This window comes from Phytophthora sojae, assembly GCF_000149755.1.
Source record: "Phytophthora sojae unplaced genomic scaffold PHYSOscaffold_2, whole genome shotgun sequence".
Taxonomy (NCBI): domain Eukaryota; phylum Oomycota; class Peronosporomycetes; order Peronosporales; family Peronosporaceae; genus Phytophthora; species Phytophthora sojae.
Genome location: NW_009258116.1, coordinates 1,494,218 through 1,756,246, shown reverse-complemented (window position 1 = coordinate 1,756,246; position 262,029 = coordinate 1,494,218). Strand labels below are relative to the sequence as shown.

The following is a 262,029-nucleotide window of genomic DNA, read 5'->3' as shown; positions in this document are numbered from 1 at the left end:
TGGACGGACTACAACGTGCTACCAGGTGTAATGGGCCTACTTTGGCTCACTACTTTAGCTTACACGTGTGCGCGTGTATGTGAGGAAGCGTAGCTTAGTTTAAATTAGAGTTAATTATACTCGGGCCTCCGAGTATAGATTAATCTAAATAAACGATCCAAATAATGTTTTTGGGTTAAAATGAGAACTGCTATTTTTGTTTTATGTTTCTGACTTCCTCTAAATGTAATATTCTAAGATAGGAATCTGCCAACGGCTGGTTGGCAGAATTCCAATGCTATGCATGTCGCTCATTGGCTAAGAGATGCTGCTCTCAGCCAATAGGAATCCTAAGTCTCTATGGACCACCCGTCGTGGTGGTCGTAAATGTATGTAGCCTTTGGTGTGTCTACACCAAGGTCGAGAAAGTCTTTCGAACCTCTAACAGACGTCGTATCTGTTAGAGTTACAAGTGACTGTAGCCACTTGTGCGTGTAACCCTGTTACAGTTTCGCTCTCTCGTGGGAAGTCTGATGTACCTGGCGTGTGGAACTCGACCGGACATTTCAGTTGCAGTGGCCAAGCTGAGTCGTTTTCTGGAGAACCCCGATGAGAAACACTGGAATGCTGGTATCCGTGTGGTATGGTACCAAGAATATCGGGATCGTCTACGATGGATTGCTTGGCACGGAGCTCGTCGCGTATTCGGACGCCGACTGGGCTGGCAACCGCGACGACAGACGCTCTGTCAGCGGAATGATGCTGATGATGTGTGGTGCTCCCGTGGTTTGGCGCTCGACTTTTCAGAAGACGGTCGCGCTGAGTTCGACTGAGGCAGAGTACATGGCTCTCAGCGAATGTGTGAAGGAGGTGGTGTGGATGCGACTTCTGCTCAAGGATTTGGGTGCGGAGCAGGATGGATCTACGGTGATTTACGAGGACAACCAAGGTGCCATGGCGTTGGCGAAGAATGTCGGCTACCAGTCTCGCACCAAACACATCGACATCCGCTACCACTTCATCCGCGAGATGGTTGCGACTGGTGAAGTTGAGCTGGAGTACGTCGACTCCAAGAACCAGCTCGCTGACTTCCTGACGAAGGGATTGTCTACGAAGACTCTTCGCTACCTGCTCGAGAGAAGTAACGTCATTGACTTACTTGGGTAGACTGCGAATTGAGTGGGGGTGTTGCGATTGGACACTTCGCAGTCTAGTTGTGCGACTCCGAATCGAGGTACGTGCGGCTGTGGAGTTGTTGCCAAGGCGTACGGTTGTACTGTATGCTGCAATGTGATTGGCTGGTTCCCCGGATTTGGTGATTCTGATTGGCTGAGAGAAGGTCAAGTTGAAGTTGCCGTTTGCATGGGATCTGCAACCACAATCGACATTTAGTTTTCGCAGCCTCGACAAAACATGTTGGAGTTAGAAGCTAGGACTTCGTGTACTCGTTGGTAAGACACGGTAGGACAGACTCCTAAAAGCAGTTTTGCTTAACTCATTCTAATTCAATTTCGGATTTCCTTCCTAACCAACACTCGACTACCAAGCCTCGCCCGCATAATCTCAAGTCAACTGCGATCCTTTGTCTCTCCTATTCCTAGAAGTTCACCTCGGTGACTCTAGTTTGTGGACAGGAAATCTAAAAGGGTCACTCGAGTATTATAGACTGCGCTACCTTCGCCACTCGCTGGCCTTACTAAATGAATAAATTGGCTTTTATATCTTGATCCAATGTGACGGGGTCACACAGCACAATGCACAGAGGAAGGGCGTGCGGATATTACTATCCAGGTGAACAGCAGTTCACCTGTTCCCGGCATCAAAGGGAACGGTTTGCTACAAAGGAGTAGGTTATAAGACTGACTGTATTTTGGTAGAGGTTAACTTGGTCGTAATACAAACTACAAGTTAACTATACAAAAGCCCACGCAAACTTAAATGGTTGGCTTGCGGAGCTACTGGTACCATGTACCATGTACTCGGGAGAGTGACACCCGTCACTCTTCATGTAATGGGTACACTTGATTGTACCCCGTTACATCCTCCCCCACTTATCTGAGAATCACATTTGATTCTCCAATCAGCTTCGAGAGAATCCGAACACCCAAAGGTCGGATTCTCGGGCGCTGCCGCCGCAAGGCTGGCGCGCCTCATCGTCACGCCCACAGTGACTTGTGCCCACAGCGGGCACCCCGCGCGGAACCCCCCTGCCCTCGGCGATGTTGGCCGCGAAGCCGACGCGTTTAGTGGCCGTATTCACAGCGCTAGCAGGCGCAGAGTGCCTCGGCACGGGATGCATGTGCCTCCAAACTTGCGGTGTCCCTCGTAGACAACCAGCCGTTGGCGTCGCATGGCCCTCGGGCCCCGCTGGTACGTTCGTGCTGCAGTGCCTCCCGCGAGGGACAGAACCTTTCCGGTCAGCGCGTAGCGTAACCATGGAGAGAGTTGTGCTGCTCATCTCCGGCCATGACAGCGGCCCGACAGGGTCGCGCTCGTCACAGCACGGTGTGCCGGTCGGCCGAATACGTCGGCTCGACCCATGGGCTATGGTCAAGCGCTGAGCACAGCCATGAAGCGTCATGCTTCAACGTCGTGTTTGCTTGAGCGACCATGGCTGCTTCCAGCAACCCGCTCATCATACAGAGCAACGCGGCGGACTTGTCTAAAGCCCTGCAGCGCGTCACGGCCATCACGTCGCTGACGCTAAGGTGTCTTCCTTCGACACCAGGGTACCGCAAGGGTACTTCATCGTGGTGTGGGGTGTATTGCCCTCCGTCACCGGCGATCGCATCCTGCGTCGCGGCGACCAACACCAGGTCGGTGTGCGTGCAAGACCGCATGGCACACAGTCCATACAGGACCAAGGTGTACGAGGGCACCACCTCATACACCAAAGGCACGTCGTGTATGGCACGTACCACGACGGCCATAAGTGCCTCGTGCACCTCAAGTGCCACGTGCACAAGTAGTGTCGCGTGCACTAGGGGTACCTCGCGTACACCAAGTGCCACGCGCACATTGAGCGTCACGCACCGCGACTATGTCACAGGTAGTATGTGCCACGTGCACGCGTATGGCTTCGCGCCTTACAGGTGCGGCATGTGCCGCGCCAACTGTGAATGTCTGCAAAGGCAACACGTTCGGGTTCTCCCCTCGTGGGCAACACCCATGCTCGGGACTGATAGCTGCCTGGCCGGCAGACGTGCCGCGCCCAGCGTAGCAACAGCCTGGAGCTTTGGCGTGGTGCTGATGGCTACCTGGCCGGTAGACGTACCGCGTCCAGTGTTGCAACAGCATCACGCTGCGGCATGGTGTTGCGTATGTACACATGCCATCGTCCGCGGACCAAGCCGCAGACTGGCTGCCATGTCTTTGCCTGACAGAGGCAGCCTTCCAGCAGCGAATGCGCGCGCCATCTTCGGCCCAGCAGTGACAGTAGCCGCTGCCAAGGTTGCTGGCCATCGGTCACCATGACCATGGGACCTGAGCAGCGATGCATCAGGTCCAGCACCTTCGTGAAATACTTCGTGAGTGGATACACCATGTAGCCACTACACTGGCTTCTACGTTTTATGCAAGAGACCTCGGGAGGAAGGGCACTTCCGATCCCCTCCCCCAGTTACGATTTGAGCCCCGGCGGGTCAGGCGCCAGCCGGCCACCTAACCTCGCGCCGCCCTGCAGCACCGAGTCACCGTGCCAGCAGACTCCGGTGGCACGGGTAGCTACCCTTCTTTGGCTCTGGGTCAACATCGTCGACGAGGGCTTGGCATCTACCAGCCTGGATGCAGTTTGAGTCTGCGTGACTTGACGTGTTACTCTGTTACCCACGTCTTCGGGCAATGACACCCATGACAGCGTACGGCTTGTCCTGCATTCAGAGTAGCTGCATGGCATGCACGCATACTCATGGACACTTGTTGTCCCAACACCGCACAGTGATAGGCGCGACAGACCGTACCAACGATCCCTGCCATGCAGCGGCCTTTGCCTTCAGACCGAGCATGCTCCTGCATGTGGTCATTGAGGTGTCGCCCTCCGGCAGACACGTTCCAGTCGTGATCGACCATGCTCGCCGAGTCGGCGGCGACGCAACATGCATCGCCGCAGGTACGTCGTGTACCCAAGCCACGTCTTCTGTGCGCATGGCCACAGCTGCGCTGGTCGACACCCAGTCGAACGTCATCCATGATGACCGGGTGCCAAGCCCTTGGAGGAAGGAAGTGCTTGCGCGCACTCCTACCCCGCTTAAAATCAAAGCCGCGCGGCGCCTTCAAGAGGACCGTGCGGCTATGACATCGTGACGGTGTCACGAGCCTCTTAAACTCCATGTGGTCATCCACCACACGCGAGGAGACCCAAGTGACCTGATCACTAGTCTTGGTCATACAGACCGTGCGTGGAACTAAGTTACCAGCAGCATGTCAATGATTCCTCCCTTCTTCTTCTTCGTCTTGTCGGACGCATCCAGCGCCCTGGCGGTCCCATCGGACGCCCTTGTGTCTGTCCAGAGGTGGGAACATGACTCACCAATGGTCTGTCAGACACAGAGGGCCGACTTAGCCTCAAGGCGTTGTCGCGCTACTCGACCGAGAGCCTGTGCAGCTTGCACGGCGCACTCAGGGCCAAGTCATACTTGCTCAAGCCGAGGGCATATACGGTTTCATGCCCAGGGCCGGCTTCGGCACGATGTCCGGGACGATGTACGGTTCCATGTCCGGGACCATGTGCTGTTCCATTGCTGTCAGCGCCCTCGAGCGCGGCAGCCAGGGTCACAGCGGACCCCAAGGTTCTTCTTCGGCCCAGCCTCAGTCAATGAGACCTGACCTTGTGCTTAGACTCTCTCACAGAGTCTCGGCACTTGTGTCGTTATTCCAACCGACACATCTGGCGACGTGCGAACATCCACGCGACGTCCCAGACTCAATCATGTCTCGGGATACCATTACCCCCGCACACTCACGTGTACTACCGACAACCCACCGTTGTCCTTCACCAATGCGAGCGTCAGTGCTCGCAAGGGACCCCGGGTTTCTGTGGTGTACGCCTTCCGTACACCCATCACAAAGACTCGGGCCAACCCCAGCAAGGCCCTCGTCCATACTGGTGGTTGTGTCCCCCTTGAGCACCTGACGGTGCATGGCGTCGGCGCCCCCTTGACCCTCTGGTCTTCGGGTAGGTCTTCTTCTCAGACCCAGGCGATGGGCAGACACGTTGATAGTGTCCTAGTCCGCCGCAGCCGTAGCAGCGGGCTGAGTACTGCTCAGCCGAACTCAGTTCCATTGGTTCTAGTTCGCTGTCAGCGACCACAGGCTGTACAACAGCCAGAGCACCAGCCTGCTTGTGGCTGTACTCTTCCTGGTGGGCGACTTGGATCGCCTCCTCTATAGTGGCGGTGCGCACGCGGAACAACTGCGTGCGCGCAGGACCGACCTTCAGGCCGTCCACGAAGACTGTCATCTCGACGTCTTCCGACAGTGGGTTCCCCACCAGCGAGGTTCCCAACGTGCGCATCTCCTGTACGTACGCGTACAGCTCGCGCTCCCCTTGTTTGCAGGCAAGGAAGCGCGAGCGCTGGCGGAACTCGTTGTTCGCCGGGAGAAAAGCGGCTCGAAGCTGCTCACACAGCTGAACCCAGGATGTGAAACATCCAGGCGACATCGCTTTGCGCGTATACGCCCAAGTCCTGGCACGTCCACCAAGATTGGAGAGCGCGAAGGCGACTCGAAGGTTCTCGGCCGAGATGAGACCTGCGCTCATTGCGATCTCGGTCTCCCGGATCCAGAAGTGAAGGTTCTCACCTTCCTTCCCTTCGAACGGAGGCAGAGCTAGCCGTAGAGGCTTAGGCTGCACCCGTTTGGGCTCACTCATCTGAGCCAGCAGGTTTCCCTGCACATGAGCGATGAGCCCGCGTTCGTACTCGTCAAACGCGCTCACACGGTCGACCTGCTCGGCTGGCGCCGCCGCGACCAAGCTCCGGAGGGCATCTCTTCCGAAGATGCCCGCCATCTTCCGCACCGACTCGAACTGCGAGTCAGTCAAGTGAGGAAACTCACTTCGGTCCATCGTGGCTCACAGACCTGAGCCACCGAGGATTCAGGTAGACCAATCTACCCGCGTAGGCGTAGGATTGACTACAAGTGCTACCAAGTGTGACGGGGTCACACAGCACAATGCACAGAGGAAGTGCGTGCGGATATTACTATCCAGGTGAACAGCAGTTCACCTGTTCCCGGCATCAAAGGGAACGGTTTGCTACAAAGGAGTAGGTTATAAGACTGACTGTATTTTGGTAGAGGTTAACTTGGTCGTAATACAAACTACAAGTTAACTATACAAAAGCCCACGCAAACTCAAATGGTTGGCTTGCGGAGCTACTGGTACCATGTACCATGTACTCGGGAGAGTGACACCCGTCACTCTTCATGTAATGGGTACACTTGATTGTACCCCGTTACATCCAAGTACACAAGAACTACACAACTTTTGCTAAGGGGCATTTGTACCAGTAGTTAATACATTTGAAGCAATCCTGGGTATGATAAGTGGTCATACACATATCGCTTCCGTGACAAGAATGCGTGGTGGATGCGTCTAGCATACCACAATACGGATTCGACTGACATAACATTACTTCCTAATAGTCGCCTTGGGCTCAGCGTGTGATAGAATTCACACGAAGAACACTAATAACCGTACCTACGTCCATATCATCCGTCTTCAGACAAAATGTTCTGTCCAATGTTCTGTCCGGCTATGACAGAACATTTGGACAGAACACCAATCGTGTTCTGTCCGTCTAGCCACAGCCTCTTGCAGTTGGTTCTCGTGTGTTGCAGCCTTACCGAGAGCACTTGCACTAGCGCCGAAAAACGCTGGTACATCTACGAAGTATTATTAATACCTGAACATACAGTACTGTACAGTACCACAGAAGTGTCGTTTAGCCACACCTTGATTGCGCGACAACGCTTTTACAGCTGCTGACATGGAATCCGTATCACCTTCAACAATGTACAGTGAAAGTATGTCACGATAGCAGAGCAGTGCTTTCAGCCTAAGCAGTGACGAAGATCAAGCCCGGATTGATTCCGATATAAGTCTATTTCCGACCCCCGACTACCTCCATCACTATACCCCCCCCCCCCCCCGTATGGAACTCCCGATTAACCTCTGCAACTGCATCCCCTCAAACCGCCTCAGCATGACCTCAGGAAGGGAAATCGATCAACTAGGAATAGTTTAGGGGAACTCGCTTAGACATCAAAGTGCCAGCTTCTAGCAGGCTACGCCACCAGGTCAAGTACCTGGGGCCTTCTCTCTAAGATGCCGATAGCAGAGCAGTGCACCGCTCGCAATAAGCTTATACTACATGTATACTTGCAAATGGAGTCCGAGAGCAAAGCTCAAGAAACGAAGGAAACAAATCACATTTTTGTATATTTTTTTACAAACAGCTCTAGCTTGTATTTTCATCGCCTGGTAGTTTCGTGTTGCTCGGCAGATATTCGCATGTCCACAGGGGAGCGAACTTCGAGCTCAACGGCGTGAATAATGTCTAGCGAATCCTAGTATGGCCCCAATTCCAACAGTTTCACCGGCTTGTGATCAATGCGAAAACACACTCCGTATTCACAATTTTACTTTACAGTTAGTCTACCAAAAGGCTTCGACCTGTCGGTTCTAGCATTCTAGCGTCACAACTTGTGATTTGTGACTCACAAGGCCAACATTAAAAAACAGGATTGATACATGTAGTATTGCATTCACGCTATCACCTCAGCCGTGAGTATTTCCGCCACATCGCCCCAGCCCTCGGACAGAGCAGAAGCTTCAGCATGCTGAGGTCCGCCAAGTATGTCGCGTGTCACGTCGATATTCGACAGGGTGTCGCTACCATCTTGCCGCCCTCTCCGTAATTCACATTGCCAGCCTCACCAAGCACATATCTCTGCAAAAAAGACGGGAAATTATCCTCTTGAGCCGTGTACCAGATCGAGAAAATTCATAAATGGAACTCTGCAGCAGAGCCACTACGTACATGTAGTACACGCAGGTTGAGTAACTCTTGGGATGTTGCTAGACCTGAGGCACCTCGCCGAGATAAGACCTGAGCCAGCGCTCTTTAAGATCTTGACGACATGCTCGTTCAAGGCAGCGAAGGCGATTTGTCAGCATCCGATCTCATCAGCCCGTCACTATGGCCAAACCAACTACAAAAGCTTAGCAATTCGTTGGTTTAACGCGTACTAATTAAGTATACCTTATCCAGTCTAGGCCGCTTCCAGTCCACCACGCTCCACTAGAATGTGAAGCTTATTTCGTCACTCCTCGTCACCATCGTCGTCATCAAATCTGTTGTCATCTTCACTTTGCGACTGTGAAGACGAATCGTCCGAACTTGAAGATACAGAAGCTCGCCGCCGACGTGACGAGGTTTTGCTTCTGTCATTAGTTGCAGCTGCAACACTTTCTGGGTATACTCGGCATCCTTGATGCAAACACTCCTTCTGCAGACTTTCCAGGTCCTTCATAAACGCTTCGAGAGCTGATACTCGCGGTGGCGTCTTCGCAGAATCCTCGCTCGTAAGTAACAAGCTGTTCAGCTGGTCAGCGACCGACTCCCGAAATTCGGACGTCAGGAATTTACGCGCACGACTCGACTCCGGTATGCTCTCGTGCTGATCGTACAGCAGAAGACTCATGGCAAGTGCAACGTCGTCAGTGCTGTCACGCTTGTTTTGACTGTCGCGCTGTCGCTTCCGCTTCCCATTCGCTGCGATCTCGGAAGAAGGTCCAAAAATTTGCCGGGCGATCTCAATTGCCGACTCCGGATCCCATCCGCTTCGTGCCGTAAGTGCACCACTGGCTGCCAGCATAGGACCCGATTTGACGTCAGTATCGTGGGTCAAAATATCAATAACGCAGAGGATTTGACAGTGCAGCATAAGCTTTCGAAAGAGTCGGGACCGATATGCTGCCACATTGGTTGTGAGTGTTGCTGCATGTTGTTCCAGAGCCACCAACGCCTGTGCCGTCCTGAAGCAGCGAATGTGCTCACGAACCTCGTGGCGTAGACTTAAAGACTCGCGCATCTGCTGTTTTTGCGGAGGATACAAACTTAGTTGCACTTCACCAAAATCCACATCATCGCTCTTAGATTCGTCCTCCATATCTTCGACGCTGCTCACACCCAGGGTCACAGTACTTGCTTCAGCTTCCTCACCATCGTCCATATCCATCGCGTCCGATGATAGTCGTGGCCGCTTTGTTGGCGCCAGAGCTGCCTCGAACGCCTTGTACGCACTCTCATAGCCGTAATGCAAGAAGAAATCTTGAACCAACTCGTTCATTGCAGCCTCGTCCTTGCAGTCGGATTGTTCCATCTCACTAGACGTCAGGTTCTCGCTGCGTTTCGCGCGCTCGACAATCAGCGAGCACTGTCGGTCCTTCTGGATCTGTAGCTCGAACTCCGCTAAATCAAACTGGAACTCGTCAGGCTCAAATACTGCATGCACACATTCGCCCGCCCCGTGAAGGCTCACAGACGCATACAGCGCCTTCTCATCCTCGTGGCGACCATCAATATCTTCCATCTCGGCGTCGTCAACCCGGTCTAGCCGTACATCGTCTTCCTCTACTGACACGCCGTCTTCACCGTCTTCATCTTTACTCTCTTCTTCATCCTCCTCGTCATCGCTCTCTTCATCATCTGACACCACTTCAACTTCTCCAAAATCGTCCAGGTCGAACACATCTCTAGCCGCCAGCATGCCCATCAGCTTCCGATTCAACGTGAAAAAGAACGTATTGCTGTCTAGCAACACTCCACACCCGACCACATCTCCCGCTCCGTATCGCTCACACTGTAAGAACACTCTTCCATGAGAGACCACGCGCCCTGTTTTACCCACATAAGCCAGCGAGTTCACAGTCTCCCCCAGATCTGAGTGCAAAGTTGCAGGGTACGTCCTGCTCCTCTTCTGCGCTCCTTCATTTTCCTCTTCCTCCTCCTCTGATGACGATCCCGACTCCCCACCCGCCGTCACATCTGGCAGGATCCTCTGCATCAACTGCTTCACCGCCCGACGCGACATTCTGGCCTCCATGAAGCCGCTGGACCTCGAAAACAACGAAAAAGACGTGGAAATCTTGTCCGAAGCTGCAACTTTCTGCTCGGCGTCGTCCACCAGGAACCCAACTGCGATTTTGTGGTTAAACTTCATCCTCTCGTTGCTGCGACGAATGCGGCGTCGGTCGATGCGGGAGCGCATCTGCTGCATGGTTCGCGAGTTTAACGAAAAATTAAAATTCACAGGTACTCCGCCAGAGGATCCATTGACCGAGATACTCGGGATCTGCACGTCCTCCAGGTCCATAGCCTGCAGTTCGGCGCGTCGTCTCCAGTCTCTAGCTGTGGTGGCCGCGGCATCGCGGTCCTGCGCTGCGTGGCGACGGACTGCCACCGACGAATTAGAAGTATCAATTCTCGCAGGTGATGGATTAGCCGCTAATTCGTCGGTCGCCGTCGCTAAAATTTGGGTCTCGAAGTAGAAGACGCGCAGCTTCTGCGCGCGCGCACCGGCGGCTGCCGCGCGGCTGGAGCGGAAGCACGCGGCGTCGTTGTCGTGGCTGGCGCGCCCCACGTACTCGGCGGTGCGGCGGTCGGCGTGCAGGCGCCCCTCGAAGGCCACGCAGCGCGGGTCGAGGCTCATGAGGCTGCGGCTCTTCTTCAATGACGCCTTGGATTGCGGTCTCTGTTCTTGGACAGGGAGGTGTTCTGCTAGAGGGTTCGTACCAGTTATAACTGATAGGTATTTTTAATTTGTAAAGTAAACGTGTTTACTTTGTTCAAGTCAGATGCCTCCAAACACGCAACTGCAGTATTGTACGAGCTACGTTGTGTATGGATTCGGGGTCTTGAGTATTGCGTCCATGTCGAATTTGAAGGTGATGTCAATCCCCTGGTGCAGGGTGGACGAGTTCAGGAGCGTAATAAAGCAGCCAATCAGTTTGCCCTGCAGTGTCATCGCGTACGTCTCCAGCAAAAATGCGAGTTGGTACAGCGCCGAGATTCCGTAGCGTTTCTTGATGAAAAAGTACACGGACGTGAACGACACGAGCTCCAACATGGCGTACAGCATCGACGTGCCGACTTCGAGCACCATGCTGTTGTACGACATGTTCATGAGCACGACGCTGTATTTGGCGTTCGGGAGGTGCCACAGGCCGCCGATGCACGCAGCGTACAGCAGAGGTAGAAACACCTCCATATACTCGACAAACAGCAGCACCTCGGCAGAGAACAACAGCTGCAGGGTCTGCTCCAGGATCCGAGCCTGGTCCTTGCGCTTGATCACGATGTCATCGATGGCGACGCCGTCCCCGCCGCGCATTTCGATCCCTCGGTGCCCGAAGAAGGTGTCGTCGGCGTCAGTAGTCACAAGTCGACTGGTCCGCGGGGTTAGCGCGTCGGAGAGAGCTGTGCTACCGGTTTGGCTCGATCGTCGAGTTAAACCACCGAGCCCTGGCACGATCGATCGACTCGATTTTCGCTTGAGCAGCTGAGAGTTGGTCGAGCTCTTGCGACGGATGATCGGCCTGGCAGTTAATCCTTCGCCGACGTCAACGAACTGCTTGTCAGTGACCAACGCACGATGCGGTTGGGAGATCGAGCCGCGTTGGCTTTGAGATTCTGTCGGGTCGTTGGAGTCGACAGCCGAGACGCGATATGTCTCTCCGATGGACCCGCGGTTGGTCTCTCCGATGGATCCGCGGTGCGTTAACGTAATGGATCCGCGATGCGTTAAGCCGGCAGTTGCACCTCGCTGCGCTTGAGGCGTAAAAATCGTAGGAGGAGCCATTGGAAGTTCAGACTGGCGCTCAGCATTAGCGACATTCTGCTGATCAGCGTGCATTTGTACGAAGACGCGGCTGGACTCTCCGACAGATCCACGGTGCGGCAAGCCAGGAGCTATATCTCGCTGTGTATGAGGAGTATAGGTTGTAGGTGGAGCCGTGGGAAGCTCGTGCTGGAGGTTAGCATTAGCAAGCTGGTGCTGGTCAGCACTTACTTGACCAAAGTCGAGCAGGCGGTGAGCTTTAGCTTTGTCCCTGCGGATCACCCTCGCGTTGATGTACACGGACGTCGCCGCCTCTCGCGAGATGTTCACTCCACCGTGTGCAATTCCTTTGGGGTTCTCTGCGCTCGTGCGTCGGGTTAATTTGCGTCGAGGTGTAACGTTCCCCGCGTGGGCAGAGCCTGAACCTCTTCGCTTGATGCTCTCTTTCCCTTTCCTCTTCTTCTTCTCCTTTATTGTTTGCTCCTCGTTCTCGTCACTTGTTGAGTACTTTCGCTCGCGACGACGACGTCTCTTACGAGCCCAGGACCTTCCCTTCCTCAATAGTCTGGCCAAGACGTCCTTGAACGACTCATCCACCTCGAATGACATGTCTGGCTGAACGGGTTTCGCCTTGTTGATAAACGGACGGATTTTCGGCGGACCAACACTGCCGGACTTGACAGTGTTGGATTGAGCTGCTGACGTGCTATGCAAACTCCGAACGGAGTTGCCCTCTCCGCTCCGCTCATGGTAAATTGAGGACTCAATGCTCTTCTCCACGGTCCCGGTAAACAGCGCGCTCTCAACGATCTTGACGGCTGTCTGTAGCGTATTCTTCGAGTCACCCATGTAGTCCTGGTTCAGGTAGGTTCTGGCCTCGAACGCCGCTTGCAAGAAGTCCATGACCATGATGGCCAACGCCAAGACGTTGTTCTGCACGTACTGCATACAGACCGTCTGGTAGAGCGAGCCCGAGATCTCCACCATACAAATGGTGACGTCGGCGCTGATGTCGTCCAAGTTGCGAGCGTACTTCCACAGCGCTCGCTTGATCGAGAGCTTGATCACTGGGAAGATGAGGATCATCACTATTTGGCCATACAGCGGCACAGCAGCAAACCCCACAGAGAGAAACAGCAGGAAGTAGAACAGCATCAACTGCGTTCCAACGACCGGGATGTATCTCTTGAGCCGCCCAACCACGCGGCTGAGGTCCTTCTTGGCGAACAAATAGTTGAAAATGACCGTCAAAATCCCCCAGGGCGTCACGCCCGTGAACTCTCGAAACGGAGTGGGGAAGCGCCACGCGAAGGCCCAAATGACGCAGTAGATCTCGAGCGTAAAAGCCACGCACACCGAAATCTTGGCCGCCGTCTTGTGTGTGTAGTTGGAGTTCTTGTTATTGAGTCCCAGCGCTTGTTTCCCGGCCATGAGGAACATGTACGTCATGATGGTGTGCGAGAGCATGGAGCGGAGGAACGTCGTGGCGTGGTGCTTGGCCCCGCCACGCGGGTCTCGCAGCGGAAGACAGTCGAGCCCCCATAGTGTCAGGATGGTGGGCAACGGAGTGAAGACGATGACGGCGATCACGCGGTAGACGCTGGTCTTCTGCTGGTACTCGTGGAACGCGCACAGCTTCTCGATCGAGTAGCGACCGAGGTATTGGTGCTCCGTCTTGATGTCATGTAGCTGCTCGAGCCACTCCTTGATGCGCGTTAATGGAGACCACTTCATCTTCAGCGTGATGAAGCTTGTGGACTGACCCGGTCCTTTTCCAAAGTGGGAGATGCATGGTCCTCCATCGGACAAGAACCGATAAATGCAGTTCCGTGGCCGACCACCTAAATAGACTGTGAATATTGTCAGCTCCTGCTCAGAACTTCGCCCAACTCGCCCCCATTATCCAAGCCAAAGTTAGTTGTGGAGGTGTCCACACCTCGTGATCATCACGCGTTCTAAGTCCCAGCGTAGTTTACCCCCAATTTTAGCGTATCAACCCCCCGTCGATGGTCACTTCTAGCACGCAAGCCACCATTGTTCGCTGCGCATACAGAGAGGACTGTTGTGGCCCATGACAAGACACGACAGCACGGATCTTAAGACGAAGCTCCTCCTTCTTGGCGGTGAGTAAAGGATACTGGCTTGGAACCCCCTCCCACCCCACCCGCAATCTTTCCATGAGCGCGTTGAATTCGATGGAACTGCTCGTTGATTATGTGTGCTGGCTTGGCAGTCGACGAATCGCGGTCGAGGTGGTGAAGCCAAGCCTTCCTCCTCTACGGAGAGAGATCCCAAGCGGGATGCTGTTCGCATAGCGATCAACGTAAATGTCCTTCCCCAATACGGACTCTTCGGGACACTCACCGTTCGGCTGATACGGAGTCACACGAAGATATTCCATAGGTGCGTTGGATGACTAGTCACTCACTCACTCTTCAAGTCTCCGTCGAAAGCGCACGTCTGCATTCAAGCCAGGATCCATGGCACAGCAAGACACTACTGAGCAGGTCCCTCGTACTCCGAGCCCGCCGAACGGGAGAAGCGCCTCGATGAGCTCGCTCAAGCCCGAACGATTCGCCAGAAAGGGGTCGGGCGTCGTCTTCCAGGACGAAGATTTCCAGCGCCGCACGCGCGAAAAGATCTTGCTGCTGGTCAAAGAGGTCTCGGACGCTAACACCCCCAACAACGCCCTGATCGCCAGGAAGGTGATCAAATATCGCAAGTTAACCAGCTACCGAGTGACGCAATGCGTCTGACACAAGAAAAAGAGACGGCTGATCCCTTCGTAGTTTATGTGGTACATGTACAGTGTAGTGTCTGTGTGTGAATCTTGACAAATGATATGAGTATCAAGTGACATATATTAGCTTCACGAACAATTTTTAACTGATCGCTCACTCTTCCCAAAGATGAGTGGGGCATGTCGATCATCTCTTGCAGCCCAGGTCTGAAGTGGGTCGCTGCGGAGCGTTCTAAAGCTACGAATTATCGATAACCTAACACCGAGGCCCATATATCACAAGACCTTTGTCACCTTTCCCCAACGAGAAACAAGATGTTCATTTCATCACCACAAATCCATTGCAGAGGCAAGCTAAACAAGGATGTACATTTTCATCTTGAGTATTTTTAAAGCCTCCCCAGAATACAGGAGTTGGCTGAGTACTACAGTACACGTACCACAACATCCCAGCTCCATCATCAGGAAATCTTGCGCAGCTCGATAGAAGCTAAGGGTCCCAGTATTGACGACATCCCAGCGTCTCCACGACCAGCGCTCTGGAATCGTCTGGAGAAGAAATGGAGTCAAATTGAAGTCGGTCATCAGGGTTCCTACTCCGTCGAGCGGCTCGAACTCCCGCACGAATACTGCCAAACGACGTCGTTCACACGAGCTGAGCTCTCCTGGTTTGTCTTACTCCTGTTCCTGCACTATTAGCCGCTGTGCTGCGAGAGTGCCTCCCATTGAGGCCTCCATCCGAAGGGTGGGCTGCGAATTGGGTCTTCTGGGTTCGCGTGGGCGTTATGATATTCGTGATCAGCGGCGCAGGAACGTGCCAAATCGATTTATTCGTGCCGCAGCACAATTACACATTAAAGAGCCTGTTCATCGCAACTTTGGGGGGTTGTTTGGCACAATTGGGGACGTACATTGCTGAAGCCATACTTGTCGGGTTTCCAGTGCCGTTCATGAGGCAGTTCGGGACTATTTCGATGGGAATTTTCGTCCCGGTTGTGATGTATATCGTCGTGGGTACGATGCCAGCCGCTCTTATACCGTATCACAAAAACTTCCAGGATAGTTTCGCGTGAATTTGGCACTGACTGGAGTATACCCTTTCAGCCAGGTCTTGAATGATTTCTTGCCTCAAAGAATACCAAGGTTTTGTGATTATTTTGCTGTCGATCTGGAAATTTGGAGCGAAGCGCTTTGCTGTGCGTATGACACACCAAGTGGAAGACTTTATCCCCGAACTCGTGGCGTTTTCAGTCGATTTCTTCGGCTCACTCTTCATTTCAGTCTGCATGTCGTGCTCCAGCTCGTTCTACTTGACGGCTCTCTTTATCGGAGTAGACCTGGTGCATCTGCTGGTAAAGTTCCGTGAGATCTCCTCCAATGAGATTACGATCCTTCGAATGCTTCAACATCGACAACAAAATGGAAATCATTCCGAAAAATTATCTCAGAGCGCGCACTCCGGCGAGCTGGTCACGATGATTATCGAGGTGATTCGCAATCCAAGAGCGCACCGTTTGGACGGGATACGGCTTGGGCCAACCCTCCGCACGGCTTACAACTCCTATTTTACTTCGAATACCAGGTTCTGGTTGAGTACGTTGAGTGCGTCGTGCCATTCGTCTACCTAGTGTTTAAGTCTGTGCTCGAGCTGCTGCCGAATGTAAAGTTCTATCCGGGCGGCGCGGGCAATTGGAGGGCGACCGCAGCGACTAATCTGCTCGTATTTGCGGTGCTGGAAGTTGGCTCGCTCGTGCTTGTCCACGTTTTCTTGCTGCGCAAGTTTGCATTCTCGCCGCTGCATCAACTCGCGTTTGTTCTAGAGACACAACTTTATGCTGTACAAGCGACGCTTTTCTCACTGACAGTGTTCGTACTTCAGTACCGGCTCGCGCATCTAGGTCAGTGGCCAATTTCACCTGCTGATTCAGTTACTTTTCCAATTGGGAGTTTTTCTGGTACTCACTCTTGCGGTCGTTCAGGTGCTGATTTTACATTTCGGTTTGACTGGCTTCGAGTTCTGCAGCTGGGGAAACTATGCACGCAAATGTATACGGCTGTTTAGCGTCACGTTAGTCTTCTGCAGCTACGAAATCTTAACCTATTGTCGATAACTCCGATCGAAGGGTATTGGAGGCAATATCAAGCATGCATAGGATACCATTGACAAATATGTGCCTAGTATCTGGGTGGGAGATTGGTGTTCAATAGAAAGTGGGAAAGTCATAAAAGCTCTCATCGAAGCCACTCGAAGCGAAAGGTGAAGTCAACACCTGCAAAACACGGCGATGGTTAGTCGGAACTCGATGGTGCTCGAACAGAGGAGGTAGAGTTAGTTACCTAGCTGCGCGAGCTGGTACTGAAGCGCAAAAAGCATGAGTGAAAACAGCGTTGTTTGTACAGCGTAGAACTGGGTCTCCAACACGAACGCTAGCTGGTGCAGCGGCGAGAACCCAAACTTGTGCCGCAAGAAAGCGTTGACAAGAACGAGCGAACCGACTTCCAGCATCCCATACCCAAGCAGATTAGTTACTGCGCTCGTGCCCCAGTTGCCCACGCCACCAGGGTAGTACACCACGTTCGGCAACTGCTCCAGTACGAATTTATACGCCAGGTAGACGAACGGTACGACGCATTCGACGTACTCGACCAGCACGAGATACTCGCAGTGAAACAGTAGCTGTAAGCCAATCAAAACCAATTTGCCAGATCTGTCGTCTCGGAAGCTGAGTGCCTGCTCTGATGGAGGAACGATGTGAGTTGGTGCACGAAACATCCAGGACGTTAAAGGACGAGTTGGTGTATCGGACGAACCGCTCCATGCTGGTTCCCCGCACCAAACTTGCCTGACGTCTCCGACTTTTGTAAGACTTCACTCAGCTGCTCAGGAATAGTGTGAGGAGGGTTTACCCGAAGCCGTACCCGATTCAGTGACGTCACGCTGGGATCACGAATCGCCTCGACAAGTGTGGTTATCAGCTCTTGGAGTGTTTGGGCTTGCTTTCAGATTTCTCAGTGCGGTTGCGGCCTCGAAGCATTTTGATACTCTTCTCCTGTGCTGAAATCTCGTGAAACTTCTCGAGTAAGTGCACCAGATCGATCCCTACGTATAGAGCGGTCAGGTAAAAGGACCCCGAGGTCGACATGCAGACCGAGCTAAACAGCGACCCGAAGAAATCGACCGAGAACGCCACGAGCTCGGGCATGAAGTCCTCCACCTGGCGACACATGCACACGGCGAACAATTTTACTCCAAATTCCCAGATCGGCAGCACGATAATTACTGCGCCGCGATATCCCGGATGCAGCAGATCGTACAAGCCTCGGCAGAAAGGGAATACTCCAGTCACTATCAAGTTCATGAGCACGGTCTTCTGGAAGTCCTCGAAGCGTTGCTGAAGAATTGAACCCTTGGTAAACAGCGCTGGGCCGTAAATGAGCCTTGAAAACACAGGAATGTAAATGCCCATCGAAAAAAACGCAAACTGTCACATTAACGGCACGGGGAACCCCACAAGCACTGCTTCCACAATGTATGTCGCCATTTGGGCAGCGCACACCAGCAAGGCTGTGCCGAACTGCTGATAAATGGAGTAATTATGACCTGGAACGAAGAGATTCATTTGCCAAGATCCGACCCCGACTATAATGAGTCCCGTCAGGCCGGATCGAATCCAGTACATCCAGTTGGCGCTCCACCCATCCGACGGGGCGCGCAGTGGCAGCTCGAGTAACACCGCTATTACCAGTGTAGGAACTGGAGTAAGAAGACACACCGTCATTGCTCTCGTGGTCGGCGTGTTTTTGCAATATTCTTGTAGAAGTTCGAGACGCTCGATGGAGTAGGATCCCTGGTGGCCAACTTGAATTTCGCTCCACCACTGCTGAAGCCGCCTCCATGACGATGCACACGGGGATGCTTGAGTTAAAGGGGGCGAGCGCTCTGCTTCGTTCGCTTCGCGTGGGACTTCCATTGATTCTTGCCAAGTAGTGGAAATAGTACGCGTTTGGCTTCGCCCTGCCAGGCTTAAAATATGCAAGAAGCATCTCACCCCGACCAGAACCCAACATAATTGAACCTATGGACTCCACTCGAGAAGGCCGCCATCGCGTACTTTTTTCACAAGAGTTAAGGGTACAGGGCACCAATTTGCCGAGGGAACCAATTTGCCACGTGTATCAGCTGATATAAACAACCACGCTTCAACGAGCTCTTCAAGATGCTAGATCTCCGCGTCTTCGCGCCCTGTCTGAGGTTTGCTGCGCTCTTTCCGCAGTAGTCGTCTACCCACTCGTTGTCTGGTTCGCACTGAGCCCGCAACAGTCCTTTCACTCCTCATCCGACCTCGGCGGACGCAAGACTTCCCAGATCTTTCAGCATCGTCATTTGGGGTGCACCAACGGCTTCTTCTTCGAGAGCATTATGACAGTCAGTGGACGGACGATGCCTCTCTACTGCCAATGAATCGGGCCCACTACTCCACCCACACCTGTGGCCCTGCGTCGGTATCGACAAGAGCATTGCGAATGGCGTACTCTTCATGAAGGAGATGCGATCGGCAAGCTAAGTTCACCTTCGACGCCCCAACCGGCAAGCCCCTGAGTTTGTGGCGCCACGGTTAACCTGTGCGCACGCCGCTGGGGCACCGTTTTCGTATCAGAGTGGGTCATGTAACGTTGCGAGGATTTTATGCGTCTTGACCTTAATTAAGAAGGATGGTCAACACGTTGGACGCCTACCAGATATTCATTAACGAGCTGTCATACCTGCAGCAGATATGCCGCGTCATATACGCGCATAGATCTCGCGGGACGCAGATATCGTCTCAATAGGGGGGTCAGAATTAGCTTTATCGCCGACATTTTTCGGCCGAAATGGTCACCATAAAAAATATGGCCAGCCCACATATCCATTTCGCGAAATGGTTCACCTGTTTGGCCGAACCATTTCTGAAATGGTCAAACATTTCCCGAAATGGCCGACCATTTTTCGACTTCTGGTGACCTTCACTCTGTTTATCTTGCTAAATGTAAACACGTCGATATACACAAATGCCGAGCACGGGGGGGGGGGGGGGGTCATACGTTATTCCGGGGAATCTATCGGGACCATATCCGACCGGATTTGACCACTTCTCACCTTTTTTGGACCCGAATGATTCCCCCGGTATTCCGTCTGAGTAGAGCAAGCACGCCCTAAAGAAGAAACGCGCTCACCCAGCACGAAGTCGAAGAGGGTGCGGACGGCCACCTCGAGGCCACGCTACAGCTGTCTATCCTACGGATACGACTGCCGAGAGCCCGGCGTTCTATCGCGGCGACGTCACTGTGGAGCGCTGCGTCCGGCATGAGTGGGTCTCTGTCTCTGGCTAGCGGTGCATCATCGTCCTCGTCGAGCGGGTCTGTGCGTCTATCGACGGGTGCGGCGGCCGAGTAGGCAACATCAAGCTGTCCGTGGGCAGTGGCGATACGGCTAAGGGCGGCGGCGTGGGCGGCGACGTGGGCGTGTCCAGCGGCGCGAGCAATAGCTTCACGAGCGGCAATGTGCTGATGCACACTCCGGATGGCGGCGTGGGCGCAAACAGCACGGCCGCTTCGTCGGGCCTGATCAAACTGACGACGGGCTGGGCTCGGCGGGCGGCGCAGGTGACGTGTCTGACTGCGGGGGCGAAAGTGGCCCGCCGTCTTCGGTTTGAGTGCTGACGAGCAGCAGCAAGTAAACGTTGCGATGGTCGCTGCCCAGTGACAAGTGTCCAACCTGATCAGGAAGATCCTCGTCATCAGATGCCGCAAGCCCGTGTCCTCCGTGTTTGAGCTGCTGCTGTCGCCCTCGCTCGTGTTCATCGCCAACCTGGACTCGATCTTCGGTACCGGGGGCAACTACAGCAGCTCGTCCGAGGCGGCCACGGGCACCATTATGTACACGGGACTGGACTCGCCGGCGTACACGGACTACGGAGCGCTGAGTACCAACATGCCGACGTTCTACAGCAGCGGCCAGAGCGTGAGGCAATTCCTGCTGATCAGCTACATCAAGTTCGTGTCCACGACCACGACGGCCACGATGTTCGAGAAGAACCGGAGACCTAACAGCTCGTCCACGAAGGGCTTGGCGCTGGCGTAGCGCTCGATGGCGAGCAACGCAAGCGGAAGACGTACGGCAATTGAACGCTCAGCGTTCTGCGAGGACTGCGCTGCGTTCGAGATTGCTAATTGGGAAGCACATCACGCTGTGGCTGAAATGCTAGCCAGATTGGTGCAGCTCACAAGAAGAACAAAAGGTAGTGTTTTGATGGATTAAACCTGTGTGAAGTAATGATCTAATCTAATCGATTCTGCTTGACTGTCCTGGTTGCTCTTTGGTTGTGTGCAGTAGGGATTTCGAGTGAGGTCTCCGCACTTCTTTCGCTGACGGCAGCTGCTGCACGAGGTCTCTCTGCGCTTGCGCGACGAAATGAGTGGTGCGTTGCTGTTCGTCGATAACTTGGGTGGGGGGTTCTTATCCTTCAAGCGGCAGCGCAGCGCATTGCTCGACAGCGGCAGGTGAGGATAGTACTTCGTATAGACTGTGTGGATGTATTCCCACTTCCCATTTGAGTTCGGAATTGAATTTGCAAGTTCACGCAGCATTTTGATGTGGTCTGGTGTTATCGTTGCGTGCTGCAGGGGTGGTGCTGTTGTAGCTTGGGCGGCTGACTCCTCGCCGTCGTGCTGCGGGATCCTCGCAGTGTCGCTGCATTTGGGCAAGGTGTTTCCAGCTGAATCTCTGTACGATAGCGAGACGTCCGGAGTCCCGTCCGCTGTGGCAAAAGTTGGTGGTGCTGGCAGAGATGTAGAGTCTGAAGATTGAAGAAGCTCTTCGGCGGTCCCCTGTGGAGCCTGTTGAGCAGCACCGGAAGGTTGTTCAGCGAGTACAGGCTGGGATTTATCTCGGTGAGAAGTGGTGGAGCGAATGCTGGCCAGGATTTCAGGGGTCAGCTTCAGCTTGATTTTCAAGTTGGCACCGTAATTCTCCTGCTGCTTCAGATTATCCCATCGCGATAGCAGGAATGGCTGTGATTTTGGGTGAATGCCAGCGCATACACAGCACGCAAAGTCGTACACCATCACGAAGACTTGTCTCTTTTTGCGGATATCGGACAATTTTCGAAGCGCGGTGAACAGTTGTGCCTGCAGCTCCTTCTCCCGTGCAGTATTGGCGTCACACGGAGCAGATCGCACGAAGCGGAATAGTTTCCGATCGCGGATTGTTGAAGGTTCCGGCCGCGATTTCGCTGTGAACCCATCGATCTTTGCGGACAAAGTGATAAAGCTGCGTCGCTTCAGCCGTAACTTGTGATTGGAGTTCGAAGACACCACAATATTGTACATGATGGTTGTCACCATGGCGCAACCTGACCAGCTCTGCCCCGCGGCCTTTTGTTCCACCAACACCTGCCTCGGAAGCGCGTGCTCCTCACTAGAGAACCCAGCAGCAGCTTCATAATCGAGCTCATTGAGGCACAACGAGTTGAAAAAAGCGACGCGAGGCAACTTGCCGCTCTCGGTGAAGGTGATTTGCTTTGCCAAGAGCTCTCGGATCGTGGTGCTGTGCTGGTGGGATCGTTGAAGGCTGCTTTCCAGAGCTTGAGCGTCAATATTTGTACCCTCAAACATTTGCTGCCACTGATCGAATCCAAAGTCAAGGGCTGTTGCTGAGCGATACGCGGGCTGCTGCAAGGGTTTCGACACGAGCCTGCTGACATACTCAAGCTGCGGTGAGTCTGCAACGACTCCACGGCATAGCATTGCTGTCTGGGCTAACGTCAAGATGTCGGCGTGCTGCAGAGGCGGGTTCCGGCCATAGCTCGATCCAACTTTGAGATTATGCTGCAAAATGTACAAATCCAAGATACATAGTCCGACCTCAGCAGACACAGATCGAGCAGAAGAAGTTTTTTCAGCGCGGAGTGTATGCCTTCAAGCTGGCTGGTTGACACGATACGAACGTCCTTGCCGCCTCCCTCACTGAACACGTTGTTCTCCACGTACAAATCACCGCGCTTGACCTGCTTCAAGTTGCTGTCCACGCTGCCTTGCCATTCTTGCTCGCTGCAGCTGATATCAGTAAGGGCTACGTCTTGAAGTGCTGTAACAAACCTCGCCTCCATCTCTTCTGGCGGGCGCAGCTCCCCATCAACACTGTACATTGCCTCATGTAATTTCTTCGACAAAACCTTTTTTCTGCCTTGCCTTTCACTTTCTCTGTGAAACGCTGAACAACATGAAAAGGATCTTGACGAACTTTTGCCGACGAACCAAACACCGATGCAGCCAAGCTCCGAATAGCATTCGCGTTGTCGCTAATGAGAAATCACTCGTCCTCGGTATTCACCGCGCCCTTGACATGCTCTAGCAATTGACGCGTCTCATCGTGATTGTCTGAGCGAGTCAAACGCCGGCCAACAATTTGGCCAATCTCATTCTGGAGCAGCAGCAACATTTTTGCGTCCGTCATACTCTCTCTCTTGCCAGTCGCACCGGGCCATACCTTGAGTCTCTTACAGAATTTGACTGAGTGGTCGATCCGAAGCACCCGTTTCACGTCGAGGCTGCTCATAATCTGCTCGCAAAGAGCGCTGTAGATATTGGTAGACTGCATCCACGCTGCGGATAAGGTCTCAGCACCGACAGGCGTTTGCTGCGAGCAGTACTGAGCGACCGTCGGCGGAGTCGGCGCCAAATACGTGGGATTGACCAGCCGCAGCTGCACAACACGGTCAGCAAAGAGGCATAGGAGTTTATAGTACCGCTTTTCACGTCGCCGTTGTATATTCTCCACCGTGCGCGATAATCCATGAGGCGACGTCATCCCCTCGTGCACCAGTTCCATTAGTCGCTTCGAAATTCCAAACTTGTTATCACATAGGGGAAATGCATGAGTAGGCGGGCTTCGCGCTGGATGTAGCTTGCTGTCACCGTAGAAAAACAGCTCTTGTGGTCGCCGGCACACTGATACTTGATATACAGGGGGTGGCTCTTGCTATCGACGTCCTCAACTGTTCTTTGCTTGTACTCCTTCACCCTAGGTGTGCATGAGCAGCCTGGCATGATGCAGTACGGCTTTTGGGTACTCAGGAACCCAGACGACTACAGGCCATTGAAACAGGGAAGAGAGCAACACGTCGCCTCGGATGGCTTCGGGGTGCTGAACTACAGGAGGGAAGCTCTTTTTGCTCAGAGCCTCATGGATGAGTCGCTTGACCTCACGCTGCTCCAGGCGTAGCTCTGCTTGCCGCGGCTCTCCGTCGCCAACATCCTCCATCGTTTCTGCTCAATTCTAAACTGAACTTATAAACTAATATGCGGCGGAGTATCGGAGTTCGGAGTTCGGTGTCGGATATGTCGGGGCCTGTCGGCCCCAACATATCGTATAAACCCGGCCGCGCGGAGCGAGCCGGCGGCGGCGCTCTTCTGGACGCTCCTGCACCGCGGTCATCGCGGCCTGGAGCTAGCCCAAGCTCACGCGCGTGTTACGTGGTGCTGCATGGCGCCATGGCCTGCTGCCACAGCGCCACAACGGGCCATGCCACCTTCCTGGCCCCGCGGTCTGCCGCGCCCTCTGGGCCATGCGTGGCAGACAGATAACGGGCAGCTAACGCTCTTGCGTTCCTACGTGCGTCCTCTACGCAGCGCTGCTGTCGCAGAGGCGCCCATCGGCTGCAGCTTGCTGCCCGAGCCACAAGGCACGCGCAGCAAGCTGCAGCCTTGCACGGACAAGCTATTCAAAAAATGACCGGTCATTTCATATCTGACCGGGGTGATATTTTGGAAATGGTTTAATCATTTCGGGGGCTCTCAAGTGGCGATATTATTTGTACCATTTGCCAATCCTGACCCTTATACACTGCCCTACCCCTAGATATATGCCGTGTAGCCATCATAAAGTTTTGTCTTGTTGTTAGTATTCTGTATGCTGACCGTCATTCTAGCATATGTATCCTTCACTCTACGGGCATATCGATGATCATATATATCGAAAAGACGCTCAGTTGCGAATTTGCCGCCGGCGGCACGAAGTCGACAGCAGCCAACACTTCAAAAGGTGAGCGTGGTTGATGGCTTTGTATGCACTTCTTTATGAGAGGGCTCACCTCGTGTTTGATTGCAGGGACAATGGTGCGCTTAACCCACTCCGCCGTTCACTGGCGGCGTCGGTGCATCAATGCCACGTCCAGCGAGGACGAAGAGAACACGCCGCCGAACATCCAGCCCAGCCACCAGTACGACCGCGGCAGCAAGCGCCGCATCGAAGACGCCAGCGAGTCCGCCAGCGCTACGGGCACGGCAACGCCTCCGTGGCTGCCGCCAGAGAGAAGTCCAAGTTGGCAACGAACCCGCCGCCAAGCCAGGAGTCGACGTCTGCGCCCGTGTCGCCGCCGGTGTCCAGCCGCCCGTACGTCAACCCCACCACGTCGTCGCCGGTGCTCCTGGAGACGTCGCCGAGATCCCCAGCGGCGTTTCAGCCTCGCCACGAGGGCCGTCGTGCGTGTCGTGAAGCTGCCGCGCCTTACGCTCGCTGGCAGTCGGCGCCTCAGCGCGATGCCCGACCCGTCATCAACCCACGCGGGGCGATGCGAGTCACTGCGGACGAATCGCCTCGGACGCAACTACGGGGGCCGCGGTCACGGGATCGGTTCATTCCAGCGCAGTGGCCGCACCGCGTGATTCACCTTCGCGAACGGTTCAACCCGCTCGCGATGGTATTTCCGTCGGTGCCTCACTTTGGGTGGTGCGACTGCCCATCGCCGTGCCGTGTGGACTCCTGCCGCAATTCGCTAATGCATCTCTACTGCAATATCAACTGCTGCCCGTACGGGGGGGGGGGGCTCTGTGGCAACGCGCTGGCCGAGTCGAGCAAGGTGTATATAGGGAGGAACGTGCGCACGAGGTCGTTGGGCGTGGTCGCTGGCGAGGACATCGAAGCGGGCGAAGTGCTGGGGCAATACCTCGGCGAGATGGAGCATTTGAGTGTTTCGCGCACGACCCGACCGCGCAATAGTGGCTACCGCTTGGTGATGAGGCAGCGGCCAGAGCGACCGATGTTGCCAGTCTGCATGGCGATCAGCGCCGAGAACATGGGGGGGCTGATGCGCTTCGTAAAGCACTCGTGCCAACAGGTGGCGAAGTTCGTGGAAGTGGCCAACGGCCGCCGTACCACCGTGGTCGTGGCGTCGATGCAAGACATCCACCGCGGCGAGGAGGTGACAGTCGACTATGGCGACGACATGTGGTTTGTTTGCCGCTGTGGGCTGGACGTCTGTCGCCACCGCAACATTCAAGACGCTTAAGACCCGTGAGAGGGCCAAAGAGTGAGCTGGACGAGAGAGTAAGCAAGGCGAAGAGAGAGACCAGCGATAAGGAGGAGGAAGCGAAGTAAAGGAGGTGTAGTTGTGTAGGTAAGCTATCCAGCGAGTAGGGTGTCGAACTAGCCGTGTTTGTACTGCATACAACAATACATTTTTCTTTGTCGTTGAATTGAGCTGCTTCATTATCTCGATGTTGCTGGCAGCAGCCTGCTGCAAACGTTTTGCGACGGAAAGCCGAACTCGAGACTCGTGCGTCTTGCACTTGACTTCACAAAGATGTGTACGCAGCACGAGAAGTACATGTGATGATGAAGGCGCTATAAGATCACATAACTCATGACGGACACGCTAGCAGATCATGAACAACATGTTTGATTTGAAGCTTAGTGGTAAGTGACAAGTATATATTAACTAGAACGTGAATGATAGCCTCGCTTCGAAGAGCATGCGCGCCTTCCACTCATGCCTTCTGAGTCAGTGCGCCGATCAATATGAGCATCTCTTGAGTGCGGGCGCGCGCATCTTCGCACTCACTGCGCGCACGGCCATCTCTCTCCAGCTTTTTCTCACGGCGGCGCGCCTCAGCTTCAGCCTTGGCTTCCAGAAGGCGGGCCTCGTTAACCGCCTTTTCGTCGCGACGGCGCTGATCTTCCTCGGCGCGACGGGCGTCAGCCTTCCGCTCGCTCTCTTCGCGGAGCAGCAGAAACGTATCGAGGATGCCTACGGATGCGCTTAGCTTTGGCGTAGCTAGCTTTCGCCGTGTCTTTGTCTTCTTCATGAGCGCTTTGGCGCCCACCATGTCGCGAAAGCCGGCCAAGTCCACACCTCCGAGACGGTTCGACGTCTTGTGGAGCTTGGGGTACTTGGCCGCTTCGGCGGCATCGCGGTTGGTGGCAGCGGCGGCACCTTGAGTCGATGGCTGCTGTGAAGCATCACTACTGGGGGCAGTAACAGCCGTCTTACGTGGTGGTGGTAGTCCTCCCGAGTCAGCACGATGTGTACTTGGCGCTGCTCGGACAGGAGCAGGACGCGGCGTGCGTGCAAGCTCGTCCAGATCATCGGTGGTCGGCGGCGACGAGAGCAAGTCTTGGAACGCGCCTCGGCTCGATGAGCGGCTGGAAGCCGTCGACTCGTCCTCGGCCGGCTCGTCGGAGCCCGGCGACTCACCACACCCACAGTGGCGGCAGTGGGCACTCCCAAACCTTCGCCCTCGCCGTCGCCGTCCTCGTAGAAGCTGTCGTCCGGGTCGACTTCAAAGCAGAAGTCGGGCTGGTCGTTGTCGGCCTCGTCGTCCATCTCCACGACGTTGGCCTTGTCGTCGATGGCACGCCTGACCTCCTTGGCTTTCTTGATGAGCGGGGGGATCTCCTGCACGTCGGTCGGCTTCCGGGTGCTGTGAAGCACCTTGAACTTACGCCGTAAGCTCTCGAAGCCTCGAGGCCTGTTGGCGTTGTACGTCATAGCGAGGCGTTCTCACTCGTCCCTGCCGAGCGGCAGCATCTTCTCGACGAGCGTGAGGAGGCGGTCGACATCGGCCGTCGAGTAGTCGGTGGTTCCAGAGTGCTTGGGCATCTACACACATACGAATCAATAAAAAGTCAGCCACGCTTCTCATTGCCACGTTGGACCGCGTTGGCGCGGCGCACCGGGAGTGGTGGGCGGGGGCGAGGCGGCGGTAGCTTGCCAGGGCGATGCCTTCGCCGCCACCAGTTCGCATCGATCTTGAAAGGATGATAGTAGCTCACAACTTCAACGCTGCGCGCGCGAAATCTGCGCGCGCAAATAGCAAGTCAGTGTACGTGAAAACTTCGAACGAAGATGAGCCCATCAACCCGTCGTTTGGCGCGAAACTTGGCGCCAGTTTTTCATGCTTCCCAGCCTGTTGCGAGCCTGCAGCTACTTTGCACTCACGGCAACCACCATCAACAACCGCACAGCCATAGGTTATCTCAATGCAATTCATATGTTCACAATACGCTCCATCCCGCCTGAAAACGTCGTGCGTATCTGCGAGATGCCGACCGTGCGGACGCGATAGTTAGCCATTCTGAAGATGTTGTTGATTCGGTGCTCACGAAGCTCGGGGTCGTACGGCAGGGGGAGGTTCAGGCGGCTGTACACCTTTTGCATGCTCCCCATGCCCCCCTCCGCCGCCGGCCTCACGGACGTGATGGCATTATGAAGCGTCCGCGCGGAGCTTCTCAGCGACGGGAGAATCCTCTCGAGATCGCCATCTTTGAGAGAAGTCAGGATGCGACCGTCCATGCTGGTCGAACACAGGAAGGCCGAGTCCGACACCACGTTCATACGTGTGTCCGGGCAGAGGGTAGGGTCGAGCAACTTGGAACGGAAGCCCAAGGAGGTGTCGGAGTCGTTCCACGACCCGGGGCAATTGTGCTTACACCAAATGATACAGCTGTCGGCTGCGAAGCAGATTGTGCCAGTCACGAAAACGGTGTGCAACCACCCGTTATACATGGCGTTCTGCAAGTCCGCATTCGACGGCTGCTGAACCTACAATATCATCGATGTTAGCATTTTCTCGTAGCAAGTAATATTTCGCAAACTACAACTCACCCTGAAGTTCTTCCCATCAATGAAGCCGAATGTGTGTTTGAGAAGCGGCTCGCGGGCATCCACAAGCTTTGCGAGTTCGGCTTGGCGAGCAGGCGAGGGCCAAGAGATTCTGGCAGGAGCGTAGCCTTTTAGCGACAGCGATAGCGCTTCCTCGGCGCGGCGTAGCGTCCTCGATATGGTGCTCGGCGGAGCCCCAAACATCATACACAGGGAGCTCTGCTCCATCGACCCGACGTAGAAGCACAGCACCAGGCCCAGGATCTGGTGGTAGTGTCGGAGCTTCGAGGGCCGCCCTCGTGCCGTGCTGCGTGGGATGTAGTAAAAGCGGCTGAAGCGCCGCAGTAGTTGGTGGAAATCCGACCTGAAAGTATGCATGAATTAGATATAGCGCAGCAACTTCAGATAGTAAGTAGGGTCGCACCTGGTCAAGCTCGTCGCGTTGAGGTTGATGTCGCTTCCGCGCGTGTACAACATCATCCACACGGAGTCGCAGGGCTTGTCTAGGCACTGGGTGGTCAGGTAGTGCCTGGTCCGCATGGCGATCCTCCACGCCTCTTCCACGAGCTTGTCGTACACCTCCCTGCGCACCTCGTGCAGCGTCTCCTCCTGCTCGACGAAGGCGCTAGCCAGCTCCAGCATCGCATCGACGTCCTCTGCGGACATCGCTCCGGCGCTTGTGTCCGACGCGCGCCAAATTTGAAACTGGTGAAATTTAGAAGGGATGTGGCGTCGGCGGTGTCCGGAACGAAATGACGGGTACATTCTTAACCCCCAGCAAGCGTCTATCATACCGCCTGATTCAGGGCGATATCAAGCGGACACAAGTGACGCATGTACAACAATTGCGGTGGAGACTTTGAGCGCTATGTCAACATATATCTTTGTAAACCCTGTCGTATCGGCTGCAGGTATGACAGCCCGTTAATGTATATCTGGTAGGCGTCCATTACATGTATATGCAGTGTGCTGTACGACGGCATGCGCACATCAACACGACGATTGCGGTTGTTGGGGTCTCTTTAGAATGAATGTTTTGCTTCGGCCAGGCCGTCAAAGGCGCGTGTAGGATAGGATGCCTTTGGATCAACAGCAAGCAATCCTGTATCTTTCTCTATCGATCGGTGATCGGAAGCTTGGCCGGTTAAATGGTCGGTCAGATCACGGTATCGACTACAGAAACGACGCTGGCCAAAACTGACAAAGAGAAGGATAATTTACCGGAGGCACCAATACAGTAAGGCTTATAGCCCGGATAACTATATTACACCAATACGGCAAAATCCCATAACGAAGTACTGATAACTCAGAGCAGCAAAAATATTTTCATTGGAGAATTTTTTCCTCTCGATAGGCTTATGTTCCATAACCGCGATCGTACGCCTCGGTCCGCCAGAATGAGCAAGCCTCCTTCTCGAGCCCTCGCGATGATGAGGCCCAGGATAGCCTCAGCTTTCGAGCGCGGCTTCACGTATCATAAATTTCTGTACAAGCTAGCTTCACGCTTGTCCTTTTCATGTAGATCAATCTGGTGGCCAGCGCTTCTGGTCGCCGACGAAGCATCGGGACACCAATGGTCGTGGAGCCATTGACTTTACAGTACAATCGTCAATTTAAACGACCGCGAAGCACCAGAAGTGGCAATGACCGGTTTGGTATTGGGAAACAGTCCTATAAGGGTACAGGGCACCAATTTGCCACCCAAATCCACAAATTTTGTTGTTGTGTTACGAAAATTGGGAGTTATGAAGCCGTGCGCACACCATCGGAAAGCTAGGCCCTTTGGCTTTCTGTTGCGCTTGCGATCACGACAAGAGTTATGGCTGCTCAGAAAATCCACATATTTTTACGCGCGCCTTCCGACAACCGAACCATTTTGCCCAGTGTTTCGCCTAACATTGCTTAAGTGCTAACAAATGCTCCGTACTGCCGCTGGTAGTGAGGCTAGATAGCTTTTCTCGGGACTGCGGCGTAGCCTTCGCTAGCAGCACAGCTACGTTCGCGTATCAGCTACAATACGCGTTTGCGGAACTCATCCAAGCTAATCTGGGTGAACCGAACGAAGTTAACACCGTCGCGGGAGGTTGTGCTAGGAGTCTGCAGCCGCCGTAGCAAGTTCACGCAGTTGATGTCTGTCAGCACGTTCACGAGGCTGAGACCAAGACTCTCTCGTCTCTCTCACAACAGCCGAGGGGAGTCCTGACTCACGTCGTGACAGGAGGGCGGCGGGTGTTCAAGGTTCAAGGCCTCTTGAATCAAGGCAGCGATTTGCGAGGGCAATCTTCCTGGCGTGAGCGGCCCTTGCCGTTAGGTCTATGCGGTTCGAAAAATAAAAAGAGCGCGTTTGAGGACTTCAACTTCAGTTCGAGTCTCGAAATAACACTTCTGAAGTAACTTTTACGTGGTCCACTTCAAGAGACCCGTTCATTCATTCCTAATCCCGCTGCATTCCGTCGTCTCTCCTTGACGACCTGCCCACGCCATGGCAACCACTCCACTTGACGTCCAGGTCCAGACGACGGCCACGGGCTTGAATCAATTACATGTAACGGCCTCCCTGTCACATAATGTCCTGCTTCCTTCCCGGCACAAATCGCGCTGTGGTTGCAGTTGAAACTCTCTGATCCTGCCGATCATGGACTAAAACCAAAGGTAAAGACGCGCGGCTCAGCGGCCCACGCACGCCCCAGGTCCGCTTGGGTCGCACGTCTGCTTGGGGGCCCAGAGGCAAGTGCTAGCTAGCCCTCTCAGCTCACTTATCAATTCGCCTTCATCCAAGCACCCAATTACGACCCCATCCAACCGACCAAGCTCCAAGATGCTCAAGTCGTGGATGTCCGCTGTGTGCTACACGGCCTTGAGCTTCGCCGTCTTGAACAGCGGCGTGGCCAGCGCCGACGAATGGGACGCCCGCGTGGACGAGATCATGGCTACCTTCACCAACACGGACCTCGCCGGCCAGATGACGCAGATCCCCGCGTACGGCCTGGTCAACTCGACGTACCAGCTGGACGAGGACAAGCTCCGCGGCTACGCCAAGTACCACGTCGGCTCGTACCTGAGCCCGCCCATGTCGGCGTACGGCGAGATCGACGGCCGCTGGGGCTGGACGACCGCCGAGATGCGCGACTTCGTGGGCCGCATCCAGGAGATCGCCATGGAGCTGAACGGTGGCCACCCGATGATCTACGGCACGGACGCTGCCCACGGCAACGCGCTGATGATCGACACGGTCTACTTCGGTCAGCAGATCAACGCCGCCGCCACGTTCAACCCGGACCTGGTCTACGAGCAAGGAAGAATCACGGCCAGAGACACCCTCGCGTCCGGTATCTCGTGGATCTTCGACCCCGTGCTCGACAACATGCACAACCCGCTGTGGCCGCGCGTGTACGAGACGTTCGGCGAGGACCCGTACCTGACGTCGGTCATGGGCGCTGCTATCGTCCGAGGCATGCAGAGCTACAACGAGTCCGCGGCCTGCATGAAGCACTGGATCGGCTACGGCTGGACCCCCACAGGTTGGTTTTCCGTATTGGACGTGCATTTGGCATTGCTGAATTATGCTGACTAACAGTATTCTACGATGTTGTTTACAGGCCACGACAAGGACGGCGTCACTATGAGCGATTTCGACATGATGAACTCGTACTTCCCTCCGTACAAGGCTGCTGTGGACGCTGGTCTGCTGACGGGCATGGAGAACTACATCTCCGTGAACGGCGTGCCGATGGTGGAGAGCAACAAGTACCTGAAGAAGCTGCTGCGTGACGACCTCAAGTTCGAAGGCCTGATGGTGACGGACTACGCCGAGATCAACCACGTGCCGGACTTCCACAAGACCGCGCGTAACATCAACGAAGCCGTCAAGTTTTCTCTGGAGCGCACGTCCATCGACATGAGCATGGTGCCCGCGGACATGTCGTCCTCGGCTTCGTCGCTGCTGACCTCAAGCTCGTCGAGTATGTCGTTCTTCAACGAGACGCTGGCGCTGCTCGAGGAGGACCCGGAGATCGTCGACCGCATCAAGGAGTCGGTGCGCCGTATCATCAAGACCAAGCTCAAACTGGGCCTGTACGACAACCCGCTGCCCGGTGAGGAGTACTTGAGCATGGTGGGCAACGACGACGACGTGGCTGCCGCGCTGGCGTCGGCGCGCGAGTCCATCGTGCTGCTTCAGAACAACGACAGCTCGCTGCCCCTGCCCAAGGACGCGTCGGTGTTCCTGACGGGCCATAGCGCTCACAACGTCGGCTACCAGTGCGGTGGCTGGACTCAGCAGGGCACTGGTATGTCGGGCAACGACATGTTCGCGCACGGCGTGAGCGTCAAGGACGGCCTCGAGAACGTCGTTGGCAACGGCTCCTTCACCTACTTCAACGGGTTGAACGTGAACGGTGACTACACGGAAGCGGACCTCGCGACTGCCAAGGAGTACGCGAGCAAGGCCGACTACACCATCGCGGTCATCGGCGAGCACAGCTACGAGGAGAAGACGGGCGACATCGACGACCTGACGCTGCCTCTGGGCCAGATCGAGTACGTCAACGCGCTTGCTGCTACCGGAACCAAGGTCATTTTGGTGCTATTCGAGGGCCGCCCGCGTATCCTGAATGACCTGCCCGAGAACGTGTACGCTGTGATCAACGGCATGCTGGCGTGTGAGCAGGGCGGCCAGGCTGTGGCCGAGATCATCTATGGTGAGACGAACCCCAGCGGCCGCATGCCGATCACGTACCCTAAGTACACTGGTAACGTCATGATCCCGTACCGTCACCGTGTGAGCACCCAGTGCGCTTCGGGCGACTACTGCGTCCCGCAGTGGGACTTCGGCCACGGTCTGAGCTACACCAACTTCACGTACTCGGACATGCGCATCAGCACGACCAACGTGACCTCCAGCTCGTACTCGGTGAACGTCTCGGTGACCGTGACCAACTCGGGCAGCGTGGCCGGCAAGGAGACGGTCATGCTCTTCCTGACTCAGCCGTACCGCTCCATCTCGGTGCCTGAAGTGAAGCAGCTCAAGAAGTTCTCCAAGATCAGCCTGGACGCGGGTGCGTCGCAGACGGTCGAGTTCGAGCTGACAGCGGCCGACTGGAGCGTGTACTACCCGCAGATCGGCGAGGGCCTCAAGCTCGTGGCGGAGGACGCCGACTACGTGATCGCTATCAAGCCCGAGACGGACTGCGACGTGTACAACGAAACTGCTGCCGCCAACCCGTTGTGCGCAACGTTCACGCTGGCGACGGGCGAGTACCCGTTCGGCTCGCTCGTGGCGGAGTAAAAGCAGTTGCACGGTGACACTCCATCCGGTAGCTGGAGACGAGTGTTTAGTGCGGGCGCTGCATTATGCGAGTACTTCTTCGACTTGGCTGGGAACACCAGTGGTATAAACGCTGGTGATGGTACCGGTGCTAATTGCCATGATAAGGGAGAACTGTGGCCCGCGTGATTCAAGGGCGTGGCCCCTGCGGGGCCACACCCATGAATATCGCGCGTGCCGCAGTTCACTTTCTGAAGCTGGTGCATGGGTCTGTTAACGTGCATTTCCTGCCTCAGTCTGTAGTTGCCGTTGAACCTGTTCGGTCGACATCCTTCTGGCTGGTGTAGCACGAAGGTTGCGCCAGGTTACGCTTACGCGTCCAATTAATCCGTTGGGAGCTGTCCACCCCCTCATGCTTCGATAAAGGTGCTGTTCTATTTGATACACTGTTGCCAAAGTGCACGGCTTGCGTCAACTTTCCTGTACATGACATAGTAATAGTTCGTTCTCTACAATTCTGTATCGGAAGTTACCTCGACATACGAGCTACTACTATAGTACTCCGCAAACATGTAAAGTGGTTTTCAGAAGACACTAACTCTGCTTGCAAACGTGTTTGTATGTTTGCTGCTCTGTCACTAGCATTCAAATTAGTGGTTCCTGAAGCGAATGAGTACTGGTCGTCGAATTCACACCACGCAGTAGCCCGAGATAATCTGGTATGAGGATATCATTGGTTGGTGTATAGAGGAGAAGAAGTTCGCGTACGAGTCAGCTTTCGGTAACTAAAAAGAGCTTCAAGATGAAGTGTTCACAACTGTCTAACTCAAGTTGAGTTACTCAACGAACATGTTAGCCAGATTCACTGCACACAACAGCAATAAGACGTCTTATTCCTACAACAAAGTCGTGCCTCCGGCCCGAATAAGTTGACAAGAAGGCGCACGCAGAGAAGACCCAAGAAAGAAAAAAGTGTCCTGATCGTACGTGAAACTAGCTACATGTACATGTAGCTGTTTGGCTTTTTGCAGCAAGATGTGCGCCACCTGCTGCACTTGCCGGCTTGAAGGTGTTGGCCTCTTCAGCAAATGCTTAGAGCCTGTAATCTGGAACTTTTTTAAGGTTCCAGGGAAATTACCTTCAGCATGTTTGCTATTACTTATTTCTGCTACCAATCCCCGCGAACTAGGCGCAGCGTGACAAGGCTCGTCAGCGACATGACTTGACAGTGTTACAGCAGTGTATGTATGTACTGTAGCGCACACTGGATTACTGGGGGAGGTTCTGCCGATGGGTTACCGTGATCACCAGATATGACAGGGTATAGACAACGAGGTGCATTGGGAGGGGTACATGTATACAGGATTGCTGCCAAATGAAAACAGGCTCGCTCAGTGCTACAATGCGCATGTCTGTACCCCATTTACCCAGCTGAATGGTTTCTTTTTCAGCCAAAATCGGCATATCACCTTTGCCAGGTATTTTCAACCACAGTGGTTCTGTCGTAAATCGTTCCCAAGCAAAGTGGTTTCACATCATCCAGAATCTAAAGCCATTTTCAATCAAAAAGCAGTCAAATAAAATGGCGAGTGGGTCTTTTTGAGGGTCTATCGTGATCTAGGTGACGTGGGCATTCCATCTATGTTTTTTTACGTCGAAAAATAGCAACTTTCGATTCTCATAGACCCTGCTCAAGATCTGGACTGGTCTGTTTGGCCCCATATGGTTGGGCAAGCGATTTTGCTTTACCAAGACTGTACAAACTACTTTGGTTGAAAAGCGTACCTTTTGTCGCAGTATTATGATGTGCAAAACCTTCCTCACCACTTTGGTGGAAAAAAACAACAACAACCATATTGCCTGGAAATACAGTACAGTAGTGTACAGTACAGAACTCCCCGCCTTAGCCAAAAAGGTGGGACCAATAAATCTTGCAAGGTTAAGAGAATTGCAAAGGAGGCTAAACATACTGATTTATTGCAACCTTGCGGCGGATAGCTATTGTGTAAGCTTCCCGCACTGGACACTTTCCCTCCCTTTTTCAGTTAAGTCAGCATATGGTGAATTTATGCACGGATGTGCATGGAAATGCTGACAACAGTGATTTGTACTATCTGTGCGAGGTACCAAACTTTATGCAGGCGAGGGTAAGCAGGGGAGTTCTGTCCCGGTACCTACTTTTAGTATAATGATGTGGAAAACCTTCCTCACCACTTTGGTGAAAAACAAAAAAAACATTTTGCCTGGAAATACAGTACAGTAGTGTACAGTACCGGTATTCTACTTTTACCATGTATGTCAGTGACATGTACATTTGTGATTCAAGTTATGATTTGTAACATACAGATGTACCATATGTGATAAGGGGGAGCGCTTCCTTGACCCCGCCCTATTCTGCATATACTTCGAAGTATATATGTACAGGTGTCCCCGGCCTATTCGCCACAGTGGTACTTATGATGTTTGCGAATCAACAAGATTCACGCGGTCTGAACATAAATGAGTATGTAGTGACTTACTACAAGCTTAGCTCAAGAATACGGTGGAGGTATTCCCGCAACGTGCCACTTGTCGCAGTAGGTCTCGCTGTACACTCATCTAAATCAATATATTTGCAGAAGTAGCGCGCAAATCTCGAGTGCTTGTTGTACTTCCTGTGCGAGGTACATTAAAATATACAGCCGGGACTAGCCCGGGGACGCCTGTACATGTAGGCTATTCATGCGCGCTAGAGCACGTCAGCTGGCGTGGAGATGAGGTTTGGGCCAGGGGGATTTGAAGAAAGACTGCATTTCGGATTTACTCTAAACAAATTGCATTCAGCATACTCACAAAGTGCATCTTAGTGCATCCGCACCATCATTTCAGTCGCGTGATGCATTTATTGCGGTATGCAAATTCATACGCCCTCGACGATATTATTTACCTTATTACGGTACATGTATCCTAAGTTGGGATACATAACGCGGCCGTTGGCACGCGCAGCAAGACTGGGATCGCCTATCAGATGGGCTTTCCGGGTAGAGCATGTTCGTACCGTATGTGAGGGCCGGCTCTCGTCAAATCTACGCTACACAACATTATCTCACCGTCCTTAATTCTCAAATTTCTTTTGCCGGCCAGTAGTACAAGAGCAACAACAATGCGGTTCACGACCTTCCTAGTTCTGGTCATCGCCACCTTCGCTGCTTGCGTCAGCTTCAGCAGCGCCGACAGCGCTCCTCTTGTTGACCAGGGACGCAACCTTCGAGCTGAGCAAGGTGGTCTTGCCAAGGCCGACGACCTCATCGCGTCGGCTGCCAAGCGTAACGACAACGCCGCCTACTTCTTTCAGACGCTGCGCAACAAAGCAATACTGACCAAGGCTGACAAGCTGGAGGAAGCTGGGAAGACGGTAAAGGCTGGCATTCTGAGGGAGTGGGCTGCGCCGATCTCCAGGCTCACCCAGGCGCAGAAGGACAAGCTGTCGATGACGTTTGCGGAAGTGGCCAAGAAAGACCCCAAGAAGTGGTCCACAATGAAGAAGCTTCTCGTGGCTGCGCTCGGCGTCACGGTTGCTGGTGGGCTCATCTACGGAGTTCACAAGTACAATTCCTCGTAAGGGCGAGATTCAGTAGGACCCCAGTTTGGGTTTTAGGTTCGTCGTCGTGCGAGCATCTATCTACCCTCACGCTCGGCTGAAGATGCTACACTTACTACTGTAGTTCGTAGCTTGAGATTACTATTCTCTGAGGAATCTGAAATCTGAAGACTAAACTTCGTCGAGGTTGGATACTGGAGACTTGCCGTTATGCTTGCTGTCATTATCAGGCTCCCTCTTGAGTGGCCATACTTTGTTTTAGCGTTGATGTGGCCTGTGAGGCAAAGCTGCAGCGGGGCTGCCGTAGCTCCTTGCGTAGAGGAAGACTTTACGACTCAAAGGGTCCAACAGGGTCCTATCCGAGGACCCACGAAAACAAGTCAGAGACTTCTTGCAAAAGACAAACTGTATTCATTCTCTTATCTGCGGCTCCGCCGCCTACGGTGCAAATACCTGCACTTACTATCGACATAACTAACTCTAGTTCATTCTCAATGACTGGCCAGTGGCCCAGGGAGTAACCCTTGGTGTATCGCACACCAAAAGGGTAACCACAAGGGTTACCTCCGTGTAACCCCGTTACAAAAGCGCAATAAGGTTTGATTGATCAATGGCTGTGAAAGTGTAGCACGAGCTCGTCACGGTGTTACTTTAAATTTGATTGCGTGGTTTACTGCGAATACTATGGTGCTGAACCAACATTCGAAGTGGTCCATCTCCGTGTACTGCACATCCTGGCGGGTCGCGACCACAGTGAGTCAGCGAAAGGGGGAACCCCGGATACAATCAAGTTCATGAGGACAACAACAGTATCCTAAAGACGATCTAAGGCTGTGAGAAGAGCTCGGCCACCAATGAGTTATACTAGCACTGAAATGTAAATGCTTCGCCGTAAGAACTCTGATAGCACGGAGAATTCCACAACGATTACGTATTGCTTCCAGCATGAACGCTCCCATTTGGTCCACACAGGGGCCAGCAAGTTAAGCCGGAATACTGGCCGGTAAGCCGATAATTTTTGTGTGTTTTTCCTGGTAGTGCTTCGGTTACGAAGTATGGACAGCCCAACCAGGAGCACCTGATATGTGGCGCACATAAAGTAAAAGTATACTGAAATCAAGCAAGTTCATTTAATAATCTCAGAAATCGCATGGTTTCTTGAAATTCACGGAAAAGTAGAGGTTTTGTCGGTGGAGTGGCAAACTAGTTGAGTAGGATAAGAGATTAAGGGTACACGTTAAGTACGACGATGCCAGATTTGAAATATTTGGATGAAGGAAGACTCCTCCGAGGAAGGTATTTGCCAGTAGCGGGCAGTCCGGTTTTCTAGTTGCTATGCAAGTGGTTTGTGCAGCGATAATTGATCTATCTACAACAGCGCGGAGAATGTTCGGCGCGCTGCTACCAAGATACTTAAGTAGAATAATGCTAAAGTCTGATACACATTCAGCACTAAGCGCCTACGATAGCATGAACGATAGCGAGATGATTAAGCGAGACTCGGTAGGTAGCGCGGCGATATATAGGTGGTGATGGTTCCGATGCGGTGTGAGTCCAGCTAGTTCGGCGCCACAGCAGCGGAGTTTTTTTATCGTGGGCGCGGGGGGGGGGCTGCTGAGACGACCGAAACTGCTAAACTGAGGACGAGACTAGCTCTTTTAGGTTGTGGTCGTTTTCTTCATAGAAGGATCCGTAGTCTAGATCTCTCACAGAAATTTTCTGCGGATCATCGTACCTAGTCCAAATCACTGTGCAAAAAATCCCAAAGGAAAGGTCCGTAGTCTAATCGCTCACCCGTTTGGAACCATCTATTGTAGTCAAAATCACTCGATATGAACTGACACAAAGAAAGTTTTCGGACTGTATGAGGAAATAGATCGATTTCTTATCAGAAAGATTATGCCGACTCATTACGCTTCGCAAGTCGCCATTGGTATCAACGCGCCATTGAGAACAAGGTGCTACCAACAACCCGTTCAAGTACGACAGTCGAGTGGTGAACAATGAGGTAATCCACGTGTTCGGCGCGCAGCCCTTCGCCCGTGGGACAACGCAGGCTCCACGTATGTGTGCGAGTCGACGGGCGCCTTCACGACGACGGAAAAGGTTCACGCCCACTTCGAGGGCGGTGAACTCGGAGCCACCGTAGGACCCCACGCCCATTTACATGCTTGGCGGGAACCACAAGGAGTACGATGGCTCGGCGCCCGTGGTGTGAAACGCGTCCTGTACGAGGTGATCAACGACCAGTTCGGCACGGAGTGGGTGCTTCTCGTGGTGCTATTGGTGCTGGAGGTTTCGGAGGGGTGGTGTCGGCTCTCGAAGGCCGCCAGTCCAGAATGCCATCATCGTGAAAAACCGCTGCGTCTGTGGTGCGCCTCATGAACATAACGATCAGCATGGCCGGTGGTCGCTGTTGCCAGTCACAGCATCTGCGTATAGTTTCGTTAGTTTCTTTTTCCAGTAATGCGTAGTCGGCGTATTGTACTCGCAATTTATTTAAGACACAAGTGGCTTAGTGACCAGTTACTACGACAAGCACTCAACCACATTCAACGCCGATGCGTGCAAGTATATTCCAAATTGTGCTTTCAGCACTGATGTGTTAAAAAAATGCACTACCAGCCAAAACGGTGACCGTGAACGTGAATAGGCTCAAAAGGTATCGTGGCAAGTGGACCCGGCCATATATGGATGAAGTGCCCTAGGGTCTGGGCACTAGTGATGAAAACGAAGAAGAGGGGCCGTTGGAAGAGGCCGACCTCCCTGCGTCGAGCTGCGCGGAACGGTTGACACTAGGAAATGAGGACACTGTTATTGTGGGCGTGGAAGCCCCCATCGTGGAAATAGTGGCGAAGATGAAGGACGGTCAGGGCGTGAAGTACCTGACGATGGCCAGCTCGTATGAGGTGTTCTGGCTGCCCAGGGAGGCTGTGATGCCCGAGTATGCGTCGTTGGTGACCGCTTTTGAGCAAGCGGATAGGAGGAAGAAGGGGTTGCCGGAGCTACGTCGAAGTGCGCGTTTGGCGGATGCTAACGCCCAAGTCGATGATGACTTTTTGCTGCTGGCGTAGTTGGTGATGTTCTTGAGCTGAAGAACCTGTGATTGTGGATATGGATTTACGAGCAGCTCAAGAATGGTGGATATGCATGTCAACTTCATGTTTTTATTTGGTTTTACCTGCAAAATTAGTGCTGCGGCTGCACTAGACTCGACTACAACGAAATGAAGAAGATAAACGGAGATCCGAGGTGTGCGCATGACTCACTTGGCCTTGTCGACGCTTGCGGAACGCGACTTGAGCTTCTTGGTCGGAGGCTCGCTCGCTACCTCGCCGTCGTCGTCTGCTTCGTCGCCCGGCAGCGTCTCTTTGGACGCGACGGGGGCCTTGGTGGTCTTGGGTTGGGCCTTGTTGTCCTTGTCGCTGTCGTCCTTGACCGCCGGCTTCTTCTTGTCGTCGCTGGAATCTTCAGACTCGCCTGACTTGCTGGAGCGAGAAACCGGAACACCTGGCTTGGACGGAGTGGTAGCTCCCTGTTTGACGGCGGGAGACCGGTACTGCACGGGGGGCGTCGGAGGCAACGCCGTGAAGGCTCCGTCCTCGTCATCGAAGTCCGAGTCATCGTAGCCCTGCTCGTCGGGGTTGAAGGGCTTCTGGCCACCTTCATTCCAAATCCAGGAGCTCGACCACCTCCTCGATGGTATCTTTGAGCGACGCGTCCGACAAGAGGCCCTTTCACGGGCCGCGGGTTCGGTTGCCCACCCAAGAAGGCACGGGGGGTGGCCCGCTGATGACGTCGAGCTTGATGCGAGCGAGGGCCTTGTCGGAGTGTCGCAGGTGTGGCGCTCGCGTGGGGTCGATGAGCTCCGCCTCCTCGAGGAGCTCCGGAATCGAGGCGTAGCCGTGTTCGTTGACGATCTTGGGGTCGAGAGCTCGCTCGATGGCCCGCTCGTAGAGAATCTTTTCCTTTGCGAAGACAACGCCGAGGTCCTCGTGCGCCGCGCCCTTGCTCTTAGCCGCGCCGGCAGAGTGCTTGGCCGCTCTGCCTTCCAACCACATGAGCGTGTCATGAGCACCGTTCTCGAAGTCGTCGAGAAAGCCGAAGTACACTCGCTCCTCGATGTTGTAGCTAATGAGCTCGTTCCCCGCTCGGCACGCATTCATTTTCTCCTTGCGCCGCTGGTCGGCATTCAGACAAGGCGCGTACAGCGCCCACAGGAAAAACAGCTCGCGGAAGCGCAAGTTGGCACGGTAGTGGACGAGGTGCAACTCGGGATACTCGGATGGCGGGTACCAGCACCGCTGTTTGCGCCAGGGGTACGCCAAGCGGAACGGAGCGAGGCCCTTGCTGAAGGCGCGCTGCGCAAGTGCGGCCAGGTCGATCTTCAGTCGCGCGGGCGCCGTCGTCGGCAACCGGAAGTCGTAGGCCTCGGCCTTCTTCTTGGCCGCGGCCTTCTGTTTCTTCTTCGATGGCGGTCTCGTCTTGGAAGACGTCCGTGGCGACGATCTGGTCCCTATCGATGGACGCGGTGGCGGTGACGTCGACTCTGGCGTGGGCACCAACGGCGGCAGCGGGATCGACAGGACGGAGTGCTCGGCAGGCTCGCCGGCCTGCATCTGGCCGGCGTGCGGCAGGACCAAGAGGATCTGGTTCAGGCGGCGTGCGTCGCCACCCGACAGGACGACCATGGCCATGGCGTCCAGGACGTCTAGCCCCTGGGACGCATTGTTGACAGAGAGACGGGTCCGGAGGCGCGCCCAAAACTCGCGCTGCGTGATGAAGACGTCCCCCTCGTCGTCGAGCTCGAGGGCCATGTCCAGGCTGCCCACCTGGTTGTCGAAGTCGGTGACATCGGAGTTGGTCTTCTTGACCATGACGGACGCGAGGCGAGGCCTGGGAGAGAGCGGAGAGATGCTTGGTGACTGCGAAGTGCGCGGCCCGGCGAAAATTGCGAAATGGGGCAACTTTCAGTGGGGCGGCTACGGCAACTTCTGATTACCACGTGACTTCAAGTGAATTGACGAAATGTGACTGACCTTGTGGATGGCTGCGACCGTCTGAGAGAGACGCCCAACTGGCTGGTCACTTTCGAAGAACCCGCGAGCGACGCTGGTGACCAACTGGCAGTAACGGGGCCTTGGCTGCCCTGCGCCTCTGCAGGTCGATGGTGACCGCCAAGGGCTGCCGCTAGTGGCGCGCGCGGACGGTCCGGACGGCATTGAAGTGGCCTTCATTATGAATTAGTGCTGCTGGAACGATGGAGTGGGCGACGGACGTGGTGAACGGCCTGGCGGTAATAGTGGTGGTCGCTGCTGAGGCAGCTTGTCAAGTTGCAGTGGAGCGTCGCTGGGAGCTGGCGTGGCTCACTGCTGGAACAGTGTCGTGGACGGTTACGGGCCCCCTGTGAAGCATCGGCTCACGGATCGCCGCTACGTTCGTCGACTTCGCCCTGAAGTGGAGCGTGCTGGCCAAGTTATGCGTCATACGCTACTGCAGGTATGTCCGTGGGCCTGCCGTGCAAATGCAGCCGCTCTGAACTCGCGTATGGAAGTGTTACGAGGCCCTGCTGGCCACCCCGTTGGTTGTGCTGGAGTCTAAGGGCGAGCATGAAGACGGGCTGGGGAGGTTGCTCTACAAGTGGCTTGACGATTTGCACGAGTGGTGGTGCGTCTTCTTGCCTGAGACTTGGGCGTCGGGACGAAGGCGTGCTCCAAGTACTGCACGGGCGCGAGTCTGGAGTCTGGCCGTTCGGTCGCCCGTGCCAAGCTTGTCGCCAAGGTAGTATGGACGCTGACGTCCCTGATCTTGTTCTCGGCGTTCTACGCCGTGCTGTTCACCTACGAAGTCGTCGAGTGGATCTACCAGGGCGTGGCCGGCGTGTTCGCTGTAGTCGTGCTGGTTCGCCTCCGAGGAGGGCGATCATGCAATAGTGACTAACTACTGGTTGCTGGTGGTGAATGTTTGGGTTGCGCTGGTATGCATAACCAGTAAGTTGTGGAGGTTGTACGAGGCGTCGGCGGGCGAGCGTTCGCCGCTGACTATGGCCACGGAGGGCTACGCTGCGTGGTACGCGGCTCTCGAGGATCAGGAGCAGGCTGAGCGTCTAAGTGAGGCATTTTGGAGGATGGACGGCGGGGGGCAATGCGCCGAGAGTGCAGGTGCGGACGCGAAGTGGATTGCAGACCGAACGGAGGGCCTGGCAAGTATGGAGCGAAGTGAATCAAGCTGCGTGCACTCGGCGAGGACGCCGAGACGCAGTCGGGGAGGATGTCCCGAGTCGGAACGGCTCGGACCGTTCCAACTCTGCGTGGGCGACGATGAGTGACTGAGGTCGCCCACCTGCTGTGGCCGCGGGCGAGAAGTAGTGGGCCGTTGGCCGGGTTGTCTCGAAGGTGGAGACCCGTGGGCCGCTACCCAGAGGTGTCTGGGAGGGATGATGTGCCTCGCAGTGTCGTGGGGGGACTTCGGGGACGGATGGCATGTTGGGCGGCTTTGAGGACCGTCAAGGTGAACGGATCAAGTCTTTGGGAGGGGTGAGCGGGAACGGAGTCACCCGAAGGCACTGAAACGCAAGGATCTGCAGAGGTAGAGAGGAAGAGTTAGGAGTAGAAGGAAGGTCAGTCGTGAATTTTGCTTAAAAGGACCACACAGGTCGTAAGGAACACTTATTGCATTTTGCTTAGTGATCTCCTTGCTATTTGTGCCCCATAAACCTATAAGCACAGGCAGCACTTACAACTCCAATACAGCGGCGGCCGGCCCCAAACCGGTCCGACAAAGCGACTCGCGACACCAAGTAGGACGATGTGCATGGCAGACCTCCTTAGTTAAAAGTAAGAAACTTGTGCGGAGGGGGGGGCAGATTAAGCAAGGAATTAAGAATATTTTGTGTATGCATCAACTAATCTCGAAAAAATGACGAAAACATCGATACCACGTGAAACGGTCGCTCAGACACCACGTTGTCGGGTGAATAGCCCTTCAGGTGCGGTTTGCTCTTACTGGTACTGCAGTCTTCGCACGCTTGGACATGTTTGACAACGTCTGCGTACAACCCAATCCAGTAGTAGTCGGCTCTGGCCCTGTGGGATGTCCGCACGATCCCTTGGTGGCCTCCCTCGATGGAATGGTGGCAGTTCTGCAGGATCTCGTCTATCATGGTCGTCGGGACCACCGGCCGAAGGGATAAGCCCAGTTCGCCGAGTTCGCCAGGTCGTCTGGCCTTGCCTTGTTTGTACAGTAGCCCGTCTTCGCTGAGCTCAAACTCGTCGGCAACCTTACCCGCGTTGTGAGCTCGGTGATGTGTGAGCTGCGCATAATCCCCTCTCAGGTAGGTCTTCAAGTCGGCCTATCTTTGTTCCTCGTCCTGAGCTCTTGCTATTCGTAGACGGCGCTCAGCTTGGACCACTACCGGATCGATGTCCATGGCGTTGGGCTCCCGGGCTTCTCCGAGCTCGGCTACCAGTCTCCCGTCACCCGCTGTCTAGCGGGAGGAGGTCAGCTATCTCGTTCAGTCATTACGTTCAGCTGTAGCCGAGTCCGTGTCCACGTACAGGACCTCAGAGATCCTGTTTAGGGTCTTCAACTCGACTTTCCGTCCGGCGCGTAGCACGACCTTTCCTGCTTTGGTTTCCAGTGCTTCAGACGCTTAAGAGTCAGCCGCCGAGTTGTAGAGACGCACTACATGGAGGTAGCGAACTGAATTCAGCTTGCTGGCCAATTTCTTGTGGCGTGCCAACTCGACTTGCAATGCCTCCTTCTTACACGCGATCACCCCCATTGCTGGATCGCAAGCCGACACCCCGCGCTCAATGGCCGAGGTCACCCCATTGTTCATGCCGGTGTACTCGGCTATATTCATCGTGGGCGATGGGAGGTGCGCGCTCGCAGCGATCTCAATGCTCCAGTCTGGCAAACGTCACAGGATCCAAGAGCAACTCCCAAACCCGCCGTGTTTAGCGGTCTTCGCCGATCCGTCAAATGACAGTACGTGCCCCTTGAAGTTTCGGGGCACATGCTCATACAGCAACTCTGGGTCCATGCGGACCACAGCCGAGTTCTTGGACGGCGGAGCGACATGCGTTAGTAGCTGGTCCAGTCCTTCTGCTGGCGTGATGGACGCTTGGAGCAACTGGACAAAGTCCGTTTCTCGTTCACGGACCCGCTTAACCCTGAGATGGAACGGTGATAGCAACACTGCAAAGCTGACAGGTCTGCCGTAGAGCGACTTCGACTAGAACACCCATTCGAGAGTCGAGTAGCGGGTGTAAACACGGATGGTCTTCCCGGCGAGCGGCGTGTGGCACACTTTGATGAGTTGCAGCAAGGCGAGCACTTCTTTCTCGGCGGGATGGTAGCCGAGTTCATTATCCTTGAGAACTCGGCCGCAGAAACGCACTGGATGGAGCTTCCCGTCGTGGAGCTGCATCGGCGTGCTACTCAGAGCCCACTCATTGGCGAATAGCATAACGTGGACGTCCTCAGACGAGTTGATGTGGCGGACTATGGGTGCGTCGACCACCTTCTGTTTTAGCTCGGCGAACGCCGCTTTTGCGGCCGTCAGATCACCGCCGGGTCCAAAGTCTTCGTCCTTCAGCTGATAGAGGACCGCCCCATATACAGCCCGGTTGTGGATGAACCGGTCGTAGTAGTTCAGCGCTCCTAAGAATGCTTGCATCCCCTTCTTCGTCGTCGGGAACGGCAGCCCGGCTATCGCCAGCTTCTTTTTCTGGTCGGCTTGGATTCCAGCCGAGGTCACCCCATGTGACAGGAAGTCGACTTTAGGCTGGGCGAAGATGCTTTTCGGGAAGCTGACGCTGATGCGGCATTCAGTGAAGTGTTGCAGCAATCGGTCAAGCGTTCCCAAGCAATCGTCGAATGTCCGCCCACCGAAGCAGATATCGTCCACAAACGACCGTCGGTCGAAAACCGGTGCAAGGCACTATTCATCAGGTTCACCCGTCCTGAACATGTCGGCTTCTGGGCTGTTAATATCACTGCAACAGTTTTGGTTGATGATGTTATCGATGTTGCGACGACGCGTGCTGGAATTCAACATCGAGTGGCCGTATCTAACGTGTTCACAGGAATAAATGACACTGGAGGAGTATTCGGCGCCGCGAAATCGTTCCTGCTTCAGTGCAACCCCCAAAGTATTGCTGAAAATACTGTGTGCCTGCAGAATGGCATTGGTACACCGATGGCGGTGACTGTTGTCAGCCCGTCAGAAGGATTCAAGCACCTCGGAATATTCCAAAGTACTGGTGATATATGGAGCTCGACAATTGCACCTGTCTGGAGCACATTGAAGTCGGAAGCGGAGAGGATTAGTCGATTGCAGCTGTCCCATCGTCAGCTCCAGTACATCGTGAACCACGGTTGGCTACCTCGCGTCCAATACCGAACGCAGCTAAACGTCTCGCATAAAGTTGCCAAGCACATCGACATTTTAGTAAGAAGAACCGCTGAACAGGTCCTGAGACTGCTTCACAATACCCCAAAAGCCGTCTTCCATGACCACAACCAAGGCCTTGGTCTCGCTAGTTTTGAGGACATGAGCAATGTCGCTAGAATTGAGTTGGTAATGAGAGTTCTAAACTCACAACACTTACCAGCTTATCACCTACTGGTGGAGGCTTTTGAGAGATACTAAGTACAAGCTGGACTCACATCTCATCTACTAGAGATCCTAATAAATCCCCCGAGTCATCTCCAACAGTGGATCCACCAGACGCTGCGGGCGGCCGTGTCCATTGGCACAAGGGTAGACGTCAAATGGGTGAATCCAGATGAATGTATGCCCAAACGACCGAATGATAGACCAATTTGGCAAGAACTATCGGAAGAATTACGCGGGCGGTTGCTGAAATACAACATCAAGTACGCACACAAAGTGAGGTATGTCGGGGATATCGCGAGCAACAATGGAAAACAACTAGTACTGGGGTCAAAGCTGGACCGGATACATCACTGGACACGCAAGCAACTACGAGACTTCTCCATGTTAGAAGATGACCTGGTAGCGAGCTGTGCCACCCCAATTACAGAAATCTAATCGCACCGACAGGATGCACTGTAATCGACACGAGACATCTCGACATGCCTAGACTAGATATCGCCCCAGATCATTTTTTATCGTCAACCAGTTTGAAGAGAGTGACGAGGGTCTTCTGCTACGCGGGTACGAATTGGCGACGGGGTAATTGAGAAGCCACTAGGATATGGTGACGAGATCCGGGTGCAGTGGTGGCACGAGCGCAACCCAGACAGTGGAATTTGGACTCCTCGGCCGGACGGTGAGGTCACAGAGTATGCCGATATCTTTATCCCGGTTGAAGTGGTAAGCCTTCCAAGCGGTAGAAGACGTATAACGCAGCACAGAGTGATTATTTGGACAGATACGTACGTCGGGGGAGTGACTGGTCTGATGGACCGGGGGTTCATACTGGAGTCGTTTAATCGATCTGTACACCGCCACCAACACGTAATGGAGACTGGAGGGGTCCAAGTGATAAACCGAGCGTGCTGTGAGTGCCACCGACGTAAAGAATCACAACTATGTGTGATTTGCAACGAATGGCACCACTTGAATTGCAGGACTTGCGAGGCAGCGATAACACCTGCGTCGCGGGAGCTATGGGTTCGTTTCAGTGAGTTTCCATCGCGTCCACATCCAATCCCGGCCTGGGGCGGTAGTGTACACGATGGAGGAACCCGAGCAGCCAGAGGAGGTTGGGGGCTGCGGACCGGCGCAACGCGGCGGTTAGGACGCCTACAACCTAATTGGGCCGACATCACGTCAACGCGTTGTGAATGTCATGCGCTTATCGCAGGGCTTGCTACTCTGGCACCCAACTGTGCGACAACAAAGCAGCCATCGTGACGCTGCAAACGGCACGAGCTATTGCAAACGGAGCGAGGCCTCCTTATACCAAGTACAGCAACCGACATCGAATTGAAATCCGGTCAATGGTTGCATTAATGTGCCCTGGGGGTACTTTTAACGCAAAGTGGATACGTTCCCACCAGGAATGTGAATATTCAGATGATGTCCAGCTTAATGAGGAGCGTAAAGCTTTAGCAGACGTGGATGGTGACGCGGCGAGAAGTCACGACGAAGAAATGCCAAGCTGGGCCATTTTGGAAGTGCCCACCGCTATGCTTAGCGAAGTGCGTCTCTGACTGAGTCAGTCGTAGTTAGCACACTAACGACGATGAAGCCGCGTCTTCTAAGGAGCTGTGAAGACACCAACGAAGTTGAATGTTACTACGTGCCGCCTAGAGGTGTTCCAGAGTCCCCGTCTCGAGCTAAAGTTCATCCGTGGAGGCTTACGATCTGGAGATGAAGCCATGCCAAAGTTTTCACAGCTGCGGTTCTCCCCATGGCGCAAACAATGTCGGTTTACATGCAGGTTTTCTTCGCTTTCGTCGTAATGATTTGTTTACTGTGGACTCTTCTGCTCATCACGCTCAACCTGGCCCCGAATCACACTGTAAACCTCGTCATGCGCACGGAAACCTTCGACGATGGATCGTTCTGGCTGTTTGTGGTCCCGTCCCCATCCGTCCTCATGCTGGCAGTCTGTGGTTTGTCTGCTGTTGCACTTGGGTACGTGGTTGTGCTCGCGAAAATGATTATCCGCCCGATTCAAGTGGCTCCAGAACTAGCGACGAAGATCCCTGTAAACTCCAGTAGCGAGATGTTGTTATCGTCGACAAAACTCGGTCCATCACGCTTAAAGACTAAGGGCGTGTCAAGGCACGGGGCGATGGAGTTCGTAAGAAACAAATCTTCACTTATTCGAAAAGACCGACACCAGGTCTCGACAGCTTGCGGTACGAGCAAGTGCAAGATATGGATATGTGCGATGTATTTATTTGTTTACGACAGAAGATGTTGCTGAAGGTGAGCGATCTAGTCTTCAAAACAGTCCTCCTCATTCAGATTCTAGAGTCTGGAGCCCCAGTGGTTATCGTCGTCATCTTCACGGCTGTGGTGGTCTTTAATGCACTGGCGTGCACTCTAATTATGTTTGTTCGCATGGATAGACCCCGGCTGGTACAAACTCTCGCTGATCTGCTGTACGGACTGATACTTGAATACAATTTTCTACTTCGAAGTATACTACTACTACTACTACGAAGTACTAACTAACACACGTTCGCTTTACCTCTTCAGATTCGACGTGGTCGTGGCTGTTGGGTGCCCCATGCTCGTTCTTGTCTACTGCCTCAACGCGTTCACTTTTCCTCGGGACAAACTCGCGATTAACCGTCAAGTTTTCCCCAGCGGCTGGTTCGAACAGCAAGCCAGCGTCATCGCCGACCCCGTCCAGACCGCTGTCATCTACAAGAGCCTCAAGTCGCTGCGCATCACCTCCGTGTTCGAGTTTTTCGCTCGGATGGGGGTACCCGCGACACTGTTTCTCCGTCTCCGCCAAGTCGTAGAGCTCCTAAAGCACCCATCCAAGTAGAAGCAACAAGTGTATCCAAGGCAAAGCCGCCCGGCGGCAGTCCTATTGGTGATATTTGCAGTTCTCCTGTTAGTTTCGCTGAGGAGAGCGTGCGAACATCGATCAACGCCTGCAATCCGCACCCCGAGTGTGTTATGAATGCTCACCGATGGACACAGTTGGGGGATGGAGCTTTAGACCAGTGTCCGTGCTTGATAATGATCGACCGTGACATCGCTCCGTATGGTAAGTTGAGCTCGTAAGGAAAGTTGCGAAGTGAGATTGAGAGTTAGACAAACATCGTTCCTACCAGCGACCTCCTTGGGGCAGCAACTCCTGGGCTACTGCTTCTCCAATAGCTGCTGCTGCTGCTGCTTGCTGGCAGCCAGTCCTCGGTGCTGCTGCGTGCCGCTCGTCCACTGCCGCTGTCGAGTGCTGCTCTGCTGTCTCCAATGCACGCGCCTCGCTTGGTCATTCGCTGGGCTTCTGCTCCAGGAGCTCAGCGTCGAGATTGGCATCGGCACCGGTGCCTGGATAGGCACCGGGATCGGATCCTGCTAAGTGTCGTCTGGTGATGGCGCTCTGACCGCGCCCAACACAGCCCCCCAAGACGAACACTGCTCGATGAAAACTTGAAACTTGAAAAATGAAATTGGAATATGAAAACTGGAAACTTGAAAACTGGAAAGTTCTGGAAAGTGCGCCACACCGAAATGTCCTGTCTAATCGCGTCGCGACTAGTGAACTTGACCTGGTTGACGTTCAAGTTGCACCATCAGGTAGCTACAGCAAAGCTGCAAGGTCGGAAACCCCCGCTGACTCCGCGTACTGAGCAACAAGAGTCGGAACATCGTGGTGCATAGCCGTAAAAGGCTCCCACGAGTTCTCAGCGTCCTCGAGACCACGCCAGGCCACCAATAGCTGCCACTCTTGACCAGCGGGGTCGTAGCGATGGTCAACAATGGCGCGCACACCCAACACAATGCCCTGTGTGGCCACGTGCGCGCGTATCTCGGCCGTGGTTCCCAACTCGGCGTCGCAGTAATGCTTCAGGCGTGAGCCGTGCACCTCGTACTCGTCACCCGTGATCAGAAGGGATACCATGAACGAGTGCGAGATGCACGGACCACGCGGAAGGGACCAACCCAACGGACTTGGAGCTTTGCGCCCCGCAGCCGGGTGTCCACGCGTGACCATAGTACGTAGTCGCCTTCGGCGAAGTCACAACCTTGGCCGTTCCCACGCCCGACCTCATAGGCTCGACGCTGCTCTTTGCGGCGGACCACCTCGCGGTGTAACTCGCCCATGTGCGCACGCAGCGCGTCCAACTGTGGTGCTACAGTCGACAAGTCAACCGTCCGCAAGCGAGAGCGGTCTCCAACAGGTACGACCACCGTGTCAAGTAGCGACGGTGCCGGCAGGCCCGTGAATAGTTCAACGGGGGCATGCCCACCAAGCGATGCCACTGGAGTGTGATTGAGGTTCCCTTGAACCACTGGTAGCAGGTAGACCCAGTTGCGGGCATCTAGGTTGAGCTCGAGCAGCAGCACGCGTAACACCTGTAAAATGTCACGATTGACCCTTTCGACAGTGCCATTGATCCACGGAGTATAGACCGGGACAAACTTGTGCGTAGCCCCCAAGCGCCGCACTAGCTCAGCCATTACCGCTGCCTTAAAATGAGATCCATTGTCGGAAACCCACATTTCAGGCAGGCCAAAGCGCTTGTGCCAATCCAGCACTGCCTCAACAGCAGTGGCGCTGGTCGGCGAGTCGGCGGCTACGAGCTCGCAGTAGTGCGTGAGCTCGTCCTTGAGCACCAAGACATACTGGCATTTTCCATAGGAGTCACCGAGATACAAGTACGCACTCATTGCGCTTCGTAGCAGTAGAGGTAGGACCCCACGGACGCATGACGATCTTGCCCCCTTTCACATGCTTACAAAGCAGACAGTCCCGTAGGAAACGAGCAACGAGCGGCTTCAGGTTGATGATCGAAAACCGCTCCGCAAGAGCAGCGATCATGACATCGCTACCACGATGGCCCTGGGGCCCGCAATGTGCCACAATCAAAAGCCGCTGCAGCAACTCTCGGGACTGTCGAGTAATCCACAGCTTGCCCTCGACCCAAATGAATCCATCTTCATCAGCAGCATACGGAGCATTTGCCTGCTCTAGCCGCTGCTGGGTGCCTACGGCCTCGAGAGTTGGCCAAGTGAAATTCGCATCCTGCAAAGATCGCAGTGTCGACACCGTGTTCATGCCGGGGGTCGTCACGCGCTTCACCAGCGTCCAGTACTTCGTCGACTCTGGTGTCATTGGCACCTGCATGTATGCATCGGACAGGTCGATTCGCGTGAACAACCCGGCCGATGACTCCACCAACTTGTCACTGCCCTTTGGCTCGCGGTCTTCATCCCCTTCATCACGACCATCGCCACTAGCTGCTCGCTTCACGGCCAACTCAGAGTCCGATGCATGGGCCCCACTCTGGCCCCATCGCGAGATCGGCCCACACATTGCTCTCGCCCTTGATGTACTCAATAGTGTAACGTACAGCCACCATTTGTAGTGTCCAACGCTGCAGCTTACCGCGCAAGTGCGGTTTGATCGTGTTGTCCGGGGCGAAGATGTGGATTAGATTCGCATGGTCACAGAAGATGTGGACTCCCTTCTCCCACTCGAGTAGGTAAGCCAGGTCGCTACAAGCGCGTACCACCGGATAGGCTTCCTTTTCAACGATGGACCAGTTCGTCTGCGAACCCGTGAAGAGGCCTCCTCGACAGACAAGCAGTTCATGAGCCTGCTCTGCAACTGGAAGGCCATCAACCCACTCATGCACTTGGCTCAACACGACGGACCAGCCCGTGAGCGATGCGTCACTGAACATGCACACCGTTGCCTCAGCATCCGCAAAGTACTGTTTCGCTGAAGTGGTCAGTAGCTCCACAACGGCCGCGAATGCGTCCTTATCCTCCTGCGGCCAGTTGATCTCCACGCCGGTGAGCTGAGACTTACGCCTACCACGGCGTGCCATCGCAAGTTCAAGCTTCGCCTGAAGCGGGGCTACCACACGCGCATAATCCACCATGGATTCCCGCAGCCAATTCGCTGCACATAGGAACTGCTGTAACGCGGCCGCAGTAGGCGGCAAATGCATGCTGGTCAGCGCCTGCAATCGCTCCTGTGAATGCTGAATACCAGTGCCGTCAATCACCTTTCCGCACCATACCACCTTGTTCTCGAAAAGAACACACTTCTTCGCGTTCAACTTGAGGCGCCGGGCGCGCAACACGATAAAGAACTCGCGCAGCTTGCCAATGTACTCCTCGGCGCTCCCCGCAAACAGAAGCAAGTCGTCAATCCATACCAGTAGGTTGCGGTACAGCATGTCACGAAAGCAATCTTGCATTTGAAGCTGGAAGTGCATGGCCGAGTCGCTGGCACCCTGCGGCACTCTCGTCGGCGTGAACACGCCATCTTCAGTCACGAAACTAAACAGCTCCTGGCTCTCCGGGTCTAAAGGCAACTGCCAAAAGCCCTTAAAGAGGTCGTACAAACCAAAGCCGTAGGCCCCCTTGACACTCTGCGTCGCTGTCGACAGATTCGGCGTCGCTCCTGCCAACGGCACTGTGTCGGTCGTGCAGCGATACTCATTGCTATGTGGCTTCTTGACCGGAAGTGCTGGGCACGCCCAATGACTCGCGTTGTTGCGACGTACCAGCCCATGTCGCTCCAGCTCACGCACAAAGTCGCGAAGGAACTTGCGCTGCAACTCGGGATACTTGCGAGTACCGCTGCGATAGGGCTGAGCGTCAGCACGAAGTTGCACCTTCAATGGCTCGACATCAGCGGAAGGGTCGGCGCCAATGTTGATGCGCCACTCGTCGTCGGCAAGCTCGAACACAAGCGTCCTTAGCTTGCCCAACAGCGCAGGGTCAAACCCTGCATCTTTCGCGTCGTCGAGCATCCTGGTCAGGTGCCGCTCGATCTCCTCCTTATCCACCGTAAATGCCAACTGCGGAGTTTCACTTGACACATCGTCTTCATCAGCATCGCCAACCTGGTTACCACCTGCCAATTGCTCCAACAATCGGTCGATGTCAATGCCGATGTCCTGCATAGTCTTGCGGCCAAGCAAGAATTCCTCCTCATTGCCGTCCATGACCAAACAGGATACGCTCGCGAGGTGCAGCGGTCCAGCTGCGGTCTCGATCTGCAAGTCTGGCGTCGCCGAGTCTCGACACAGCATCCTAGCACCACCTGCCACCTACACACGAGTTGGCGGAGCCATGGGCTGCAGCACGACGTCACCAACATCGCGGAGCTCTTCCACGAGCGCTCGAGAGATGATGTTACTGTCGGCACCAGTATCGGGCAGAACGGGACGTCGAGGACACTATTGATGCACACGTGCCGCCCTTCGCCCGTTCTCACGTTCCCCATAGCCTTGGCGCGCTCCTCTTCGCGTGCCTTCTTCGCCAGTAGTTCACGCTGGACCTGTTGCTTCTGCGCATCCGTCGCATCGGGACAGTCCTTGGCCCAGTGGGCGCCCTTGCAGATAAGGCAGCCCGACCGGGGTGGTGCCGAAACCGCCTTCGACACCTTCGGACTATCATTGCGAGCGCCAGCACCAGTCGGCTGCTGTTGCCGCGTACCGCCCGTCTTGTTTTGCCCAGCCGGCTTGCTCTTTGGGGCAGCGCCCCGCTTCAACTCGGACTACATGGAGTGATAATGCTGCTGACTCTTCGCCCTGCAAACGATCAGCTCATACAAAGCTACATCATCATGTTTCGCCTGCTGGTGCGTGACGGCAACAAGTCGCTCGATGTCTACACGCAACACGGCTGGGAACAAGTTGGTCATCAGCAGCTTGCAGCGGGTCTTCACGCGCTGACGCCCAGCCGCGTCAGTCACAGCTCCTCGACCCACCCAGGTACCCAGTCCATGCACGTCGACAATGCGGTCGAAGTCCATGAAATACTTCGCGATGCGGGCGCCAATGTCCTGCACCTTCATGTCCATCTTCAGATTGTCGTCGAAGAGTTTGGCCACATCTGGGACGTGGTCATTCATCAGGCTGCCAGCCCGGCGCTTGATTTCCTCCTGCAAGCGCGTTTCCGTCACCGCCTCCACAGTGGAGCGGAACTCGTAGTGCGCAAGGTGCTCCAGGAGTCTTGGTTCCATGGAGCTCTTAATGCTGACGACCACGTTTTCGTGTGCTTCGCCTGTCGCCAGACATCGCTCCCAGATCCGTTCTTCATACTGCCGAGGATCGCGCATGAACTTCACCAGGGCCTCAGAGCCAACAGATACATTTTGTATGACACAAACTATAGGGAACTTAGGATTTGTATGCAGGCGAAATCTGTACCAACCTATACATACATTCAGTCTTAGATCTACCGCTTTTCAAGTCAAGTCGTCCCCTTCAGACCAGGGACACGTGAACGGCTGTTCACTTGGAGTTTGTATACTCCTGCTTCCTCTGTTAAGAAGTGCTGTGTGCCCCGTCACACTTGGTAGCACTTGTAGTCAATCCTACGCCTACGCGGGTAGATTGGACTACCTGAATCCTCTGTGGTCTCATCGAGTGAGCCAAGATGGATCGTACGGAGTTTCCCCATCTGAACGACTCGCAGTACGAGTCCGTTCGTAAGATGGCAGGCATCTTTGGGACAGATGCCCTGCGTAGCTTAGCGGCGGCGACGCCGGCTGAGCAGGTTGAGCGTATCAACGCGTTCGACACCTACGAGCGAGGACTCATCGCCCACGTTCAAGGGCTGCAGGCCACTGCGACCGCGCCGAAGCCGGTGCAACCGAAGCCCCTGCGGCTGAAGGTTCACCCCTTCGAAGGGAAGGAAGGAGAAAACCTTCACTTCTGGGTTTGAGAGGTTGAGCTCGCGATGGACGCGGCTCTTGTCTCGGACGAGCGACTCCGTGTCGCCTTTGCGCTCTCCAACCTTAGTGGTCGCGCTAAGAGTTGGGCGTATACGCGCGAAGCGACGACGCCTGGATGCTTCGCATCATGGTCCCAGCTGTGCGAGCAGCTGCGGGCCGCGTTTCTTCCGGCGAACTACGAGTACCGCCAGCGTTCGCGCTTCCTCGCCTGCAAACAAGGAAGGCGCGAGCTGCATGAGTACATCCAGGAGATACGAGTGCTCACTGCCTCTTTGGTGGGGAACCCCCTGCCTGAACACATCAAAGTGACCGTGTTCATGGACGGTCTGCGTGTCGGTCCTGCCCGCACGCAACTCTTCCGAGTGCAAGCAAACACTATGGAGGAGGCGATTCAGATCGCCCTCCAGGAGGAGTACAGCCACAAGCAGGCTCGCACCCCCGCCACGGTATGGCAGAGCAACCCTGCCTCTGGCGGTGCGCCTAATGGTAACTCCGGCAATGGAGCGATCAACGGGCCGGTTCCCATGGATCTGGGCATGGCCGAGCTGAGCGACATTCGCTGCTACGGCTGTGGCAAGCTTGGGCACATGAAACGTGCTTGTCCCGCGGGAGGACTGAAGAAGAAGTTCTCTTCGAAGCCGTTTGGCTCTAGGGGTCGCTGGCAGAAGCCGCGCCCCAGAAACCTGGGGGAACGCCGGACACCAGTAGGGGTGGGGCGCCCTACTGGGGAAACACTAAGGCTTCATGAGGGGCTTGCGGGTGGCGCACGCCATGGGGACTTAGCCCCTGAGAGTCTCTGTACTCTCGAAGCGGAGAAGGGCAACGGTGGGCTGCTTGTGGTGCACGCGAGTGTACCGGGATACGATCATCCCTTGAGAATCTTGATCGACTCTGGGGCGTCCAAGAACTTTGCGCGCCGCCAGACTGCCGCACGCAATCGCGACAAGTACGCCGATGCGCTACGAGGCAGCAAAGGCAACGGGCTGGTCTCGGTAAGACTGGCCGACGGTACGGTGGTAGAAGTACCTCGGGTCCACATGGACCTCACTGTCAAGTTCGAGGACTTCGACAGCACGGAGCCGTTCTTGGTCCTAGACATGGACAAGTACGACTTGATCCCTGGCATGCCGTGGCTGGAGAAACACGAGCCTTAGGTCGACTGGTGCGGCAAGGCCATCGGGGCCAGCCGTCCCCCACGCTCTGACAGAGCTTTGGTGAGTCATGTTCCCACCTCTGGCAGCAGCTGGGGCGCCCGCGAGGGCCGCCAGGGCGCAGCAGCGTCTAATGAGTTATTGGGGTCCGTCGAGACTGACGACGACTCCGACCGGGCCGGACAAGGCCTGAGAGTGGAGGTGCCGGACAGCACCTACCAGGTGGGTAACGTAGGTCCGCACGCGGGTAACGAAGTACCGCAGGCAGCAAGGGCTGCTGGAGAAGGCGCCGCTGGCGTTGGCGTGGGTAACCAAGTTCCACGCGAGGTCACTCAGACCGTAACGGATGAGGAAGGCACTGCAGGCGCTTCCGATGTGGGAAACATAGTTCCACAGGAGGTCACTCAGACCATAACTGATGCGGGAGTCGCTGGAAGCGCTCCTGGTGTGGGTAACCAAGTTCCACACGGCGAGGTGGGTAACATAGTTCCACCCAGCAAGGCGGGTAACCAAGTTCCGCTCAAGAACAAGGCGGGTAACGTAGTTCCGCACGAGATCGAGAAGATCGGTGGTGCCGTCAAGGCGGCGCCACGAGACGAAGACACCCAAGGGTCACGTCGTAAGCCGGGCCTAGTCGTGTGGCCGACGACGCCAGTCTCCAGCGACTCCGAGCCTCCAGCCAAGGCTCCAGCCGCCGAAGAGTGTTATCACATCTTCGACGGCGTGACCGGTAGTCGGGTCAAGACAGGAGCTGTCGAGCTTACAGCTCTGCCCGAGGTTTCAGAGTTGCTGAACCTTGAGGAGCTCGCCATGGAGGACTTCTTGGCCGAGCTAAAGGCCGGGGAGATCGCAGAGTTGGTTCTCCTCCGACCGGAGTCCACGTCAGCCGAGTTGAACTCGTCCTCGGTCATGGCCCAGGCAGTCCTGGAGGAGTTCCAGAGACAGCGCGCGTCGCGCATGGGCTCTGAGATTCTTAAGAACCCCCGGGACCCGGTGTACCCCTTGTTGAAGGAGTTTGAGGACGTGGTGTCCAAGGATCCACCGTCCAATCTCCCTCCGGACAGGGGAATCAGGCACGAGATCGATCTCGTGCCGGGCACGAAGTACTGTGTCACGAGGCAATGGCCTCTTCCCCGGGAGCAGTGTGAAGTCATTGATGCCTTCTTTGCCGCCAAGGCGAAGGAAGGCATGGTGCGGGAGTCGAAGTCCCCGCACTCGACGCCTACCTTCTGTGTTCGCAAACCGAACGGAACGTGGCGTCTGGTTCATGCTTATCACAAGCTGAACAGCGCGACAGTGCCTGAGCAGACACCGATCCCGCGCAAGGACGTGTTGCTCAACAACATGGCCGGCTGCACGCTGTATAGCGCGCTAGACCTGATGGACGGATACTACCAGATCCTGATGCGCTAGAGCGACATCCCACTCACGGCTGTGAGCACGCCGAGCGGTATGCTCTGGGAGTGGCTGGTCATGCCTCAGGGGCTTTCTAACGCCCCGGCAACGTTCAATCGCTTGGTCACACAACTGTTCCGACCTTTGCATGCGTTTACACAGACGTACTTTGACGAAATCTTCGTCCACAGCCGTGCCGAGGCAGGCCAGACGGCCATGGAGGTGCATCTCCAGCACCTTCGACGTGTGTTCGAAGTCATGCGGGCGAACAAGCTGTACGCCAACATCGACAGGTGTGTGTTCGCAGCTGAGGAGATCAAGGTCCTGGGCTGCTTCGTCAGCAGCGCCGGGGTCCGGGCGGACCCGGAGAAGGTGAAAACCATCGCGGCTTGGCCGCCACCTCGGTCGCAGAAGGACCTACGACAGTGGTTTGGCCTCGCTAACTACCTGCACAAGTATAGTGCAGGCTACGCCGAGCTGGTAAGGCCCTTGTCGGATCTCCTGAAGAAGGATGTCGACTGGCGCTGGGAGCGTCGCCATCAAGATGCTTTTAACGACATCAAAGCGAGGTTACAGCGCGCGCCAGTCCTGGCATTACCGGACGAGACGAAGCCTTTCAGCGTAGTCTGTGATGCGTCTGACTACGCAATTGGCTGTGCGCTATTGCAGGCCGACGATAAAGGCCGCGAACGGGTCATCTCGTTCCAGTCCAGGCAGCTCAAGGCAACCGAACGGAACTATCCAGTCCACGTCAAGGAGCTACTAACCATGAAGTACGCTCCTGGGCTCGACGCCCTTTGTCGTTTATACAGACCACGCGTCATTGCGGACTGCCGTCAACACGCCGCATCTCTCACAGCGGATGGCGCGTTGGCTGTCATTCTTCGCGGAATACAACTTCCGTGTCGAGTACAAGCCGGGCAAGTTGAACGTGCTTGCCGACGCGCTGTCGCGCCGACCCGACTACGAGCTTGCTCATATTAGTCGGGTCACGACGGATCGGTATGATCGCATCAGGCTGGGGTACCGAGCCTGATGCGATCATACAGATCCGATGCCAGTCTCGAACCTCTTGTGCGGTTCTTGGCCGCTGGCTCGGAAGCCAAGGCCGAGTGGCTCACGCCCCGACAACGTGCAAGGCTGCGCCGCTATGAGTGGGCTGACGGTTTGCTCCACTACATGGTAGAGCCCGAGGATCCTCCCCGTATTGTCGCGCCCAACGACGAGGTTCTCAAAGTACGACATCCTGATGGAGGCGCACGACGCTCCATCCAGTGGCCATCTCGGCCGTGAGAAGACGTACGCGCCTGTCTCGCAGATGTTTTGGTGGCGTCACATGTACAAGTGGGTCGCCACATACGTCCGTACGTGCGAGACGTGCCAGCGCGTGAAGCCTGTCGGTCACGCCTCGGCACCATTGCAGAGCCTGCCGGTCCCAGCGGACTGCTGGAAGTCGATGAGTCTCGACTTTGTCTTCGGACTTCCGGCCGATGACCGTGGCAACACTGGTGTTGTTGCCTTCGTGTGCCGTCTGAGCAAGATGGTCCACTTTGCTCCAGTTCGTGACACCGTCACTGGCGACGAGGTCGCTCGCCTGTTCATGGACTGTGTCTTCCGACACCACGGTCTGCCCGAGACCATTGTCTCTGATCGAGACCCGCGGTTCACCGCTACGTTCTGGCAGACGCTGTTTTGCCTTCTCGGCACACGACTGTCGATGTCGACGGCGGACCACCCGCAGACGGATGGCCAGACGGAGCGCGTCAATCGCGTGCTCGAAGACACGCTCCGCAGTATCTGCGCGGAGATGCCTTGCTCTTGGGCTGATCGCTTGCCCATGGTTGAGTTCGCATTCAACAATGCGGTACATGCATCGACGGGCTTTACGCTCTTTTACCTGAACGGGTTGCGCCACCCTCAGGTGCCGCTCACATTACGAGGCAGTACCGGGGCTTCGGTCCTAAGTGGGGGAGAGGCTCGGAACACCTTTTCCTTCCAAGTCTCGGACGTGAGTCCAGCCACCTTGCGGAAGCAACTGTCCTCGTTTGCCGAAGACAGGCTGAACATAATCAGTAGGGTGCGAGACACCATGGCGCAAGCCCAAGATAAACAGAAGGAGTACTCTGACCGAAATGGAAGAGGAAACATGAACGTGTTTAAGGTTGGGATTTAGTTCTCCTAGATACTAGAAACCTACCGCTAAACACTGTTAGCTCGGTCGAGAGCAACAAGCTGAAGCACCGCTTCATTGGACCCTTAACGGTCCTCAGCCGGCATGGCGCGGCGTACACCATAGACTTGCCCAAGTCGATGACGACTCACCCGACGTTTTACGTGGGTCGTCTTAAGAGGTACCATGACCCTCTGGCTCTGGTTGCCCCGCAGGAAGCGGTGGGTGGCCCGGTGGAGAAGAGCGCAGCTCCTCGAAGCGCTGCGTCGAGTCGCGGTAAGGCGCCTGATACCCGCGCTGGTCGTAAGATGGCGCGGCATACATCGGAGCAGCATACGCAGGGGCCCCGTACGAGCCCTGGCCAAACTGGGCCTGATACGAGTGGGGCTGCTGCTGCTCCGGATACGGCGCGTGGCCAGAAGCTCGGCCCGAAGGCCAGCGAGCTGGTTTCGCAGCGAATCGTAAGACGACAGGTCGGCTCGACGATCCACACGGCCATGGAGACTGCGAGTTTCTTGATAGAGCGAGGCAACATCCTCACGGAGCCGCTCCACGGCACCAGGCTGACCAGCACGAGTGGTAGCCTCGCCACCAAGGCCGACGCCAAGCGCGATCTCGAGGACGTACACACGGTCCCGGAGAAGACGAATCTCCTCTTGCTGCAGGGCCACCACCTAACTCGGGGCCCCAGCATACGGCTGCGTCGCCTCAGGCTCGTAGCCATGGCCGTGCGAGGCCACCGCCGGCCCTCCTTGATCGTAATGGGCAGATCCACTACCACGTGGAACGAGTCGTCCGGGAGCGGCGGCTCCATGGCAAGCGCCAGCTGCTCGTGAAGTGGAGGGGTTACCCTGAGTCGGATAACTCGTGGGAGCCCGTTGAGCAGCTCCACGCAGACTGCCAGAAGGCTGTTGCGATATGGAACGAGAAGCAGCGGCAGCTTCGTAAGTAGTCCTTGGCTTCTTGGCCGGTACCCGGGGCACGGTAGCAGACGTAGTCGCACCACGCCCACGCTCTTCACGAGCTTTGGCTCTCGCCTCTTGCTTCAGCTCGTCCATCTTCGAGTGGAGCTTGCGCTTGCTCACGAGTTGAGCGAACTCGATGCGGAGCTCGCGCAAGTCCAGGATAGCGGACAGAGTGCGATCCTCACGGAGTTCTTTGAACTCTTGGTCGGAATACCCTTTGCGCTGGACGTAGCGCCAGAAGCGGTCTTCCACCTCGTTCCAGGTCATGTTCTCATTCGGCTTGACCCAGTGGTAACCCCACACAGGATGGAGTCCACCCTTGTCCTCCGGCTTCTTGTGAGGCGTGGTGAACTCCTTCAGTGTGAGCTTGTGTGGTGCTAGTAGCACACACCGGGCGGCTTCTATGTCGCCAAGAAAGAGTGGCTCCTTCTCAACGAGAGCACGCTCATAGGAACCCCTCGAGGTGTACCCGCCGATAAGGCCACGAGGAGCCGGGTGCGGCGCACCAGTGCCAGGCTCGGGCGGAAAGTAGCCCTGCGGATACGTGGCACTACCGCCTGACGAAGACTCGACAGCAGTCGCGGCAGCCGACTGCCTGGCGTGTGCCCCCGAACGAGCAGCGTGGTACTGCTCCTGCTGCTCGTCGAGGTCGTTGGAGAGCTCCTTGGGCTCATGGACGGCACCCTCCTCGTCCTTAGATTCCGAGTCGCTGAACAGCTTGGAGCTGGAACCGCGAGGCGACCTGGAAACGGGACGCTTCTTCGCCCTGGCCTCTTCGGTCTTCGCAGCGGCAGATGCCTTCGACGCTTGGGCACGCTCACGACCTTGTGCCAGCGATAGATGCTTGGGTGGCGACACCGCCTTGGGCTCGGAGCCCGCGTCGCTCGACGACTTCTCGGCCATGTCCTCCGTGTCGGCCATGACGACGTCGTCTTCTTCCGCCTGCTTGCTGTCGCCGACGCCGGCGCTGGACTCGATGTCCTCGGCCTCCTTCTCGGACGGAGCCTTCGGGAAGGGCGGAGAGCTGGGCGCGCTGCTCGCCGCCAGTGCTTCGTCTTTGGCAGCGTTGTCGCTGCCCTCGGGTGAGCTGCACAACCAGCGTGCAGTTCTTGATGTTGGCCGACCAGTCGAAGGCCGGCTTGGCCTGCTCCGACTGGGGCCGAGAGCTCCCCTCACCACTTGGCGTGGCCTCGGGAGTCTTGCTCCGACTCCGAGACCGGCACCCGCCCTCCGGCGTGCTGCTACGGGAGCGCACCGCCTCCTCGGCCGCCTTCGTGGCCTCCATCAGCGCGGACGACTCGTCCTTGGCCTTGGCCGCCCTGGTCTTCGGCCCTACGGCCCGCGGTTTCGAAGGTGATTTCGCACTGCGCGCACTGCGCTTTGGAGGCATGCTTCCGGTCGACGTGGAGACCCTGCGGCTTGCTCGGTGATGCGCCAGTTGCTCTATGAGGCCCGGGAGCCGAGGCGCCAGAGCTCGCGCCGTTGTCGATGGATTTCGATTTTGCGAGTGAAATGTGAGCCGCAGGCGTAACCTCGCTCTGATTGGTCGATAAGATCGAATCTAAGTGGGGGAGGATGTAACGGGGTTACATGGAATAGTGACTCTGTCACTATTCCGGGATGGCTACATCGGTCACTCCCCTGGATAGTGACCCAAGTGGCCTCAGAGCCAACAGATACATTTTGTATGACACAAACTATAGGGAACTTAGGATTTGTATGCAGGCCAAATCTGTACCAACCTATAAATACATTCAGTCTTACACTCCACGACAAAAATATATGGACACCACCAAAAGTGGCTGTAACTTCGTCAAGTTTTATCGTTTTAAGGTGCGGTTTGGACTAGAGTTGCAGAACACGATGATAAAGATCTGCACGTTGCTAACACGCGCGCTTTTGCGCTTCTTCAGGTAGCTCACATACAAATCACTGGTTCTGCCCAGGTGACAAAACTTATGGACAGCTAATCCCCATACAAAATCCTATATTAACCAAGACCCCTTACAAATGATACGACTTGGACTTTGTTTGGGGCGACAAAGGAACCCATGATTTCTCCACTCTACCTTAGTACTGAGCCATATATCATCGACCAACAGTTTAGAATGGAGAAGACAATCGTATATCCAAGAGATAGCAGCATACAGAGCTACAAATTGGCACTAACTAGGATGCAACTGAACGTGCCTCGCAAATCATCAGATAATACATGGTAGCCACCACTCGAAATTTCAGTCGCTTACTACTTGCTCCGTTTTGTGCGATGGTCGATGTATTTATTACAGGTTACTAAACACACCTTCTAGTACACGATAATGCCATCAGATCTTTGTCTAACGTCGCGAGTATCGCCGTGAGGCTGGTTCCTTTGTCGCCCCATACAAAGTCCAAGTCGTATCATTTGTAAGGGTTTTGGTTAATATAGGATTTTGTATGGGGATTAGCTGTCCATAAGTTTTGTCACCTGGGCAGAACCAGTGATTTGTATGTGAGCTACCTGAAGAAGCGCAAAAGCGCGCGTGTTAGCAACGTGCAGATCTTTATCATCGTGTTCTGCAACTCTAGTCCAAACCGCACCTTAAAACGATAAAACTTGACGAAGTTACAGCCACTTTTGGTGGTGTCCATATATTTTTGTCGTGGAGTGTAGATCTACCGCTTTTCAAGTCAAGTCGTCCCCTTCAGACCAGGGACACGTGAACGGCTGTTCACTTGGAGTTTGTATACTCCTGCTTCCTCTGTTAAGAAGTGCTGTGTGCCCCGTCACATAAGGAAAGTTGCGAAGTGAGATTGAGAGTTAGAGTTCATCCTGACAAACATCGTTCCTACCAGCGACCTCCTTGGGGCAGCAACTCCTGGGCGACTGCTTCTCCAATAGCTGCTGCTGCTGCTGCTGCTTGCCGGCAGCCAGTCCTCGGTGCTGCTGCGTGCCGCCTGCCAGTCCTCGGTGCTGCTGCCGCGTACCGCTCGTCCACTGCCGCTGTCGAGTGCTGCTCTGCTGCCTCCAATGCACGCGCCTCGCTTGGTCATTCGCTGGGCTTCTGCTCCAGGAGCTCAGCGTCGAGATTGGCATCGGCACCGGTGCCTGGATAGGCACCGGGATCGGATCCTGCTAGCGCGCAGTGTCGTCTGGTGATGGCGCTCTGACTGCGCCCAACACTCCGAAATCGTTCGTGGAGTGGGAAATGCCGACAAACGTGACTGAAAAGCTGGTGCAGCTAGCCGCGAGAAGCACTCTCCAGACCGTAAAGCTGACGAATAGATACTTACCAGCTCTACCGAGTGAGCTGCGGGGGTGCAAGGAATTGAGGCATTTGTACGTAATACTTTTTTTGAGACGAATATTCGGAAACAGTCTCTAAGTCCAACTGACAACTTCCGTTTTACGATACAGGACGCTGGAGTATACTCACACACAGACACTGCCGGACTGGTTCAAAGAGTTCACCAACCTCGAGTTCCTGTAAGATCGATCCCACCGCTGTCAACGTTGGTAAAAATTCTACTGATTGGTGTTTTACTGTTGTTTGGGCAGCCATTTCGAAAGCAAGTTCTCAAGTCCAGTGGCTGTGCTGCCCGACGATATACTTCGCCATCTTCGTACCGATGAGACGTCTCCCGTCATTCCAAGGACTGACCAACCTCAAATAGCTCACCTTGGCTGTGTTCCTGTCCCTTGAAGAGCTCCCAGCATTTGACAGTCTTGGAAAGCTCGAGCGGCTATTGATCACATGCTCGCCGATGCTCGACAGCTTACCCGATCTAGGACCGATTCGCAGCACAATCCAGTCTTTTACTATCACGGATCGAGGAACGTGGTGCTGCAACGGGTTTCTAGACGAATGCAACTTGGAAGATCCGATGTGCGGCGTCCACCCGCTGTGGGGGACTCCCGCCGCTACGTGCCTTGCAACCAGTCGAACGGACAAAGTTGCAACCTCACCTACGAGGGAGATCATAGCAACATTTCCAGACACGACGTGCTACAACTTGTTGCATCCTGGCTCACTTGAAGGCCCGCCAACGGAGGCTTCGATGGCTCCGTGCAATGGCACACTCTACCGTCAGTGCTCTGACCCCAGTGGAGCTGAGTCGATGTGCTACAACGCTCGGTACATGGGCATCGCCTGTGATACAAACCCGTTCCCGATCGAAATGCGACGCCAACAGATCGCAAAGGGTGTCGGAGACCCATGCAACCCGGAGTACGAAGCTTGGCTGGGCTGCAAGTGATAGTCTAATGTAGAATCATAGAAACCGAGTACTGTACAACTTGAATAGTGTTATCTTCTCCTACGTATTCCATGCGATCTATCTATCGTTCACGTAACTTGCAGCCCAGCCAAGCTTCGTACTCCGGGTCGCACGGATCTCCGACACCCCGAGCGATCTGCAGGCGCCGCATCTTGATCGGGAACGGGTTCGTATCACACGAGATGCCCATGTACCGAGCGTTGTAGCACATCGACTCCACTCCACTCGGGTCTACGCACTGTCGGTACAATGTGCCCTTGCCGGGTCCATAGACGCCTGGGTGGGTGGGCCTTCCAGTGATCCAGGGCGCAGCAACCCAGTGCAGACGTTCTCTGGATACTTTGCGATGAGCGCGAGGGTTTCGGGGGTAGCTCTCGGCTCACTTGAAGCCAGGCACGTAGCGGCTGGAGTCCCCCAGAGCGGGTGGTCTTGACACATGGGGTGGTCCAGGTTGCACTCGCCCAGGAACCCATTGCAGCACCACGTGCCTCGATCCGTCAGTATCAGCGACTTGACATTCTTGACTGGAGCGAGGTCTGGGAGTGCGTTGAGGGACGGGATGCAAGTGACCAGAAGCTTCTCGAGGCGGTGGAGGCTGTCGAGATGCGGGAGCTCCTCGAGGGAGAGGAAGACGGCCAGCGTTAGGGATTTGAGATTTACAAGTCCGTTGAAGGACGGAAGTCGCTTCAGTGGAAGAAACACGGCGAAGTGAATGAACGTTAGAGACATGTCGTCGAACATGTCGTCGGGCAGTGAGAATACAGGACTGGAGAATTTGCTCTCGAGGTGGCTAGAGGTAAAGAGAAGTTGGTTAGAGGGTGAAGGTTGGAGAGAGACAAAATTATTATGAAACACGTACAAATACTCGAGATTCGTGAACTCCTTGATCCAGCCGGGCAGCGTTTGCGTGTGAGTATATTCCAGTGTTCTGCAGCATATACATTGGATCAATACATTTACAACTTCCAACCTGGATGATCCCCACAATTCAACGTACAGATGGCTCATCCCTTTGCAGCGTCGAAGTTCCTCAGGGAGAACAGGTAAGTATCGGTTCGTGAGGTGCAGTGTCTGCAGATCCCCAGTTGAGGCTAACTGCGCTACTTTTTCTGTCAGGTTCTTGGGCATTTCCCACTCCGCGTACGTCCTAGGGGCGATATCTCGGTCGATCATCATCAGGCACGGGCAGTAGATTACTTCTCTATTCTCCACGAGAGTCCATCGATGAGCGTTCACGGCACACTCCGGGTGCGGATTACACGCCAGAGTCGACGTTCGCATACTCTCTTCGACGAACAAGCACAACAAGCCGGCAAATACTACGAAGAAAAACGCTGCTGCGCGATGACACGTTGGGTAGACGCGGATCCTTTGCCACTTTGGCTCTTGTAGCAGTATCACGAGCTGACGAAGACGCATAAACAGCGTAACGTGGATGCCCATGCGCGCGAAGAATTCGTACACTGAAGTGATCCGCAGCGACTTCAGACTCTTGTGGATGACGGCAGTCTGTACAGGGTTAGCGACGACGCTGACCTGCTGTTCGAACCACCCAGGTGGGAAAACTTCGAGATTGATAGCGAATTTATCCCTAGGGAAGTTAAAGTTGGTGAGGCAATAGAGGAGAATCAACATGGGGCACCCGACAGCGATGAGCAGGTCGAATCTGCAGTACAACAGGGAAATATGCGTTAAATAACCGTGTTGGGCGCAGTAGATAGACAATTTGAGGTCTGACAGCAGATCGACGAGGGTCTCAACCAGTCCCATTCGATTGAGAGGGAGGAGCATCAGTACTGCAAACACGAGAGCATTCGAGGCAATAACGACAGTAAAAATGCCGACGATCACGGCAGGGGAACCGGCCTCCAGGATCTGGACGAGGAGGATCGTCTCGAACACCAGATCTCCGATCTTCATCCACAGTTTCTAAACATGTACCGTAAACCAAATCATCAGAAATTTAGCTAGCATGTCAAATAGTTGATGCATCTACCGTGTCACTCACAACAAAACGTCTCGACGTGCTGTCAGGCTGCGTAAACGAGTTGATGAGCTTCAGAGCGGACGAGGTCGTTCTACTCGCCACTTTGGTAGAGTCTACCATTGCCATCCCGGCTTTCAACGTCTGGCGAGACGGGGAGGTAGAGTGCACTACTCGCTTCGGCCGATGCAGCATCATGAGCAAGACGACAATGTATCCAAGACTGACGAGCGACAGACCGATCACTGCCAGGTAGAGCGTGGCAGGGGGTGGGTCCACGAACAACAAGAAGGAGCCGTCGTCGAAGTTCTCGGTCTTCATGACGCGGTTCACCGTGTAGTTGGGCAGATATTGAGGAAAATGAGCCAGATCGTCCACACAAGACACACGAACACCACTACTGCGAACAGCCCTTGAAGGTAGAAGAGCTTGGAGCGGACACACCTTGGAGGTCTGAACGCGTCTCGCTTCGCTCTGCTGTCCCGTCGGTTCGTGACTGTCTCGGGGTGAATTTTGGCCAAAACTGCGGGTAGTTGACCGCGACTTGACGAGTTGCGGCCCATTGTCGGCGGACGCTGAAATGTTTCGAGTCGAACTGAAGAGGATCGCGTCCGTCGGAGACGAGTAGTGCGGGATCTCCACGTCGTCCTCCCCCCACCCAAACTTCCTCGGCGGGCCTCCTGGCTCCATCGCTGCCACTGGAGACCACCCGAAGGCTGCACTTGGGACTGGAATAGATTGTGGAGCTGCTACAAGTACTCGCGTCAGGTTGTGTTAAACCGCCCCTAGTACGCTTGGGCCTAGCCTGATCAATCCGTCCTGGTCGACCGCCACGCAGTAGCCGAAGGCTTTTCACTGCAGGAGCGTCGTTACGCGATGTCGCTGTACACGCTCTAGCACTTGCTGAACGACTGCAGTACGTGGCTGTAGCGCACAAAATGCGCCGCCGACAGGAAGCGCGAGACGCTGGAGGATGTGTGGCGTGCCTTCAACGACTGGATCGAGTCGCGCTTCAACCAGGGCAAGGTGCGGTGGATTTCCTCGTACGAGCAGCTCAAATTGTGTTATAGATTGACACCTTGCATGTGCTGCTTTGTTTGGTTAAGGGCGTTCACATCGCTACATTCGCGACCATCACGTGGGAGACCTTCACGAACTCGCGCAACCAGCCCAAGCCGCGCCCCATTTTCTTCCTGTCCGACAAAACTTACGGGCTCTCTCAGCGACGGCCACCGCTGCCCAGCGCCAACTTGGCGTCTCTGGAAGACAGACACCAACTTCACCAATATCGCCGTTAAGTTCAGTCGCAACCTCACAAAGGACCTGGTCTTCTGCTATAACGAGGCGTTCCCACCTCCCGACAAGAACGAAGGCGCGAGAAGAGCTGCTGCCTCCAACATCGCGTTCCCGACCGACGACCTGGAAGCGCTGCCCACGAACCGCAGCGACCCCGAAAACATCATCGGCGGCGATGTCAGCATCGAAGAAGAGCTGCAGATGTACGATGCGCTGCTCTATCCGGACTCAACCATCAGCGATCGCTCGGCCAAGCACCGCGTGATGGAGTCGGCCTTCAAGCACCACATCTCGAAGCTGGCCAACGACGTGGACCTCGAGGCCAAGTACGCGTTCGACCAGCAGCTGCAGCAACGGCGCGACTTGGACACGATGGCGCTGGAGCACAAGACGCGCCGAGGACTTGCAGCGGCACCTGGGCGTGCAAATGTAGCAACGCGCCGTCGAGAAGCACGAGCGCCGCACGACGGACCCCAAGGCCAGCACCTTCTTCTCCGAGAGCGAGCACACGCGCCAGAGCTACGACGACCAGCGCTATCCCACCCGCGTCAAAGAGCAGCTCAAGCACCAGCTCCACCAAGGAGCACGACCGCATCAACACCAAGGAGAAGCTGCTGCAGGACGACCAGCACGACGGCGAGGAGCTGCGCAAGACGCTCACGGGCTCCTGGGACCGCGACAGCGGCATGAAGACGCTCGTCGAGGTCCGCAAGAAGCAGAAGGCGGCCGAGCAGACCCACCGCGAGGGAGTGGCCGTCGCGCTCACCTCGCGCGACCACTTCCCCATGCTGCTCAAGCTCGCGACGCCGAGACCCATCGCCTCCAGACAGGAGGACGACTTCTCTGTGGGCTTTGACATTTCGTCGATCTGCGGAGGGTGAGGCAGTCGACAGCAAAATAATCTAAATGCAAAGCTCAATCGTTCACTGCGCTAACCATCGCGTAGCCCATCAAGCAGCGGCTAAGATCGGGAGCAACACATCGTTTTGTATTCATGAATGTCGGCGTTCACCGCTGTGCCGCACAAGGGCCTGATTCCATGGCCAGGGGCAAAATATGAGGGGGGGGGTCAAAAATAGGTAAGTCCATCCGGCGGCTCAAAAACAGCTCAGAAATAGGGGATTAAGTGTGATGGCTTCCGAAAATCTGGGGGGGAGCTAGTCTGTATGTAGGTCCGCGATGTCCACGGCGACTTCTTCTGCTCCTTGTTGTAGATGACAAGCGTGCCCGTGTCCACCTGTCCCCCCTCCTGAGGTGACGTAGGCTGCGTCACCGCACTTATCATTACACAGGAAAGACTCAAACACGTGAGTGCCGGGCAAACACCACGACAGGACCAGTAAACTTTGCTGTAGGAAACTCTCTTGCTCGTGCAGTGCTCGCTGAGCTGCAAAAGCTGTAGTGAGCGAGAGAGTTGCCTGCATCAAAGTTCACCGTTCCGCAAAGTTGTCATTAGTATACTAGATCTAAGTTCTACATACAAACTCTAGGTTGGTGTGCTGCACCATCTCGGTTGCTGTCAACCAGCAAACTTCTCTGCATACAACTTGTAGTATAGATAGCAGTGAGCCTGTAGATCCGGTAGCTGCGTTGCTACGATGCTGCGCGACAGCGTCGTGCAGAAGATCTCCAGAAAGATGTGCTACCGTTTAGCATCCCGCACAGTACCACACGCTCTCACACCTCCTTGATCTCGCGGCGCGGCATCTCCTTCTCCTCCCGCTCGGCCGCCACGGAGCGCTCGTAGGACTGCGTGAGCTGCGCCGTGACGTACAGTGCGTCAATCCAGTCGCTCGTCCGCTCGCGCTCGTAGGAGAAGTGTTTAATGCTCTCTCCGGCGGGGCCCCGGGCGATAAGGCGGTCGAGAGCGACGTGAGCGAACCCGACGACAGCGAACCCGAGAGCGACGACATTATGCCGAAGTTGCCGAACGTCGAGCGCAGGCTGCTCGTGGACTTGCCGCACGCTGAGCGGAGGCTCGCGCGCTGCTGCTGCTTATGCCGGCGCGACGGCAAGGCCGTCAACGACAATCGCCGCATGTGGTTGAGGTAGAGCTCGAAGCCAGCCTCGTTGCACACGTAGAAAAGCATGTCGCCTCCGGATACACTGCTCTCCGAGACGAGGAGCAACATGGGAATGAACAGCAACCCTGCAGTCGCCAGCAGCAGGTGAGACCGCCCGTGTAGCGTACCTTCATAGCGGCGGAGAGGCGCTTTGTCCCCCATCCTTGAACGTCCCACTAACTTCTCCACGCGGGCGCCGGACTTCCTCAAGGAGTCGTTGACCTTGGCCGTGGCGGTGTGTGCCGATGCAGCACGTTGCCTCGACGCACAGTGTCTCCACGCCCCTTGAGCATCCCGGGCGTGCCCGTACGAGCATTCCTCACCCACTGTGGCGCCGCGGTGCCAGCACCGGTAGGTACATACCGACAGCACAGTAGATCAGACATATTCCATTCCAAAACAAAACCGCAAGCGAGACCGGTGTGTCTACACCGATACACACGGCTCACTTACCTCGAGCGCCACGTGTGCCCTGGGCCCCCGGCACAGGTGCGCCCTCGGTGCGGCGGGCCTGTGGTGGCAGCTGGAGCAGCGGCGCTCGCAGCCCACCAGCGCACCCAGCTGTGCGCGCGCTGGACCCAAGAGGGCTACGAGGAGGACCACGAGCAGCGCCGCCTCGAAGCGAATGCTGCCGCGCAGCGTCGACGACGTGCGGCACAGCAGGCGACTCGACGGGCGGCGCGGACGGCTGGCGCCGTCCACCGCACCCCAGTCCCAGCCCAACCGGCCGTCCCAGCCCCAGCAACGCTGGCACCAACTGCGGCCGCCGCCATGCAGATGATAGGCGTGGGGGCTCTGCTTGTGGGGCTGGGTCTCTACCAGCTCATGAGCCCGCGCCCAATGTAGTTGTGGCACCGCCTGCGCCTGCACCTGCGCTGCCCGAGCCAGCTGGCCTAGCGCCAAGACTGCCTACGCCGGCGCATGCACGGCTCATGGAGGTTGCGGACCGCATCGTCGTCGACCTCACGGTCGACGACGACAGGGACGAGTCCGGGCTCTGCAACATTTGCTGGGCCCAGCCGGCCAGCGCCCGGACCGCCCAGTGCGGGCTGGCGATCTGCCAGGACTGCCGGGTCCGCAGCCTGCAGCTACGGCCAGGGTGCCCGACATGCCAGGTTCCGCGGCTGGTTCAGTCCGACCCTGCCTGCCACGGCTGCCAGCTGCCCGTCGCCCGCGACGAGCGTGTCACCGGCCGCAGCTGCGATCACACATTCCATCTGGAGTGTGTGATCAGGATGTGCGGTGCGGCATACGCCCGGGGCGCGGCGGTGCTGGATGACGACGGACACGTGCTGTGCCCCGGCTGCATCCAGCCGGGGGGGGGGGGCAGGCGCTTGCTCGACTTGAACCCGGATATCGAACGCTCCGGGTTCAGCCAGTTCGCGTAGGTTTGCATGTTTACGTTTGCTGTAGCGCTTTGTGAGTTCCTTTCTAACTTCAATATATGTTTTAATTGTTTCAACCGTGTTACCAACCTCTTCTGAAAATTCTGAAACGACAAATGAGCATGATACAGACACCAGATCGTTTGAAGGAGCTATACCTACAAAAAAGGACTACATTAGAACTTAGGAAGAATCATGACTTAAAAAACAAGGCGAATAAAGGAGGATTACTTGGAAATAATAAAAAGGGATGACTTGGAAATAAGGATGACTTAGAAATAAGGAGGATTAAGAGATAAGGGTGACTCAGGGCCCATCTACTACTACGATGGTAAAAAAGGAAGACAAGTATGACAAGGACGAAGGATGACCGACATCCCTGCGGCAGTAAACGGGTATAGAAAAAGGATGTCAAAAGCCAAAGCTGAAGCTGGATATGGATGACGGAGGTGGGCGTCAGGGCAAAGAAGACAGAAAGGAAGGCAAGCGTGACCCAAACAGAGAAAAGGTGGTAAAGTGTGACGGGAATGGAACAAGGGTGGCAACCCCCGACAGGCAAGAAGGATGACCACTCGTACTTCTGAATGCACAGCGCGACGATAGGCTTGAATGAGTGACGCTAGGCTAGGATATAGCGAAAGGAAGACGAAAGGAAATGCAGGATATCAGAGGCCACCAACTGAAGCCGGCGGGTGAGAGGATGACAGGAAGGCGGATGCCGAGACAGGAGGGAGACGCAAAGAACTCTTTGAAAAGGACCACCAGGATGACGCGAGGGAAGGACCACAAGGATGACACGAGGGAAGGATGACAAGGATGACGCAAGGAAAGGATGACATTTAGACGCGTAGGAATTCTATAGAAAAGGACCACAAGGATGACACGAGGGAAGGATGATAGTTAGTGAAAGACCGACGCTGAAGGCAAGGATGATAAGACTGACAGAGAGCAAAAGATGACCCAGCCTGGGGGTGACCTAGATCAGTAACACAGTCGAATAGTTTAAATGTGTGCTGGAGAATGCATGAACATGCTGACATAGAAAAGGAGGAAGATGGAAAGCGCCTGTGATAGCGTCAGACCAGACAACCTGGTTGCGTCAGGGTACAAGAGCTGGCGTCAGGGTGCGAGAACGGCACTCCACGGATCCGGGTGAAACTCTGGGGGGACGAGGCATCTTGTATCAGCTGAGCGCTCAGCCGCGTCGGAACGAATCACGGGGATGGGCCATCCATGCCCCGCTCCCGGGGCAAGCGGCGAGTCCAGGTCGAGGCAAAGGCCTAACAAGCGACAATGGACCACCATGACGGCCTACGAGGAAGTGTGCCTCCTGCTGAGCGAGACCCACCTTTGCGAAGACCCCGAAGTGACGACAGTCAAGTGCAAGCTGGCTTCCGTGCTCGTGAACCCTCCCAACGACGCCGCGAAGGCCGCCATCATTGAATTCGTTGCCGAGATCGAGCGGAGCGTGCATTCGCTGCCGAGGAGATGCTCACCAACGCGAAGGTCATGCTGAAGGAGCAGTACTATAAACGCACGGTGTCATACTGCAAGATTCGCTTCAACATTGCCTCGAACAGCGATATGTACTGGTAATTCAAGGAGGCGTACGAGTTCGTTGACGTGTCCGGTCCGATTCGAGAGGCCGCCGCCCACCTTCGCGAATTTCTGGAAATTCAGCCAACCGCGAAAAACATCCAGGAGGAGAAAGCCTACTTCTTCGAGCGTCAGTATGAGATGCTGAAGTATACTGCGGCCCACATTGACGATAAGGAGGAGCGACGGCGCGGCATTCGGCTGTTTTCCCTACTGCTGCTCACCACGGAGTTTGTACCGGGTCATATGGCCATCTCGACTTCGGTGTTATTGGACACCTGGCATCGACTGCGCGAAGACCTGAAAAGGCGAGGACGCCCCGACCTGGACCCCCTCAAGGGCTTCATGCGCAGTCGGAGCGCGGCGGTCTACGCTACCCCATGATGTCCGAGTCAAAGACGAAGCCTGGCGGTGCCTGGTCAACGCTCGCAAGTTCGAAACAGGGCGATAGCGGTTTGCCCACCACATCTCGACGAACGGCTACGAGGCGTGCATCCACCTCGTCGTGAGCTCAACCCGAGACAAGGCCTCCCGCTCTCAAGTTGCCTGGACTTTCAACCTCAGCTTCCCCGGGGCTATCTGCCAACGCGTATCATCGACGATGGTCCTGGAATACGCAACATGTGTGCTACGGTATCAAGGCGTACGGGGACTGACGCGACGTCCCACCCCCACGTTTTTTTACCGATCAAGCGAACTCAGAATACGGCGTCGCCCAAGTGGAGGCTCCGCATGCGGCGCCGCAGGAAGCGCCAGCGCCGTCTCAAGCTGAAGCGGCAGGCGTTGCACGGACCAGAAACCTGTCAAGAGTTCCGGCGCCACCAGCGACCCGAGCATCAACACGGACGCGCACGGCAGCATGACATCACGTCGGTGTCATGCTCGACGAAGGATTACCGACATCTAGCCGGGTTTAACCAGCGCCAGTACTGGTTCGAGAACCTGAAGAAACGGGAGTCGGTGTACGCAGCACTACTCGTGAACATGCCCTCCTTCCGATGAGCCTCGACGCAAGAGGCTCTCCTACTTCTGGAAACACGTGAACTTCCTGATCGACTTCAGCTCCACTCACGCGTTTCGGCGGTGGCGATTCCGAAACTACGTCTACAAATTCAAGGCGCTCGGATACGTGGCAGCTCGCGTGGTTCCTGTGCCCGACGACTCTACGCTCGTCGGTGTCGGCGAGTTTAACAACCCAAGTGGCCTCCGCGGCAACGCAGTGCTCTCGCTGAAGGGCTTCGCCAAGGAGCTGTCCAGACGCGCTACCGTACGCCTGATAGACGAGTACTTCACGAGCAAGAAGTGCTTCGCATGCCACGGTGATCTAGCGGAGACGGAGTTTGGGAGGCGACGGCGACCCGAGCCAGAAGAGGAGCCTCCAGCCCAAGCAGAGGAGACCCCGCCCCCAGCGCCTCAAGCACGCGGCGTTCCAGCGCATCCCCGCGCGACAAGGTCCCGTAACGTCCTGCACTGTACCAACAGCACCTGCAGGATGTAATGGGACCGCGACGAGAATGCGGCCCGCAATCTGATGTTCGTCACGGAAGAGCTCGCACATGGGCGGCCAAGACCCGACTATTTGCAGCGCCCCCGACGTAGAGATCAGTAACGAGCTTAAAGCGTGAGTCCGGGGGCCCTGGAGGCCCGAACCTTGCTCACACGGTGAAGCCCGTAGTCTAGATGTGGGTGGTAGTAATCAAGACCCAGAATAGTTTAGCCATGATGTGTCGTACACCATTTACCCAAGTTATGGTGAACCACATCATTCATGTATACACAAGTTATGTACGCCACATCATTCTTGTATACACTTGTGTCCCCAGGCGATAAATAATTGAGCCTGTCTGGTGGTCATTGCTGGGTCGATGCTGCAGCGTCGCGTTCTCCGCGTACAGGGCTCCTCCAGGCTTGCAAGTCGCGTGCACAGCCTCCTAATCGCCCCGCGTACCGCGCGCTGCCAGTCGTTCTCGTCCACAGTCAAGCCTTGCGGGTTCGCCAACTTCCTCACGTTCACCACCATCCAGCCGGCGGACGGACGGCTGACACCCGCGGACTTCCGCTTCAAGGCGGCGCTGGTGGTCAACACGGCGTCCAAGTGCAGCCACTCGGCGCAACTTAAGCAGCTGCAGCAGTTGCACGAGAAGTACAGCGACCTGGGTCTCGTGGTGGTCGCCGTGCCGTCCAACGACTTCGCCGGACAGGAACCGGGCGACAACAGTGAGATTCTGGAGCGCTACGCGGCGTTCGGAGCCACGTTCGCCATCGCGGAGAAGACGCCCGTGACGGGAGATAAGGCCCACCCGTTCTTCAAGAAGATCGCAGACAAGTACAGCGCGTCCGTGGCGCCGACGTGGAATTTCGACAAGTTCTTGGTGGACCACCGAGGCGACATGCGCGCCGTGTTCCCCAATGACACGGAGCCGCTGGTGCAGGAGGTGATCGCGGAGATCGAGGAGGTGCTGGAGGACCTCCCGCGCGGACTGGAGCCGGGCCAGGAGCTGGTGGAGGAGGACGAGTACGACTATGAGGAGGGAGGAGAGGACAGTGATAGTGATGACGAGGACAGCGACGAAGAGGAGGAGGAAGATGAGACACATCGGTTCAAGTAGAGAAGGCTAATGAAGAGCGAATTGTGCCCGCACAAAGGGAAATGTTTGAAAATGCATTCAAGCTGAGCTGTGTAGTGTGGCACGGGTAAATGCCCTGGTGTTAGCTGTTCAGAGACAACAGCGCCGACTCATTGTATTGAAGTGGCTCAAGGCTTTCACGACTAAAGGATGCTAAATTACGAGCCGCTAATCCCAGAACAAGAACAAGAACAATATGTGGAAGCGCACTTCCCTTGGATGAAGGTATGTGGATATTTCAGTCTCATCAGGGTCGTCGCCCCAAGGAGCTTCGCTGTACTTACTTCAGTATGTTTTTTGCTCTGCAGATTTAGTGTACAACACGCCTCAAGCCGCAGCTTCTCAATACGCTTGCCTCCAATCCACCGGAACTGGCATTCCAGTCCTCAGTCGCTTGCCCTTCATACTGCTGATGCGTGTACTGCGTGTACATCGGTAAAGACATGTTTTTTTGGGAAGACGGTATCAGTTGCGCTGGACTAACAGCGCCACAGTACGAACTGGTACTTTGGGTCGTTTTCGCCCTGTCCCGGACGGACGGCAAAACGGACCAGAGGGGCAACTACCTACAGCCAACAGCACACACTACCTGACCCCATGGAGCAACGCTGGGGCTTCCTCGTGCCGTGGTGCGACGTATTAAGTGGGCGGATTTTCTATCGCCGTCATGGGTGCGCGGGGACAATTGGGATCCCGGAGCTCCAAGTCGGCGACATGCTTCCATGCAACCTCCAAGTCGGTCTCCCGTCGCGGTCGGAGATGAAGGCCGAGGAGATGACGCTGCACTACGACCCGAAGCGTAAAGTGGACTTGAAGGCAGCTCTCCAGTACGTCCAAGAGGCGTTGGCTCTGCTAGTGGCAGTGAAACACGTAGACTACGCTGCGTGGGGGTATCTACTGCTGAAACATTGCCATCTCGACGTGGGCAGAGAAGGAGAAGAGGAATTTGAAGCGGAGTTGCCGGCTCGATTCGAGCTCTACACGGATCTGGACAGGGACAAAGCGTCAAACTCCAACCTGGTTCACTTCTGTGGGGTGTACCAGCGTGAGCACCGCAGTGCAGCGTATCTGAAGACTTTGGCGAGAATCGCGGCCTTAGACGACAGACTGGGGAAGGATAAACCGGGAGTTGACATCAACATCCCTGTACGGATCATCTTCTCGCCCGGTCTCGCACATATCGCGAGGTGTGCTGGAGGGGACTTGAAAGTCCTCATGGACATTCGGACAGCCGAGCGGACGATCCGAAAGCAGTGGAAAGCGTACAGCGACGACGATGTATTGAGTCCTGGGGCCTTACGCTGCACCTTTGAGCTCAGTCCAATGGTAGCCGACTTCGACGAGTGGGCGGTCACGTCCAAGACGACGGAGGCGATGGAGAGTCTGGCGCTGGGTGACGTGTGGTTCTCCCAGTTGTCGCTTGCAGCCGAGCTGGGGCCTGAACTCGAGAAGGACGAGCTCCAATCGAGAAAAACGCTGGGGAAGCTCATGACTCGCGTCCTCAACCTGGGGAATCGCAGTCGAGAGCGAAGTCTCGGCGCGTTGGGGCTGTTCATCAATGCGGCGCTGAAACCTGGCGACTTCGAGGCCATGTGCTCGGCGATTGCTCTTAACCAAATGACCAAGAACTTGTCGCTGGGCATGTGGATGGACACGCATAGGTGGAAGTGGCTGGCGTACTCACTCTTCTCTAAACGAGCTCGCGCGTGCTCAGCGCTGCAGTCGCTCGCGCTGCTTTCGATCCACAACATGCGCATCGCTGAAATGAAGGAGTTCGCAGCCATTTTGGCCTCCGAGTATCCAGAAGAAGAGCTCTTCGACTGCCCTCGCGGTGCAGTGGAAGGAAGGGAAGCAACATTGAAGCGTGGTGCTCCGATTCGATGGCAGTTCCACGACAAAGGCGAGGCTGCTTTGACTGCGCGTGCGATGGTTCTTGATAGTTCAATCCCCTCGGTACGGACGTTCAGCGACGATGGAGAAAGCGCTTGGGTGAACGTTCTGGTCCCTGGCTATGGACGATGCCAAGTCCAGCGTGGCGATTTAGAGTTTCAAGAAGACAACCAAGACCAAAGTACTCAAACCACAGAGTTAACGTCGCTCACACTCGGATTCAGCGCGTGTTGTGCGGGGACTTCCAGCGGTCTGCCAGTGTTTCTCCGAGCTGTCGGGTCTACCTTGAAGCGCTTGACGCTGAATGGGCCCCGAGTGGACATTGACGAGAACTGGATCCTCGAAAGCTGCCCCAACATCGAAGAGCTGTCGACCTGTGGGGGGTTGGTGGATGCTCGACTCAATTTCTGCGGGTATCGCGCAAGCAACGAACCATTCCCGGAGTTGAATTGCTATTGGGACGACGTCGCAGCTCTCGCGAGTGACCTTCAAGACCCGAGCAACCCGCTATCGAACTGCGTCCACCGCTTGCGAGTCCGCCTGAACTTCATCGACGGCGCGCGCCGCTTGAAAGCCGCAGCGAAAGCGCTACTTCAGATGCTGCGGAGGAACAAGTCGTTGGAGTTCCTCGAGGTAGTCGTGCAGCCCAAATATGACGGCTACTTCGCGGAATTCAGAAGGCACCACCGACAGCCGATCGGCCGCGCACTGAAGCCGCTTCCGAGGGAGGGCAAAGCGGCGTTCATCAGTGTGTTGTCTCGTCAACAAGCGACCAAGACGCAGGAGGAATTACGGAAACCTGGCATTGGACAACTCAACCACGTCGTGAAAAACATTTTCGCATTTGCCGCGGATCCTGTGCTGAGAGAAGTGTACTTCCGCCGATCTGAAGAGGCCGAGAACGAGGTCAAGTGGGATGAAGTGACGATCTAAAGAGGATAGCCTTATATTCAAGCCTTTAACACGACTTCATGTGTAAGATCGGGGGTGGAGGCGTGGCAGATTCATTACAAGTTTGGGCTTGTAGATGTGATTTACCCTTGGAGTAGCGTTCATCACACCATTTTTGCCAGTTTCCTACAGAAGATCCGACAATCTTTGACGCAGGCTCGAGTTGTAATTGCCGTCGTACGGGTCCTCTGTGCTCAGGTAGACGTGGTGAAACTTGGCGTACGTCGTCATGTTGAACGCAGGCATCCTACTCACACAAGACCTGCCCAGGCGCTCCAAGTCCCCATTATTCTCCACAAACGACACCAGCAACTTGAACCCGCATGTATCTGTAGCGTTGGCGAGGTCCTCGACGAGTTGCGAAAAAACGACAGTGTCGTGCACCGCGTGGTCGATAGTGAATAGCTCTTTCTTGTCTCCGTCCAGAGCTGCCAGCAGACTCTCGGCGTATTTTGAGGGTGTAAAGAGGTCCAGCTTGCCATTGAGCAGCAACACACTGGCCTGCTTAGGAATGACAGCGCTCCTGTTCCAGTACTGGTCACGCTTGTACACGATACCATCGCCCGAGCGTCCGTCATCGAAAAGTACATGAACTTGTCGGCGGGCGCTCCGGAAGCTGATGATATGCTGTCCAGGACATATCGCGTCACCGTCGGAGGGCTCAGATGGATTAGTCGCTCTACCAACGCTGTCCCGTAGCTCACGTCGTACACAGTGGTGTTCGCTCCATTGGTGAACTTGGAGATGAAGGTCGCAATGTCGGTCGCAGCGCTGGTCATGGAGAAGGATGCGAGGTCTCTGTACTTGTAGTGGGACGCGTTTTTGGAGCTTTGTGATCGCGACGAAGACTGCAGTTCTCACTTTGAACCGGAAGGGGTGGCTGCCACGCTCCAGAATCTCATCCTCCTGCTCGATAATGAACCAAATTCGACCTGTGCCAAGCTGCTGAGCAACGGAGCTACTGGGTTTGACCCACCGTCATTTACTCTGCGGCGGACATTGGCTTCGATGCTGCGGCGCACAGTCATACGCAAGCTGATCCCGCCCATCGTTTATCGTCTGAACCGCTGTGCACCAGCAGATATTGTGGCTCTAAACCACTTCATAAAGACGTTGAGCGAAGACCTCAACCAGCCTGACCAGAGCTCGAGTTTCTTTTCGATGGCGCTCTACTACCTGATCAAGTTCTCCGAGTTCTGGGAGTCTCCAACCCCGTCGACTGAAGAAATGCGAGCGAGGTTTACGAACGCCTCGATCTCTACTGGGAGTTCGTATCGAGATCTGCCGCTGTATTGTGCGTTCTCGAAAGAGAACTCGATTGTGTGCAACCAACTCAACGTCGGCAACCCACGCAGTCGAGAAACGTGCTGCGTCCGGTGCCGCGATGGTCCATCGTGTACACGTTGATCGCACCACCAAGTTGATTATGCAAGTTCACCATCGATGACTCCATTCCAGTAGAGGAATCGCCCGGCCCACCTTGTAGAACCCACACGTTGGTCGAAGTCTCAGGATCCCCCACGGTCGCTGGCATGCGCTTGACAAAGATGTCGACTGTCGATTCAGACGCGTCCGAGCTGTCGCAAATCCCCGGGTAGCACACTGGAGCAGTGTACATGGTGCACTCCGCCATCAAGCCTCCAGCACTGCCCTCGTCCGAGAAGGTGAACTCCGAGCACGGGTACCAGCCGTTCAAAAGGCGTTTGCTGCTGAGTACTGCCGGTAGGGTGAGTAGTGTGGCCAATGTGATACGGCCGAAGTGCTTCATCTTGATTTCAAGCTGGTGTCGATTTTGTCGGTTGGAGGCGAGTTCGTAAATGAAGCTCGGGATCTTGATACCATCAACCTGGTCCTCAAGGTAGATCACTCTCAGGGGGGATGGCTCATATCGAAGCGGCATTCTGAACTCGTTGTTCGATGATGCGTTTGGCATTCGATAAGAATAATGATACGAAGAAACAACGAAGGTAGCCAACGAAGCTAGCGTTACGTAGCTATTCCATACGCAAGCAAGATGTAAGTTAGCCTCAAGATACCCCCTTCTATTGGAATCGTAGCACACACGCATTGAATTTCTATCTCGAATGAGCTACTTACTGAAATCTACCCGCCTCAAACAAAAAATGCCGAATTCGGAATCATGTAGTTTTGTTGATACATTAGCCGTAGCTGTGTTCGATGATATGCTAGGGTTTCTTTGACTTGAGCGTGGGCTGTGGTTTCCCAGAGAAGAAAGCATTCTTATGATGCTTCGCACGTGCACTATTACCTCTATCGACGAACTTCTAAGTCGTGCATCATCTAAATCTACCCTTCCAAGGCAAGGGTGTAGTTCGTGGCGAAAGCACTAATAGCTGTCGGTAGAGCCTCTCGGACTGGAGTTGTACACGCCGTCGTACGCATCGTCGGTGCCCAAGTACAGATACTGGTCCTCAATCTGCACCGCGAGTTCGAACTCTGGCATTTCGTCCATGCACGACCTGTCCAGAAGCTCCAGCTTCCCGTTATTCTTCACGTACGACGCCAGCAGCTGCAGTCCGCACGTGTTGCTCCTGTCACCGTCTTCACTCAGCGGGGTCGAGGACACCGTGTCGTGCACCGAGTAGTTGAAGGAGATCAACTCCTTATTGTCCCCATCCAGAGCTTCCAGCAGATACTGCGCGTACTTGTGCGGAGTGAGAGGGTCGAGTTTGCCATTGAGCAGCAACACGCTGGCATGCTCAGGAATAACCGCGCTCGTGTTCCAGTACTGGTCGTGCTGGTAGAGGATGCCGCTGCCGGAGTAGTCGCTAACGTTGAGTCTATTGCAGACAGCCGATTTTTCTTTCGAGAACGCGCAGTACAGCGGAGTGTTCATGTAAACTTCAGGGTCGGAGATCTCGGCGCTCGTAAAGCGTGCTCTCATTTCTGCGACTGAAGGAGTTGGGGTCTCCCACATCTCGGAGAAAATGATGAGGTAGTAGAGCAGCGGCGAGTAGAACGCGTCCTCCTGACTCGTTTCTTCGGCGTCTGCGTTGAAAGCCGTGACGAATTGGCTCAGGACGTCTGTGTCTTCAGCTCCACAGCGATTCAAGCGGTAGACGACTGGAGGGATGAGCTTTCGGAGGGTCGAACGCTCGAGCAACGAGCTCAACGCACTGCGGAGGATAAGCGAGGGCGGTTCATCCTTCACATCCGTCGTCAAGTTCTTCATCAGAGCCGCACACGTCGAGTTCGGCGCGTTGTCGAACTGCACGATGAGATCCTGGAGCGTGTTCGCCAGACCTCGTGGATCAAAGTGAGAAGAGCAGTCCTCATCATCGTCGCAGAGGGCCAAGAAGGCATCGGCCACCTCGCCAAAGTCAACGTTCCAGGTCGAAAAGTACTCAAATTCATCTGCTGGTGCTCCGGACGAAGTGGCGACGCTATCGAGAACGTACCCCGTGACCGTCGGAGGGTTCAAGTGGATCAGCCGCTCCACCAATGCCGTACCGTAGCTCACTCCATACACTGTCGTGTTGGCTCCGTTCGAGAACTTGGCGATAAAAGTCGCCATGTCAGTAGCTGCACTCGTCACGGAGAACGCCGACAGGTCTCCGTACTTGAACTGCAGGTCCTCCGCACAACCAGGGACCTCCGCTGGGTCGATTTTCTGCCCTTTAGGTGAGCCGGTGGTCATCGCTTGAGCCGCTACACAATTGAGGAACGTGCTGCGCCCAGTGCCGCGATGATCCATCGTGTACACGTTGATCGCCCCCTCCAGTTGGTTGTGCAGGTCCACCATCAACGACTCCATCGCAGTAGAAGAATCACCCGGCCCGCCTTGTAACACCCACACGTTGGTCGTAGTCTCAGGATCCACCGCCGTCGCCAGCATGCGCTTGACGAAGATGTCGACGGTCGATTCAGACGCGTCCGAGCTCTCACAAATTCCCGGGTAGCACAACGGAGCGTTGTACGTGGCGCACTCGGCCACCAAGTCTCCAGCACTCCCCTCGTCCGAGAAGGTGAGCTCAGAACACGGGTACCAGCCATTCAGTTGGGATTTCGCCAGTACTGGAGACCCGGCCAGTATCACCACTACAGTGACGATGAGTTGAGGTAGAAGCTTCATCGAGACTTGGAGTGGAGTGGAGTTGATGTTGTCCGAGGTTAGCTAATCGGGAAGTGAGGGAAGAAAACCGTAGCGATCGACCGTGCGCTGGCCGTGCTTCCTTCTTGCTGGTCGAAGCGCTGCTGACTCCCAGTTGACCACTAGTGAATCAAGTGAGCCGGATCTGCGTGGTTCAGATAACGCTTCGACTCTTCCAGAGCCGTAGCCTTTCCTGCCAAGGCGATGACGGAGGACAAGCTTCCACTGGATACCAAGCCTTAAAAGTTCCGATGCAAGTGCCCGTGATGACCGTCTCTGAATTTGTGGCACGCTCATTCTTCATGCGTAATGCGTTTCACCAGTAGGAAACGACCCCCACTCACCCCGTGACTTGACTCGGACCGAAGGCTCGTTACTCTCGACAACTTTAGAACTCCAGCGTTGCGCCTTCTGCTCGACCCTCGACTCTCGCCACCTCCTTCTACCCCACTCTACCCCTCTCCTCAACTCAGCTCAAGTCACGCCATGCTGCTCTCTCCGAAGGGGCTGCTCCGCCTCGTTAGCGCCGCCGTGGGGCTCATGCTCTTCATCGTGGCGTGCGTGGGCTTCAACACGTTGAAGTTGTCCGTCTATTCAGTCGACAGCCAGGCCGAGTTCGGCTGCCTCTGCTTCCTGGGCGTGTGCTTCGGCCTGCTGCTGACCTTCGGCGAGTCTAAGTGGGAGCTCTTCTTCTTCTTCTTCGGCTTCATGCGCTACCGCCTCGGCCGCGCCTGCATCTTCGCCGTGAGCGGCGTCATGACGGCGCTGCTGGGCAAGACCCGCGACCAGCAGTGCGACTGCAGCGACAACGTCATCCTGATTGTCGAGGGCGTGGCGCTGCTGGCCATGGCCGTCATGCAGACGCTCGCCATCTTCGTCTTGGGCAACAACAGCGCCCCGCGGCGCAGCAAGGACTCGATCCCGACGGTGCGCGTGCCCCCAGCAGCGACTGCGCTACCAGTTACAGCACCTCGGAGCACCGCATTGCCCAACGAGACCGCCCCGTTCCAGGCCATTATCCAGCCGGTGCAGCAGCCGAAGCCTACAACTCAACCGACAGCTCTACCCGTGCCCACGTCGCCTTCGAGCCATGCAGACAGCAACTTGCCCTCCTGGATGCACACACCGTGAATGGAGGCGATAGTTGCCTTTTTACCGTCATCCACATTATAAAGCACACAACCAAACCTTATAACACACTGCGTACTTAACGCAAACGACCCAAAAACAAATTGGCGGGGAGACCCATTTTACCCATTTTTCATTTTGGTAGACAGACAAGCATGGCGTCGACTGGCGGCGGGTCTCCTCCTGCTACGCCGGGCTCTAGCTCGCCTTCCAGGGACCCCCCAGCGGCCGCACCCTCCTCATCTTCTGCGCCTGCGTCCGGCGCACCCGACAGTGCCCAGCAGCTCGGCAACGGCCTCGAGGACAGCGAGGAAGAGGACGACAACGCCGACGACTCCCGAGGACGCAAGCGCCGCCGCCTGCGCCGCGGTGACGACGCCAGCGCCGCCAATGGGGATGGGGATGGGGATGACGCGCCCGCGTCCCCCACGCTGAGCCAGCTGGCGGAGGGTGACGCCGACGACGTGGACGACTTCGTGGTGGGGGACATGGAGCGCGAGGCGGCCCAGGGCGACGACGACTACGGCGAGCAGGCGGAGGAGCTGGACGAGGAGGTTGTGGACGAGCTGGACATCCAGGAGCGGGAGCGGCAGTACTTCTCCGATGACGAGCTGGACGACGATGTGGACGGAGAGGACCTGAACGAGAACGCAGAGATGTACGGAGGGGAGAGGGCTGCAGATCGCGGCCTTTGCCGGCTTCTAACTCGCTGTGGGGGGCGAGCTATTGATGTTTTTATTGTTATTTATGACGTTATGTTGTAGGGACTACCGCCGAATGGAGACGCTGGATCGGTATGACACGACCATGCTGGACGCCAGGCAGTACGAAGATATGGATCTGGACACGAGACGCGCTGTGGAGGACGAGTTGAACCGACGAGACGCCCGTGAAGGACGCATCGCGCAGGTGTTCCAGGAGGACCAGGAGATGGAGCACGACGACGCCCATAGACGGAGGTTCAGACGCCCGCAGGAGGGAGAGGACGGCTACGACGAGATGGGCGGCAACGTGGACGACGAGGAAGAGCTCATCAACCTGGAGCACTTCGACGTGCCGCTGAGGGAGTGGATCGCTACTGAAAGGCCGCGCAACGAGATCAAGAGGCGATTCCGGAATTTCCTGAATACGTTTGCAGATGGGAAGGGCAGACTGGTGTATCACGAGAAGATCGTGCAGCTTGCGCAACGTAACGAGCAGTCGCTGGAGATTGAGATTGGCGATGTGATCCACAGCATGTCGATGGTGGCGGCGTGGCTTGTTGAAGCGCCCAAGGATATGCTCTCGATTCTGGACGAGGTGGCGCAGGACGTCGTGCTGGCGCTGTTCCCGTACTACGCTACGATCCACCAGCAGATTTACGTGAGGATTCTGGATCTGCCGGGTACGGAGCGACTGCGTGATCTGCGTACAGCTCACTTGAACTTCCTTATCAAGGTTTCGGGTGTGGTGACGAGGCGTACGTCGGTGTTCCCGCAGCTTCTGCTTGTGAAAGTGAACTGTCCTGGATGTGGAGCAGTGCTAGGACCATTTACGCAGCAGAGTCAGCAGGAAGTGAAGCTGAATGCTTGCCCAGAGTGTCAGTACCGGGGCAATTTCCCTGTCAATAGTGAGCAGACGGTGTACCGCAACTTCCAGAAGATCACGCTCCAGGAATCGCCTGGTAGCGTGCCGCCTGGACGTGTGCCGCGCTCCAAGGATGTTGTGCTGGTTGGTGACCTCATTGATAAGGCTCGACCGGGTGATGAGATTGCTGTCACGGGTATTTACACCAACACGCCAGACCCGACGCTTAACTTGCGAGATGGATTCCCTGTTTTCCGAACTGTGATCGAAGCAAACCACGTTGAACGCCGTGCCGATGTACTGGGCAGCCAGCTCCTCACTGCGGAAGATAAGAAGCAGATCCTTCGACTTGCGAAGCAGCCTGACATTGCTCAAAGGATTATCAACAGCATTGCACCGTCCATCTACGGTCATCAGCAGGTAAAGACGGCGTTAGCTCTTGCTCTCTTTGGCGGAAAGCCGAAGTTTATCAAGAACTCGCGCGTGCGTGGAGACTTAAATGTGCTCATGGTGGGAGATCCCGGTACGGCCAAGTCTCAGTTCCTCAAGTTCGCGAAGCAGACGGCTCCGCGTGCCGTGTATTCAACGGGCAAAGGTGCTTCTGCCGTGGGTCTTACGGCTGGTGTGTCTCGTGACCCTTTCACGAAGGAGTGGGTGCTGCAAGGTGGTGCGCTGGTGCTGGCAGACAAAGGTGTGTGCTTGATTGACGAGTTTGACAAGATGAACGAGCAGGACCGTACGAGTATTCACGAGGCCATGGAGCAGCAAAGTATTTCTGTGTCGAAGGCTGGTATTGTGACGTCTCTGCAAGCGCGATGCTCCGTTATTGCGGCTGCAAACCCTATTGGTGGACGGTACAACGCTGCTCGGACTTTTGCCGAGAACGTGGAGCTGACAGACCCCATTCTGCAGCGTTTTGACCTTCTCTGCGTCTTGCAGGATAAGGTGGACCCCGTTGATGACGAACGGCTCGCAGACTTTGTCGTGTCCAGCCACATGCGCAGCAACCCCAAGAAGAAAACCGGTGAAGAGGATGAAGAGACCGCCGTCGAGGAAGACGAATTGAGCGCCATGACTCAGTCCATGCAGGTCGGCGACGGAGATGCGAGTATGACGCTGGACCAGGAGCTGCTGCGAAAGTATATCCTCTACGCCCGAACTTACGTGAACCCCGTGCTCGCAAGCGGACTCGACACTGGAAAGGTGGAGGCTTTCTACGCGCAGCTCCGACGTGGCTCGCAGCACACGGGCGCTGTCCCCGTGGCTGTTCGACACCTCGAGTCGCTTTTTCGTATGGCCGAGGCTCACGCCCGAATTCACCTGCGGGATACCGTGGGCGACGAGGACCTGGCGCTGGCCATCCGCGTGCTCACAGAGAGTTTGTGTGACGCGCAGAAGTTCACGTTCAAGCGCCAGTGGCGGCGTCTGTTCCGACCGTACCTGACGTACCGCCAGGACAACAACGTGTTGCTGCTCCACGTGCTGCACGAGCTGTTCAAGTCGGCGCACGCGTACCAGCAGCTGCGCATGCAGACGAACGCGCAAGCCGGCCACCGCAGCCACAAGGAGACGACGTTGACTGTGCTGCGAGACGATCTGCTGTCCAAGGCCAAGTCGGTTGGCATCTACGACCTCAGCGAGTTCTATGAGTCTGCAGCGTTCACCAAGGCGGGCTTCCGCATCGACGAGGCCACCAACTCCATCGTCAAGGACATATAAGCAATCACAGACACAGACAACTGATAACAAACCGGCATGTTATAAATTTCCCAGAGCTTTGCCGTGGTACACGAGTCCTCCGTCTCAGCTGAGTAGTGTCCGCATCTGCGTCGGTGGAGCAGACCCGAACGGCTGATGAGCTTCCAGCTGCACAATAATTTCCCTTTGCGCTTGACTGCGTGCACCATCGGACGGAGGCAGCAAATGAGCCAGTTGCAGTGCAGTGAGACCGTCACGGTCTAGGATCCCAAAGACATTGGGCTGAGCCAGGAGCAATCGCACACAGCGTTCATGGCCCGCAAACACTGCAACGTGGAGAGGGGATCGTCGCAAATGGTGAGTGACTAGCGTCGGGTCCGCTCCACACCGCAACAAGAGGTCCAGTATCTCTGCGTGACCGTGCTCCGCTGTGATGTGGAGTGGCGTCCGTGCATCATCTGAAGCGTCAAGTCGAGCGTCCACGTCCGCGTTGGCTAGTAGCAGCTCTTCGATGGCTGCAAGATGACCGCCGCGAGTTGCGAGATGAAGTGCCCGCCATCCACCACTTCGAGCTGCTTCGAGGAGATTTCCACGCTTACTCGAGTTGTGTCTGTCCACTTGTAGTAGACAGCGCACCGCGGTGGCATCGCCGAGCATCGCAGCACAATGTAGCGCCGTCCAACCCGCCTGAAGGGCCAAACGTAGCAGTGAGTACAGAGCTAGATTGCTTCTTATTCTCCAGTTGTTGCTAAACGTACGCTGTCCGTCTCCGTGAGATCCAAGCCAGCTTGCTGTAGTGAATGTAGAAGCGTCGGGTGGAACTCGTGCTGTGCTGCAGATAGTCCGTGCAGCACTAGAGGATTGGCTCGGTCGTTGACCATGGCGCTGGTTGGGATGAAATCACGCGGCCGACCACAGCACCGACATAAGCAAGTTGTGCTATCGCCATCTTCAACGTCCTCGTTCACCTTCCAGCACACGAAACACTCCCATTTCTTCATCGCTGCAGAGAATCCATGCACACACCCAAGCTATAGCAGACAGTAGTAAAGCAAAAATAGCTGCTTTCAACTCGCAACCACGTTCGCTCAGCTCATAAACTGACCCCCGATGGCCGATTCCAAGACCGGGCAATAAAGAAATACTGGTACGTGGAAAACATGCAAAGTTCACAACTACGGCAACGGCTTCAGCTTATACCTCCCCACTGGGTTCACCTTGTAACGATACTACTGATTCATTCATCGACCTGTTTGCCACACTTCCCGGCTCACTTCACAAATGACAAACTTTTCGGCGATTTCAAGTAAGAGCCCATCCCCCTCAGCACTAAAAGTTGTACCGAGACTTGATGTTTTCCACCATCCGCAGGCGTGAGCGTCTCACTCTGGTCCATGAGAGCGGCGGGGAACGTCGAGCTCTTGTCCAAGGGCCCATAGAAGTCGGGCAGGCCAAAGCCGTGGCCGATTTCGTGCGCCAGCGTCATCATCTGCTCGTCGTCCATGATCTCCAGCATGGCCTTCACCTCCACGCGCTGGCCCCAGTCTCCGCCGGTGCCGTCCACGTTCTGGCCGGGCACGTCTTCCGAGGGCCAGAGCGACATGTCGAAGGGTTGGCCCTCACACGCGCTTGTGTCGGCGTTGGCCTGCTGGCCCTGGTGCTTGTAGCACTCGTCGGGGCACTTGGGGATTTCGTCGTCATCCAGCACGCCCTCGTAGATCTTGCCCAGCGAGTCGTCGCTCCAGTCCAGCAACGACGCGTCCCGCACAGCGAAAAAGCCCACGATCTTGATGTCGATCTTCTCGTACGGCCAGCAGTCGTAGCCGATGAGCCAGTGGTTCCAGAGCTTGAACTGGCGGCTGAGCATGGCCTCGAACTTGGACGCCGTAGTCTTCGAGAGCTTCTCATTGTTGTCCCAGCGCACGCAGTAGCTGAGCGACGCGTTGTTGTTGACGATCTGGTCGAAGATGAGGTTGTGGAACGGCGATACGTCCTTGCTCATGCGTCGGTCCCACTGATCGTTGACGTCGGCGGTGCTGATGAACCTATTGGGGTTGCCAACGACACAGCCGCCCTTCTGAGACGTGATGTCGCCAAAGGGGGCATGTGCACTGGTGGCCGAAACAGTTTGGGGAGCACCGCCGCCTTCTGCCGAAGCTTGCGTCGGGAGTATGCTTTCTTGGCTGTATTTGTTGTTGGTTTGAGTCGACGATTCATTCTCAGAGGTCTGGGACGACACAGAACCGCCTTGGTCAGCTGGCTCAGGGGTCGTGAACTGGGATGCATTTTCGGTCTCAGCCTGCGTCTTAGTCGCTTCGTTAGCTTCAGCTGCCACCACAGTAGGCGTCTCCGTCGCCGTGGACGAGTCACTTTCGGTTGGAGGGGTAACAGCAGGGGTGTCGGGTGACTTCTTCCTAGAGTAGTTGCATTTTGCTGCCGTTGAGAACGAGCTGCATACAATGAGCGCTAACAAGTAGCTGTCGAGCTGAAGTACGCGCAGAGTGTCTTGTCGCCATCGCGGAGAAAAGCGATGTAAAAGACGGCACCACAGAAGCGAGCGACGGTGTAAGGACCGCTCTACATAAACGTTATCATGATGGCGCGCCGATAATAGTTGAAGCATATGCAATGTGCATCCAACGGTGAGAGAGAGAGAGATTTGAATTTGAATTTGTTGCGGTTTAGACGGCTAACTACACCCGATGCCGCGCACTGCTGCAGCGTCGCCTACGGATCACGTGCCTCCGGGGCACGAGCCCGCGGTAGTAGCCCACGAGAGAGAGAGAGAGAAGGCCCCAGGTTCTTGACCTGATGGCGTATATTTAGGCACTTATTTCGGAGCCTGCTGGAAACTGGCACTTTGACGTCTAAGTGAGTTACCCTAAACTATTCCTAGTTGATCGGTTTCCCTTCCTGAGGCCGTGGTGAGGCGGCGGTTTGAGGGGATGCGGTTGCGGAGGTGAATCGGGAGTTCCATTAGGGGGGTGACTTAGGGGTTCCAAGGGATGTAGCGATGGAGGTAGTCGGGGGTCGGAAATAGACTTACGTGGCTTTTGTATCGGAATCGCTCCGGGCGAGACTCGAACCCTCAGTGGAACGCTTGATCTTCGTGGGCCTTACCCACAGGGACACTAGGAGCCCCCATGTGCATCAAACGGTGAAGCTGTGCAAGATTTGCGAACGTGACTTCGCAATACGAACACATTTGTTTTCCCGTATAATACGTATTTATTATGCAAAATATACACAGGGAGAAAGAAACGAATATTGTACAATATACTATATACTATATACGTTGAATTGTGGCTAGTCAATTCAATCGACCCGATTGTATTGGTTTGTTTTATCATGGCATTTTTATGAACTAGCTGCCCTTTACCATACGACGATAGGGTGGGCAAGTTGGCATATTTAACCCCATAGAACCTCCGTCGCTCATTTTGGGGATTTTTTTTTCCATCGGTCTGTTCGGAAAGAAAATATACTTACCTTGTTATCGATAACCTCTCCGTAGCTGCAAAAATAACTATTTAAGAAAGATGACTATTTTTTGTTACAGTTAGCATTGCGCCTGAGCGAGTGCGGTGTTCTTTTGATTACTGTAGTCATACGCTGATTACGAGCGTTCTGTTCAGACCATCGTAAATCTGCTGAATCAAGCTTTAGCAGTTCGGCACTGTACGCTGAGTCTACTGTAAACCCCTTTATATACAGCCGGTGATCCTCGAAAACAGCTTGGACTTCAAATGCATGGCTGCAGTTCTGTCGGTAGAACAACGAGGCGATGCGTTCACGTTCAAAATCCGCGTCGAAATGCATCCATACGGTGCTTACAATCACATGTACGTAGGTACGCTGCATAGCTACAGTACATGTACATGATTTAATCATAAATAATCTATACCATGGTAAAATATCCGGGGATTCCAATCACTTATTCACCCAGGAGTAGAATTTTGCTTCTAGGTTAAGAAGTGATCGAAATACCTGGATATTGCAAACTATCTGCAAAGGGAATTCAGCATTTCGTGGTTCAACATATTTTTGTTTTGTTTTCAATTGACACGTGAATTGAGGTAAGTATCTTGTTAGTGCGCTCTACATTTTAAATGCGCCTCGGAATTACAAGAATGCATGGAAGCTGCACCAGGATTCTACAGTAAGCTTGGTACTGCGGTAGAATGTTATCTTGTAAATATAATAAAGAGCTTGTAACGTTGTGGTATGAAGCCTCATTATCCCTTTTTTAATATTAAAATATTTATCGTAAGTATGTATCGATACGAGTATGCACGCAGTCAAGCAAAAGTTGCATTATACTACCAGCACAAGCTGCACAGCTACAGAACAATTGTAACGGGGTTACACGCACAAGTGGCTACATTCACTTGTTACTCTAACAGATGCCATGTCTGTTAGAGGTTTGAACACTTCCTCGACCTTGGTGTAAGGTACACCAATGGCTACATACATTTACGACCACCACGACTGGTCCATACACATTTAGGATTCCTATTGGCTGAAAGCAGCATCTTTTAGCCAATGAGTGACTTGCATGTTAGCAGAATCCTGCCAACCAGCCGTTGGCAGATTCCTAGTTTAGAATATTACATTTAGAGGAAGTCAGAAAGACTCACGTCGACGACATGGTCAACTTGGCAACTGATGGTTAGATATTTGCCCGCTTCAATCGCAGCTCTGGTTGCCATGCAAGTTTTGAAGAACGTCAAAGCTGTTTAATTTTGCAGCTTCTTTACATTTTACTTATCAAGTTACCTATTTTTTATGGCCAACATCTTCAAGATCAACAACCTCTTTCTCGTGTTTCATTATTGAAGTAGAATGTTGAGCCGCCTTTAGAAGTGGTATGCCGTCGCACAGCTACCTAAACGCATAATCGTCACATAAACTAAAGCATGAGATTCGACTCAATTGTGCTAACGCTTCTGTAGCGTGTGCTGATGACCTTCGTTCCGTACGAATGCTAATCAAGCAAACATACAACATGAAATCGTAAGCGATACAAGAAACTTTAAAGTGACGCATAGACAAACACTGATAGCAACGCATGCATTATCATTTTACAGTCTGCGACGAAGATTTCGGTCTTTGCAAGCCGTCTTGGTCATTTGTGCCAGCCTAAACTCGATCTTCTTGCTCAAGGGCAATGTGAGGAATGGCACAGTCGAATTCTTCCAATCCACAAACGCTGTTTTCCCGGACTGGTCCGTATTTATGATGTGATCAATCTCGAACAACTGAATCCGTTCCGAAGCAGGTGCGGTACTCTTCGATTCTTGCACGGACACCTCAGTGCCGTTTTTCCCAATGCCGCTCTTGAGGAGGTTTGCTGTCGTTTTCTTCTTCCTGACACTGCTCACGTACTGGTCTTCTAGGACTGTTGTAATCACCATCTCCAGCTCTTCCGCGGTCGTTGCCTTGCTCACAGCAAACAAAACAATCGCACAGGCGACGCAATCATTCACGCGTAGCCCTTTTAGGTGGCCTTTGCAGAATCTTTCACAGAGCGGACGCGAATCATGGCGGCTCACTTTCATGTAGGGAGGTTGCTGAGCGCAAATTTAGGTATGGTGGTAGTGAGTTCATTCTTTCGCGACAAAAATGAAACCTCTGTGGACTTCAACTTGTGTTTCTCTCAATATATATATATATATATTGAGAGATAGATAGATAGATATCATCGTCCTGGCAACAGAAACTGGGTGCTGCTTTCGTCACAGACTACCCCGTGTCATGAGAGGAAGTGGCGCTATCTTCACATGAACCTCGGCACGTTAGTGTTTCTACATATTTTTCAGCTATGAGCAGCCGGCAAAGTTAGGCTTGGCCTTCTCGTGATCTCGCACGTGCAACTTGCCGAAAGATGGCGAACATACGGTATTGGAATGGTCCTCCAGCCGTTTATACATGAACGGCAACAGCCGACGGCGTTTTGCTGTTGAAAAGACGGCGACAACGGCAAACAGGTTGCCGTTTCTACAAATTCCTGGAAGTTGCTTGCTCTCGGGTGGAGAAGCGAGGAAAATCAGTCCAAACGTGCGCTTCCCACCGCCTAACATATACATCGAGCAAGCTGAGCGCCTTCACCACCGAGCACACGAACCTGCATTTGACCTGCTTGCTGGGGTATAACTACGATTGAAGTGGGTCGTGGGTGGTGGTACTAATTTGTATATGTCTATGTAGGATGGCTACATCAGCAATCTGCATGGCCTGCACCTCAATCGCAGTCATATCGCAATACCCCCTTTAGCCTGGTGTCGCTGGGCTCACACCTGCACGGCTGCGTTGTCGTCAACGAGTTGATCTGTGACGTGATGCAAGTGGACGCCATCTCGCTGTCGCTGCCTGCGACTACGGCTGAACTGGGCAACGCATGTGACTGGGCTCTGGTGGACTCAGCAGGATGGCTACATTCACATTTTCGTGGACGTGCTGGTCTCGGGTAGTGGATTGAGTTAGTCCTGCTGCCTGGGCTATGATTACAATTAAAATTGCTCTTGTGGCTACTACGACAGTACTGTTACTGAGTGAGCGCATGGCGGTGGAAGTGCCTGCATCTAATCTACATCGAGACAGCTTCGGGCCTTCATTGCTGTCATCGTTGACTTGTTGGCAAGCGCACGGGCAGTGACGCATGGGTAGTATGAGCTATCGGGGCTGGTCCCTGTATATGCATTGCTACTTGGGGATAACCGCTTGAGCTGACCGCTTGCGGCTATGCGTAGCGGTTAGACCTTAGTGCCAAGTTGTTCGTGAGTTGGTCAATATCGAGACGATGTCTCCCGTGAGGGTCTCGCGTGCGTAACCCAATGGCGTCACCACCAGCCCAAAAAATACAATAGGCTACTGCCGTAACGAGAGTGGATATTAAGCCAGTATTACCATTGGTGTTGGTATTTTGGTGCTCCGGCATGGCTACAGCTACACTGCGGTGGATCCGTACGTTGGTGCAGCGCTCTCAGTGGCCTGTATCTGACCTGGTTTTGGCGAGTGTCTAGTATTGTGGCCAAGTTGGTCTATACCTACGTTTGAAGTGGGGACACGGATGCCTGCATGGTTGACTCTCGTCTACTTGCTGCAACAGTTTATGGGTTCTGGTGGGGCCCTCGAGTATGGCTTCAGCTACGTGTTGCTGACCGCGTGCGTTAGCGCCTTGGTGGCAGTGGCTCGATATTTGGGCTGCGACTTTGCGTATGCTACGGGTTTTATGGCACCATCTACGTATCGCGACCAAGCTGGTCTGTGAGGTGGCGGCAGGGGTCTCTAGCTCGGTGGTCCTGGCCTATGCCTAAGCTTGCAGTGGGGCACTCATGGTGGTCGCTAGCCTACTAGTTGCATCGATCGCAGCGCTCTGGTGGCGCTCTCCGTCGTGGCGGCCGCCACAATTTCGTCAATGCGTTCGCCTGCAAAGTAGCGGCAGTGGCCGCGGGCTCCTGGTTGCTGGCGTACGACGTCACGTGAGGTGGTGCGCGCCCGACGCTCTTGCTGCTTCGTACGGTATCGGCCACTGGGCTCTTGTTGGCGCCATCCGGCATGGCTACAGCTACACTGCGGTGGATCCGTACGTTGGCCGTCCGTGATGCAAAATATACGCCGTACTTATGGGAATGTATTCGGTATGTGCTGGACATATGTTACACTGTTGAGGCAGCTCAGCCAACCAGAAAATGGTCAGCGGTTGCATGGGCTGCTCATTTCTGAATTGACTTTCTCCTGGAGCAAGTTTACAGGTCAAGAACACATACTCTGCGCAAGAGCGAAAATGGAGATTTCGGAGCTGTTGTGTGGGATGGAATGGGAAGCAACCGAGTGGGAAAATATCACCGATCCGGACAAGGGAGAAGGGGAGCAGATCGCACCAAGTGAGATAGCCCAGGAGTACATTCAGTGGCTGACTAGCGAGAGCGGATTGCACCTGTTGAAGCCCAAAAAGATTGAGCGAGCCTACACCAAGCATGCTGAAAAGGGCTTATTTGGTCTATTTGTGAGCACCAGACTGAAGAAGGCGTGGCGTATCTGGACAAACGCTGTCTTGGTGGCGAAAGGGGAAACCCCAATTACCGCAGAGGAGCTGGATGCGTTCATTGGACTCGAGCTGGCTATGAGCCTGGTACCCATAACGGATATGAAGGAACTGTGGTCTGACAAGAAATTTCAAGGCCATCACGATTTCAAAGCGACAATGAGCTGAACACGGTTCCAAACTATCCGTGGGTCGCTCCAAATCCACCCTCCTCTTGATGCAACCGAGACCGAGGATACAGCTTCATCTTCGGACAAGGACCCAAGTTGTGCTGATCCAGGAGTAGAAGCTACAGATGGCGATGCTACAGAGGCGAACGCAAGAGTCGGACCTGGAGATAACTCGGCCTCGACACCTATTGCACCGGAGAACGCAGCTCCAGTGGAATCGGAGGCTGACCGACTTGCTCGTCAGGATCCGCTATGGCACAGCCGCCACTTACTAGAGCACTTCCAGCGCAAGTTTGCAGCAACAGCAGTTCCGTTTGGTGTGAGCAGTCTAGACGAAAACGGTGTGCGAACCAAGGCTCGGAGTGCAGCGAAGTTTTTCATGCCACTGAAGCCAGACAAGTTTGCGATTCGATTCTACGCTGTAGTGGGCTGGGGCTCTCTGTATGTACACAGCCTATGGGACAATGGATCAGGAAATAAGCTGCCGACAACGCCCGCGCAGCGGTACACTCGACTTTTCCCAAGAATGCGAACTCCGGTGGACAATACGCTGCGTCGGGCGGATGTTCGGATTAAGTCGGATGCTACCGGTGCACTGTGGATGGCTATGATAGCCCATCAAACAAAACTCTTTCCAGCTCCATCGCAGAGGCGCTTGCTTGTGTGCGACAATTTTTATACACGGCATGATCTTGCCAATGCCGTTCTTGCGTTGACGAATGGAGAAGTCCGCATGCTTGGGACAATCCGGCGAGACTGGGTTGGTCGCTTAAACAAAGCGGCCGTGGCGGACTCTATTTCGCGTCTCAAGTCGGCAGCGCGAGGAACATGGGAGTTAATCGGAGCGGTGGATAGCGTTGATGACACCAAGAAAGCAAGAGCCGATCATAAACGAGCTCAATCCAAGCTCCCTCGACACCTACGGGTCGCATTTACACCCCGCGTGATGTTCGCAGCGTGTGCTGGATTCATCGTGTTCAAGGATAAAAAGCCGGTGGTGTTTTAAATCAATGATTTGGCACAGACGCCTTCTGCTCGCGTTTTGGATGGAACCAACCCGGAAGCTATTGCTTGTTGCCATGGGTTGTACCTGATGCGGAGATGGACCGGTACCGAAGTGATGCATCGGACGACATTTTTGGTTCCTACAGTTGTAGCGGCCTACAACCTGGCGATGAACGGCGTTGATCGTGTCGATCAGCTCCGGTCAAGAAACCCGACACGACGAAAAGAGGTTAGACTATCGATGAGCCTACTCACTTGGGCTTTGGATATGTCAATCATCAACGCCTTTGCGCTGATGAAGCAGGTTGCCCCAGAGTCGCAGACACGCCCAAAACCCTTCGTGAGTTCAAGCGGAGGGTATGTGAATCTCTCACTGAACCATACCGCCGTTCGCGAGAACGGAAACGCGCTTCATCAAAACGGCCAAGATGCCTTTCGCCTTCCAACATGGTGGTCGAAGATACGGCACTTCATTCTTTGACTCCGAACAGCCACGAGAATTCAAGCGGCAAGTTGACATGCTACTTGTGTAGTTTGCGGGGAATTCAGTCCAAGTCTTCATACGGATGTACGAAGTGCCAGCAAGGTTACCACGTTGCTTGCTTCTGCGTCATGCACTACAAAGATGCGTTTCAAGCCTCTACCGATACTGTCGCGCACGCCTTGGAGGCCATTCGCAGTGCCAAAAATGGAAACGCGCCCTTCAAAACGCGTAAACGTCAGAACAAGTCCATCACATCGTTATCCAACCTGGAGCTGCCGACTCAAGAACATTGAAGCCTAGACTATCGAGGAGCGGACAGTTTGACCGTGCCACAGAGTACCAACTCCTTACCTGTTTGAAATGGCGGCAAGGTCATAGCAATCGTCTAATTTGAATTGTATAGTTTGAAGTTTAGATGCAAAATTCTGGAACGCTGCATTTATCGATCGCGTGTTTTACAGGGAAAGCGTTGGGCTCGAACGAACCGCTGCACTTGCGAGTGGAGCTCAGTGTACAATCTCGCTAAATGCAAACCAGAATTAGTTTCATTTAGTAGCTCGATCACGATTTCCGCAACTTCTTGGAGCGTAAAGGTGTCGTTCTCGACCCAGCGCGATCGGCAACAACGGAAACCGAAATTGGGAGTTTCCGCTTCCTGCTCAGACAACGTGATATCAATGTTAGACAGTAGTGTAAACCATAACAACACAGAAAACTTACCGGGTTCACTGCGAGATAGTCTGCAATACGGGCTTGTAGACGTTCGTTGGCGACCCGTTGGAAGTTTTGACGAAGATCGATAGGGTTCCCGGTCTGGGTGAAGTCGAAAAGTAATGCATTCGCGTTGGTTACCTGTCGGGAGACGTAGCTCTCTTGGCCGGTGATAAAGCGGATTTCGTGGGCTCCTTCACGTAGCGGCCGAAGCCTCATAGCGAATCCGCGCACGTTGTCCTCCTGAGCCGGCGCGGTGGTCACTCTGTTTTCACAACGACGAAGCTGGCGCGCAAGCTGTTTGTGTAGTTGGAGTAGCTGGTTGAGGCGGGTTTCGACACCGTTGAGTAGAAGCATCTTCTCGCGGTGGTGGGAGGTAATTAGGCCTGTAATCTGGATGTCCTTGAGGCGATTAGTCTCTCTGAGGTTAGCGATGGTGGCGTCTCTAGTGACTATAGTAGCGTCTCGGGCCACGATAGTGTTCTCGCAGGCTTGAAGATCATCCCGAAGACGCTGGTTTTCAGCTTGGAGTTCCTCAATCGTCGGCATGAAGGGCTAGCTCTGTGAGGAGGTCTGAGGGGCAAAGCGAGCGGTATAGATAAGAAGTCGGAGGGGGCACAGCGTCGAGCGAGAGAATTTTGATGAGTGGTGAGCATGTACCGAGACAAATATCACTTTGGAGGGGGCAATTTACAGCCAATAAGAGAACGACAACGCATTGAGCGGCGTAATATTTGGCGGCATGTTTACTCTCACGTTTGCGCTGTTGTTTGCTACACTGCGGATTTTACCTTCGGCTTGTATGCCTTGCTCAAAAATGGGGAAGGTTTCATTTTTGGGTATGGATGCGACAACCGCACGTGCCCAGTTCATATGTGTCTCGTGTTTTGTATGCGGCTCCTACAAATTGTATGTGGGATACATTTTACAAGACGACGCTTACAACTCGCAAATGAACAGCTTGATTGCATCATTGCGCCACGGATATTACGTCCGCTTGACAGTGCGAAAACCGTATTGCTCCTATTATTTTTTCTGATTCATTCTCAAACTTGCAAATCCATCCACACTACAACCTGCCCGCACGCCGCCTACCGGCGCCAACAAGAGCCCAGTGGCCGATACCGTACGAAGCAGCAAGAGCGTCGGGCGCGCACCACCTCACGTGACGTCGTACGCCAGCAACCAGGAGCCCGCGGCCACTGCCGCTACTTTGCAGGCGAACGCATTGACGAAATTGTGGCGGCCGCCACGACGGAGAGCGCCACCAGAGCGCTGCGATCGATGCAACTAGTAGGCTAGCGACCACCATGAGTGCCCCACTGCAAGCTTAGGCATAGGCCAGGACCACCGAGCTAGAGACCCCTGCCGCCACCTCACAGACCAGCTTGGTCGCGATACGTAGATGGTGCCATAAAACCCGTAGCATACGCAAAGTCGCAGCCCAAATATCGAGCCACTGCCACCAAGGCGCTAACGCACGCGGTCAGCAACACGTAGCTGAAGCCATACTCGAGGGCCCCACCAGAACCCATAAACTGTTGCAGCAAGTAGACGAGAGTCAACCATGCAGGCATCCGTGTCCCCACTTCAAACGTAGGTATAGACCAACTTGGCCACAATACTAGACACTCGCCAAAACCAGGTCAGATACAGGCCACTGAGAGCGCTGCACCAACGTACGGATCCACCGCAGTGTAGCTGTAGCCATGCCGGAGCACCAAAATACCAACACCAATGGTAATACTGGCTTAATATCCACTCTCGTTACGGCAGTAGCCTATTGTATTTTTTGGGCTGGTGGTGACGCCATTGGGTTACGCACGCGAGACCCTCACGGGAGACATCGTCTCGATATTGACCAACTCACGAACAACTTGGCACTAAGGTCTAACCGCTACGCATAGCCGCAAGCGGTCAGCTCAAGCGGTTATCCCCAAGTAGCAATGCATATACAGGGACCAGCCCCGATAGCTCATACTACCCATGCGTCACTGCCCGTGCGCTTGCCAACAAGTCAACGATGACAGCAATGAAGGCCCGAAGCTGTCTCGATGTAGATTAGATGCAGGCACTTCCACCGCCATGCGCTCACTCAGTAACATTACTGTCGTAGTAGCCACAAGAGCAATTTTAATTGTAATCATAGCCCAGGCAGCAGGACTAACTCAATCCACTACCCGAGACCAGCACGTCCACGAAAATGTGAATGTAGCCATCCTGCTGAGTTTCACCAGAGCCCAGTCACATGCGTTGCCCAGTTCAGCCGTAGTCGCAGGCAGCGACAGCGAGATGGCGTCCACTTGCATCACGTCACAGATCAACTCGTTGACGACAACGCAGCCGTGCAGATGTGAGCCCAGCGACACCAGGCTAAAGGGGGTATTGCGATATGACTGCGATTGAGGTGCAGGCCATGCAGATTGCTGATGTAGCCATCCTACATAGACATATACAAATTAGTACCACCACCCACGACCCACTTCAATCGTAGTTATACCCCAGCAAGCAGGTCAAATGCAGGTTCGTGTGCTCGGTGGTGAAGGCGCTCAGCTTGCTCGATGTATATGTTAGGCGGTGGGAAGCGCACGTTTGGACTGATTTTCCTCGCTTCTCCACCCGAGAGCAAGCAACTTCCAGGAATTTGTAGAAACGGCAACCTGTTTGCCGTTGTCGCCGTCTTTTCAACAGCAAAACGCCGTTGGCTGTTGCCGTTCATGTATAAACGGCTGGAGGACCATTCCAATACCGTATGTTCGCCATCTTTCGGCAAGTTGCACGTGCGAGATCACGAGAAGGCCAAGCCTAACTTTGCCGGCTGCTCATAGCTGAAAAATATGTAGAAACACTAACGTGCCGAGGTTCATGTGAAGATAGCGCCACTTCCTCTCATGACACGGGGTAGTCTGTGACGAAAGCAGCACCCAGTTTCTGTTGCCAGGACGATGATATCTATCTATCTATCTCTCAATATATATATATATATATTGAGAGAAACACAAGTTGAAGTCCACAGAGGTTTCATTTTTGTCGCGAAAGAATGAACTCACTACCACCATACCTAAATTTGCGCTCAGCAACCTCCCTACATGAAAGTGAGCCGCCATGATTCGCGTCCGCTCTGTGAAAGATTCTGCAAAGGCCACCTAAAAGGGCTACGCGTGAATGATTGCGTCGCCTGTGCGATTGTTTTGTTTGCTGTGAGCAAGGCAACGACCGCGGAAGAGCTGGAGATGGTGATTACAACAGTCCTAGAAGACCAGTACGTGAGCAGTGTCAGGAAGAAGAAAACGACAGCAAACCTCCTCAAGAGCGGCATTGGGAAAAACGGCACTGAGGTGTCCGTGCAAGAATCGAAGAGTACCGCACCTGCTTCGGAACGGATTCAGTTGTTCGAGATTGATCACATCATAAATACGGACCAGTCCGGGAAAACAGCGTTTGTGGATTGGAAGAATTCGACTGTGCCATTCCTCACATTGCCCTTGAGCAAGAAGATCGAGTTTAGGCTGGCACAAATGACCAAGACGGCTTGCAAAGACCGAAATCTTCGTCGCAGACTGTAAAATGATAATGCATGCGTTGCTATCAGTGTTTGTCTATGCGTCACTTTAAAGTTTCTTGTATCGCTTACGATTTCATGTTGTATGTTTGCTTGATTAGCATTCGTACGGAACGAAGGTCATCAGCACACGCTACAGAAGCGTTAGCACAATTGAGTCGAATCTCATGCTTTAGTTTATGTGACGATTATGCGTTTAGGTAGCTGTGCGACGGCATACCACTTCTAAAGGCGGCTCAACATTCTACTTCAATAATGAAACACGAGAAAGAGGTTGTTGATCTTGAAGATGTTGGCCATAAAAAATAGGTAACTTGATAAGTAAAATGTAAAGAAGCTGCAAAATTAAACAGCTTTGACGTTCTTCAAAACTTGCATGGCAACCAGAGCTGCGATTGAAGCGGGCAAATATCTAACCATCAGTTGCCAAGTTGACCATGTCGTCGACGTGAGTCTGAATCGTGCCGAGTAGGCGAGACCGTCCGCAATGCCGAGATCGCTTCGCCCCGTAGATCAAGTGCTTCTACCACGGACGGTGGGGCTCGTCGCTTGAGATCAATTGCCGCTCGACCTGGACCATAATTTAGTTTCAGGCGCTCAGCGCTGGCGCAACTGTGCTGGTTTGCAGCTCTAAGTGCGTGGCTTGGAATGCATCCGCATTTGCGCCGAAATTATCGATGTCACCAGACGCTGCTCCCACCAAGCATGATGAGCATGACGAGCGCGTACGAGAAAAAGTCGAAGGGGATGACGTCGTCGTTGGCGAAATGCATGGCGAGCACGACCCACCACTTACTGGACCATACTGAAGCGGGACTTGTAGTGCGGCCCGCTGCGTCTCCATGTAGTGCAGTCTGTCCATGTTGCTGTGGTAAGTCCCGTAGGACACGTAGGTCAGTCCGAACGCAGATAACGCCCAGGTACTGGTAGCTGTTGTGGCCGTGGAACGCGTTTGCCGGCAACAGACTGGTCGTATCCTACACGAAGCTGTCAATGATGGATCGGCTTGCGCCCACGAGAAGACCAACTAGCAAGTCCGCGTTCAAGTAGGCCACGGCCTCCTCCTTCAGCAGTTTGGCGCCATCGGACTCGGCTGTCTTACGGCCAGGTGCGTCGCATCTTGGCGGCTTCGGGGGAGTGCGTGGCACGGAGGGCCACCGCTCGAGTACAACCTCTGAAACGTTCTCCGAGCCCTCGATGGTTCCGATACGATGCTGATGTGGTTGTATAGACTACATCCAGGTTGAGCACCAGTGCGCCGTGCCGGACAAGGGCCTCGTGCTGGTAACCACCGAGACGCGTGGGTTTTTGGCGCGGTGGACCCTAGCAGTGACGCTCATGGAGATCGTGTGTGGTGGCCTACGGGACCCGTGTGGCGTGCGAGGAAGCACCGTTTATCACGAACACAAAAATATTGCTGCACAAATAACAACAGTTTGGAATTGTACGAGTTTGTTCAGAGCATCGACGTGCTCGCTACGGATGGTATTGCGATATGACTGCGATTGAGGTGCAGGCCATGCAGATTGCTGATGTAGCCATCCTACATAGACATATACAAATTAGTACCACCACCCACGACCCACTTCAATCGTAGTTATACCCCAGCAAGCAGGTCAAATGCAGGTTCGTGTGCTCGGTGGTGAAGGCGCTCAGCTTGCTCGATGTATATGTTAGGCGGTGGGAAGCGCACGTTTGGACTGATTTTCCTCGCTTCTCCACCCGAGAGCAAGCAACTTCCAGGAATTTGTAGAAACGGCAACCTGTTTGCCGTTGTCGCCGTCTTTTCAACAGCAAAACGCCGTCGGCTGTTGCCGTTCATGTATAAACGGCTGGAGGACCATTCCAATACCGTATGTTCGCCATCTTTCGGCAAGTTGCACGTGCGAGATCACGAGAAGGCCAAGCCTAACTTTGCCGGCTGCTCATAGCTGAAAAATATGTAGAAACACTAACGTGCCGAGGTTCATGTGAAGATAGCGCCACTTCCTCTCATGACACGGGGTAGTCTGTGACGAAAGCAGCACCCAGTTTCTGTTGCCAGGACGATGATATCTATCTATCTATCTCTCAATATATATATATATATATTGAGAGAAACACAAGTTGAAGTCCACAGAGGTTTCATTTTTGTCGCGAAAGAATGAACTCACTACCACCATACCTAAATTTGCGCTCAGCAACCTCCCTACATGAAAGTGAGCCGCCATGATTCGCGTCCGCTCTGTGAAAGATTCTGCAAAGGCCACCTAAAAGGGCTACGCGTGAATGATTGCGTCGCCTGTGCGATTGTTTTGTTTGCTGTGAGCAAGGCAACGACCGCGGAAGAGCTGGAGATGGTGATTACAACAGTCCTAGAAGACCAGTACGTGAGCAGTGTCAGGAAGAAGAAAACGACAGCAAACCTCCTCAAGAGCGGCATTGGGAAAAACGGCACTGAGGTGTCCGTGCAAGAATCGAAGAGTACCGCACCTGCTTCGGAACGGATTCAGTTGTTCGAGATTGATCACATCATAAATACGGACCAGTCCGGGAAAACAGCGTTTGTGGATTGGAAGAATTCGACTGTGCCATTCCTCACATTGCCCTTGAGCAAGAAGATCGAGTTTAGGCTGGCACAAATGACCAAGACGGCTTGCAAAGACCGAAATCTTCGTCGCAGACTGTAAAATGATAATGCATGCGTTGCTATCAGTGTTTGTCTATGCGTCACTTTAAAGTTTCTTGTATCGCTTACGATTTCATGTTGTATGTTTGCTTGATTAGCATTCGTACGGAACGAAGGTCATCAGCACACGCTACAGAAGCGTTAGCACAATTGAGTCGAATCTCATGCTTTAGTTTATGTGACGATTATGCGTTTAGGTAGCTGTGCGACGGCATACCACTTCTAAAGGCGGCTCAACATTCTACTTCAATAATGAAACACGAGAAAGAGGTTGTTGATCTTGAAGATGTTGGCCATAAAAAATAGGTAACTTGATAAGTAAAATGTAAAGAAGCTGCAAAATTAAACAGCTTTGACGTTCTTCAAAACTTGCATGGCAACCAGAGCTGCGATTGAAGCGGGCAAATATCTAACCATCAGTTGCCAAGTTGACCATGTCGTCGACGTGAGTCTGAATCGTGCCGAGTAGGCGAGACCGTCCGCAATGCCGAGATCGCTTCGCCCCGTAGATCAAGTGCTTCTACCACGGACGGTGGGGCTCGTCGCTTGAGATCAATTGCCGCTCGACCTGGACCATAATTTAGTTTCAGGCGCTCAGCGCTGGCGCAACTGTGCTGGTTTGCAGCTCTAAGTGCGTGGCTTGGAATGCATCCGCATTTGCGCCGAAATTATCGATGTCACCAGACGCTGCTCCCACCAAGCATGATGAGCATGACGAGCGCGTACGAGAAAAAGTCGAAGGGGATGACGTCGTCGTTGGCGAAATGCATGGCGAGCACGACCCACCACTTACTGGACCATACTGAAGCGGGACTTGTAGTGCGGCCCGCTGCGTCTCCATGTAGTGCAGTCTGTCCATGTTGCTGTGGTAAGTCCCGTAGGACACGTAGGTCAGTCCGAACGCAGATAACGCCCAGGTACTGGTAGCTGTTGTGGCCGTGGAACGCGTTTGCCGGCAACAGACTGGTCGTATCCTACACGAAGCTGTCAATGATGGATCGGCTTGCGCCCACGAGAAGACCAACTAGCAAGTCCGCGTTCAAGTAGGCCACGGCCTCCTCCTTCAGCAGTTTGGCGCCATCGGACTCGGCTGTCTTACGGCCAGGTGCGTCGCATCTTGGCGGCTTCGGGGGAGTGCGTGGCACGGAGGGCCACCGCTCGAGTACAACCTCTGAAACGTTCTCCGAGCCCTCGATGGTTCCGATACGATGCTGATGTGGTTGTATAGACTACATCCAGGTTGAGCACCAGTGCGCCGTGCCGGACAAGGGCCTCGTGCTGGTAACCACCGAGACGCGTGGGTTTTTGGCGCGGTGGACCCTAGCAGTGACGCTCATGGAGATCGTGTGTGGTGGCCTACGGGACCCGTGTGGCGTGCGAGGAAGCACCGTTTATCACGAACACAAAAATATTGCTGCACAAATAACAACAGTTTGGAATTGTACGAGTTTGTTCAGAGCATCGACGTGCTCGCTACGGATCTAAATGGACCTCTATGCTGCTTACCCAACCATTGCATGAGAATATTGGCCAATCGTATTCAAGAAAAAGTGAGAATATAGGTCTCAACAGACCTATACGCCCATCGAGACCGACGGTACTGTAAGGGTTAATGTCGCTATACTTCTCCACTAGGCTACCACACACTGTTCTTGCTTTCAAATGGGTTTACATCCATGTCGCATCAGACAGAAGCTTACATTGCAGATTGAAACGTTGCATGTAGTAGTTCAATAATACGCAGTCGTAATTGTGGTAATAGAGAGTGCACTCGTTCATTGTCTTACAGATTGATGGTGTGCAGTGGCAAGTTGGTTTCAAACATCAACAATGTCTACCGGTAGTCTGGGATAGACAGAGGTTGTATAAGCTTGTCGTATTTATTCACGGAAATATACTTGGCAGAGGCTTAGTATGCGTGCCGTTTTAATGTTCATCAAGGACAGAAGTGTTTTACACTTGTCATTAATCTCATGATGTCGTATGAGTGATCGAAAGAAGCGTAGTGTTCGTGCTTGTTATAGATTTTTGACAGCGGTCATTTTCGAGCGTCAAGATGTACGATGTTAATAGTAAGACTTAAACACATTTAGTGCGTGTTGCTTTGGCCAAATGCGGTATATTCATGCATGTATTGTCGGATGCGTACTATCGTGCATTCCTTACTACTTATATAACAGTAGAGATAAGTGAAAGTCGTGCTTGCAGTTTCGTTAACGAGGCGTTTGTACTTTACGTGCCAAGTATGACATGAGCGATAGAACTCATGCTCTTAAACTCATTCGTTAATCGACGATTCGCCTTGCCATAGTGATAAGCAGAAGTAACGTCGCCATTTCAGACAAAGGCGTAGTTCGGCCTTGTCAAATTACGCTATCCGACAGAGGCAGACTTCAGGCTTGGCATGTTTAAGAAACAAAGCGTAACTCTCATCAATGAGTCTGACTGATGCGGTATTCGTGCATGTCTTGTCATGGTTACCGGTAGATGCGAACTTGTCGTGCATGCCTGGAGATTAAAAGACATAAGCGTATTCGTGCTTGTCTAATGGGCGAGTAACGGGACTTTTGTCAAGACAACCCTCTTAGAATAAACCAGAGTCATCGTTCTTCATGCATATCGCATGGTGTTCAATTTGGGAATACCGATCGGTAAGCCATTTGAGTGGCATGTTTTGCCGATGCGTGGTTAGATGACATGAAGGCACGTCTAGTATAGCACTAGCGCGCCGATGCCTTTACGGCTGAGGCATTTGCCAGAAGCAACTTCACATTCGCATGTGGGGCGATATTCAGGGCTTATTCCTTCCTGTTTTCGTGGGCATTGAGCAAGTTCGGCGAGTCAGCATTGCTGCTCTCATCAGCTATCTCGCTGGTATTGGGGATTAGCCTCCCAGCTTGGCAAGTGGCTAGCTCATGGCATTGCGTTTCACGCAGTTAAATAGCTCTGGGATTGACATCCAGGCATTACGGCCTCCCATCTCTCGGATGTGCATTTGCACGTGTCATCGAGTGGTCGTCTGGCACGGGGATTTCATCCGGCCTGCGCGTCGGCAGGACATCGACATCGGCCATGGAATATGCTTGCGCAGGTTAATCGTCCGGCTGGTTCGTGTGTCGCTTGTCGTGCCTTGCTTCATGTCGGCGCTTGTCGCGGGATGCGCTGAGTTGGGCAGCAGTCTGGTTGGGCCGTCTCCTAGTTGATCGCGTCCACATGCAACACCAGAATCTTCATCACAGTCGGTGAGCGGAGCGGCTTGCACGAATTGGCATTGCCACCACACCGTGGTTGAGGTGCTTGTCATCGAGTGCCGTGCACTTGCGGGTCTTCCTCACAGAAACTGGTATGGCGCGGGATGTTGTCGCTTGAGGCTTAGCTTGAGCTCATAACCTATGAAGGTAAGGGTAGGATCGTAGGAACGTAAAGAAGAAGAAGGTGAGGTGGAGCCGCCAAAAGGCGAAGTAAAGTTTATTAGTTGAGAGAGCTCCTGCCAGAAAGCAGGAGATGGCTGGTGCGGAGCATATTACTATGGGAGACTGTATAACATACTAAATACCACAATAACAGCTTTAAGAGGGACTGAGTAACTGGCTATCAGCTTTTAGGGAACACTGTACCATCGATTAAAGAGGTTTCTTCAACAGCTGGGAAGCATTGTCCGTCTTCGGTGACGTGTTAGTCGCAGCATTAGCAGCAGACAAACAGCTCCCACAAACCGCCAGGGCTAGAAAGGTAGCGAGAAGGAGTCGTCGAGCTGGAGAACTGGTGCTTGTCGCCATGGTGGAGAATTGCGAAGTGAAAGACGACGGTGCCGGCGCGGGTTGGCGCTGTGATCACTCTTCACGGCAGTGATCGTTTTCGAAATACATGCAGTGCAACACCTGTTTATTGGTATCGGATACTGAATGCTGTGTAAGATTGTTGTAATGGGCCTACCTTGGCTCACTACTACGGCTTACACGTATGCGCACGTGTATGAGGAAGCGTAGGTTTCTTTTACTTGAGTTAAGTATGCTCAAGATCCACGAGTATACTTTAAACAAGATAAAGACTCCAAGTAGCGTGTTTTGGTAAAAGATGAGAACTGCTATTTTTGTTTTATGTTTCTGACTTCCTCTAAATGTAATATTCTAAACTAGGAATCTGCCAACGGCTGGTTGGCAGGATTCTGCTAACATGCAAGTCACTCATTGGCTAAAAGATGCTGCTTTCAGCCAATAGGAATCCTAAATGTGTATGGACCAGTCGTGGTGGTCGTAAATGTATGTAGCCATTGGTGTACCTTACACCAAGGTCGAGGAAGTGTTCAAACCTCTAACAGACATGGCATCTGTTAGAGTAACAAGTGAATGTAGCCACTTGTGCGTGTAACCCCGTTACAATTGTTCTGTAGCTGTGCAGCTTGTGCTGGTAGTATAATGCAACTTTTGCTTGACTGCGTGCATACTCGTATCGATACATACTTACGATAAATATTTTAATATTAAAAAAGGGATAATGAGGCTTCATACCACAACGTTACAAGCTCTTTATTATATTTACAAGATAACATTCTACCGCAGTACCAAGCTTACTGTAGAATCCTGGTGCAGCTTCCATGCATTCTTGTAATTCCGAGGCGCATTTAAAATGTAGAGCGCACTAACAAGATACTTACCTCAATTCACGTGTCAATTGAAAACAAAACAAAAATATGTTGAACCACGAAATGCTGAATTCCCTTTGCAGATAGTTTGCAATATCCAGGTATTTCGATCACTTCTTAACCTAGAAGCAAAATTCTACTCCTGGGTGAATAAGTGATTGGAATCCCCGGATATTTTACCATGGTATAGATTATTTATGATTAAATCATGTACATGTACTGTAGCTATGCAGCGTACCTACGTACATGTGATTGTAAGCACCGTATGGATGCATTTCGACGCGGATTTTGAACGTGAACGCATCGCCTCGTTGTTCTACCGACAGAACTGCAGCCATGCATTTGAAGTCCAAGCTGTTTTCGAGGATCACCGGCTGTATATAAAGGGGTTTACAGTAGACTCAGCGTACAGTGCCGAACTGCTAAAGCTTGATTCAGCAGATTTACGATGGTCTGAACAGAACGCTCGTAATCAGCGTATGACTACAGTAATCAAAAGAACACCGCACTCGCTCAGGCGCAATGCTAACTGTAACAAAAAATAGTCATCTTTCTTAAATAGTTATTTTTGCAGCTACGGAGAGGTTATCGATAACAAGGTAAGTATATTTTCTTTCCGAACAGACCGATGGAAAAAAAAATCCCCAAAATGAGCGACGGAGGTTCTATGGGGTTAAATATGCCAACTTGCCCACCCTATCGTCGTATGGTAAAGGGCAGCTAGTTCATAAAAATGCCATGATAAAACAAACCAATACAATCGGGTCGATTGAATTGACTAGCCACAATTCAACGTATATAGTATATAGTATATTGTACAATATTCGTTTCTTTCTCCCTGTGTATATTTTGCATAATAAATACGTATTATACGGGAAAACAAATGTGTTCGTATTGCGAAGTCACGTTCGCAAATCTTGCACAGCTTCACCGTTTGATGCACATGGGGGCTCCTAGTGTCCCTGTGGGTAAGGCCCACGAAGATCAAGCGTTCCACTGAGGGTTCGAGTCTCGCCCGGAGCGATTCCGATACAAAAGCCACGTAAGTCTATTTCCGACCCCCGACTACCTCCATCGCTACATCCCTTGGAACCCCTAAGTCACCCCCCTAATGGAACTCCCGATTCACCTCCGCAACCGCATCCCCTCAAACCGCCGCCTCACCACGGCCTCAGGAAGGGAAACCGATCAACTAGGAATAGTTTAGGGTAACTCACTTAGACGTCAAAGTGCCAGTTTCCAGCAGGCTCCGAAATAAGTGCCTAAATATACGCCATCAGGTCAAGAACCTGGGGCCTTCTCTCTCTCTCTCTCGTGGGCTACTACCGCGGGCTCGTGCCCCGGAGGCACGTGATCCGTAGGCGACGCTGCAGCAGTGCGCGGCATCGGGTGTAGTTAGCCGTCTAAACCGCAACAAATTCAAATTCAAATCTCTCTCTCTCTCACCGTTGGATGCACATTGCATATGCTTCAACTATTATCGGCGCGCCATCATGATAACGTTTATGTAGAGCGGTCCTTACACCGTCGCTCGCTTCTGTGGTGCCGTCTTTTACATCGCTTTTCTCCGCGATGGCGACAAGACACTCTGCGCGTACTTCAGCTCGACAGCTACTTGTTAGCGCTCATTGTATGCAGCTCGTTCTCAACGGCAGCAAAATGCAACTACTCTAGGAAGAAGTCACCCGACACCCCTGCTGTTACCCCTCCAACCGAAAGTGACTCGTCCACGGCGACGGAGACGCCTACTGTGGTGGCAGCTGAAGCTAACGAAGCGACTAAGACGCAGGCTGAGACCGAAAATGCATCCCAGTTCACGACCCCTGAGCCAGCTGACCAAGGCGGTTCTGTGTCGTCCCAGACCTCTGAGAATGAATCGTCGACTCAAACCAACAACAAATACAGCCAAGAAAGCATACTCCCGACGCAAGCTTCGGCAGAAGGCGGCGGTGCTCCCCAAACTGTTTCGGCCACCAGTGCACATGCCCCCTTTGGCGACATCACGTCTCAGAAGGGCGGCTGTGTCGTTGGCAACCCCAATAGGTTCATCAGCACCGCCGACGTCAACGATCAGTGGGACCGACGCATGAGCAAGGACGTATCGCCGTTCCACAACCTCATCTTCGACCAGATCGTCAACAACAACGCGTCGCTCAGCTACTGCGTGCGCTGGGACAACAATGAGAAGCTCTCGAAGACTACGGCGTCCAAGTTCGAGGCCATGCTCAGCCGCCAGTTCAAGCTCTGGAACCACTGGCTCATCGGCTACGACTGCTGGCCGTACGAGAAGATCGACATCAAGATCGTGGGCTTTTTCGCTGTGCGGGACGCGTCGTTGCTGGACTGGAGCGACGACTCGCTGGGCAAGATCTACGAGGGCGTGCTGGACGACGACGAAATCCCCAAGTGCCCCGACGAGTGCTACAAGCACCAGGGCCAGCAGGCCAACGCCGACACGAGCGCGTGCGAGGGCCAACCCTTCGACATGTCGCTCTGGCCCTCGGAAGACGTGCCCGGCCAGAACGTGGACGGCGCCGGCGGAGACTGGGGCCAGCGCGTGGAGGTGAAGGCCATGCTGGAGATCATGGACGACGAGCAGATGATGACGCTGGCGCACGAAATCGGCCACGGCTTTCGCCTGCCCGACTTCTATGGGCCCTCGGACAAGAGCTCGACGTTCCCCGCCGCTCTCATGGACCAGAGTGAGACGCTCACGCCTGCGGATGGTGGAAAACATCAAGTCTCGGTACAACTTTTAGTGCTGAGGTGGCTGAGTAGTCGGTGTGCTCTTACTGACGCCGAACGGGAAGTCGCCAAGGTTTGCCACGTGTGAATTGAGCCGGGAAGCGGTCGACCACGAATCTATGCATTACGTTAGCAGTATCTCTACTGAAAAAAAAGCATGTTTGTTGTGACTTTCGTTTCGCCATAGCGCTGGATTCGTGTTGGTTTGGATCCTTTTTTAAGGAAAAAAGTTATGAAAAGCTTGATCGCGTCTGTATAAGTAGCAGACATCTTGAAAAGTCGCAACCCAACCACCACACCTTCTACGAGCCCTGGGGAGAGCCGGGCTCCTGGGCTCTTGGGTGAACCCAAAAAGTCGCGAGCTCGGGCTCCTGGGCTCTTGAGTTCAATAGGTTAAGTGAAAGGAGCCCTCCAGAACTGTGAGCCCTCGTTAAGGGCTCCCCCTCACCTGTGTTAAATATCTCGCTGATGATTGGCCGTCATTGAAGTATCTCCAGGTTCTAACCTGAAAAGGCATAGGAAAGAGGGCTTCTCCTTGAGGGGAAGGAAGGACTATCGGCGACGCTGGGGTGGCCTCGGAGCGGCTGTCCACATATGAGCGGCGCGAGATCTTCTAGTGTGGCAATCTTTGAGCTCGATCTTCTAGCGTGGCGCATCGATCACGCGAAGTTGCTCGCCTTAAGTCTAGGTAAAATTGACCAATCAGATATTACTATGAAGAGCCCGTCATAGATTTGAAGCTAAATTTGGGGAGCCCTGGAGGGGAGCCAATGGGGAGCCCGAACCAGGGCTCCTTGATCTCGTACTTACCATGAGGGAGCCCGTTTTGTGCGACTTTTGGCTCTCGTTTTAGGGAGAGCCCACTTTTGAAGTAGACGGGCTCGGGCTCGTAGAAGGTGTGCTAACCACCACAGTATTCGAAACGGCAGCTATGGGCGCCAGCGCATCGACGAAGGCGCTGGGAGAGTTCGATTCAGCGCTCAAGAGCTCGACTACCACTGGGAGGTTAGTGGTGACGCATTGCGAGCTTCTGGCACTTCCACCTGAAACCCTCGAGCGCGCCACCCACCTCCGCGATCTGACACTGGAATACATACAACTGCAAAAACTACCAGCCAGCTTCGGTTGTCTCGAGTTACTTGAGTAAGAAGGACCAGTTCTCGAAACTTCCACAATTATCTGACGTGAATTTGAACGTTCATGCCATTTAGACGCCTATCACTCGCCGGTAACCAACTCGAGTCGCTGCCCCTATCATTCCATCAACTTCAACGCCTTGAAGAGCTCGACCTGAGCAAGAACGCGCTGCGCTCTCTCCTTGGGAATTTCTGCGATCTCAGTGCACTGCGTCGACTTTTCCTGCATGAAAATGCTCTGGAGAAGCTCCCTCGTGAGTTCGGCGCACTCAGCAGTCTCAAAATACTGGATATTCGGAGCAATCAGCTTCGCCGGCTGCCAAAGTCGTTCCCATGTCTTTCAAAGCTCTCTCGACTCGATTTAAGTCGAAACAAGCTCCGTAAATTACCCGACGCCTTCGGGAATCTCAGCGCACTACGCGTCTGCAACCTCGGACGCAACCTGCTGCAGGAGCTGCCGGAGTTTATCGGGATGCTTGAAAGCCTCGAGGTGCTAAACCTGCAGAATAACGCGCTGTTCAAGCTCGCTGCGTCTTTTGCAGAGCTCACGAATCTCTCGAATCTGTCGCTGACTGGAAACAGGATCGAGTGTTTCCCTCGTTCACAACTAGGAGCTTTGAAGACGCTGGTCACGCTCACTTATGCTCAGAATCAACTGCGCCAGTGGCAACCAGGCGAGAGAAATATTCTTCTGGACGAAGACACACCAGACAATGACGAAGTTGTAGATAACGAAGAGGAAGAAGCTGTTGAAGAAGTCTCGAACGTGCCCACGAACCCTCTCGCAGAGTTGACCACAGTGCAGTACCTTGACTTGAGTGATAACGCGCTTGTTGAACTTCCAACCCGAGGCTGGGAGTGTCTGACGGAGCTTCTTCACTTGAAGCTGGCTCGCAATCGGCTCCAGGTGCTTCCCGCTGGGGTAGGAAAGATACCACAGCTCCAGCGGCTTGACATCGCTGGGAACAAACTCAAGAAGTTGCCTTCCTCGCTTTTCCGAAGTAAAACACTCGCGTACCTCGATCTCCAGCAAAATGCGCTGGAAGAAATACCAGAGAATGTTGGTGAGTGCGAGGCGCTCGTGCGCCTTGTATTGACAAGAAATCGCGGCTTGAGAGGGCTTCCGGTGAGTATTTGCCGTTTTTCTCGTCTGCAGGAGCTCCGAGTGGACAAATCCTGCTTCCTGGCGCTGGAAGACGAGCAAACGGTGTTTTGTCGTGGCATCGAGTTCTTCTCAGCCGAGTAGCCAACCATTTGGCTGCCATAGCACTGATAGACCAACTCCCTCATCAAGATCATACAACTGAAATAAAATCAGAGGAAAGCAGGTTACCGTACATGCGTACAATCTGGAGATCCTACAGAGCCTTGCCGTTGTACACGAGCTGGTTAATCTTCTCCGGCAGCAATTCGGCCATCTCCCCGCAGATAGCCAGCTCCGTTTGGAAGCTGCGACGCAACTCTTGTCCCTGCTGTCCCGGGTACTTCTGCTCATACTTCCGAACGAGTTCCGTCACGGCCTCGTGGTAGGCGAGACTCTGGCGCCAATACCCCACGGTCTTGCTCGACGGGAATGAGACTTTGCCACAAGCATGAGCTAGTCCAAAGTAGCCGAGCAGCATCGTTCGGAACTCCTTGGGAGACATGGCTTCACTTGGAAGCGGAACCGACTTGCCTCCGCGCAGTACGCTGACACGCACGGGGTCTTCCTTGAATGATCCCTCAGGCTCAGACGACGGGTAGTAGAGGAGCAGGAACTGCTGGTAACACTGGATCGCCTTGATTGCGTACGCCATCGCCTTCTCCCCGGCCTCCTTGCTGCGCTTGAGCTCGAGCACATCGGCGTTTATCTCTGCGCACTCGAAGTAGAGTTCCTGCAACAAGTCACTGAAGGCGCGCTCGTTCAACGTGTCGCCCAGCACGGGCGTCAGTAGGGCCAAACGTCGTCTCTGCATAGCAACCTTCCTTCCGCGAGCGTCTTCAAAAGGAAGCAGTCGCTTATACAGAGCGCTCTCACGCTGCAGAAGACGCACGTGCTGCGTCACAAAGCCGTCCAACACGAACACTTCCCGAGCTCGAGTGCAAGCCCGAAGACCCATCTTGAATACGTCACGGGCTTGATCAAACGTCGCCACACTCGATGCGGGCACAAACTCCATGCCAAATCCTGGCGGTTTAGTGGTCTCGCCACCGCTAGGCGCCGCAGTCTGGGCCAACTTAGCGAGCGTGGACTCCATACTACTAGGCCGCGGGAGAACTGGGTCAATTTCATCCGCTGTGTACCCGTCCTTCCTCATCCCTGCCAGCTGGAGCGTTATCACGTGAAGCCTGCTCCAGGTCGAGTAGATCTCAGCGGTCAGAATCTTTTGATCCTCGTCGTCTTCACCATCGTCGGTTCCATGATGAAGCAGCATGTACTCGCTGGCAGCTAGACAAGTGGCAGCATCCTTCGGGTTGTCCGTGTCCAGATAAAACTCCACCAGCTTCAACGCGTTGCGCACCCACTCGTGCGCGCCTGCAAACCGCGACGTGTCTCCCTTCTCCGCATCGTTCACGCACTGCAACAGTTGCAGCTCCAAAGTCGACAAGCAAAACCTCGCCGACTCGTCCTCCATCCCCAAGCTGCCATACACCTGCGCCAAGTAAAAGTGCGTGTGCGTTTGGGCCGCCGCCAACGCGCCGTCCTGCTTGCCCGTCTTCTCCTTACACAGCATCTGCGCCGCCGAGAGGTAGCACAGCGCCCTCAATGGCCGCGAGCGGTTCGACCAGAGCACTCCCAGCTGGTTCAGCAGCTCCGCCACGTACACCACGAACTCCTCGCGCTCCGTCTTCGCTTGGCCCTGCGGGATCTGGTTCAGAAGCTTCGGCGCTGCCTCTTTAGCAGCGTCTTGGCCCGAAGACCCGTCGTCCACCATGATATCTGCCGTAAACTTCACCAGCTCCGGGAAGAAAAAGTTGCCAGCTTCCTCCAGCGCTGGTTGGGCGTCTACAGCACGCACAATAGTACAATTTAGAGCTAGAACCGCCAAAATTGGGCTTCTAGAGCCCGAAAAGTGCTTGGAAACCACGTACGATGGGGTTCTTCCACTGCCAGATACGTGGCGCCTAGTTTAGCGGCCGCAATAGCCATTTCCTTCAGAAAATAAGGCCGCGGCAGCATCCTTTTAGGCTAAATATTAAGGTTTTGAGGGCTGTACTGAGCATCACGCACCGCCGGGGGCAGCGCTGTGGTCCGCAGCTTCTGCAGAATCTCCAGTACCCGGTAGTGCGACGCGTAGGGCGTCGTCTCGGGGCATTCTTCCTGTCCCAAACGCAGAATTTACAGCAACTTAGAGACTGTTTGTAACGTGATATTGCGTCGTGAATATGCGTGTGTGGATGAATCCATTGTTGCAGGTGACAGAGGAGATGAAGCCGCTTGCAACGCACCCCTGCAATGTCGTCGAGGCGGCGTAGAAGAGCGTGGAAGTCCTCGGGAAGATCGCTCATGCTTCAATGGCTGCGGTATCGCCTAGAATATTTTAATTTTAGCAAAGATTATAGTATAGAGAGCGCTGTATAACTATATGAGGGTGTACCATCGGAACGGTACCGGTTGGATTTTATACAATTCCTAAACGGGTCGTTCGCATAATTAACAACCTCTGGCTACTAATGTTAGGCAGGCACATATTACTCATGCGAGAACTAAGGATAATGGTAGGTTGGCAATAACAGCTCAACCACGCTCTGCCTGTATTGAAGTTGTTATGGCTCCCAAGGCTAGAGCTCTGCATACTCTCACCTCGTTGAGGACAGGAGCCAATTTGGCTACCGTTCGGCGGTTGAAATACAATTCCCGCTCCAGTTTCGTCGACGGAGGCGTTCGCGAGGGTCGAGCGCAGCGGGACTGTTCAGGGCCTTGGGCCTCGAACTGGCCCGAGCGCTATCTTTGCAGCGTCTGACGAACGAAACTTGCGAGTGCGCGGCTGGTTCCTTCGTCGTCGCCTGCCTTCATTCCGTCAATCTCCGTCAACGCAGCGAGCGAGCCAGGGAGCTCGTAGCTTGACAACTGAAGTGCTGCAGCGCTGCCAATGACGCACGTGGTCATGTGCCGCTTCCTGCGCTTGGGCTGCAGCGAGGGCGAGCACCCGCTCTTCCGTCGCGAGTACGCCAGGTAATGGACGCATTGTTGACGAATTCACTCGTGAGGGTGTCTACATGATCACTCTCTGCTAATCCCGGTGGACGCATCTCGTCTCGTGTCCTCCACAGGAGCAACCGAGAGAAAGGGGTCAAGGTGCGACTTGGAACATCAATAGCTTCCGTCCCGCAGTGCAGGCCTTGACTAATCGTGTTGCTGTTGCTGTGGCAGTTGCTGCGGTGCTTCCCGCACTGCTGTCCGGAGCACGTCAAACGCAGCTACTGCGGCTGCTCCGTGCACTTGCTCGTGACCTTCTCAGCAGACGTGAGCGATGCCAATGCTGCGCTGGACGAGGTGGTGGTGGCGACGCGGTTCGAGCCCTCGCAGGTGGCGCCGCTGTGGCCTGCAAGCCTGGCGGGTCTGTTCCGCGATATCGGCGCAGCGGGGGATGACGACAGATCCAGACACGACAATGAGCGGAAGCTGGGTATTGGGGAGACGGTTGAGCTCCCCGCGAGCTTGTTTGGACTTGATGCAGCGTTACCGTCCAACAAGGGAGCCATCTGGGTACGAGCGGAGAGGGAGAGCGACTCGATGCAGCGCGCATATCCCAAGGTACAGAAATCGCTGTCAGTGAAGTCACCGCCACAAGAGTGCAGGAATCTAACTTGTGCCTTGTGAATCGGATCTTCGCTCGTTGTTAGAATACCGTTCTGTACGCCATCAACAAGCGCCGGTTCCCCAAGTGGTTCTACAACTATCACGGCAGCACCACGCGCACCCAGCGTGAAATGACCCACCACCTCGTCGCCTACGTGTTCCACCGGAGCACTCCAGGGCAGTCGACAACCCAAAACGATGGGGATCCGCCGACTGCAGTCGTGTTGGCGCGGCACGCGTCGCCTGCCTTCAAGTTGGTGTCGTTTCGACGATCGGGCGTCACTAGCAATGATGCTTGCTGCGAGTTGCCTGCGATGAATACCCCTCCACAAATGTTTGACCTTTCTAGGGCTGCACACCAGCAGCAGCAGTACCAGCAGCAACGGCAACAGCGTGTCCATGACGAACCTCAATGGTATCAGCAGCCCAACCCGCGTGAAGATCCAAAGTACCCGTCAGACGTTATTAGAGAGCGCTATGCCTACGACAACAACGAGGAGAAGAGGAACCTCGGTATTCCATTCGTTCATGGCATTTTGGGCGTTGATCCAAGATCGTGCACGAGAGAACTTGGATACCGTGAGAAGGGCCAGCATCTTCTCATCTTGTGGCAATTCGTCAAGTACATTTCACTCGATGACATCGGGATCCGAGCTGACACCGTGGGCTCGTATTTGATGCGCACAGCAGCAGCCAGATCGGACGTAGATCTCGAGCATATAGCGGCCTCAAGCTTGAGCGAAATCTTCGATCGTGCCCACAGCAATCGTGACCAGTCTCCGTTGCCTATCTTTGGCAAAGCCTCACCGCCATCAGCCACTGCACCATCTCCAGACCCAGAGTGTGCTGTCATCCGAGTGGTTGTGCGTCTCTTCTTGCGTGGATTGTCTTCGTGGACTGTCAAGGAGCTTCTGTGTACAGCATTCGGAATGGGAAGCGCTTCGACAAGTAAAGAGAAGCTCCGCGAGCAGTTCACGTTGCTCGTCAACAGTCTGTACGACGTCCTGGACGATACCCTGCGGGAATTTGCGCGTGATGACAGCGGTTCAACATTCGGCAACCAAGACGTATGCTTGCCTGCTCTCGCCGACGCTGTTCTGTCGCTCGTGTCCAGTCGAGGTCGGTTTAGTGTCATTGTACCGGCGGTCTCAGCTCTACTGGATTGTCACTCGTTGTCAAGCGCTTTGGGCGGCGTACACAGCTCAAGTTCGGGAATTTATGATAGTAACCGCGACTCCGCTTCCCGACATGGTGCTGCAAGAGCGTACAGCGCGGAGGATTGACAGAAGCGCTGCACTTCCGAATCCGTTCTGCGGTCGGTGGGTGCTAGACCCGCAGTCGATGCACGCTATCAACGTCGCATCGGATCGAGTACATGACGCACGCGGAAGTTTTCAGATGACCGATGCTGCCCAATTCATACGTGAGGTCGGATGCATCGATATCGAGGTAAACGTCTCAGTGCCGCGGCTTTCGGTCCAATCGGTGCATTCATTTGCAACTGGAGCGTCCAAGACGGCGTCGTCGATGCTCCTAGACGGTCGACTGCGCGTCTTCCGCGTGTTGCCCAGCGGTTTGTCGTCCATGATCGCGACGGCCGGTGGGTGGTCCATCGGAGACTACGCTGGCGCATTGTCAGACGATGCGCAGTCGCTGAGCGTCGACTTCTTCGCGTTCGCGGAGGGGTATCACCCTCAATCTGGTGGCGAGATAACGGTGGCCCGTCGAGTGAGTATGACGCTGACGCTGGGGCAGGAATACGGCGAGGCTGGATCGGTGTCGACTAGAGGCGGTGGCGAAAGAGAGACGAGCATACTCGTGCACGGGGTGGTTTACGGCTCTGCTCTGAAACCCGACACGGAAGCCTTGAACCCTGATGCAGGCGACCCGATCTCGGCGCGCAGGTTGTCCACCGCATCATGTGCCGATCGATCCGCCGTGTGGAGCGACTTGAGGTGGACGCCACTCATCGAGATGCAGGCAGACTACGTTGCCGTGGCACACGCGTAAAGGTTTTGCAATCGTATATGTGCTTCTCAATAGAAAATCGCCAATCCGTTCGAAACCCAAAGAGTGATGAATAACGGCAAGCACTTTAGAACGAGACTCCAAATGGAGCTCAACTCAGGACGAGTGCGTATCCATTTTGAGATGCAGGGCGGAAAGCGCTTTGGGAAGTGTGCAGCCGCTGAGCAACGCGCCGATGTTGGCGCTACTGCTCATGAAACGGCCGTTCGCATTCTTCATCCCGCCGGGCATCCGGGCATCAACTATTTTATGCGTTTTTGTGTGGCGTCACGCCAGTGGCGTGCCTTACTTCGTGTTGGATATATGAAACAATTGGCGGGAACCCGGGTTCCCGCAAATGATACCGACCAAATCGCGAATTATTTATTTAATTTTTGGCCTCCATATTGGTACCCTCGGGGCAAGTTAATAAACCCTCATATCCAAGTGCTGTCGATGAAGGACTACCCTCAAAATATGCCACAGGTACTGAATAGACCCAAATAACATACCTTACCATGTCCAAGTTTATCTTTCATGAGCAGGAGGATAGCGATGAGACCGGGAAGCACTGTACCGCTGCACCAGGCAAGCGACTGGATTTTCGTGGAGAGACACAGGACGAGGGCGAAGGTAAATTAACCTTCCGTTCCCCTACTGAGCTTCAGCTGCGTTCTATGTAGGTCATAGACCAACACTTCAATGCATTTGCTCATACATGTGTACCGGTAGTTTTGGGGGAACCGGGGTCCCGATGGGTACCCGGGTTCCCGCCAATTGTTTCATATAAGCTGTATGTACCAGAAAGCTGTACTGTATGTAGCCTGGGTGCAGATCGTAACCAATCGGCCGTTTCATGAGCAGTAGCGCCAACATCGGCGCGTTGCTCAGCGGCTGCACACTTCCCAAAGCGCTTTCCGCCCTGCATCTCAAAATGGATACGCACTCGTCCTGAGTTGAGCTCCATTTGGAGTCTCGTTCTAAAGTGCTTGCCGTTATTCATCACTCTTTGGGTTTCGAACGGATTGGCGATTTTCTATTGAGAAGCACATATACGATTGCAAAACCTTTACGCGTGTGCCACGGCAACGTAGTCTGCCTGCATCTCGATGAGTGGCGTCCACCTCAAGTCGCTCCACACGGCGGATCGATCGGCACATGATGCGGTGGACAACCTGCGCGCCGAGATCGGGTCGCCTGCATCAGGGTTCAAGGCTTCCGTGTCGGGTTTCAGAGCAGAGCCGTAAACCACCCCGTGCACGAGTATGCTCGTCTCTCTTTCGCCACCGCCTCTAGTCGACACCGATCCAGCCTCGCCGTATTCCTGCCCCAGCGTCAGCGTCATACTCACTCGACGGGCCACCGTTATCTCGCCACCAGATTGAGGGTGATACCCCTCCGCGAACGCGAAGAAGTCGACGCTCAGCGACTGCGCATCGTCTGACAATGCGCCAGCGTAGTCTCCGATGGACCACCCACCGGCCGTCGCGATCATGGACGACAAACCGCTGGGCAACACGCGGAAGACGCGCAGTCGACCGTCTAGGAGCATCGACGACGCCGTCTTGGACGCTCCAGTTGCAAATGAATGCACCGATTGGACCGAAAGCCGCGGCACTGAGACGTTTACCTCGATATCGATGCATCCGACCTCACGTATGAATTGGGCAGCATCGGTCATCTGAAAACTTCCGCGTGCGTCATGTACTCGATCCGATGCGACGTTGATAGCGTGCATCGACTGCGGGTCTAGCACCCACCGACCGCAGAACGGATTCGGAAGTGCAGCGCTTCTGTCAATCCTCCGCGCTGTACGCTCTTGCAGCACCATGTCGGGAAGCGGAGTCGCGGTTACTATCATAAATTCCCGAACTTGAGCTGTGTACGCCGCCCAAAGCGCTTGACAACGAGTGACAATCCAGTAGAGCTGAGACCGCCGGTGCAATGACACTAAACCGACCTCGACTGGACACGAGCGACAGAACAGCGTCGGCGAGAGCAGGCAAGCATACGTCTTGGTTGCCGAATGTTGAACCGCTGTCATCACGCGCAAATTCCCGCAGGGTATCGTCCAGGACGTCGTACAGACTGTTGACGAGCAACGTGAACTGCTCGCGGAGCTTCTCTTTACTTGTCGAAGCGCTTCCCATTCCGAATGCTGTACACAGAAGCTCCTTGACAGTCCACGAAGACAATCCACGCAAGAAGAGACGCACAACCACTCGGATGACAGCACACTCTGGGTCTGGAGATGGTGCAGTGGCTGATGGCGGTGAGGCTTTGCCAAAGATAGGCAACGGAGACTGGTCACGATTGCTGTGGGCACGATCGAAGATTTCGCTCAAGCTTGAGGCCGCTATATGCTCGAGATCTACGTCCGATCTGGCTGCTGCTGTGCGCATCAAATACGAGCCCACGGTGTCAGCTCGGATCCCGATGTCATCGAGTGAAATGTACTTGACGAATTGCCACAAGATGAGAAGATGCTGGCCCTTCTCACGGTATCCAAGTTCTCTCGTGCACGATCTTGGATCAACGCCCAAAATGCCATGAACGAATGGAATACCGAGGTTCCTCTTCTCCTCGTTGTTGTCGTAGGCATAGCGCTCTCTAATAACGTCTGACGGGTACTTTGGATCTTCACGCGGGTTGGGCTGCTGATACCATTGAGGTTCGTCATGGACACGCTGTTGCCGTTGCTGCTGGTACTGCTGCTGCTGGTGTGCAGCCCTAGAAAGGTCAAACATTTGTGGAGGGGTATTCATCGCAGGCAACTCGCAGCAAGCATCATTGCTAGTGACGCCCGATCGTCGAAACGACACCAACTTGAAGGCAGGCGACGCGTGCCGCGCCAACACGACTGCAGTCGGCGGATCCCCATCGTTTTGGGTTGTCGACTGCCCTGGAGTGCTCCGGTGGAACACGTAGGCGACGAGGTGGTGGGTCATTTCACGCTGGGTGCGCGTGGTGCTGCCGTGATAGTTGTAGAACCACTTGGGGAACCGGCGCTTGTTGATGGCGTACAGAACGGTATTCTAACAACGAGCGAAGATCCGATTCACAAGGCACAAGTTAGATTCCTGCACTCTTGTGGCGGTGACTTCACTGACAGCGATTTCTGTACCTTGGGATATGCGCGCTGCATCGAGTCGCTCTCCCTCTCCGCTCGTACCCAGATGGCTCCCTTGTTGGACGGTAACGCTGCATCAAGTCCAAACAAGCTCGCGGGGAGCTCAACCGTCTCCCCAATACCCAGCTTCCGCTCATTGTCGTGTCTGGATCTGTCGTCATCCCCCGCTGCGCCGACATCGCGGAACAGACCCGCCAGGCTTGCAGGCCACAGCGGCGCCACCTGCGAGGGCTCGAACCGCGTCGCCACCACCACCTCGTCCAGCGCAGCATTGGCATCGCTCACGTCTGCTGAGAAGGTCACGAGCAAGTGCACGGAGCAGCCGCAGTAGCTGCGTTTGACGTGCTCCGGACAGCAGTGCGGGAAGCACCGCAGCAACTGCCACAGCAACAGCAACACGATTAGTCAAGGCCTGCACTGCGGGACGGAAGCTATTGATGTTCCAAGTCGCACCTTGACCCCTTTCTCTCGGTTGCTCCTGTGGAGGACACGAGACGAGATGCGTCCACCGGGATTAGCAGAGAGTGATCATGTAGACACCCTCACGAGTGAATTCGTCAACAATGCGTCCATTACCTGGCGTACTCGCGACGGAAGAGCGGGTGCTCGCCCTCGCTGCAGCCCAAGCGCAGGAAGCGGCACATGACCACGTGCGTCATTGGCAGCGCTGCAGCACTTCAGTTGTCAAGCTACGAGCTCCCTGGCTCGCTCGCTGCGTTGACGGAGATTGACGGAATGAAGGCAGGCGACGACGAAGGAACCAGCCGCGCACTCGCAAGTTTCGTTCGTCAGACGCTGCAAAGATAGCGCTCGGGCCAGTTCGAGGCCCAAGGCCCTGAACAGTCCCGCTGCGCTCGACCCTCGCGAACGCCTCCGTCGACGAAACTGGAGCGGGAATTGTATTTCAACCGCCGAACGGGCAATCGAATCTTGGTATCTTGCCGCTGTACTTGCACATTATCCTTAAGATTCGCATTAGCGATGCCCACTGGTTAGCTTAGTGATCTGAGATGAGATTGGTGGAATATGGTTGAGCTTTGACGATTTGTCGAATCGTGGGGAAGATCGCTGTTACATTCGCAACCACCGTGAAAGCAAGCGGCTGATTGTTCACTCTACATAAAGCTTGCGGTAGGCCACCCTCTCTGCAGCAAAAATGCCAACAGCGGGGCCTTCAATCCTGCTGCGGTCGATCCATTCTTCACCCACAGGCTGACGGCCATGTTGTGCAACGACAAAGTCGATATAGACCTCGCTTGTCGAAATACAGGCAGAATCTGTTGTTGTGCCGCCCGAGTAGTTAAATTGTGCATCTACTTACACTGTCAGCACACGCCGCGCTATTGTGTTGCTTTATCGGTCAATCCGTTCGCAATCTTATTCAAGACGCAGGATTAAGATGCGCTGGTGCATCCGTTGAGACGAGCGCCTGATCGCATTGCCAATTCTGGTGTTGAAACTCCTGTTCGTGTTTATTTCGCATTTCTCCGTTAAATCTCCGCCCAACCAGAAAGCCAAACTCGGAGCGCACCTGCACATCTCAGCTTCAGGGAAGACGAGAGCTTCCCCCACTTTCGCATTGTGGAGCCTCAAGCGAGAAAAAGATTGTCTATAAGATCTCCTGGGAGGTTAGCTCATGCTGCATGCAAAGTATTCCCGTTAGCAGGTGAGTTTGAAGCAACCGCGTTCATCGCTATCTCTTCGGTTTCCGCAGTGGCCTTGTGAAGTTTTGCAGCTATTTGGCTCGAGCTAGCAAGGGTTACTAACGATTTATATATCGTTTTATTGCTGTCTTCTAGCACTATGTCTGCAGCTGGTCCACATTCATGGTCCGGCTTGGTCGGAACAATGATAATTTTCTGTGAACGCATCCTCGTGTCGATATGCTGCGGGCTGTCGGTCGCAACCCAGAAAACAATTCGGCATCGGTGATGCGGAAATAGAGGAGATCGATGGTAAGGCATTGTGTCAATAGACTAACTTCACAGAAAACAAGAGTGGCTCCGGTCCAGGGGTTAAATTAAGCAGCATTCAAGAAGGACCAAGTTACATCGCCTGCGGCGGGTCCGGACGAACGCGATCAAGTCCCTATGGGACAGCGGCTACTACGGCCGCATTCAGGTGGGTGCAGGGCCCGTGTCCTGTGTCTGCCGAACCTCGTGGGTGGCGAGATCGATCACATGTCCTCTCTTATTCCGCATTCGGAGAGCCACCCGGCTCGTGACATTTAACACAAGTTGAGCCAGTTTGCTTTGTCGTTAGTTCATGGTAGACAGCGGTAGTAAGCTACTAGAAAGTAAGTGACACTACCGTTTAAAAAAAATCACTTGCAGCGGCTATCAGCCGATGTAAGCGTTCGCAGCATTGGCACTTCGACTCGTGGCCTGCATATTTATGCCAGTGTTTGCAATCTTCCATCTAATAACGTTTTGACTGTGATCAAAATGAAAGAAGCGAGTTTAAATTGTATGTTCTTTACACAATCCGCACACCACGTTTACATTCGTGGACGCCATTCCAATTACCAAGGCTCAGGCTTGAGGACAGAGCCAGATTAAGTTGAGGCTGCTGCCAAATCTGGCCCTTAAAACTACCGTGCGTACCCGTTCGTGTTCACCCTCCATTTTGTATAGACGTGGGGCTTGGTCGATCTTCCCCCAAGGAGCATACTTGCCGTCAACCGACGTCTCGAGCGCGCACTAGGTCTGTCCGCCAATTGTGCACGTGGAGTCTTGCCGCTTCCTGCGCGTGGACTGCAGCGAAGACGAGCACCCGCTCTTCCGCCGTGAGTACGCGAGGTGCGTGAGATAGGCGGCGATCCATGACGAACGGATGTTAGTGACTAAGTTTATCATTCCCATGATAATGTTTGTCCACAGGAGCAACCGAGAGCGAGGGGTGAAGGTCAGCGGAGCGGATACATCGTTGCGTGTGCATTAGATACTGACGGTTCAATGGCGTTTTTCGTTGTAGCTGCTGCGGTGCTTCCCGCACTGCTGTCCGGAGCACGCCAAACGGAGCTACTGCGGCTGCTCCGTGCACTTGCTTGTGACCTTCTCGGCAGAAGTGAGCACTGCTGAGTCAGAGGAGCTGCTGGTTTGCACCCGATTCGAGCCCTCGAGGGTGGTCGGAGAGTCTTGCGAGTCTGTTCCGCGATGTTGGCGCCGCGGGGGATGATGACAGAGTGAGGCATGAAAACGAACGGAAGCTGCGTGTTGGTGAGACTGTTCAACTCCCTGCGAGTTTGTTCGACCTGAGTGCAATACCGACCGGCAAAGGCGCCGTCTGGGTCCGTGCGGTCAGAGAGAGCGACTCGATGCAGCGCGCCTTCCCCAAGGTACGAAGTCGACGACAACCAGAACGTTCTAATCGCGACGAAGCTAATGCAAAGATCATTGTGTTGTTTGCTATGGGGTAGAATACTGTTTTGTACGTCATCAACAAGAGCAGATACCCCAAGTAGTTCTATAACTATGATAGCAGCAACACGCGCACCCAGCGCGAAATGACCCACCACCCGGTTGCCTACGTGTTCCGCCAAGGGAATCAAAGCGAAACACAGGATATGGATCATCATCCCGCCGTTGTACTGGCGCGGCACCCGTCGCCTCCATTTCCCGTCGTATCGTTCCGCCGAATCGGCACTGTTAGCTATGAGTCAGGCTGTGAATTGCTAGCGGAGGATACCGACGCAGACGACGTGTCAAGTAAACTTTCGGACGCGTGTGGCAGCGCTGAGCAGCACCAAGGGCAGCAGCAACGTCGCGTTAACAGCGCTGATCACGAACTCTTACGTGCTGGTGATGTTGCTAGCTTGTTGCATCAACTTGCTTACACTCGAGAGCTGGAGTATCGTGAAAAGGGGCTGCAACTCATCATCTTGTGGCAGTGTATCCTTGGCAGATGTCGAGATCAACACCAGTGCCGTTGGTGCGTACTCGATGCGCGCTGCAACAGCCAGATCTGGAGCAGAGCGTGAGTATGTAGCGGTCTCCTTCTTCAGCGACGTCTTCGAGCGAACCGATCGTGACGAGTCTCCAGCGCCTATCTTTGGGAATACCTCACCAACAAAAAGTGCACAACCATCTCCGGCTCACGAGCGAGCTCTCGTCCGAGTAGTGGTCCATCTCTTCCTGCGTGCTGTGTCTTCTTGTTCAGTTGAAAGACTTCTGCGCCCAGCCGTCAGCAACAACATGACAAGTAACGAGGAGCTCCAAGAGCAGTTCACCTCGCTCGTGCCAGCGTTGTACGATGTTCTTGACGAGATGTTTCGCGAGTCCATGGGTAATACCAGCGACCCAACACCAGGGGGCCAGGACGCGTGCTTGTCCGCTCTGGTTGATACCATTCTGTCGCTTGTGTATAATCGAGGTCGGTTTGGTATCATTCGCCTAGAAGTCTCAGCTCTACTGGATCATCATCAATCGCCTGAATCGCTGAAAAGGACTTTGGAGGGTTGGTTCCAGGCGTACACAGCTCAGGCTCGGGTGTTCATCACTTCCTCGGCGCCTGAGCCTCCTAACGGGACGCTAAACCAGCACAGTCCATTCTGCGGTCGCTGGGTTCTCGATCCTCAATCGATACAAGTTGACAGCCTCTCGTCGAATCAAGTACAGCGCGTTATCCAAAGTTTTCGATTCACTGACGTCGCTCAACTCGCCCGAGAGTTCGGCTGCATCGATGTGGAATTGGATACTGACACCGCGACGCCGAGGCTGTGTCTCCTCTCAGCTCTTTCGTTCGCTAATGATAATACCGAGGCACGAACGTCGATGCTCCTGGACGGCCGACTGCGCGTCTTCCGCGCTCTACCCAGTGGCTTGTCGTCCATGATCCCGACGGCCGGAGGATGGTTGATCGGAGACTACGTTGGGACGTTGTCAGACGATGCGCTGTCGTTGAACATAGACCTCTTTGCGTTCGCGGAGGGGGACTGAAGCTGAGATAACGGTGATGCGGCGAGTGAGCCTAACACTGACGGTGAAGCCGAAACTCGACGCGACGGGGCCATTGTGTGCCGGAGATCATCGGGGCGGCTTGTCCCTAGTGGCGCATGGGGTCGTGTACGGATCCGCATTGAGACCCTCGAAACCTGGTCCGACGCACAGACTGTCTATCGCATCGAGTGCCGATCGAGCCGCCGTGTGGAGCGACTTGCGCTGGACGCCATTCTTCGAGATGCAGGCGGAGTATCTAGGCCTAGCGTTTGTTCGCAAGTGACAGTCAGTTTGATAAGAACGCGTTCGTGTCATGTTGCCTACCCGTTCGCAAGTCAGGGCAAGCACATTAGGACGGGAGTGAGTTCGATCTGATCAAGTCATTAGGACGAGTTTGCAAAAAAAGATTTAGGAGTGCCGTAAAATAGATCGTGAAAACACCGTTCGTATTTACTACCGGTAGTTAGTATCCTGCGTCGTTCACCACCGTCAGAATCTAATTAGATTCTAAACTTGGACACCAGGACAAAGCCGGAGTTTCACACAGTAAGCTGCAGTGTCACTCCTCGACGGTACGTGCCGTTTTGAACGACTTCTAGGCGGACTACAACAAGCGGAGCCTTACGCGACTTCCTCGGGTGTGGCAGCAGTCTGACAAACTCAATAGCATCCGTGTTGGGAACCACGTTGGGATATTTGACGAAAAAACGATGAGCCTATGGAAGAGCAGCAGGAGATGACTACAATGGATTACAACGGATGACAAGTCTTCAATCGCATTGTCTACGCGTCCAGATCTGTAGCGAATGCCGAATTGCGCGCAGGGCGGATGTGTCATGTGTCGCCCGAAGACTTGAAGCTTGCCTGTTGCATTAAGGGCGAGTTTCGGAAGCCAGCCCACACGCATCAGAGCAAAGGACACCGAGATGCACCCCACGTTCAGCAGCAAAGATGGCAACGGCTAAGGCGACGACCACGCGCCAAGTGGCGGAGGCCATCACGGTGGCTACGCAAGCGGAGCGCTTTTGTCGGCTGTTCCCGCACATGGCGCGACTCGAACAGACACAGGACGAACTGTAGTAACGTCTACGAGGGATTTGTGCAGATTCCACAAAACGTGTTGAAGCTCGTGAGGCGTTCTCCACTGGCCGAACGGCGCTCGTGGCTCTGGTCAAATGACTGAAGTTACAGGGGACGCGCTCGCACAGCGCCAGCGGACATGTTCCTCTACATCTTCTCCTCTTAGTACAGTACTCGACGGCGTCACCGGGCTACAGGCTAATGTGACTGATGACGTAGTTAAAATTGTGCTTGTCCGCGGGTTGAATCTGCGTATGGTTGCGGAGCAGATGCGAGCGGAAGTCATTGCCCCCGTTCAAAGCGGATCGCGAAGCAAGCGGTCGGCGAAAGCGGAAGTCGAGACTGACGCCGTTCAGCGCTGCCGACGTCGACATCGTCGATGACAGATGATGGCCACGGAGTTGGAGTACGCTTGAAGTTTTCACAGTCATAAGTTTGTGAAGTTGAGCTGCAGCTTTGAAGAGGTGGTGTAGTACTACAGCCTGTATCATTCAAGCATGACCTCTAGTCTTCAGGTCATGCTTGAAGCAATGACACTGCTCCAAAGTGACTTGTTAATTCATTCATCTTAGCGAGATTAGTAAACTTGTGTCATCTCCTGCCATTCGACCTGGAGTCATTTGCTTAGGGAGTTTCCTTCACTCGCCAGGGCCGTACACGATGAAATGACTCCACCCGCCGATCTTCCGCTTCAACTTGTGCGCCACACCATTTACACACCACCCTCACCCGACTCGAACACCTTTATCCATCACGTGAACGATTCGTCAAAAAGCTTTTCGGCAAATCTTCCCCATTTTCCACCAATCCTGTCGCTCCGCTTTATTGGCCCCTGGCCCCTCTCCACCGCAGTCCATCATACTGAAGCGCCGATATGTGGTCGTCGGCCCCCTCCGCAGACGCAGACCAGCACTTCCCCCGGCGTCCACGCCGCGTCTCGAACGGCGCCACACCCGCGTCTACCCGCCGCAGCAGCGCCATGAGTCGCCTGGAGCAGCGTCGGCGCGATCTGCCGCCGCATTCGGTCTCGGCAGGCGGACTATGGGCGTTCGACGGGTCTGCGAGCGGTTCCTCGGCCTTTTCCTCCTCTCCAGCGACGAGCGCAGGGTTCAACGCGGCGTCCGAGTCTTCTCCAGTGTCTGAGCAATCGAACGCGGGTCCTCCCGGCCTCCAGAGCGCCGTGAGGCCCACCAACCACGGAGTCATCGGCTCGTACTCGAGCGGAGAGGCCACAGCCAGGATGCTGTGGAACAGACCCGAGAGGGAGGAGGAGGAGAGAGAGGAGGAGGCTCTGCCCTCGTACCTCAGCTACCTGCAGGCTCCGTCCCTCTCGGGGGACGCCACAGCGTCAGCTGTTATGCCGACACCGACGGCTTTCGGTGCCGTGCTGAGACCGGCCGAGGACGAGATGGAGACCAAGAGCAAGGAGCTGGCGAGGGCACTGCAAGACTTTATCATGGTACAGATGCAGGAGCAGACGGGGGTGGCGACGTCGACTTCAACATCTTCATCTTCGTCTTCTCCGTCGAAGCAGGGAGGGTGCAGCTGTGAACGCCGCGTGACGGAGCTGGAGAAGCAGGTGCAGAACCTTCTTGCTGCTCAAACGGAGGGAGGTTCCACATCGACCACGGAGGAGACAGGGAGTGCTCTTGGAGACCGAGTGTCGACGCTGGAAGGACGACAGAGCGCCTTCCAGTCGCAGTTGGCGCAGATTTCCAAGGTGCTGGGCGTTCCTGTTGGCAAACACGGCAAGAGCAGTCAGCTGAAGACGCTGGTGCAGACGCTGCATGAAGAGATTGACTCTAAGTTCCAAGCAGGTATGTAGAGAGAGATTTTTTTCGCTTGAGCTGACGGGACGGTGCGTGTGCTAACTAACGTCTTATCATGTGTTTGCAGCGGTTGCGGAGGTGGAGGCTTCGTGTGTTGCCAGCGCGGCCAAGCGCGCGGAGGAGCTGATTGCGGAAGCGGCGGCAACAGCTTCGTCGTCATCACCCGCGGGTGAATCGTCGACGCCTTCTGACCCCAACGACGAGAAGAAGAAGCAGGCTTCAAGCGACTACGACACGATTTCGACCTCCGGACTGCCGTTCTCGACGGTGTTGAACGCGCTGGCGGAGGAGCACGAGGCTTCGCTGACGAGACTCAGCACGCACTTCGACGAGCGCCTGCGTCTCGAAGGCTCGCAGCGTATTGCGTTGGAAGGACGGATGCGCGCTCGCCTGGGCGAGTTGGAGGAGTGGCTGCAGCAGGTCGAGGGCGAGCTCGGCGGCTCGCACTTTGAACCCACTGCATCTTCCACTTCGTCATCGATCGCGGCCATGACGGGCCAGTTGAGCAAGCTGCAGTCGCACCTGTCAGAGCTGGAGCAGTCTTGGAAGCAGCAGCACGAGGAGGCCAAGCGATTGTCCGCCAAATTGGAAGAGCTGCCGGCCTTCGAGGAGCTGCAGACCCAGCTGGATCGGACGAACGAGGACGTGAACGCTCTCCGCGAGAGCGTGGCCAGCGTGGAAACTGTCAGCTCGTCCACTCGTGAGGAAACTCGCAGCGTGGCGCGCACGTCGCAGGGACTGAAGCTCATCGTGGAGAAGCTTGTTCGCGACACGGGGTCGGCCGAGGAGCTCCTGCAGCAGTACGTCAGCACGATCACACACCAGGTGGCCAGCGTGACGCGGCAGTACGTTTCCGTGCGGATCCGCGACAACAACCGCCTGCTGGACGCCACGCTGCGCGCGCGCGTACCTGACTACGTTGCGAACGAGAGCGAGAGCTTCCTGCTGGTGCGTCCAGAGGGCAAGAAGGAGGGCGACGGACACACTTTGGGCACCGAGGTGATCCACGAGCCGGAGGGCAACGGGAACTTCAGCTTCGTGCTGCGCGAGGACGACGAGGACGGCATCCGACGCCTGCTGGCCACCCAGCGAGGCGCCCCGCCCAGCACCACCGGCACCACCATTAGCTCGGACGCTAGTGCTGCTGCCGCTGCTGCGGGCGCGACCGTGTCGTCGTAAACTATTTGGACGTCTTCGTATAGAGAAGAGAGTGCAGTAGGTTAGTGAGCTAATATATCATACCTCTTCTTTTGGTTGCATTAGTACTCTCTCCAGCTACGTTCATCCGATAGACTTGCGTTGGGCCACAGTGCCAAAGTTGCTACAATTCCCTCCCGCCTTCACGTCAGGCCAAAGAGTTTCTCTGCAATCAGTTAGGCAAAGTGATGGCGCTGAAACGCCGTGCGATAGTCGGCCTTGCGTGCCAATGCGCTGTCTGCCTTCGGCCAGAGAGCCAAGTCCGGGCGAGTTCTCGAAAGGGAATCAGCTCGGCTATCCCAAGGCGCGAATAACGCTCGCCACCCATCGCCGGAAATCAAAATAACGGCACCGTGAGCCTTTTCGTCACGGAGAGTGCCACCCGCGTGCAAACACGTCCCGGAGCATTCACTGAACTCGAAAGCCAATTCCGAGCATAAAGTGACTCACTCACCTCCGGCCCTCAATGGCAGTGCGAGTTCTGCTTGCCAGTAGCACGCCGACGCGCAAGCAGCAAGATGCTGACCATGTCGTTCGTGTAGTGCGATGCTCGACCAGTCGCTGCGGATTTCCAGCGAGCGACCGAAACCGAATTTGGCTCACGCCAAGCAAGACCGGGAGTGAGTGTGTCACCATCCCCTCTCCTCTGGGCTGAGCTGAGTTGAAGTGGAGGAGCGTGCTGTGGCTCTGAAACACACACACACCCTGCCTGTAACAGGCCCATGTTGTGTGAGTACATGTAGTCCAGCTCGCTCCTTCGCGAAGTGGGATGCCGCATGCGGAAGACGGCGGCGGTGTGAAGAGGGCGGTTATCTGAACGCTGGAGATGCGATCCCAGGCACGAATAAACAGGAATTCGCTGTCATACAGTACGAGTCACAACTCCCACAGTAGTGACTCAAAATACATGTAGCCTTCAGCCTAGCTAAAGCGAGATACTGCTCAGAAGAAGGCAAACGGGACTAAAATAAACAAACGGGACTCCAGCGGCTCGCGCTCGAACTTGCGATGAAGAACGTACTGCGAGGCTTCTGAACCCCTGTACGTTTGGCGTTCAGGTTTCTTGCAGCCCTGGTTTGACTACTTCCGTGGCCTTGAGCTCCACGCTGTATGCACTATCTCCTGGCGTGCGCTGGAGCCACTGGCGCTTCGAGATCATTCCTCCATTCGATGCGAGCGGAAACGCTCGTCTCCGACGCGTCCGTGCCGACGCGGCCCGAACTGCAACTGACACGAACGGCGCGCAAGCCGCCGAGTGCTGACAGGCCGGCCGGCGAGATCTATTCCCCCCCCCCACACACCGACATTGCTTTTCTGCCTGCAGACCGTTCAGCCGCGGTCACAATGCGACTGAATCACTTGTGCTCGTTCTGCTGGCGCTGGCCCGAACTTGCCTACTTTCGATCACTGAAGGCACCGCCGCGTAAGTTCAAGCCGCTCGGGTCCACGAGAACGAGGCTCTGGAGTATTGTACAGCACCTGCAGACAAGATGCAGACAGAATGGCGAGGATCTGGCCGTCCATGGGGTGAAGTGAGTCACCTAGGGGTGGGTAATCGACCCAATCGGATTGATCGAGATGTACTTTCTGACCGATCGGATTAGCCAGTGCCGATTCTCGATTCATTTCGATTAGATCCGATTGATCGGTCGATCCAATCCGACTACCAAGATATAAAATACAGCAGTAATACCTCCAGAAAATGCTTCTCTAGATATCGAATTCACTACATGAATAATTTTTAAGCGACCCCTGAAATGACCAATAGCATTTTTCCACTCTAATCTCTTATACATTTTATCATGTCCGAAACTATAAAATACCACAGACGTCCGTACAACCGACTCTTCACAGCAAAAGTTCATGTGTGGCTTTAGTCTGCTCACGATAGTGCTGGTGTTATCTATAACAGTGACTTGAAGTGCGCTAGATTCGCGCTGAAATCGGCCTGAGACTTAATCGCATGCCGACCTGAGACAACATCGGTATCATTGGCACAGTTCTCGTAGTTCTACTTGTTGTCCACCAACTCGACCACCACATTTAATCCGCTCAACGACAGCCGAATCTGCGACTTGGCGGTGCGCGGCGCCAACGCCACCTCGACCGCCTTCTACCAGTTCACGTTGCGCTACTGCAAACTCACCAGCCGCTTCGCACGCATGCCGCCGCTGCTACTATTGCTACGGCTACGGCTGGATGCGCACTACAGCTGCGCGAAGTCGCTCCAGCGCGGGACCAGCATGCTCACGCAGTTTACGTCCAACACAGCGCTCGGTTCGCCAACAATATCGTGCGCAGCTTCCAGGTCGCATCGCGGCCACGATCTCTGTGACAGGGCACACGGCACTTCTTAACAGAGGAAGCAGGAGTACACGAACTCCAAGTGAACAGCCGTTCACGTGTCCCTGGTCTGAAGGGGACGACTTGACTTGAAAAGCGGTAGATCTAAGACTGAATGTATTTACAGGTTGGTACAGATTTGGCCTGCATACAAATCCTAAGTTCCCTATAGTTTGTGTCCTACAAAATGTATCTGTTGGCTCTGAGGCCACTTGGGTCACTATCCAGGGGAGTGACCGATGTAGCCATCCCGGAATAGTGACAGAGTCACTATTACATGTAACCCCGTTACATCCTCCCCCACTTAGATTCGATCTTATCGACCAATCATTGCGAGGTTACGCCGGCGACTCACATTTCACTCGTAAAGTCGAAATCCATCGAAAACGGCGCGAGCTCTGGCGCCTCGGCTCCCGGGCCTCACAGAGCAACTGGCGCATCGCCGAGCAAGCCGCAGGGTCTCCACGTCAACCGGAAGCATGCCTCCAAAGCGCAGTGCGCGCAGTGCGAAAGCACCTCCGAAACCGCGGACCGTAGGGCCGAAGACCAGGGCGGCCAAGGCCAAGGACGAGTCGTCCGCGCTGATGGAGGCCACGAAGGCGGCCGAGGAGGTGGTGCGCTCTCGTAGCAGCACGCCGGAGAGTGGCCGTCAGGCCGGGGCTCGGAGCAAGTCTCCTGACGCCGCGCAAGGCAAGGAGAAGAGTCCTCGGGGCCATAAAAGCCCGGCTCGCGACTGGGAAGCCGCCGTCTTTGACTGCACGATGGTCCAGTACTCCGGTGAGAGTTCACTCGACGACGAGAACGTCTCGGAGGGCAGCACGCACGCTGCCGAAGGCACGGAGCTGGTGGCAGGCGACATGACCAACGCCTCGGCCGACGCAAAGGCCTCGTCAGAGAAGGAGGCGGAGGACGCCGAGTCCGGCTCAGGCGACAGCAAGCAGTCGCACGACGAAGTCACCATGGCCGACGCTGGGGTCGTGGCCGAGAAGTCGCCGAGCGACGCGGGCTCCAAGCCCAAGGAGGTGCTGGCATCCAAGCATCTGACGCTGGCACAAGGTCGTGAGCGTGCCCAAGCGTCGAAAGCGGCTGCCGCTGCGAAGGCCGCCGAGGCCAAGGCGAAGAAGCGTTCAGCTTCCAGGTCGCCTCGCGGCTCCAGCTCCAAGCTGTTCATCGACTCGGAGTCTGAGGACGAGGAAGATGCCGTCCGCGAGCCCAAGGAGCTCTCCAACAACCTCGACGAGCAGCAGCAGCAATACCACGCTGCTAGCTCGGGTGCGTATGCCAGGCAGCCGACTGCCACGACTGCCATCGAGTCTTCTTCAGGCGGGGATGCCACGTACCCGCAGGGCTACTTCCCGCCCGAGCCTGGCACTGGTGCGCCAGCGCTGTTGGAGAAGCTCTCGGCTCGTCGTGGCCTTATCGGCGGGTACACCTCGAGGGGTTCCTATGAGCGTGCTCTTGTTGAGAAAGAGCCACTCTTTCTTGGCGACGTTGAAGTCGCCCGGTGTGTGCTACTAGCACCACACAAGCTCACACTGAAGGAGTTCACCACGCTTCGCAAGAAGCCGGAGGACAAGGGTGGACTCCATCCTGTGTGGGGTTTCCACTGGGTCAAGCCGAATGACAACATGACCTGGTGCGAGGTGGAAGACCTCTTCTGGCGCTACGTCCAGCGCAAAGGGTATTCTGACCAAGAGTTCAAAGAACTCCGTGAGGATCGCACTCTGTCCGCAATACTGGACGTGCGCGAGCTCCGCATCGAGTTCGCTCACCTCGTGAGTAAGCGCAAGCTCCACTCGAAGATGGACGAGCTGACGCAAGAGGCGAGAGCCAAAGCTCGTGAAGAGCGTGGGCGTGGTGCGACTACGTCTGCTACCGTGCCCCGGGTACCGGCCAAGAAGCCAAGGACTACTTACGAAGCTGCCGCTGCTTCTCGTCCCATATCGCAACAGGCTTCGGGCAGTCTGCCTGGAGCTGCTCAACGGGCTCCCACAAGTTATCCGACTCAGGGTAACCCCTCCACTTCACGAGCAGCTGGCGCTTGCCATGGAGCCGCCGCTCCCGGACGACTCGTTCCACGTGGTAGTGGATCTGCCCATTACGATCAAGGAGGGCCGGCGGTGGCCTCGCACGGCCATGGCTACGAGCCTGAGGCGACGCAGCCGTATGCTGGGGCCCCGAGTCAGGTGGTGGCCTTGCAGCAAGAGGAGATTCGTCTTCTCCGGGACCGTGTGTACGTCCTCGAGATCGCGCTTGGCGTCGGCCTTGGTGGCGAGGCTTCCGCTCGTGCTGGTCAGCCTGGTGCCGTGGAGCGGCTCCGTGAGGATGTTGCCTCGCTCTATCAAGAAACTCGCAGTCTCCATGGCCGTGTGGATCGTCGAGCCGACCTGTCGTCTTAAGACTCGCTGCGAAACCAGCTCGCTGGTCTTCGGGCCGAGCTTCATGGCCACGCGCCGTATCCGGAGCAGCAGCAGCCCCACTCGTATCAGGCCCAGTTTGGCCAGGGCTCGTACGGGGCCCCTGCGTATGCTGCTCCGATGTACGCCGCGCCGTCTTACGACCAGCGCGCGTATCAGGCGCCTTACCGCGACTCGACGCCGCGCTTCGAGGAGCTGCGCTCTTCTCCACCGGGCCACCCACCGCTTCCTGCGGGGCAGCCAGAGCCAGAGGGTCATGGTACCTCTTAAGACGACCCACGTAAAACGTCGGGTGAGTCGTCATCGACTTGGGCAAGTCTATGGTGTACGCCGCGCCATGCCGGCTGAGGACCGTTAAGGGTCCAATGAAGCGGTGCTTCAGCTTGTTGCTCTCGACCGAGCTAACAGTGTTTAGCGGTAGGTTTCTAGTATCTAGGAGAACTAAATCCCCAACCTTAAACACGTCCATGTTTCCTCTTCCATTTCGGTCAGAGTACTCCTTCTGTTTATCTTGGGCTTGCGCCATGGTGTCTCGCACCCTACTGATTATGTTCAGCCTGTCATCGGCAAACGAGGACAGTTGCTTCCGCAAGGTGGCTGGACTCACGTCCGAGACTTGGGAGGAAAAGGTTTTCCGAGCCTCTCCCCCACTTAGGACCGAAGCCCCGGTACTGCCTCGTAATGTGAGCGGCACCTGAGGATGGCGCAACCCGTTCAGGTAAAAGGGCATAAAGTCCGTCGATGCATGTACCGCATTGTTGAGTGCGAACTCAACCATGGGCAAGCGATCAGCCCAAGAGCGGGGCATCTCCGCGCAGATACTGCGGAGCGTGTCCTCGAGCACGCGATTCACGCGCTCCGTCTGTCCATCCGTCTGCGGGTGGTCCGCCGTCGACATCGACAGTCGTGTGCCGAGAAGGAGAAACAGCGTCTGCCAGAACGTAGCGGTGAACCGCGGGTCTCGATCAGAGACAATGGTCTCGGGCAGACCGTGGTGTCGGAAGACACAGTCCATGAACAGGCGAGCGACCTCGTCGCCAGTGACGGTGTCACGAACTGGAGCAAAGTGGACCATCTTGCTCAGACGGCACACGAAGGCAACAACACCAGTGTTGCCACGGTCATCGGCCGGAAGTCCGAAGACAAAGTCGAGACTCATCGACTTCCAGCAGTCCGCTGGGACCGGCAGGCTCTGCAATGGTGCCGAGGCGTGACCGACAGGCTTCACGCGCTGGCACGTCTCGCACGTACGGACGTATGTGGCGACCCACTTGTACATGTGACGTCACCAAAACATCTGCGAGACAGGCGCGTACGTCTTCTCACGGCCGAGATGGCCACTGGATGGAGCGTCGTGCGCCTCCATCAGGATGTCGTACTTTGAGAACCTCGTCGTTGGGCGCGACAATACGGGGAGGATCCTCGGGCTCTACCATGTAGTGGAGCAAACCGTCAGCCCACTCATAGCGGCGCAGCCTTGCACGTTGTCGGGGCGTGAGCCACTCGGCCTTGGCTTCCGAGCCAGCGGCCAAGAACCGCACAAGAGGTTCGAGACTGGCATCGGATCTGTATGATCGCATCAGGCTCGGTACCCCAGCCTGATGCGATCATACCGATCCGTCGTGACCCGACTAATATGAGCAAGCTCGTAGTCGGGTCGGCGCGACAGCGCGTCGGCAAGCACGTTCAACTTGCCCGGCTTGTACTCGACACGGAAGTTGTATTCCGCGAAGAATGACAGCCAACGCGCCATCCGCTGTGAGAGATGCGGCGTGTTGACGGCAGTCCGCAATGACGCGTGGTCTGTATAAACGACAAAGGGCGTCGAGCCCAGGAGCGTACTTCATGGTTAGTAGCTCCTTGACGTGGACTGGATAGTTCCGTTCGGTTGCCTTGAGCTGCCTGGACTGGAACGAGATGACCCGTTCGCGGCCTTTATCGTCGGCCTGCAATAGCGCACAGCCAATTGCGTAGTCAGACGCATCACAGACTACGCTGAAAGGCTTCGTCTCGTCCGGTAATGCCAGGACTGGCGCGCGCTGTAACCTCGCTTTGATGTCGTTAAATGCATCTTGATGGCGACGCTCCCAGCGCCAGTCGACATCCTTCTTCAGGAGATCCGATAAGGGCCGTGCCAGCTCGGCGTAGCCTGCACTATACTTGTGCAGGTAGTTAGCGAGGCCCAACCACTGTCGTAGGTCCTTCTGCCCCCGAGGTGGCGGCCAAGCCGCGATGGTTTTCACCTTCTCCGGGTCCGCCCGGACCCCGGCGCTGCTGACGAAGCAGCCCAGGACCTTGATCTCCTCAGCTGCGAACACACACTTGTCGATGTTGGCGTACAGCTTGTTCGCCCGCATGACTTCGAACGCACGTCGAAGGTGCTGGAGATGCACCTCCATGGCCGTTTGGCCTGCCTCGGCCCGGCTGTGGACGAAGATTTCGTCAAAGTACGTCTGTGTGAACGCACGCAAAGGTCGGAACAGTTGTGTGACCAAGCGATTGAACGTTGCCGGGGCGTTAGAAAGTCCCTGAGGCATGATCAACCACTCCTAGAGCATACCGCTCGGCGTGCTCACAGCCGTGAGTGGGATGTCGCTCTCGCGCATGAGGATCTGGTAGTATCCGTCCACCAGGTCCAGCGCGCTATACAGCGTGCAGCCGGCCACGTTGTTGAGCAACACGTCCTTGCGCGGGATCGGTGTCTGCTCAGGCACTGTCGCGCTGTTCAGCTTGTGATAAGCATGAACCAGACGCCACTTTCCGTTCGGTTTGCGAACACAGAAGGTAGGCGTCGAGTGCGGGGACTTCGACTCCCGCACCATGCCTGCCTTCGCCTTGGCGGCAAAGAAGGCATCAATGACTTCACACTGCTCCCGGGGAAGAGGCCATTGCCTCGTGACACAGTACTTCGTGCCCGGCACGAGATCGATCTCGTGCCTGATTCCCCTGTCGGAGGGAGATTGGACGGTGGATCCTTGGACACCACGTCCTCAAACTCCTTCACCAAGGGGTACACCGGGTCCCGGGGGTTCTTAAGAATCTCAGAGCCCATGCGCGACGCGCACTGTCTCTGGAACTCCTCCAGGACTGCCTGGTCCATGACCGAGGACGAGTTCAACTCGGCCGACGTGGACTCCGGTCGGAGGAGAACCAACTCTGCGATTTCCCCGGCCTTTAGCTCGGCCAAGAAGTCCTCCATGGCGAGCTCCTCAAGGTTCAGCAACTCTGAAACCTCGGGCAGAGCTGTAAGCTCGACAGCTCCTGTCTTGACCCGACTACCGGTCACGCCGTCGAAGATGTGATAACACTCTTCGGCGGCTGGAGCCTTGGCTGGAGGCTCGGAGTCGCTGGCGACTGGCGTCGTCGGCCACACGACTAGGCCCGGCTTACGACGTGACCCTTGGGTGTCTTCGTCTCGTGGCGCCGCCTTGACGGCACCACCGATCTTCTCGATCTCGTGCGGAACTACGTTACCCGCCTTGCTGGGTGGAACTATGTTACCCACCTCGCCGTGTGGAACTTGGTTACCCACACCAGGAGCGCTTCCAGCGACTCCCGCATCAGTTATGGTCTGAGTGACCTCCTGTGGAACTATGTTACCCACATCGGAAGCGCCTGCAGTGCCTTCCTCATCAGTTACGGTCTGAGTGACCTCGCGTGGAACTTGGTTACCCACGCCAACGCCAGCGGCGCCTTCTCCAGCAGCCCTTGCTGCCTGCGGTACTTCGTTACCCGCATGTGGACCTACGTTAGGTGCTGTCCGGCACCTCCACTCTCAGGCCTTGTCCGGCCCGGTCGCAGTCGTCGTCAGTCTCGACGGACCCCAAGAACTCATTAGACGCTGCTGCGCCCTGGCGGCCCTCGTGGGCGCCCCAGCTGCTGCCAGAGGTGGGAACATGACTCACCAAAGCTCTGTCAGGCCGTGGGGGACGGCTGGCCCCGATGGCCTTGCCGCGCCAGTCGATCCAAGGCTCGTGTTTCTCCAGCCACGGCATACCAAGGATCAAGTCGTGCTTGTCCATGTCAAGGACCAAGAACGGCTCCGTGCTGTCGAAGTCCTCGAACTTGACAGTGAGGTCCATGTGGACCCGAGGTACTTCTACCACCGTACCGTCGGCCAGTCTTACCGAGACCAGCCCGTTGCCTTAGCTGCCTCGTAGCGCATCGGCGTACTTGTCGCGATTGCGTGCGACAGTCTGGCGGCGCGCAAAGTTCTTGAACGCCCCAGAGTCGATCAAGATTCTCATGGGATGATCGTATCCCGGTACACTCGCGTGCACCACAAGCAGCCCACCGCTGCCCTTCTCCGCTTCAAGAGTACAGAGACTCTCAGGGGCTAAGTCCCCATGGTGTGCGCCACCCGCACGCCCCTCATGAAGACTTAGTGTTTCCCCAGTAGGGCGCCCCGCCCCTACTGGTGTCCGGCGTTCCCCTGGTTTCTGGGGCGCGGCTTCTGCCAGCGACCCCTAGAGCCAAAGGGCTTCGAAGAGAACTTCTTCTTCAGTCCTCCCGCGGGACAAGCACGTTTCATGTGCCCAAGCTTGCCACAGCCGTAGCAGCGAATGTCGCTCTGCTCGGCCATGCCCAGATCCATGGGAACCGACCCGTTGATCGCTCCATTGCCGGCGTTTCCATTAGGCGCACCGCCAGAGGCAGGGTTGCTCTGCCATACCGTGGCGGGGGTACGAGCCTGCTTGTGGCTGTACTCCTCCTGGAGGGCGATCTGAATCGCCTCCTCCATAGTGTTTGCTTGCACACGGAACAGTTGCGTGCGGGCAGGACCGACACGCAGACCGTCCATGAACACGGTCACCTTGATGTGTTCAGGCAGGGGGTTCCCCACCAAAGAGGCAGTGAGCACTCGCATCTCCTGGATGTACTCATGCAGCTCGCGCCTTCCTTGTTTGCAGGCGAGGAAGCGCGAACGCTGGCGGTACTCGTAGTTCGCCGGGAGAAACGCGGCCCGCAGCTGCTCGCACAGCTGGGACCATGATGCGAAACATCCAGGCGTCGTCGCTTCGCGCGTATACGCCCAACTCTTAGCGCGACCACTAAGGTTGGAGAGCGCAAAGGCGACACGGAGTCGCTCGTCCGAGACGAGAGCCGCGTCCATCGCGAGATCAACCTCTCGAACCCAGAAGTGAAGGTTTTCTCCTCCCTTCCCTTTGAAGGGGTGAACCTTCAGCCGCAGGGGCTTCGGTTGCACCGGCTTCGGCGCGGCCGCAGGGGCTTCGGTTGCACCGGCTTCGGCGCGGCCGCAGTGTCCTGCAGCCCTTGAACGTGGGCGATGAGCCATCGCTCGTAGGTGTCGAACGCGTTGATACGCTCAACCTGCTCAGCCGGCGTCGCCGCCGCTAAGCTACGCTGGGCATCTGTCCCAAAGATGCTGCCATCTTACGAACGGACTTGTACTGCGAGTCGTTCAGATGGGGAAACTCCGTACGATCCATCTTGGCTCACTCGATGAGACCACAGAGGATTCAGGTAGTCCAATCTACCCGCGTAGGCGTAGGATTGACTACAAGTGCTACCAAGTGTGACGGGGCACACAGCACTTCGTAACAGAGGAAGCAGGAGTACACGAACTCCAAGTGAACAGCCGTTCACGTGTCCCTGGTCTGAAGGGGACGACTTGACTTGAAAAGCGGTAGATCTAAGACTGAATGTATTTACAGGTTGGTACAGATTTGGCCTGCATACAAATCCTAAGTTCCCTATAGTTTGTGTCCTACAAAATGTATCTGTTGGCTCTGAGGCCACTTGGGTCACTATCCAGGGGAGTGACCGATGTAGCCATCCCGGAATAGTGACAGGGTCACTATTCCATGTAACCCCGTTACAATCTCCGCCTTTAGTGCCGCAGTGCGCATGTCGCCGAACACCAGTACTATAGACCCACGGAAGCCACCCGCAAACGACGCCACCGGCCCGCTCGGCAGACCTATAACCCGACAAAGCGTTCCAAGCCAGCGTCGCCGCTGACACGTTCGACACGCCCACCACGCTCTTCCACCTCCGACGAATTCCCGTCGAGAGCCAAGCCGCTCACAGAAACGCCGAGGTCGCGCCCGTGAACTTCCACGTCCACGGACCAGTACTCCGGCCACACCGCGGACTGGTCCAGCGACTCCATCAGCACGTTCAACGCCCTCAGCGACAGCGGCGCCGGCTCGTCCTCTCTGCTCTCCACCACCAACGGCTGCAACATCACGGCTGAAGACACCAGAGAGCGCGAGCCCGGGATACACCGAACTACATGCCACATCTTCACGACCACGGCGCGCGGCGACACCGAGTCCACCACCGTCGCGTTCGCGGACACCGTCACGGTCTGCGCCTCGGCGGTGTGCGGCGCCAACACCACCTCGACAGCTTTCCACCAGCTCACGTTACGCGACTGAAACTCGGTAGGCGCCTCCCACGCATCGCCGCCGCCGCTGCTGTTGCTACTGCTACTACTACTGCTACTGCTGGGCACGCACTACAGCTGCGCGAAACCGTTTCAGCGCGTGACCGGGTGCTCACGCACTTTACGTTTAGCACAACGGACGCGCCACTGCTACCTTTTGAGCCCCGGTACGGAATCCCAGTGCACCTCATTACTGGGCGGTGATTCGTCGCGGATTCGCAGTAAAGCAATTGGTCTAATCCGGTGTGCACACGTTGGGCGTCTGCTTGAAGTTGTCGATCGAATCGGCCGATTCAATCGGATCAGATCGGCTTAGGCCTGCCGGACCTTGCGAACTTCGCAATGCGAAATAGTGCATGTGCAGCAATCTTCCTCGCAGTTCGTCTTTGCCATCTCGCACTAACGCACCTCTCCGCATACCTTCATTCCATGGAGCCCCAAGACAATTCAAGTGCAAGTTCATCCTCCAGTGAACCAAGGCGAGCTCCTGGTAATCGACGCTCCGACATCTGGACCTTCATTCGCGATAACAACGATGGGACCTTCACCTGTCTGCTGTGTTACACCGACTCAGCTCCGGTCTGGAACACGGTGGCTCATACTACGTTTCGGCGACACCTGAAGCGGCAGCACGGAGAAGAGTACGGAGGCGACGAAGATGCGTCTCCGGCGGACACGAGAGGCGCCCGCCAGACGGATTTGCTCGCGTTTGGGTTCGAGCGATACGTGCGGCAGCGCACGTTCGACAAGGCGGCCGCTGACAAGCAGCTGGTGGCCTTGATCGTAGCGAACGCGCTTTCCCTGAGTCTGGTGGAGAAAAAAGGAATTTCGTTCCTTCTGCAGAACACTTCACTCTGACTACGTGCCTCCGACAAGGAAGACGGTTCGAAAGAAGATCATGGCGCGCTGGAGGTGCGAAAAGGAGCTGTCGCGGCATAACATTCTTCAAGATGTTAAAAACTGCCGGGTATCCGCCACGACGGACTTATGGACATCAGCGGCAAAACGAGGCTCCATGGTTGTGACCATGCATTGGATCAACGACGAGTGGGTCATTAAGTCCGTTATGATCGGGTTTACGAGCGTGGGGTATCCCCCTTCTGGTCCCCGCATCGCACAGCATCTGATCGATACCATTCGAGCGATGAGCGGATTTGTTTTTGCAAAACTATGGGCGATCACTACGGATAACGCCGCCAACAACGGAACAATGATTGATGAGATCACTGGAGGAGGAGATTGTGGGCTACGGCCAGCTTGCAGGGACGGCTTCGGGTGCCAGAGACTACGGAAGCTGCCGCATCCCAAGCCAAGGTCGTTCATGTGCGATGTCTGGCCCACGTTTTTCAACTTGCTGTCAAGGAAGGGATTAAACGATGCCCAATCACGGATGACAGTGTTGGTGTCGTCCGTGACATACTGAAAAAACTGTCGGAGTCGCCGTCGCTACTTGAGGCGCTGACTGATGTCTGCGCGGCACTCAATGTGACCTTTATATCGCCGGAGCTCGACGTTGTGACGCGGTGGAACAGCACCTTAACGATGCTTTCTTCAGCTCGTTCGCTGAAGCTAGCGATTGGGGAGTTACAGCGACGGATTCGTGGCCGTCATGATGGCTACAAATGCCTTTCAATAGGCCCTGGCGATCGTCTCGCTGCTCCCATCCCGGACACGACTTGGGGCTATCTTAATGAGCTCATAGCTTTCCTGAGACCGATCAAGGGCGCGACTACACTCATGTCTAGCAAGAACTACCCAACCTTTGGTGTAGCGTTGGTTGTCTTCCATCTCGTCTTGAAGCATGCGGGCAAGACGGCGGAGACTGCTCTCTCGTGGTACACCAAGGATTTTGCTCGCGCGTTCAAGAAGAAGCTTGACGAGTATATCCCGCTCGTCAAAACCGATGATGCTCAAATTGCTGCCGTTCTCGACCCTCGTGCGAAGTCGTTCCTCGTCAAGATTGACGTCAATGTCGAGCAAGTGAAAAAACTAGTCGAAGCGGAGTATGAACGCGTGTATCGGGCCCCATATGAGCAAAATGAACTGCGTAGAAAACAATCGGAGAAAACCCAGCAGCAGAAAGAAGAAGCTGAAGACGAGGACGCGCTGTACAGCCTTATTGATGAGCACATTGGGCACGAGTCGCACGCAAACAGCAGTGGTGAGTCATTTTCAAGTGAGTTGTCTCGCTGGCTTGACCACAAGGATAAGTCCATGAACCTGAAGACAGGCAGTCGAGCTGTGTGCAACTGGATGAAGCACGAAGCTGCATCATTTCCTCGAATTCAGATGATGGCGCGCGATTACTTGGCCGTGATGGCTACTTCGGTGTCTAGCGAGGAAGCATTCTCTGCATCTGGAAAGACGATTACGCCTCGACGAGCTCGACTTGCTGACGATGCTGTTACAGCGATCATGGAGCTGCAGCATTTTCTTGCCTTCAACCTTACCTCGGGTGATGTCCATGCTGAACCAGTAGACATTAATTGGACTGAGAGCTAGTGTGTTGGTAATCGCAGGGGCTTTAAGTCTGTAAGAGTCGCAATCGTTCATAATGCTCTCGATCCAATTCGCCTTTGATGAGCTCTTTGCATTAATGACGAGTACATAGCGCTTCTGCTGCAACTTGATATGTGGTAATCTTTTGTAAAGCAACCGTGTTGCACTCTAGGAACACAATACCATTTTTGCGCAGAATCATCTCAAACGAAGTCTGGCTCGCCGCCTTGGACGAGCTCGAAGAGCATGTATCGACATCGCGTGGCATGATGCACTCGCTCACATGGCGCACAGTGCCAAGCGGATAATCGTGCCGCTGTGAAGTTACACCGCACTCGAAGCCGTGGAAAACGAGGCGAAGCGCTGCTCAAACCACCACAACTTCTGTGAGGCGGTCACTCTAACGAAACAAGGAGGAGCTATCTCCAATTGCTCAATCGCAACGAGGTGAAGCGCTGTCCGATAATTTAGCACCTGGACACCCGACGCAACGAGGCGAAGTGCTGCCGCAATTGGAAGTGGTTCGAAGGTGTGTATCTCCAATCGAAGCAGCTCCAATTTATCACTCCATGGGGTCTGAATCAGGGATGCGAAGCGCTGCTCGAGAGTCTCCGCAGAGGCGGAGCGTCGCCTGATAATTTTGCGACTGAAGAGGGGCAACGACTAGGGGAAACGAGGCGGAACTGTGCCCGATTGTGTGCGATTTCAAAGTGGCGGGGCCACTGTTGTCAAACATGTCTGCTTATCCAGGCAGGTTAACAATGTTTTCAACGCAGATATCGCTACCGAAATGCGGTTGTCGGACTCAAAGCCTATCTGGCTGTTGTTTCGTGCGAAATGTAGTGACGCAGGAGGATATGGCGACGCGAAATGCAAATTTTAAGCGACTGCACGTTGGTTGCGTCGCTAGAAATGACAATCTTGCACATGTCCTACGACTTGATCGATACCGGCGCATTGACGCCGTAATGAATGTCAAGTACGCAGCAGAGCACGACAACTCAATCCTTTCGGTGATGTCGAAGTGATGGTGCCCTCACCGTGTTTCAGGGCGAATATGAGCGGGTCGCCGTCTCAACAAGCTGAAGTGGAAAATCGCGGAAAACGAGCAGTGGGGCGATTAGGTAGTGGTTCCTCGCTGAGACTGCGAGCTATTTCTTGCGAGCAAAGACAATTAATTTATGGTGGTCATCATTACCTGTAGGATTTCCCAGCAACAGAGAGAACCGGGTAGCTGGTGCTTGGTATTTTGTGGCTTCCAGTTTATCTGTATCTGCATCAGCTGCATTAGATTTTGAAAATCTTGTATTGTTTTCTGGTTATTGGCTGGTGATTATGTTTGTTTGTGGTGGCGATGCGATAATTTCGAACCGTAAACTCTCGCGTTGGACTTTTGACCACGGAATTTGCAGCTTCAAGCCGGGTTGTGCTCACGAAAATGAGCGTATTTGCTTCGCGATATCAGCGAATTCATGTCTTGTCGACTCGAGTCGGCTGGTTTTAGCGTCGTTAATCAATTAGTGGCAAGGTCTTACGCTAGACCAGCCCGTGAACCTAGTATTTAAAGCACATGCAAGTCTCGAGGTTGTCCCGAGTCCACTGAGTCGCAAATTGTTATAGTAGCGTGCTCTGAGAGTACACAAATGCGTTTGCTTGCAACTCGAACGCGGCCAGTGTCTTCAATTATTCTTGATCCCTCCATTTCCGATTTTACCGGCTTCCGCACAATCAGCGCACTCTCCGCAATGTAAAAGCCATCATCTATTTTCCTCTGCAACATACCAAAACTGATGACATTTTTGTCAACTTCCATACGCCTGCGTCACTCACTCGTGCCCAGCACGCCTACGAAAGGCATAACACAAGAATCCCGAACAACAGGCCAAATCGCTTCTGTGCAGACTTGCAACCACTTTACAAGCTTTTTTTTCTGAAACGAGAACGTAATGATATCCATTGATTGACAAAACTGCACTTTGGAAGCAAAACATTCCTACAGCTCCTCGAGATCCTCCTACACGACCCACCTGTCTCCTCTGCGGACAATGCCAATGACTGAGGTGTCTTTTCCACTTGCTTGGTTGGCTTCCTGGTACATCTCGCGCAGCTTGAAGGTAATCGGGCGGTCGCACTCGGCGATGATACCCTTCTCGTAGAAGACGTTCTTCTGCAGGTAGTTCTCAACGATCAGAGCCTTGAGCATGCACTTGGGCGCAAGCGCCTGGTTCGTGGAGCCGTGACGTGTGATTGGCACGCGGACGGAGACGTCGGTGCCCCTGGCACGGACCTTGTACAGGGTCGTCTTGGCCGTCGGAGCTGTGGCGGGTAGCGGATCTCGCTCGCGCATTGCTACGCCCACCGAGAATCGACTGTTGCACGAGCTGCGACGCTGGTTCTCACGCTGCATGTTGTAGTTAAGCTTGTCCAGAACCTGCTCGAAGGCGGCACGTTAAAGCGTGACGCTTTCACTTGACCAGCAATGACGCAATCCGCAGCGCAAGGCTGGCTCGCCAGTAGAGCGCATTCAGCAACACAAAAGCCCGTTAGCTCAGCTATTCACACACACACCACCACATACACAAAGTGGCAACCAACGTACTGTAAGTCTGCCACACGGTCTTCGTGTCGTCAAGCGTCTGGCAGCCGATCGAGTAGAAGCGCGCATCATCTTGCAACCGCCGTTCTCGCACGACAAGTAGTCGATGAAGGACTCGGTCTTGACGTTGACGTTCAAGTGGCTGTACTCGCTGTAGCAATCGTCCGCGTACAGCAACTTCTTGTCGCCGAGTCAGAACTCGCACGAACCTGTGTGGATGAGACCGTGGGAGAAGATGGCATTGGCGTTGGTCGGAATGGGCTGCGGCGTGCCGTTCCGGTTGGTGAAGCTGCAGGCCGCGTCGTACAGCGACATGCCGTCCAGCATCGGCTCGGGGTTCTTTGCAGATGTTGGTCGCCTTGGGGCATTTGAACACCTCAACGCCCTTCTGGGTGTTGCCGGCCTCGCAACTTGCGAGGCCAGTCGCAAGTGTGGCGAGAAGTGGGAGGCCTCTTCGTTTTTGTTTTGTGATATCGACTATTGATAGCATCACATCTGCGAGGGGCAATATCACCCCAATTTCAACCAATGAGTCCGTGTTTCGTCAGCTATGTCGATGCTTTGTCGACTCGATCCGATCCAATCCGATCGAGTCGGCATTGATCTACAAATCAGCCAATCCGATTAAATGCGATCACGATCCGTCTCGATCCAATCAATCGAATCGGATTGTTTTTTTGCTACCCATCCCTAGAGTCACCCGACTCGAGTTCAGCGCAGAGGGCATGTCGCATAGATGGAAGTCATGGGACGAATACTATTTCAGCGCAGAGGGTCATCAGTGGAAATTTTCGCAGCTGGACCGTTAGATGCGTGGGTTCAAGGAACATTAGCGCGGCGTCTATGCGGAAGTAGGGGCTGCGAGCGGTGATATTTGCGGGGCGTATTATCGGCGGCGAGGTGTACTTGTGACTCGTAAGGCGTGGGTCGGTCGCTGCGGGAAGGTTGTAAGCATTGTTTGGAGTATCGCGGTTCTTCTTGGACACGCTAAGTGGAAATTCGTGTTAACAGCGTGCTTTTTTGCAGCGATCGTTTTCGACAGGGGCGGTATGCACACAATCACCAAGTGAGTCAACGGGCGCATCCCCCTCGTATCGGGATAGCCAGGGCCAGCTGGCGTCTTGATGTAAAATTGACGATAAGAGACGAGTAAACCCGCACTTCAGTCAACGTCCAGCTCGCGTTGCTCCCGAGATCGGCGCGCCAGCTACGAATGCAAGACTACACCGCTGCAATCAATGGCCACCGGCGCGCCACGAGGCACACCAAAGCTCCGCCCATGCAGCCAGTCAGGTCTTCGTTACAGTATGCGCGATCACGCTGGTGGTGAATTTATTTTTACAATAGAAAACTCCGCTGCTTGGACGGTACTACCGCCTTCCAGCCGCACCAGCCTCGCAAGGAAGGACCGCCAAAAAGTGGCGGAAACCGCTGCCATGGATCGCCCTTCCCTTCCCTTCATTAGTGCTGAAAAAATGCCCCTAAGCCAGCCCGCTGTCAAACCAGCGCCGTGTAACGGGATCGCCGTTGTTTGAGTTCGACGCCCCCCGTTTCTGCCTCCCGCGTGAGTTTCGAGCCCTAGCCGCTGCTGGTCTGGGGGCGGAGATGCGCTCTGCACCCAGCGCCGCCGGCTCCACTTCACTTAGCAAACGTTGCCTTAACGCGCAGGTCCTCCAGCAGAACAACAACACACGACCGAGCCAAGCATGGCCGAGCTGTACGCGCCGACGTATAAGAACCTGCACCCGGGTGCCAAGAGCTACGCCGTGTCCAGCCCGGACGGGGCCAAGCGCCACATGGTGGTCGGCCCGCCGCCGCCTCGGAGCCACAGCCCGTCGCTGCCGGGCCTGTCGTCCATGCTGCAGCTCAAGCGCAGCCCCGACGACGCCTTCATGCTGTCCCCGCGGTCTCCAGTCGTCAGCCCCGGCAGCGACCCGGAGCAGCGCCCCAAGCTCTACAACAACAACAGCAGCAGCAGCAGCTCAGTGTTCAAGCCGTCGCGGGACCTGCAGGCGCGGCAAGCGGCCGCCAGCGCCGTGGCCCGCGCGCTCGCGCCTACAACGTCCTCCTCCTCCTCTGTGCTCTGCAAGCCTTCATCCTGCTCTTCCACTGCTACCTCAGTCTCCTCTTCTTCCTCCTGCTCTTCTTCTTCAACCTCTAAGCCTATCATCACCGTCACTCTCGCTCCCGTTGAGAAGTCGTCCCGTTACCTTCGCGAGATCGACCGACGCGCCATCCTGTCCCGGATCGAGCAGGGCGAGAAGCAATCGGCGCTGGCCAAGGAGTACCAAGTGAGTCGCGCCGCCATCTGCAACCTCAACAAGCACCGCGACGAGGTGCTGTCCCGCAAGAACGGGAACCCGCTGGCCAAGCACCCCAAGAAGCCGCGACCCAAGACCATGAAGGCCAAGCTGGGCAAGAGCGGCTGGGCCGCGGCCATGGCGCTGAGGGAGACCGGAGTGCAAGACAGCAAGGGCGTCCACGAGATCAAGAGCCGCGCGGCGGCGCTGCTGCTCACGACGCTGAGGAAGAAACACGCCACGGTGAGCGAGTTCCGCCGCTCCAGCGACCGCCTCATGCGCCTCGTGATGGAGGAGGCGCTGGCCTTCGTGCCGGTCAAGACGGTCGAGATCTTCCTGCCCAACCACGGCAAGTCGGACGGCGTGGCGCTCGAGCACCCGCCGTGCGCCATCTCCATGGAGCCGGCGGGGTGCCCCATGCTGGATCTGTTCCACTTGATGGAGCCCGACCAACCCTCGGGCTACGTGAGCTTCGGGGACATGTCGCTCTCCCCGAGCGACTCGCAGGCCGAAGACGTGCAGGCCAAGATCTGCGGCTCCAGACTGCCGGGTAGTCTCAACTACCACAACGTGTTCATCATGGACCACGTGATCACGTCGGCGGAGGTGGTGATTGCAGTCGTGCGGCGTCTGCAAGAGCGCGGCGCGGTGGAGGCCATGATCTCGCTCGTGGCGCTGATTGCGGCGCCCGAAGCCGTGGAGAAGATCCACGCGGTGTTCCCGACGCTCAAGATTGTCATCGCCCAGGTGGACAATGGTGGAGACGAGAGCTCGTCTCCGTGCGCGGCTGGGCCGATTGACTCCGCGATGCGCGCGTCGACGACCGACATGATTTTGGACCGACTGGAGCAGGTCTACCACGGCTACACGCCCGCCAACGCGTACTGAGAAGGAAGTAATGGTCGCTGAGTTACGCGATGCAGAGCGTGAGTAGGTATGTTTGAATTCTAGGCTCGTAGGCTTATTAATGACGTAAATGGATGTACACTAGTGATGACAAATTGCATCTTCATACTCACACGTGATCTGACTGCCCTGTGCCTGCTCTCGCAAACTCGCAAAAAAAGTATCTTGCAGCTTTACACACATCGTGACAGATCCCAGCGCAGTGCACGTTATTCAAATAGAGCGTGTCGATCGAGACGTAGCAAATCACTCGAGCCGAAGAACGCCATGACACGAGACCAAGTTGGTGAAACGAGCTTGACAACGACTATCGCCGTCGTTTGCACCATCCGGCGCAATCTCCACCACGAATATCACCCGCTTACAGCTCCACGTGGGGATTCGACGCCAATGAATCGTAGAGCGACTGCAGCTGCATCCGAACCCCCGCTTGCTGCTGCTGTAGCTGTTGGCTTCGTCCTTCCAGGTCTACTGGAAGCAGTTGGCTTCTTGGAGGTGGCAGCGGCGGTGTTGTTGCATAGGCTAAGTCGCTCGCACCGGAAGATGGCGGCGTCGAGGTGTTCGAGACTGAAGTGGCTGGTGTGAGAGGTGGCACCTCCGAGACAACAGTATCTCCAGTCTGCTGAGTCTGCAACATCTGCTGCTTCTTGAGCTCGTAGCGACGTCGACAGCGCTCCCGCTCTCGAATCCGCTGCTCTTCCGATGCGTTCTGCCGTCGCATGCGACTGCGCTGGGCCTCTCGTCGTCGCTGCTGCTCCGTCGCATTTTGTCGCCGTTCACGCGAGCGCTGCATCTCTCGTTCCTTCGTCTCAGGAGACGCATCGGCACGGCGTGCGCGACTTCGCGCCCGCTCCTCGATCCTCTGTTTCTTACGCGCCCGTCGCTCTGCATCCACCTGCCGTTGCGCCGGCGTAAGTTGCGCTCGCCGACGTCTGCTGCGCTCCGCCTCCGCCTTCCTCGCTTCGGGTGACGCTCGCTTCCGACGAATTCGACTTCGCTCCGCTTCGTGAGACGGGATGGAGGGCTGCCCACCGTTAACAACCGCCGGACTCATCGTTGTCGCGACGGCATTTCCACCTTCTTGGAGACTCAAAGAGCCTGCCAATTGTCCTGAACCTGTCCCTGCTGAGTCAACCTGCAGCCTCTGCGCTTGACTCGAAGCGTTCACCGACGCTCGAGGGCGACCGCGAGAACTGTCCACCGCTGGCAACATCCTCAGAAAGGCGTTGTAGGCTGCTTCGTGGTACTGCCGGAGGTGCAGAAGAGCTTGCCGACGACCCAGTTCGTTCGGCTCGAAGGCGTGAGGCAGGTCGCTGGCCTTCCGGGAACCTTTGCATCTGTGGATAGAGAAATACACATAGTATCAGCAAAAATTTACTTCGTAAGTAGTCGAAGTAATAAACTACAGGTTCTTCAATAAAATAATTCATAACATAAAGATACTTACAGACGGCAAGACCAGCACTCGCGTTCGGCGATTTCGCCCCATTTGTTGTCTTGCATGGAGATCTACAAGGTACAAGTGAAGAATAAATGGTTAGAGAGAAGGTTAGAGATACCATAACCGAAATGAAAAAAAACTATTGTGCCTTACCATTCGCTTCTCAGTGGACTTGAGCTGGCCGAACCAGGCTGTGGCATCTTTCTTGCGTCGTGGACCGAAGCGCACGCGTTGGTTCTCCTCCTCAGAGCAGCCGTTGAAGCGGTACAGCACGTTCTTGAGGTGGCAGGTCTTGAAGTGCGTGACGAAATAGCTGTTGTCAATAATTGGCAAAACAAACCAGCCGACAATAAGTATTGGCAACCCGTTTGGAGACGGTTAGAGAGTGCTAACTAATGAACTTACCGCGGGTGGCGAAGGAAGTCGAAGAAGAAGTTCTCGCTGCACTCCTCGCAGCGGATGAGGTTGGCGCGGATGCGGTCGAAGTGCTCGTCGATGCGCAGGCCCGCTTCTTGCGCGGCTCCGATCTCCATTCTCACCCTCTCCGCCTTCTCAGTTAGCACTAGCCTAAGTGCGCGTGGGAGCCGAACTCTTCTCCCGACTTCCACGGCCTTCGCCGTTAGAGAGACGCCAAATGGAACACAACAACGCGCATAAAGAAACGTTGCAAGTTCGGGGCCAGTTTGAGTGCAAATGGGGACAGAGTGTGGCAACAGCTTTTTTGCTTCAAAGTCACTAACATGGGGTAAAAGCCCAAAAGTGTCGAAACGGGAGCGAAGATGGCGCGCGTATTCGTGGGAAACCTGCCGGAGGACGTGCGCGAGCGCGACCTGTCGGACAAGTTCGAGCGCTTCGGGCGCATCTCCAGCGTGCGCATCAAGTTCCCGACGCGCCCACCGCCCTTCGCCTTCATCGTGGGTGCTCCCCTTAACCGCGTGTTGCAGTGTTAACACTAGCCTAAAAACTGATTGGCATCACTTTTCTCTACTTTTATGGCAACTTTTAGGCTTACGACAATGAAGAAGACGCCAGCGATGCCGTGCGCTCCATGCATGGGTAAATACTGAATCATTTCATGCATTCTCCTCCCCATGGACCAATGTACCTAACTGCCAGACACAGCGCTATGTTATCAGGATGCCGCCTTCGCGTCGAGATGTCAAGGGGACTCGTGGACGACGCTCGGTACTTAAACACTTTTCATTTTTCACTTAAATCTGCGTTAGCACTCTCTAACCATTTTTTATATGTTGCAGTCCCCGCGGCACTCAATACCGAGTCAAGATCAGCGGCCTCCCCGCCACTATGAGCTGGCAGGACCTCAAGGACTTCCTCCGCAAGGGGGGAGACGTCGTCCACAGTGACGTGGATCGACGTGGTAACGGCACGGCGTCTTTTGCCACTTCGGATGAAATGAGACGCGCCATCCGGCAATTGGATGGCACGGATCTGGACGGTGAAAGGGTCCGCGTTCGTGAGGAGGACGCTGGGAGACGCTCGCGTTCCCCCTCTCGCTCTCGCTCGAGGTCTCCTCCAGCTCGACGCTCGAGATCGAGATCTCCCCCTCGTCGTTCGAGTCGTCGACGCTCTCCGTCCCGCTCGCGCTCGCGATCCCCTCGCCGCCACAGCAGCAGCCGAAGCAGCCGCCGTGACCGTTCTCGTTCGCGTTCCCGTTAATGGGCTTAGTGTCGCTGGGTGGTTGATGCCAGACTTCGGTGGTGAACACAAGTGGACAGGTTACGTGGGAGTTTTGTCGACACCAACCACTCATCAAGCAACGAGAGGGTGTGGAGGGAAGAGTGGTCTCTCTTACCGTCTCGGATCGTAATGTTGTTCTTTTCTTTTCATTCAGTCCATGCAGCAACTTGACTTTACTATTTTCTTTCTTCTTGCTACAGCTTGACTGGAAATACTGGTCTGGCTCTGGCTCGGAAAAACGAATATCTGGAGGTTTGTTGTTGTCTTGTTAACCAATGTTCTTGCGCCAGAGCGCGATCTCCTGCTGCTTGAAGTAGCGTCGGTCCTCTTCGTCCACCAGCACGAGGTTCAGGAAGTACTTGACGGAGAAGCGACTCTGCACGTTGCGGTACGTCGGCGTGAGAGCGTAGGGGGAAAGATACAGCCGAACGGGGACGCTTTCCCCCTTGATCGGTGCGCCGTCCATAATCTCGAACTTGGTCACGGTCTCGCTCTCACTGTGTCGCTGAGTGCCCGCGCCCACGCTCTCCCGACGCAGAATCGCCAGCTCCATGTGCTTGATCTTGATCCGCACCAGCAAGAAGAAGATCTTGCCGATGACCACGTCCTTCAGATGATACCTAAGTTTTACAAACCCAGGTTAGACTTCACTTATCCTTCTCCACTTCATAAAAATAAAACGTTTGGAGACCATACCTCGACTTGTCATACTCGAACTCAATATGGAGACAGTCTTCAATCCCCACCTCCATCTTGATGGACCGATCCACCGGAGGCGGGGGAGCCACTCGTTGCACCCAAAGATCTTGCTCTTGTACCAGGCTGCTGGCGTAGTTGCCCCTTGCCAATGTTGCTCGAAGCACGTATCTCAGTTTCACACTTTTGCCGTAGTAACTTTCATGGGGTTTGTCCACTTTTGCAAAGTCAAAGGGGAAAGTTGCCTCTCCCTCAATTGCCTCCCCGCTGGCTTGCAATTCTCTAACCGAGGAGGTGAACTCGTCCCCGGCGCTGCGATCCACCGGGATCTCAATGAGCCCCAGCAGCTCCAACTTCAACCCGGTGTGTTGCAGACTTTTGCCGGCATCCACTGCCACGGTTAACACCCCACGGACGTCTTCGTCGTCGCGGAAAAGCGGCAACTCGACGGATTTGCCGCCACTTTTGCCGTCTTCGAGGCGAGGAACGCGCACTTTGGCGCGTTGCCCTTCGCCCTCGAGCGAAAATCGCAGCTCGGCCGACGCCACGCCGAAGTTAAAGAGGTTCTACACGATATATAAAGAAGGGTAGAGAGGCCGGGGTTAGTTAGAGGTGGCAAAAAGACGGAGAGGAGAGAGGCTTTGCACTTGCCATGTTGCCGACCTTTAGGCGAAAACGTTGATATGGAACAGAATGCATTATCGTAAGCCCTATCCTCTGGCATATGTGCAAGTTGAAGTGGATCCACTTCAACTTGTCAGAGACGGACAGCCCTGCAGTTGGACTGTCGGAAGGCGCCCAAAAAGGAATTACCCAGCTGCGCTCGGACTTACCAACCGTTTTGATATGCCCCACCAACACAAATGCGGATTCTACTCAGCTGAGAAGAAGGATACCACCGTAAAATCCCATTTGTTCGTCTTCCAGCGCACGCGGCTTGGACTTCAAGCCGGACACAAAGCCCGAGAAGCTACTGCGGAACAGCTCGAGCATAGGGCGGCCCTCCTCCTTCTCTACTGATAGCGCACAGGGCGGGTGCTCCGACTGGAAGCCCGACTCTGGTTGTTGGTCGTCCAACACGAAATCGATCTTCCGGATGGTAGCGCAAGTCGCCCTGCTCGGCAAAATCTCATGGTCTTGAGGACGAGGCGAGGTGCCGTTTCTACAGCATTGGGCAGCAGTCAGTCATTGGTGGAGCATCTTTTGGTGATGGCCTGACGTAACGATGATGAAAAACAGCGCTTTGTGAAGAGCATGGTCAAGGGACGAAAAGACGACCTGCAGCCCCCGAAATGAGTTTTGAAAGGATTCGCTGCATAATTCCCTTCGTCATTCGGACACTCCAATAGCACAGCTCAGCGAATTCGTGAATCATCGTGACATTTACGACATGAGCAAAAGCAACCAGACCGTTCGAGATAGGACACTGCAAGCATCTCTAGGCATTCGGTAACTTACGGTAACGCACCTCATGCGAGGTGTGTCGACCTTCTTTCTTTCTGACCCACAACACGAACGCGCTGCTCTAGCACACAGTTCAAGCGCGTTCTTGTTTCGACGACCAGAACGCCCATGACGAAATCTACGGGTGCCATCCAATGCTCGGAGCCGAGCCTTTTTCTTTTGATCACAAACGCCCCACCGCAGTGCATGCAACTGCGAGCTTTATGCCGGCGTCTTGCTGCGCTCGATACAACTCGGCAGATCGGAGCAGCGCGTTGCCGAGTTCGTGTGCCTTGTCCTCGCTCATTGCGCGACGGCCGCACTTCAACTCTCATCGAGCTCATAACAACGCTCCACGGGTGGAGCTTCAGAACGTCAAGTTCGGATTCTTTTGACATCAATAATTATTCATTATCGCAGGTTATAATTCAAGTTTACTATTTATTGATCGATCATATCGATTCGGATTGCTTTCGTGGGTATTCATTTCTTGGAGCCTTCTACTCTTTTTGGGACACATCCTGGACGTACTGCAGTCTCCCCAGCGCCTCATGGCGTCTCCCCGTCATTTTACGAAGACCTCCTTGCTGCTCCTTAGTCACGAGCATCAGCACTGTTCGGTCGACGGACTCGAAAGCCGGCAGATAACGAGACGCTCAAGTGGCAACACGTGACCCAAGACCGAGTTTTGACAGTCAAACAGCATACGTCCACTTGCCTGGACACCAGGTTTATGCTTCAACCCGATATGGACCGCGAAGGAGGCAGCCAGGTCGCGGCCTGCAGCACACCGCACTCCCCCCGGGCGTCGTCCGATCCACACCTGCCGTCTTGGGCACGCATCTCCGCCGCGCGGATGTACGCGAGACTGGCGCCGCCACCCACTCATATTGGACCCGGTAGCCCACCGCCGCTGCCGCACATGAACTCGCTTCTCAATAACGAGACTGCGCCCAGCACAGCGATATGGCCGGCTGAAGCGTGGAAGCAAGCGTCGGACACGGACAACAGCCGCAACACGACGGCGTCGGACGCCTTGGACGAAATGGAGGTCGAAGGCGAATACTTGCTCAATCACCAAGAGGCCATGCGAAAACGTCTTCAGACGCCGCATTATTGGTGGGCTCGAAAGCGTGGGAAGATGGACCGGAAGACTACGGCCTCGGAGGGTGGGGGATATCTTCATTATGTAGGGATACCAGCCCGAATAGCAGTGGCTGTAGCAGTCCTGCTGACGCTTCGTATGATGATGAGGCACAAAAGTCAAACTACGATATACCCCCAAGACCAGACCCAGCTGGGTGCGCAACGGAAATGGAAATGGATACTCCAGTACCAAACGCCAGTGTGGAGACGCCTCATGTCGAGAGAATTTCGCGGTACCTGCGCGAGGTCGACCGACGAGCTATTCTGCTGCGGATCGAAGGCGGCGAGAAGCAGGCCGTGCTCGCGAAGGAGTACCAGGTCAGCCGTGCGGCCATTTGCAACCTCAACAAGCACCGCGACGAAGTTCTCGCTCGCAAGGACGGCAACCCGCTCGCCAAGCACCCCAGGAAACCGCGTCCAAAGGCCACGATCGCGGGCATGCCCTCTTCAATGAAATGGAGCAGCAGCAAGAATCGATACATCCACGTACTGGGCTCCACATCAGGAAGCAGTCTCGAGCGCGACAGGACGGGCATGTTCGAGCTGAAGTCGCGCGCTGCAGCGTTGCTGCTCACGACACTGCGCAACAAGTTCACTACGTCAGTCGAGTTACTGCGCGCGAGCGAGAGGCTCGTGCGTTTGCTCATGGAGGAAGCACTAGCACTGCCACCTATCCGGAAGATCGGCATCCTGTTGGACGACCAACACAGAGAGTCGGGCTTGCAGTCGGAGCACCCGCCCTGTGCGGTATCCATAGAGAAGGACGAGGGTCACCCCATGCTCGAGCTGTTCCGCACTATGGGGCCCGAGCAGCCGACGGGGTACGTCTACTTCGACTCGGGCGCCACGACGGACACAACTGTCGTCCAAGGCTGGTCGGCTCACAACTGCCCACGAGTCTCGTCTACCACAACGTGTTCTTGCTGTCGGACGTGTCGACGTCAGGCCGCCGTCTCTGCGCCGCCATACGCTGTCTACTAGAGCGCGGTGCTAGCCCGGTCATGATGTTCATCGTCTCGCTCATGACCACCAACGAGGCCGTGGAGCTTGTTCACTTGCAGTTCTCGGACGTCACGTTCGTCACGGCCCACATCGTCGCGGACGAAGAAGGCGACCGCGACGATGCTCGCCCAGCAAGCTGACGCGGCAAATACCTCACTCTAGCAGAAGCAGCAGCAGAACCTGTAAGGCAACACGAACGTATCTTGTTGGCAGCCCACTTCAACGTGCATCAGCGTAACGTAACGCACCAGTTGTCGCACCAATGGCCCTCGACCTCGACCAGAAACGGGCCGCGCTGCACGGTCTCACTTTGGTCAGTCGTCTCGATCTTGCTTCGAAGCCGCTCACATACCGAAGTCTGCAGGATGGTGGCCATCCCGGAGGTGGACTTCTCGAGCCCGGACGCGGCCGAGCAGCTACGCCGCGCCTGCACGGACGTGGGCTTCTTCTACCTGGCGCACCACGGCATCCCGGCCGCGCTGCTGGCGCAGGTGTACGCCGAGATGCGGGCGTTCTTCGGCCAGCCGCTCGAGGAGAAGCGCAAGGTGCTGGCCAACGAGCAGATGCGCGGCTACACGCTCATGAACGAGGAGACGCTGGACCCGGCCGTGCAGACCCGGGGCGACACCAAGGAGGGCTACTACATCTGCCGCCACGTGCCGCCAGACAGCGACGAGATGCGGCTGCCGCTGCACGGGCCCAACGTCTTCCCGGACGCGGCCGCGTTCCCCACCTTCCAGGCCACCATGGAGACGTACCACGCGGCCATGTGCGCGCTGGGCTTCCGCGTGGCCCAGCTCTTCGCGGAGGCGGCGGGCCACAAGGGCCGCTTCGACGGCCCGGGCATGTTCGACAAGCCCATGGCGGCGCTGCGGCTGCTGCACTACGCGCCCGAGAAGTCGGACGTGGCCCGCGGCGTGTTCGGCGCCGGCGCCCACACGGACTACGGCCTCATCACGCTGCTGTCCACGGACGCTACGGGCGGCCTGCAGATCCGCCACGAGGGCCAGTGGGTCGACGTGCCGCCGCGCGCCGAAGCGTTCGTGGTCAACATCGGCGACATGGCCGAGCGGTTCACGAACGGCCGCTTCAAGTCCACGCTACACCGCGTGGTCAACACGTCGGGCCAGGAGCGCTACTCGGTGCCCTTCTTCTACGAGCCCAACTTCACGTGCGTGGTCGAGTGCTTCCCGAGCTGCGTGAGCGCCGAGAACCCGGCCAAGTACCCGCCCACGACTAGCGGCCAGCACCTCGTGGACATGTACAAGCAGACGCACGCGTCGTTCGACGCTGAGGCGGCTGCGGCCAGTGACGAGCAACACAAGCCGTAATGAGCTCAGAAGGCTGGAATTGTTGAGAAATATGAATTGACGGGGGGGGGGGGGTTAAAGGCTTAAAGGCGGGAAGATGTTAAACGTGAAGCAGGCTGAGGGCTGCATGTGTCAATGTTCCATTGTGTTCATTGTATTCTCTTATCAGTGCGCCACGCTTATCAGCTTGCTCGGTCTCCGTTGTTCAGACGGGTGGGAATCGATTTGCGATGCCTGCAAAATGATCTCGCCCATTCGTGGCACGATGTAAGTCGTCAACCTACCCGCAAAGAAGCATAGAGAGTTGTTCTAAATGCGTTGAACCGCTTTGAAATGTGTGGCAGACTTTGCAAGAACAACGGCGTGTCTAAAGTCGTTCGTTTCAGCCGTATCGTCGCAAATGGAGAGCGTGCATTCGACTTCGCACCCCTGCCGTCGCTACCATTCTGCAAGTCGTGCTCTTGGGCGCATGCGGGACCCCGACCTTCTCCTTGCAGACTCTAGTGATGAAGATGAGGAGCTAATGCACATTTGCATACGCTCCAGTGACTTCCATTCGATCGAGGACGTCGCCTTTGACCGCCACATTCCTCTAGTCACACACCGAGGAGTCTTCAGAGGCAGAAAGCGCGGTCGAGAAGAAGATGAAGCAGGAAGCGACAGTGCCATCAAGATGGCAACGCAGTGGTGCTGGTGCGACCCACACCCAAACGCATCAAGTCCGACGCTTCTGAGAGATTCAACGTGGCAAATCCGTGCGGACAGCAAGACCGAGTCAATTTCCCGTCCGGAACAGCATTCAGGGGAGTAGTCAGCCTCAGTTGAACAAGATAGACAACAGCAAAAATCTAACGACCAAAATATTTTAGGCAGCAAGATGGGTGCCAGTTTGGTGCATCTGGAATGCTCAGGTGTGCCATCTACATGTACTCATGAAACATACACCACTTTTAAAAAAGAAACTCGCATTTCTTGGTGAGAAATACCATCATATATAGGAGCTTGGGCGTAAAACTTGTATGTATTTATGCCTATCGTCTGCTAACGAACTTTACCGCTGTCATCCCACCGAGTTGGGCCTCTACTTTTAATTTAAAGCCTGCAAAACTATCGTGATTTCTACCCTGCAGAGAGACTAGGTCATTTCTTCCCATAACATCATCTTAATCGATTTAGATGATGCTCAAGCTTCGAAGCTGGATATATATATAATAGCCGAGCGCCGCTGCTACGCGGCGGTGAATTTTTTGTTAGTTGGCGCTTCGCTATAAGAGCAGGCAGCCTACGCTTCGCTACGGCAGTAGTGGACCCGTTCCGCTCGCCTCGTCGGCTCGCTGCACTACTCTCAATGTCAGGCTAGTATTACAGAGGCCGGGGCGGGTCCTGCGGCCCCGCAATATCCTATGGTGGGGCCGCCATCGCTACGCTCGGCAGCATTTTTAGCCAATCGGAATTCAGGTGATATTCCGTTACGGACGGCGTCTTGCTCTTTTTGACTAGCCGAGCGGCGCCGCTTCGCGGCGGTGGTTCTAGTTTTGGCCCCAGGTGTGTGGCTTCCCCGCCTCCGCTGCGCTCCGGCGGGCTAAATTTCATACAATAACCAAGTGCAAAACTTTTATAATTGGGGGGACTGAACCCTCAGCGTGCGAGTTGGATACCACCTCACTAACCCACTGGGCTATATGGTTTTGGGGTATGGTCGAACTAATTATACTAATAAAGCTAGTACTGAGCACACCTTCTACGAGCCCGAGCCCGTCTACTTCAAAAGTGGGCTCCCCCTAAAACGAGAGCCAAAAGTCGCACAAAATGGGCTCCCTCATGGTAAGTACGAGATCAAGGAGCCCTGGTTCGGGCTCCCCATTGCTCCCCTCCAGGGCTCCCCAAATTTAGCTTCAAATCTATGACGGGCTCTTCATAGTAATATCTGATTGGCCAATTTTACCTAGACTTAAGGCGAGCAACTTCGCGTGATCGATGCGCCACGCTAGAAGATCGAGCTCAAAGATCGCCACACTAGAAGATCTCGCGCCGCTCATATGTGGACAGCCGCTCCGAGGCCACCCCAGCGTCGCCGATAGTCCTTCCTTCCCCTCAAGGAGAAGCCCTCTTTCCTATGCCTTTTCAGGTTAGAACCTGGAGAAACTTCAATGACGGCCAATCATCAGCGAGATATTTAACACAGGTGAGGGGGAGCCCTTAACGAGGGCTCACAGTTCTGGAGGGCTCCTTTCACTTAACCTATTGAACTCAAGAGCCCAGGAGCCCGAGCTCGCGACTTTTTGGGTTCACCCAAGAGCCCAGGAGCCCGGCTCTCCCCAGGGCTCGTAGAAGGTGTGGTACTGAGTAAGTCACGATCCACACAACAAAATTCTTTAAACAATTATATTAAACGCAAAAAAACTTATCAACAAAACCAAGTGATCGACATGCATTCGCATACTCGCGCACATTTGGAGTTGAAAATCGCTGAAATGCAGACGATACGACGGTAAGTCAGAATCTTTGCACACTCATCGCACACACACACTTTTATAGCAACCACAAAAAGCAACTTATGAGCAAACCAAATTGCCCAACATGTGCGGCATACGCATTCACACCTACCCATCCAACGCTTACTTGAAATTTGTCGAAATGCAAACGATATGGCAGGTAGTCTAAATCTACTCCACACACACCTCACGCACGTGCTGGTTTACTCAACGCACACCTCTTTCACTCACTTACTTACTCAATCAGTAGTAAACCATGACTAAACTTGTTGTTCTTCTTTATCTTCTTCATTTCGTGGAAGCACGCCTCCGCTCCGCTTCGGCGGGTTTAACAGGCTAACGGGAGCCTGGTCGTCGCGTTAACTTCGCTCTGAGAGTCTATACTTTAAACAAATGGCAAGTCAAAAAAAGTACTCGGTGCGACTCGAACCCTCAGTCCCCAGTACAAGTCTAGGAGGTCAGACCACTGCACCAGCTTGGATGCAAACTTATATTGTTAGTATTGACACTAACTATACACATACACACACAAAGAAGAGGTGAGTGTGAGTTGGCCAGGCATGCTCACACACAAACTTCGAAAACAATAGTAGCTGCGAAACCAAAAGATATGTTTTATAAAGCTGTCTATAGATCAAAAATTTGTCTATACACGATGTTGCTGGTGTACGCGCCGTCATCTTCTTCTAAGTCTGGATACTCTAAGAGAGCTCTGAACTTGGAACGCGCGGTAACGCGAGAGAGAGCCATATAAAGCTGTCCGTGTGAAAAGCATGGTGACGCGAGGTACAGTCCCAGATTCAGCACAGTTTGTCCCTGGGCCTTGTTTATCGTCATGGCGAACGCCGGTTGAACAGGAAACTGCTTACGGCGTAACCGAAACGGAAAGTCGCGAGTGTCATCATCACTTACGAATACAATTTGCGGAATGAGCACGTGTTGGCCTCTGCGCTCTCCCTCCATAATGGTTGCGTGAATGACATGCGGTTTTAGCTCCACAACCCGTAAGCGCGTTCCGTTGCACAGACCGAGGTCAGGATTGAAGTTCCTCATCATCATGATAGGAACCCCCTCCTTAAGTATCAGTCTGTGTGGCGGAATTCCGTTGATGTTGATTGTATGAAGCACCTCCTGCTCAAAAAAATCGCCGCTCTTGTCGTCCTCCACCGCGCCAACTGACAAATACTCGTGGGCCGTGGTCGGTAGTCGTTCCGAGACCGCAGCATTGATACGATGTACCATGGCGTTCGTAGTCGTCAGAATGGTTCGGTTGGCAAATACTCGTCGGTCTCAATCTCGGGGTTGTTCACATCGGCGTACATGTAATCGATCATTCGTTCCATTCCTTGTGGGATGGCGTCTGGGTTAATCTCTGCGTCCTGGTTGGGCTCGTCGGGAGGGTTTTCAATGAGCATGTCGATTGGTGTCTTCATGTAATCCCCGCCCAGAGTGGGGTTCACCTCGTGTCTACCCTCTCCAACTTGTAGCAAGAAATCAGAAAACTCCTGCATGTCTTCAGCACTCGTAGCGTCATCCGCGGAGCGCACACGCATATTTTCGGTGAGGTGGACCTGCTGAAAATGACGCCACAGCGGTGACATCTTGAGGCAAGCATCAATTGTCTCGGCGGGCGTCCCCCTCTTAACAACAGGCAAAATTTGCCGGAAGTCTCCCGATATAACAAAGACCTTTCCTCCAAACGGCTCGCGGTCGTTGTTCATCACGTCCCGAAGGGTGCGGTCTACCGCTTCAAACGCGTGGCGATGTGTCATGGGTGCCTCGTCCCAGATCACCAAGCTGGCTCTCTCAATAAATTTTCGCAAGTGAGACTGTTTGGATATGGAGCAAATCGAATGTTCGTGCAATTTCAGCGGGATCTTGAATGTTGAATGCGCCGTCCGTCCGCCCATTAAAAGGAGAGACGCAACACCACTTGACGCAACCGCGATAGCTATCTTCCCATCAAGGCGCACCCTTGCAAGGATATTCCGAAGTAAAGTAGACTTCCCAGTCCCCCCAGGACCATCAATGAAGAACAGCTTGTTGCTGATCTCAGGCTGATTGACCGCTCCAATGACTTGGTCGTAAATTTCCCTTTGCCCGGCGTTGAGCTGCTCTTCCGTGCGAACGATCTCTTCCAATGCCGCGTTGTTGTAACCAGTTAACTCGCGACGAATAAGGCTATTTTGTAGTAGCGAATCCTTCACCAACTCCGGGAAATGCTTCAATGGAGGAAGGTCAAAGTCGGCCACACTGTACCCACTAACCTGGAGAAGATCTTGCATATTTTTCAAAGTCTCGAACATAACGACGTGGGTTCTAATCGGCTCCATCACCTTGTGATGCGTGCGGGCGAAGTCTTCCGACAGATCATCGAAGAACTGGATCCACAATGCTCGAACATTACTTGGCATGGAATACACCAAAATTGTAGCGAACAATTGGCGCAATTCGGGCGCCATCTCGAAACTCGCGGCCTCAGTCATGCAGGCGTACCATTCCGCGTCATTGTCAAGATAACCCGCACGAACCGCAGCATCCTTGAAGTTAGCACACAGCTCACCGTCCACAGTCATCCAATCCTTGTATGAAGTCGGGCCCCTGCGGTGGCTCAGCATCACACGGAGATGAAAACGGTCGATGTCCCTTGGGGAAATGTGAATCATCCTTCCGAGTGCTGCCTGGTATTTTTTACGCCGAACCCACCGCTTGTCCTTCCAGCAAAATTTCCTTGGGATGTCTTGATACAGCATAGTCTTCGCTATTTGGTTTTCATGTGCATCGCTCGCACAAAGCTCGAAGAATCGCGTCAACATCGTGTCACCACCACGCCGAATTACGTCGTTTGGATCCTCATCAGATTGAAACACAAAGACTTGCTTCCCCTCCAGATGCACAGTAAGCTGCTCCACGGAATGGCTCTTTCCTTGAATGGGGTGTCCAAGAAGGCGCGTGCAGGCTTCAACGGGCGATATATACCGAGCATTCAGGTATCGAATCACCTCGTTTGGTTCGTAGCGTGGGTTCAAGCCCCCCTGAGAACAATTTCGCACTGCTTGAACAGTGAGTACAGCTTTGTCTGAAGCCTTGTACACGTACTTGTAAAGGTACTTCACGGCTGTGATACCGGTACACACCTCCACGTTTATGTGGCAGTTGTACTTCTGAGAGAGGTAGGGGTTGTACGGTACAACCCACGGGTTGGCAGTTTCATTGTCGTACTCACGGTTGCGAAACTTTAGCACACCCGCAGGACGACGACGACGCCTGTACTCAGCGTATCCGTTAACGTTTGCGCGAGTGACCTCGATCAAAGGCTTAGGAAACCCTTTCGTACAGCGGCCGTCCTTCATGCAGACACAGTTTGGGTTCTGACTTCCACACGGACCGTGCATCATGCAAGTCATAACCGTTTTATACAGCTCGGGGTTTGTAGCCTCATCCGGTATTTCAGCGGAGACCAACTTGTCAATGATCTCGCGGGCACGTGGTTTGTCCTCGTCGGCCAGTATGATGATTATGTGGGCGTGTGGAAGACCCCGCTTTCGAAATTCGACCACGTGAATCCGAGCCAGAACGCGTCCCAGCACCCCCTCGTCCAAATCAACCAGAAGTGACCGAAGCTTTTGGTCCCAAACGCGAGCAACAATGTCCGGACGATCTTGAGTTGTTTGACCTTCAGGAAGTTGACTAACAATCTCCTCCCACTCGGGGTTGCAAGTCTTTGTCAGGAAAATGTCCGGCTTGCCGAATTCGCGAACAATAGCCATAGAATCTTGGTACGACCGATACATCTGACGGGGGCCGCCGGTAAATGCCGCGGGAAGGATGATTTTCTGCCCAATGCGGTTCAGAAAGTGTGGCTCGCGCTCCAGTGTTTGAGTGTTGCGGTTGAACTCTGAAAAGGTCGCGTCGACATCGCCCAATTCAGTCGGCTCCTCATTCAGATAAGCGTCCTTGACACCTGTGTACAGATCGGCCCGGAGCGTTTTTTGGTTGTTCGATATCCACCGTAACGTTTCTTGCTCCACCTTTGCCCGCTGGTCGACACACCATTGCTGAAATAGACGCCCGCCTTGGTGCAATACAGAACCATCCTCTTTAGGGAACAATCTGTAAGCAACATGTTCCCGAAGAGACATCTTCGTGTTACGGCGATATTCTTTACCATCGGCGTACTGGTCCGTGTATGTCCACCCAAGTTCACCCCGCGGAAACAACGGGTACTGAAGCGGATCATACATCGGGTTCGTTTCGAAAATGCGAAGGAGGCTGTTCCGCAGCCGTGTGCAACACGATGTCTCTCTCCTTTTTAAAGTTTCCGTCGTCAACCATGACAGCTCCAACCTCGTTCACGGTGGGCAAGTTGGTAGTCCACGACCTGCGTTTGTTGGCATGGAGCTCATACTTCAGGTCTAGGACACTCTTTCCTTCCTCAATGTTCTGTCGGAGCTTGTCTGCGTGCGATAGAAACTGCTGAGCGAACGGATTGTAAGCTTTCATCATTCACTCGAGTGTCATAAGCTTTTCCACATCCAGCTCATGAAAAATCCCCTTTCGCCGCTCCGCTCGCCTTTTCAGGTCGTCGTCAACGATGTAAATCTGCGCAAACTTGGCTGGGGTGAAGTCCGCACCATTTTGCTCCATGCGTGGAAGCAGAGACCCCAAATAATGACACATTGCGCCTTGGACTCGATACGTGTACACACCGCGTTGACCTTGGACCGAAGTATCCTCCCGTACGCCCCGAACGCGAACACCGTCACTGCGCGCGACTCCAATTGAAGTGAAAGCGAAAACCTGGTTGTAGGCTCGGATCAACCGCCTAAATTCCGGATCTTTGTAGTACTCGAGTAGATAGTACGGAACTCGGAGCAACGGAGCGAGACGCACTCTACCCGCACGACAGCAAGACACCTCCGATTCACCAGGCCACTTCCAAGCTCCACAAAATCCGCACTCATACAACGCGGGGAGCACGTGGTGGCCGTTGGATATGTTCTTGCCCGACACCCTGGACTTGTTGAAGTTCTCGTGGTTTGCAAGCGCATGGCCTCGACGGACACACTTGCGACGAATCCGAGCGGCCTCCTTTCTTGCTTCATCCTGCTCCTCTTTGCGTCGAGCACGGTCTTCGTCGTTTTCATCGTCTTCTTGTTCTGTAGCGAGTGCAGCACGTAATTGTCGGCGACGCTCGGTGTTCCGTTCGCGTGCAGCGTCTTGCTCGTCCTGAGAAATCCCTGCTCGCAACGCTTGGCGCTGGCTTGCGTTCCTCTCGCGAGCAGCCACTTGCTAGTCTTCCGAGAGGCTTGCTCGCGCCACACGCTGCCGAATGGAGTGGCGTTCACGCTCTGCATCGCGTGTGACCTGTGGCAGTCCTGCCCGACGCGCGCGCTGCTGTGCCGCGTTGTAGGCACGCACGCTCTGCTCATTTGTAGTGCGAGGGGCGACACTTTCAAGACGGCTTCCACCATCTTCTAAAGCAGCTAATTCTCTGTTTAATCTGGTCTTGTGGCTACTTATCCGACTGCGCCTTCGCTGCTTTGCAGCGGGTTCTTCGCGTTCACTTGGGGGGCCGTTTGCGAGCTGATAGTCCCTCCACGCCTGTTCAATCTCCGCGCGAGTCCTCTTCCGTTTAGTTCGAGCCATGCCTGCGAACACGTAACTGTGACGCGTTAGACATAAAGCCTAAGTACGCTGCACGTTGCAGCAACCGTTCTATTGCCGAGTAGCTTGTGGACGTCTTTTCGTACTGCCCGGGTGCGCATGCTCCCTTCAAGGTTTACTGTCTCTTAACGAAGTAACCGACAACGTACCCACAGTCACAGGCCTGACGGCCCGGAGCGGAGTCATTTTTAAAGTCGGCAGGTCCGGGTTGGGCGGCCGGGCAGTACTAAGTGGCTTCGTGCGATATCCTTTGCCCCCACAGGTTAACCGACCCTGATTGGTTTAAATAGCTCGGCTCAACTGGCGGGTACTGATTTAGTGATATTTATGGCCAATTGGCAGGCGCTATTTGTGCTCTCGCTCAGAGTGGGCGGTGGGCCGGAGCCCCTTGCACAGCACCTCCCAGCTTACGCTGGGCGAAATGCCCTATAACCAGCACCGGGCCCTTAAGGGCCCTTGCCAGGAGCCTCGGATTATCTGTGTGTATTGGCGGAGGCTAATATGCAGTATTACATGCATACACGCAGCGTACCTTGTCTGATCTCTCGCTGCCGCGCCTCGAGCTTTGAAAATGGCGCCAAAAAGTATTTTCTAAAGTGGACCACTTAATTGGTGTGGTCAACATAATCTAAGTGGCAGCTAATTAACGACTAAGTATCCATAACAAATTTCAGCCAATGAAAACGCTCTATTTTATATTACGCTTTCTTGTTGTGCTTCGCCCGATAGCGGTTCTTGCTGCGGACGCGCGTCTGCGTGGCTTTTTCTCGCCGTTGGGAGGAAGAGGCGGCGGCGACGGCGGCGGGCCCATGGTCGCAGCCACCAGGGTCATGTGTTCCTGGCGTGGGTTTGGCCGCGGCTCCGGCAGCGTGGGCACCGCGGGTGTGCTTACGTCCGGCCAGTACTGTTGCACGTCCGGCCCGCTGGCACACGCCTTACAACGGCAAGCACCGGCCCTGGCGTCGGGCTTCGCAAAGGCGCTGCCGGCAAGCAGGGCCTTGCAGCATCCGCACGCCTTCAGCTCGAGGCGGTCCATGCCGAGCGGTGGCGGCACAATGCGTGCCTTGCAGGTAGATCAGTTGAACGGGTCCATTGGAGAAGTGAAACGGTGGTATTCAAAATATAGACCAATCATTTTAATTCCGATTATTGACCAATGGGCCGCCTTCGCTACGCTCGGCAGCAACTGTTGTTTGTGCCATTACTGGGGGCCTTTCTGGGTGCGCCTTCGCTGCGCTCGGCAGCTAATCGTAATTAGTGGAAATGGTACTTAGTGAATAAGTGTGACCTACTCTCAGACGGACAACGACACTCTGATTGATTCTTAGGACTAGCCGAGTGCCGCCGCTACGCGGCGGTCATTCTTAGTTAGTTGGCGCTTCGCTCGCTATGCTCACTCCGCTATTGGAGCAGGCTGCCTACGCTTCGCTACGGCAGTGGCGGACCCGTTCCGCTCGCCTCGTCGGCTCGCTGCACAACTCTCAATGTCAGGTTAGTATTACAGAGACCGGGGCGGGTCCTGCGGCCCCGCAATATCGTATGGTGGGGCCGCCTTCGGCGACGGAGCCGACTTCGCTGCGCTCGGCAGCAGTAAATTTCGTACTTAGTGAATAAGTGTGATCTACTCTCAGACGGACAGCGACACCCTGATTGATTCTTAGGATGTTTAGGATATTCATGATACTCCATATTTTATCGAGGTGCATTTTGCTCACTTAAGCAACTAATCCTCGGAGCTCGTGCTCGTATCCAGCCAGATTTTTCATGAGTGGTTGCGGATTCAAAAGCCCTGGGGCCTTCTCGTGAGGAGCTTACTGAGACCTTCGATTGACTCTGCAGCGGGGAATTTTACAGATTGGTGCTTCTGCCTCAAGAGTAAAATGAGCGCATTGAGGTGTACGTAAGTATTGATCTGAAATTGGAGACTTCATGCAGCAATTGTCTGCACGTTCGAGGATTTATTTACCGTCATATGTGGGTAAATTATCTCTCTTATCTACGCTTTGATAGTGATTCGAGAGTCTCAAGCCATAGCAAATCGAAACTAACGGAAATTACCGATTAATACCCCGGACACTATTTATTAGCACCCTCCCGTTTTCAAACAAAATCTGATAAATTACGTATATTATACAGTATTCCATGCTAAATATGCTTTCGACAATAAGCCCACAAAATTATACTTGGTATTTGTAATGAAGTAACCATGTAACCCTGGGTTACGCAGTGGGTTACGTTTTAGAGGGTACTATACGGGTAAGGGGTATTATTTGGGAATTTACATTACTTAGTGCGGACTTAAGGAGTTAACCGCGACCTCGATCGATTCCTGCTTGATAATCCCAGTGCAACCTGCGTGTCAAGAAGCGTATCCCCAACGGCGGGAGCACGGTGTGCTCTAAGCCTGTATTTTCTTATGACCATGGCCTCTTCTAAGCCAACTCAAACTCGGTTACTTTGCTTCATCATAAGCTACGGAGGGCAGACTACACGAACTGAAGTGCTGTGCAACTGGATGATGCGGTATCGCTATATGGGCGTGGTTCAATACCTGCTCACCAATTGGAGCTAGGGAAGCATGTTGCGGATGGATCGTTTGGCACCGCGTACTATGGAAAGCGGAAGGAAAAGATTAATCCTGAGCGCATTTGGGCGAAGTATGGGTGGATACATTTCAAAAGAAGGAATTCCGAGCGGAAAGTTCGACGGCTTGAAGGGACCATGTGAGGCTGGGATCACAGTGGAAGACTGAACTGTAAATCCGCCCAAAATTCGTCTTCTAGATACTCAGAAACAAAAACTCGCCCCCAGAATAAATAGGTTTCGAAGCAAATGCCAGTCAGACCCAAAATTCGGACGGCTACGTGGAAAACCAATCCACGAACTGATCGGTGCTCACGGTAGGATGAACCTCGCATCTAAACTACAGAATCGCCTTGGATAGACGAATAGAGAGTAGTGCTAGTCTCAGCTGGACTCGCAAATTGGTGTGCTTAGGTGAGTAAAAGCAACAGCCTGGTGTCATCCAGGTTCTATCGAGACGAGAAATTTGTGCTGGCCGTCGCGCTCAACACATTCGCGACTTAGGCGAGCAACGTCATTGTCTGACCATCGCCGCACTCGTCGTCGTAATAGGCAGCAATCGCTTGTAGTTCAATCCACCAATTCGTTTCCGAACTGGAGTGAGAATGTGTACGGAACATGTTTGAGACGAGTTTGTTCATAAAACTTCCACTGACGCCTAGCACCCATTGGATGCGCCTTATCACATAAAGCAGGAGTCCAGAAGAGAGGAAGCGACAAGAACATTGTATGCACACCGGCGTTCTTTCTCGCGTAGTCGTGACTAGAACATGCTCGCGTGACTCAGGCATGGTAGTCTGGACGAATTTGGCAGCTATCAGCACAACAACCCCAGGAAACTCCCTGGCCGAGTCCAGGTTAAAATGAGAAGGACAGCCTTAGCGCCCAGGTTTCCCAGATTCAGATTTTTCTCAGAAAACTGATTCCACAGGTATTGCCCAAGTTTTATTCCAGGTTATCTACAGGTTTTTCGAAACCCTGCCGAATCCGATGAAAGTAATCTATGCGACCGACATAAATTACCTGACAAGGTATAATGCGCGTGGAAAACCTGGAAGAATCATATGTGCGGAACTTGAGCAAAAATGGAAGTGACGGCGCTCGGCTCGTGTCGGAAGAGCTCTAGCCAATCAGTCTTCAGCAGTAGAGTCCGGGTTTCGTGCAGGTATCAATACCTGGAATACTCATGTGTGCGCTACTTGAGCAAAAGACAGAGTGATGAGCGTCGACTTCCGTCGGCATGGCGAGAACCGCCAAGTGAAGCCATCACTCAAGTATGGCTCCATCACGTAACTCCAGGTGTTGTCCAGATGTCATCCACGTAGTGTCCATGTATTGAGTTTAGCCTCAAAATGCACTATGCCTCCGTCATCCTCTTGCGACTAGCGACGATTCGTCTTCAGGATTGCTTCCAACATTGCCCAGCGTAGCTTGGTGATACCCGTCGGCGTTACATCACTTGGAGCGTCGTCGCTAACACAGGTCCAGAAGAAGCGACACACGAAAACACCAGCTATCACTGTCGGACTGAAGAGGCTCGGTCACCTCGACAGTCGTGTAGCTCGCCATAGTCGCATCTGCAGCAATAATCTCACTCGCGATCTTCTTCAACCTCTGCTTATTGCGCTTGCCATTCTTGCTGTCGTACGTCTTCACATGTTTGGCATCTCGGTCGACAACGAGACATCCCCAGTGAGTGCCCCCGAAATTGACGGGCAGCAGCACAAATGCACACGTCGAAACACCTGCAATGACGTCCTCCAGTGTGTTGGATGAAAGCAGGCCCTTACGACTTCGTTTCTGCTGTGTAGTCTCACCATGCCCTTGCGGCGTGGCCGTAATCGTCACATTGTTCTTGTAGCTAGCCGGCGCCACAGCAAATGCCTTCATCGCGTCATCATTTAGCCAGGCCGAGTCGCGGAAGCAATACTGATCCGAGTACGTCAGGTCGAATCCGAAGCCACGCAGTTCATTGTACGGCCAGTTCTCCAATAGCTCGGTGAATGCACCGGCACACGGAGAGGGAGGGGCACGAGCAGCTCTTACCTCGTGGTGAAGCCACGAGCAACAAATTACAGCATCACGGCATGTAGCTTGTAGGTTCCACAACCACTTCATCGACTCCACTTGGTCACGCTTGAACTGGCCGACCTTAGCAATAGCCGCCACGTAACAATCGCCGCCTGCAGCGGCTTCGCCCTCACTGTCTAGCTCGACCTGAGAAGTTGGGCGTATGGACGCCGACTCTCGGATCCTACGTGCTTTAGCACGTACGAGGATTTCAAGGAAGAGCTCAGACAAGCGTTTGAGCCACCGCAAAACGAGTTCCGGTCGAGGGCGGAGTTTCTCGACCTGCAGCAAGGCAAGCATGATGTCCATGCTTACGCTCAGAGAGCACGATACTTGGTCTCGAACATCGTGACCAATCCGATCAACGAGGCGACCAAGGTCGTCACGTTCATGAAGGGGCTGAGAGATAGGCCTATGAAGACCTATCTCTTCCGTGAGTACCTGAGTACTCTCGAAGCTGCAATTACTCTTGCAACGCAGGAGGAGTTTAGCCTGCGGCAGGCTAAGCTGCATGCACATGTGCCGAGACCACAGCCACGCCCGGTAGTGAGGGCGGGAGGCCCAGAACCCATGGACCTCTCGAGTGCTGGAACTGCTGGACCCCAGCAGTCGCAGGGAAACAATGTGCGATGCTACCGTTGCGGTAGAGTCGGTCACTTTGCTCGGGAGTGCACGGCCCCCGTGCACCACCAGGGTGGCTATCGCGGCGGTGCCAGGCACCGTCGCAACCAAACAAAAAAACGCTGGACGCCAGTAGGCGCGGGGCGCCCTACTGGTAATGCCGTTCCGCGTGTCGACCTTGGACACGCGACACCGAGGACTGCAGCCCCCAGTGAGATTCATTCTCACTGCAAGAACCAAGATGAAAAGCCTGACCTTGTCATCCTGAAGGTGAACTCGATGAGAGCAAGCGGCTCTCTCCATGCTTTAGTAGATTCTGGTGCGTCGAAGAACTTTGTTCGACTGCGAAGTCTATCAAGGCTTGTCTTCGAGGATTTAAAGATACCTCAAGGTATGTTGGAAGTACGACTGGCAACGGGTGCCGTCGTGAAGACCGAGAAGCGCATGGTACGCGTGCGCTTCACATATGAAGATCAAGAGTTTGTCGAGGCCTTTATCGTCCTGGATCTGGACGATAAGTTCGACATTGTATTGGGCATGCCGTGGCTTGCACGGCATGATCCGGTCATCGATTGGGAGAAGCGCACTCTCGTGCGCTTCGGTCGCGACAGCGGAACAGTGAGCGATGGCCCTGTTGCCGCTACGCACGCACCGACAGGTGCGCGCGACTCCCCACTCGAGACATCGCCTAATGCCGCTGTCCCGGAGCGCCCTGGGCGCGCGCGAGCACACGCGCAAGAGCAGCTAGATATTCTACTTCTACGATGTCGACAAGCTGGACGCAGCGATCCTGGCTGGCCTCTCGGGGTATGTAGTCTTCATGGGCGAATGCTGTCAGGCTTGGTGGGAACTGTTGCACTGGGTCACAGTCAAGGTGGACAGCAACAAGGACTCGTTCCTGTTTCACCAGAAGCGCCGATCTCGAACAGATGCGCTGCTTCGCCGCTATGTGCAAGAGGTCAAGACATTGCGAGTGATTCCCGGATTTCCTGACACCATGTTCCATGAGCCTGGACTCTGGCCTCTTCCGACCCGCAAGTGCAACTGGATCTGGGAAGACCCTCGCGTCGTGGGGGTCGAGGGCAAGCCAAAGCCTCTCTCTCTCTGCAACTGGTGGAATTGGACTTCCGCGAGCCTGCACATGTTCTCTGGTCCAACCTCCTCACGGATGCTGAGCGCATTGCGCACGTGCCGGCTGAGATCCGCAGCACTATGCTCATTCCGGAACCGAAGCGCTCCACGAACTGGATCGTCCCTGGGCGTGCCGACAACGAGTGAATCTCTGGACCGAGGTCTGCTCCGGACACTCTGGACGCAATAGTCGCCTTGTTGTACGTGCATGTCGTAGCGTAGCTTCTTCACCTGACCCAAAACATCCCATTGCATTTCCAGTACTTGCGTTTCCTTGTCTGTCACCTTCATCATCTGCTCCCCAGGCCATCTTAACACTTGTCTTCAAACTCCACACCGCCACCGAAGTCACACGCTGGCACCACACACTGCCATTCACATCTCCACATACGTCACAATCGTAATCTCCATCATACTGCACGAACCGGTCACACTTAGAGCGTAACACAGATCAATACAGCTTCATCGTTTCTGGTCACAGATCGGTTTCAGGGCTTGGGCAATCACTCCACAGGTTTCAGCGGTCTGCTTCCGGGCATGTGCGTCCCGAAGGACGCTACACGCTGGGGTGGTCATCTCCTGCCTGCATCGCCTGGAAGCGAGCTCGCGCTCTAGCTCCCTGATTAAATTCGTACAGGAGGGCACCGCAATTCAACTGAGTGACTGGCAGCCATTCTGCTTCTTCGTAGCCCTTCCACTTGACGAGATACTCGCGGGTACGTCGAGAGGTCCGAGTGGGCTTCTTCCAGTGTAGATCGAGGATCTTCTCAACCTCGTACTCATCATTGGCAGCGTCCGGCTCCCAGCTGTCTTCAGCAAGCAAGGCAGTATCGAAGTCATCATCTTCATCCACATCGACCTCTTCAGCTGGGCGTTTCGGGAACAGCGCACGCGGTTTCAGGCGGCTTACATACACCCAAGGGTTCACGCGATAGCCAGTGTCTTTCACCTTGAGCTTGACCCTGACATCGTCATGGACCTCTTCAATTCGGAATGGTCCGTGCCACAGGTGGGCAAACTTCCGACTCAACCCTGGTTGATCCTTGGGTATGTAGAGCCAGACGGCATCACCTTCCTTGAAACCAGCCTTGAGACGCTCCGACAACTCCATCCACTTATGAGTCTGGGCTGCTGATCGAGCACCTTTGCCTTTCGCTGCAAGTCCTCAGCACACGCTTGCGCGTAGCTGTAGTCTCGCTGCAGTTTGCGGCGCCACTCGTAAGCAGTGCGTTCCTGGATACCCGAAGGTTTTGGCCCAAGCATGGCTGAAACCGTCCCTCGAGCGTCCCAGCCGTGGACTAAATAGAACGGAGTGTCAAGCCGAGTCGCATCGAACGAAGTATTCAATGCGAACATCAAGCGTTCCGCGTGCTCGTCCCAGTCGCTTTGGTCAGACTCGGCGATGTAGGCTCGGATGCTTCGCACCACAGTCTGGACAGACCGCTCCTGTTGGCCATTGGCTTGAGGGCGATATGCCAAAGTCGCACGTTGCCTGCTACCCATCAGCTCTCTGAAACGCGTGAAGACTTCGCTCATGAATCGCGGGTCTTGGTCATGGCGCAACATTGAACTCGCACCAAACCTCATGAAGACCCGTTCCTCGTACGCCTCGGCGACATCTTGGGCTGTGGTCGAACTCATGGGCTTGCACATCACATACCCAGAGAACGCATCTTGGAACAGCAAGAGAAACGTGTTCCCACGCTCCGACTTGGGCAGGTGCGTTACGAAGTCCATGGGCACGACCTCAAACGGACGAGTGGGTTCAATGTTTCCAGGCGAAGGTCCAGGATTGGCCGGTCGTCCCTTGGCTGACGCGCAGTCAGTGCACTCTTTGACGAAGACTTCGACATCAGCATACATCCTGGGCCAGTAGAACTCAGAACGCAATTTTCATACGTTCGAGTGATACCCTGGTGTCCGCCTTGATAGTCCTCATGCGCGTAGTGTAACATGTCCGGGCGCAAGCTTTCTGGAACCGCCAACCTCAGCTCTGAATCCTTGTTGCGCGGGCGTTCTGGAGTCGGAGCACTTAAGCGATACAGGACCTCTCTCGAATCCAGGACGTACTGGTCGGCATACTTGGCAATCTTCTTAACTTCAGCACGGGAAAACTGGCCAAGTTCTCCCCTCAAGTAACTCTTGATTCCCATCAGGAAGGCGTCCCCGTCCTGATGTGCCTTGATACGCCTCCATCGTTCAGCCTGATACTCCACGGGCCCATGGGCTCACGTAGCGCGTCGTCCTCCCTTGAACATTGCCGAGTCACTGCAGTCAGGACTCGTGCGGCGAAGGTAAGCGGGCCTAGATCAGCAGCGAAATCCTCCAGCCGCACAATGTTCACCGTTCCAATGGCTTCGGGTTCAGCATCAGCACCATGACTCTCCGGATTCAGAATGACATCCGGCTTCATGACCGGTTCTGGGATCCGAGAGACTACCTGCAGGTGTAACAGCTCATCCGCGTTCTCGACCGTCTACGTTTTGCCAAGTGCCAACGTCTTCGATGTCAGATAATCAGCAGCCTGATTGTAGAGGCGCTTGACGTGGACCAACTGCACCGACTTGAACTTAGCCCTCAGCACTTCGTACTCCGCAAGCCTTCGCTGCAAGTTAGGCTGATGGCAGTTGATGAGACCTTGTGCCTGCTGGATCACGATCCTCGAGTCTCCAACCACAACCAAGTCTTGAACCCCGCGCTCGGATGCTAGTTTCAGGCCATTGAGCAATCCATGATACTCTGCGTCATTCACCGTCACATCTTCCAGCATGATTCCATGTGCTTCCAAGACTGTCCATCCAGGCAACTGCCACAACACACATCCGCAGCTCCCTTGTCGTGTAGAAGTCTTGGCCGCACCATCAAAGCGCTTAGAACCACACCTTGGTAGTCAGCTTCAAGCATCTCGATGCTGATCGCAGGTGGAGACTTGATTCGTCCCTTGGCTGGAATGAGCTCTTCAGAAATTACATCCAGGTGCTCTCGGGGCGTGATACCTGCACCTAAAATCGCGGCTAGACCATCCTCATCGCGCTGAACTCGCCGAATCTCCAACGACCACCGAGACAGTTCCAAGCCCCACTTCAGACACCGGCAATCAGCGGAATTCGAGCCGAGCAACCACCTCATAGCGGAGTACCGAGTGTAGATCAGCAACGGAAACTCTGAAACTTGAAGCAAAGGCCTGAACAGCTCCAACACCCTTAGAACCGCCACCACTTCCTTCTCCGCAACATGGTACCGAATCTCAGACTCATTCAAGACGCGTCCCGTGAACCGCACAGGTTGAATCACACCGTCGTACACTTGACCTAGGCCTGCGCATGCAGCCCACGGGTCGGCGTGCGGGATAATGACATACAGCCTTGTGCGATCGGGGTGTCGGAGCAGAGGGGTCGGGATAATCTTGCGTTTCAGGATCTCAAACGCCTCCTTAGCCCTGGACAGGTCTCGGTCCGCGCGAACTTGGTCATCCGTCAGCTCATAGAGTACCGCAGCAACCACAGGGAGATCTTCAATGAACTTGTTGTAGTAATTCAAGCTCCCCAGGAAAGACTGTACTCCCTTGAGCGTCGGCGGGAACGGCAAATCCTGCACCGACTTGGCAATCTTGGGCGTGGCTCTGATACCTTCCGCACTGACTTCGTGTGAGAGATATGGAATCGTCAACTTCCCGAACTCGCTCTTTGGGAGACTCACGGAGATGTTCCAGTATCTCAACCGAAAGAGAAGCGTGTTGAAGTCGTCGCACAGCTGGTGCCACGTAGGAGCGCCGTGAGCGATGTCGTCAATATAAGAGCTGCGACTAAGCACTGGAACCATCTGCGGCGGGGCGGGGATGTTCCGTTTGAAAACAGTCATCGCGTCCGTCAGCACAGGAAGTTCGGTTTCAGGCTCAGCGTCTGCACTTGTCGCCAATTCAGCTTCAGGACTGGTCAGCTCTAGGAACTCCAAAACATCACGATCAACCTTGGCTTCTTCTTCCGGTGGCAAGCGAACAAATCCCCACAAGCAGTTGTTGATTACTGCCTGGTTGACCAGCGGAGCGTTCTTCAATCCAAACGGCATCCTGACCCACTGGAAATGTCCAAACGGGCAAATGAATGCTGAAATCAACTTGGCACGCTCCGTCATGAGCACGGCCCAGAAACCACTTGTCATATCGAGACTCATAAACCACATGGCGGACTCAAACCCGATGAGTAGATCGTCGATGAGTGGGAGCGGATAGCACGACAGCTTGATAAACTGGTTCGCCACTCTGTAGTCGATGCACATCCTGATATCCAAACCATTTTTCTTGAGTACAATCACGATCGGCGAAGCCCACTCGGAGAAAGAACACTCGATCAGCCCGGTTTCAAGGAGCTTCTTAAGCAGCTCATAGACCTTGACCCAGAGATGAGGAGCAATCTGCCTTGCACGTTGAGCCACCGGTTTAGCGTCTCCAACGTCCAGGTCACACACTACGCTTCGCGCAGGAGCTGGGGCAGCGTTTCCATCACCTAGAAAGATCTTCCGGTGGTAGTGGAGAACGTTCCTCAGCTTCTCGTTCATCTCCGGCGTCGAGACCCCTTCTTCTCCAACATCGGCTTCTTCGATCTGGCACTCCGGGCTCAAATCTTCCATCTCTGGTAGCATAGCAAGCTGGTCCCGCAACTGCGCCATCAACTCGCTTCCTTCTCGGATGTAGACAGCTGGTTCAAAGTCCAATTCCTCCGCAGCGAGACGCATACAGCGCGCGTACTCGCGTTCCAACATCTCCACCGGGGTACTGGCGAAACCCTGCGTTGCCGTCCCTGAAACGGCCTCCATTTCGTCATCACAGTCATCATCACCACTTTCCACAGCAGCAGACACTTCGGAGCCGGTGCAGCCAGAAACTGGAGGGTCTGCCTGTGACACGGCGGCTTCTCGAGCACTCACCACGTCGTTCAAATCAGCAGTATCCACGCCAATGTCCTGGACCGCAGCTTCCTCCTCGAACTCGTCGGTCTGAACCGCGACATCCTTCATCTCGAATATGACATCCTTCCCCGCTGGATCAGAATAAGTTACCTTCGAGGGAGCCAACACACTGCACAACCGAGCAAGTCGAACTTCAGCAGTCACATTGGCAGGACGGGGCAAGATCTTGGACGACCAGGGATACGAAGACGTCTGGACACATGGCGGTTCCTGCTCATACTGCAACTGAGCTAGTCTGTCAGCTCGCATCTGAGCTTGAGCCGACAGCGTGTTCTCATAGATGAGCTGTTGCCACTCCTGGTACTGCCTCTTGCCTGGACGCACAAACCGACCTGATCGAGGGAAGTATCCATACTCCACGATCCTGGCGACAGCAGTTAGAGGGTCAATCCAGATCTGTTTGTCTGAAATGTCCACCACTTTGACTGCAACCGGCCAGGATTTTGCCGCATAGGTGATCTTCGTCACTCAGCGATCTCCGCGTCCAGCCCAAACGACTTCACGTTGAGGGTTCGACTGCCCATACCGGATTCGTACAATGGCACTCTGCCCTGGATCCAAGTACAATGTCTCCGTAGGGTTCACCGGCAGGTCCAAGCCCATGTGACTTCGATCGGGACCTCCATACATCAAGATCGTCTCCTCGTCCGGCAGCTGAACAAGTCCTTCGCGAATCGACAGTCGTACACCAGCACTGGTCATAAAGTTCATCCCAAGCAAAACATCCACACCTTCACCAATGTTGGCCACCCAAAGCCTGAAAACGTAGACAATCCGTGGCCCAAGAGTGATCTTGACCTCAGCATGAGCTGTGATGTACGTCGGGACACCTCCCAGTCCTGAGACTTTCATCTGCTTGTGCGACTTGAGCTTCAGCTTCAACTTACGCGCAAAGTCAACGCTTAGCATACTGACAGACGCACCAAAGTCCAGGAGGATCTTGGTCCGACAATTGTTCACAGCTCCATGCACCATAGTCACCTCATGCGCATTCTCCGGCTCATGATCTTCCCACCATCCATAACGTTCTCCTGGCTGAAGCTGAAACTCGATTGGAGCCTCTGCTTCTGCACGCACATCACTCGAACGCACGTTATCTGAAGCCAGGTTGTCTGAAACAGGGTTGGAATCTTGAAACACGGTCATGCATTGTTGGTTATCACGGTCTTGTCTTCTTCTTCTTCTCAGCTCTGGGCCAACGTATACCAAGGCACACAACTCTGGGGTCTTCTTGAGCCCGACGCGTTCTGGAACCCCTTCCAGCGGGCTTAGTGGTTTAACGGCTTCTCCCCAGAGTCGGCCTCAGTACCTTGGGACTTGGCTGTAACTTGGGTCGGCACATCCTTGGACATGCCTTGGTGGGTGTACCTTTTCATCGCTTGGAAACCTCTCCAGTCTTCACACGAGATACCTCGATGGAACTGATTGCATCTTGGGCACGGGTTTACGCGGCACATTTCGGTCGGATGTCCATGGTCATGGCATCGGTCACAGGTCAGGTCTGCCCAGCAATACTCTCTCGAGTGGCCTAACTTCCCACACTTGTCACACGTCCTCGGGGGCGGCGGGTTCCCATGCGCAGGCGACGGCGGTCTTGGGCCGCTTGCGTGATTGTTGAATGGTGGACGTCATCCTTCAGACTCCATCACACGGTAGCACTCCTTGATCATATCCTGCAGTTTGAAACCAGGCGGTGGCACAGAGTGCGCAACTTCACCGGAGTGATTATCACGTCCCTGAGCAAGCGCTACCTGAGCCGAGGGTGCCGCAGGCTCCTCTTCATCATCAAGTTCTTCAAACCGCACGCGCCGCTCCGGTTCCGAATCCGAGTCAGGTTCGGAGTCTTGGATCACGAACGCGCGCCCAGCCCGACGAGGTCGGAAAGACCTTGGTGATCGTTGTCAGCGCGGAAGTCACGAGCCAGGTCCATGTCATCGCTAGAGCTGCTGCTGAATCCGCTGGAACTGGAGCAGCCGGCGCTAACGTCCGGCGAGCTTGAGTCCGAGTCATCCGGGTCCGACGAGGGCGGGTTTGCATCCTCCTTCTCACCCTTACGGGAAGAGGATCTTCTGGACGGAGGCCTCTTGGATGAACCCTTCTTAGTCGCAGACTTGGAACCAGCTTCAGGCTCCGACGCAGTCTTGGTCTTCACGGCGGAGCTCCTCGACGTTGTAGTCTTGGTTTCCTTCGTGGTTCGCCCATGTTCAGCAGCTTCCTGCTTAATGGCGCTCGTCCCCAGCGTCGCTTCCAACTGTGCCCTGCCGACTTCGGTCGTGTTCTTCAAGTGGGCATAGCCGGTACGAGTCGGCACGTCATCATTGATTGCACCACTGCATACTGGATTCTTGGTTGCAGAATCAGGGTTGGACGACACGACAGCCTTCACTCCGGTTGCAAGTTCGGGGGAATGCGTTGCACGAAGCGCTTGAATCTGGGACAATGTCGCACGAAGCTCGCGATTCTGACCAGCCAAATGCTTCTGCCGGTTCAGCGCGGTCTCACGCTCCAGGTCCCGCTCCGCACGTTCCCGCTCGCGTTCCAGGTTGATACTTTGGATCATCTGCTGCACCGAGTCCAAGCGCGCATTCATCTCACGGTCGGCCTCAGCGGTACGGCGGGCGCGGTCGGCGTCAGCGCGCTGGTGCTCGGCCTCAACATCGTCCAGACGCAGCTTCCAACGTCGTTCCAACTCCTCTCGGTCTGCCTCGTGCTGCTCGCGCAGGCGTCGAGTCGCGGCATCAACGACATACGTGTTCGAGCGCAGTGCGTCGTCGATGGCCACTCGCTCGTAGTCTGCAGGTTCCATGGTGGATGAGTGCGCTCGTGGAGGAGAAAGTATGTCAGCTTCACAAGAAGTTTCATATTCGAGCGCAGTGCGTCGTCGATGGCCACTCGCTCGTAGTCTGCAGGTTCCATGGTGGATGAGTGCGCTCGTGGAGGAGAAAGTATGTCAGCTTCACAAGAAGTTTCATACGTGTTCGAGCGCAGTGCGTCGTCGATGGCCACTCGCTCGTAGTCTGCAGGTTCCATGGTGGATGAGTGCGCTCGTGGAGGAGAAAGTATGTCAGCTTCACAAGAAGTTTCCAAGTCTTCGTCACGGGTAGCGGCTTCAGAGATCTTCGAGGTCGGACGTGCTTCAGCAGCACGAGCGCGTTGTTCAGCTTCAGCACGAGATGCTTCAGCCTGCGCTAGCGCCATCTCCGCTTGAGACTTCTCAGCCTTCACTCGGACCATCTCCTGCTTCAGCGCGTGGATCTCGTTGCCGGCACCTTGGAGTTCGCGCTGCACCTCTAGACGCATGTTCAGTTGCGCTTGGCTGAGCTGCGTTTGGAACGCAGTCTGTTGCTCCTGCAACTGGCGCATGAGGTTCAAGGCGACTTGCGCTGCACCCGAAGATGCGGACAAAGACCTGGATCCGGAGCACATCGAACGACTTGTCCTGCTGGAACGACTCCTCTGCGACCGGCCATGACGCGAACTCGCAGACGAGAGGTGACGGCCTTCAGACATCAAGCCCGTCTCACTGTGTGAGGGCTCAGACTTCTCCGTATTCACCCTTCGCGGTCTCGACGACCGATGCTTGGATGTGGTCCGGCTGCTTGGCGCTTCAACATGCTCGATCTTGGTCATGTCAACATCTTCTTGATCCGGGAGCGTCCTTCGTGTTGGAATCACCGTTCGAGTCACGAACATCCCTGAATCGGGAGGTGCAGACATGGCTCCACCGGCTTGGACGCTCATGACTAGCGGTCCAGAACTTAGACGCATATGCGACGCAGCTCCGTGGCCCAGTGACATCAGCGACGACGACGACGAGCTCTCCCTGGACGACTGCGTTCCGAACGACGTAGTGTAAGGCGAGTTGTCCGAGGTTCCCGATGTGCCGATCATACTTGGAACTGAATCCGAGATGCCACTGGACGACGGGTCCGGGACAGAGCCTTGGACGCTCATCGCACGGGCTGCCGAGTTCAGGCTCACGTTCGACGATGGTACCAGGAAGTGATCTGACGGAGTTGAGATGCTGAGCGGACGAGCAGGTCGGCGTTGAGGGCGCTTGGGTTCAGGTTCATTCTCCGGCGACCCTCGCGGGCTGCGCAGAGCCATGATCCCAGCCATCCGACATTGCGAGACAAAGGCTTGCCCGAGTAGCTCGACCTTATAATCCTCCATCAACAAATCATCCTTTGCACCTTGAGACTGAGCACCTTAGTCCGAAGACTTGTTGAACGCACTCTCCGGTTTCACAGCTGGCACCACCTTGTATGGAACACCGGCAGTGAGCTGCTTCCACTCGATGAGCTCAATCGTCAACACTTGCTGAAGTTCTCCAGCACCCGATCGCACGTATCCAGGGTTGATCTTGGACGCGTGTGTCAGGAACCAGTCTGGAACCGCATTCACGAACTCGAATCCAGCTTCAAAGAGCAAGGTCTCCAGAACGGCCGCACACTCGCGCGCGGTCATCATGGCCGGAGGGATGGCAAGTGCCGTCAGATCTTGAGCGATCCCGAGAACTCTGCGCTCAGGACGCAGCCCGGAGATCCAAGCCGCATCCCGATCATCCAGAGCCATTCGATTCCGCAAGTAATCCGACGTCACCATGGTAGTTTCTTGCCAGGCCGTGAAGTCTGGACGCGGAGTCGGCCAAGCGTACTCGACCGAAGGTGGAACGACGCGTTCAGAACGCATCTGCTCCCAGCGATACACTTGTCGAGCCACGAAGTTCTTCGCCGCCGCCTCATCAAGCTGGACCTCGCTCGCACTTGGACTTGGGCTCGAACGCAATACCGCGTTCTGGCCTTCAGGTGCTGGAGCCAGGTTCGAGGCATCACCTTGCGGCAACACCCTGATCCAGAGGCTTGATCCTGCGACGATGACGGGGGCGGGTTTGACGAACTCTGCGGCGAGCGCGAAGACGCATCCGCATCCTGAAGCGCTGACTCCGCCTCGGCTTCCGAATCCTCGATCAAGATCACTTCGACCTTGACCTTGGCTGGAACTACGTTGAGCACTTCCACATCTTGATCCGGCGGCGGAGAGTCCGAAACTCGATCCGCTGCCGGGGGCTCACCCACATTGGCGCCTCCCTCAGACGCCGGCGCAGACTCAGGGTTGTGAGCCTGCTCTTCTTCGACACCTCCAGGCTTCGAGCTTGAACTTGGGGCCGGGTCTGCCGCCTCCGTCGACACTTGGTCGTCTTGAGCAGCATTCTCGGTCGCCTTGTGCTCTTGCTCTGCAGCCGCTTTGACGTCCCGTTCTGCCTTCTTCCGCGCACGATTCTCCCGGCTGATGACATCCAGGTCCTTGTGCTCTTCCGCAGGCAGTCCTTGCGTGCGGCGCGAGTGACGCGTCGCCTCACCACGACCTCCATCACCACGCCCTCCATCTTATTTGCCTCGTCATCTCGCCATAAACACTGGTTAGAAGTTAACGAAGCCCAACTAATCAATTCCTACAAATAAAACAACTTGGTGAAATCCGAGGACCCCAAATCCGGGCACGCGCACCAGCTGTGACGAGGCTCGGTGAAAACCTGAACTGTCCAGGAGGTTTTGTATAGCTGTAGCCCGGGCTTTGGTGTTGCAAAGCCTCTAGAGGAGGTGTCCCTGGAACCACAGTCCTTTGAAACCAGAGTTCCTTGAAACCAAGTTCCAGGGATGGCCTGTCACCTTGTGAATCCCTATCGGCGTCGTTTGCCTTTGCGGAGCCTGGATCGATCACCAAGTGAGTTGTTCAATACAAATAGGCAGTTAACCAGTTGAGCGTGACGTACACTACTCAATGGCGAGGGGACCGGAGGCGCAACGAGATGGGTAAACTGGTAGGTCCACGAGGAGATCCCAGAATACACTCAGCTTCCGATAAACCAATACAATACAGAGTTATACACAACAAACAGCCGCCACTTATTCTTCGACTCTTGGGCGGTGGGTCTTAAGCCAGTCAACTAGGCCGGTTCCAGAGTACTGGTCAACTCTGGGGCCTTTCGCAACGCGCACCACCCTCTAACGAGGGAAATATACACAATCCAATACAATCCTCTCTCACAAATGCAGGCTCAAAGTCAAACACTCAGGGGACAACCGCTAATAAATCTTCCCAAGCTCAATCAGTAACATGAAATGGGACTCCACCCTTACCTACACGCAATGGGTCCAACTAGGATATGGAATGCGTGGATCACTTCAGACGCTCGAGCGAATGATCCCCACGCAGATGGACTTGATGATGGTGGGGAGCTCCGCGACGACCGTGTCCTTGGCGACCGACGGACCCGATTCCTGGCTGGCAGTGACTCTCGACTTGCGCAGTAAGGGGTAAAACGAACTCTCTGATTGTTATCTGCTAGACTATCGCTAAGCTCAATGTAAAGGCTATCTTTTTCTGGGTTCTTCTGTGTTCTACCGTGTTCCTTGCGTGCGATCTTCGTGAATATCTTGACTTGAGTATCCTTGGGGGCGTTGTTTACGCTGACTTCGAAGTAGACTGGATTTTTCATCCCATCATCCCACTCTTCAGTCAGCGACTTCTGGGTATAAATCAGGTCAGGCATCGTCGCTTGGTTTCAGGCTTGAATCCGAGGGTGCGTTTCAGGGATCCTTGATTCTGTAGCACTTGGGTTCAGGCATCCGGTCCCAGCGGGCGCGACTTGTGTTGCGAGGCTTTGAGCTTGTTCCGGGTGCGCGAGGTAGTTTGTGGGTCTTTATCGAAGCGAGGCGGGACGCCAGCTGCAATACGTTCGCAGGGGCGTTTTCGACATCCCGAGGGTCAACCCGCTTGAGGACGGGGGCGACTTGGACGTAACACTCGATTCCAGGGATTCTCGTCCTGAAACGCGAGCTTCCAAGTCTGAAGGGCCCATCTTCGATCTCACCACACTCGTTCCGCGGAACACCGTCGAAGCCTGGCGAACACCATGTCACACGGGTGCAGCCGGGGCTGAACCCATCAACCAGCCAATCAGAGTGCAGAATTCTGCCACGTCAAGCGACTCACTCCGGCCTCCCGGAAAATCCCGTTTGGCCTCGTGTCAGTCCGCCCTAACCCTGAGAATGTCAGAGTGATCAATGAGTGGCCGACGCCGTCGAACGTCAAGGAACTGCGACAGTTCCTTGGTTTGGCCACGGACTTGTGCAAGTACGTGAAGGACTACGCGGGCATGATACGCCCGCTGTCACAGCTCCTGAAGAAGGACGCCTAGTGGGTTTGGACTGCTGAGTGTCAGCAGGCCTTCGATGCAGTCAAGCGAGGCTTGGCTGAGGCGCCGATTTTGGCGGTAGCCGACCAAGATCGCCCATTCCACGTTGTGTGTGACGCATCCGACTTCGCAATCGGATGTGCGTTGATGCAGTACGATCACGAGGGCCGTGATCGTGTCGTCTAATACCAATCGCGTCAGCTGAAGCCAGCTGAGCGCAACTACCCGGTACATGACAAGGAACTCCTTGCCATGAAGTACGCACTCGCGAAGTTCCGAGTGTATCTACTCGGAAGCAAACCGTTCGTGGTCTAGATGGACCACGCGCCGCTGCGGACGGCTGTGAAGCCGCACATCTCGCAACGGATTCTTCGCAGAGTATAACTTCCGGGTTGAGTACAAACCCGGAAGACTCAATGTGGTGGCCGACGCGCTCTCGCGTCGACCTGACTACGCCACGACTGATGCCGACGTCAATGCCATTGACGCCATGCGATCGAGCACCCCAACGTCGTCACTGTTGGACGACGTGAAGGTCGCGTCCGTGCACGACGCGGACGCGAAGCTCTTGCTGGCCTATGGCTCAGCGCCTTCTGACAAAGCTCGTCAGAAGCTGCCGTAGCATCTTCGTGCTCGTGCACACCGTTACCGGGTGCACGACGGGTTATTACTCTACAGTGCAGTCGACGACAACGCGGTCCGCGTTGTCGTGCCCAATGGCCACGACCTGCGACTCAGGATCATGTATGAGTATCACGATGCACCGACTGCGGGGCATCCGGGCCGTGAGAAGACATACCTTCTTCTCACGCGGGATTCTACTGGGCCCACCAGTATAAATGGGTGCGCAAGTACGTCCGTTCTTGCGAGGTTTGTCAACGTGTGAAGCTTGCGCCTTTCGCGCAGGCTCTCTTGCAGTCACTGCCGACTCCGTCGGAGTGTTGGCAGTCCATGACTTTGGACTTCGTGTTCGATCTTCCCCCGGACAGCCAGGGGAACACGGGTATTGTGGTCTTTGTTGACCGCTTCAGCAAGATGGTACATCTTACTGCGATACCCACTGAAGTGACTGCGAAGCAGACGGCGCGTCTGTTCGTTGGCATGGTGTTCAAACACCATGCCATGCCGATCGACATTCTAACGGGTTTACACGAGAGTTACCCGAAGGGTTACGAAGTGGGTACACACTGTCTAACCTAAATCAGTAGGAGAATCAGTACATGGCTTCAGAGCCACTGATTATGCATATGACTAGGGTTCACTATGCTAGATAGTGAACCGGATACATTTACACCGTAGGCGGCTTTGCCGCAATAAAGGGAAATACATTCAGTTTGAGATTCACACAGCTAAGAGTTAAGGGTTGACTCTTGGAGTCCGTTAGGTGTACGGACTCGTACGTTCTGGTATTAGAACGGGCTATCTTAAGCTGAGACTCTGTGAGTCTGTTAAGCTTCCTCTGACGCAAAGCTACAGCAGCCCCGCTGCACTTGGTAGCACTCGTAGTCAATCCGACATATAGACTGACCCTCTGTGGAGAATGGAGCAGTTCGCTCTCTTACCCCCGAACCAGCAGGATGCGCTTAAAAAGCTTATGTCCTTGCTGGGCCCGGAGGGCGTGACGCAACTTGCGCAGCAAGGCCCCGACGCGGTGAACGCGCGTCTCGAGGCGTTTTCAAGCTACGAGAATGCTCTCCTAGAGCACCTCCAGCAGAGGATGGCGACGGCCGCGGCGCCCCAAGCGCCCGCTTCGTCATTCGACGCGGGAATAAGACCCAAGCCGCTCATGGTGAGCGTGAAGACCTTCGAAGGCAAGGAGGATGAAAGCTTGATGCTTTGGACCCGTGAGGTTGAGATGGCTATGAGCTCAGCTCTACTCCGGACGGAGTCGCAGCGCGTGGCACTAGCTATCTCAAAGCTCGGTGGGTGAGCGAGAGAGTGGGCACTAACGTCCGGGACGTCGGTCGAGGTGGCCTTCCCGACGTGGGACCAGCTGAAACAGCAATTGTCCCGAGTGTTTGCTCCGCCTAGCGAGGCGTATCGTGTGCGCTCACGCTTCCTGGCGACCAGGCAGAGCAAGAAGGAGTTGATGGACTACGTCCAAGAGTTGAGAACTCTCATTGCTGGCATGTCTGCGGACCCCCTGCCGGAAGCAGTCACCGTTACGGTGTTCATGGAAGGGCTCCGCACTGACGTTGCCAGGACGGAGGTGTTCCGAACCCACCCGTGCTCTTTTGAAGAGGCTGTGAGCGTCGCATTGAATGCGGAGCACAACTTTAAGTCGTCGAGACTTGGGTGGAATGCGTCTTACGCTAGCGCGTCGAGTGGTCCGGAACCCATGGACATCAGCTATGCTGAAGACGAAGAAGCCGAGCTTCGTGCTGCTGAGCAGCGTCGCGGTATCCGCTGCGCCATCAGCGCCAGGCTTCGTCGAGCCGCTCTTCGAGTTCGAGCCAGGGCTCTGGTTTGTCTCGGGGAAACGAGAAGTCCCAGTAGGCGTGGGGCGGCCTACTGGGGAAGAACTAAGTTCTATTGAGCCTCGGCGAGGTGGACTTAGCCCCGAAGAGAGCCGTACTCTCTAACACGGAACGTGTATGCAAGCCGGGCTTGCTAGTTGTCCAAGCTTGGGTGAAGGGCTTCACCAAGCCATGGACGATTTTGATCGATTCGGGAGCGTCGGGTAACTACGCCCGGCGTTCTACGATTGACGGAAGTCCGCTTTATGCTGAGGCGCTGGTAGCGCGCGGAAGTGACATCGTCATTGTTCGTCTCGCGACGGGCACTCGTGTCACGGTGCCTAAGGTCCCTGTGGACCTGGGCGTGAAGTTTTTGGATTTTGATAGCGTGGAACGCTGTCTGGTCTTAGACCTCGATTCGAGATATGATCTCATCCTTGGTATGGCGTGGCTGGAACTCCACGAGCCTTGGATCGATTGGAGGTCGAACACCCTTGGTGCTACGCACTTCTCTCCTGGCGGAGCATTGGCGAGTCATGAACCCACCTCTGCTAGGAAGCAGAAGCGCTTTTGGCGCGAGCACTGGACCGAGTCGGTCAATGCGCTGGACATCGGAGTTTCCGAGTTGGTGGACACTGAGTGTGTCGAGAACGAGCGTTCCGAGCGTGGCTCGCGGACGGCAGGTGGAGCCGCACGAATTCCGCTGAGCGGGTGTGCGCCTGGGGGCGACGCCCTGCTGTATTCAAGTCAAGACAAGGTCGGCATGAAGCCGAGGAGCCATGGGCGCGGCCCGGCTGTTGAAGGATGTGGAGCGGCGCTAATTCCGCTGAGCGGGCGTGCGTCTGAGGGCGACGCCCTGCTGCGTGCCGGTGAAGGCGCGGTCGACAGGAAGTCGAGTGATGATGGGCGTTGCCCGGATCAAGGATGTGGAACGGCACTAATTCCGCTGAGCAGGCGTGCGTCTGAGGGCGACGCCCTGCTGCGTGCCAGCGACGGCGCGGTCGGCATGATGCCGAAGAACAAGGGGCTTTGCCCGGATGAAGATCGTGGAGTGGCACGTAATCCACTGAGTGGAGGCTGCGGATCGTGCAGCTCTTCGCCGAGTGTCGGTAAAGACACTGGAGCTCCCCCGGAGCTGAACGAGGTGGTGACACCTGGCGTCAAGACGCACGCGAAATCCCGGAGCTCTTCAGGGCGGACGGTGTCCATGAAGAGGAGGCAGCGCCACAAAGCGCTGGCTGCGAGACGCAAGGCGTCTGCGATCTCACGAGTCGAGAAGGGCGTGTCGAGCGGCGAGGCTCCACGCGAGAGCGAGTAGCTCTATACACTCGTGAATGGAGTGACGGGCGACGTCGACGGAGGTATCAACCTCGACGACTTGCCCTCACTGTCTGCTCTCCTGGAGCTGGACGAGATGTCCTTGGCCGAGTTCGGCGAAGCCTTGAAGGCTGGAGACTTGGCCGAGGTAGCGGTCATACGACCCGAAGAAGAGTTGAATTCGTCCTCGCTTCTGGATGAAGCTGTCCTGGAAGACACCAAGAAGGCGCTGAATGCGCGGAGCGGATCGGCGATCCTGAAGGACCCGTCGGACCCCTTGTATCAAGTGGTAAAGGATTACCAGGACGTGGTCTCGAAGGAGCCGCCCTCGGGGCTATCTCCGGATCGAGGTGTTCGACACGAAATCGATCTCGTTCCGGGAACGAAGTACTGCGTGACGAGGCAGTGGCCCTTGCCGACGGAGCAGTGTGACGTCATTGACGCGTTCTTCCGTGCGAAGCACGAGGCGGGTATGGTGCGTGGGAGTAAGTCTCCACACTCTACGCCGATGTTCTGTGTCAGAAAGCCGAGTGGCAAGTGGCGTATCGTGCATGCTTTCAACAAGCTGAATGCCGCTACCATCCCGGCGCAGACGCCGATTCCTCGGAAGGATGTTCTTCAGAACAAGATGACAGGATGTACGATGTACAGTGCGCTCGACTTGGTCGATGGATATTACCAATTGCTCATGAGGACGAGCGACATTCCTCTCACCACGGTGAGTACTCCGAGCGGCATGCTCTGGGAGTGGTTGGTGATGCCCCAAGGGTTTTCGAACGCGCCGGCGACGTTTAATCGTCTTGTGACGCAGCTCTTCAGGCCCCATCGGGCGTACGCGCAAACGTACTTCGATGACATTTTTGTCCACAGTCGTGCGGAGCACGGAAAGACTGATATGGAGAACCATGTCGAGCACCTGCGTGCTGTGCTCGAATGCATGCGTCAAAACAAGTTGTACGCCAACATTGACAAATGCATCTTCGGAGCGGAAGAGATCCCCTTCTTAGGGTGCTTCATCGGGAAGCGTGGCCTGAGGGCCGACCCGGTCAAGGTCAAGGCCATTATTGACTGGCCGGTTCCCAAGAACCAAAAGGATCTTCGCAAGTGGCGTGGCTTGGCCAATTACTTGCACAAGTACACCGAGAACTACGCTGAGATGGCTCGGCCACTCTCCAATCTCCTGAAGAAGGATGCGGAGTGGTGTTGGAACACCGAGCATCAAGATGCGTTCGCGGCCATTAAGGACAGTCTCCTTCATGCGCCTATTCTGGCTCTGCCAGACCCCGCTCGTCCGTTTAGTGTCGTCTGTGACGCCTCGGACTTTGCCATCGGCTGTGCACTGCTGCAAGCAGACGTCGAGGGGTGCGAGCGCGTGGTGGCGTTCGAATCTCGCCAGCTGAAGGCTGCGGAGAAGAACTATCCTGTCCATGACAAAGAGCTACTTGCGATGAAGTATGCGCTCGTCAAGTTCAGGGTGCACCTGTTGGGCTCTCAGCCGTTCGTGATTTACCCGGATCATGCGTCGTTACGCACTGCGACTCAGTCGCCTCACCTCTCGCAAAGGATGGTCCGTTGGCTGTCCTTCTTCGCGGAGTACAACTTCGACGTGAAGTACAAGCCTGGCAGTCAGAATGTCCTTGCGGACGCGCTGTCGCGCAGGCCGGATTATGAGCTGGCTCATGTAACGACCGTGACTTCGTCATTACCGGATTTGATCCGAACGGCTTATGCCAAGGACGACACCTGTGTCGCGTTGCTGAAGGCTCTGGGGAGCAAGGAGTTTCAAGACTCGGACATGGAATTGTCAGCGCGGCTGCGCGCGCGGCTACACCGCTATTCCCTCGATGGTGGTCTGTTGTTCTACAACACTGGCCCCAAGGATACGCCCCGCGTGGTCGTCCCTCATGATGAGGATCTAAAGTACCGCATCCTCTATGAGGCACACGACACGCCGCTGGCCGGCCATCTTGGTCGTGAGAAGACCTACAGCTCGGTGAGCACCCACTACTGGTGGCCGAAGCTGTACAAGTGGACGAGCACTTATGTGCGCACGTGCGAGACTTGCCAGCGAGTGAAGTCGTCACCTCATGCTGCAGCGCTGTTGGCGAGTTTGCCTGTCCCTTCGGGGTGTTGGCAATCCATGAGTATGGACTTTGTGTTTGGCCTGCCGGCGGATGCGGCGGGCAACACTGGAGTCGTGGTCTTCGTGGACCGACTGAGCAAGATGGCTCACATTGCGGCTGTGCCGGATACCATCGATGGTAAAGGTACAGCAACGCTGTTCTTGGACCGAGTGTTTTGACAACACGGACTCCCTGAGTCGATTGTCTCGGGCCGAGACCCCCGCTTCACGGGCAGCTTCTGGAGCGCGGTCTTTGCGGTGCTTGGCACCAAGCTGGACATGTCCACGGCGGACCATCCGCAGACCGATGGTCAGGCAGAGCGCGTGAATCGCGTCGTCGAGGACGTGCTCCGCAGCATTTGCGCCGAGACGCCGAAGCGCTGGAGCGCCATGCTGCCACTCGTTGAGTTCGCGTTGAACAACGCCGTGCACGCCTCGACAGGCTACACGCCGTTCTACGTGGACCGTTTGTCTCATCCCCGCGTCCCGCTGACGCCGCCACGTGGTGGCCTCGGGTTTGGTGGGGGAGAAGAAGCCGATTTAGCTGATCGGCTAGCCGATGTCAGCCCGGATACTGTTCGTAAACAGGTTGACGCTTTCTTGTCGACGCGTCTCAGTTTTTTACGACATGTGCGTGACACAATGGCTGAGAGCCAAGACAAGCAAAAGGAACATGCAGATGCCAGGGGCTGAGGCAATGTTGAAAGTTATGAGGTCGGGGACCTGGTGTTGCTTAATGCTAAGAACCTACCTACACATGCAGTGTCTGCCGTCTTCAAGACGGAGTTGAGCCCGCGCTTCATCGGACCTTTCAGGTTGTGGCCAAGAAGGGCCTTGCGTACACGCTCAATCTTCCGAAGAAGATGCGGACGCACCCCGTCTTCTACGTGGGCTTGCTCAAGCCGTACCAGGACCCGACGCAGGAGCAGATGGAGGCACCGAGGGTGACGAGGTCACAGGCGCGGAGGTCGCGGTCGTCGAGGACGCAGTCGCTTTGTCAAAGTTGGAATGCTTTTGTTGAGAACTTCAACAAGAAACCGGCGGCTTATCGCGAGCGGGTTAAGCATGCCCGTGAGCGCTTTGAGACCTTCTCGACGCGCGGGCGGCTGGAGCAGCTCCACAGATCCTCTGTGGACGCTGGTATTCCGTGCGCTGTGCCCGAAGGCCATCAGTGCACGTTGTGTCTTCCGGGTGCCGTGCGCTTGAGCGACCGCGACCTAAACGGGTACACGACTATTCGTGTACCTGCGAGTCTCAAGGATCTCCGTGCCAAGTTCCTGGCACGCGAGAAACGCGACGATCGTGGGACTTCGGGTACTATAGGTGACCACAGCGCTCGCACTACCTTCGCGTCGGCAGTGCGTGGCGAGCTTCGTACGCCCTCACCATTTCCGGAACGTCCTGCAGCAGGACGTCCCGCGGCTCCCATGTATCTTGGTGGGGCGGAAACCCTCTCCAACAATTACGATAACGAACCGGCTGCCGGTTCGTTTTCGGGGTACTATGGTTCACAATACGCTCAGCAATCCAGCGTGTTGAGCCGCGGGCGTCGCGGATCGGAGGCGGCGGTGGTGGGAACACGCCCCGGGTATGGTCAACCTGGGGTTGACCTTGGTCCGACGCTCGAGGAGCGGGCCGCTGCTGTGGAACAGCATCATAGCCGGGAGTTCGCCGCTCTGAAGCAGGAGGTGGCGATCCTGAGAGCTCAAGTCGCTCAGGGTTCGCAGACCGCGTCGGACATCTCTGTCGACGTGGGAGGTCGCGTCGCACGCTTGGCCCAGCGCGTTCACGCGCTAGAGCAGAGGTTCGCTCCCGCTGGGGCTTCCGCTTCGGGCCAGCCGAGCTAGGTGGCTCGTGCTGCCGGTATGGCTTCAGCCGTCCGACGTAAAAGGTCGGATGGAGGCGCATGCTAGATGGAATATCTAGCGTGTAGGCGTTGCCATGCCGTGCCAACACCGTGAACGGCCCGATGAAGCGCGGAGCGAGCTTGCTCGCCCCGAAGTCGGAAACTGCATGTTTAGGCAGGTTTTGAGTTGCTAACAAAACCAATGAACCCTTCTTGAATTCATTAGTTTTGCCCCTACCAACATTGTCTGCGTTCAGCTTCTGTCGGTCGACAGAAGCTGCGATAGCGTCTTGGACAAACCGAATGACGGCTTGTCTGCGCTGCACGAAGTTGATTGCGCCCGAGCTGAACTCGTTCAGCTCGTTTCTAGCAGTAGGCCCGGCCTCTGCGTTCGTCTTCGCGGTGTCTGTGCCCTGCACAGACCCGTTCTTCTTCTTTTTGCTCTTGTCGGCGTCTGTGCCCTGCACAGACGCGTGCTTCTTCTTCTTCTTGCGCGTAGTCGCGGCTAACACTGTGCAAGTATCAGCGGCATTCTGCGGCTGCTGCGTTGCAGTCGTAGATCCTCCCCCACTTAAGGAAGGAGCCACCATCCCGAGTAGACTCGGGCGGCGTGGGTGCCTTATGGCATTCACGTAGAACGGCGTATGCCCGGTCGAGGCATGCACCGAGTTGTTGATGGCGAACTCCGCCATCGGCAGACACTCGCTCCAGTGTTGGAACGAGTGCGCGTAGCTCTTAAGCACGTCTACGAGCACGCGGTTCACGCGCTCGGTCTGCCCGTCCGTCTGCGGATGGTCCGCAGTCGACATCAAAAGAAGTGTAAACACTTCTTGCCAAAGGTGTGCAGTGAAGCGCGGGTCTCGATCCGACACAATGTCTGCAGCGGGGCTGCCGTAGCTTTGCGTCAGAGGAAGCTTAACAGACTCACAGAGTCTCAGCTTAAGATAGCCCGTTCTAATACCAGAACGTACGAGTCCGTACACCTAACGGACTCCAAGAGTCAACCCTTAACTCTTAGCTGTGTGAATCTCAAACTGAATGTATTTCCCTTTATTGCGGCAAAGCCGCCTACGGTGTAAATGTATCCGGTTCACTATCTAGCATAGTGAACCCTAGTCATATGCATAATCAGTGGCTCTGAAGCCATGTACTGATTCTCCTACTGATTTAGGTTAGACAGTGTGTACCCACTTCGTAACCCTTCGGGTAACTCTCGTGTAAACCCGTTACACCCTCCCCCACCAAACCGTGGACACGGGTGTTCACGCATAACGGCCAACCACCGGGTCTTGTTCCGTCAAGCCTCCTTCTCGAACGAGTCAATCCACATCGCGTGGACTTCTCTGAGAACTTCTCGGCGCAACGCGCCCTCACATGACTTCAAGTCATAAAGCCTTTTGGTCTTTCGACCGCAGACAGCCTCTCGCGAGATCCGCCTCGGAGCCTCGCTCCTCTCGTGCTGCTGCACTGTGTGCCTCCGCACCTCCGCGAACGCCAGCGCCCGCGCGCACACCCTCGACGCCTTCCAGGCTCTCGGTGTCCGAGTACTTCGCGGCGCAACGCCTGAAGCGCAGCTCGCAGCGCACAAGCCCCAGCTCTCCTCGAGCACCAACCCGCCAGATCATGGATCCTAGGGAACTCTTTGGTGAAGAGGGCGAGGTGGACGAGTCCATGGAGGGTTCTCCGAACCGAGGAGATGCGTCCCCACTCACGCGACGCTCCCCGAGCCGCGGTGACGCTTCGCCCACAACGTCGACACGCCGTGAAGCAGGCTCGCCGGCCCCAGTTGGCTCTCCGAGCCGTCGCGATCAAGAGCGCCCCGCGTGCACGCCTCCTGTGCGCTCGCCGAGCCGGCCACCTGCAGAGCGCGCTGCGCCGTCGAGGGAGGGGCCGCGGTCACCGCTGCGAACTCCGAACCCGTTCCCTGAACGCTCTTCCGGCCTCTACGAGCTGCGCGCGCTCACTGAGCCACAGTATTCGCCACCTCGTGGTGAGGGCGTGCCCCTGGGCCCCGTCATCTCCAACCCTTTGGACGAAGCTCAGTCCGAGCAGGTTGCGGCGCAGATGGCTCCCATGCGCTCCCAGCGCCCCGAGCTGCGGCCTCTGCTGAACCCCAGCACTGCCGACTACGGCTTCCGACCTCGCGACCCCGCGGAGGCTTGTCGCCAGGCGTTCCAGCAGTCTCTCGCGCTGCACACCATTGGGCCCGCGGCCCATACTCCGGAGGAGCTCGCACTGCGTACGTCTCTGCGAGAGCGGCTCCTCACTCCACAGTCTACGACTGTCGCGGAGTATCGCGAGAGGCTGCGGCTGCAAGCCCAGCAGAAGTCCGTGCCCGCCATGCGGACGTACCCGGTGGTACTTAGCCCGGGGGAAGACTCAATTGAGTATGAAGCTCAGTTCGAGTCTTGGGCCGAGCACAGCCGAAAGCTCAGATCCATGGACGCTCTCCGAGCCAGCTTCAGTGAAGTGGATGTTCGCATTCAACGCAAGCTCCGCTTCGATTTCGCGAAGGTCCGAGCCAAGCGGAGCCTCTCGGCACTCGCCCAGCCGCAGACCCAGTTTAGCGCTGCGCGCTGCGCTCCTTCGAGCACTCCAGCCGCTCCTTCCCGCGAGGGAGTGAGCGCTGTGGCTCAGGGTCAGCCTCGGAGCCATGTGGCTGACCCAGCAGCTCCCCAGCTTATTGCCGGAGAGCGCGGGACGGCCGGCGTGCCGGCCTTGAGCCCTCGGGGCGCTGGTGATCAAGCTGATCAAAAGCGTCCACGACGTCTGGGCAGTCTTGGCGGAGGGGCACCTCAAACCCCCATGAGTTCTCGGAGTGAGGGTACCCTCGCCATTTCACCAGATACTGGTTTTGACCCCGGCACCGCCGCTTCTCCAGGAGGCGCTCCACATGGTAATGTAGATTCCCATGCTCACCGAACAGGGCCGGTGGAGGCCGCTGTGGGGTCCTTTGCGACTCAAAGTGAGCTCTTGGAGGTGCGGCAGCAGCCGGGTCGCCTTCGGAATCATATCCATGACGTCGATGCACGTCTGGTCCGGACTGCCACCGAACTCGACAAGCTCGCCGAGCGGACGCGATGGATCGAGGTGCCTCGAGCAGTCTGGGACCGCCTTGGGGCCCTGGAGGACTGGGTGCGATACTATCGCGATCGCGATGAGCAACGTGGCCGGGAGCTCGGGGAGCTACAGCGCCAGCAGGCTGTGCTTCAGGGTCAGCTCGACCTCCTGGCCCGCATGCAGGCTCCGACTGCCGCGCCTCCTGCGCCTGCGGCTCCCGCTGTGCCCGCGGCACCTCCGGCGCCGATTCTTCCGCCTGTGCCTGCGGTGCCCACGTGGGTGGTCGCGTCCTGCCTGCCACTCAGGCACTTTGCTGTGAGAAGAGTCTTCTTGCTGGAGAAGTACCGGAGCTCGTGGAAGCGCCTTTGATTCGTTAACGGATCAAAGTGCTGCTCCTCCGCCACAGCATCATCGTGGATCCCGCTGCATACGTACAGCGGAATTTCATTTGGAGGCACAGTGTTGCCCACAGGTCTGCGATCTCTGACGCAGACGGCATCCACGGATCGCGCGCTGCTCAGGCAGCGCGCGGAGAACTTGAAGACGCCACCTCACGCGGGGAGCTTAAAGCCCCAGCAGCGGAGAGCGGAGTTTCGCTCTCGCCGCGCGAACGCTTCGAGCTTGAAGCGTCCAAATCGTCTCCTTCACGAGGGCGTCTCGACCCTGCATGCGGGTCGAGACTATCGCTGTCGATAGACTCCTTGCGCTTGCTAGAAGAGGCCTCGCCCTCTTCCATCTCCACGTCGTCGTCCTCGAAGTCAACGGCATCGTTGACTACAGAAGAACCTTCGAGGACAATCTCTGGTTGAGTTGTCCCCGCCGCAGCCTTGGCAGCAAGAGCGTCACGCTTTGCTTTGAGACGCTCGCGGTACTCGGGGATAGAGAGAGTCTCTATCCCGGCGGAGGACTTCCCCTCTGTTGCAGCGTCGGTCTTCTTCTGAGGCGAGCTCATTGCGGAATGAGCTCGAGTTTTCTTTCTCCCAACGTGAAGAATTGACGAATGGTCAATTTCCTGATTGACGTGCCGTGACTCGGCGCGTCTAACCTTGAGGGAGGGATGGTGTAACAGGGTTACACGCACAAGTGGCTACAGTCACTTGTAACTCTAACAGACACGACATCTGTTAGAGGTTCGAAAGACTTTCTCGACCTTGGTGTAGACACACCAAAGGCTACATACATTTACGACCACCACGACGGGTGGTCCATAGAGACTTAGGATTCCTATTGGCTGAGAGCAGCATCTTTTAGCCAATGAGCGACATGCATAGCATTGGAATTCTGCCAACCAGTCGTTGGCAGATTCCTATCTTAGAATATTACATTTAGAGGAAGTCAGAAACATAAAACAAAAATAGCAGCTCTCATTTTAACCCAAAAACATTATTTGGATCGTTTATTTAGATTAATCTATACTCGGAGGTCCGAGTATAATTAACTCTAGTTTAAACCAAGGTACGCTTCCTCGTACACGTGCGCACACGTGTAAGCTAAAGTAGTGAGCCAAAGTAGGCCCACTACAACGCGCCACTCAATGGGTTTGCCTTGCCCTTGAGACTTCACTTGCAACGTAGCCAGGAAGGAACCTACCTCACGAACACCGGGTTTATCATCGTGAAGTGTAGCCACCACTTCACACACATCTTTTTCGCGTAATAAAGTCCGTAGGTTTGCGCCATTGTTGTACTCCTTCAAAGCATTTCTTGCCTTTTCCTTCTGTGCTGCACGGTCGAGAGGGGGGCGGCCTTGCCGTCTGACATTGCCTGACAGTCGAGCGCTTAGCCCGCGTGAACAACCTTCATTATCGGCAGCTTGGGTTGTCGAATCGACGACCTGCGTCGGTGCCTCATCGTCAGATCCGTCTTCGTCCTGCATGTTCCCTTCTTCGGCATTGTCATCGTGATGATCTTCTTGCGGGTCCTCTCCCTGGGACGCACTCCCACCCGGAGCGCCACCATCGTTCCCACCACCACCACCACTGCCTGAGCCATCGTCACCAGAGGATGGGGGCGGCAGGAGATCCGTCTTACCATGCCTCAGATTGTACCACCACTTGTCAAGGTCGCTCATTGCAGACTCGAACACTTCGTCCGGAACCTGCGCGAGCTCTCTACTGATACGGCCGAATGCCTGCTGTGCTCGGCGATGCACTTCGCCATGTGCCAGTCGCTGTTCGTCTCAATCAGTGAGTACTGGCCCGTTCCCGTATTGATCCATCGCAACCATCGTGAGAAGCTGGTAGTTATATCTACTCAGAACAAAGACACAACCTGATCGAAACCTGGTACCACGTAGCCAAAACTTGCAAACATAATACAGAGACTCACTGGTTGGTCTGATGCGTGCAGTCCATTTGAATCACTTCTGGGAATCTGTCCAGCATAGCGCGCACATGACCGCTCGTGAAGGATATCACGCCAGCCTCGCCGTGCGCGTTCTCATGCACCGAGGACACGTTTAGTGGCGACTCCAAGTTGAAATTCACGAACATCTCCACCACTGCGTCGTCGTCCGATAGCTCAATTCCTAGTCATCAATGTGACTAAAGTCAGTTTCACAGACAACTCATGTTATCACAAGAATAACTTGCCTTTCTTGTGCATCCGCGCAACCAGGTTTCGAACGTCGTCCATTGTGACGCGGTGGTTGGCGTTCTCCCGAATGTAGTTGTAGACGCTTGAAGTCCCAGCGTCGGCGTCGACTAGAGGTCAATGCCCGGCATCAGAGCAGAGCCTGCGGGAACCTGGCGAATACCTGGATAAGACCTGTAGATACCGTCGGAAATGGGGTGGTTATGGCTGTAGACTTCGCGCTTCATGACGATGCCTCACGTTCCATCTCGGCGCATGACGACTTGAGCTAGCATCGGAAACGGACAGTCCGTGCGGCGGAGCTTGTGCGACGTCCTCTTCCCAGCACGCTCCTTCCAGCCGTGTGTGCAGATGTACTTGCGCTGATCGGCTGCGACTGCTGCGGCTGCGAGGCTTCCAGCAGCTTGGCGTCGTAGACCGCGCGCCTCTCGGGGTCGCTCAGCGTCTCGTAGGCCAGCCGCAGCCGCGCGAACTGCGTCGAGTCCACGTCGCGCCGCTTCTCATCGTCCCCACCCATACCATCCACATACGAACACGCCGCATCCACAGACACGGATCACCGCATCGACTACCGCCAACAGCTTCAGCATCTGCCTCTGGTGCCCCCGCTACGTCCTCATCGCACCAGCGCCTCGTCCGCTGGTTGCTTCGTGCAGCCAAGGTCACGCGCCGCCAGACGCGCATCGCCCTTCGGCCGGCTGCAGTCGCAGGTGACGGGTCGCGAGTCGGGGCCCCAGCCGCCAAGCCCGACGGACATGATCGAGAGACCTTTCTCGAACTCAATGGACAAGCCAGCGACTCCGACATGCGAGCGGGCAGCGACCCACGCACGCATCAACCCGCAGACACGCAGAAAGACGAGCAAGGCATTCCGGAGCAAGAAAGACAAAAGTAGTCGCCCACCGTGGGGCTCGAACCCACGACCACAAGATTAAGAGTCTTGCGCTCTACCGACTGAGCTAGACGGGCTTCATATCCACTACCACACCACAAAAATACAAAATCAAACACCACGCACACCACAACCAAACACACACACGCACGCTCGCGCCACACAACCACACGCCACACATGCCTCTCGCTATCCACCCATACCATCCACATACGAACACGCCGCATCCACAGACACGGATCACCGCATCGACTACCGCCAACAGCTTCAGCATCTGCCTCTGGTGCCCCCGCTACGTCCTCATCGCACCAGCGCCTCGTCCGCTGGTTGCTTCGTGCAGCCAAGGTCACGCGCCGCCAGACGCGCATCGCCCTTCGGCCGGCCGCAGTCGCAGGTGACGGGTCGCGAGTCGGGGCCCCAGCCGCCAAGCCCGACGGACATGATCGAGAGACCTTTCTCGAACTCAATGGACAAGCCAGCGACTCCGACATGCGAGCGGGCAGCGACCCACGCACGCATCAACCCGCAGACACGCAGAAAGACGAGCAAGGCATTCCGGAGCAAGAAAGACAAAAGTAGTCGCCCACCGTGGGGCTCGAACCCACGACCACAAGATTAAGAGTCTTGCGCTCTACCGACTGAGCTAGACGGGCTTCATATCCACTACCACACCACAAAAATACAAAATCAAACACCACGCACACCACAACCAAACACACACACGCACGCTCGCGCCACACAACCACACGCCACACATGCCTCTCGCTATCCACCCATACCATCCACATACGAACACGCCGCATCCACAGACACGGATCACCGCATCGACTACCGCCAACAGCTTCAGCATCTGCCTCTGGTGCCCCCGCTACGTCCTCATCGCACCAGCGCCTCGTCCGCTGGTTGCTTCGTGCAGCCAAGGTCACGCGCCGCCAGACGCGCATCGCCCTTCGGCCGGCCGCAGTCGCAGGTGACGGGTCGCGAGTCGGGGCCCCAGCCGCCAAGCCCGACGGACATGATCGAGAGACCTTTCTCGAACTCAATGGACAAGCCAGCGACTCCGACATGCGAGCGGGCAGCGACCCACGCACGCATCAACCCGCAGACACGCAGAAAGACGAGCAAGGCATTCCGGAGCAAGAAAGACAAAAGTAGTCGCCCACCGTGGGGCTCGAACCCACGACCACAAGATTAAGAGTCTTGCGCTCTACCGACTGAGCTAGACGGGCTTCATATCCACTACCACACCACAAAAATACAAAATCAAACACCACGCACACCACAACCAAACACACACACGCACGCTCGCGCCACACAACCACACGCCACACATGCCTCTCGCTATCCACCCATACCATCCACATACGAACACGCCGCATCCATAGACACGGATCACCGCATCGACTACCGCCAACAGCTTCAGCATCTGCCTCTGGTGCCCCCGCTACGTCCTCATCGCACCAGCGCCTCGTCCGCTGGTTGCTTCGTGCAGCCAAGGTCACGCGCCGCCAGACGCGCATCGCCCTTCGGCCGGCCGCAGTCGCAGGTGACGGGTCGCGAGTCGGGGCCCCAGCTGCCAAGCCCGACGGACATGATCGAGAGACCTTTCTCGAACTCAATGGACAAGCCAGCGACTCCGACATGCGAGCGGGCAGCGACCCACGCACGCATCAACCCGCAGACACGCAGAAAGACGAGCAAGGCATTCCGGAGCAAGAAAGACAAAAGTAGTCGCCCACCGTGGGGCTCGAACCCACGACCACAAGATTAAGAGTCTTGCGCTCTACCGACTGAGCTAGACGGGCTTCATATCCACTACCACACCACAAAAATACAAAATCAAACACCACGCAAACCACAACCAAACACACACACGCACGCTCGCGCCACACAACCACACGCCACACATGCCTCTCGCTATCCACCCATACCATCCACATACGAACACGCCGCATCCACAGACACGGATCACCGCATCGACTACCGCCAACAGCTTCAGCATCTGCCTCTGGTGCCCCCGCTACGTCCTCATCGCACCAGCGCCTCGTCCGCTGGTTGCTTCGTGCAGCCAAGGTCACGCGCCGCCAGACGCGCATCGCCCTTCGGCCGGCCGCAGTCGCAGGTGACGGGTCGCGAGTCGGGGCCCCAGCCGCCAAGCCCGACGGACATGATCGAGAGACCTTTCTCGAACTCAATGGACAAGCCAGCGACTCCGACATGCGAGCGGGCAGCGACCCACGCACGCATCAACCCGCAGACACGCAGAAAGACGAGCAAGGCATTCCGGAGCATGAAAGACAAAAGTAGTCGCCCACCGTGGGGCTCGAACCCACGACCACAAGATTAAGAGTCTTGCGCTCTACCGACTGAGCTAGACGGGCTTCATATCCACTACCACACCACAAAAATACAAAATCAAACACCACGCACACCACAACCAAACACACACACGCACGCTCGCGCCACACAACCACACGCCACACATGCCTCTCGCTATCCACCCATACCATCCACATACGAACACGCCGCATCCACAGACACGGATCACCGCATCGACTACCGCCAACAGCTTCAGCATCTGCCTCTGGTGCCCCCGCTACGTCCTCATCGCACCAGCACCTCGTCCGCTGGTTGCTTCGTGCAGCCAAGGTCACGCGCCGCCAGACGCGCATCGCCCTTCGGCCGGCCGCAGTCGCAGGTGACGGGTCGCGAGTCGGGGCCCCAGCCGCCAAGCCCGACGGACATGATCGAGAGACCTTTCTCGAACTCAATGGACAAGCCAGCGACTCCGACATGCGAGCGGGCAGCGACCCACGCACGCATCAACCCGCAGACACGCAGAAAGACGAGCAAGGCATTCCGGAGCAAGAAAGACAAAAGTAGTCGCCCACCGTGGGGCTCGAACCCACGACCACAAGATTAAGAGTCTTGCGCTCTACCGACTGAGCTAGACGGGCTTCATATCCACTACCACACCACAAAAATACAAAATCAAACACCACGCACACCACAACCAAACACACACACGCACGACAACCACACGCCACACATGCCTCTCGCTATCCACCCATACCATCCACATACGAACACGCCGCATCCACAGACACGGATCACCGCATCGACTACCGCCAACAGCTTCAGCATCTGCCTCTGGTGCCCCCGCTACGTCCTCATCGCACCAGCGCCTCGTCCGCTGGTTGCTTCGTGCAGCCAAGGTCACGCGCCGCCAGACGCGCATCGCCCTTCGGCCGGCCGCAGTCGCAGGTGACGGGTCGCGAGTCGGGGCCCCAGCCGCCAAGCCCGACGGACATGATCGAGAGACCTTTCTCGAACTCAATGGACAAGCCAGCGACTCCGACATGCGAGCGGGCAGCGACCCACGCACGCATCAACCCGCAGACACGCAGAAAGACGAGCAAGGCATTCCGGAGCATGAAAGACAAAAGTAGTCGCCCACCGTGGGGCTCGAGTTCGAGAAGGTCTCTCGATCATGTCCGTCGGGCTTGGCGGCTGGGGCCCCGACTCGCGACCCGTCACCTGCGACTGCGGCCGGCCGAAGGGCGATGCGCGTCTGGCGGCGCGTGACCTTGGCTGCACGAAGCAACCAGCGGACGAGGCGCTGGTGCGATGAGGACGTAGCGGGGGCACCAGAGGCAGATGCTGAAGCTGTTGGCGGTAGTCGATGCGGTGATCCGTGTCTGTGGATGCGGCGTGTTCGTATGTGGATGGTATGGGTGGATAGCGAGAGGCATGTGTGGCGTGTGGTTGTGTGGCGCGAGCGTGCGTGTGTGTGTTTGGTTGTGGTGTGCGTGGTGTTTGATTTTGTATTTTTGTGGTGTGGTAGTGGATATGAAGCCCGTCTAGCTCAGTCGGTAGAGCGCAAGACTCTTAATCTTGTGGTCGTGGGTTCGAGCCCCACGGTGGGCGACTACTTTTGTCTTTCTTGCTCCGGAATGCCTTGCTCGTCTTTCTGCGTGTCTGCGGGTTGATGCGTGCGTGGGTCGCTGCCCGCTCGCATGTCGGAGTCGCTGGCTTGTCCATTGAGTTCGAGAAAGGTCTCTCGATCATGTCCGTCGGGCTTGGCGGCTGGGGCCCCGACTCGCGACCCGTCACCTGCGACTGCGGCCGGCCGAAGGGCGATGCGCGTCTGGCGGCGCGTGACCTTGGCTGCACGAAGCAACCAGCGGACGAGGCGCTGGTGCGATGAGGACGTAGCGGGGGCACCAGAGGCAGATGCTGAAGCTGTTGGCGGTAGTCGATGCGGTGATCCGTGTCTGTGGATGCGGCGTGTTCGTATGTGGATGGTATGGGTGGATAGCGAGAGGCATGTGTGGCGTGTGGTTGTGTGGCGCGAGCGTGCGTGTGTGTGTTTGGTTGTGGTTTGCGTGGTGTTTGATTTTGTATTTTTGTGGTGTGGTAGTGGATATGAAGCCCGTCTAGCTCAGTCGGTAGAGCGCAAGACTCTTAATCTTGTGGTCGTGGGTTCGAGCCCCACGGTGGGCGACTACTTTTGTCTTTCTTGCTCCGGAATGCCTTGCTCGTCTTTCTGCGTGTCTGCGGGTTGATGCGTGCGTGGGTCGCTGCCCGCTCGCATGTCGGAGTCGCTGGCTTGTCCATTGAGTTCGAGAAAGGTCTCTCGATCATGTCCGTCGGGCTTGGCAGCTGGGGCCCCGACTCGCGACCCGTCACCTGCGACTGCGGCCGGCCGAAGGGCGATGCGCGTCTGGCGGCGCGTGACCTTGGCTGCACGAAGCAACCAGCGGACGAGGCGCTGGTGCGATGAGGACGTAGCGGGGCACCAGAGGCAGATGCTGAAGCTGTTGGCGGTAGTCGATGCGGTGATCCGTGTCTATGGATGCGGCGTGTTCGTATGTGGATGGTATGGGTGGATAGCGAGAGGCATGTGTGGCGTGTGGTTGTGTGGCGCGAGCGTGCGTGTGTGTGTTTGGTTGTGGTTTGCGTGGTGTTTGATTTTGTATTTTTGTGGTGTGGTAGTGGATATGAAGCCCGTCTAGCTCAGTCGGTAGAGCGCAAGACTCTTAATCTTGTGGTCGTGGGTTCGAGCCCCACGGTGGGCGACTACTTTTGTCTTTCTTGCTCCGGAATGCCTTGCTCGTCTTTCTGCGTGTCTGCGGGTTGATGCGTGCGTGGGTCGCTGCCCGCTCGCATGTCGGAGTCGCTGGCTTGTCCATTGAGTTCGAGAAAGGTCTCTCGATCATGTCCGTCGGGCTTGGCAGCTGGGGCCCCGACTCGCGACCCGTCACCTGCGACTGCGGCCGGCCGAAGGGCGATGCGCGTCTGGCGGCGCGTGACCTTGGCTGCACGAAGCAACCAGCGGACGAGGCGCTGGTGCGATGAGGACGTAGCGGGGCACCAGAGGCAGATGCTGAAGCTGTTGGCGGTAGTCGATGCGGTGATCCGTGTCTATGGATGCGGCGTGTTCGTATGTGGATGGTATGGGTGGATAGCGAGAGGCATGTGTGGCGTGTGGTTGTGTGGCGCGAGCGTGCGTGTGTGTGTTTGGTTGTGGTTTGCGTGGTGTTTGATTTTGTATTTTTGTGGTGTGGTAGTGGATATGAAGCCCGTCTAGCTCAGTCGGTAGAGCGCAAGACTCTTATGCCCGCTCGCATGTCGGAGTCGCTGGCTTGTCCATTGAGTTCGAGAAAGGTCTCTCGATCATGACCGTCGGGCTTGGCGGCTGGGGCCCCGACTCGCGACCCGTCACCTGCGACTGCGGCCGGCCGAAGGGCGATGCGCGTCTGGCGGCGCGTGACCTTGGCTGCACGAAGCAACCAGCGGACGAGGTGCTGGTGCGATGAGGACGTAGCGGGGGCACCAGAGGCAGATGCTGAAGCTGTTGGCGGTAGTCGATGCGGTGATCCGTGTCTGTGGATGCGGCGTGTTCGTATGTGGATGGTATGGGTGGATAGCGAGAGGCATGTGTGGCGTGTGGTTGTGTGGCGCGAGCGTGCGTGTGTGTGTTTGGTTGTGGTGTGCGTGGTGTTTGATTTTGTATTTTTGTGGTGTGGTAGTGGATATGAAGCCCGTCTAGCTCAGTCGGTAGAGCGCAAGACTCTTAATCTTGTGGTCGTGGGTTCGAGCCCCACGGTGGGCGACTACTTTTGTCTTTCTTGCTCCGGAATGCCTTGCTCGTCTTTCTGCGTGTCTGCGGGTTGATGCGTGCGTGGGTCGCTGCCCGCTCGCATGTCGGAGTCGCTGGCTTGTCCATTGAGTTCGAGAAAGGTCTCTCGATCATGACCGTCGGGCTTGGCGGCTGGGGCCCCGACTCGCGACCCGTCACCTGCGACTGCGGCCGGCCGAAGGGCGATGCGCGTCTGGCGGCGCGTGACCTTGGCTGCACGAAGCAACCAGCGGACGAGGCGCTGGTGCGATGAGGACGTAGCGGGGGCACCAGAGGCAGATGCTGAAGCTGTTGGCGGTAGTCGATGCGGTGATCCGTGTCTGTGGATGCGGCGTGTTCGTATGTGGATGGTATGGGTGGATAGCGAGAGGCATGTGTGGCGTGTGGTTGTGTGGCGCGAGCGTGCGTGTGTGTGTTTGGTTGTGGTTTGCGTGGTGTTTGATTTTGTATTTTTGTGGTGTGGTAGTGGATATGAAGCCCGTCTAGCTCAGTCGGTAGAGCGCAAGACTCTTAATCTTGTGGTCGTGGGTTCGAGCCCCACGGTGGGCGACTACTTTTGTCTTTCTTGCTCCGGAATGCCTTGCTCGTCTTTCTGCGTGTCTGCGGGTTGATGCGTGCGTGGGTCGCTGCCCGCTCGCATGTCGGAGTCGCTGGCTTGTCCATTGAGTTCGAGAAAGGTCTCTCGATCATGTCCGTCGGGCTTGGCGGCTGGGGCCCCGACTCGCGACCCGTCACCTGCGACTGCGGCCGGCCGAAGGGCGATGCGCGTCTGGCGGCGCGTGACCTTGGCTGCACGAAGCAACCAGCGGACGAGGCGCTGGTGCGATGAGGACGTAGCGGGGCACCAGAGGCAGATGCTGAAGCTGTTGGCGGTAGTCGATGCGGTGATCCGTGTCTATGGATGCGGCGTGTTCGTATGTGGATGGTATGGGTGGATAGCGAGAGGCATGTGTGGCGTGTGGTTGTGTGGCGCGAGCGTGCGTGTGTGTGTTTGGTTGTGGTTTGCGTGGTGTTTGATTTTGTATTTTTGTGGTGTGGTAGTGGATATGAAGCCCGTCTAGCTCAGTCGGTAGAGCGCAAGACTCTTAATCTTGTGGTCGTGGGTTCGAGCCCCACGGTGGGCGACTACTTTTGTCTTTCTTGCTCCGGAATGCCTTGCTCGTCTTTCTGCGTGTCTGCGGGTTGATGCGTGCGTGGGTCGCTGCCCGCTCGCATGTCGGAGTCGCTGGCTTGTCCATTGAGTTCGAGAAAGGTCTCTCGATCATGTCCGTCGGGCTTGGCGGCTGGGGCCCCGACTCGCGACCCGTCACCTGCGACTGCGGCCGGCCGAAGGGCGATGCGCGTCTGGCGGCGCGTGACCTTGGCTGCACGAAGCAACCAGCGGACGAGGCGCTGGTGCGATGAGGACGTAGCGGGGCACCAGAGGCAGATGCTGAAGCTGTTGGCGGTAGTCGATGCGGTGATCCGTGTCTATGGATGCGGCGTGTTCGTATGTGGATGGTATGGGTGGATAGCGAGAGGCATGTGTGGCGTGTGGTTGTGTGGCGCGAGCGTGCGTGTGTGTGTTTGGTTGTGGTTTGCGTGGTGTTTGATTTTGTATTTTTTCTTTTCCACGCACGCATCAACCCACGCACGCATCAACCCGCAGACACGCAGAAAGACGAGCAAGGCATTCCGGAGCAAGAAAGACAAAAGCAGTCGCCCACCGTGGGGCTCGAACCCACGACCACAAGATTAAGAGTCTTGCGCTCTACCGACTGAGCTAGACGGGCTTCATATCCACTACCACACCACAAAAATACAAAATCAAACACCACGCAAACCACAACCAAACACACACACGCACGCTCGCGCCACACAACCACACGCCACACATGCCTCTCGCTATCCACCCATACCATCCACATACGAACACGCCGCATCCATAGACACGGATCACCGCATCGACTACCGCCAACAGCTTCAGCATCTGCCTCTGGTGCCCCGCTACGTCCTCATCGCACCAGCGCCTCGTCCGCTGGTTGCTTCGTGCAGCCAAGGTCACGCGCCGCCAGACGCGCATCGCCCTTCGGCCGGCCGCAGTCGCAGGTGACGGGTCGCGAGTCGGGGCCCCAGCTGCCAAGCCCGACGGACATGATCGAGAGACCTTTCTCGAACTCAATGGACAAGCCAGCGACTCCGACATGCGAGCGGGCAGCGACCCACGCACGCATCAACCCACGCACGCATCAACCCGCAGACACGCAGAAAGACGAGCAAGGCATTCCGGAGCAAGAAAGACAAAAGCAGTCGCCCACCGTGGGGCTCGAACCCACGACCACAAGATTAAGAGTCTTGCGCTCTACCGACTGAGCTAGACGGGCTTCATATCCACTACCACACCACAAAAATACAAAATCAAACACCACGCAAACCACAACCAAACACACACACGCACGCTCGCGCCACACAACCACACGCCACACATGCCTCTCGCTATCCACCCATACCATCCACATACGAACACGCCGCATCCATAGACACGGATCACCGCATCGACTACCGCCAACAGCTTCAGCATCTGCCTCTGGTGCCCCGCTACGTCCTCATCGCACCAGCGCCTCGTCCGCTGGTTGCTTCGTGCAGCCAAGGTCACGCGCCGCCAGACGCGCATCGCCCTTCGGCCGGCCGCAGTCGCAGGTGACGGGTCGCGAGTCGGGGCCCCAGCTGCCAAGCCCGACGGACATGATCGAGAGACCTTTCTCGAACTCAATGGACAAGCCAGCGACTCCGACATGCGAGCGGGCAGCGACCCACGCACGCATCAACCCACGCACGCATCGACACGCAGAAAGACGAGCAAGGCATTCCGGAGCAAGAAAGACAAAAGTAGTCGCCCACCGTGGGGCTCGAACCCACGACCACAAGATTAAGAGTCTTGCGCTCTACCGACTGAGCTAGACGGGCTTCATATCCACTACCACACCACAAAAATACAAAATCAAACACCACGCAAACCACAACCAAACACACACACGCACGCTCGCGCCACACAACCACACGCCACACATGCCTCTCGCTATCCACCCATACCATCCACATACGAACACGCCGCATCCATAGACACGGATCACCGCATCGACTACCGCCAACAGCTTCAGCATCTGCCTCTGGTGCCCCGCTACGTCCTCATCGCACCAGCGCCTCGTCCGCTGGTTGCTTCGTGCAGCCAAGGTCACGCGCCGCCAGACGCGCATCGCCCTTCGGCCGGCCGCAGTCGCAGGTGACGGGTCGCGAGTCGGGGCCCCAGCTGCCAAGCCCGACGGACATGATCGAGAGACCTTTCTCGAACTCAATGGACAAGCCAGCGACTCCGACATGCGAGCGGGCAGCGACCCACGCACGCATCAACCCGCAGACACGCAGAAAGACGAGCAAGGCATTCCGGAGCAAGAAAGACAAAAGCAGTCGCCCACCGTGGGGCTCGAACCCACGACCACAAGATTAAGAGTCTTGCGCTCTACCGACTGAGCTAGACGGGCTTCATATCCACTACCACACCACAAAAATACAAAATCAAACACCACGCACACCACAACCAAACACACACACGCACGCTCGCGCCACACAACCACACGCCACACATGCCTCTCGCTATCCACCCATACCATCCACATACGAACACGCCGCATCCACAGACACGGATCACCGCATCGACTACCGCCAACAGCTTCAGCATCTGCCTCTGGTCCCCCGCTACGTCCTCATCGCACCAGCGCCTCGTCCGCTGGTTGCTTCGTGCAGCCAAGGTCACGCGCCGCCAGACGCGCATCGCCCTTCGGCCGGCCGCAGTCGCAGGTGACGGGTCGCGAGTCGGGGCCCCAGCCGCCAAGCCCGACGGACATGATCGAGAGACCTTTCTCGAACTCAATGGACAAGCCAGCGACTCCGACATGCGAGCGGGCAGCGACCCACGCACGCATCAACCCGCAGACACGCAGAAAGACGAGCAAGGCATTCCGGAGCAAGAAAGACAAAAGCAGTCGCCCACCGTGGGGCTCGAACCCACGACCACAAGATTAAGAGTCTTGCGCTCTACCGACTGAGCTAGACGGGCTTCATATCCACTACCACATCACAAAAATACAAAATCAAACACCACGCACACCACAACCAAACACACACACGCACGCTCGCGCCACACAACCACACGCCACACATGCCTCTCGCTATCCACCCATACCATCCACATACGAACACGCCGCATCCACAGACACGGATCACCGCATCGACTACCGCCAACAGCTTCAGCATCTGCCTCTGGTGCCCCCGCTACGTCCTCATCGCACCAGCGCCTCGTCCGCTGGTTGCTTCGTGCAGCCAAGGTCACGCGCCGCCAGACGCGCATCGCCCTTCGGCCGGCCGCAGTCGCAGGTGACGGGTCGCGAGTCGGGGCCCCAGCTGCCAAGCCCGACGGACATGATCGAGAGACCTTTCTCGAACTCAATGGACAAGCCAGCGACTCCGACATGCGAGCGGGCAGCGACCCACGCACGCATCAACCCGCAGACACGCAGAAAGACGAGCAAGGCATTCCGGAGCAAGAAAGACAAAAGCAGTCGCCCACCGTGGGGCTCGAACCCACGACCACAAGATTAAGAGTCTTGCGCTCTACCGACTGAGCTAGACGGGCTTCATATCCACTACCACACCACAAAAATACAAAATCAAACACCACGCACACCACAACCAAACACACACACGCACGCTCGCGCCACACAACCACACGCCACACATGCCTCTCGCTATCCACCCATACCATCCACATACGAACACGCCGCATCCACAGACACGGATCACCGCATCGACTACCGCCAACAGCTTCAGCATCTGCCTCTGGTGCCCCCGCTACGTCCTCATCGCACCAGCGCCTCGTCCGCTGGTTGCTTCGTGCAGCCAAGGTCACGCGCCGCCAGACGCGCATCGCCCTTCGGCCGGCCGCAGTCGCAGGTGACGGGTCGCGAGTCGGGGCCCCAGCCGCCAAGCCCGACGGACATGATCGAGAGACCTCTCTCGAACTCAATGGACAAGCCAGCGACTCCGACATGCGAGCGGGCAGCGACCCACGCACGCATCAACCCACGCACGCATCAACCCGCAGACACGCAGAAAGACGAGCAAGGCATTCCGGAGCAAGAAAGACAAAAGTAGTCGCCCACCGTGGGGCTCGAACCCACGACCACAAGATTAAGAGTCTTGCGCTCTACCGACTGAGCTAGACGGGCTTCATATCCACTACCACACCACAAAAATACAAAATCAAACACCACGCAAACCACAACCAAACACACACACGCACGCTCGCGCCACACAACCACACGCCACACATGCCTCTCGCTATCCACCCATACCATCCACATACGAACACGCCGCATCCACAGACACGGATCACCGCATCGACTACCGCCAACAGCTTCAGCATCTGCCTCTGGTCCCCCGCTACGTCCTCATCGCACCAGCGCCTCGTCCGCTGGTTGCTTCGTGCAGCCAAGGTCACGCGCCGCCAGACGCGCATCGCCCTTCGGCCGGCCGCAGTCGCAGGTGACGGGTCGCGAGTCGGGGCCCCAGCCGCCAAGCCCGACGGACATGATCGAGAGACCTTTCTCGAACTCAATGGACAAGCCAGCGACTCCGACATGCGAGCGGGCAGCGACCCACGCACGCATCAACCCGCAGACACGCAGAAAGACGAGCAAGGCATTCCGGAGCAAGAAAGACAAAAGTAGTCGCCCACCGTGGGGCTCGAACCCACGACCACAAGATTAAGAGTCTTGCGCTCTACCGACTGAGCTAGACGGGCTTCATATCCACTACCACACCACAAAAATACAAAATCAAACACCACGCACACCACAACCAAACACACACACGCACGCTCGCGCCACACAACCACACGCCACACATGCCTCTCGCTATCCACCCATACCATCCACATACGAACACGCCGCATCCACAGACACGGATCACCGCATCGACTACCGCCAACAGCTTCAGCATCTGCCTCTGGTGCCCCCGCTACGTCCTCATCGCACCAGCGCCTCGTCCGCTGGTTGCTTCGTGCAGCCAAGGTCACGCGCCGCCAGACGCGCATCGCCCTTTGGCCGGCCGCAGTCGCAGGTGACGGGTCGCGAGTCGGGGCCCCAGCCGCCAAGCCCGACGGACATGATCGAGAGACCTTTCTCGAACTCAATGGACAAGCCAGCGACTCCGACATGCGAGCGGGCAGCGACCCACGCACGCATCAACCCGCAGACACGCAGAAAGACGAGCAAGGCATTCCGGAGCAAGAAAGACAAAAGTAGTCGCCCACCGTGGGGCTCGAACCCACGACCACAAGATTAAGAGTCTTGCGCTCTACCGACTGAGCTAGACGGGCTTCATATCCACTACCACACCACAAAAATACAAAATCAAACACCACGCACACCACAACCAAACACACACACGCACGCTCGCGCCACACAACCACACGCCACACATGCCTCTCGCTATCCACCCATACCATCCACATACGAACACGCCGCATCCACAGACACGGATCACCGCATCGACTACCGCCAACAGCTTCAGCATCTGCCTCTGGTGCCCCCGCTACGTCCTCATCGCACCAGCGCCTCGTCCGCTGGTTGCTTCGTGCAGCCAAGGTCACGCGCCGCCAGACGCGCATCGCCCTTGGGCCGGCCGCAGTCGCAGGTGACGGGTCGCGAGTCGGGGCCCCAGCCGCCAAGCCCGACGGACATGATCGAGAGACCTTTCTCGAACTCAATGGACAAGCCAGCGACTCCGACATGCGAGCGGGCAGCGACCCACGCACGCATCAACCCGCAGACACGCAGAAAGACGAGCAAGGCATTCCGGAGCAAGAAAGACAAAAGTAGTCGCCCACCGTGGGGCTCGAACCCACGACCACAAGATTAAGAGTCTTGCGCTCTACCGACTGAGCTAGACGGGCTTCATATCCACTACCACACCACAAAAATACAAAATCAAACACCACGCACACCACAACCAAACACACACACGCACGCTCGCGCCACACAACCACACGCCACACATGCCTCTCGCTATCCACCCATACCATCCACATACGAACACGCCGCATCCACAGACACGGATCACCGCATCGACTACCGCCAACAGCTTCAGCATCTGCCTCTGGTGCCCCCGCTACGTCCTCATCGCACCAGCGCCTCGTCCGCTGGTTGCTTCGTGCAGCCAAGGTCACGCGCCGCCAGACGCGCATCGCCCTTGGGCCGGCCGCAGTCGCAGGTGACGGGTCGCGAGTCGGGGCCCCAGCCGCCAAGCCCGACGGACATGATCGAGAGACCTTTCTCGAACTCAATGGACAAGCCAGCGACTCCGACATGCGAGCGGGCAGCGACCCACGCACGCATCAACCCGCAGACACGCAGAAAGACGAGCAAGGCATTCCGGAGCAAGAAAGACAAAAGTAGTCGCCCACCGTGGGGCTCGAACCCACGACCACAAGATTAAGAGTCTTGCGCTCTACCGACTGAGCTAGACGGGCTTCATATCCACTACCACACCACAAAAATACAAAATCAAACACCACGCAAACCACAACCAAACACACACACGCACGCTCGCGCCACACAACCACACGCCACACATGCCTCTCGCTATCCACCCATACCATCCACATACGAACACGCCGCATCCACAGACACGGATCACCGCATCGACTACCGCCAACAGCTTCAGCATCTGCCTCTGGTGCCCCCGCTACGTCCTCATCGCACCAGCGCCTCGTCCGCTGGTTGCTTCGTGCAGCCAAGGTCACGCGCCGCCAGACGCGCATCGCCCTTGGGCCGGCCGCAGTCGCAGGTGACGGGTCGCGAGTCGGGGCCCCAGCCGCCAAGCCCGACGGACATGATCGAGAGACCTTTCTCGAACTCAATGGACAAGCCAGCGACTCCGACATGCGAGCGGGCAGCGACCCACGCACGCATCAACCCGCAGACACGCAGAAAGACGAGCAAGGCATTCCGGAGCAAGAAAGACAAAAGTAGTCGCCCACCGTGGGGCTCGAACCCACGACCACAAGATTAAGAGTCTTGCGCTCTACCGACTGAGCTAGACGGGCTTCATATCCACTACCACACCACAAAAATACAAAATCAAACACCACGCAAACCACAACCAAACACACACACGCACGCTCGCGCCACACAACCACACGCCACACATGCCTCTCGCTATCCACCCATACCATCCACATACGAACACGCCGCATCCACAGACACGGATCACCGCATCGACTACCGCCAACAGCTTCAGCATCTGCCTCTGGTGCCCCCGCTACGTCCTCATCGCACCAGCGCCTCGTCCGCTGGTTGCTTCGTGCAGCCAAGGTCACGCGCCGCCAGACGCGCATCGCCCTTCGGCCGGCCGCAGTCGCAGGTGACGGGTCGCGAGTCGGGGCCCCAGCCGCCAAGCCCGACGGTCATGATCGAGAGACCTTTCTCGAACTCAATGGACAAGCCAGCGACTCCGACATGCGAGCGGGCAGCGACCCACGCACGCATCAACCCGCAGACACGCAGAAAGACGAGCAAGGCATTCCGGAGCAAGAAAGACAAAAGTAGTCGCCCACCGTGGGGCTCGAACCCACGACCACAAGATTAAGAGTCTTGCGCTCTACCGACTGAGCTAGACGGGCTTCATATCCACTACCACACCACAAAAATACAAAATCAAACACCACGCAAACCACAACCAAACACACACACGCACGCTCGCGCCACACAACCACACGCCACACATGCCTCTCGCTATCCACCCATACCATCCACATACGAACACGCCGCATCCATAGACACGGATCACCGCATCGACTACCGCCAACAGCTTCAGCATCTGCCTCTGGTGCCCCGCTACGTCCTCATCGCACCAGCGCCTCGTCCGCTGGTTGCTTCGTGCAGCCAAGGTCACGCGCCGCCAGACGCGCATCGCCCTTCGGCCGGCCGCAGTCGCAGGTGACGGGTCGCGAGTCGGGGCCCCAGCTGCCAAGCCCGACGGACATGATCGAGAGACCTTTCTCGAACTCAATGGACAAGCCAGCGACTCCGACATGCGAGCGGGCAGCGACCCACGCACGCATCAACCCGCAGACACGCAGAAAGACGAGCAAGGCATTCCGGAGCAAGAAAGACAAAAGTAGTCGCCCACCGTGGGGCTCGAACCCACGACCACAAGATTAAGAGTCTTGCGCTCTACCGACTGAGCTAGACGGGCTTCATATCCACTACCACACCACAAAAATACAAAATCAAACACCACGCACACCACAACCAAACACACACACGCACGCTCGCGCCACACAACCACACGCCACACATGCCTCTCGCTATCCACCCATACCATCCACATACGAACACGCCGCATCCATAGACACGGATCACCGCATCGACTACCGCCAACAGCTTCAGCATCTGCCTCTGGTGCCCCGCTACGTCCTCATCGCACCAGCGCCTCGTCCGCTGGTTGCTTCGTGCAGCCAAGGTCACGCGCCGCCAGACGCGCATCGCCCTTCGGCCGGCCGCAGTCGCAGGTGACGGGTCGCGAGTCGGGGCCCCAGCTGCCAAGCCCGACGGACATGATCGAGAGACCTTTCTCGAACTCAATGGACAAGCCAGCGACTCCGACATGCGAGCGGGCAGCGACCCACGCACGCATCAACCCGCAGACACGCAGAAAGACGAGCAAGGCATTCCGGAGCAAGAAAGACAAAAGTAGTCGCCCACCGTGGGGCTCGAACCCACGACCACAAGATTAAGAGTCTTGCGCTCTACCGACTGAGCTAGACGGGCTTCATATCCACTACCACACCACAAAAATACAAAATCAAACACCACGCAAACCACAACCAAACACACACACGCACGCTCGCGCCACACAACCACACGCCACACATGCCTCTCGCTATCCACCCATACCATCCACATACGAACACGCCGCATCCATAGACACGGATCACCGCATCGACTACCGCCAACAGCTTCAGCATCTGCCTCTGGTGCCCCGCTACGTCCTCATCGCACCAGCGCCTCGTCCGCTGGTTGCTTCGTGCAGCCAAGGTCACGCGCCGCCAGACGCGCATCGCCCTTCGGCCGGCCGCAGTCGCAGGTGACGGGTCGCGAGTCGGGGCCCCAGCCGCCAAGCCCGACGGACATGATCGAGAGACCTTTCTCGAACTCAATGGACAAGCCAGCGACTCCGACATGCGAGCGGGCAGCGACCCACGCACGCATCAACCCGCAGACACGCAGAAAGACGAGCAAGGCATTCCGGAGCAAGAAAGACAAAAGCAGTCGCCCACCGTGGGGCTCGAACCCACGACCACAAGATTAAGAGTCTTGCGCTCTACCGACTGAGCTAGACGGGCTTCATATCCACTACCACATCACAAAAATACAAAATCAAACACCACGCACACCACAACCAAACACACACACGCACGCTCGCGCCACACAACCACACGCCACACATGCCTCTCGCTATCCACCCATACCATCCACATACGAACACGCCGCATCCACAGACACGGATCACCGCATCGACTACCGCCAACAGCTTCAGCATCTGCCTCTGGTGCCCCCGCTACGTCCTCATCGCACCAGCGCCTCGTCCGCTGGTTGCTTCGTGCAGCCAAGGTCACGCGCCGCCAGACGCGCATCGCCCTTCGGCCGGCCGCAGTCGCAGGTGACGGGTCGCGAGTCGGGGCCCCAGCCGCCAAGCCCGACGGACATGATCGAGAGACCTTTCTCGAACTCAATGGACAAGCCAGCGACTCCGACATGCGAGCGGGCAGCGACCCACGCACGCATCAACCCGCAGACACGCAGAAAGACGAGCAAGGCATTCCGGAGCAAGAAAGACAAAAGTAGTCGCCCACCGTGGGGCTCGAACCCACGACCACAAGATTAAGAGTCTTGCGCTCTACCGACTGAGCTAGACGGGCTTCATATCCACTACCACACCACAAAAATACAAAATCAAACACCACGCACACCACAACCAAACACACACACGCACGCTCGCGCCACACAACCACACGCCACACATGCCTCTCGCTATCCACCCATACCATCCACATACGAACACGCCGCATCCACAGACACGGATCACCGCATCGACTACCGCCAACAGCTTCAGCATCTGCCTCTGGTGCCCCCGCTACGTCCTCATCGCACCAGCGCCTCGTCCGCTGGTTGCTTCGTGCAGCCAAGGTCACGCGCCGCCAGACGCGCATCGCCCTTCGGCCGGCCGCAGTCGCAGGTGACGGGTCGCGAGTCGGGGCCCCAGCCGCCAAGCCCGACGGACATGATCGAGAGACCTTTCTCGAACTCAATGGACAAGCCAGCGACTCCGACATGCGAGCGGGCAGCGACCCACGCACGCATCAACCCGCAGACACGCAGAAAGACGAGCAAGGCATTCCGGAGCAAGAAAGACAAAAGTAGTCGCCCACCGTGGGGCTCGAACCCACGACCACAAGATTAAGAGTCTTGCGCTCTACCGACTGAGCTAGACGGGCTTCATATCCACTACCACACCACAAAAATACAAAATCAAACACCACGCACACCACAACCAAACACACACACGCACGCTCGCGCCACACAACCACACGCCACACATGCCTCTCGCTATCCACCCATACTATCCACATACGAACACGCCGCATCCACAGACACGGATCACCGCATCGACTACCGCCAACAGCTTCAGCATCTGCCTCTGGTGCCCCCGCTACGTCCTCATCGCACCAGCGCCTCGTCCGCTGGTTGCTTCGTGCAGCCAAGGTCACGCGCCGCCAGACGCGCATCGCCCTTCGGCCGGCCGCAGTCGCAGGTGACGGGTCGCGAGTCGGGGCCCCAGCCGCCAAGCCCGACGGACATGATCGAGAGACCTTTCTCGAACTCAATGGACAAGCCAGCGACTCCGACATGCGAGCGGGCAGCGACCCACGCACGCATCAACCCGCAGACACGCAGAAAGACGAGCAAGGCATTCCGGAGCAAGAAAGACAAAAGTAGTCGCCCACCGTGGGGCTCGAACCCACGACCACAAGATTAAGAGTCTTGCGCTCTACCGACTGAGCTAGACGGGCTTCATATCCACTACCACACCACAAAAATACAAAATCAAACACCACGCACACCACAACCAAACACACACACGCACGCTCGCGCCACACAACCACACGCCACACATGCCTCTCGCTATCCACCCATACCATCCACATACGAACACGCCGCATCCACAGACACGGATCACCGCATCCAGGTGACGGGTCGCGAGTCGGGGCCCCAGCCGCCAAGCCCGACGGACATGATCGAGAGACCTTTCTCGAACTCAATGGACAAGCCAGCGACTCCGACATGCGAGCGGGCAGCGACCCACGCACGCATCAACCCGCAGACACGCAGAAAGACGAGCAAGGCATTCCGGAGCAAGAAAGACAAAAGTAGTCGCCCACCGTGGGGCTCGAACCCACGACCACAAGATTAAGAGTCTTGCGCTCTACCGACTGAGCTAGACGGGCTTCATATCCACTACCACACCACAAAAATACAAAATCAAACACCACGCAAACCACAACCAAACACACACACGCACGCTCGCGCCACACAACCACACGCCACACATGCCTCTCGCTATCCACCCATACCATCCACATACGAACACGCCGCATCCACAGACACGGATCACCGCATCGACTACCGCCAACAGCTTCAGCATCTGCCTCTGGTGCCCCCGCTACGTCCTCATCGCACCAGCGCCTCGTCCGCTGGTTGCTTCGTGCAGCCAAGGTCACGCGCCGCCAGACGCGCATCGCCCTTCGGCCGGCCGCAGTCGCAGGTGACGGGTCGCGAGTCGGGGCCCCAGCCGCCAAGCCCGACGGACATGATCGAGAGACCTTTCTCGAACTCAATGGACAAGCCAGCGACTCCGACATGCGAGCGGGCAGCGACCCACGCACGCATCAACCCGCAGACACGCAGAAAGACGAGCAAGGCATTCCGGAGCAAGAAAGACAAAAGTAGTCGCCCACCGTGGGGCTCGAACCCACGACCACAAGATTAAGAGTCTTGCGCTCTACCGACTGAGCTAGACGGGCTTCATATCCACTACCACATCACAAAAATACAAAATCAAACACCACGCACACCACAACCAAACACACACACGCACGACAACCACACGCCACACATGCCTCTCGCTATCCACCCATACCATCCACATACGAACACGCCGCATCCACAGACACGGATCACCGCATCGACTACCGCCAACAGCTTCAGCATCTGCCTCTGGTGCCCCCGCTACGTCCTCATCGCACCAGCGCCTCGTCCGCTGGTTGCTTCGTGCAGCCAAGGTCACGCGCCGCCAGACGCGCATCGCCCTTCGGCCGGCCGCAGTCGCAGGTGACGGGTCGCGAGTCGGGGCCCCAGCCGCCAAGCCCGACGGACATGATCGAGAGACCTTTCTCGAACTCAATGGACAAGCCAGCGACTCCGACATGCGAGCGGGCAGCGACCCACGCACGCATCAACCCGCAGACACGCAGAAAGACGAGCAAGGCATTCCGGAGCAAGAAAGACAAAAGTAGTCGCCCACCGTGGGGCTCGAACCCACGACCACAAGATTAAGAGTCTTGCGCTCTACCGACTGAGCTAGACGGGCTTCATATCCACTACCACACCACAAAAATACAAAATCAAACACCACGCACACCACAACCAAACACACACACGCACGCTCGCGCCACACAACCACACGCCACACATGCCTCTCGCTATCCACCCATACCATCCACATACGAACACGCCGCATCCACAGACACGGATCACCGCATCGACTACCGCCAACAGCTTCAGCATCTGCCTCTGGTCCCCCGCTACGTCCTCATCGCACCAGCGCCTCGTCCGCTGGTTGCTTCGTGCAGCCAAGGTCACGCGCCGCCAGACGCGCATCGCCCTTCGGCCGGCCGCAGTCGCAGGTGACGGGTCGCGAGTCGGGGCCCCAGCCGCCAAGCCCGACGGACATGATCGAGAGACCTTTCTCGAACTCAATGGACAAGCCAGCGACTCCGACATGCGAGCGGGCAGCGACCCACGCACGCATCAACCCGCAGACACGCAGAAAGACGAGCAAGGCATTCCGGAGCAAGAAAGACAAAAGTAGTCGCCCACCGTGGGGCTCGAACCCACGACCACAAGATTAAGAGTCTTGCGCTCTACCGACTGAGCTAGACGGGCTTCATATCCACTACCACACCACAAAAATACAAAATCAAACACCACGCACACCACAACCAAACACACACACGCACGCTCGCGCCACACAACCACACGCCACACATGCCTCTCGCTATCCACCCATACCATCCACATACGAACACGCCGCATCCACAGACACGGATCACCGCATCGACTACCGCCAACAGCTTCAGCATCTGCCTCTGGTGCCCCCGCTACGTCCTCATCGCACCAGCGCCTCGTCCGCTGGTTGCTTCGTGCAGCCAAGGTCACGCGCCGCCAGACGCGCATCGCCCTTCGGCCGGCCGCAGTCGCAGGTGACGGGTCGCGAGTCGGGGCCCCAGCCGCCAAGCCCGACGGACATGATCGAGAGACCTTTCTCGAACTCAATGGACAAGCCAGCGACTCCGACATGCGAGCGGGCAGCGACCCACGCACGCATCAACCCGCAGACACGCAGAAAGACGAGCAAGGCATTCCGGAGCAAGAAAGACAAAAGTAGTCGCCCACCGTGGGGCTCGAACCCACGACCACAAGATTAAGAGTCTTGCGCTCTACCGACTAAGCTAGACGGGCTTCATATCCACTACCACACCACAAAAATACAAAATCAAACACCACGCACACCACAACCAAACACACACACGCACGCTCGCGCCACACAACCACACGCCACACATGCCTCTCGCTATCCACCCATACCATCCACATACGAACACGCCGCATCCACAGACACGGATCACCGCATCGACTACCGCCAACAGCTTCAGCATCTGCCTCTGGTGCCCCCGCTACGTCCTCATCGCACCAGCGCCTCGTCCGCTGGTTGCTTCGTGCAGCCAAGGTCACGCGCCGCCAGACGCGCATCGCCCTTCGGCCGGCCGCAGTCGCAGGTGACGGGTCGCGAGTCGGGGCCCCAGCCGCCAAGCCCGACGGACATGATCGAGAGACCTTTCTCGAACTCAATGGACAAGCCAGCGACTCCGACATGCGAGCGGGCAGCGACCCACGCACGCATCAACCCGCAGACACGCAGAAAGACGAGCAAGGCATTCCGGAGCAAGAAAGACAAAAGTAGTCGCCCACCGTGGGGCTCGAACCCACGACCACAAGATTAAGAGTCTTGCGCTCTACCGACTAAGCTAGACGGGCTTCATATCCACTACCACACCACAAAAATACAAAATCAAACACCACGCACACCACAACCAAACACACACACGCACGCTCGCGCCACACAACCACACGCCACACATGCCTCTCGCTATCCACCCATACCATCCACATACGAACACGCCGCATCCACAGACACGGATCACCGCATCGACTACCGCCAACAGCTTCAGCATCTGCCTCTGGTGCCCCCGCTACGTCCTCATCGCACCAGCGCCTCGTCCGCTGGTTGCTTCGTGCAGCCAAGGTCACGCGCCGCCAGACGCGCATCGCCCTTCGGCCGGCCGCAGTCGCAGGTGACGGGTCGCGAGTCGGGGCCCCAGCCGCCAAGCCCGACGGACATGATCGAGAGACCTTTCTCGAACTCAATGGACAAGCCAGCGACTCCGACATGCGAGCGGGCAGCGACCCACGCACGCATCAACCCGCAGACACGCAGAAAGACGAGCAAGGCATTCCGGAGCAAGAAAGACAAAAGTAGTCGCCCACCGTGGGGCTCGAACCCACGACCACAAGATTAAGAGTCTTGCGCTCTACCGACTGAGCTAGACGGGCTTCATATCCACTACCACACCACAAAAATACAAAATCAAACACCACGCACACCACAACCAAACACACACACGCACGCTCGCGCCACACAACCACACGCCACACATGCCTCTCGCTATGCACCCATACCATCCACATACGAACACGCCGCATCCACAGACACGGATCACCGCATCGACTACCGCCAACAGCTTCAGCATCTGCCTCTGGTGCCCCCGCTACGTCCTCATCGCACCAGCGCCTCGTCCGCTGGTTGCTTCGTGCAGCCAAGGTCACGCGCCGCCAGACGCGCATCGCCCTTCGGCCGGCCGCAGTCGCAGGTGACGGGTCGCGAGTCGGGGCCCCAGCCGCCAAGCCCGACGGACATGATCGAGAGACCTTTCTCGAACTCAATGGACAAGCCAGCGACTCCGACATGCGAGCGGGCAGCGACCCACGCACGCATCAACCCGCAGACACGCAGAAAGACGAGCAAGGCATTCCGGAGCAAGAAAGACAAAAGTAGTCGCCCACCGTGGGGCTCGAACCCACGACCACAAGATTAAGAGTCTTGCGCTCTACCGACTGAGCTAGACGGGCTTCATATCCACTACCACACCACAAAAATACAAAATCAAACACCACGCACACCACAACCAAACACACAGCGACTCCGACATGCGAGCGGGCAGCGACCCACGCACGCATCAACCCGCAGACACGCAGAAAGACGAGCAAGGCATTCCGGAGCAAGAAAGACAAAAGTAGTCGCCCACCGTGGGGCTCGAACCCACGACCACAAGATTAAGAGTCTTGCGCTCTACCGACTGAGCTAGACGGGCTTCATATCCACTACCACACCACAAAAATACAAAATCAAACACCACGCAAACCACAACCAAACACACACACGCACGCTCGCGCCACACAACCACACGCCACACATGCCTCTCGCTATCCACCCATACCATCCACATACGAACGCGCCGCATCCACAGACACGGATCACCGCATCGACCGCCAACAGCTTCAGCATCTGCCTCTGGTGCCCCCGCTACGTCCTCATCGCACCAGTGCCTCGTCCGCTGGTTGCTTCGTGCAGCCAAGGTCACGCGCCGCCAGACGCGCATCGCCCTTGGGCCGGCCGCAGTCGCAGGTGACGGGTCGCGAGTCGGGGCCCCAGCCGCCAAGCCCGACGGACATGATCGAGAGACCTTTCTCGAACTCAATGGACAAGCCAGCGACTCCGACATGCGAGCGGGCAGCGACCCACGCACGCATCAACCCGCAGACACGCAGAAAGACGAGCAAGGCATTCCGGAGCAAGAAAGACAAAAGTAGTCGCCCACCGTGGGGCTCGAACCCACGACCACAAGATTAAGAGTCTTGCGCTCTACCGACTGAGCTAGACGGGCTTCATATCCACTACCACACCACAAAAATACAAAATCAAACACCACGCAAACCACAACCAAACACACACACGCACGCTCGCGCCACACAACCACACGCCACACATGCCTCTCGCTATCCACCCATACCATCCACATACGAACGCGCCGCATCCACAGACACGGATCACCGCATCGACCGCCAACAGCTTCAGCATCTGCCTCTGGTGCCCCCGCTACGTCCTCATCGCACCAGCGCCTCGTCCGCTGGTTGCTTCGTGCAGCCAAGGTCACGCGCCGCCAGACGCGCATCGCCCTTGGGCCGGCCGCAGTCGCAGGTGACGGGTCGCGAGTCGGGGCCCCAGCCGCCAAGCCCGACGGACATGATCGAGAGACCTTTCTCGAACTCAATGGACAAGCCAGCGACTCCGACATGCGAGCGGGCAGCGACCCACGCACGCATCAACCCGCAGACACGCAGAAAGACGAGCAAGGCATTCCGGAGCAAGAAAGACAAAAGTAGTCGCCCACCGTGGGGCTCGAACCCACGACCACAAGATTAAGAGTCTTGCGCTCTACCGACTGAGCTAGACGGGCTTCATATCCACTACCACACCACAAAAATACAAAATCAAACACCACGCACACCACAACCAAACACACACACGCACGCTCGCGCCACACAACCACACGCCACACATGCCTCTCGCTATCCACCCATACCATCCACATACGAACACGCCGCATCCACAGGCGTGGATCACCGCATCGACTACCGCCAACAGCTTCAGCATCTGCCTCTGGTGCCCCCGCTACGTCCTCATCGCACCAGCGCCTCGTCCGCTGGTTGCTTCGTGCAGCCAAGGTCACGCGCCGCCAGACGCGCATCGCCCTTCGGCCGGCCGCAGTCGCAGGTGACGGGTCGCGAGTCGGGGCCCCAGCCGCCAAGCCCGACGGACATGATCGAGAGACCTTTCTCGAACTCAATGGACAAGCCAGCGACTCCGACATGCGAGCGGGCAGCGACCCACGCACGCATCAACCCGCAGACACGCAGAAAGACGAGCAAGGCATTCCGGAGCAAGAAAGACAAAAGTAGTCGCCCACCGTGGGGCTCGAACCCACGACCACAAGATTAAGAGTCTTGCGCTCTACCGACTGAGCTAGACGGACTTCATATCCACTACCACACCACAAAAATACAAAATCAAACACCACGCACACCACAACCAAACACACACACGCACGCTCGCGCCACACAACCACACGCCACACATGCCTCTCGCTATCCACCCATACCATCCACATACGAACACGCCGCATCCACAGACACGGATCACCGCATCGACTACCGCCAACAGCTTCAGCATCTGCCTCTGGTGCCCCCGCTACGTCCTCATCGCACCAGCGCCTCGTCCGCTGGTTGCTTCGTGCAGCCAAGGTCACGCGCCGCCAGACGCGCATCGCCCTTCGGCCGGCCGCAGTCGCAGGTGACGGGTCGCGAGTCGGGGCCCCAGCCGCCAAGCCCGACGGACATGATCGAGAGACCTTTCTCGAACTCAATGGACAAGCCAGCGACTCCGACATGCGAGCGGGCAGCGACCCACGCACGCATCAACCCGCAGACACGCAGAAAGACGAGCAAGGCATTCCGGAGCAAGAAAGACAAAAGTAGTCGCCCACCGTGGGGCTCGAACCCACGACCACAAGATTAAGAGTCTTGCGCTCTACCGACTGAGCTAGACGGGCTTCATATCCACTACCACACCACAAAAATACAAAATCAAACACCACGCACACCACAACCAAACACACACACGCACGCTCGCGCCACACAACCACACGCCACACATGCCTCTCGCTATCCACCCATACCATCCACATACGAACACGCCGCATCCACAGACACGGATCACCGCATCGACTACCGCCAACAGCTTCAGCATCTGCCTCTGGTGCCCCCGCTACGTCCTCATCGCACCAGCGCCTCGTCCGCTGGTTGCTTCGTGCAGCCAAGGTCACGCGCCGCCAGACGCGCATCGCCCTTGGGCCGGCCGCAGTCGCAGGTGACGGGTCGCGAGTCGGGGCCCCAGCCGCCAAGCCCGACGGACATGATCGAGAGACCTTTCTCGAACTCAATGGACAAGCCAGCGACTCCGACATGCGAGCGGGCAGCGACCCACGCACGCATCAACCCGCAGACACGCAGAAAGACGAGCAAGGCATTCCGGAGCAAGAAAGACAAAAGTAGTCGCCCACCGTGGGGCTCGAACCCACGACCACAAGATTAAGAGTCTTGCGCTCTACCGACTGAGCTAGACGGGCTTCATATCCACTACCACACCACAAAAATACAAAATCAAACACCACGCAAACCACAACCAAACACACACACGCACGCTCGCGCCACACAACCACACGCCACACATGCCTCTCGCTATCCACCCATACCATCCACATACGAACGCGCCGCATCCACAGACACGGATCACCGCATCGACTACCGCCAACAGCTTCAGCATCTGCCTCTGGTGCCCCCGCTACGTCCTCATCGCACCAGCGCCTCGTCCGCTGGTTGCTTCGTGCAGCCAAGGTCACGCGCCGCCAGACGCGCATCGCCCTTGGGCCGGCCGCAGTCGCAGGTGACGGGTCGCGAGTCGGGGCCCCAGCCGCCAAGCCCGACGGACATGATCGAGAGACCTTTCTCGAACTCAATGGACAAGCCAGCGACTCCGACATGCGAGCGGGCAGCGACCCACGCACGCATCAACCCGCAGACACGCAGAAAGACGAGCAAGGCATTCCGGAGCAAGAAAGACAAAAGTAGTCGCCCACCGTGGGGCTCGAACCCACGACCACAAGATTAAGAGTCTTGCGCTCTACCGACTGAGCTAGACGGGCTTCATATCCACTACCACACCACAAAAATACAAAATCAAACACCACGCACACCACAACCAAACACACACACGCACGCTCGCGCCACACAACCACACGCCACACATGCCTCTCGCTATCCACCCATACCATCCACATACGAACACGCCGCATCCACAGACACGGATCACCGCATCGACTACCGCCAACAGCTTCAGCATCTGCCTCTGGTGCCCCCGCTACGTCCTCATCGCACCAGCGCCTCGTCCGCTGGTTGCTTCGTGCAGCCAAGGTCACGCGCCGCCAGACGCGCATCGCCCTTCGGCCGGCCGCAGTCGCAGGTGACGGGTCGCGAGTCGGGGCCCCAGCCGCCAAGCCCGACGGACATGATCGAGAGACCTCTCTCGAACTCAATGGACAAGCCAGCGACTCCGACATGCGAGCGGGCAGCGACCCACGCACGCATCAACCCACGCACGCATCAACCCGCAGACACGCAGAAAGACGAGCAAGGCATTCCGGAGCAAGAAAGACAAAAGTAGTCGCCCACCGTGGGGCTCGAACCCACGACCACAAGATTAAGAGTCTTGCGCTCTACCGACTGAGCTAGACGGGCTTCATATCCACTACCACACCACAAAAATACAAAATCAAACACCACGCACACCACAACCAAACACACACACGCACGCTCGCGCCACACAACCACACGCCACACATGCCTCTCGCTATCCACCCATACCATCCACATACGAACACGCCGCATCCACAGACACGGATCACCGCATCGACTACCGCCAACAGCTTCAGCATCTGCCTCTGGTGCCCCCGCTACGTCCTCATCGCACCAGCGCCTCGTCCGCTGGTTGCTTCGTGCAGCCAAGGTCACGCGCCGCCAGACGCGCATCGCCCTTCGGCCGGCCGCAGTCGCAGGTGACGGGTCGCGAGTCGGGGCCCCAGCCGCCAAGCCCGACGGACATGATCGAGAGACCTTTCTCGAACTCAATGGACAAGCCAGCGACTCCGACATGCGAGCGGGCAGCGACCCACGCACGCATCAACCCGCAGACACGCAGAAAGACGAGCAAGGCATTCCGGAGCAAGAAAGACAAAAGTAGTCGCCCACCGTGGGGCTCGAACCCACGACCACAAGATTAAGAGTCTTGCGCTCTACCGACTGAGCTAGACGGGCTTCATATCCACTACCACACCACAAAAATACAAAATCAAACACCACGCAAACCACAACCAAACACACACACGCACGCTCGCGCCACACAACCACACGCCACACATGCCTCTCGCTATCCACCCATACCATCCACATACGAACACGCCGCATCCACAGACACGGATCACCGCATCGACTACCGCCAACAGCTTCAGCATCTGCCTCTGGTCCCCCGCTACGTCCTCATCGCACCAGCGCCTCGTCCGCTGGTTGCTTCGTGCAGCCAAGGTCACGCGCCGCCAGACGCGCATCGCCCTTCGGCCGGCCGCAGTCGCAGGTGACGGGTCGCGAGTCGGGGCCCCAGCCGCCAAGCCCGACGGACATGATCGAGAGACCTTTCTCGAACTCAATGGACAAGCCAGCGACTCCGACATGCGAGCGGGCAGCGACCCACGCACGCATCAACCCGCAGACACGCAGAAAGACGAGCAAGGCATTCCGGAGCAAGAAAGACAAAAGCAGTCGCCCACCGTGGGGCTCGAACCCACGACCACAAGATTAAGAGTCTTGCGCTCTACCGACTGAGCTAGACGGGCTTCATATCCACTACCACATCACAAAAATACAAAATCAAACACCACGCAAACCACAACCAAACACACACACGCACGCTCGCGCCACACAACCACACGCCACACATGCCTCTCGCTATCCACCCATACCATCCACATACGAACACGCCGCATCCACAGACACGGATCACCGCATCGACCGCCAACAGCTTCAGCATCTGCCTCTGGTCCCCCGCTACGTCCTCATCGCACCAGCGCCTCGTCCGCTGGTTGCTTCGTGCAGCCAAGGTCACGCGCCGCCAGACGCGCATCGCCCTTCGGCCGGCCGCAGTCGCAGGTGACGGGTCGCGAGTCGGGGCCCCAGCCGCCAAGCCCGACGGACATGATCGAGAGACCTTTCTCGAACTCAATGGACAAGCCAGCGACTCCGACATGCGAGCGGGCAGCGACCCACGCACGCATCAACCCGCAGACACGCAGAAAGACGAGCAAGGCATTCCGGAGCAAGAAAGACAAAAGTAGTCGCCCACCGTGGGGCTCGAACCCACGACCACAAGATTAAGAGTCTTGCGCTCTACCGACTGAGCTAGACGGGCTTCATATCCACTACCACACCACAAAAATACAAAATCAAACACCACGCACACCACAACCAAACACACACACGCACGCTCGCGCCACACAACCACACGCCACACATGCCTCTCGCTATCCACCCATACCATCCACATACGAACACGCCGCATCCACAGACACGGATCACCGCATCGACTACCGCCAACAGCTTCAGCATCTGCCTCTGGTCCCCCGCTACGTCCTCATCGCACCAGCGCCTCGTCCGCTGGTTGCTTCGTGCAGCCAAGGTCACGCGCCGCCAGACGCGCATCGCCCTTCGGCCGGCCGCAGTCGCAGGTGACGGGTCGCGAGTCGGGGCCCCAGCCGCCAAGCCCGACGGACATGATCGAGAGACCTTTCTCGAACTCAATGGACAAGCCAGCGACTCCGACATGCGAGCGGGCAGCGACCCACGCACGCATCAACCCGCAGACACGCAGAAAGACGAGCAAGGCATTCCGGAGCAAGAAAGACAAAAGCAGTCGCCCACCGTGGGGCTCGAACCCACGACCACAAGATTAAGAGTCTTGCGCTCTACCGACTGAGCTAGACGGGCTTCATATCCACTACCACACCACAAAAATACAAAATCAAACACCACGCACACCACAACCAAACACACACACGCACGCTCGCGCCACACAACCACACGCCACACATGCCTCTCGCTATCCACCCATACCATCCACATACGAACACGCCGCATCCATAGACACGGATCACCGCATCGACTACCGCCAACAGCTTCAGCATCTGCCTCTGGTGCCCCCGCTACGTCCTCATCGCACCAGCGCCTCGTCCGCTGGTTGCTTCGTGCAGCCAAGGTCACGCGCCGCCAGACGCGCATCGCCCTTCGGCCGGCCGCAGTCGCAGGTGACGGGTCGCGAGTCGGGGCCCCAGCCGCCAAGCCCGACGGACATGATCGAGAGACCTCTCTCGAACTCAATGGACAAGCCAGCGACTCCGACATGCGAGCGGGCAGCGACCCACGCACGCATCAACCCACGCACGCATCAACCCGCAGACACGCAGAAAGACGAGCAAGGCATTCCGGAGCAAGAAAGACAAAAGTAGTCGCCCACCGTGGGGCTCGAACCCACGACCACAAGATTAAGAGTCTTGCGCTCTACCGACTGAGCTAGACGGGCTTCATATCCACTACCACACCACAAAAATACAAAATCAAACACCACGCAAACCACAACCAAACACACACACGCACGCTCGCGCCACACAACCACACGCCACACATGCCTCTCGCTATCCACCCATACCATCCACATACGAACACGCCGCATCCATAGACACGGATCACCGCATCGACTACCGCCAACAGCTTCAGCATCTGCCTCTGGTCCCCCGCTACGTCCTCATCGCACCAGCGCCTCGTCCGCTGGTTGCTTCGTGCAGCCAAGGTCACGCGCCGCCAGACGCGCATCGCCCTTCGGCCGGCCGCAGTCGCAGGTGACGGGTCGCGAGTCGGGGCCCCAGCCGCCAAGCCCGACGGACATGATCGAGAGACCTTTCTCGAACTCAATGGACAAGCCAGCGACTCCGACATGCGAGCGGGCAGCGACCCACGCACGCATCAACCCGCAGACACGCAGAAAGACGAGCAAGGCATTCCGGAGCAAGAAAGACAAAAGTAGTCGCCCACCGTGGGGCTCGAACCCACGACCACAAGATTAAGAGTCTTGCGCTCTACCGACTGAGCTAGACGGGCTTCATATCCACTACCACACCACAAAAATACAAAATCAACATACGCTTACTGGGTACCGGTGCCCACGAGACAAGATGACCATGGGTCGTGCGCTTGTAACGCAAAACCTCAGAGTGTCGGAGCATCAACACTGGTTGCGTTGATACAAATAATAACAATTGAGTAGTCTTTCCAGTGGTCGAACCAATATCTGCTACGGCGCCGTAGTACTGTACACGCCGTGGCACGAGCCACTGTTGACCATTGTGAAGTGTGGCTAGCACTCATCGATCACAAGCTGCGCCTCTTGTTGTCTTTGTGGCCTCGTTGTTCGTGTCATCTGGTGTGCGACTTCTCCATACATTCCACCATAATCCCCAGGGTGCTCTAGTTGAGGCACTTATGCCTCTTTGCCACAATCCGGAGTTTTGAGGCGCATTACTTTTCGCAATTTGAGGCACCACTAGGGTTTTCATACAAATCTAAGATAAATGGCCTCAACCAGATGCATATGCTTGGTGTGGTACACGTTAATTATTCATGCCACACGCTTGTTGGCATCCCGCTGCAGGCATGGCGACCGGCCTGCAGATTTTCTATGAATCACTTACTTCTTCCATGCATTGCACTAATGCACCTTGGCTGCACGAAGCAACCAGCGGACGAGGCGCTGGTGCGATGAGGACGTAGCGGGGGACCAGAGGCAGATGCTGAAGCTGTTGGCGGTCGATGCGGTGATCCGTGTCTGTGGATGCGGCGTGTTCGTATGTGGATGGTATGGGTGGATAGCGAGAGGCATGTGTGGCGTGTGGTTGTGTGGCGCGAGCGTGCGTGTGTGTGTTTGGTTGTGGTGTGCGTGGTGTTTGATTTTGTATTTTTGTGATGTGGTAGTGGATATGAAGCCCGTCTAGCTCAGTCGGTAGAGCGCAAGACTCTTAATCTTGTGGTCGTGGGTTCGAGCCCCACGGTGGGCGACTGCTTTTGTCTTTCTTGCTCCGGAATGCCTTGCTCGTCTTTCTGCGTGTCTGCGGGTTGATGCGTGCGTGGGTCGCTGCCCGCTCGCATGTCGGAGTCGCTGGCTTGTCCATTGAGTTCGAGAAAGGTCTCTCGATCATGTCCGTCGGGCTTGGCGGCTGGGGCCCCGACTCGCGACCCGTCACCTGCGACTGCGGCCGGCCGAAGGGCGATGCGCGTCTGGCGGCGCGTGACCTTGGCTGCACGAAGCAACCAGCGGACGAGGCGCTGGTGCGATGAGGACGTAGCGGGGGCACCAGAGGCAGATGCTGAAGCTGTTGGCGGTAGTCGATGCGGTGATCCGTGTCTGTGGATGCGGCGTGTTCGTATGTGGATGGTATGGGTGGATAGCGAGAGGCATGTGTGGCGTGTGGTTGTGTGGCGCGAGCGTGCGTGTGTGTGTTTGGTTGTGGTGTGCGTGGTGTTTGATTTTGTATTTTTGTGATGTGGTAGTGGATATGAAGCCCGTCTAGCTCAGTCGGTAGAGCGCAAGACTCTTAATCTTGTGGTCGTGGGTTCGAGCCCCACGGTGGGCGACTACTTTTGTCTTTCTTGCTCCGGAATGCCTTGCTCGTCTTTCTGCGTGTCTGCGGGTTGATGCGTGCGTGGGTCGCTGCCCGCTCGCATGTCGGAGTCGCTGGCTTGTCCATTGAGTTCGAGAAAGGTCTCTCGATCATGTCCGTCGGGCTTGGCGGCTGGGGCCCCGACTCGCGACCCGTCACCTGCGACTGCGGCCGGCCGAAGGGCGATGCGCGTCTGGCGGCGCGTGACCTTGGCTGCACGAAGCAACCAGCGGACGAGGCGCTGGTGCGATGAGGACGTAGCGGGGGCACCAGAGGCAGATGCTGAAGCTGTTGGCGGTAGTCGATGCGGTGATCCGTGTCTGTGGATGCGGCGTGTTCGTATGTGGATGGTATGGGTGGATAGCGAGAGGCATGTGTGGCGTGTGGTTGTGTGGCGCGAGCGTGCGTGTGTGTGTTTGGTTGTGGTGTGCGTGGTGTTTGATTTTGTATTTTTGTGATGTGGTAGTGGATATGAAGCCCGTCTAGCTCAGTCGGTAGAGCGCAAGACTCTTAATCTTGTGGTCGTGGGTTCGAGCCCCACGGTGGGCGACTACTTTTGTCTTTCTTGCTCCGGAATGCCTTGCTCGTCTTTCTGCGTGTCTGCGGGTTGATGCGTGCGTGGGTCGCTGCCCGCTCGCATGTCGGAGTCGCTGGCTTGTCCATTGAGTTCGAGAAAGGTCTCTCGATCATGTCCGTCGGGCTTGGCGGCTGGGGCCCCGACTCGCGACCCGTCACCTGCGACTGCGGCCGGCCGAAGGGCGATGCGCGTCTGGCGGCGCGTGACCTTGGCTGCACGAAGCAACCAGCGGACGAGGCGCTGGTGCGATGAGGACGTAGCGGGGGACCAGAGGCAGATGCTGAAGCTGTTGGCGGTCGATGCGGTGATCCGTGTCTGTGGATGCGGCGTGTTCGTATGTGGATGGTATGGGTGGATAGCGAGAGGCATGTGTGGCGTGTGGTTGTGTGGCGCGAGCGTGCGTGTGTGTGTTTGGTTGTGGTGTGCGTGGTGTTTGATTTTGTATTTTTGTGATGTGGTAGTGGATATGAAGCCCGTCTAGCTCAGTCGGTAGAGCGCAAGACTCTTAATCTTGTGGTCGTGGGTTCGAGCCCCACGGTGGGCGACTGCTTTTGTCTTTCTTGCTCCGGAATGCCTTGCTCGTCTTTCTGCGTGTCTGCGGGTTGATGCGTGCGTGGGTCGCTGCCCGCTCGCATGTCGGAGTCGCTGGCTTGTCCATTGAGTTCGAGAAAGGTCTCTCGATCATGTCCGTCGGGCTTGGCGGCTGGGGCCCCGACTCGCGACCCGTCACCTGCGACTGCGGCCGGCCGAAGGGCGATGCGCGTCTGGCGGCGCGTGACCTTGGCTGCACGAAGCAACCAGCGGACGAGGCGCTGGTGCGATGAGGACGTAGCGGGGGCACCAGAGGCAGATGCTGAAGCTGTTGGCGGTAGTCGATGCGGTGATCCGTGTCTGTGGATGCGGCGTGTTCGTATGTGGATGGTATGATAGCGAGAGGCATGTGTGGCGTGTGGTTGTGTGGCGCGAGCGTGCGTGTGTGTGTTTGGTTGTGGTGTGCGTGGTGTTTGATTTTGTATTTTTGTGATGTGGTAGTGGATATGAAGCCCGTCTAGCTCAGTCGGTAGAGCGCAAGACTCTTAATCTTGTGGTCGTGGGTTCGAGCCCCACGGTGGGCGACTACTTTTGTCTTTCTTGCTCCGGAATGCCTTGCTCGTCTTTCTGCGTGTCTGCGGGTTGATGCGTGCGTGGGTCGCTGCCCGCTCGCATGTCGGAGTCGCTGGCTTGTCCATTGAGTTCGAGAAAGGTCTCTCGATCATGTCCGTCGGGCTTGGCGGCTGGGGCCCCGACTCGCGACCCGTCACCTGCGACTGCGGCCGGCCGAAGGGCGATGCGCGTCTGGCGGCGCGTGACCTTGGCTGCACGAAGCAACCAGCGGACGAGGCGCTGGTGCGATGAGGACGTAGCGGGGGCACCAGAGGCAGATGCTGAAGCTGTTGGCGGTAGTCGATGCGGTGATCCGTGTCTGTGGATGCGGCGTGTTCGTATGTAGATGGTATGGGTGGATAGCGAGAGGCATGTGTGGCGTGTGGTTGTGTGGCGCGAGCGTGCGTGTGTGTGTTTGGTTGTGGTGTGCGTGGTGTTTGATTTTGTATTTTTGTGGTGTGGTAGTGGATATGAAGCCCGTCTAGCTCAGTCGGTAGAGCGCAAGACTCTTAATCTTGTGGTCGTGGGTTCGAGCCCCACGGTGGGCGACTACTTTTGTCTTTCTTGCTCCGGAATGCCTTGCTCGTCTTTCTGCGTGTCTGCGGGTTGATGCGTGCGTGGGTCGCTGCCCGCTCGCATGTCGGAGTCGCTGGCTTGTCCATTGAGTTCGAGAAAGGTCTCTCGATCATGTCCGTCGGGCTTGGCGGCTGGGGCCCCGACTCGCGACCCGTCACCTGCGACTGCGGCCGGCCGAAGGGCGATGCGCGTCTGGCGGCGCGTGACCTTGGCTGCACGAAGCAACCAGCGGACGAGGCGCTGGTGCGATGAGGACGTAGCGGGGGACCAGAGGCAGATGCTGAAGCTGTTGGCGGTCGATGCGGTGATCCGTGTCTGTGGATGCGGCGTGTTCGTATGTGGATGGTATGGGTGGATAGCGAGAGGCATGTGTGGCGTGTGGTTGTGTGGCGCGAGCGTGCGTGTGTGTGTTTGGTTGTGGTTTGCGTGGTGTTTGATTTTGTATTTTTGTGGTGTGGTAGTGGATATGAAGCCCGTCTAGCTCAGTCGGTAGAGCGCAAGACTCTTAATCTTGTGGTCGTGGGTTCGAGCCCCACGGTGGGCGACTGCTTTTGTCTTTCTTGCTCCGGAATGCCTTGCTCGTCTTTCTGCGTGTCTGCGGGTTGATGCGTGCGTGGGTCGCTGCCCGCTCGCATGTCGGAGTCGCTGGCTTGTCCATTGAGTTCGAGAAAGGTCTCTCGATCATGTCCGTCGGGCTTGGCGGCTGGGGCCCCGACTCGCGACCCGTCACCTGCGACTGCGGCCGGCCGAAGGGCGATGCGCGTCTGGCGGCGCGTGACCTTGGCTGCACGAAGCAACCAGCGGACGAGGCGCTGGTGCGATGAGGACGTAGCGGGGGCACCAGAGGCAGATGCTGAAGCTGTTGGCGGTAGTCGATGCGGTGATCCGTGTCTGTGGATGCGGCGTGTTCGTATGTGGATGGTATGGGTGGATAGCGAGAGGCATGTGTGGCGTGTGGTTGTGTGGCGCGAGCGTGCGTGTGTGTGTTTGGTTGTGGTGTGCGTGGTGTTTGATTTTGTATTTTTGTGGTGTGGTAGTGGATATGAAGCCCGTCTAGCTCAGTCGGTAGAGCGCAAGACTCTTAATCTTGTGGTCGTGGGTTCGAGCCCCACGGTGGGCGACTACTTTTGTCTTTCTTGCTCCGGAATGCCTTGCTCGTCTTTCTGCGTGTCTGCGGGTTGATGCGTGCGTGGGTCGCTGCCCGCTCGCATGTCGGAGTCGCTGGCTTGTCCATTGAGTTCGAGAAAGGTCTCTCGATCATGTCCGTCGGGCTTGGCGGCTGGGGCCCCGACTCGCGACCCGTCACCTGCGACTGCGGCCGGCCGAAGGGCGATGCGCGTCTGGCGGCGCGTGACCTTGGCTGCACGAAGCAACCAGCGGACGAGGCGCTGGTGCGATGAGGACGTAGCGGGGGACCAGAGGCAGATGCTGAAGCTGTTGGCGGTCGATGCGGTGATCCGTGTCTGTGGATGCGGCGTGTTCGTATGTGGATGGTATGGGTGGATAGCGAGAGGCATGTGTGGCGTGTGGTTGTGTGGCGCGAGCGTGCGTGTGTGTGTTTGGTTGTGGTGTGCGTGGTGTTTGATTTTGTATTTTTGTGGTGTGGTAGTGGATATGAAGCCCGTCTAGCTCAGTCGGTAGAGCGCAAGACTCTTAATCTTGTGGTCGTGGGTTCGAGCCCCACGGTGGGCGACTACTTTTGTCTTTCTTGCTCCGGAATGCCTTGCTCGTCTTTCTGCGTGTCTGCGGGTTGATGCGTGCGTGGGTCGCTGCCCGCTCGCATGTCGGAGTCGCTGGCTTGTCCATTGAGTTCGAGAAAGGTCTCTCGATCATGTCCGTCGGGCTTGGCGGCTGGGGCCCCGACTCGCGACCCGTCACCTGCGACTGCGGCCGGCCGAAGGGCGATGCGCGTCTGGCGGCGCGTGACCTTGGCTGCACGAAGCAACCAGCGGACGAGGCGCTGGTGCGATGAGGACGTAGCGGGGGACCAGAGGCAGATGCTGAAGCTGTTGGCGGTAGTCGATGCGGTGATCCGTGTCTGTGGATGCGGCGTGTTCGTATGTGGATGGTATGGGTGGATAGCGAGAGGCATGTGTGGCGTGTGGTTGTGTGGCGCGAGCGTGCGTGTGTGTGTTTGGTTGTGGTGTGCGTGGTGTTTGATTTTGTATTTTTGTGGTGTGGTAGTGGATATGAAGCCCGTCTAGCTCAGTCGGTAGAGCGCAAGACTCTTAATCTTGTGGTCGTGGGTTCGAGCCCCACGGTGGGCGACTACTTTTGTCTTTCTTGCTCCGGAATGCCTTGCTCGTCTTTCTGCGTGTCTGCGGGTTGATGCGTGCGTGGGTCGCTGCCCGCTCGCATGTCGGAGTCGCTGGCTTGTCCATTGAGTTCGAGAAAGGTCTCTCGATCATGTCCGTCGGGCTTGGCAGCTGGGGCCCCGACTCGCGACCCGTCACCTGCGACTGCGGCCGGCCGAAGGGCGATGCGCGTCTGGCGGCGCGTGACCTTGGCTGCACGAAGCAACCAGCGGACGAGGCGCTGGTGCGATGAGGACGTAGCGGGGCACCAGAGGCAGATGCTGAAGCTGTTGGCGGTAGTCGATGCGGTGATCCGTGTCTATGGATGCGGCGTGTTCGTATGTGGATGGTATGGGTGGATAGCGAGAGGCATGTGTGGCGTGTGGTTGTGTGGCGCGAGCGTGCGTGTGTGTGTTTGGTTGTGGTTTGCGTGGTGTTTGATTTTGTATTTTTGTGGTGTGGTAGTGGATATGAAGCCCGTCTAGCTCAGTCGGTAGAGCGCAAGACTCTTAATCTTGTGGTCGTGGGTTCGAGCCCCACGGTGGGCGACTACTTTTGTCTTTCTTGCTCCGGAATGCCTTGCTCGTCTTTCTGCGTGTCTGCGGGTTGATGCGTGCGTGGGTCGCTGCCCGCTCGCATGTCGGAGTCGCTGGCTTGTCCATTGAGTTCGAGAAAGGTCTCTCGATCATGTCCGTCGGGCTTGGCGGCTGGGGCCCCGACTCGCGACCCGTCACCTGCGACTGCGGCCGGCCGAAGGGCGATGCGCGTCTGGCGGCGCGTGACCTTGGCTGCACGAAGCAACCAGCGGACGAGGCGCTGGTGCGATGAGGACGTAGCGGGGGCACCAGAGGCAGATGCTGAAGCTGTTGGCGGTAGTCGATGCGGTGATCCGTGTCTGTGGATGCGGCGTGTTCGTATGTGGATGGTATGGGTGGATAGCGAGAGGCATGTGTGGCGTGTGGTTGTGTGGCGCGAGCGTGCGTGTGTGTGTTTGGTTGTGGTGTGCGTGGTGTTTGATTTTGTATTTGTGTGGTGTGGTAGTGGATATGAAGCCCGTCTAGCTCAGTCGGTAGAGCGCAAGACTCTTAATCTTGTGGTCGTGGGTTCGAGCCCCACGGTGGGCGACTACTTTTGTCTTTCTTGCTCCGGAATGCCTTGCTCGTCTTTCTGCGTGTCTGCGGGTTGATGCGTGCGTGGGTCGCTGCCCGCTCGCATGTCGGAGTCGCTGGCTTGTCCATTGAGTTCGAGAAAGGTCTCTCGATCATGTCCGTCGGGCTTGGCGGCTGGGGCCCCGACTCGCGACCCGTCACCTGCGACTGCGGCCGGCCGAAGGGCGATGCGCGTCTGGCGGCGCGTGACCTTGGCTGCACGAAGCAACCAGCGGACGAGGCGCTGGTGCGATGAGGACGTAGCGGGGGCACCAGAGGCAGATGCTGAAGCTGTTGGCGGTAGTCGATGCGGTGATCCGTGTCTGTGGATGCGGCGTGTTCGTATGTGGATGGTATGGGTGGATAGCGAGAGGCATGTGTGGCGTGTGGTTGTGTGGCGCGAGCGTGCGTGTGTGTGTTTGGTTGTGGTGTGCGTGGTGTTTGATTTTGTATTTTTGTGGTGTGGTAGTGGATATGAAGCCCGTCTAGCTCAGTCGGTAGAGCGCAAGACTCTTAATCTTGTGGTCGTGGGTTCGAGCCCCACGGTGGGCGACTACTTTTGTCTTTCTTGCTCCGGAATGCCTTGCTCGTCTTTCTGCGTGTCTGCGGGTTGATGCGTGCGTGGGTCGCTGCCCGCTCGCATGTCGGAGTCGCTGGCTTGTCCATTGAGTTCGAGAAAGGTCTCTCGATCATGTCCGTCGGGCTTGGCGGCTGGGGCCCCGACTCGCGACCCGTCACCTGCGACTGCGGCCGGCCGAAGGGCGATGCGCGTCTGGCGGCGCGTGACCTTGGCTGCACGAAGCAACCAGCGGACGAGGCGCTGGTGCGATGAGGACGTAGCGGGGGCACCAGAGGCAGATGCTGAAGCTGTTGGCGGTAGTCGATGCGGTGATCCGTGTCTGTGGATGCGGCGTGTTCGTATGTGGATGGTATGGGTGGATAGCGAGAGGCATGTGTGGCGTGTGGTTGTGTGGCGCGAGCGTGCGTGTGTGTGTTTGGTTGTGGTTTGCGTGGTGTTTGATTTTGTATTTTTGTGGTGTGGTAGTGGATATGAAGCCCGTCTAGCTCAGTCGGTAGAGCGCAAGACTCTTAATCTTGTGGTCGTGGGTTCGAGCCCCACGGTGGGCGACTACTTTTGTCTTTCTTGCTCCGGAATGCCTTGCTCGTCTTTCTGCGTGTCTGCGGGTTGATGCGTGCGTGGGTCGCTGCCCGCTCGCATGTCGGAGTCGCTGGCTTGTCCATTGAGTTCGAGAAAGGTCTCTCGATCATGTCCGTCGGGCTTGGCGGCTGGGGCCCCGACTCGCGACCCGTCACCTGCGACTGCGGCCGGCCGAAGGGCGATGCGCGTCTGGCGGCGCGTGACCTTGGCTGCACGAAGCAACCAGCGGACGAGGCGCTGGTGCGATGAGGACGTAGCGGGGGCACCAGAGGCAGATGCTGAAGCTGTTGGCGGTAGTCGATGCGGTGATCCGTGTCTGTGGATGCGGCGTGTTCGTATGTGGATGGTATGGGTGGATAGCGAGAGGCATGTGTGGCGTGTGGTTGTGTGGCGCGAGCGTGCGTGTGTGTGTTTGGTTGTGGTTTGCGTGGTGTTTGATTTTGTATTTTTGTGGTGTGGTAGTGGATATGAAGCCCGTCTAGCTCAGTCGGTAGAGCGCAAGACTCTTAATCTTGTGGTCGTGGGTTCGAGCCCCACGGTGGGCGACTACTTTTGTCTTTCTTGCTCCGGAATGCCTTGCTCGTCTTTCTGCGTGTCTGCGGGTTGATGCGTGCGTGGGTCGCTGCCCGCTCGCATGTCGGAGTCGCTGGCTTGTCCATTGAGTTCGAGAAAGGTCTCTCGATCATGTCCGTCGGGCTTGGCGGCTGGGGCCCCGACTCGCGACCCGTCACCTGCGACTGCGGCCGGCCGAAGGGCGATGCGCGTCTGGCGGCGCGTGACCTTGGCTGCACGAAGCAACCAGCGGACGAGGCGCTGGTGCGATGAGGACGTAGCGGGGGACCAGAGGCAGATGCTGAAGCTGTTGGCGGTCGATGCGGTGATCCGTGTCTGTGGATGCGGCGTGTTCGTATGTGGATGGTATGGGTGGATAGCGAGAGGCATGTGTGGCGTGTGGTTGTGTGGCGCGAGCGTGCGTGTGTGTGTTTGGTTGTGGTTTGCGTGGTGTTTGATTTTGTATTTTTGTGGTGTGGTAGTGGATATGAAGCCCGTCTAGCTCAGTCGGTAGAGCGCAAGACTCTTAATCTTGTGGTCGTGGGTTCGAGCCCCACGGTGGGCGACTACTTTTGTCTTTCTTGCTCCGGAATGCCTTGCTCGTCTTTCTGCGTGTCTGCGGGTTGATGCGTGCGTGGGTCGCTGCCCGCTCGCATGTCGGAGTCGCTGGCTTGTCCATTGAGTTCGAGAAAGGTCTCTCGATCATGTCCGTCGGGCTTGGCGGCTGGGGCCCCGACTCGCGACCCGTCACCTGCGACTGCGGCCGGCCGAAGGGCGATGCGCGTCTGGCGGCGCGTGACCTTGGCTGCACGAAGCAACCAGCGGACGAGGCGCTGGTGCGATGAGGACGTAGCGGGGGACCAGAGGCAGATGCTGAAGCTGTTGGCGGTAGTCGATGCGGTGATCCGTGTCTGTGGATGCGGCGTGTTCGTATGTGGATGGTATGGGTGGATAGCGAGAGGCATGTGTGGCGTGTGGTTGTGTGGCGCGAGCGTGCGTGTGTGTGTTTGGTTGTGGTTTGCGTGGTGTTTGATTTTGTATTTTTGTGGTGTGGTAGTGGATATGAAGCCCGTCTAGCTCAGTCGGTAGAGCGCAAGACTCTTAATCTTGTGGTCGTGGGTTCGAGCCCCACGGTGGGCGACTGCTTTTGTCTTTCTTGCTCCGGAATGCCTTGCTCGTCTTTCTGCGTGTCTGCGGGTTGATGCGTGCGTGGGTCGCTGCCCGCTCGCATGTCGGAGTCGCTGGCTTGTCCATTGAGTTCGAGAAAGGTCTCTCGATCATGTCCGTCGGGCTTGGCGGCTGGGGCCCCGACTCGCGACCCGTCACCTGCGACTGCGGCCGGCCGAAGGGCGATGCGCGTCTGGCGGCGCGTGACCTTGGCTGCACGAAGCAACCAGCGGACGAGGCGCTGGTGCGATGAGGACGTAGCGGGGGCACCAGAGGCAGATGCTGAAGCTGTTGGCGGTAGTCGATGCGGTGATCCGTGTCTGTGGATGCGGCGTGTTCGTATGTGGATGGTATGGGTGGATAGCGAGAGGCATGTGTGGCGTGTGGTTGTGTGGCGCGAGCGTGCGTGTGTGTGTTTGGTTGTGGTGTGCGTGGTGTTTGATTTTGTATTTTTGTGGTGTGGTAGTGGATATGAAGCCCGTCTAGCTCAGTCGGTAGAGCGCAAGACTCTTAATCTTGTGGTCGTGGGTTCGAGCCCCACGGTGGGCGACTGCTTTTGTCTTTCTTGCTCCGGAATGCCTTGCTCGTCTTTCTGCGTGTCTGCGGGTTGATGCGTGCGTGGGTCGCTGCCCGCTCGCATGTCGGAGTCGCTGGCTTGTCCATTGAGTTCGAGAAAGGTCTCTCGATCATGTCCGTCGGGCTTGGCGGCTGGGGCCCCGACTCGCGACCCGTCACCTGCGACTGCGGCCGGCCGAAGGGCGATGCGCGTCTGGCGGCGCGTGACCTTGGCTGCACGAAGCAACCAGCGGACGAGGCGCTGGTGCGATGAGGACGTAGCGGGGGCACCAGAGGCAGATGCTGAAGCTGTTGGCGGTAGTCGATGCGGTGATCCGTGTCTGTGGATGCGGCGTGTTCGTATGTGGATGGTATGGGTGGATAGCGAGAGGCATGTGTGGCGTGTGGTTGTGTGGCGCGAGCGTGCGTGTGTGTGTTTGGTTGTGGTTTGCGTGGTGTTTGATTTTGTATTTTTGTGATGTGGTAGTGGATATGAAGCCCGTCTAGCTCAGTCGGTAGAGCGCAAGACTCTTAATCTTGTGGTCGTGGGTTCGAGCCCCACGGTGGGCGACTGCTTTTGTCTTTCTTGCTCCGGAATGCCTTGCTCGTCTTTCTGCGTGTCTGCGGGTTGATGCGTGCGTGGGTCGCTGCCCGCTCGCATGTCGGAGTCGCTGGCTTGTCCATTGAGTTCGAGAAAGGTCTCTCGATCATGTCCGTCGGGCTTGGCGGCTGGGGCCCCGACTCGCGACCCGTCACCTGCGACTGCGGCCGGCCGAAGGGCGATGCGCGTCTGGCGGCGCGTGACCTTGGCTGCACGAAGCAACCAGCGGACGAGGCGCTGGTGCGATGAGGACGTAGCGGGGGCACCAGAGGCAGATGCTGAAGCTGTTGGCGGTAGTCGATGCGGTGATCCGTGTCTGTGGATGCGGCGTGTTCGTATGTGGATGGTATGGGTGGATAGCGAGAGGCATGTGTGGCGTGTGGTTGTGTGGCGCGAGCGTGCGTGTGTGTGTTTGGTTGTGGTGTGCGTGGTGTTTGATTTTGTATTTTTGTGGTGTGGTAGTGGATATGAAGCCCGTCTAGCTCAGTCGGTAGAGCGCAAGACTCTTAATCTTGTGGTCGTGGGTTCGAGCCCCACGGTGGGCGACTGCTTTTGTCTTTCTTGCTCCGGAATGCCTTGCTCGTCTTTCTGCGTGTCTGCGGGTTGATGCGTGCGTGGGTCGCTGCCCGCTCGCATGTCGGAGTCGCTGGCTTGTCCATTGAGTTCGAGAAAGGTCTCTCGATCATGTCCGTCGGGCTTGGCGGCTGGGGCCCCGACTCGCGACCCGTCACCTGCGACTGCGGCCGGCCGAAGGGCGATGCGCGTCTGGCGGCGCGTGACCTTGGCTGCACGAAGCAACCAGCGGACGAGGTGCTGGTGCGATGAGGACGTAGCGGGGGCACCAGAGGCAGATGCTGAAGCTGTTGGCGGTAGTCGATGCGGTGATCCGTGTCTGTGGATGCGGCGTGTTCGTATGTGGATGGTATGGGTGGATAGCGAGAGGCATGTGTGGCGTGTGGTTGTGTGGCGCGAGCGTGCGTGTGTGTGTTTGGTTGTGGTGTGCGTGGTGTTTGATTTTGTATTTTTGTGGTGTGGTAGTGGATATGAAGCCCGTCTAGCTCAGTCGGTAGAGCGCAAGACTCTTAATCTTGTGGTCGTGGGTTCGAGCCCCACGGTGGGCGACTACTTTTGTCTTTCTTGCTCCGGAATGCCTTGCTCGTCTTTCTGCGTGTCTGCGGGTTGATGCGTGCGTGGGTCGCTGCCCGCTCGCATGTCGGAGTCGCTGGCTTGTCCATTGAGTTCGAGAAAGGTCTCTCGATCATGACCGTCGGGCTTGGCGGCTGGGGCCCCGACTCGCGACCCGTCACCTGCGACTGCGGCCGGCCGAAGGGCGATGCGCGTCTGGCGGCGCGTGACCTTGGCTGCACGAAGCAACCAGCGGACGAGGTGCTGGTGCGATGAGGACGTAGCGGGGGCACCAGAGGCAGATGCTGAAGCTGTTGGCGGTAGTCGATGCGGTGATCCGTGTCTGTGGATGCGGCGTGTTCGTATGTGGATGGTATGGGTGGATAGCGAGAGGCATGTGTGGCGTGTGGTTGTGTGGCGCGAGCGTGCGTGTGTGTGTTTGGTTGTGGTGTGCGTGGTGTTTGATTTTGTATTTTTGTGGTGTGGTAGTGGATATGAAGCCCGTCTAGCTCAGTCGGTAGAGCGCAAGACTCTTAATCTTGTGGTCGTGGGTTCGAGCCCCACGGTGGGCGACTACTTTTGTCTTTCTTGCTCCGGAATGCCTTGCTCGTCTTTCTGCGTGTCTGCGGGTTGATGCGTGCGTGGGTCGCTGCCCGCTCGCATGTCGGAGTCGCTGGCTTGTCCATTGAGTTCGAGAAAGGTCTCTCGATCATGACCGTCGGGCTTGGCGGCTGGGGCCCCGACTCGCGACCCGTCACCTGCGACTGCGGCCGGCCGAAGGGCGATGCGCGTCTGGCGGCGCGTGACCTTGGCTGCACGAAGCAACCAGCGGACGAGGCGCTGGTGCGATGAGGACGTAGCGGGGGCACCAGAGGCAGATGCTGAAGCTGTTGGCGGTAGTCGATGCGGTGATCCGTGTCTATGGATGCGGCGTGTTCGTATGTGGATGGTATGGGTGGATAGCGAGAGGCATGTGTGGCGTGTGGTTGTGTGGCGCGAGCGTGCGTGTGTGTGTTTGGTTGTGGTGTGCGTGGTGTTTGATTTTGTATTTTTGTGGTGTGGGTTGGCGGTAGTCGATGCGGTGATCCGTGTCTGTGGATGCGGCGTGTTCGTATGTGGATGGTATGGGTGGATAGCGAGAGGCATGTGTGGCGTGTGGTTGTGTGGCGCGAGCGTGCGTGTGTGTGTTTGGTTGTGGTGTGCGTGGTGTTTGATTTTGTATTTTTGTGGTGTGGTAGTGGATATGAAGCCCGTCTAGCTCAGTCGGTAGAGCGCAAGACTCTTAATCTTGTGGTCGTGGGTTCGAGCCCCACGGTGGGCGACTACTTTTGTCTTTCTTGCTCCGGAATGCCTTGCTCGTCTTTCTGCGTGTCTGCGGGTTGATGCGTGCGTGGGTCGCTGCCCGCTCGCATGTCGGAGTCGCTGGCTTGTCCATTGAGTTCGAGAAAGGTCTCTCGATCATGTCCGTCGGGCTTGGCGGCTGGGGCCCCGACTCGCGACCCGTCACCTGCGACTGCGGCCGGCCGAAGGGCGATGCGCGTCTGGCGGCGCGTGACCTTGGCTGCACGAAGCAACCAGCGGACGAGGCGCTGGTGCGATGAGGACGTAGCGGGGCACCAGAGGCAGATGCTGAAGCTGTTGGCGGTAGTCGATGCGGTGATCCGTGTCTGTGGATGCGGCGTGTTCGTATGTGGATGGTATGGGTGGATAGCGAGAGGCATGTGTGGCGTGTGGTTGTGTGGCGCGAGCGTGCGTGTGTGTGTTTGGTTGTGGTGTGCGTGGTGTTTGATTTTGTATTTTTGTGATGTGGTAGTGGATATGAAGCCCGTCTAGCTCAGTCGGTAGAGCGCAAGACTCTTAATCTTGTGGTCGTGGGTTCGAGCCCCACGGTGGGCGACTGCTTTTGTCTTTCTTGCTCCGGAATGCCTTGCTCGTCTTTCTGCGTGTCTGCGGGTTGATGCGTGCGTGGGTCGCTGCCCGCTCGCATGTCGGAGTCGCTGGCTTGTCCATTGAGTTCGAGAAAGGTCTCTCGATCATGTCCGTCGGGCTTGGCGGCTGGGGCCCCGACTCGCGACCCGTCACCTGCGACTGCGGCCGGCCGAAGGGCGATGCGCGTCTGGCGGCGCGTGACCTTGGCTGCACGAAGCAACCAGCGGACGAGGCGCTGGTGCGATGAGGACGTAGCGGGGGCACCAGAGGCAGATGCTGAAGCTGTTGGCGGTAGTCGATGCGGTGATCCGTGTCTGTGGATGCGGCGTGTTCGTATGTGGATGGTATGGGTGGATAGCGAGAGGCATGTGTGGCGTGTGGTTGTGTGGCGCGAGCGTGCGTGTGTGTGTTTGGTTGTGGTGTGCGTGGTGTTTGATTTTGTATTTTTGTGATGTGGTAGTGGATATGAAGCCCGTCTAGCTCAGTCGGTAGAGCGCAAGACTCTTAATCTTGTGGTCGTGGGTTCGAGCCCCACGGTGGGCGACTACTTTTGTCTTTCTTGCTCCGGAATGCCTTGCTCGTCTTTCTGCGTGTCTGCGGATTGATGCGTGCGTGGGTCGCTGCCCGCTCGCATGTCGGAGTCGCTGGCTTGTCCATTGAGTTCGAGAAAGGTCTCTCGATCATGTCCGTCGGGCTTGGCGGCTGGGGCCCCGACTCGCGACCCGTCACCTGCGACTGCGGCCGGCCGAAGGGCGATGCGCGTCTGGCGGCGCGTGACCTTGGCTGCACGAAGCAACCAGCGGACGAGGCGCTGGTGCGATGAGGACGTAGCGGGGGCACCAGAGGCAGATGCTGAAGCTGTTGGCGGTAGTCGATGCGGTGATCCGTGTCTGTGGATGCGGCGTGTTCGTATGTGGATGGTATGGGTGGATAGCGAGAGGCATGTGTGGCGTGTGGTTGTGTGGCGCGAGCGTGCGTGTGTGTGTTTGGTTGTGGTGTGCGTGGTGTTTGATTTTGTATTTTTGTGATGTGGTAGTGGATATGAAGCCCGTCTAGCTCAGTCGGTAGAGCGCAAGACTCTTAATCTTGTGGTCGTGGGTTCGAGCCCCACGGTGGGCGACTACTTTTGTCTTTCTTGCTCCGGAATGCCTTGCTCGTTTTTCTGCGTGTCTGCGGGTTGATGCGTGCGTGGGTCGCTGCCCGCTCGCATGTCGGAGTCGCTGGCTTGTCCATTGAGTTCGAGAAAGGTCTCTCGATCATGTCCGTCGGGCTTGGCGGCTGGGGCCCCGACTCGCGACCCGTCACCTGCGACTGCGGCCGGCCGAAGGGCGATGCGCGTCTGGCGGCGCGTGACCTTGGCTGCACGAAGCAACCAGCGGACGAGGCGCTGGTGCGATGAGGACGTAGCGGGGGCACCAGAGGCAGATGCTGAAGCTGTTGGCGGTAGTCGATGCGGTGATCCGTGTCTGTGGATGCGGCGTGTTCGTATGTGGATGGTATGGGTGGATAGCGAGAGGCATGTGTGGCGTGTGGTTGTGTGGCGCGAGCGTGCGTGTGTGTGTTTGGTTGTGGTGTGCGTGGTGTTTGATTTTGTATTTTTGTGGTGTGGTAGTGGATATGAAGCCCGTCTAGCTCAGTCGGTAGAGCGCAAGACTCTTAATCTTGTGGTCGTGGGTTCGAGCCCCACGGTGGGCGACTACTTTTGTCTTTCTTGCTCCGGAATGCCTTGCTCGTCTTTCTGCGTGTCTGCGGGTTGATGCGTGCGTGGGTCGCTGCCCGCTCGCATGTCGGAGTCGCTGGCTTGTCCATTGAGTTCGAGAAAGGTCTCTCGATTATGTCCGTCGGGCTTGGCGGCTGGGGCCCCGACTCGCGACCCGTCACCTGCGACTGCGGCCGGCCGAAGGGCGATGCGCGTCTGGCGGCGCGTGACCTTGGCTGCACGAAGCAACCAGCGGACGAGGCGCTGGTGCGATGAGGACGTAGCGGGGGCACCAGAGGCAGATGCTGAAGCTGTTGGCGGTAGTCGATGCGGTGATCCGTGTCTGTGGATGCGGCGTGTTCGTATGTGGATGGTATGGGTGGATAGCGAGAGGCATGTGTGGCGTGTGGTTGTGTGGCGCGAGCGTGCGTGTGTGTGTTTGGTTGTGGTGTGCGTGGTGTTTGATTTTGTATTTTTGTGGTGTGGTAGTGGATATGAAGCCCGTCTAGCTCAGTCGGTAGAGCGCAAGACTCTTAATCTTGTGGTCGTGGGTTCGAGCCCCACGGTGGGCGACTACTTTTGTCTTTCTTGCTCCGGAATGCCTTGCTCGTCTTTCTGCGTGTCTGCGGGTTGATGCGTGCGTGGGTCGCTGCCCGCTCGCATGTCGGAGTCGCTGGCTTGTCCATTGAGTTCGAGAAAGGTCTCTCGATCATGTCCGTCGGGCTTGGCGGCTGGGGCCCCGACTCGCGACCCGTCACCTGCGACTGCGGCCGGCCGAAGGGCGATGCGCGTCTGGCGGCGCGTGACCTTGGCTGCACGAAGCAACCAGCGGACGAGGCGCTGGTGCGATGAGGACGTAGCGGGGGCACCAGAGGCAGATGCTGAAGCTGTTGGCGGTAGTCGATGCGGTGATCCGTGTCTATGGATGCGGCGTGTTCGTATGTGGATGGTATGGGTGGATAGCGAGAGGCATGTGTGGCGTGTGGTTGTGTGGCGCGAGCGTGCGTGTGTGTGTTTGGTTGTGGTTTGCGTGGTGTTTGATTTTGTATTTTTGTGGTGTGGTAGTGGATATGAAGCCCGTCTAGCTCAGTCGGTAGAGCGCAAGACTCTTAATCTTGTGGTCGTGGGTTCGAGCCCCACGGTGGGCGACTACTTTTGTCTTTCTTGCTCCGGAATGCCTTGCTCGTCTTTCTGCGTGTCTGCGGGTTGATGCGTGCGTGGGTCGCTGCCCGCTCGCATGTCGGAGTCGCTGGCTTGTCCATTGAGTTCGAGAAAGGTCTCTCGATCATGTCCGTCGGGCTTGGCGGCTGGGGCCCCGACTCGCGACCCGTCACCTGCGACTGCGGCCGGCCGAAGGGCGATGCGCGTCTGGCGGCGCGTGACCTTGGCTGCACGAAGCAACCAGCGGACGAGGCGCTGGTGCGATGAGGACGTAGCGGGGGACCAGAGGCAGATGCTGAAGCTGTTGGCGGTCGATGCGGTGATCCGTGTCTGTGGATGCGGCGTGTTCGTATGTGGATGGTATGGGTGGATAGCGAGAGGCATGTGTGGCGTGTGGTTGTGTGGCGCGAGCGTGCGTGTGTGTGTTTGGTTGTGGTGTGCGTGGTGTTTGATTTTGTATTTTTGTGGTGTGGTAGTGGATATGAAGCCCGTCTAGCTCAGTCGGTAGAGCGCAAGACTCTTAATCTTGTGGTCGTGGGTTCGAGCCCCACGGTGGGCGACTACTTTTGTCTTTCTTGCTCCGGAATGCCTTGCTCGTCTTTCTGCGTGTCTGCGGGTTGATGCGTGCGTGGGTCGCTGCCCGCTCGCATGTCGGAGTCGCTGGCTTGTCCATTGAGTTCGAGAAAGGTCTCTCGATCATGTCCGTCGGGCTTGGCGGCTGGGGCCCCGACTCGCGACCCGTCACCTGCGACTGCGGCCGGCCGAAGGGCGATGCGCGTCTGGCGGCGCGTGACCTTGGCTGCACGAAGCAACCAGCGGACGAGGCGCTGGTGCGATGAGGACGTAGCGGGGGCACCAGAGGCAGATGCTGAAGCTGTTGGCGGTAGTCGATGCGGTGATCCGTGTCTGTGGATGCGGCGTGTTCGTATGTGGATGGTATGGGTGGATAGCGAGAGGCATGTGTGGCGCGAGCGTGCGTGTGTGTGTTTGGTTGTGGTGTGCGTGGTGTTTGATTTTGTATTTTTGTGGTGTGGTAGTGGATATGAAGCCCGTCTAGCTCAGTCGGTAGAGCGCAAGACTCTTAATCTTGTGGTCGTGGGTTCGAGCCCCACGGTGGGCGACTACTTTTGTCTTTCTTGCTCCGGAATGCCTTGCTCGTCTTTCTGCGTGTCTGCGGGTTGATGCGTGCGTGGGTCGCTGCCCGCTCGCATGTCGGAGTCGCTGGCTTGTCCATTGAGTTCGAGAAAGGTCTCTCGATCATGTCCGTCGGGCTTGGCGGCTGGGGCCCCGACTCGCGACCCGTCACCTGCGACTGCGGCCGGCCGAAGGGCGATGCGCGTCTGGCGGCGCGTGACCTTGGCTGCACGAAGCAACCAGCGGACGAGGCGCTGGTGCGATGAGGACGTAGCGGGGGCACCAGAGGCAGATGCTGAAGCTGTTGGCGGTAGTCGATGCGGTGATCCGTGTCTATGGATGCGGCGTGTTCGTATGTGGATGGTATGGGTGGATAGCGAGAGGCATGTGTGGCGTGTGGTTGTGTGGCGCGAGCGTGCGTGTGTGTGTTTGGTTGTGGTTTGCGTGGTGTTTGATTTTGTATTTTTGTGGTGTGGTAGTGGATATGAAGCCCGTCTAGCTCAGTCGGTAGAGCGCAAGACTCTTAATCTTGTGGTCGTGGGTTCGAGCCCCACGGTGGGCGACTACTTTTGTCTTTCTTGCTCCGGAATGCCTTGCTCGTCTTTCTGCGTGTCTGCGGGTTGATGCGTGCGTGGGTCGCTGCCCGCTCGCATGTCGGAGTCGCTGGCTTGTCCATTGAGTTCGAGAAAGGTCTCTCGATCATGTCCGTCGGGCTTGGCGGCTGGGGCCCCGACTCGCGACCCGTCACCTGCGACTGCGGCCGGCCGAAGGGCGATGCGCGTCTGGCGGCGCGTGACCTTGGCTGCACGAAGCAACCAGCGGACGAGGCGCTGGTGCGATGAGGACGTAGCGGGGCACCAGAGGCAGATGCTGAAGCTGTTGGCGGTAGTCGATGCGGTGATCCGTGTCTATGGATGCGGCGTGTTCGTATGTGGATGGTATGGGTGGATAGCGAGAGGCATGTGTGGCGTGTGGTTGTGTGGCGCGAGCGTGCGTGTGTGTGTTTGGTTGTGGTGTGCGTGGTGTTTGATTTTGTATTTTTGTGGTGTGGTAGTGGATATGAAGCCCGTCTAGCTCAGTCGGTAGAGCGCAAGACTCTTAATCTTGTGGTCGTGGGTTCGAGCCCCACGGTGGGCGACTACTTTTGTCTTTCTTGCTCCGGAATGCCTTGCTCGTCTTTCTGCGTGTCTGCGGGTTGATGCGTGCGTGGGTCGCTGCCCGCTCGCATGTCGGAGTCGCTGGCTTGTCCATTGAGTTCGAGAAAGGTCTCTCGATCATGTCCGTCGGGCTTGGCGGCTGGGGCCCCGACTCGCGACCCGTCACCTGCGACTGCGGCCGGCCGAAGGGCGATGCGCGTCTGGCGGCGCGTGACCTTGGCTGCACGAAGCAACCAGCGGACGAGGCGCTGGTGCGATGAGGACGTAGCGGGGGCACCAGAGGCAGATGCTGAAGCTGTTGGCGGTAGTCGATGCGGTGATCCGTGTCTATGGATGCGGCGTGTTCGTATGTGGATGGTATGGGTGGATAGCGAGAGGCATGTGTGGCGTGTGGTTGTGTGGCGCGAGCGTGCGTGTGTGTGTTTGGTTGTGGTGTGCGTGGTGTTTGATTTTGTATTTTTGTGGTGTGGTAGTGGATATGAAGCCCGTCTAGCTCAGTCGGTAGAGCGCAAGACTCTTAATCTTGTGGTCGTGGGTTCGAGCCCCACGGTGGGCGACTACTTTTGTCTTTCTTGCTCCGGAATGCCTTGCTCGTCTTTCTGCGTGTCTGCGGGTTGATGCGTGCGTGGGTCGCTGCCCGCTCGCATGTCGGAGTCGCTGGCTTGTCCATTGAGTTCGAGAAAGGTCTCTCGATCATGTCCGTCGGGCTTGGCGGCTGGGGCCCCGACTCGCGACCCGTCACCTGCGACTGCGGCCGGCCGAAGGGCGATGCGCGTCTGGCGGCGCGTGACCTTGGCTGCACGAAGCAACCAGCGGACGAGGCGCTGGTGCGATGAGGACGTAGCGGGGGCACCAGAGGCAGATGCTGAAGCTGTTGGCGGTAGTCGATGCGGTGATCCGTGTCTGTGGATGCGGCGTGTTCGTATGTGGATGGTATGGGTGGATAGCGAGAGGCATGTGTGGCGTGTGGTTGTGTGGCGCGAGCGTGCGTGTGTGTGTTTGGTTGTGGTGTGCGTGGTGTTTGATTTTGTATTTTTGTGGTGTGGTAGTGGATATGAAGCCCGTCTAGCTCAGTCGGTAGAGCGCAAGACTCTTAATCTTGTGGTCGTGGGTTCGAGCCCCACGGTGGGCGACTACTTTTGTCTTTCTTGCTCCGGAATGCCTTGCTCGTCTTTCTGCGTGTCTGCGGGTTGATGCGTGCGTGGGTCGCTGCCCGCTCGCATGTCGGAGTCGCTGGCTTGTCCATTGAGTTCGAGAAAGGTCTCTCGATCATGACCGTCGGGCTTGGCGGCTGGGGCCCCGACTCGCGACCCGTCACCTGCGACTGCGGCCGGCCGAAGGGCGATACGCGTCTGGCGGCGCGTGACCTTGGCTGCACGAAGCAACCAGCGGACGAGGCGCTGGTGCGATGAGGACGTAGCGGGGGCACCAGAGGCAGATGCTGAAGCTGTTGGCGGTAGTCGATGCGGTGATCCGTGTCTATGGATGCGGCGTGTTCGTATGTGGATGGTATGGGTGGATAGCGAGAGGCATGTGTGGCGTGTGGTTGTGTGGCGCGAGCGTGCGTGTGTGTGTTTGGTTGTGGTTTGCGTGGTGTTTGATTTTGTATTTTTGTGGTGTGGTAGTGGATATGAAGCCCGTCTAGCTCAGTCGGTAGAGCGCAAGACTCTTAATCTTGTGGTCGTGGGTTCGAGCCCCACGGTGGGCGACTACTTTTGTCTTTCTTGCTCCGGAATGCCTTGCTCGTCTTTCTGCGTGTCTGCGGGTTGATGCGTGCGTGGGTCGCTGCCCGCTCGCATGTCGGAGTCGCTGGCTTGTCCATTGAGTTCGAGAAAGGTCTCTCGATCATGTCCGTCGGGCTTGGCGGCTGGGGCCCCGACTCGCGACCCGTCACCTGCGACTGCGGCCGGCCGAAGGGCGATGCGCGTCTGGCGGCGCGTGACCTTGGCTGCACGAAGCAACCAGCGGACGAGGCGCTGGTGCGATGAGGACGTAGCGGGGGCACCAGAGGCAGATGCTGAAGCTGTTGGCGGTAGTCGATGCGGTGATCCGTGTCTGTGGATGCGGCGTGTTCGTATGTGGATGGTATGGGTGGATAGCGAGAGGCATGTGTGGCGTGTGGTTGTGTGGCGCGAGCGTGCGTGTGTGTGTTTGGTTGTGGTGTGCGTGGTGTTTGATTTTGTATTTTTGTGGTGTGGTAGTGGATATGAAGCCCGTCTAGCTCAGTCGGTAGAGCGCAAGACTCTTAATCTTGTGGTCGTGGGTTCGAGCCCCACGGTGGGCGACTACTTTTGTCTTTCTTGCTCCGGAATGCCTTGCTCGTCTTTCTGCGTGTCTGCGGGTTGATGCGTGCGTGGGTCGCTGCCCGCTCGCATGTCGGAGTCGCTGGCTTGTCCATTGAGTATTGAGTTCGAGAAAGGTCTCTCGATCATGTCCGTCGGGCTTGGCGGCTGGGGCCCCGACTCGCGACCCGTCACCTGCGACTGCGGCCGGCCGAAGGGCGATGCGCGTCTGGCGGCGCGTGACCTTGGCTGCACGAAGCAACCAGCGGACGAGGCGCTGGTGCGATGAGGACGTAGCGGGGGACCAGAGGCAGATGCTGAAGCTGTTGGCGGTCGATGCGGTGATCCGTGTCTGTGGATGCGGCGTGTTCGTATGTGGATGGTATGGGTGGATAGCGAGAGGCATGTGTGGCGTGTGGTTGTGTGGCGCGAGCGTGCGTGTGTGTGTTTGGTTGTGGTGTGCGTGGTGTTTGATTTTGTATTTTTGTGGTGTGGTAGTGGATATGAAGCCCGTCTAGCTCAGTCGGTAGAGCGCAAGACTCTTAATCTTGTGGTCGTGGGTTCGAGCCCCACGGTGGGCGACTGCTTTTGTCTTTCTTGCTCCGGAATGCCTTGCTCGTCTTTCTGCGTGTCTGCGGGTTGATGCGTGCGTGGGTCGCTGCCCGCTCGCATGTCGGAGTCGCTGGCTTGTCCATTGAGTTCGAGAAAGGTCTCTCGATCATGTCCGTCGGGCTTGGCGGCTGGGGCCCCGACTCGCGACCCGTCACCTGCGACTGCGGCCGGCCGAAGGGCGATGCGCGTCTGGCGGCGCGTGACCTTGGCTGCACGAAGCAACCAGCGGACGAGGCGCTGGTGCGATGAGGACGTAGCGGGGGCACCAGAGGCAGATGCTGAAGCTGTTGGCGGTAGTCGATGCGGTGATCCGTGTCTGTGGATGCGGCGTGTTCGTATGTGGATGGTATGGGTGGATAGCGAGAGGCATGTGTGGCGTGTGGTTGTGTGGCGCGAGCGTGCGTGTGTGTGTTTGGTTGTGGTGTGCGTGGTGTTTGATTTTGTATTTTTGTGGTGTGGTAGTGGATATGAAGCCCGTCTAGCTCAGTCGGTAGAGCGCAAGACTCTTAATCTTGTGGTCGTGGGTTCGAGCCCCACGGTGGGCGACTGCTTTTGTCTTTCTTGCTCCGGAATGCCTTGCTCGTCTTTCTGCGTGTCTGCGGGTTGATGCGTGCGTGGGTCGCTGCCCGCTCGCATGTCGGAGTCGCTGGCTTGTCCATTGAGTTCGAGAAAGGTCTCTCGATCATGTCCGTCGGGCTTGGCGGCTGGGGCCCCGACTCGCGACCCGTCACCTGCGACTGCGGCCGGCCGAAGGGCGATGCGCGTCTGGCGGCGCGTGACCTTGGCTGCACGAAGCAACCAGCGGACGAGGCGCTGGTGCGATGAGGACGTAGCGGGGGCACCAGAGGCAGATGCTGAAGCTGTTGGCGGTAGTCGATGCGGTGATCCGTGTCTGTGGATGCGGCGTGTTCGTATGTGGATGGTATGGGTGGATAGCGAGAGGCATGTGTGGCGTGTGGTTGTGTGGCGCGAGCGTGCGTGTGTGTGTTTGGTTGTGGTGTGCGTGGTGTTTGATTTTGTATTTTTGTGGTGTGGTAGTGGATATGAAGCCCGTCTAGCTCAGTCGGTAGAGCGCAAGACTCTTAATCTTGTGGTCGTGGGTTCGAGCCCCACGGTGGGCGACTACTTTTGTCTTTCTTGCTCCGGAATGCCTTGCTCGTCTTTCTGCGTGTCTGCGGGTTGATGCGTGCGTGGGTCGCTGCCCGCTCGCATGTCGGAGTCGCTGGCTTGTCCATTGAGTTCGAGAAAGGTCTCTCAATCATGTCCGTCGGGCTTGGCGGCTGGGGCCCCGACTCGCGACCCGTCACCTGCGACTGCGGCCGGCCCAAGGGCGATGCGCGTCTGGCGGCGCGTGACCTTGGCTGCACGAAGCAACCAGCGGACGAGGCGCTGGTGCGATGAGGACGTAGCGGGGGCACCAGAGGCAGATGCTGAAGCTGTTGGCGGTAGTCGATGCGGTGATCCGTGTCTGTGGATGCGGCGTGTTCGTATGTGGATGGTATGGGTGGATAGCGAGAGGCATGTGTGGCGTGTGGTTGTGTGGCGCGAGCGTGCGTGTGTGTGTTTGGTTGTGGTTTGCGTGGTGTTTGATTTTGTATTTTTGTGGTGTGGTAGTGGATATGAAGCCCGTCTAGCTCAGTCGGTAGAGCGCAAGACTCTTAATCTTGTGGTCGTGGGTTCGAGCCCCACGGTGGGCGACTACTTTTGTCTTTCTTGCTCCGGAATGCCTTGCTCGTCTTTCTGCGTGTCTGCGGGTTGATGCGTGCGTGGGTCGCTGCCCGCTCGCATGTCGGAGTCGCTGGCTTGTCCATTGAGTTCGAGAAAGGTCTCTCGATCATGTCCGTCGGGCTTGGCGGCTGGGGCCCCGACTCGCGACCCGTCACCTGCGACTGCGGCCGGCCGAAGGGCGATGCGCGTCTGGCGGCGCGTGACCTTGGCTGCACGAAGCAACCAGCGGACGAGGCGCTGGTGCGATGAGGACGTAGCGGGGGCACCAGAGGCAGATGCTGAAGCTGTTGGCGGTAGTCGATGCGGTGATCCGTGTCTGTGGATGCGGCGTGTTCGTATGTGGATGGTATGGGTGGATAGCGAGAGGCATGTGTGGCGTGTGGTTGTGTGGCGCGAGCGTGCGTGTGTGTGTTTGGTTGTGGTTTGCGTGGTGTTTGATTTTGTATTTTTGTGGTGTGGTAGTGGATATGAAGCCCGTCTAGCTCAGTCGGTAGAGCGCAAGACTCTTAATCTTGTGGTCGTGGGTTCGAGCCCCACGGTGGGCGACTACTTTTGTCTTTCTTGCTCCGGAATGCCTTGCTCGTCTTTCTGCGTGTCTGCGGGTTGATGCGTGCGTGGGTCGCTGCCCGCTCGCATGTCGGAGTCGCTGGCTTGTCCATTGAGTTCGAGAAAGGTCTCTCGATCATGTCCGTCGGGCTTGGCGGCTGGGGCCCCGACTCGCGACCCGTCACCTGCGACTGCGGCCGGCCGAAGGGCGATGCGCGTCTGGCGGCGCGTGACCTTGGCTGCACGAAGCAACCAGCGGACGAGGCGCTGGTGCGATGAGGACGTAGCGGGGGCACCAGAGGCAGATGCTGAAGCTGTTGGCGGTAGTCGATGCGGTGATCCGTGTCTGTGGATGCGGCGTGTTCGTATGTGGATGGTATGGGTGGATAGCGAGAGGCATGTGTGGCGTGTGGTTGTGTGGCGCGAGCGTGCGTGTGTGTGTTTGGTTGTGGTGTGCGTGGTGTTTGATTTTGTATTTTTGTGGTGTGGTAGTGGATATGAAGCCCGTCTAGCTCAGTCGGTAGAGCGCAAGACTCTTAATCTTGTGGTCGTGGGTTCGAGCCCCACGGTGGGCGACTACTTTTGTCTTTCATGCTCCGGAATGCCTTGCTCGTCTTTCTGCGTGTCTGCGGGTTGATGCGTGCGTGGGTCGCTGCCCGCTCGCATGTCGGAGTCGCTGGCTTGTCCATTGAGTTCGAGAAAGGTCTCTCGATCATGTCCGTCGGGCTTGGCGGCTGGGGCCCCGACTCGCGACCCGTCACCTGCGACTGCGGCCGGCCGAAGGGCGATGCGCGTCTGGCGGCGCGTGACCTTGGCTGCACGAAGCAACCAGCGGACGAGGCGCTGGTGCGATGAGGACGTAGCGGGGGCACCAGAGGCAGATGCTGAAGCTGTTGGCGGTAGTCGATGCGGTGATCCGTGTCTGTGGATGCGGCGTGTTCGTATGTGGATGGTATGGGTGGATAGCGAGAGGCATGTGTGGCGTGTGGTTGTGTGGCGCGAGCGTGCGTGTGTGTGTTTGGTTGTGGTGTGCGTGGTGTTTGATTTTGTATTTTTGTGGTGTGGTAGTGGATATGAAGCCCGTCTAGCTCAGTCGGTAGAGCGCAAGACTCTTAATCTTGTGGTCGTGGGTTCGAGCCCCACGGTGGGCGACTACTTTTGTCTTTCATGCTCCGGAATGCCTTGCTCGTCTTTCTGCGTGTCTGCGGGTTGATGCGTGCGTGGGTCGCTGCCCGCTCGCATGTCGGAGTCGCTGGCTTGTCCATTGAGTTCGAGAAAGGTCTCTCGATCATGTCCGTCGGGCTTGGCGGCTGGGGCCCCGACTCGCGACCCGTCACCTGCGACTGCGGCCGGCCGAAGGGCGATGCGCGTCTGGCGGCGCGTGACCTTGGCTGCACGAAGCAACCAGCGGACGAGGCGCTGGTGCGATGAGGACGTAGCGGGGGACCAGAGGCAGATGCTGAAGCTGTTGGCGGTCGATGCGGTGATCCGTGTCTGTGGATGCGGCGTGTTCGTATGTGGATGGTATGGGTGGATAGCGAGAGGCATGTGTGGCGTGTGGTTGTGTGGCGCGAGCGTGCGTGTGTGTGTTTGGTTGTGGTGTGCGTGGTGTTTGATTTTGTATTTTTGTGGTGTGGTAGTGGATATGAAGCCCGTCTAGCTCAGTCGGTAGAGCGCAAGACTCTTAATCTTGTGGTCGTGGGTTCGAGCCCCACGGTGGGCGACTACTTTTGTCTTTCTTGCTCCGGAATGCCTTGCTCGTCTTTCTGCGTGTCTGCGGGTTGATGCGTGCGTGGGTCGCTGCCCGCTCGCATGTCGGAGTCGCTGGCTTGTCCATTGAGTTCGAGAAAGGTCTCTCGATCATGTCCGTCGGGCTTGGCGGCTGGGGCCCCGACTCGCGACCCGTCACCTGCGACTGCGGCCGGCCGAAGGGCGATGCGCGTCTGGCGGCGCGTGACCTTGGCTGCACGAAGCAACCAGCGGACGAGGCGCTGGTGCGATGAGGACGTAGCGGGGGACCAGAGGCAGATGCTGAAGCTGTTGGCGGTAGTCGATGCGGTGATCCGTGTCTGTGGATGCGGCGTGTTCGTATGTGGATGGTATGGGTGGATAGCGAGAGGCATGTGTGGCGCGAGCGTGCGTGTGTGTGTTTGGTTGTGGTTTGCGTGGTGTTTGATTTTGTATTTTTGTGGTGTGGTAGTGGATATGAAGCCCGTCTAGCTCAGTCGGTAGAGCGCAAGACTCTTAATCTTGTGGTCGTGGGTTCGAGCCCCACGGTGGGCGACTACTTTTGTCTTTCTTGCTCCGGAATGCCTTGCTCGTCTTTCTGCGTGTCTGCGGGTTGATGCGTGCGTGGGTCGCTGCCCGCTCGCATGTCGGAGTCGCTGGCTTGTCCATTGAGTTCGAGAAAGGTCTCTCGATCATGTCCGTCGGGCTTGGCAGCTGGGGCCCCGACTCGCGACCCGTCACCTGCGACTGCGGCCGGCCGAAGGGCGATGCGCGTCTGGCGGCGCGTGACCTTGGCTGCACGAAGCAACCAGCGGACGAGGCGCTGGTGCGATGAGGACGTAGCGGGGGACCAGAGGCAGATGCTGAAGCTGTTGGCGGTAGTCGATGCGGTGATCCGTGTCTATGGATGCGGCGTGTTCGTATGTGGATGGTATGGGTGGATAGCGAGAGGCATGTGTGGCGTGTGGTTGTGTGGCGCGAGCGTGCGTGTGTGTGTTTGGTTGTGGTTTGCGTGGTGTTTGATTTTGTATTTTTGTGGTGTGGTAGTGGATATGAAGCCCGTCTAGCTCAGTCGGTAGAGCGCAAGACTCTTAATCTTGTGGTCGTGGGTTCGAGCCCCACGGTGGGCGACTACTTTTGTCTTTCTTGCTCCGGAATGCCTTGCTCGTCTTTCTGCGTGTCTGCGGGTTGATGCGTGCGTGGGTCGCTGCCCGCTCGCATGTCGGAGTCGCTGGCTTGTCCATTGAGTTCGAGAAAGGTCTCTCGATCATGTCCGTCGGGCTTGGCGGCTGGGGCCCCGACTCGCGACCCGTCACCTGCGACTGCGGCCGGCCGAAGGGCGATGCGCGTCTGGCGGCGCGTGACCTTGGCTGCACGAAGCAACCAGCGGACGAGGCGCTGGTGCGATGAGGACGTAGCGGGGGACCAGAGGCAGATGCTGAAGCTGTTGGCGGTAGTCGATGCGGTGATCCGTGTCTGTGGATGCGGCGTGTTCGTATGTGGATGGTATGGGTGGATAGCGAGAGGCATGTGTGGCGTGTGGTTGTGTGGCGCGAGCGTGCGTGTGTGTGTTTGGTTGTGGTTTGCGTGGTGTTTGATTTTGTATTTTTGTGGTGTGGTAGTGGATATGAAGCCCGTCTAGCTCAGTCGGTAGAGCGCAAGACTCTTAATCTTGTGGTCGTGGGTTCGAGCCCCACGGTGGGCGACTACTTTTGTCTTTCTTGCTCCGGAATGCCTTGCTCGTCTTTCTGCGTGTCTGCGGGTTGATGCGTGCGTGGGTCGCTGCCCGCTCGCATGTCGGAGTCGCTGGCTTGTCCATTGAGTTCGAGAAAGGTCTCTCGATCATGTCCGTCGGGCTTGGCAGCTGGGGCCCCGACTCGCGACCCGTCACCTGCGACTGCGGCCGGCCGAAGGGCGATGCGCGTCTGGCGGCGCGTGACCTTGGCTGCACGAAGCAACCAGCGGACGAGGCGCTGGTGCGATGAGGACGTAGCGGGGGACCAGAGGCAGATGCTGAAGCTGTTGGCGGTAGTCGATGCGGTGATCCGTGTCTGTGGATGCGGCGTGTTCGTATGTGGATGGTATGGGTGGATAGCGAGAGGCATGTGTGGCGTGTGGTTGTGTGGCGCGAGCGTGCGTGTGTGTGTTTGGTTGTGGTTTGCGTGGTGTTTGATTTTGTATTTTTGTGGTGTGGTAGTGGATATGAAGCCCGTCTAGCTCAGTCGGTAGAGCGCAAGACTCTTAATCTTGTGGTCGTGGGTTCGAGCCCCACGGTGGGCGACTACTTTTGTCTTTCTTGCTCCGGAATGCCTTGCTCGTCTTTCTGCGTGTCTGCGGGTTGATGCGTGCGTGGGTCGCTGCCCGCTCGCATGTCGGAGTCGCTGGCTTGTCCATTGAGTTCGAGAAAGGTCTCTCGATCATGTCCGTCGGGCTTGGCAGCTGGGGCCCCGACTCGCGACCCGTCACCTGCGACTGCGGCCGGCCGAAGGGCGATGCGCGTCTGGCGGCGCGTGACCTTGGCTGCACGAAGCAACCAGCGGACGAGGCGCTGGTGCGATGAGGACGTAGCGGGGGACCAGAGGCAGATGCTGAAGCTGTTGGCGGTAGTCGATGCGGTGATCCGTGTCTGTGGATGCGGCGTGTTCGTATGTGGATGGTATGGGTGGATAGCGAGAGGCATGTGTGGCGTGTGGTTGTGTGGCGCGAGCGTGCGTGTGTGTGTTTGGTTGTGGTTTGCGTGGTGTTTGATTTTGTATTTTTGTGGTGTGGTAGTGGATATGAAGCCCGTCTAGCTCAGTCGGTAGAGCGCAAGACTCTTAATCTTGTGGTCGTGGGTTCGAGCCCCACGGTGGGCGACTACTTTTGTCTTTCTTGCTCCGGAATGCCTTGCTCGTCTTTCTGCGTGTCTGCGGGTTGATGCGTGCGTGGGTCGCTGCCCGCTCGCATGTCGGAGTCGCTGGCTTGTCCATTGAGTTCGAGAAAGGTCTCTCGATCATGTCCGTCGGGCTTGGCGGCTGGGGCCCCGACTCGCGACCCGTCACCTGCGACTGCGGCCGGCCCAAGGGCGATGCGCGTCTGGCGGCGCGTGACCTTGGCTGCACGAAGCAACCAGCGGACGAGGCGCTGGTGCGATGAGGACGTAACGGGGGCACCAGAGGCAGATGCTGAAGCTGTTGGCGGTAGTCGATGCGGTGATCCGTGTCTGTGGATGCGGCGTGTTCGTATGTGGATGGTATGGGTGGATAGCGAGAGGCATGTGTGGCGTGTGGTTGTGTGGCGCGAGCGTGCGTGTGTGTGTTTGGTTGTGGTTTGCGTGGTGTTTGATTTTGTATTTTTGTGGTGTGGTAGTGGATATGAAGCCCGTCTAGCTCAGTCGGTAGAGCGCAAGACTCTTAATCTTGTGGTCGTGGGTTCGAGCCCCACGGTGGGCGACTACTTTTGTCTTTCTTGCTCCGGAATGCCTTGCTCGTCTTTCTGCGTGTCTGCGGGTTGATGCGTGCGTGGGTCGCTGCCCGCTCGCATGTCGGAGTCGCTGGCTTGTCCATTGAGTTCGAGAAAGGTCTCTCGATCATGTCCGTCGGGCTTGGCGGCTGGGGCCCCGACTCGCGACCCGTCACCTGCGACTGCGGCCGGCCGAAGGGCGATGCGCGTCTGGCGGCGCGTGACCTTGGCTGCACGAAGCAACCAGCGGACGAGGCGCTGGTGCGATGAGGACGTAGCGGGGCACCAGAGGCAGATGCTGAAGCTGTTGGCGGTAGTCGATGCGGTGATCCACGCCTGTGGATGCGGCGTGTTCGTATGTGGA

At 56.3% G+C, this 262,029-nt stretch overlaps 57 protein-coding genes and 104 non-coding genes across 161 annotated transcripts; 85 read left to right on the top strand and 76 right to left on the bottom strand.

The window, feature by feature from the left end:
* Window positions 1-8,301: 8,301 nt before the first annotated feature.
* On the bottom strand, window positions 8,302-10,692 carry PHYSODRAFT_482454 (hypothetical protein; the record flags this gene model as incomplete). The annotated part of the gene is made up of 2 exons (XM_009520270.1): window positions 8,302-9,759; window positions 9,817-10,692. The coding sequence occupies 2 exons, from the start codon at window positions 10,690-10,692 to the stop codon at window positions 8,302-8,304; spliced, it is 2,334 nt and encodes a 777-aa protein (XP_009518565.1).
* Window positions 10,693-10,872: 180 nt separating this feature from the next.
* PHYSODRAFT_480424 (hypothetical protein) lies at window positions 10,873-11,373 on the bottom strand (the record flags this gene model as incomplete). Its single annotated transcript, XM_009520269.1, has 1 exon — window positions 10,873-11,373. The coding sequence occupies one exon, from the start codon at window positions 11,371-11,373 to the stop codon at window positions 10,873-10,875; it is 501 nt and encodes a 166-aa protein (XP_009518564.1).
* Window positions 11,374-14,369: 2,996 nt separating this feature from the next.
* On the top strand, window positions 14,370-14,576 carry PHYSODRAFT_483357 (hypothetical protein; the record flags this gene model as incomplete). The annotated part of the gene is made up of 1 exon (XM_009520268.1): window positions 14,370-14,576. The coding sequence occupies one exon, from the start codon at window positions 14,370-14,372 to the stop codon at window positions 14,574-14,576; it is 207 nt and encodes a 68-aa protein (XP_009518563.1).
* A 1,536-nt stretch (window positions 14,577-16,112) lies between these two features.
* On the top strand, window positions 16,113-16,622 carry PHYSODRAFT_486754 (hypothetical protein; the record flags this gene model as incomplete). The annotated part of the gene is made up of 2 exons (XM_009520267.1): window positions 16,113-16,458; window positions 16,540-16,622. Coding segments are annotated over 2 exons (429 nt in total), but the record flags the coding sequence as incomplete, so codon positions are not given.
* Window positions 16,623-16,792: 170 nt separating this feature from the next.
* On the bottom strand, window positions 16,793-17,379 carry PHYSODRAFT_324499 (hypothetical protein; the record flags this gene model as incomplete). The annotated part of the gene is made up of 3 exons (XM_009520266.1): window positions 16,793-16,830; window positions 16,898-17,237; window positions 17,332-17,379. 3 exons carry the CDS (start codon window positions 17,377-17,379, stop codon window positions 16,793-16,795), a joined length of 426 nt encoding a protein of 141 aa, XP_009518561.1.
* Window positions 17,380-17,532: 153 nt separating this feature from the next.
* On the bottom strand, window positions 17,533-18,531 carry PHYSODRAFT_483421 (hypothetical protein; the record flags this gene model as incomplete). Its single annotated transcript, XM_009520265.1, is given in 2 exon segments — window positions 17,533-18,042; window positions 18,061-18,531. 2 exon segments carry the CDS (start codon window positions 18,529-18,531, stop codon window positions 17,533-17,535), a joined length of 981 nt encoding a protein of 326 aa, XP_009518560.1.
* A 1,181-nt stretch (window positions 18,532-19,712) lies between these two features.
* On the top strand, window positions 19,713-20,681 carry PHYSODRAFT_324497 (hypothetical protein; the record flags this gene model as incomplete). The annotated part of the gene is made up of 4 exons (XM_009520264.1): window positions 19,713-19,737; window positions 19,815-19,897; window positions 19,931-20,247; window positions 20,324-20,681. 4 exons carry the CDS (start codon window positions 19,713-19,715, stop codon window positions 20,679-20,681), a joined length of 783 nt encoding a protein of 260 aa, XP_009518559.1.
* A 173-nt stretch (window positions 20,682-20,854) lies between these two features.
* PHYSODRAFT_324496 (hypothetical protein) lies at window positions 20,855-23,861 on the bottom strand (the record flags this gene model as incomplete). The annotated part of the gene is made up of 6 exons (XM_009520263.1): window positions 20,855-22,426; window positions 22,546-22,725; window positions 23,088-23,303; window positions 23,379-23,450; window positions 23,516-23,621; window positions 23,671-23,861. The coding sequence occupies 6 exons, from the start codon at window positions 23,859-23,861 to the stop codon at window positions 20,855-20,857; spliced, it is 2,337 nt and encodes a 778-aa protein (XP_009518558.1).
* Window positions 23,862-25,377: 1,516 nt separating this feature from the next.
* Window positions 25,378-25,887, top strand: PHYSODRAFT_481357 (hypothetical protein; the record flags this gene model as incomplete). Its single annotated transcript, XM_009520262.1, has 1 exon — window positions 25,378-25,887. The coding sequence occupies one exon, from the start codon at window positions 25,378-25,380 to the stop codon at window positions 25,885-25,887; it is 510 nt and encodes a 169-aa protein (XP_009518557.1).
* Window positions 25,888-27,864: 1,977 nt separating this feature from the next.
* On the bottom strand, window positions 27,865-28,383 carry PHYSODRAFT_478832 (hypothetical protein; the record flags this gene model as incomplete). The annotated part of the gene is made up of 1 exon (XM_009520261.1): window positions 27,865-28,383. One exon carries the CDS (start codon window positions 28,381-28,383, stop codon window positions 27,865-27,867), a length of 519 nt encoding a protein of 172 aa, XP_009518556.1.
* A 477-nt stretch (window positions 28,384-28,860) lies between these two features.
* On the bottom strand, window positions 28,861-29,145 carry PHYSODRAFT_478806 (hypothetical protein; the record flags this gene model as incomplete). The annotated part of the gene is made up of 1 exon (XM_009520260.1): window positions 28,861-29,145. The coding sequence occupies one exon, from the start codon at window positions 29,143-29,145 to the stop codon at window positions 28,861-28,863; it is 285 nt and encodes a 94-aa protein (XP_009518555.1).
* A 2,109-nt stretch (window positions 29,146-31,254) lies between these two features.
* On the top strand, window positions 31,255-33,847 carry PHYSODRAFT_541069 (putative glycoside hydrolase). The gene is made up of 3 exons (XM_009520259.1): window positions 31,255-32,000; window positions 32,079-32,400; window positions 32,443-33,847. The coding sequence occupies exons 1-3, from the start codon at window positions 31,298-31,300 to the stop codon at window positions 33,764-33,766; spliced, it is 2,349 nt and encodes a 782-aa protein (XP_009518554.1). The 5' UTR covers window positions 31,255-31,297; the 3' UTR covers window positions 33,767-33,847.
* A 3,040-nt stretch (window positions 33,848-36,887) lies between these two features.
* PHYSODRAFT_484584 (hypothetical protein) lies at window positions 36,888-37,346 on the top strand (the record flags this gene model as incomplete). The annotated part of the gene is made up of 1 exon (XM_009520258.1): window positions 36,888-37,346. The coding sequence occupies one exon, from the start codon at window positions 36,888-36,890 to the stop codon at window positions 37,344-37,346; it is 459 nt and encodes a 152-aa protein (XP_009518553.1).
* A 1,878-nt stretch (window positions 37,347-39,224) lies between these two features.
* On the top strand, window positions 39,225-40,399 carry PHYSODRAFT_324491 (hypothetical protein; the record flags this gene model as incomplete). Its single annotated transcript, XM_009520257.1, has 4 exons — window positions 39,225-39,258; window positions 39,358-39,470; window positions 39,561-39,620; window positions 40,034-40,399. The coding sequence occupies 4 exons, from the start codon at window positions 39,225-39,227 to the stop codon at window positions 40,397-40,399; spliced, it is 573 nt and encodes a 190-aa protein (XP_009518552.1).
* Window positions 40,400-40,590: 191 nt separating this feature from the next.
* PHYSODRAFT_263362 (hypothetical protein) lies at window positions 40,591-42,202 on the bottom strand (the record flags this gene model as incomplete). The annotated part of the gene is made up of 2 exons (XM_009520256.1): window positions 40,591-40,980; window positions 41,090-42,202. The coding sequence occupies 2 exons, from the start codon at window positions 42,200-42,202 to the stop codon at window positions 40,591-40,593; spliced, it is 1,503 nt and encodes a 500-aa protein (XP_009518551.1).
* A 37-nt stretch (window positions 42,203-42,239) lies between these two features.
* On the top strand, window positions 42,240-43,653 carry PHYSODRAFT_324489 (hypothetical protein; the record flags this gene model as incomplete). The annotated part of the gene is made up of 8 exons (XM_009520255.1): window positions 42,240-42,298; window positions 42,391-42,454; window positions 42,489-42,551; window positions 42,592-42,705; window positions 42,738-42,824; window positions 42,889-42,996; window positions 43,032-43,226; window positions 43,339-43,653. The coding sequence occupies 8 exons, from the start codon at window positions 42,240-42,242 to the stop codon at window positions 43,651-43,653; spliced, it is 1,005 nt and encodes a 334-aa protein (XP_009518550.1).
* A 2,874-nt stretch (window positions 43,654-46,527) lies between these two features.
* PHYSODRAFT_295736 (hypothetical protein) lies at window positions 46,528-49,801 on the top strand (the record flags this gene model as incomplete). The annotated part of the gene is made up of 10 exons (XM_009520254.1): window positions 46,528-46,908; window positions 47,059-47,225; window positions 47,375-47,508; window positions 47,546-47,667; window positions 47,709-47,729; window positions 47,925-47,977; window positions 48,161-48,497; window positions 48,740-49,105; window positions 49,158-49,233; window positions 49,473-49,801. 10 exons carry the CDS (start codon window positions 46,528-46,530, stop codon window positions 49,799-49,801), a joined length of 1,986 nt encoding a protein of 661 aa, XP_009518549.1.
* Window positions 49,802-53,270: 3,469 nt separating this feature from the next.
* On the bottom strand, window positions 53,271-53,642 carry PHYSODRAFT_374107 (hypothetical protein; the record flags this gene model as incomplete). Its single annotated transcript, XM_009520253.1, has 1 exon — window positions 53,271-53,642. A coding segment is annotated over one exon (372 nt), but the record flags the coding sequence as incomplete, so codon positions are not given.
* A 201-nt stretch (window positions 53,643-53,843) lies between these two features.
* PHYSODRAFT_379548 (hypothetical protein) lies at window positions 53,844-54,035 on the bottom strand (the record flags this gene model as incomplete). Its single annotated transcript, XM_009520252.1, has 1 exon — window positions 53,844-54,035. A coding segment is annotated over one exon (192 nt), but the record flags the coding sequence as incomplete, so codon positions are not given.
* A 464-nt stretch (window positions 54,036-54,499) lies between these two features.
* On the bottom strand, window positions 54,500-55,063 carry PHYSODRAFT_487322 (hypothetical protein; the record flags this gene model as incomplete). Its single annotated transcript, XM_009520251.1, has 1 exon — window positions 54,500-55,063. The coding sequence occupies one exon, from the start codon at window positions 55,061-55,063 to the stop codon at window positions 54,500-54,502; it is 564 nt and encodes a 187-aa protein (XP_009518546.1).
* A 9,953-nt stretch (window positions 55,064-65,016) lies between these two features.
* Window positions 65,017-65,598, top strand: PHYSODRAFT_480144 (hypothetical protein; the record flags this gene model as incomplete). The annotated part of the gene is made up of 1 exon (XM_009520250.1): window positions 65,017-65,598. A coding segment is annotated over one exon (582 nt), but the record flags the coding sequence as incomplete, so codon positions are not given.
* Window positions 65,599-65,680: 82 nt separating this feature from the next.
* On the bottom strand, window positions 65,681-67,254 carry PHYSODRAFT_310706 (hypothetical protein; the record flags this gene model as incomplete). Its single annotated transcript, XM_009520249.1, has 3 exons — window positions 65,681-65,838; window positions 65,859-66,409; window positions 66,479-67,254. The coding sequence occupies 3 exons, from the start codon at window positions 67,252-67,254 to the stop codon at window positions 65,681-65,683; spliced, it is 1,485 nt and encodes a 494-aa protein (XP_009518544.1).
* Window positions 67,255-68,541: 1,287 nt separating this feature from the next.
* Window positions 68,542-69,780, top strand: PHYSODRAFT_324484 (hypothetical protein; the record flags this gene model as incomplete). Its single annotated transcript, XM_009520248.1, has 4 exons — window positions 68,542-68,646; window positions 68,710-68,798; window positions 68,827-69,328; window positions 69,454-69,780. The coding sequence occupies 4 exons, from the start codon at window positions 68,542-68,544 to the stop codon at window positions 69,778-69,780; spliced, it is 1,023 nt and encodes a 340-aa protein (XP_009518543.1).
* Window positions 69,781-70,576: 796 nt separating this feature from the next.
* Window positions 70,577-72,179, bottom strand: PHYSODRAFT_324483 (hypothetical protein; the record flags this gene model as incomplete). Its single annotated transcript, XM_009520247.1, has 7 exons — window positions 70,577-70,731; window positions 70,782-71,048; window positions 71,091-71,184; window positions 71,232-71,288; window positions 71,416-71,871; window positions 71,910-72,050; window positions 72,102-72,179. The coding sequence occupies 7 exons, from the start codon at window positions 72,177-72,179 to the stop codon at window positions 70,577-70,579; spliced, it is 1,248 nt and encodes a 415-aa protein (XP_009518542.1).
* A 2,875-nt stretch (window positions 72,180-75,054) lies between these two features.
* PHYSODRAFT_478893 (hypothetical protein) lies at window positions 75,055-75,441 on the top strand (the record flags this gene model as incomplete). Its single annotated transcript, XM_009520246.1, has 2 exons — window positions 75,055-75,281; window positions 75,396-75,441. Coding segments are annotated over 2 exons (273 nt in total), but the record flags the coding sequence as incomplete, so codon positions are not given.
* A 553-nt stretch (window positions 75,442-75,994) lies between these two features.
* On the top strand, window positions 75,995-76,405 carry PHYSODRAFT_435923 (hypothetical protein; the record flags this gene model as incomplete). Its single annotated transcript, XM_009520245.1, has 1 exon — window positions 75,995-76,405. A coding segment is annotated over one exon (411 nt), but the record flags the coding sequence as incomplete, so codon positions are not given.
* A 1,221-nt stretch (window positions 76,406-77,626) lies between these two features.
* PHYSODRAFT_458951 (hypothetical protein) lies at window positions 77,627-79,342 on the top strand (the record flags this gene model as incomplete). The annotated part of the gene is made up of 1 exon (XM_009520244.1): window positions 77,627-79,342. A coding segment is annotated over one exon (1,716 nt), but the record flags the coding sequence as incomplete, so codon positions are not given.
* A 195-nt stretch (window positions 79,343-79,537) lies between these two features.
* PHYSODRAFT_324480 (hypothetical protein) lies at window positions 79,538-81,311 on the bottom strand (the record flags this gene model as incomplete). The annotated part of the gene is made up of 4 exons (XM_009520243.1): window positions 79,538-80,038; window positions 80,095-80,214; window positions 80,273-80,317; window positions 80,763-81,311. The coding sequence occupies 4 exons, from the start codon at window positions 81,309-81,311 to the stop codon at window positions 79,538-79,540; spliced, it is 1,215 nt and encodes a 404-aa protein (XP_009518538.1).
* A 447-nt stretch (window positions 81,312-81,758) lies between these two features.
* PHYSODRAFT_263372 (hypothetical protein) lies at window positions 81,759-83,504 on the bottom strand (the record flags this gene model as incomplete). Its single annotated transcript, XM_009520242.1, has 1 exon — window positions 81,759-83,504. One exon carries the CDS (start codon window positions 83,502-83,504, stop codon window positions 81,759-81,761), a length of 1,746 nt encoding a protein of 581 aa, XP_009518537.1.
* A 504-nt stretch (window positions 83,505-84,008) lies between these two features.
* On the top strand, window positions 84,009-84,653 carry PHYSODRAFT_263363 (hypothetical protein; the record flags this gene model as incomplete). The annotated part of the gene is made up of 1 exon (XM_009520241.1): window positions 84,009-84,653. The coding sequence occupies one exon, from the start codon at window positions 84,009-84,011 to the stop codon at window positions 84,651-84,653; it is 645 nt and encodes a 214-aa protein (XP_009518536.1).
* An 831-nt stretch (window positions 84,654-85,484) lies between these two features.
* Window positions 85,485-87,935, top strand: PHYSODRAFT_480390 (hypothetical protein; the record flags this gene model as incomplete). The annotated part of the gene is made up of 2 exons (XM_009520240.1): window positions 85,485-85,559; window positions 85,635-87,935. 2 exons carry the CDS (start codon window positions 85,485-85,487, stop codon window positions 87,933-87,935), a joined length of 2,376 nt encoding a protein of 791 aa, XP_009518535.1.
* Window positions 87,936-88,019: 84 nt separating this feature from the next.
* Window positions 88,020-88,915, bottom strand: PHYSODRAFT_295729 (hypothetical protein; the record flags this gene model as incomplete). The annotated part of the gene is made up of 2 exons (XM_009520239.1): window positions 88,020-88,601; window positions 88,673-88,915. The coding sequence occupies 2 exons, from the start codon at window positions 88,913-88,915 to the stop codon at window positions 88,020-88,022; spliced, it is 825 nt and encodes a 274-aa protein (XP_009518534.1).
* Window positions 88,916-89,269: 354 nt separating this feature from the next.
* Window positions 89,270-90,435, bottom strand: PHYSODRAFT_541062 (hypothetical protein; the record flags this gene model as incomplete). The annotated part of the gene is made up of 1 exon (XM_009520238.1): window positions 89,270-90,435. A coding segment is annotated over exon 1 (645 nt), but the record flags the coding sequence as incomplete, so codon positions are not given.
* Window positions 90,436-95,727: 5,292 nt separating this feature from the next.
* On the top strand, window positions 95,728-96,129 carry PHYSODRAFT_482819 (hypothetical protein; the record flags this gene model as incomplete). Its single annotated transcript, XM_009520237.1, has 1 exon — window positions 95,728-96,129. One exon carries the CDS (start codon window positions 95,728-95,730, stop codon window positions 96,127-96,129), a length of 402 nt encoding a protein of 133 aa, XP_009518532.1.
* Window positions 96,130-96,402: 273 nt separating this feature from the next.
* PHYSODRAFT_487456 (hypothetical protein) lies at window positions 96,403-97,617 on the top strand (the record flags this gene model as incomplete). The annotated part of the gene is made up of 2 exons (XM_009520236.1): window positions 96,403-96,915; window positions 97,366-97,617. Coding segments are annotated over 2 exons (765 nt in total), but the record flags the coding sequence as incomplete, so codon positions are not given.
* A 442-nt stretch (window positions 97,618-98,059) lies between these two features.
* On the bottom strand, window positions 98,060-98,688 carry PHYSODRAFT_295728 (hypothetical protein; the record flags this gene model as incomplete). Its single annotated transcript, XM_009520235.1, has 2 exons — window positions 98,060-98,275; window positions 98,341-98,688. The coding sequence occupies 2 exons, from the start codon at window positions 98,686-98,688 to the stop codon at window positions 98,060-98,062; spliced, it is 564 nt and encodes a 187-aa protein (XP_009518530.1).
* A 12,085-nt stretch (window positions 98,689-110,773) lies between these two features.
* On the top strand, window positions 110,774-111,939 carry PHYSODRAFT_541058 (hypothetical protein; the record flags this gene model as incomplete). Its single annotated transcript, XM_009520234.1, has 1 exon — window positions 110,774-111,939. A coding segment is annotated over exon 1 (645 nt), but the record flags the coding sequence as incomplete, so codon positions are not given.
* A 943-nt stretch (window positions 111,940-112,882) lies between these two features.
* Window positions 112,883-114,333, top strand: PHYSODRAFT_310702 (hypothetical protein; the record flags this gene model as incomplete). Its single annotated transcript, XM_009520233.1, has 2 exons — window positions 112,883-113,094; window positions 113,163-114,333. The coding sequence occupies 2 exons, from the start codon at window positions 112,883-112,885 to the stop codon at window positions 114,331-114,333; spliced, it is 1,383 nt and encodes a 460-aa protein (XP_009518528.1).
* A 112-nt stretch (window positions 114,334-114,445) lies between these two features.
* Window positions 114,446-116,576, bottom strand: PHYSODRAFT_556088 (hypothetical protein; the record flags this gene model as incomplete). The annotated part of the gene is made up of 5 exons (XM_009520232.1): window positions 114,446-115,903; window positions 116,024-116,073; window positions 116,160-116,220; window positions 116,299-116,388; window positions 116,517-116,576. 5 exons carry the CDS (start codon window positions 116,574-116,576, stop codon window positions 114,446-114,448), a joined length of 1,719 nt encoding a protein of 572 aa, XP_009518527.1.
* Window positions 116,577-117,160: 584 nt separating this feature from the next.
* PHYSODRAFT_324473 (hypothetical protein) lies at window positions 117,161-119,880 on the top strand (the record flags this gene model as incomplete). The annotated part of the gene is made up of 5 exons (XM_009520231.1): window positions 117,161-117,243; window positions 117,342-117,366; window positions 117,442-117,825; window positions 117,915-118,989; window positions 119,072-119,880. The coding sequence occupies 5 exons, from the start codon at window positions 117,161-117,163 to the stop codon at window positions 119,878-119,880; spliced, it is 2,376 nt and encodes a 791-aa protein (XP_009518526.1).
* A 1,066-nt stretch (window positions 119,881-120,946) lies between these two features.
* PHYSODRAFT_263425 (hypothetical protein) lies at window positions 120,947-123,666 on the bottom strand (the record flags this gene model as incomplete). Its single annotated transcript, XM_009520230.1, has 5 exons — window positions 120,947-121,731; window positions 121,838-122,912; window positions 123,050-123,385; window positions 123,461-123,485; window positions 123,584-123,666. 5 exons carry the CDS (start codon window positions 123,664-123,666, stop codon window positions 120,947-120,949), a joined length of 2,304 nt encoding a protein of 767 aa, XP_009518525.1.
* Window positions 123,667-126,948: 3,282 nt separating this feature from the next.
* PHYSODRAFT_484829 (hypothetical protein) lies at window positions 126,949-127,944 on the top strand (the record flags this gene model as incomplete). Its single annotated transcript, XM_009520229.1, has 1 exon — window positions 126,949-127,944. The coding sequence occupies one exon, from the start codon at window positions 126,949-126,951 to the stop codon at window positions 127,942-127,944; it is 996 nt and encodes a 331-aa protein (XP_009518524.1).
* A 951-nt stretch (window positions 127,945-128,895) lies between these two features.
* PHYSODRAFT_344405 (hypothetical protein) lies at window positions 128,896-132,032 on the top strand (the record flags this gene model as incomplete). Its single annotated transcript, XM_009520228.1, has 3 exons — window positions 128,896-129,020; window positions 129,892-130,841; window positions 130,921-132,032. 3 exons carry the CDS (start codon window positions 128,896-128,898, stop codon window positions 132,030-132,032), a joined length of 2,187 nt encoding a protein of 728 aa, XP_009518523.1.
* A 10,546-nt stretch (window positions 132,033-142,578) lies between these two features.
* On the bottom strand, window positions 142,579-143,231 carry PHYSODRAFT_479406 (hypothetical protein; the record flags this gene model as incomplete). The annotated part of the gene is given in 2 exon segments (XM_009520227.1): window positions 142,579-142,741; window positions 142,759-143,231. Coding segments are annotated over 2 exon segments (636 nt in total), but the record flags the coding sequence as incomplete, so codon positions are not given.
* A 4,501-nt stretch (window positions 143,232-147,732) lies between these two features.
* PHYSODRAFT_324466 (hypothetical protein) lies at window positions 147,733-148,641 on the bottom strand (the record flags this gene model as incomplete). The annotated part of the gene is made up of 4 exons (XM_009520226.1): window positions 147,733-148,152; window positions 148,193-148,224; window positions 148,318-148,434; window positions 148,524-148,641. 4 exons carry the CDS (start codon window positions 148,639-148,641, stop codon window positions 147,733-147,735), a joined length of 687 nt encoding a protein of 228 aa, XP_009518521.1.
* Window positions 148,642-150,020: 1,379 nt separating this feature from the next.
* On the top strand, window positions 150,021-151,502 carry PHYSODRAFT_484031 (hypothetical protein; the record flags this gene model as incomplete). Its single annotated transcript, XM_009520225.1, has 2 exons — window positions 150,021-150,392; window positions 150,477-151,502. The coding sequence occupies 2 exons, from the start codon at window positions 150,021-150,023 to the stop codon at window positions 151,500-151,502; spliced, it is 1,398 nt and encodes a 465-aa protein (XP_009518520.1).
* A 379-nt stretch (window positions 151,503-151,881) lies between these two features.
* On the bottom strand, window positions 151,882-153,494 carry PHYSODRAFT_263387 (hypothetical protein; the record flags this gene model as incomplete). Its single annotated transcript, XM_009520224.1, has 6 exons — window positions 151,882-151,965; window positions 152,116-152,544; window positions 152,656-152,857; window positions 152,968-153,029; window positions 153,115-153,274; window positions 153,367-153,494. The coding sequence occupies 6 exons, from the start codon at window positions 153,492-153,494 to the stop codon at window positions 151,882-151,884; spliced, it is 1,065 nt and encodes a 354-aa protein (XP_009518519.1).
* Window positions 153,495-153,740: 246 nt separating this feature from the next.
* On the top strand, window positions 153,741-154,646 carry PHYSODRAFT_556082 (hypothetical protein; the record flags this gene model as incomplete). Its single annotated transcript, XM_009520223.1, has 4 exons — window positions 153,741-153,875; window positions 153,968-154,017; window positions 154,084-154,146; window positions 154,218-154,646. 4 exons carry the CDS (start codon window positions 153,741-153,743, stop codon window positions 154,636-154,638), a joined length of 669 nt encoding a protein of 222 aa, XP_009518518.1. The 3' UTR covers window positions 154,639-154,646.
* A 281-nt stretch (window positions 154,647-154,927) lies between these two features.
* PHYSODRAFT_310695 (hypothetical protein) lies at window positions 154,928-156,009 on the bottom strand (the record flags this gene model as incomplete). Its single annotated transcript, XM_009520222.1, has 3 exons — window positions 154,928-155,279; window positions 155,356-155,921; window positions 156,007-156,009. 3 exons carry the CDS (start codon window positions 156,007-156,009, stop codon window positions 154,928-154,930), a joined length of 921 nt encoding a protein of 306 aa, XP_009518517.1.
* Window positions 156,010-158,112: 2,103 nt separating this feature from the next.
* Window positions 158,113-159,086, top strand: PHYSODRAFT_263397 (hypothetical protein; the record flags this gene model as incomplete). Its single annotated transcript, XM_009520221.1, has 2 exons — window positions 158,113-158,765; window positions 158,816-159,086. The coding sequence occupies 2 exons, from the start codon at window positions 158,113-158,115 to the stop codon at window positions 159,084-159,086; spliced, it is 924 nt and encodes a 307-aa protein (XP_009518516.1).
* A 225-nt stretch (window positions 159,087-159,311) lies between these two features.
* PHYSODRAFT_556079 (hypothetical protein) lies at window positions 159,312-160,337 on the top strand (the record flags this gene model as incomplete). Its single annotated transcript, XM_009520220.1, has 1 exon — window positions 159,312-160,337. One exon carries the CDS (start codon window positions 159,312-159,314, stop codon window positions 160,275-160,277), a length of 966 nt encoding a protein of 321 aa, XP_009518515.1. The 3' UTR covers window positions 160,278-160,337.
* A 3,405-nt stretch (window positions 160,338-163,742) lies between these two features.
* PHYSODRAFT_391216 (hypothetical protein) lies at window positions 163,743-164,021 on the top strand (the record flags this gene model as incomplete). Its single annotated transcript, XM_009520219.1, is given in 2 exon segments — window positions 163,743-163,861; window positions 163,877-164,021. Coding segments are annotated over 2 exon segments (264 nt in total), but the record flags the coding sequence as incomplete, so codon positions are not given.
* Window positions 164,022-168,043: 4,022 nt separating this feature from the next.
* PHYSODRAFT_295717 (hypothetical protein) lies at window positions 168,044-168,400 on the bottom strand (the record flags this gene model as incomplete). Its single annotated transcript, XM_009520218.1, has 1 exon — window positions 168,044-168,400. One exon carries the CDS (start codon window positions 168,398-168,400, stop codon window positions 168,044-168,046), a length of 357 nt encoding a protein of 118 aa, XP_009518513.1.
* Window positions 168,401-172,474: 4,074 nt separating this feature from the next.
* On the bottom strand, window positions 172,475-173,380 carry PHYSODRAFT_324458 (hypothetical protein; the record flags this gene model as incomplete). Its single annotated transcript, XM_009520217.1, has 1 exon — window positions 172,475-173,380. One exon carries the CDS (start codon window positions 173,378-173,380, stop codon window positions 172,475-172,477), a length of 906 nt encoding a protein of 301 aa, XP_009518512.1.
* Window positions 173,381-183,769: 10,389 nt separating this feature from the next.
* Window positions 183,770-185,181, bottom strand: PHYSODRAFT_400389 (hypothetical protein; the record flags this gene model as incomplete). The annotated part of the gene is made up of 3 exons (XM_009520216.1): window positions 183,770-183,984; window positions 184,027-184,550; window positions 184,583-185,181. Coding segments are annotated over 3 exons (1,338 nt in total), but the record flags the coding sequence as incomplete, so codon positions are not given.
* A 14,390-nt stretch (window positions 185,182-199,571) lies between these two features.
* PHYSODRAFT_324450 (hypothetical protein) lies at window positions 199,572-201,141 on the bottom strand (the record flags this gene model as incomplete). The annotated part of the gene is made up of 8 exons (XM_009520215.1): window positions 199,572-199,589; window positions 199,627-199,962; window positions 200,017-200,041; window positions 200,121-200,311; window positions 200,406-200,494; window positions 200,569-200,619; window positions 200,697-200,883; window positions 201,010-201,141. The coding sequence occupies 8 exons, from the start codon at window positions 201,139-201,141 to the stop codon at window positions 199,572-199,574; spliced, it is 1,029 nt and encodes a 342-aa protein (XP_009518510.1).
* A 139-nt stretch (window positions 201,142-201,280) lies between these two features.
* Window positions 201,281-201,353, bottom strand: PHYSODRAFT_t406. Its single transcript has one exon. It is a non-coding gene; the product is annotated as a tRNA-Lys (tRNA).
* Window positions 201,354-201,856: 503 nt separating this feature from the next.
* PHYSODRAFT_t405 lies at window positions 201,857-201,929 on the bottom strand. Its single transcript has one exon. It is a non-coding gene; the product is annotated as a tRNA-Lys (tRNA).
* A 503-nt stretch (window positions 201,930-202,432) lies between these two features.
* On the bottom strand, window positions 202,433-202,505 carry PHYSODRAFT_t404. Its single transcript has one exon. It is a non-coding gene; the product is annotated as a tRNA-Lys (tRNA).
* A 503-nt stretch (window positions 202,506-203,008) lies between these two features.
* Window positions 203,009-203,081, bottom strand: PHYSODRAFT_t403. The gene has a single exon. It is a non-coding gene; the product is annotated as a tRNA-Lys (tRNA).
* A 503-nt stretch (window positions 203,082-203,584) lies between these two features.
* PHYSODRAFT_t402 lies at window positions 203,585-203,657 on the bottom strand. Its single transcript has one exon. It is a non-coding gene; the product is annotated as a tRNA-Lys (tRNA).
* Window positions 203,658-204,160: 503 nt separating this feature from the next.
* PHYSODRAFT_t401 lies at window positions 204,161-204,233 on the bottom strand. The gene has a single exon. It is a non-coding gene; the product is annotated as a tRNA-Lys (tRNA).
* A 213-nt stretch (window positions 204,234-204,446) lies between these two features.
* On the bottom strand, window positions 204,447-209,553 carry PHYSODRAFT_324448 (hypothetical protein; the record flags this gene model as incomplete). The annotated part of the gene is made up of 10 exons (XM_009520214.1): window positions 204,447-204,628; window positions 204,718-204,974; window positions 205,209-205,550; window positions 205,785-206,093; window positions 206,360-206,700; window positions 206,889-207,162; window positions 207,397-207,738; window positions 207,973-208,281; window positions 208,548-208,888; window positions 209,422-209,553. 10 exons carry the CDS (start codon window positions 209,551-209,553, stop codon window positions 204,447-204,449), a joined length of 2,829 nt encoding a protein of 942 aa, XP_009518509.1.
* On the top strand, window positions 205,131-205,203 carry PHYSODRAFT_t542. The gene has a single exon. It is a non-coding gene; the product is annotated as a tRNA-Lys (tRNA).
* PHYSODRAFT_t543 lies at window positions 205,707-205,779 on the top strand. Its single transcript has one exon. It is a non-coding gene; the product is annotated as a tRNA-Lys (tRNA).
* PHYSODRAFT_t544 lies at window positions 206,282-206,354 on the top strand. Its single transcript has one exon. It is a non-coding gene; the product is annotated as a tRNA-Lys (tRNA).
* On the top strand, window positions 207,319-207,391 carry PHYSODRAFT_t545. The gene has a single exon. It is a non-coding gene; the product is annotated as a tRNA-Lys (tRNA).
* Window positions 207,895-207,967, top strand: PHYSODRAFT_t546. Its single transcript has one exon. It is a non-coding gene; the product is annotated as a tRNA-Lys (tRNA).
* PHYSODRAFT_t547 lies at window positions 208,470-208,542 on the top strand. The gene has a single exon. It is a non-coding gene; the product is annotated as a tRNA-Lys (tRNA).
* PHYSODRAFT_t400 lies at window positions 209,118-209,190 on the bottom strand. Its single transcript has one exon. It is a non-coding gene; the product is annotated as a tRNA-Lys (tRNA).
* A 155-nt stretch (window positions 209,554-209,708) lies between the features above and the next one.
* Window positions 209,709-209,781, bottom strand: PHYSODRAFT_t399. The gene has a single exon. It is a non-coding gene; the product is annotated as a tRNA-Lys (tRNA).
* A 510-nt stretch (window positions 209,782-210,291) lies between these two features.
* Window positions 210,292-210,364, bottom strand: PHYSODRAFT_t398. Its single transcript has one exon. It is a non-coding gene; the product is annotated as a tRNA-Lys (tRNA).
* Window positions 210,365-210,866: 502 nt separating this feature from the next.
* On the bottom strand, window positions 210,867-210,939 carry PHYSODRAFT_t397. The gene has a single exon. It is a non-coding gene; the product is annotated as a tRNA-Lys (tRNA).
* Window positions 210,940-211,441: 502 nt separating this feature from the next.
* PHYSODRAFT_t396 lies at window positions 211,442-211,514 on the bottom strand. Its single transcript has one exon. It is a non-coding gene; the product is annotated as a tRNA-Lys (tRNA).
* A 503-nt stretch (window positions 211,515-212,017) lies between these two features.
* Window positions 212,018-212,090, bottom strand: PHYSODRAFT_t395. Its single transcript has one exon. It is a non-coding gene; the product is annotated as a tRNA-Lys (tRNA).
* Window positions 212,091-212,609: 519 nt separating this feature from the next.
* PHYSODRAFT_t394 lies at window positions 212,610-212,682 on the bottom strand. Its single transcript has one exon. It is a non-coding gene; the product is annotated as a tRNA-Lys (tRNA).
* Window positions 212,683-213,184: 502 nt separating this feature from the next.
* PHYSODRAFT_t393 lies at window positions 213,185-213,257 on the bottom strand. The gene has a single exon. It is a non-coding gene; the product is annotated as a tRNA-Lys (tRNA).
* Window positions 213,258-213,760: 503 nt separating this feature from the next.
* On the bottom strand, window positions 213,761-213,833 carry PHYSODRAFT_t392. Its single transcript has one exon. It is a non-coding gene; the product is annotated as a tRNA-Lys (tRNA).
* A 503-nt stretch (window positions 213,834-214,336) lies between these two features.
* Window positions 214,337-214,409, bottom strand: PHYSODRAFT_t391. Its single transcript has one exon. It is a non-coding gene; the product is annotated as a tRNA-Lys (tRNA).
* A 503-nt stretch (window positions 214,410-214,912) lies between these two features.
* Window positions 214,913-214,985, bottom strand: PHYSODRAFT_t390. Its single transcript has one exon. It is a non-coding gene; the product is annotated as a tRNA-Lys (tRNA).
* Window positions 214,986-215,488: 503 nt separating this feature from the next.
* PHYSODRAFT_t389 lies at window positions 215,489-215,561 on the bottom strand. Its single transcript has one exon. It is a non-coding gene; the product is annotated as a tRNA-Lys (tRNA).
* A 503-nt stretch (window positions 215,562-216,064) lies between these two features.
* On the bottom strand, window positions 216,065-216,137 carry PHYSODRAFT_t388. The gene has a single exon. It is a non-coding gene; the product is annotated as a tRNA-Lys (tRNA).
* Window positions 216,138-216,639: 502 nt separating this feature from the next.
* On the bottom strand, window positions 216,640-216,712 carry PHYSODRAFT_t387. Its single transcript has one exon. It is a non-coding gene; the product is annotated as a tRNA-Lys (tRNA).
* A 502-nt stretch (window positions 216,713-217,214) lies between these two features.
* Window positions 217,215-217,287, bottom strand: PHYSODRAFT_t386. The gene has a single exon. It is a non-coding gene; the product is annotated as a tRNA-Lys (tRNA).
* Window positions 217,288-217,789: 502 nt separating this feature from the next.
* Window positions 217,790-217,862, bottom strand: PHYSODRAFT_t385. Its single transcript has one exon. It is a non-coding gene; the product is annotated as a tRNA-Lys (tRNA).
* A 503-nt stretch (window positions 217,863-218,365) lies between these two features.
* On the bottom strand, window positions 218,366-218,438 carry PHYSODRAFT_t384. The gene has a single exon. It is a non-coding gene; the product is annotated as a tRNA-Lys (tRNA).
* A 503-nt stretch (window positions 218,439-218,941) lies between these two features.
* Window positions 218,942-219,014, bottom strand: PHYSODRAFT_t383. Its single transcript has one exon. It is a non-coding gene; the product is annotated as a tRNA-Lys (tRNA).
* Window positions 219,015-219,517: 503 nt separating this feature from the next.
* Window positions 219,518-219,590, bottom strand: PHYSODRAFT_t382. The gene has a single exon. It is a non-coding gene; the product is annotated as a tRNA-Lys (tRNA).
* A 362-nt stretch (window positions 219,591-219,952) lies between these two features.
* PHYSODRAFT_t381 lies at window positions 219,953-220,025 on the bottom strand. Its single transcript has one exon. It is a non-coding gene; the product is annotated as a tRNA-Lys (tRNA).
* A 503-nt stretch (window positions 220,026-220,528) lies between these two features.
* On the bottom strand, window positions 220,529-220,601 carry PHYSODRAFT_t380. Its single transcript has one exon. It is a non-coding gene; the product is annotated as a tRNA-Lys (tRNA).
* Window positions 220,602-221,094: 493 nt separating this feature from the next.
* PHYSODRAFT_t379 lies at window positions 221,095-221,167 on the bottom strand. Its single transcript has one exon. It is a non-coding gene; the product is annotated as a tRNA-Lys (tRNA).
* A 502-nt stretch (window positions 221,168-221,669) lies between these two features.
* On the bottom strand, window positions 221,670-221,742 carry PHYSODRAFT_t378. Its single transcript has one exon. It is a non-coding gene; the product is annotated as a tRNA-Lys (tRNA).
* Window positions 221,743-222,245: 503 nt separating this feature from the next.
* Window positions 222,246-222,318, bottom strand: PHYSODRAFT_t377. The gene has a single exon. It is a non-coding gene; the product is annotated as a tRNA-Lys (tRNA).
* A 503-nt stretch (window positions 222,319-222,821) lies between these two features.
* Window positions 222,822-222,894, bottom strand: PHYSODRAFT_t376. Its single transcript has one exon. It is a non-coding gene; the product is annotated as a tRNA-Lys (tRNA).
* A 503-nt stretch (window positions 222,895-223,397) lies between these two features.
* Window positions 223,398-223,470, bottom strand: PHYSODRAFT_t375. The gene has a single exon. It is a non-coding gene; the product is annotated as a tRNA-Lys (tRNA).
* Window positions 223,471-223,973: 503 nt separating this feature from the next.
* On the bottom strand, window positions 223,974-224,046 carry PHYSODRAFT_t374. The gene has a single exon. It is a non-coding gene; the product is annotated as a tRNA-Lys (tRNA).
* A 169-nt stretch (window positions 224,047-224,215) lies between these two features.
* Window positions 224,216-224,288, bottom strand: PHYSODRAFT_t373. Its single transcript has one exon. It is a non-coding gene; the product is annotated as a tRNA-Lys (tRNA).
* A 500-nt stretch (window positions 224,289-224,788) lies between these two features.
* Window positions 224,789-224,861, bottom strand: PHYSODRAFT_t372. Its single transcript has one exon. It is a non-coding gene; the product is annotated as a tRNA-Lys (tRNA).
* Window positions 224,862-225,361: 500 nt separating this feature from the next.
* PHYSODRAFT_t371 lies at window positions 225,362-225,434 on the bottom strand. The gene has a single exon. It is a non-coding gene; the product is annotated as a tRNA-Lys (tRNA).
* A 503-nt stretch (window positions 225,435-225,937) lies between these two features.
* Window positions 225,938-226,010, bottom strand: PHYSODRAFT_t370. Its single transcript has one exon. It is a non-coding gene; the product is annotated as a tRNA-Lys (tRNA).
* Window positions 226,011-226,513: 503 nt separating this feature from the next.
* On the bottom strand, window positions 226,514-226,586 carry PHYSODRAFT_t369. The gene has a single exon. It is a non-coding gene; the product is annotated as a tRNA-Lys (tRNA).
* A 503-nt stretch (window positions 226,587-227,089) lies between these two features.
* On the bottom strand, window positions 227,090-227,162 carry PHYSODRAFT_t368. The gene has a single exon. It is a non-coding gene; the product is annotated as a tRNA-Lys (tRNA).
* A 503-nt stretch (window positions 227,163-227,665) lies between these two features.
* Window positions 227,666-227,738, bottom strand: PHYSODRAFT_t367. Its single transcript has one exon. It is a non-coding gene; the product is annotated as a tRNA-Lys (tRNA).
* A 519-nt stretch (window positions 227,739-228,257) lies between these two features.
* Window positions 228,258-228,330, bottom strand: PHYSODRAFT_t366. The gene has a single exon. It is a non-coding gene; the product is annotated as a tRNA-Lys (tRNA).
* Window positions 228,331-228,833: 503 nt separating this feature from the next.
* Window positions 228,834-228,906, bottom strand: PHYSODRAFT_t365. The gene has a single exon. It is a non-coding gene; the product is annotated as a tRNA-Lys (tRNA).
* Window positions 228,907-229,408: 502 nt separating this feature from the next.
* On the bottom strand, window positions 229,409-229,481 carry PHYSODRAFT_t364. Its single transcript has one exon. It is a non-coding gene; the product is annotated as a tRNA-Lys (tRNA).
* Window positions 229,482-229,980: 499 nt separating this feature from the next.
* Window positions 229,981-230,053, bottom strand: PHYSODRAFT_t363. Its single transcript has one exon. It is a non-coding gene; the product is annotated as a tRNA-Lys (tRNA).
* A 502-nt stretch (window positions 230,054-230,555) lies between these two features.
* PHYSODRAFT_t362 lies at window positions 230,556-230,628 on the bottom strand. Its single transcript has one exon. It is a non-coding gene; the product is annotated as a tRNA-Lys (tRNA).
* A 519-nt stretch (window positions 230,629-231,147) lies between these two features.
* On the bottom strand, window positions 231,148-231,220 carry PHYSODRAFT_t361. Its single transcript has one exon. It is a non-coding gene; the product is annotated as a tRNA-Lys (tRNA).
* A 502-nt stretch (window positions 231,221-231,722) lies between these two features.
* On the bottom strand, window positions 231,723-231,795 carry PHYSODRAFT_t360. Its single transcript has one exon. It is a non-coding gene; the product is annotated as a tRNA-Lys (tRNA).
* Window positions 231,796-232,675: 880 nt separating this feature from the next.
* PHYSODRAFT_t548 lies at window positions 232,676-232,748 on the top strand. Its single transcript has one exon. It is a non-coding gene; the product is annotated as a tRNA-Lys (tRNA).
* A 503-nt stretch (window positions 232,749-233,251) lies between these two features.
* Window positions 233,252-233,324, top strand: PHYSODRAFT_t549. The gene has a single exon. It is a non-coding gene; the product is annotated as a tRNA-Lys (tRNA).
* Window positions 233,325-233,827: 503 nt separating this feature from the next.
* Window positions 233,828-233,900, top strand: PHYSODRAFT_t550. Its single transcript has one exon. It is a non-coding gene; the product is annotated as a tRNA-Lys (tRNA).
* Window positions 233,901-234,399: 499 nt separating this feature from the next.
* Window positions 234,400-234,472, top strand: PHYSODRAFT_t551. The gene has a single exon. It is a non-coding gene; the product is annotated as a tRNA-Lys (tRNA).
* A 498-nt stretch (window positions 234,473-234,970) lies between these two features.
* On the top strand, window positions 234,971-235,043 carry PHYSODRAFT_t552. The gene has a single exon. It is a non-coding gene; the product is annotated as a tRNA-Lys (tRNA).
* A 503-nt stretch (window positions 235,044-235,546) lies between these two features.
* Window positions 235,547-235,619, top strand: PHYSODRAFT_t553. The gene has a single exon. It is a non-coding gene; the product is annotated as a tRNA-Lys (tRNA).
* Window positions 235,620-236,118: 499 nt separating this feature from the next.
* PHYSODRAFT_t554 lies at window positions 236,119-236,191 on the top strand. Its single transcript has one exon. It is a non-coding gene; the product is annotated as a tRNA-Lys (tRNA).
* Window positions 236,192-236,694: 503 nt separating this feature from the next.
* Window positions 236,695-236,767, top strand: PHYSODRAFT_t555. Its single transcript has one exon. It is a non-coding gene; the product is annotated as a tRNA-Lys (tRNA).
* Window positions 236,768-237,266: 499 nt separating this feature from the next.
* PHYSODRAFT_t556 lies at window positions 237,267-237,339 on the top strand. The gene has a single exon. It is a non-coding gene; the product is annotated as a tRNA-Lys (tRNA).
* A 502-nt stretch (window positions 237,340-237,841) lies between these two features.
* PHYSODRAFT_t557 lies at window positions 237,842-237,914 on the top strand. Its single transcript has one exon. It is a non-coding gene; the product is annotated as a tRNA-Lys (tRNA).
* Window positions 237,915-238,416: 502 nt separating this feature from the next.
* On the top strand, window positions 238,417-238,489 carry PHYSODRAFT_t558. The gene has a single exon. It is a non-coding gene; the product is annotated as a tRNA-Lys (tRNA).
* A 503-nt stretch (window positions 238,490-238,992) lies between these two features.
* Window positions 238,993-239,065, top strand: PHYSODRAFT_t559. The gene has a single exon. It is a non-coding gene; the product is annotated as a tRNA-Lys (tRNA).
* Window positions 239,066-239,568: 503 nt separating this feature from the next.
* On the top strand, window positions 239,569-239,641 carry PHYSODRAFT_t560. The gene has a single exon. It is a non-coding gene; the product is annotated as a tRNA-Lys (tRNA).
* Window positions 239,642-240,144: 503 nt separating this feature from the next.
* PHYSODRAFT_t561 lies at window positions 240,145-240,217 on the top strand. The gene has a single exon. It is a non-coding gene; the product is annotated as a tRNA-Lys (tRNA).
* A 503-nt stretch (window positions 240,218-240,720) lies between these two features.
* PHYSODRAFT_t562 lies at window positions 240,721-240,793 on the top strand. The gene has a single exon. It is a non-coding gene; the product is annotated as a tRNA-Lys (tRNA).
* Window positions 240,794-241,292: 499 nt separating this feature from the next.
* On the top strand, window positions 241,293-241,365 carry PHYSODRAFT_t563. Its single transcript has one exon. It is a non-coding gene; the product is annotated as a tRNA-Lys (tRNA).
* Window positions 241,366-241,867: 502 nt separating this feature from the next.
* PHYSODRAFT_t564 lies at window positions 241,868-241,940 on the top strand. Its single transcript has one exon. It is a non-coding gene; the product is annotated as a tRNA-Lys (tRNA).
* Window positions 241,941-242,443: 503 nt separating this feature from the next.
* On the top strand, window positions 242,444-242,516 carry PHYSODRAFT_t565. Its single transcript has one exon. It is a non-coding gene; the product is annotated as a tRNA-Lys (tRNA).
* Window positions 242,517-243,019: 503 nt separating this feature from the next.
* Window positions 243,020-243,092, top strand: PHYSODRAFT_t566. Its single transcript has one exon. It is a non-coding gene; the product is annotated as a tRNA-Lys (tRNA).
* Window positions 243,093-243,595: 503 nt separating this feature from the next.
* Window positions 243,596-243,668, top strand: PHYSODRAFT_t567. Its single transcript has one exon. It is a non-coding gene; the product is annotated as a tRNA-Lys (tRNA).
* Window positions 243,669-244,171: 503 nt separating this feature from the next.
* Window positions 244,172-244,244, top strand: PHYSODRAFT_t568. Its single transcript has one exon. It is a non-coding gene; the product is annotated as a tRNA-Lys (tRNA).
* Window positions 244,245-244,747: 503 nt separating this feature from the next.
* PHYSODRAFT_t569 lies at window positions 244,748-244,820 on the top strand. The gene has a single exon. It is a non-coding gene; the product is annotated as a tRNA-Lys (tRNA).
* Window positions 244,821-245,496: 676 nt separating this feature from the next.
* Window positions 245,497-245,569, top strand: PHYSODRAFT_t570. Its single transcript has one exon. It is a non-coding gene; the product is annotated as a tRNA-Lys (tRNA).
* A 502-nt stretch (window positions 245,570-246,071) lies between these two features.
* Window positions 246,072-246,144, top strand: PHYSODRAFT_t571. Its single transcript has one exon. It is a non-coding gene; the product is annotated as a tRNA-Lys (tRNA).
* A 503-nt stretch (window positions 246,145-246,647) lies between these two features.
* PHYSODRAFT_t572 lies at window positions 246,648-246,720 on the top strand. Its single transcript has one exon. It is a non-coding gene; the product is annotated as a tRNA-Lys (tRNA).
* A 503-nt stretch (window positions 246,721-247,223) lies between these two features.
* Window positions 247,224-247,296, top strand: PHYSODRAFT_t573. Its single transcript has one exon. It is a non-coding gene; the product is annotated as a tRNA-Lys (tRNA).
* A 503-nt stretch (window positions 247,297-247,799) lies between these two features.
* On the top strand, window positions 247,800-247,872 carry PHYSODRAFT_t574. Its single transcript has one exon. It is a non-coding gene; the product is annotated as a tRNA-Lys (tRNA).
* A 503-nt stretch (window positions 247,873-248,375) lies between these two features.
* PHYSODRAFT_t575 lies at window positions 248,376-248,448 on the top strand. Its single transcript has one exon. It is a non-coding gene; the product is annotated as a tRNA-Lys (tRNA).
* Window positions 248,449-248,951: 503 nt separating this feature from the next.
* PHYSODRAFT_t576 lies at window positions 248,952-249,024 on the top strand. Its single transcript has one exon. It is a non-coding gene; the product is annotated as a tRNA-Lys (tRNA).
* Window positions 249,025-249,523: 499 nt separating this feature from the next.
* PHYSODRAFT_t577 lies at window positions 249,524-249,596 on the top strand. Its single transcript has one exon. It is a non-coding gene; the product is annotated as a tRNA-Lys (tRNA).
* Window positions 249,597-250,084: 488 nt separating this feature from the next.
* Window positions 250,085-250,157, top strand: PHYSODRAFT_t578. The gene has a single exon. It is a non-coding gene; the product is annotated as a tRNA-Lys (tRNA).
* Window positions 250,158-250,660: 503 nt separating this feature from the next.
* On the top strand, window positions 250,661-250,733 carry PHYSODRAFT_t579. Its single transcript has one exon. It is a non-coding gene; the product is annotated as a tRNA-Lys (tRNA).
* A 502-nt stretch (window positions 250,734-251,235) lies between these two features.
* Window positions 251,236-251,308, top strand: PHYSODRAFT_t580. Its single transcript has one exon. It is a non-coding gene; the product is annotated as a tRNA-Lys (tRNA).
* A 503-nt stretch (window positions 251,309-251,811) lies between these two features.
* Window positions 251,812-251,884, top strand: PHYSODRAFT_t581. Its single transcript has one exon. It is a non-coding gene; the product is annotated as a tRNA-Lys (tRNA).
* Window positions 251,885-252,387: 503 nt separating this feature from the next.
* Window positions 252,388-252,460, top strand: PHYSODRAFT_t582. Its single transcript has one exon. It is a non-coding gene; the product is annotated as a tRNA-Lys (tRNA).
* A 503-nt stretch (window positions 252,461-252,963) lies between these two features.
* PHYSODRAFT_t583 lies at window positions 252,964-253,036 on the top strand. Its single transcript has one exon. It is a non-coding gene; the product is annotated as a tRNA-Lys (tRNA).
* Window positions 253,037-253,539: 503 nt separating this feature from the next.
* PHYSODRAFT_t584 lies at window positions 253,540-253,612 on the top strand. The gene has a single exon. It is a non-coding gene; the product is annotated as a tRNA-Lys (tRNA).
* A 506-nt stretch (window positions 253,613-254,118) lies between these two features.
* Window positions 254,119-254,191, top strand: PHYSODRAFT_t585. The gene has a single exon. It is a non-coding gene; the product is annotated as a tRNA-Lys (tRNA).
* Window positions 254,192-254,694: 503 nt separating this feature from the next.
* PHYSODRAFT_t586 lies at window positions 254,695-254,767 on the top strand. Its single transcript has one exon. It is a non-coding gene; the product is annotated as a tRNA-Lys (tRNA).
* Window positions 254,768-255,270: 503 nt separating this feature from the next.
* Window positions 255,271-255,343, top strand: PHYSODRAFT_t587. The gene has a single exon. It is a non-coding gene; the product is annotated as a tRNA-Lys (tRNA).
* A 503-nt stretch (window positions 255,344-255,846) lies between these two features.
* PHYSODRAFT_t588 lies at window positions 255,847-255,919 on the top strand. The gene has a single exon. It is a non-coding gene; the product is annotated as a tRNA-Lys (tRNA).
* A 503-nt stretch (window positions 255,920-256,422) lies between these two features.
* On the top strand, window positions 256,423-256,495 carry PHYSODRAFT_t589. Its single transcript has one exon. It is a non-coding gene; the product is annotated as a tRNA-Lys (tRNA).
* Window positions 256,496-256,998: 503 nt separating this feature from the next.
* On the top strand, window positions 256,999-257,071 carry PHYSODRAFT_t590. Its single transcript has one exon. It is a non-coding gene; the product is annotated as a tRNA-Lys (tRNA).
* A 503-nt stretch (window positions 257,072-257,574) lies between these two features.
* On the top strand, window positions 257,575-257,647 carry PHYSODRAFT_t591. The gene has a single exon. It is a non-coding gene; the product is annotated as a tRNA-Lys (tRNA).
* A 499-nt stretch (window positions 257,648-258,146) lies between these two features.
* On the top strand, window positions 258,147-258,219 carry PHYSODRAFT_t592. Its single transcript has one exon. It is a non-coding gene; the product is annotated as a tRNA-Lys (tRNA).
* A 487-nt stretch (window positions 258,220-258,706) lies between these two features.
* PHYSODRAFT_t593 lies at window positions 258,707-258,779 on the top strand. The gene has a single exon. It is a non-coding gene; the product is annotated as a tRNA-Lys (tRNA).
* Window positions 258,780-259,281: 502 nt separating this feature from the next.
* PHYSODRAFT_t594 lies at window positions 259,282-259,354 on the top strand. The gene has a single exon. It is a non-coding gene; the product is annotated as a tRNA-Lys (tRNA).
* Window positions 259,355-259,856: 502 nt separating this feature from the next.
* PHYSODRAFT_t595 lies at window positions 259,857-259,929 on the top strand. Its single transcript has one exon. It is a non-coding gene; the product is annotated as a tRNA-Lys (tRNA).
* A 502-nt stretch (window positions 259,930-260,431) lies between these two features.
* On the top strand, window positions 260,432-260,504 carry PHYSODRAFT_t596. Its single transcript has one exon. It is a non-coding gene; the product is annotated as a tRNA-Lys (tRNA).
* A 502-nt stretch (window positions 260,505-261,006) lies between these two features.
* On the top strand, window positions 261,007-261,079 carry PHYSODRAFT_t597. The gene has a single exon. It is a non-coding gene; the product is annotated as a tRNA-Lys (tRNA).
* Window positions 261,080-261,582: 503 nt separating this feature from the next.
* On the top strand, window positions 261,583-261,655 carry PHYSODRAFT_t598. Its single transcript has one exon. It is a non-coding gene; the product is annotated as a tRNA-Lys (tRNA).
* Window positions 261,656-262,029: the final 374 nt, after the last annotated feature.

Excerpts from the sequence above, each read along its gene's own strand:
- PHYSODRAFT_541069 (XM_009520259.1), top strand. The coding sequence starts at position 31,298 with ATGCTCAAGTCGTGGATGTCCGCTGTGTGCTACACGGCCTTGAGCTTC. Across the intron at positions 32,001-32,078 it reads CTACGGCTGGACCCCCACAG|GCCACGACAAGGACGGCGTC; the intron begins GTTGGTTTTCCG and ends TGTTGTTTACAG. Across the intron at positions 32,401-32,442 it reads AGCATGGTGCCCGCGGACAT|TATGTCGTTCTTCAACGAGA; the intron begins GTCGTCCTCGGC and ends AAGCTCGTCGAG.